General features: G+C 43.9%; 4 protein-coding genes and 2 pseudogenes across 14 annotated transcripts; 2 read left to right on the top strand and 4 right to left on the bottom strand.

Moving 5' to 3' along the window:
- Nucleotides 1-51059: 51059 nt before the first annotated feature.
- Tyms (thymidylate synthetase) lies at nucleotides 51060-66001 on the bottom strand. Of its 2 annotated transcripts, XR_012910608.1 has the most exons (8): nucleotides 65754-66001; nucleotides 64198-64271; nucleotides 61673-61847; nucleotides 57042-57143; nucleotides 56193-56368; nucleotides 55115-55186; nucleotides 54086-54282; nucleotides 51060-51394 (listed from the first exon to the last, which is right to left on the bottom strand). XR_012910608.1 is itself a non-coding variant. In XM_075972040.1 (7 exons), the coding sequence occupies exons 1-7, from the start codon at nucleotides 65944-65946 to the stop codon at nucleotides 54145-54147; spliced, it is 930 nt and encodes a 309-aa protein (XP_075828155.1). In that variant the 5' UTR covers nucleotides 65947-66001; the 3' UTR covers nucleotides 53827-54144. The 2 variants fall into 2 exon arrangements, 1 of the variants encoding a protein (XP_075828155.1); XM_075972040.1 differs by lacking the exon at nucleotides 51060-51394 and having other exon boundaries at nucleotides 53827-54282.
- A 20101-nt stretch (nucleotides 66002-86102) lies between these two features.
- Nucleotides 86103-168708, top strand: LOC142849626 (laminin subunit alpha-1-like). Of its 9 annotated transcripts, XR_012910603.1 has the most exons (13): nucleotides 86117-86461; nucleotides 86840-87095; nucleotides 89295-89432; nucleotides 90164-90357; nucleotides 92200-92410; nucleotides 96226-96318; nucleotides 96586-96748; nucleotides 112180-114128; nucleotides 114376-114491; nucleotides 114791-115345; nucleotides 121117-121284; nucleotides 135024-135147; nucleotides 146315-146511. XR_012910603.1 is itself a non-coding variant. In XM_075972037.1 (8 exons), exons 2-4 carry the CDS (start codon nucleotides 89335-89337, stop codon nucleotides 96250-96252), a joined length of 336 nt encoding a protein of 111 aa, XP_075828152.1. In that variant the 5' UTR covers nucleotides 86488-87095; nucleotides 89295-89334; the 3' UTR covers nucleotides 96253-96318; nucleotides 96586-96748; nucleotides 112180-114128; nucleotides 114376-114491; nucleotides 114791-114960. The 9 variants fall into 9 exon arrangements, 1 of the variants encoding a protein (XP_075828152.1); XR_012910600.1 differs by lacking the exon at nucleotides 86117-86461 and having other exon boundaries at nucleotides 86488-87095; XR_012910602.1 differs by lacking the exons at nucleotides 86117-86461; nucleotides 135024-135147; nucleotides 146315-146511 and adding an exon at nucleotides 168629-168708 and having other exon boundaries at nucleotides 86488-87095.
- On the top strand, nucleotides 157512-159413 carry LOC142850949 (tudor and KH domain-containing protein-like; annotated as a pseudogene).
- Nucleotides 163333-164165, bottom strand: LOC142850948 (large ribosomal subunit protein uL11m pseudogene; annotated as a pseudogene).
- LOC142849625 (small ribosomal subunit protein eS6-like) lies at nucleotides 167754-168680 on the bottom strand. The gene is made up of 2 exons (XM_075972036.1): nucleotides 168413-168680; nucleotides 167754-168185 (listed from the first exon to the last, which is right to left on the bottom strand). The coding sequence occupies exons 1-2, from the start codon at nucleotides 168671-168673 to the stop codon at nucleotides 167793-167795; spliced, it is 654 nt and encodes a 217-aa protein (XP_075828151.1). The 5' UTR covers nucleotides 168674-168680; the 3' UTR covers nucleotides 167754-167792.
- Nucleotides 168709-181146: 12438 nt separating the features above from the next.
- LOC142849622 (acyl-coenzyme A synthetase ACSM1, mitochondrial-like) lies at nucleotides 181147-210765 on the bottom strand. Of its 2 annotated transcripts, XM_075972032.1 has the most exons (15): nucleotides 210652-210765; nucleotides 206962-207009; nucleotides 205443-205648; nucleotides 200301-200511; nucleotides 197049-197256; nucleotides 195466-195606; nucleotides 194249-194408; nucleotides 192861-192940; nucleotides 190670-190793; nucleotides 188832-188912; nucleotides 188272-188373; nucleotides 184694-184821; nucleotides 183502-183601; nucleotides 182922-183041; nucleotides 181147-181467 (listed from the first exon to the last, which is right to left on the bottom strand). In XM_075972032.1, the coding sequence occupies exons 3-15, from the start codon at nucleotides 205632-205634 to the stop codon at nucleotides 181354-181356; spliced, it is 1761 nt and encodes a 586-aa protein (XP_075828147.1). In that variant the 5' UTR covers nucleotides 205635-205648; nucleotides 206962-207009; nucleotides 210652-210765; the 3' UTR covers nucleotides 181147-181353. The 2 variants fall into 2 exon arrangements, with proteins under 2 accessions (XP_075828147.1, XP_075828148.1); XM_075972033.1 differs by lacking the exons at nucleotides 197049-197256; nucleotides 200301-200511; nucleotides 206962-207009; nucleotides 210652-210765 and having other exon boundaries at nucleotides 205443-205642.
- Between the last annotated feature and the right edge of the window lie 17840 nt (nucleotides 210766-228605).

Here is a 228605-nt window from a genome sequence, read left to right as displayed (position 1 = left end):
CAAACCAAGGCATTTGACTCAGTTAGTAGACGATGGATGTATGCCACATTCGGGTGCAGGAGATGGGAGCGTGAGACAGCACTCAATTTTCTCTCTCAGGGTTACCATGAAGAGAAGTTACTAAATTTTGGCCTACTTGCTCCTAAATATTCAACTCCTTGTGTGTTTTCTCATGTCAGTGCCTTTAGACAGCCATGAGGCTTAGGAGGCTCCGCATCCTCTATCCTCTTTGACCTTTGACTGTGACTCACATCTTTGAATGACTGCTCTGGATTTTAGACTTGATCCTCTCTCCTTATGAAGGGCAGGATGGATTCTGTTTCCTTGGCTGCTTAGTTGGGCAGGGACTTCTTACTTCAGCTAAACTGGTAAGATAATAAGTCATGGCTGGATTGAGGCCAGCCCTCAAGGTAGCATCTGAAAGTGTTGGAGATTTCTCCCAGTGATGATAAGCCACAGGGACCTCATTAAGCAACAAAGCCTAGGGGACATACGGGGCATGAAGTTTAGATCATTCTCTGGGCTTTTGGGAGTTCCCTCCATTTCTGGCAAGGTGTGGCTTCAGTATCTCTAAGGCAGCTTAGCTTTTAAGACGTCAAGTTATAGTGGAATAGAGAATCTACACGCAGCCCCTTAGGGAGTCATCTCCCTGACAAGGCGAGACGGAGGGCACGGAATCACCTCTGGTTCTGCACCAATTTCTAATCCTTAGATTTCTGTGTCAGTTAGGAAATGTTTACCTAGTAACTAGCAGCTAACCTTTACACGGATATACTACTTTCTAATGCCTGGGGTCGCTCACTACTCCAGTTTAATGCCCACAAAGATCTTGTGGAGCCAGCACAAGTAGTGCTACTATTGGATAGAAAGAAGTAGATTCTGAGAGGCTCAACTGTCACCTGGAGCCGCATCTTATCTTAACGCCTGCTTCTTCCTCTTTGTTGTCTGCATCAGTCTTCAGCTCGCTTGGGACCCCTGACACCTGTGACAAATAACAAACAATTTGGGGGGATTTATCTATTTTATGTGTTTGAGTGTTTTGTCTGCATGTTTGTCTGTGCATCACATTTGTGGCTGGTGTCCAGGAAGTCAGAAGAAGGTATTGAATCCCCCGAGAGTCTGGAGTTACAGATGATTGTGAGCCACCATGTGGGTGCTGGAAATTGAAACAAGGTCTTCCACAAGAGCAAGAAATGCTTTTAACCACTGAGTCATCTCTCCAACCCCATTAATGCAATTTTAAAGAATGGTTCTAAGCTTATTGACATTATTAGATATTTATATACATGCGCAGTATTTTAACCTAGGACATTCACTTTTTCAAATGTTCAGATTGTTCAAATTCCTTTTCGGGGTCACTTCAGGCTCTTTTCACACAATCCCATGGACCTTTGAAAATTTATTTGTTCCCATGAAAAGATGTTCCAGATTCACCTTACACATTTTCCATCCCAGTTCTAACCTAAGCCTTTTCTTCAAGGAATGCCTTTTCAAAGCGGTGGTGGGAATTGAGGCAGGATGCTACACACCACCTTGGTTCCTTGGAGTGATAAATGGAGTGTGGTAATCAGTTAATCCACTATCATTTGCTATATTCCTTTTCTATATAAGAATGACTTGAGGGGCATGGTAGCTCATGTCTATAATCCTAGCATTTGAGAGATGAGGCAGAATTGTAAATTCAAGGCCAGCTACATAAGCCCAGTCTACATAATGATATCTAGACTTGAAAACAAACAAACAAAATAAACAAAAAGAATAGCTAAACATGTTTGGTCTTATAGTGTTTAGAAAAGATACTTTTCTTTCTTTTTGAGAGAGAGAGGGAGAGAGAGAGAGAGAGAAAGAGAGAGAGTCCCTATGTTCTTGGCTAGCCTGAAGCACACTACATAGACCAGGCTGGCTTCAAACTCACGGTGATCTACCTGCCCTTGCCGCCTGAATGCTGGTATCAAAGGCCCGTGACCCCATCCACATCCAGCTAGCAAAGTGATCGTTCAGGCCACAGTGTAGAAATGATGCGTAGAGCAGGACAAGGAGTCAGGTGGTAGCTGGTCGTTATCTGTGCTGTAGTCTGTGTCTGTCCACCTAGCCAGATTTTCCTTCGATGCATTTGTGCCTCAAATATTCACACATTAATCCACTTTGAACCAGAGTGTGTGCAGCATCTCAGAGACAAATGAGACAGGAATAAGAGAGAGCTGGGAAGTTCTAGCTTTGTCCTTGCTGGGACTAAATAAATAAGGACACACTGTAGTCACTTATGAGTTGCATCTTTTATTCGGATAGAGCAGTTAGAGTGGAAGGCTGTGGTCCCACAGGCTTCCGGCTCTGTCTGGTGAGCCATATTGGCCTTAGCAACCCATCGCCCAGGAAAGAATCTCCGAGCCACTTTTATTGTATCATCAGAGACATCCAAGGTAGGTGGGAGCTTTGGCATGCTAGATTAATTCATCAAAACATTGAAACATCAACACATCAAAACATGCACTTCTTTTCCAGGCCTGTGGCAGTATTCCAGGTGTGGCCAGGAGAAGAAAGAGCTGTTGTTTCCTATGAATGGAAATAAAAAACCAGTATTTAAGTATTTAAGGAAAACCAAAGGCGCTGCATTCCAGGGCACCAGGTGCTGTAGGTTGGATTACCACATTTATTGCTGTACGCATTACCCTAAAGATTGCCGGGAGGGTGGCTGTTGACTTGACCCATGTCTGGTTTATTCAGCTGGATGCTCAGCTCATGAGAAATGGGCAGATCCTCTGCTGGCACCATAAGTGCACTTGGAGCCAAGTTATCATGTTTCCTCTCTATAGAACACAAGCTGGAAAGGAGGAACTTTTGTCTGTTCCATTTATTACTCTGTTTTTATCCTATTGGGCAGTGCACAGTCCTCAAATAATACTTGCTAATTGCTAGTTGAGTCTTTGTCCCACAGTAACAGTGTTCTGTGTAGGTTCTTGGGGGACCTTCCTTTTCTCTCTTTCCTGGCTCACTTATGGGAAGTGTCTATAGCTGTAATAATTAATCATACTATAATACAAAATAAATAAGTCCCTGGATGCTTATGTTCTTCAAAACACAACTTTGAGGCTGGGCAGTGGTGGCACACACCTTTAATCTCAGCACTCAGGAGGCAGAGGCAGTCAGACCTCTGTGAGTTCAAGGCCATCTTGGTCTACAAAGCTACTTCCAGAGTTGCAACGCACAAGTCGAGAACTACTGGTCTTGACTTTTACCTTGTTTATTGTAATCCTGCAAAGTACCTCGTTAGAACCACCCTGTAATCTCATCAGGGTTTCCTGGAACTCTTTAGAGGTAATAGTGTCAGGTACTAGAAAGATGGCTAAATGGGTAAAAGCGTTTGCCACCACCTGACAACTGACTCGCTCAGGTTGTCCCCTGATCCCCACACTCATGCCCTAGCATACATGCCCCATAAACAAACAAATACATAAGATAAAGACAATGACTCCAGACTCATCTAAATGAAGTATGTGGCTTTTGTAAGATGCTGAAGTCAGGCTCCCTCTCTGAGGAGATCACACCCACAGTCTCAGGTGTGCTTTGCTTTCTTCCCAAGTACTCTCTTTCCCTTAACTTTCATGTTTAACATACGAATTAAAGATGCATTTTAAGGCCTTGGAAGATTTCTCAGTGAAGTGTGTGCATTCACATGACCCGAAGAAATAAAAAGGTTGAGCATGGTGGTGTGTGCATATTCCCATACTGGGGTTGGGGAGCAGTGTAAGGTGGGTTCTGTCAGCCAGCCTCATCTACTTGGTGAGCTTTAGGAAAGTAGAGATCTTGTCTCAAAATAACAAGGTGGGTGGCACCTGAGGAATGACACTGGAGGTTGTCCTCTGCCTGCCACACAAACACACATACATATATACACACATACATATACACACACACACACACAAACACACACACATAAACACACACATACACACACACACACACACACACTGGAGGTTGTCCTCTGCCTGCAACACACACGCGCGCACACACACACACACACACACACACACACACACACAATGTCTTTTACTGCCCTCCGACTCTGCTTCCTGCTGATTTCTCATGAAATTCTTATCTACAGTGACTCTAAGGATACAGTTTAATGACTAAGAATCCCTCAAGTGGCGAGTGACCGCTTAGAGCTGCATCATCTCTAGCCCTGCTGTGCATCCCACTGCTCCAGGTAACAGCAGCTCGTTAGCTAAAACTCTCTGTGGAGCCTGAGAGCAACTTCCACCCCTTCGTGCAGGGAGGATAGCCAGGTGATAACTAAGAAAGGTGTTTTACCAAAATGTTCTAGGTTCATTCAATTTCTAGAAGATTTTCATAAGAGAATCTAAGAGTACCTTTCTAGAGAGTCAGTATTGGAAAAACTATACTGTATAGCCGGATGGTGAAGGTGCACACCTTTAATACCAGTACTTGGGAGGCAGACACAAGAGGATCTCTGTGAGTTCGAAGTCAGCCTGGTCAACAGAGCGAGATCTAGGACAGCCTCCAAAGCTACACAGAGAAACCCTATCTCAAAAAACAAAACAAAACGAAATGAAAAAGACCTATGCTGTGGAGCCAGGGGTGTAGCTCAGTGGTAGAGCACAGCATTAGGACCTATGGTGTAGACAGAGACTGCTCGTTAGTTTCCCGGCCACCCAGACCTGAATAATCACACAGAAACTATATTAATTACAACACTAGTTACTCAATGACTCTAGTGTATTCCTAGCTAACTCTTAGATCTTAAATTAACCCATTTCTATCAATCTGTATATCACCACAAGGCTGTGGCCTACTGGTAAGGTTTCTAAAGTTCCTGAGTGTCCTTCTTTGGCAGCTACATGGTGTTTCCCTGACGCTGTTCCTCCTCCTCCTCCTCCTCCTCCTCCTCCTCCTCCTCCTCCTCCTCCTCCTCCTCTTCTTCTTCTTCTTCTTCTTCTTCTTCTTCTTCTTCCAACCTGGCTATATTCTGCCCTACCATAGGCTGAAGCAACTTCTTTATTAACCAATAATAAGAAAACATATTCATAGTATACATAGGGGAATCCCACATCACTATGGGGTCTTGATGAAAAAAGAAAACATAAAATAAAACAAAACTTAACATCTCAAACTGGTCATTTGTAACCTCAGCAACTTTGGACTCACATACAGTTCATAGCAATGACTATAGGTTTTTAGAGTAGGGAACCTAAGTTCAAGTCCCAGCTGTGCAGCCTAGAGGCTGTGTGGCAAACTAGAGGGATTACATGCTTGCTAGGCTCTGAGTTTTACCCCTAAAACATGGGACGAACAAAGCCGTGTGGCCTAAGTGAAGACATGCGTCTCTCCAGGGATAGCATTGCCTCTAAGCTGGGTCCATAGCACCATGGGATAAAGTTGGAGGGAAGAGAAGATGTGAAGAGCACACAATGCCAGACACATCCTTCATGTCCAGCATGTTTGCTAGCTTGGGTGGTGGAAAGACTCATATTTTATTAGCTGGAGTCTCTTGGGCCAAGTTTTCTTGGCAAGCAAAGCTTTCATGTTCTCAGGAGGTCTGGCTATTAGGGTTGCTCAAATTTCTCTGCAGGGGAATGCTGTTTGATATTATTTCACTCTCAGGGACTCTGAATCCATGCATGGTTGTTCTCACATGTCCTTAGCTAGACACTCTGCAAGTCTCAGTCTCGGAGAGCATCAGCCTTGGCCAGCTGAAGAGTCCTTAGGGATTTCAGTTACACTTGAGCCTGAGGGCCACGTCAGAATGATCTAGTCACCCATGGTGCTTTCCGTGCGGGGTCGTGCATGGAGGGTTTTGTGCTGGGTCGTGCGTGGGGTTTCTTTCTGTGCGGGGTCGTGCGTGGAGGGTTTTGTGCTGGGTCGTGCGTGGGGGTTCTTTCTGTGCGGGGTCATGTGTGGAGGATTCTGTGCTGGGTCATTTGTGTGAGTTCATTCCGTGTGGGGTCATGCATGGTTTTTTTTTTTTTTGTGCTGGGTCATCTGTCAGGTTTTTTTCCTTTGCTGGGTCGTGGGTGGAGGGTTCTGTGCTGGGGTGCTGTGTGAAGGATGGTAGGGGTCCAGGCACCTGTGACGCACACAAACACCAGAACTTGTTCTCACTCTCAATGGCAGCTTCATCCCTGCCACTCCTCCCGCTCACGCGTTTGCTGTCAGATGTGGAGCTGACTTCTGGCTTCTTTCTTACTTTGGTTGTCTCTCTTTTCACTTGAGCTTTTTTTATTTGCTGTTCTTTGCTAATACTTTCTTAGTTTGTCAGAATCTCATTATTTGCTTTTTGCTTGTTGCTTTTGTTTTCTGTGATTTGGAGGTCTTAGCCAGAATATCACCGTCTATACCAACACCTTCAAGTGGACCCCCTATTTTTTTTCCCTAGCAGTTCAATTTAAAGCCCTACATTAAGGTATGGTCTATTTTAAGTTGAAAAAATTTTTAAATTACTTCTTTTATTTTTTGAGGCTAGAACACAATTACATCACTTCCCTTCTACTCCTCCAAACCCTCCCATCTGCCCTTTCTCTTCCTCTTCAAATTTATGGCCTGTTTGCATTATTTGTTCATTTATAATATATATTTAATATGTAGTATACTGAATGAAAACAAGAAATAACAAGGAAAAGAAACATGATAGGTCCTAGGAATGATGGAGGAGAAAGTTTATTATAGACATGTGGGAGAGCATAGCCAGAGGCAGGCACATCTGGGAGAGTCCAGAGTGGACATGACCAGACTGAGCTCGGCCAATTGAGGACAAGGAGAGAGTAAGAAGAGAGAGGTGGTCCAGGTGTAGCAGCCAGAAGGCCCAAAGGTACAAAGAGAGGAGACAACCGAAATAGTTGGATTATATAGGGAAGAGCAGCCCATCACCCTGGCTGCAGAGTTGAGAGTAGAGGGTGGGGTATACCAGCCAGGTAGGGACTGAGAGATGCAGGGAGAACCTGGTAGCCATGTCCACTTTGATACTCAGCCTTTTTGGAGTTGGGAACCTAAGTTCAAGTCCCAGCTGTGCAGCCTAGAGGCTGTGTGGCAAACTAGAGGGATTACATGCTTTCTAGGCTCTGAGTTTCACCCCTAAAACATGGGACAAACAAAGCCGTGTAGCCTAAGTGAAGACATGCATCTCTCCAGGAATAGCATTGCCTCTAAGCTGGGTCCATAGCACCATGGGATGAAGTTGGAGGGAAGAGAAGATGTGAAGAGTACATAATGCCAGACACATCCTTTTTGTCCAGCTTGTTTGCTAGTTTAGGAGGTGGAAAGACTCATATTTTATTAGCTGGAGTCTCTTGGACCAAGTTTTCTTGGCAAGAAAGCTTTCGTGTTCTCAGGAGAACAAGGTGTTTAAATCTTGTCCCGGGTTTGAAACCTCACATATACATAAATGCAACCTGTGGAGTCTGTGGAATGTTACTTACATGTGTTTTTTTCAGAGCCGACAGTTTGGAATAGAAAAATCAGTTGGTGTGCTCTTTCTTGAAGAGAACCCTCCCCCCCCCTCTCTCCACTCTTTGGTGATCTGTAGTTCTTTGTGTAGGGTTGTGGGCTTTCCTGTCCAGGTTAGTGTGTCTATTGTTGTCCTTGTTTAGCTCATGGTTAGGAGGTCAGGCCGGTGACACTTCAGACATTACTAGCAGACACGGTCTCACAATGTCGGGTATCCTATAGAGAGATTACTAAGACAAGGGGTTAAGCCCATACAAAATCTTTATTAGTCATCTAGCTACAGCACTGGGTGTTCTGGGTCCCAGTGCAGCTCTGAGCCTTTCTTTTAACCACAAAAACTTTATTTTGGGTTGACATAGTTCAGTTAACAAAGTACAGTTAACAGAGTATAGACTTTGAAAGATTAAGTCTCTATTTTCATTTTGACAAGTGATGCTGTCTAGGTGATGAGTTTTTTGTCTTGAATGATACTTCCACATGGAGTCAGTTGTGCTAAGGTCTAGGGGCCTTTTACACAAATATCCTGATCCTCTGGCTCTTCAAATCTTTCTGTCTCCTCTTCTACCATGACTCTTGGGCCTCAGGTGTGAGAACTGTATGGTAAAAGTGTCCTTGAGTTGATTTTTTACAAAATCTACTTTCTGTCCCAGATCCAGGAGAAGAGGCAAGACGATGGCAGTCTGATTTCTGCTGCTCTCTCTCCACCGATCGTTCTTGCATTTCAAAATATCCTTTATCTACCACCTCTCTCTCAGTGACTCTTTCCCGTGAACTCATAAACACAGGGAATTGTTCCTGATTTTTAAAGTTGACGTTTCACCCTCTGGATCTCTTCTCGCTTCTGTTTCTTTGCTTTAATGTTGAAACAGAAAGGTTGAATGAAGCCTTTTCTTCTAGTTAGTCCTCAGTGCACCCCTCCATCCCCCACTGTTGTCCTTCTGGCTCAGAACTCTCTGGAGACTGTGCTGGCCGTGATCATAAAGACCATCTTTGCCACAGACTCAATACTTTCTCATCCATCAGCCCTATTTGATGTTAATGCCCTGTTCTTGCAACTCTCCTCTTTCCGGTTAGAGTTCTCATTTCAGAATGACTGACAGAGATAACTTATAGGAGAAAGCATTTAACCTAAGGTTTCAAAGGGTTTTTTGGTCCCATGGTGTCAAATGTGTGGTAGAGAAGGTTCTCTACCTTATAACAGACAGAGAGGAAAAAAAGAGAAAGGGACTGGCACCCCTATAACCCCAAATGCATGTACCTCATGGCCTGTTCCTTCAGTGAGGTGTTGTGGGATATTTTGATTGTACTCTGACACTTTCAAGACTGATAATAAAACTACCATAAATCAGAGGGCAGAGTTAGCTACTAGCTGACCAAAATTAGCCATAGAGGTTTTGGAGGACTGAGAACATATAGAGAGACATAGGAAGTAGTGGGGAGGGGCTTAGAAAGATTTGTGGACCCTTTTGGATCAAGGAAGCAGAGCCAGAGGAGGGTGATGGTCACTATTCTGCTGCTTCTCTGATCCATCAGATTTTTACCCTGATCTCTGACTCCTGATATAAGTAATCTCTTCAGTGAGGCACAGCTTACTAGAGTCTTCCCACATACTGTCATTATCTGGAGGCCAAGTGCTCAATCACGGGCTCATGGTGACATTTCACGTTCAGACTGTGACAGTGTTTATTGTTTCTATGTAGGTTTTCTCTTACCTGTATGACAACCATTTCTTTTTTTTATTAGATACTGATTTATTGATGTATTTAGCGATTTCCTTAAAGCACCACTTGGACCACTCATGTCCAAGCATCACTTCACGTGCTGCCTGGAACACTTCTTTTACATGTTGCCGCTTCCTGGGTTTCACCTTCAGCTTGTTCTTTTGACACGATACGCTGTGCACGGCTAACCTTAGTCATGTTCAGCAATCTAATCTCTTTTTACACTTGCCAAGGCCTATCTAACTTCCATATTATGCCTGGGATTTAAACCAATGAGCATGTTGAAAACTCATCTGAATGATTCTTTGATTTCTTTATTCTCCAGTTCTTAGAATGATCACTTAAGAAGAATTTTAGAAATTACTATTTTATTTTTCTTTTGTGATTTAAATACAACATTTTTCTTTCCCTTTCCTTCATCCAAACCCTTCCCTATACCTCCTCTTATAAGAGAAGGAATTCTACTGCTACTGTTTATTGCTGTGTCTCCAAAAACCACAGCACTTTCAGGCACATATGGGATCCGAGTGACAGTGGTTAAACAAGTTAATACATTCTGTTTCCTTCACATTCTGTCTTTTATGAATGGGGGTTCTCATTCACAGTAACCAGGGTTTCGTATCACCTTTCTATTCTTTCATGTGCACACTCTGTTGGTGTCCTCTGTTGTCTGTATTCACCTGTCTTTACAGTAAATTCCATCCTCTCCATTCTCACTGACATTTCAAGCTTCTACAATTTCCCTCATTTATGTCATCATTGATGATGTGAGATGTCCTTCTGTACATGTGTTGCTTTTATTGGTAGATGAATAAAGCTGATTTGGCCAATGGCTTAGCAGAGTACAGCCAAGCAGGAAATCCAAACAGAGATAGAGTATGTGGAGTCAGGGAGACGCCATGTAGCTGCTTAAGGAGAAAGACGCCACCATCAGAACCTTTCTGATAAGCCACAGCCTCATTTTAGATACACAGATGAATAGAAATGGGCTAATTTAAGCTAGGTAGGAATACCCCTAAGCTATTGGCCAAGCAGTGTTGTAATTAAGATAGTTTCTGTGTGATTATTCAGGTCTAGGCAGCTGGGAAACAAATAAGCAGTCTCCTAGTCCAAAATCCCCCTTTTTATGTATGACGATAATAATCGGACCCATCTCAGAAGGCTGTTGTAAGGTCCAGAGAGATTATTTAAACAATGCTACGTTTTCTTCCTTGGTGACAATGATTTCAGACACAGTTTTCGGTTTTGATTTTTGTAGGAGTTGTAACACCCATTGTGTAGGAGTCTCCTCTGAAGAAAAACATGGAATCTTCATATACTCAGGAAGTCAACAAGGTCCCTTTCATTCTAGGGGCTGCTGAGGGAAGATTGTGACCCGTGGAGCTGCCTGGGAGTCACACAGAGTGTTCCAGGGCTCCAGTTTTGTGTCACCCACCATGATGCGGTTGCCTTTGGACTTCTAGCCCCTCCCCTTGAGTAAATTCATAGGTTCACCATGTTGGAAAGACTTTTGTCGTTCTTTTAGTCTGCCATCAGATCTCTGCCTGGGGTGAGTAGGGTTCCCGTCTTCCCAGGAACAGTGTTACACAGCCCCTCATAGTGTCCATTTCCACAGTGTATCCTCTAAGTTTACCACGGTAAATTAACTTTTTCCTTGCCTTTCCCTGACTCCACCCTGAGTAGCACTATAGACTCATGGCATTGTGACATTGGAGCGTTTCAATTCATACTTCCCTTATCATTCCCTTTTGATATGTTGCTGATTTCAGATTGACCCACTGGGAGCCCTTTCAAGTCAACCTCTGTGTCCTCTGGCCATTTCCCTGCCAGTCTTTGAACTCTCCTCAGTTTGACACAAGAAACTCAGGCTTACCTGGCATTTTCCGTGAGCCATAAATGGAGCACATTGGTCGGAGAGTCTTCTCATGGGGGAGGATACTTAGAGAACGGATTCTGCAGTCTGGATGGAGTCACTTTCACTAGAGGTCATTGCTGCTTCTGACCCTGTAGTTAAAGGGGGTAAATACAGCCTACAGAGCTAGGAAATATATCTGCTTTTGAAAATGTTGAATTCATGAAGATATTTTTCAATGAACATTTTTGATATTTTTCATGCTTGTGGATATTTCTTTAGCATTCCACACGAGTCCCCTAGCTGTCTGTTCTTCCCACTTTCCCCCAGCTTAGCCTTTCTTCCTTTAGCAACTTATATAACGAGGCTATTGGCTTTCAGTTCGTTGTGCAAGTTGCAACCATGTCTTAGCCCGTCTTTCATTCACAATGCCTGGCTTCAGCTCACTTGCCTGGGGACTTCTAAGAAGTACTCCTTGTTCACCTAGGTGAAGAAAACAGATCCGCTGTATTCAGGGCGCTGTGAGGGTGCTGTGAGGGCGCTTTGTGAGCCTTTCCCAAATTGCACCATTTGGCAAATCTTCAATTTTTTTAAATCTAAAATCGATATGACTAAAATGTTTCAGAGGTCAGACACATACAGCATACAGAACCAAGTTACTCCTCTAGCAAGGAGCCATCTTGAAATCAACACAAAGGTTTTCATGATGAAATATGAGTCCTTACTGACAGGGATCTGTAGACTATGGTTTAGATTCCTATCACAGTAGGTGTCTGCCAAAGGAAATGGGAAAACAGTTGATTTTCAGGCTTTGAAACTATAGGTGAGAGAGAGTATACTTCTATCATTCTTCATAAGAAAGAGAAAGAACAAAATTAGACTAAAAATATGAATCTGGGGGTGGGTGGAATTGGGAGGCAGGACATGGAAGACACAAAGAAAAGCTTAAAAATGTATCTGACACACATCCTTTTTTTTTTTCTTTTTGGAAAGGGCGGAGGAAGCAGGTGAGAGGACGGACATGAGTCTTAGGGACACTGTACTGCCTGTCACTTCCCTTCCCGCCCCCTCCCTACAGCCAGGATGAGGGTGAAACAGGGAGTCTCTCTACTCACCCTTCCACCATTATCCTCTTCACCCTTGTCCAGAATTTGTCTGGACTCAGAGTTGCTAACTTTCCTAATGAAGCAGGCAGGGAGGTCACAGATGATGTCAGCCTCTTCTCTACCGCGCAGAGCCACTTGGGTAGGTGACATGCATACAGAAATGTCTATTTCTTTAGCATTTCTCAAAATTCAAGTAAGTTTCCTCATCTTCCTTATTTATTTGGGCTAATCCGACTGTTTATCACGTTTGTTTTTCTTCCTTTTAATTTGTTCAAATTTACATTTTAAAATTTAGAGTGTGAATGTGTGTGTGTGTGTGTGTGTGTGTGTGTGTGCGTGTGTGTGTGCGCGTGCCACCGTGGAAATGAGGATATGAGAGGACAGCTGGTGGGCATTGGGTTTCTCTTTCCACCATGTGGGTTCTGGACATTGAACTCAGATTTCAGGTTTGGTGGCAAGTGCCTTTACCCATTGAGCCATCTGACTCTTCCTTGTGTATCTTTTCAAAGAACCAATTCTTTGTTAGAATGATCATGTGTTCGAATGTATATCTACTGTGTAGCTTTCATAAGGATGAAATGTGGTGACACTGGTAAGGCCCCTGGGCCTGCTTGGTAGAGAGCAGTGAGAAAATTAGCCCCTAGGAAAAGCCTTTCAAGCCAGAGCACTTAACTATTCATGCAGTGCTTGGGTAAACAAGAACAGGAGAGTCCAAAAAAAAAAAAAAACCAACCCACTGTTTTATTGCAGTGTGGGAAGTGGGTTTTTTTTCCCTGTTAGGCAATAGAAGGAAGATCTAAGTAAACGAAACATGGGTTAAAATCTTGAATATGGGTTGCAGAGATGGCTCAGTGGTTAAGAGCACTGACTGCTCTACCAGAGGACCTGAGTTCAATTCCCAGCACCCACATGGCAGCTACAACTGTCTGTAACCCCAGTTCCAGGGTACCCAACACCATCTTCTGGTTTCTCTAGATACCGGGATTTCATGGTGCACAGGCATAGATACAGGAAAACTCCCACATAAATAAAATAACTTTAAAAAAATACTGAGTCGAGCTGGGCAGTGGTGGCGCACGCCTTTAATCCCAGCCCTCGGGAGGCAGAGGCAGGCGAGTTCGAGGCCAGCCTGGTCGACAAGAGCTAGTTCCAGGACTGGCTCCAAAGCAACACAGAGAAACCCTGTCTCAAAAAAAAAAATTGAGTCATTTTATCTGAGACTTTTTATAATTTATGCACAATCAAGGAAGGGCCATGAAATGATGTACTGAGCTCTAGAAAGTTATGAGGACTGTGCCACCTTCTGATAGCACAGGGCATACGCATTTAATGGACCTATTATAGAGGCACTACCGACCGAATCTGTGCTCTTTACCGGTAGTGAATCTTCAAATTGTAAATACAAACTTTTATTTTTTTGATAAGAAAACAGACAAGCATTACAAATCTAACAAACTGAGTAAATTATCTGGAGGAGGCATTTTAATGATATTTTTAAAATTAATTCTAGCATGTGAAAAATTTAAATTTCACTCTGTGGATTCTTTATTGACGGTGTACAGAAATATAATTGATTTTTATGCATTTAATCATGTACAATATCTTCGGTGACGTTCCTTACTGGCTCTGACACTGGTGTGTGTTTCCTAGGAATACACACCATCATATCTGGGACTGAGGAAAATGTTACTTCTCCCTTTTCAACTCAGAAACGGTTTTCTTTTCTCGGTGAACTCCTTGTCAGCTTTCATCTAAGGAAGGGCACTTCCTCTGCTGTTGAGGATATTTCAGACAATGAACAGTAGACTCTGCGGTCAGAGCGCCAGCTGAACTAGAAAGCCATGAAGGAGTTACAAACCGAAATTTCCGAAGTTTGGGAATGGTGTGATACCCTTTTAAATGAAAAGCTAGTGCAAAGCACCTCCTTCCGGCTTCGGGATTCCACTTTGGGTTGAAAAATTGGAGTTTTCAGATCATCCACCCATAATGCCTTAAGTAGCTCCCCATTGTCCCCTGGGTATGTCACTGCTAGCTTGGGTGTTAAATTGTGATCTAGGGCTCAGGAGCATCTCTGGGTTCCTGAGCCTGAAGCTCCCCACTGCCCTCTTGTGGCTACTGTGGCGCTGCGACTCTTGCTGCTTCTTGCTGCTCAAGTGGTGATGGAATCCTGAGATTCCTTCCTGAGAGTCACCAAACCCTATAAAGTAATGCCACGAGTTATGCCAGTTCCATGCCATGAACATGGGTCTGTACTATGGGCATGTGTTAGGAGCTCTTTACTGTGATGGCAAGATACAGACGAAATCCAAATAATGGAGTCCCTTTGAGGTCTCGGGCCCTCCCAGGCTTTCCAGTCCTCTCTTGCATGAGCTCCACCCCATTGCCTAGCACAGCCGGAATCAACTGGATTTACAAAGGTAATAGTTGTAAGACGGGAAAGGCGTGGTCCTCAGCACGGTGGCCACCTGATTTCACCTTCCGGGAGGGTTTCTAGGTGACAAAGAGTGGCAGCAGCTCTGTGACAAGGTCACCTTTGGTAAGGTGAGCCACCCTACTCAAGCTATTCCTAGGTCACTAAGCAAGTTCCTAGGTATGAGAGGGTATACCTAGGACGTTCTTGAGAGCCCTTCTTCCCTGCAGCCTGTGCTGTTGTAGGGTGCACACTTGGAGTGAGGGAGGATGGAGAGAGTAGGAGCTGAGGAGGATCTGGGAGGAACTGAGCTATCTGGAAGCATGATCAGAATAGAATGTATGGAAAATTCTGTTTTCAATTAAAAAATTAAATTTTAAGTACAGTATGGTTTAAAAAGTATGTAAGTTAAAAAAAAAAAGGAACCCGTGTAGGAAAATTCAATCAGAATTTAGTCCTGAAAAAGTCATCCCAGAGGAATCATTTTTCTCTTGGGCTTAGGAAGTTTCAGTCTTAAACATAATTTTAAAACACTTCTGAAATTTAGGCATTTCACAAAATGATATCCCATCTTTAGTATTGCCTCCATGCCCCTTTTTTATTTTCTACTCTAATTCTCTGCTTATATTGCAACATAGTAATATAGACTCAAGCCTCAAAATGAGTTAAAACGTTAGGAAAAAACGACGTTCGTAACCATCAGCACCACCATGTGAAGGTATAAGACTATTTTTATTGTTGTGCATTTATACAAAGAACAAAAAACCATATTAGAGAGTAAATAAAAGTACAAACATAACAGAAAATAATTTGAAGAATAAAATATTTTACTGACAAAGAAATGCTGATTGTGATAATTTTGCGTTCTGCCTCAGCCATCACTGAGGCCACAAGTACAAGGTGGCAGGGTGCCAGTATTTGCATAGATGCTACACTCCTCACAGTACTGAAGGGTACAATTCTCACCAGTAACTTGTTTGATCCCGATGATCTTTCCTTGAATGATTTTGCTTGATTCAACACAGTTTTTGACATCTCCACGATTTGTGAATCTGAAAAAAGACACACACAAAATTAGTTTTGAATTGTCCTTTCCAGTGAGCTTCTACAGTCATGAGGGCTGTATGGGAAAGTCAGGGCTGAAGCCCATTACACATGTGACACCAGCCTTGGGGTAAAGTTCTCTGTTCCTTCCGTATCTTTTCCTCTCCTACAGTTGCTATGCATGTGAACCCAGGTTGCAAAGGTTCAAGCAAGGAAGAGTGACTTGCACCCCAATGGCTGCTATAGGCCCATGAGAGGTGGGAATGATGAAGAAGGTGTTAGAGTTGGCTGGGCTCAGCTCTGGTCTCCACCATCTAAGTCCCGAGAAAGGACACCATTACTGCTGACAGCCTGCCTCTCCCAAACTTCAGACATCTCTTGTCTCTCTTCCATCCCCGTCAGCTGTCTTCTATGGAGTCTATTCTCTTGACCCATGTCACTTTTCCCACAGCCGTTGACAATGAATGAGGGGACATGTGAGCTCCCCAGTGAGTGGGAAGGGGTCGCTATAGCCATACTCTGTGTGAGTAGGAGACAGCCCATGCCCAAGGCATCCTCTGTGGACTCCCCAGTCTACAGTGTCAGAGAGGGAAAGGGTGCTCAGCCAGGGTCCTGTTAAACACCTGAAGGTACACTCCCTGGTGACAGAAATCAATGCTGGCACATGCGTGCTTTCGGGCATGGGCAGACACACACACACACACACACACACAGACACACACACACACATTCACACACAGTCCAGGCTGAGAACAGTGGACTTGTAAGTCTCAGCTCCAAGCTAGAAGGAAAATCCTCAAGTTTCTGTATCCATCTGCCCACATCTTCTCAAACCTGACAGTGGCCTTGACTTTCCATACAAGAAGCCACTGTAGTAAAAATGACCCTGCTCCAAAAAGGTCCAGTGTCCCAGTGCAGAAGTGTTTTCACCCCTACTCATGTGACTTACTTGATTTCCTTGGTTGCTTTCCTCACAAGACAATAAATAGAAATCAACAGCACATATATAATAAACAGCAGACCGCCAGCAATGCCAAGAAGAATCTTCATTTTCATGTCTAACATCTTTCACACCTGGAAGAGAAGATCGGGCAGAGGGGGTGGCTTCCCTCCCAAATTCAGCAGCCACTTGGCCTCTGCTGCCCCATGTCCCATCCCCCAGTGAAGAAGAAAGAAACCAAACATGAATCCTCATATGTGTGAGTAGAAGGAACTCTGTCCAGGGAGGTCCACGCTGACCTCAGTGGGAAAGAGAGTTTATTTGTGGTTGAAAAGGGATTTGAGCCAGGCAGTAGTGGCCCAAGACTTTAAACCCAGCATCCGGGAGGCAGAAACAGGTGGATCTCTGAGTTTATGGCCAGACTGGTCTACAGAGCTAGTTTCCAGGACAGGGTTCAAAGCTACACAGGGAAACCCTGTCTCGAAAAAAAATCAAACAAAATACCAGAAACAACAACAAAAAGAGACTTGATTGTAAAATCCAGATACCAGGAGATGAGGATGACAGAGAAAGTAATTACTGTTCAGAGGCATTGAAGGACCCTGAGCAAATGAGAAGCCTGCCCTGGGAGCTTCCCACACCTTCCCACCAAGTACATTGGGCAGACCGGTTTCATGGACTGAGGGAATGACACTTCAAAATGTTACTGCCCTAAACTGCTGAGAAAAAAATTAGTTAAAAGCAGATGATTTTTTTGAGGGGTGGGAGACCCCCACAAACAAATAGGTTAAGCTATCTCAGGGTTAAAAAGATTCTGAAGGTGTATAGTCAACCCATTGCTGAGGCTGAAACAGACCTGCTCAGACCATGAGCCAGCTTTCTCTGGAGTTTCTTGTGCCTCGTTCTGTCTTCTAGCAGGCTATGTGTCTCCCTGCTAAACACTTAGCCCTCCCACCGAGTCCCCCTTTCCTGGACTTACTCTACTAACAGAAACTGGGGAGCAGCACGCCCACAGACTACAGAAAACAATATGACTACAAAGCATACTTACCAAAGTCAAGATGCCTAGCACTGAATTAACGACAATTATTCAGCACACACCTCCAAAGAGAAGGAAAAGGTTTCTTATATAGGCTGTTTCAGAAACCTGCAATTTCTCAAACCCGTGATTTGAAAAAAGGATCTAAACAACTCCCTTAGAGCAGTTCAGAGACAGACCGACGTATACCACCGAGGGAAGGATAAGGTCTGCCAAGGCTGCTAGAAACTACCACCAGCTCCAAGCCAACCTCTGTGACATCAGCCACAGCCCCTTTCATCACAATGCCGAATTCTGTCCCACCTCTAGGCATATTTTAGCTTCAAGAACTAGAGACTATTTTATATCATTTAAAGTCTAACAGTTGAGAGTCTGCCAATCAGAACCTGGTCAACTGTTTCAATTATTTAAACAGAATCATGGATTGAGGTTTTAAACACCCTTGACCTTATAAGCTACAGGTGTTTGACTGTGTTCAGTTGTACAGTGAAATGAGGTGAAACTGTTCACTAGGATTCAAGCACACGCTCGGCCACACTGGCCGTGTCTCACACCTCATGGTGAAATAGCTGCAAAACAAGAAAGTTAAAGAGAATCCCTATTTTAGTCAGGTTTATTGTATGATTTTTTTCTTGTCAGTTTCTTTTCAGGCTCCATCTTTTTATAGTTGAAAATGTAAGATAACCTAAGAGTAAGATCTATCCCTCCTACTAAGATTACTCTTGTTTTGATGTTTTGTTCAGAACCCAGATTTCTTACCAGGAACAGAAGTAATGACCATTTTAGGGTCTCACTTTTGCTGTTGAGCCGTGGTTCTCTATTAACCTGTCTATGTGGGTGGGCTGGCTCTCTGTGCTGACTTCAGGTCTCTAGATGTCCTCTGTAGAGCTGTTGATTTTCAGTTTGTTCATCTTCTTGTTGTGAGCATGGTGATGACTTACATTCTTCACACAATGAAGGGAACACTGAAAGCCCTAGATTCATTTCTCCTCACCCTTCCCCTTGTTGGGGTAACAGGAGAGAAAGAATCACATTTTGGCCAACTTGGACCATTTTCAAGACTTTGTGTGCAAACCAATCTACTACAGGGTTAAACATGCTGAGATTGGTGCCGCATGCTTTTATCCCAGCATTCAGGAGGTAGAGGCAGGTGTCTCTCTGTAGTTCTGGGTCAACCAGGGCTACATGGTGAGACCTCGTCTCAACAAACCAAACAACAACAACAACAAACCACCTGAACCCACTGGGCTGGGAAGATAGCTGTAAGAAAGAACTTTCTGCGCAAGCATGAGGCCCTCAGTTAGAATCTCCAGCACCCCCATAAAAGCCACGTGGGCCGTGTTCATGACTGTAACCCTAGCACTGTTGGGGACTGAAACAACTGGATCACTAGGGTTTGCTGACTGCCAGCCTACCTCCAGATTTAGACCCCATCTCAAGGGAATAAGACAGAAAGTGCTAGAGCAGGACATTACATGTCTTTCTCTGCCTCCCCCCCCCCACGAATACATGATGGTATGCACATGCCCACTCATGCACACACACAAAAGAAACAAACATCTGATCTTACAGTCCTAAATAGGTAGAAGACAGACACAGGCAAGTAGTCAGTGAGCTTTTACAATGCCCATTGCTATCTTGTGTAGAGTTATAATCTATTACTTTTAAACATTATAATTAAAACAGTTATATCACTTTTCCTCCCTTTCCCATTCATTTCCTAATTCCATCTAAAGGCTCTTCCTCTAACTCTTTTCATGTCCCTGTTTCCAACTTCATAGCCTTTTCTTTCCCAATTATTACATTATATATCTTTAAAATATAGCATTACAGAAGATATTAAGTCAACCAGACCCTGCATTCTACAGAAATTATTTTTAGCTTAATGGAGTCATTGACTTCCTTCTGCAATAAGCAAGGCAGAGAGCAGATCCTCTTGCCTCTGGTTTAGCTATATTCCCCAAGTATGGGGCAGGCTGGCAGACAAGGCTAGCCACATTCAAGATAAAAGCTAAGGAGCAAAGTCTATGTACATAATAATCAAAAATCTCAAAATAGGTTAAAAGTCATGAAAAGTGACTTACTAGTGTTGACATCTCTCATATAAATTGAAGTATAGGAAGCAGAAAAGCCTCTGTAGGAACTGGCATAGTCTGTAGATAGCACAACAGTCATGGAGTTTGAGGAAGACTCAAAGGTAGGCTGATTATGCCCACAGAATTGTTTGAGCAGGCCAGATGTGCTGGAGGCCATCGTAGTGCACCATGAAATCACATCGGCGGTGATTGTCCACTTTTAGGTCAAGAGGGAAGACATTCAATGTAAAAAGCTTTTCAGACCACTTCAGGTCTATTGTCCACCATTCCTTCTGAAGCCGTGAGGGATTTTTCCTTACAGTGACATCTCAGATGGGTGATGACAAATCTAGAACCTTGTCAGTCCCCGCATGGGACACCAAACCTCCAGGAAAACCATCAACAGCACTGATAAGTGTTTTCCTTCTACACTGGTTCCATGGAAAGGACCCACATATGGGAGCCAGAGATTTTTTTTCCTCCCCTGGTTGAACCCCCAGGTGCTGGTGGTCGCTAGAGTAGGCCAAAATACTTACAAGACCTTTGAAAATTTCAGTTATATCTTATAGCCTTTCTCCACTGCTATGTGCCACACACAGTATGCCAGCTCGGGGTGTGGGTTTGGATAATTGGGGCTGGTGAAGGATCCTTCCAAAGGGTCCAGGTAACCACCGCAGTCTGGAATATCTGAAAAGATACAAAGATGGTTGTCATTCTTCTGTGGCGTACGGAGTTTACTACGTCCTCCATGAGTGTCACACCACTGTCTTCTGTGCGGGTCACATTTGAGGCTCTCATCTTCTTTTGCCCTTGGTGTCTGAGAGCACAGCTCTGCCCCGTTCTCTAATGGATCGTACTAAGCGATCAGATTGGCTAGAGAGACCTCGCCCCACCTGTGTGGATCTGCAGAACACAGCTGCATCTGCAGGGTTAGTGCTGGAGGTTGCTCACCCCCATCACCCTCCTGTCTCACTGGCTACCAGCAGAGCAGCTGCTCTTCTAGACTGTGCTTTCCTAACAGGCCTGCTTGGACTTCAGTATAGAGTCCTCTGCTACTCTCTCCTCTCCCCATACCCCTGTCATGCTAGTACTCAAAGCTCAGCTCAGACACAACCTTCTTTAGTGCTTTCCTGCCACCGTAAGTACAATAAGGGACAGCATGACAAAGAAAACACAGAGAAGCGACCTGGAAAACTCTGTGGAGCTATAAAATAGTCTAGGTTGGCTGACTCGTAGGATCCATGACAGGTAGGGTCTCCATGTCAGGGGTGAAGAGGTGGCTTGGGTCTAGCTCCAGGAGAGCTTGGTATCTCCACCTTGGTGGCTCTGGAGCACACGATATCAATGCCAAAATGAGCTCTTCTAGAACGTTGAGAGTGAAGCTGTCCTCATGACAGCTGCTGGGTCGAGTCCATTGTAGTGATAGGAGCAGCAGGCTGCGTTCGGGCCCAGCTCCCGCAAGGCTAGCTTTATACCCAAAATAACAACACACAAATGGTATTCTTTTAAACACTGCCTGGCCCATTAGTTTCAGCCTCTTATTGGCTAACTCTCACGTCTTGATTAACCCATTTCTATTAATGTGTGTAGCACCACGAGGTGGTGGCTTACCGGAAAAAATCTTAACCTGCGTCCATCTTGGAGACATCTGCCTCACTTCCCTTCTTCCCAGCCTTCTGTTCGGTCCGCTCTGCCTATCTAAATTCCACCCTATCAGGCCAAGCAGTTTTCTTCATTAATTAACCAATGAAAGCAACAGATAGATAGAAGACACTCCCACATCAGTCCATGGCATTCTACCTGAGGTCAGACTGGAACTGGGGTCCAAGTAGATAGAATCATGTAGCATCTGCCTAAAATAGGCTCAGCCTCCCTCCACAGGTGCTCCCCATTCTTGTTGTCAGAATCACCCCCAGGAACCTGAGAGATACAAAGGTGCAAGAGCCTCAACCCACATCTGATGACTCAGACCAGGGGAGTCTTTTTGCTGACAGATGTCACAGAGGTCTCAGGTAACTAAACAGTCTCTCTCCTTTGGGCTCAGGCACAGCGCTTGCCGACCTGTAGCTGTCTGCAGAGCCAAATCTAACCCTTCAGGGGACTCCAGTTAGAGGGAAAGCGCCTCGAGTTTCCCCAGAGCAAAGAATCAGATTTTCAAGGGTGGCGACCGAATCTGTAGTTCCTGTACACAGAACTGGAGAGCTGCCTTTCCTCCAGGGAGGACTCAAGAGCACAATGTCCCCAGCAGGAGCAGGTGGGACCCGTGCTTGCAAAGGGCTGTGGAAAGGATGTGCCTAGGACAACTTACAGTTATCAGGGGAGAAGAAGTAGTAGAAGATAAAGACGCTTCTCCGGACACTTGTAGGGTCTGTGACTATCTGAAACGTCAGCGAATTGGAGGATGATTCGAAAACAGGCCTGAAGCTAGTTCAAGCGCTAGGAATAAATCTTGGTCCCACTGCCAGTGGTCCCACAGACTATCCCAGCCTAAAAATTGTTACCCAAAACAATGGGCCCAATTTGTACCTGTACTGGTTTTCTTGCTATCAGTCTAGAGTCAGTGAGCTCTCACCTGCTCAGGTCAGCTGTTTCTATGGGTGTCACCATCATGGTCTTGACCCCTTTGTTCATATTATCGCCCCCTGGTGGAGCTTGTTTCTGCTCCTCCCTCTCTTGAACTGGTCTCTTGCAGCTCAGCCCAGTGCTTTGCTGTAGATCTCTGTACCTGCTTCCATCAGCTGCTGTATGAACGTTCTATTGTATTTCTTCTGGGAGGTCAAATCCTGCTGAGTGTTGAGGAGACAGGGACTGCTCCCTTCCTCAGTGCTAACTATGATATCTACCAGGCTGATGAACATACACAGCCAGTCTGGGAAGTGCTGGTCTTGGAGAGACCCACAAAGCCTTCATTCTACAGCTCAGTGCTAATGAGAGTTGCATCTGTACCATAGAGAGACCTGAAAACCAGAGCATCCGAATCATCTCCCGCATCCAGAAAGTGGAGGCCTCAGTTTTTCAAGGGGGTGCTGACTCTAACCATGTTCGGGTGGGAGATGAGTTCCCTATGGAGGGAACTCAGTTGCCTCCAGAAACAAAGGGGTCCCCGTGATGATGATGATGATGATAGTTATGGTTGCTGGTCATCAATGAAGACTGGCAATCCAAAATCTGAATCACACAGGTGCTGTGAGGCCAGTGCTAAAGGTCTAGACACAAGCAGCTTGCCGATGTCCGTCAGCTAGTGCACAGAACCTTCACGGTTGGTACTCAGCTAGTCAAGTTCTAGAACTTTAAATCTTAAACTCTGGTCCTAAACTCTAATCTATGTTAGAGCTATCACAGACACTTCCCAAAACCCAGTCCTAGACTGCATCCAATACAGTTAGATCACAGTCTCCAAGGGGCCCAGTCCTGACCAATTTTGAAATTTTATTTTAAAAACAGCATACATTCTCCATTTTGTAATGCCCTCACTATGCCTTGCTAAGATCCTAGACTCCGTGTACTACAGTCTTAGAACTTCATAAGATCTGCTTTAGTTGATTTCTCAGTACCTCTCAATAGCAGGTGCAACCCAATTCAGTAGATAAGAAAGTTCAGAGAAGGCACTAACAGGACCACCAAATAATAGATGAAGAAAAGGGATGGAATCCCAGCCTCCTGGGCCCAGATTTGGGGCCCCTGTTCTTACCCCCACTTTAATGGTTCTCACTCTGTAGCTGCCAGAATCACCAAGAGAGCTCATCAAAGTCACATGCTCGACCATGACCACGTTGGGGTCCTTACTCCCTAATTTAAATAATATATAAAAATAAATATATAATAAATAAATATATTTATATATAAATATATAAATAAATATTTATATATATAAATATACAATAAATAAATATATAAATTTTCAGGATAGAGCCTGAAAATCTGCACAAGACACAAATTCTCAAGTGACTCTGATGCTGCTGTTCTAGCTACCATACTTGGAGAACCAGGGCTCTACATGGCAGAAGCAGGAATTGGCTGACTGTCAGTCCACTGCAAAGAAGGCAAACTCACTGCCTTCCTGAATCAGTAGAGTTATGAGAAGGCTCCACCCCTCCCCATATTTGATCTATAAAGAGAAAGAGCAGAACTGTGGTAAGAGCAAAGCTCAGAGGAAGAAAACAGTGTTCATGGGGGCAAATTCTTGTGAACAAAGTCTGTGGTAGGTGCTTCATGCTAGGAATATCAAAAACAAAAAGAAAAACCACACATAAATGTTAAAAAAAATACACTGTGATGGTCCTTTTACAGAGGAGAAAGCAAGGTCAAATTTCTGGTCTTAAGCTATAGGTCAGGAAGTTGATGAAGGTTGGAGGCGCTCAGCTTTTCTGGGCTATGATATTGGCTCAAAGCCATCTTGGACATAGCTCCTCTGTGGGCATTGGGAGAGAATCTGACAGCACGGGCAGAAAATAGAAACCCTGGGCTGCCCTGTTCAGTGCAGGGCACTGAACCGTCCTTCAGATTGATCATACAAATGGTGGGGAAGAAGGGGAAGCTGGAGGATGCTGCGCTGGAAGGTAGCCATGGAGGAGGAGTTGATTTTCAACAAGCTTGGATATCAGATAGTAGTGAAGCTGGATTCTGACTTAGAAAGATTCTATACCAGCTAGTCACCATGCAGGCACAGAGAACAGGGGTGATGGAAGGGGGAGCCCACAACCCTGGATTTTAGGCTTGCTTCTGAGCACTCACTCGCACTGGCAGTGAGTTCACTTTCTGTGGTGTAATGTTGAAGAAGGGTGGGGCTCATGACGGGTCTTGGAGAGGTTTAAATGACCCATTTTGCCCCAACTTTAGAAACTGTTGTGCTGCTCTGAACAGGGACAATATATTGAAAAGACTTTGCCAGTGGCTCTTCTCCAACCACAGCATGTTCTGTTCCTACGTTGAATCCAGAGGGACGGCGTGAAAATGAGAGCACTGAGGCGTTTGATGGATGCTCCATCACTGGGCCTCTGCCTGGGAAGGTCTGCGGTGAAAACGACTTCATGCCTGTATTCGAATCATCCTCCAATTCGCTGACGTTTCAGATAGTCACAGACCCTACTAGTGTCTGGAGAAGCGTCTTTATCTTCTACTACTTCTTCTCCCCTGATAACTGTAAGTTGTCCTAGGCACATCCTTTCCACAGCCCTTTGCAAGCACGGGTCCCACCTGCTCCTGCTGGGGACATTGTGCTCTTGAGTCCTCCCTGGAGGAAAGGCAGCTCTCCAGTTCTGTGTACAGGAACTACAGATTCAGTCGCCACCCTTGAAAATCTGATTCTTTGCTCTGGGGAAACTCGAGGCGCTTTCCCTCTAACTGGAGTCCCCTGAAGGGTTAGATTTGGCTCTGCAGACAGCTACAGGTCGGCAAGCGCTGTGCCTGAGCCCAAAGGAGAGAGACTGTTTAGTTACCTGAGACCTCTGTGACATCTGTCAGCAAAAAGACTCCCCTGGTCTGAGTCATCAGATGTGGGTTGAGGCTCTTGCACCTTTGTATCTCTCAGGTTCCTGGGGGTGATTCTGACAACAAGAATGGGGAGCACCTGTGGAGGGAGGCTGAGCCTATTTTAGGCAGATGCTACATGATTCTATCTACTTGGACCCCAGTTCCAGTCTGACCTCAGGTAGAATGCCATGGACTGATGTGGGAGTGTCTTCTATCTATCTGTTGCTTTCATTGGTTAATTAATGAAGAAAACTGCTTGGCCTGATAGGGTGGAATTTAGATAGGCAGAGCGGACCGAACAGAAGGCTGGGAAGAAGGGAAGTGAGGCAGATGTCTCCAAGATGGACGCAGGTTAAGATTTTTTCCGGTAAGCCACCACCTCGTGGTGCTACACACATTAATAGAAATGGGTTAATCAAGACGTGAGAGTTAGCCAATAAGAGGCTGAAACTAATGGGCCAGGCAGTGTTTAAAAGAATACCATTTGTGTGTTGTTATTTTGGGTATAAAGCTAGCCTTGCGGGAGCTGGGCCCGAACGCAGCCTGCTGCTCCTATCACTACAATGGACTCGACCCAGCAGCTGTCATGAGGACAGCTTCACTCTCAACGTTCTAGAAGAGCTCATTTTGGCATTGATATCGTGTGCTCCAGAGCCACCAAGGTGGAGATACCAAGCTCTCCTGGAGCTAGACCCAAGCCACCTCTTCACCCCTGACATGGAGACCCTACCTGTCATGGATCCTACGAGTCAGCCAACCTAGACTATTTTATAGCTCCACAGAGTTTTCCAGGTCGCTTCTCTGTGTTTTCTTTGTCATGCTGTCCCTTATTGTACTTACGGTGGCAGGAAAGCACTAAAGAAGGTTGTGTCTGAGCTGAGCTTTGAGTACTAGCATGACAGGGGTATGGGGAGAGGAGAGAGTAGCAGAGGACTCTATACTGAAGTCCAAGTAGGCCTGTTAGGAAAGCACAGTCTAGAAGAGCAGCTGCTCTGCTGGTAGCCAGTGAGACAGGAGGGTGATTGGGGTGAGCAACCTCCAGCACTAACCCTGCAGATGCAGCTGTGTTCTGCAGATCCACACAGGTGGGGCGAGGTCTCTCTAGCCAATCTGATCGCTTAGTACGATCCATTAGAGAACGGGGCAGAGCTGTGCTCTCAGACACCAAGGGCAAAAGAAGATGAGAGCCTCAAATGTGACCCGCACAGAAGACAGTGGTGTGACACTCATGGAGGACGTAGTAAACTCCGTACGCCACAGAAGAATGACAACCATCTTTGTATCTTTTCAGATATTCCAGACTGCGGTGGTTACCTGGACCCTTTGGAAGGATCCTTCACCAGCCCCAATTATCCAAACCCACACCCCGAGCTGGCATACTGTGTGTGGCACATAGCAGTGGAGAAAGGCTATAAGATATAACTGAAATTTTCAAAGGTCTTGTAAGTATTTTGGCCTACTCTAGCGACCACCAGCACCTGGGGGTTCAACCAGGGGAGGAAAAAAAATCTCTGGCTCCCATATGTGGGTCCTTTCCATGGAACCAGTGTAGAAGGAAAACACTTATCAGTGCTGTTGATGGTTTTCCTGGAGGTTTGGTGTCCCATGCGGGGACTGACAAGGTTCTAGATTTGTCATCACCCATCTGAGATGTCACTGTAAGGAAAAATCCCTCACGGCTTCAGAAGGAATGGTGGACAATAGACCTGAAGTGGTCTGAAAAGCTTTTTACATTGAATGTCTTCCTTCTTGTCCTAGAAGCGGACAATCACCGCCGATGTGATTTCATGGTGCACTACGATGGCCTCCAGCACATCTGGCCTGCTCAAACAATTCTGTGGGCATAATCAGCCTACCTTTGAGTCTTCCTCAAACTCCATGACTGTTGTGCTATCTACAGACTATGCCAGTTCCTACAGAGGCTTTTCTGCTTCCTATACTTCAATTTATATGGGAGATGTCAACACTAAAGTCACTTTTCATGACTTTTAACCTATTTTGAGATTTTTGATTATTATGTACATAGACTTTGCTCCTTAGCTTTTATCTTGAATGTGGCTAGCCTTGTCTGCCAGCCTGCCCCATACTTGGGGAATATAGCTAAACCAGAGGCAAGAGGATCTGCTCTCTGCCTTGCTTATTGCAGAAGGAAGTCAATGACTCCATTAAGCTAAAAATAATTTCTGTAGAATGCAGGGTCTGGTTGACTTAATATCTTCTGTAATGCTATATTTTAAAGATATATAATGTAATAATTGGGAAAGAAAAGGCTATGAAGTTGGAAACAGGGACATGAAAAGAGTTAGAGGAAGAGCCTTTAGATGGAATAAGGAAATGAATGGAAAAGGGAGGAAAAGTGATATAACTGTTTTAATTATAATGTTTAAAAGTAATAGATTATAACTCTACACAAGATAGCAATGGGCATTGTAAAAGCTCACTGACTACTTGCCTGTGTCTGTCTTCTACCTATTTAGGACTGTAAGATCAGATGTTTGTTTCTTTTGTGTGTGTGCATGAGTGGGCATGTGCATACCATCATGTATTCGTGGGGGGGGGGGGGAGGCAGAGAAAGACATGTAATGTCCTGCTCTAGCACTTTCTGTCTTATTCCCTTGAGATGGGGTCTAAATCTGGAGGTAGGCTGGCAGTCAGCAAACCCTAGTGATCCAGTTGTTTCAGTCCCCAACAGTGCTAGGGTTACAGTCATGAACACGGCCCACGTGGCTTTTATGGGGGTGCTGGAGATTCTAACTGAGGGCCTCATGCTTGCGCAGAAAGTTCTTTCTTACAGCTATCTTCCCAGCCCAGTGGGTTCAGGTGGTTTGTTGTTGTTGTTGTTTGGTTTGTTGAGACGAGGTCTCACCATGTAGCCCTGGTTGACCCAGAACTACAGAGAGACACCTGCCTCTACCTCCTGAATGCTGGGATAAAAGCATGCGGCACCAATCTTGGCATGTTTAACCCTGTAGTAGATTGGTTTGCACACAAAGTCTTGAAAATGGTCCAAGTTGGCCAAAATGTGATTCTTTCTCTCCTGTTACCCCAACAAGGGGAAGGGTGAGGAGAAATGAATCTAGGGCTTTCAGTGTTCCCTTCATTGTGTGAAGAATGTAAGTCATCACCATGCTCACAACAAGAAGATGAACAAACTAAAACTCAACAGCTCTACAGAGGACATCTAGAGACCTGAAGTCAGCACAGAGAGCCAGCCCACCCACATAGACAGGTTAATAGAGAACCACGGCTCAACAGCAAAAGTGAGACCCTAAAATGGTCATTACTTCTGTTCCTGGTAAGAAATCTGGGTTCTGAACAAAACATCAAAACAAGAGTAATCTTAGTAGGAGGGATAGATCTTACTCTTAGGTTATCTTACATTTTCAACTATAAAAAGATGGAGCCTGAAAAGAAACTGACAAGAAAAAAATCATACAATAAACCTGACTAAAATAGGGATTCTCTTTAACTTTCTTGTTTTGCAGCTATTTCACCATGAGGTGTGAGACACGGCCAGTGTGGCCGAGCGTGTGCTTGAATCCTAGTGAACAGCTTCACCTCATTTCACTGTGCAACTGTACACAGTCAAACACTTGTAGCTTATAATGTCAAGGGTGTTTAAAACCTCAATCCATGATTCTGTTTAAATAATTGAAACAGTTGACCAGGTTCTGATTGGCAGATTCTCAACTGTTAGACTTTAAATGATATAAAATAGTCTCTAGTTCTTGAAGCTAAAATATGCCTAGAGGTGGGACAGAATTCGGCATTGTGATGAAAGGGGCTGTGGCTGATGTCACAGAGGTTGGCTTGGAGCTGGTGGTAGTTTCTAGCAGCCTTGGCAGACCTTATCCTTCCCTCGGTGGTATACGTCGGTCTGTCTCTGAACTGCTCTAAGGGAGTTGTTTAGATCCTTTTTTCAAATCACGGGTTTGAGAAATTGCAGGTTTCTGAAACAGCCTATATAAGAAACCTTTTCCTTCTCTTTGGAGGTGTGTGCTAAATAATTGTCGTTAATTCAGTGCTAGGCATCTTGACTTTGGTAAGTATGCTTTGTAGTCGTATTGTTTTCTGTAGTCTCTGGGTGTGCTGCTCCCCAGTTTCTGATAGTAGAGTAAGTCCAGGAAAGGGGGACTTGGTGGGAGGGCTAAGTGTTTAGCAGGGAGACACATAGCCTGCTAGAAGACAGAACGAGGCACAAGAAACTCCAGAGAAAGCTGGCTCATGGTCTGAGCAGGTCTGTTTCAGCCTCAGCAATGGGTTGACTATACACCTTCAGAATCTTTTTAACCCTGAGATAGCTTAACCTATTTGTTTGTGGGGGTCTCCCACCCCTCAAAAAAATCATCTGCTTTTAACTAATTTTTTTCTCAGCAGTTTAGGGCAGTAACATTTTGAAGTGTCATTCCCTCAGTCCATGAAACCGGTCTGCCCATTGTACTTGGTGGGAAGGTGTGGGAAGCTCCCAGGGCAGGCTTCTCATTCGCTCAGGGTCCTTCAATGCCTCTGAACAGTAATTACTTTCTCTGTCGTCCTCATCTCCTGGTATCTGGATTTTACAATCAAGTCTCTTTTTGTTGTTGTTTCTGGTATTTTGTTTGATTTTTTTTCGAGACAGGGTTTCCCTGTGTAGCTTTGAACCCTGTCCTGGAAACTAGCTCTGTAGACCAGTCTGGCCATAAACTCAGAGATCCACCTGTTTCTGCCTCCCGGATGCTGGGTTTAAAGTCTTGGGCCACTACTGCCTGGCTCAAATCCCTTTTCAACCACAAATAAACTCTCTTTCCCACTGAGGTCAGCGTGGACCTCCCTGGACAGAGTTCCTTCTACTCACACATATGAGGATTCATGTTTGGTTTCTTTCTTCTTCACTGGGGGATGGGACATGGGGCAGCAGAGGCCAAGTGGCTGCTGAATTTGGAAGGGAAGCCACCCCCTCTGCCCGATCTTCTCTTCCAGGTGTGAAAGATGTTAGACATGAAAATGAAGATTCTTCTTGGCATTGCTGGCGGTCTGCTGTTTATTATATATGTGCTGTTGATTTCTATTTATTGTCTTGTGAGGAAAGCAGCCAAGGAAATCAAGTAAGTCACACGAGTAGGGGTGAAAACACTTCTGCACTGGGACACTGGACCTTTTTGGAGCAGGGTCATTTTTACTACAGTGGCTTCTTGTATGGAAAGTCAAGGCCACTGTCAGGTTTGAGAAGATGTGGGCAGATGGATACAGAAACTTGAGGATTTTCCTTCTAGCTTGGAGCTGAGACTTACAAGTCCACTGTTCTCAGCCTGGACTGTGTGTGAATGTGTGTGTGTGTGTCTGTGTGTGTGTGTGTGTGTGTGTGTGTGTCTGCCCATGCCCGAAAGCACGCATGTGCCAGCATTGATTTCTGTCACCAGGGAGTGTGCCTTCAGGTGTTTAACAGGACCCTGGCTGAGCACCCTTTCCCCCTCTGACACTGTAGACTGGGGAGTCCACAGAGGATGCCTTGGGCATGGGCTGTCTCCTACTCACACAGGGTATGGCTATAGCGACCCCTTCCACTCACTGGGGAGCTCATATGTCCCCTCATTCATTGTCAACGGCTGTGGGAAAAGTGACATGGGTCAAGAGAATAGACTCCATAGAAGACAGCTGACAGGGATGGAAGAGAGACAAGAGATGTCTGAAGTTTGGGAGAGGCAGGCTGTCAGCAGTAATGGTGTCCTTTCTCGGGACTTAGATGGTGGAGACCAGAGCTGAGCCCAGCCAACTCTAACACCTTCTTCATCATTCCCACCTCTCATGGGCCTATAGCAGCCATTGGGGTGCAAGTCACTCTTCCTTGCTTGAACCTTTGCAACCTGGGTTCACATGCATAGCAACTGTAGGAGAGGAAAAGATACGGAAGGAGCAGGAGCTTTACCCCAAGGCTGGTGTCACATGTGTGGTGGGCTTCAGCCCCTGACTTTCCCATACAGCCCTCATGACTGTAGAAGCTCACTGGAAAGGACAATTCAAAACTAATTTTGTGTGTGTCTTTTTTAAGATTCACAAATCGTGGAGATGTCAAAAACTGTGTTGAATCAAGCAAAATCATTCAAGGAAAGATCATCGGGATCAAACAAGTTACTGGTGAGAATTGTACCCTTCAGTACTGTGAGGAGTGTAGCATCTATGCAAATACTGGCACCCTGCCACCTTGTACTTGTGGCCTCAGTGATGGCTGAGGCAGAACGCAAAATTATCACAATCAGCATTTCTTTGTCAGTAAAATATTTTATTCTTCAAATTATTTTCTGTTATGTTTGTACTTTTATTTACTCTCTAATATGGTTTTTTGTTCTTTGTATAAATGCACAACAATAAAAATAGTCTTATACCTTCACATGGTGGTGCTGATGGTTACGAACGTCGTTTTTTCCTAACGTTTTAACTCATTTTGAGGCTTGAGTCTATATTACTATGTTGCAATATAAGCAGAGAATTAGAGTAGAAAATAAAAAAGGGGCATGGAGGCAATACTAAAGATGGGATATCATTTTGTGAAATGCCTAAATTTCAGAAGTGTTTTAAAATTATGTTTAAGACTGAAACTTCCTAAGCCCAAGAGAAAAATGATTCCTCTGGGATGACTTTTTCAGGACTAAATTCTGATTGAATTTTCCTACACGGGTTTCTTTTTTTTTTTTTAACTTACATACTTTTTAAACCGTACCGTAATTAAAATTTAATTTTTTAATTGAAAACAGAATTTTCCATACATTCTATTCTGATCATGCTTCCAGATAGCTCAGTTCCTCCCAGATCCTCCTCAGCTCCTACTCTCTCCATCCTCCCTCACTCCAAGTGTGCACCCTACAACAGCACAGGCTGCAGGGAAGAAGGGCTCTCAAGAACGTCCTAGGTATACCCTCTCATACCTAGGAACTTGCTTAGTGACCTAGGAATAGCTTGAGTAGGGTGGCTCACCTTACCAAAGGTGACCTTGTCACAGAGCTGCTGCCACTCTTTGTCACCTAGAAACCCTCCCGGAAGGTGAAATCAGGTGGCCACCGTGCTGAGGACCACGCCTTTCCCGTCTTACAACTATTACCTTTGTAAATCCAGTTGATTCCGGCTGTGCTAGGCAATGGGGTGGAGCTCATGCAAGAGAGGACTGGAAAGCCTGGGAGGGCCCGAGACCTCAAAGGGACTCCATTATTTGGATTTCGTCTGTATCTTGCCATCACAGTAAAGAGCTCCTAACACATGCCCATAGTACAGACCCATGTTCATGGCATGGAACTGGCATAACTCGTGGCATTACTTTATAGGGTTTGGTGACTCTCAGGAAGGAATCTCAGGATTCCATCACCACTTGAGCAGCAAGAAGCAGCAAGAGTCGCAGCGCCACAGTAGCCACAAGAGGGCAGTGGGGAGCTTCAGGCTCAGGAACCCAGAGATGCTCCTGAGCCCTAGATCACAATTTAACACCCAAGCTAGCAGTGACATACCCAGGGGACAATGGGGAGCTACTTAAGGCATTATGGGTGGATGATCTGAAAACTCCAATTTTTCAACCCAAAGTGGAATCCCGAAGCCGGAAGGAGGTGCTTTGCACTAGCTTTTCATTTAAAAGGGTATCACACCATTCCCAAACTTCGGAAATTTCGGTTTGTAACTCCTTCATGGCTTTCTAGTTCAGCTGGCGCTCTGACCGCAGAGTCTACTGTTCATTGTCTGAAATATCCTCAACAGCAGAGGAAGTGCCCTTCCTTAGATGAAAGCTGACAAGGAGTTCACCGAGAAAAGAAAACCGTTTCTGAGTTGAAAAGGGAGAAGTAACATTTTCCTCAGTCCCAGATATGATGGTGTGTATTCCTAGGAAACACACACCAGTGTCAGAGCCAGTAAGGAACGTCACCGAAGATATCGTACATGATTAAATGCATAAAAATCAATTATATTTCTGTACACCGTCAATAAAGAATCCACAGAGTGAAATTTAAATTTTTCACATGCTAGAATTAATTTTAAAAATATCATTAAAATGCCTCCTCCAGATAATTTACTCAGTTTGTTAGATTTGTAATGCTTGTCTGTTTTCTTATCAAAAAAATAAAAGTTTGTATTTACAATTTGAAGATTCACTACCGGTAAAGAGCACAGATTCGGTCGGTAGTGCCTCTATAATAGGTCCATTAAATGCGTATGCCCTGTGCTATCAGAAGGTGGCACAGTCCTCATAACTTTCTAGAGCTCAGTACATCATTTCATGGCCCTTCCTTGATTGTGCATAAATTATAAAAAGTCTCAGATAAAATGACTCAATTTTTTTTTTTGAGACAGGGTTTCTCTGTGTTGCTTTGGAGCCAGTCCTGGAACTAGCTCTTGTCGACCAGGCTGGCCTCGAACTCGCCTGCCTCTGCCTCCCGAGGGCTGGGATTAAAGGCGTGCGCCACCACTGCCCAGCTCGACTCAGTATTTTTTTAAAGTTATTTTATTTATGTGGGAGTTTTCCTGTATCTATGCCTGTGCACCATGAAATCCCGGTATCTAGAGAAACCAGAAGATGGTGTTGGGTACCCTGGAACTGGGGTTACAGACAGTTGTAGCTGCCATGTGGGTGCTGGGAATTGAACTCAGGTCCTCTGGTAGAGCAGTCAGTGCTCTTAACCACTGAGCCATCTCTGCAACCCATATTCAAGATTTTAACCCATGTTTCGTTTACTTAGATCTTCCTTCTATTGCCTAACAGGGAAAAAAAACCCACTTCCCACACTGCAATAAAACAGTGGGTTGGTTTTTTTTTTTTTTGGACTCTCCTGTTCTTGTTTACCCAAGCACTGCATGAATAGTTAAGTGCTCTGGCTTGAAAGGCTTTTCCTAGGGGCTAATTTTCTCACTGCTCTCTACCAAGCAGGCCCAGGGGCCTTACCAGTGTCACCACATTTCATCCTTATGAAAGCTACACAGTAGATATACATTCGAACACATGATCATTCTAACAAAGAATTGGTTCTTTGAAAAGATACACAAGGAAGAGTCAGATGGCTCAATGGGTAAAGGCACTTGCCACCAAACCTGAAATCTGAGTTCAATGTCCAGAACCCACATGGTGGAAAGAGAAACCCAATGCCCACCAGCTGTCCTCTCATATCCTCATTTCCACGGTGGCACGCGCACACACACACGCACACACACACACACACACACACACACACACACATTCACACTCTAAATTTTAAAATGTAAATTTGAACAAATTAAAAGGAAGAAAAACAAACGTGATAAACAGTCGGATTAGCCCAAATAAATAAGGAAGATGAGGAAACTTACTTGAATTTTGAGAAATGCTAAAGAAATAGACATTTCTGTATGCATGTCACCTACCCAAGTGGCTCTGCGCGGTAGAGAAGAGGCTGACATCATCTGTGACCTCCCTGCCTGCTTCATTAGGAAAGTTAGCAACTCTGAGTCCAGACAAATTCTGGACAAGGGTGAAGAGGATAATGGTGGAAGGGTGAGTAGAGAGACTCCCTGTTTCACCCTCATCCTGGCTGTAGGGAGGGGGCGGGAAGGGAAGTGACAGGCAGTACAGTGTCCCTAAGACTCATGTCCGTCCTCTCACCTGCTTCCTCCGCCCTTTCCAAAAAGAAAAAAAAAAAGGATGTGTGTCAGATACATTTTTAAGCTTTTCTTTGTGTCTTCCATGTCCTGCCTCCCAATTCCACCCACCCCCAGATTCATATTTTTAGTCTAATTTTGTTCTTTCTCTTTCTTATGAAGAATGATAGAAGTATACTCTCTCTCACCTATAGTTTCAAAGCCTGAAAATCAACTGTTTTCCCATTTCCTTTGGCAGACACCTACTGTGATAGGAATCTAAACCATAGTCTACAGATCCCTGTCAGTAAGGACTCATATTTCATCATGAAAACCTTTGTGTTGATTTCAAGATGGCTCCTTGCTAGAGGAGTAACTTGGTTCTGTATGCTGTATGTGTCTGACCTCTGAAACATTTTAGTCATATCGATTTTAGATTTAAAAAAATTGAAGATTTGCCAAATGGTGCAATTTGGGAAAGGCTCACAAAGCGCCCTCACAGCACCCTCACAGCGCCCTGAATACAGCGGATCTGTTTTCTTCACCTAGGTGAACAAGGAGTACTTCTTAGAAGTCCCCAGGCAAGTGAGCTGAAGCCAGGCATTGTGAATGAAAGACGGGCTAAGACATGGTTGCAACTTGCACAACGAACTGAAAGCCAATAGCCTCGTTATATAAGTTGCTAAAGGAAGAAAGGCTAAGCTGGGGGAAAGTGGGAAGAACAGACAGCTAGGGGACTCGTGTGGAATGCTAAAGAAATATCCACAAGCATGAAAAATATCAAAAATGTTCATTGAAAAATATCTTCATGAATTCAACATTTTCAAAAGCAGATATATTTCCTAGCTCTGTAGGCTGTATTTACCCCCTTTAACTACAGGGTCAGAAGCAGCAATGACCTCTAGTGAAAGTGACTCCATCCAGACTGCAGAATCCGTTCTCTAAGTATCCTCCCCCATGAGAAGACTCTCCGACCAATGTGCTCCATTTATGGCTCACGGAAAATGCCAGGTAAGCCTGAGTTTCTTGTGTCAAACTGAGACGAGTTCAAAGACTGGCAGGGAAATGGCCAGAGGACACAGAGGTTGACTTGAAAGGGCTCCCAATGGGTCAATCTGAAATCAGCAACATATCAAAAGGGAATGATAAGGGAAGTATGAATTGAAACGCTCCAATGTCACAATGCCATGAGTCTATAGTGCTACTCAGGGTGGAGTCAGGGAAAGGCAAGGAAAAAGTTAATTTACCGTGGTAAACTTAGAGGATACACTGTGGAAATGGACACTATGAGGGGCTGTGTAACACTGTTCCTGGGAAGACGGGAACCCTACTCACCCCAGGCAGAGAACTGATGGCAGACTAAAAGAACGACAAAAGTCTTTCCAACATGGTGAACCTATGAATTTACTCAAGGGGAGGGGCTAGAAGTCCAAAGGCAACCGCATCATGGTGGGTGACACAAAACTGGAGCCCTGGAACACTCTGTGTGACCCGCAGGCAGCTCCACGGGTCACAATCTTCCCTCAGCAGCCGCTAGAATGAAAGGGACCTTGTTGACTTCCTGAGTTAATGAAGATTCCATGTTTTTCTTCAGAGGAGACTCCTACACAATGGGTGTTACAACTCCTACAAAAATCAAAACCGAAAACTGTGTCTGAAATCATTGTCACCAAGGAAGAAAACGTAGCATTGTTTAAATAATCTCTCTGGACCTTACAACAGCCTTCCGAGATGGGTCCGATTATTATCGTCATACATAAAAAGGGGGATTTTGGAGTAGGAGACTGCTTATTTGTTTCCCAGCTGCCCAGACCTGAATAATCACACAGAAACTATCTTAATTACAACACTGCTTGGCCAATAGCTTAGGTGTATTCCTACCTAGCTTAAATTAGCCCATTTCTATTCATCTGTATCTAAAATGAGGCTGTGGCTTATCGGAAAGGTTCCGATGGTGGTGTCTCCTTAAGCAGCTACATGGCGTCTCCCTGACTCCACATACTCTATCTCTGTTTGGATTTCCTGCTTGGCTGTACTCTGCTAAGCCATTGGCCAAATCAGCTTTATTCATCTACCAATAAAAGCAACACATGTACAGAAGGACATCTCACATCATCAATGACATAAATGAGGGAAATTGTAGAAGCTTGAAATGTCAGTGAGAATGGAGAGGATGGAATTTACTGTAAAGACAGGTGAATACAGACAACATAGGACACCAACAGAGTGTGCACATGAAAGAATAGAAAGGTGATACGAAACCCTGGTTACTGTGAATGAGAACCCCCATTCATAAAAGACAGAATGTGAAGGAAACAGAATGTATTAACTTGTTTAACCACTGTCACTCGGATCCCATATGTGCCTGAAAGTGCTGTGGTTTTTGGAGACACAGCAATAAACAGTAGCAGTAGAATTCCTTCTCTTATAAGAGGAGGTATAGGGAAGGGTTTGGATGAAGGAAAGGGAAAGAAAAATGTTGTATTTAAATCACAAAAGAAAAATAAAATAGTAATTTCTAAAATTCTTCTTAAGTGATCATTCTAAGAACTGGAGAATAAAGAAATCAAAGAATCATTCAGATGAGTTTTCAACATGCTCATTGGTTTAAATCCCAGGCATAATATGGAAGTTAGATAGGCCTTGGCAAGTGTAAAGAGAGATTAGATTGCTGAACATGACTAAGGTTAGCCGTGCACAGCGTATCGTGTCAAAAGAACAAGCTGAAGGTGAAACCCAGGAAGCGGCAACATGTAAAAGAAGTGTTCCAGGCAGCACGTGAAGTGATGCTTGGACATGAGTGGTCCAAGTGGTGCTTTAAGGAAATCGCTAAATCCATCAATAAATCAGTATCTAATAAAAAAAAGAAATGGTTGTCATACAGGTAAGAGAAAACCTACATAGAAACAATAAACACTGTCACAGTCTGAACGTGAAATGTCACCATGAGCCCGTGATCGAGCACTTGGCCTCCAGATAATGACAGTATGTGGGAAGACTCTAGTAAGCTGTGCCTCACTGAAGAGATTACTTATATCAGGAGTCAGAGATCAGGGTAAAAATCTGATCGATCAGAGAAGCAGCAGAATAGTGACCATCACCCTCCTCTGGCTCTGCTTCCTTGATCCAAAAGGGTCCACAAATCTTTCTAAGCCCCTCCCCACTACTTCCTATGTCTCTCTATATGTTCTCAGTCCTCCAAAACCTCTATGGCTAATTTTGGTCAGCTAGTAGCTAACTCTGCCCTCTGATTTATGGTAGTTTTATTATCAGTCTTGAAAGTGTCAGAGTACAATCAAAATATCCCACAACACCTCACTGAAGGAACAGGCCATGAGGTACATGCATTTGGGGTTATAGGGGTGCCAGTCCCTTTCTCTTTTTTTCCTCTCTGTCTGTTATAAGGTAGAGAACCTTCTCTACCACACATTTGACACCATGGGACCAAAAACCATAGACTGAACCCTTTGAAACCTTAGGTTAAATGCTTTCTCCTATAAGTTATCTCTGTCAGTCATTCTGAAATGAGAACTCTAACCGGAAAGAGGAGAGTTGCAAGAACAGGGCATTAACATCAAATAGGGCTGATGGATGAGAAAGTATTGAGTCTGTGGCAAAGATGGTCTTTATGATCACGGCCAGCACAGTCTCCAGAGAGTTCTGAGCCAGAAGGCCAACAGTGGGGGATGGAGGGGTGCACTGAGGACTAACTAGAAGAAAAGGCTTCATTCAACTTTTCTGTTTCAACATTAAAGCAAAGAAACAGAAGCGAGAAGAGATCCAGAGGGTGAAACGTCAACTTTAAAAATCAGGAACAATTCCCTGTGTTTATGAGTTCACGGGAAAGAGTCACTGAGAGAGAGGTGGTAGATAAAGGATATTTTGAAATGCAAGAACGATCGGTGGAGAGAGAGCAGCAGAAATCAGACTGCCATCGTCTTGCCTCTTCTCCTGGATCTGGGACAGAAAGTAGATTTTGTAAAAAATCAACTCAAGGACACTTTTACCATACAGTTCTCACACCTGAGGCCCAAGAGTCATGGTAGAAGAGGAGACAGAAAGATTTGAAGAGCCAGAGGATCAGGATATTTGTGTAAAAGGCCCCTAGACCTTAGCACAACTGACTCCATGTGGAAGTATCATTCAAGACAAAAAACTCATCACCTAGACAGCATCACTTGTCAAAATGAAAATAGAGACTTAATCTTTCAAAGTCTATACTCTGTTAACTGTACTTTGTTAACTGAACTATGTCAACCCAAAATAAAGTTTTTGTGGTTAAAAGAAAGGCTCAGAGCTGCACTGGGACCCAGAACACCCAGTGCTGTAGCTAGATGACTAATAAAGATTTTGTATGGGCTTAACCCCTTGTCTTAGTAATCTCTCTATAGGATACCCGACATTGTGAGACCGTGTCTGCTAGTAATGTCTGAAGTGTCACCGGCCTGACCTCCTAACCATGAGCTAAACAAGGACAACAACAGACACACTAACCTGGACAGGAAAGCCCACAACCCTACACAAAGAACTACAGATCACCAAAGAGTGGAGAGAGGGGGGGGGAGGGTTCTCTTCAAGAAAGAACACACCAACTGATTTTTCTATTCCAAACTGTCGGCTCTGAAAAAAACACATGTAAGTAACATTCCACAGACTCCACAGGTTGCATTTATGTATATGTGAGGTTTCAAACCCGGGACAAGATTTAAACACCTTGTTCTCCTGAGAACACGAAAGCTTTCTTGCCAAGAAAACTTGGTCCAAGAGACTCCAGCTAATAAAATATGAGTCTTTCCACCTCCTAAACTAGCAAACAAGCTGGACAAAAAGGATGTGTCTGGCATTATGTACTCTTCACATCTTCTCTTCCCTCCAACTTCATCCCATGGTGCTATGGACCCAGCTTAGAGGCAATGCTATTCCTGGAGAGATGCATGTCTTCACTTAGGCTACACGGCTTTGTTTGTCCCATGTTTTAGGGGTGAAACTCAGAGCCTAGCAAGCATGTAATCCCTCTAGTTTGCCACACAGCCTCTAGGCTGCACAGCTGGGACTTGAACTTAGGTTCCCAACTCCAAAAAGGCTGAGTATCAAAGTGGACATGGCTACCAGGTTCTCCCTGCATCTCTCAGTCCCTACCTGGCTGGTATACCCCACCCTCTACTCTCAACTCTGCAGCCAGGGTGATGGGCTGCTCTTCCCTATATAATCCAACTATTTCGGTTGTCTCCTCTCTTTGTACCTTTGGGCCTTCTGGCTGCTACACCTGGACCACCTCTCTCTTCTTACTCTCTCCTTGTCCTCAATTGGCCGAGCTCAGTCTGGTCATGTCCACTCTGGACTCTCCCAGATGTCCCTGCCTCTGGCTATGCTCTCCCACATGTCTATAATAAACTTTCTCCTCCATCATTCCTAGGACCTATCATGTTTCTTTTCCTTGTTATTTCTTGTTTTCATTCAGTATACTACATATTAAATATATATTATAAATGAACAAATAATGCAAACAGGCCATAAATTTGAAGAGGAAGAGAAAGGGCAGATGGGAGGGTTTGGAGGAGTAGAAGGGAAGTGATGTAATTGTGTTCTAGCCTCAAAAAATAAAAGAAGTAATTTAAAAATTTTTTCAACTTAAAATAGACCATACCTTAATGTAGGGCTTTAAATTGAACTGCTAGGGAAAAAAAATAGGGGGTCCACTTGAAGGTGTTGGTATAGACGGTGATATTCTGGCTAAGACCTCCAAATCACAGAAAACAAAAGCAACAAGCAAAAAGCAAAAAAATGAGATTCTGACAAACTAAGAAAGTATTAGCAAAGAACAGCAAATAAAAAAAGCTCAAGTGAAAAGAGAGACAACCAAAGTAAGAAAGAAGCCAGAAGTCAGCTCCACATCTGACAGCAAACGCGTGAGGGGGAGGAGTGGCAGGGTGAAGCTGCCATTGAGAGTGAGAACAAGTTCTGGTGTTTGTGTGCGTCACAGGTGCCTGGACCCCTACCATCCTTCACATACCACCCTAGCACAGAATCCTCACCCATGACCCAGCAAAGGAAAAAAACCTGACAGATGACCCAGCACAAAAAAAAAAAAAAAAAAACCATGCATGACCCCACACGGAATGAACTCACACAAATGACCCAGCACAGAATCCTCCACACACGACCCCGCACAGAAAGAACCCCCATGCACGACCCAGCACAAAACCCTCCACGCACGACCCCGCACAGAAAGAAACCCCACGCACGACCCAGCACAAAACCCTCCATGCATGACCCCGCACGGAAAGCACCATGGGTGACTAGATCATTCTGACGTGGCCCTCAGGCTCAAGTGTAACTGAAATCCCTAGGGACTCTTCAGCTGGCCAAGGCTGATGCTCTCCGAGACTGAGACTTGCAGAGTGTCTAGCTAAGGACATGTGAGAACAACCATGCATGGATTCAGAGTCCCTGAGAGTGAAATAATATCAAACAGCATTCCCCTGCAGAGAAATTTGAGCAACCCTAATAGCCAGACCTCCTGAGAACATGAAAGCTTTGCTTGCCAAGAAAACTTGGCCCAAGAGACTCCAGCTAATAAAATATGAGTCTTTCCACCACCCAAGCTAGCAAACATGCTGGACATGAAGGATGTGTCTGGCAATGTGTACTCTTCACATCTTCTCTTCCCTCCAACTTCATCCCATGGTGCTATGGACCCAGCTTAGAGGCAATGCTATCCCTGGAGAGATGCATGTCTTCACTTAGGCCACACGGCTTTGTTCGTCCCATGTTTTAGGGGTAAAACTCAGAGCCTAGCAAGCATGTAATCCCTCTAGTTTGCCACACAGCCTCTAGGCTGCACAGCTGGGACTTGAACTTAGGTTCCCTACTCTAAAAACCTATAGTCATTGCTATGAACTGTATGTGAGTCCAAAGTTGCTGAGGTTACAAATGACCAGTTTGAGATGTTAAGTTTTGTTTTATTTTATGTTTTCTTTTTTCATCAAGACCCCATAGTGATGTGGGATTCCCCTATGTATACTATGAATATGTTTTATTATTATTGGTTAATAAAGAAGTTGCTTCAGCCTATGGTAGGGCAGAATATAGCCAGGTTGGAAGAAGAAGAAGAAGAAGAAGAAGAAGAAGAAGAAGAAGAAGAAGAAGAAGAAGAAGAAGAAGAAGAAGAAGAGGAGGAGGAGGAGGAGGAGGAGGAGGAGGAGGAGGAGGAGGAGAAGGAGGAGGAGGAGGAGGAGGAGGAGGAGGAGGAGGAGGAGGAGGAGGAGGAGGAGGAGGAACAGCGTCAGGGAAACACCATGTAGCTGCCAAAGAAGGACACTCAGGAACTTTAGAAACCTTACCAGTAGGCCACAGCCTTGTGGTGATATACAGATTGATAGAAATGGGTTAATTTAAGATCTAAGAGTTAGCTAGGAATACACTAGAGTCATTGAGTAACTAGTGTTGTAATTAATATGGTTTCTGTGTGATTATTCAGGTCTGGGTGGCCGGGAAACTAACGAGCAGTCTCTGTCTACACCATAGGTCCTAATTCAGTGCTCTACCACTGAGCTACACCCCTGGCTCCACAGCATAGGTCTTTTTCATTTCGTTTTGTTTTGTTTTTTGAGATAGGGTTTCTCTGTGTAGCTTTGGAGGCTGTCCTAGATCTCGCTCTGTTGACCAGGCTGACTTCGAACTCACAGAGATCCTCTTGTGTCTGCCTCCCAAGTACTGGTATTAAAGGTGTGCACCTTCACCATCCGGCTATACAGTATAGTTTTTCCAATACTGACTCTCTAGAAAGGTACTCTTAGATTCTCTTATGAAAATCTTCTAGAAATTGAATGAACCTAGAACATTTTGGTAAAACACCTTTCTTAGTTATCACCTGGCTATCCTCCCTGCACGAAGGGGTGGAAGTTGCTCTCAGGCTCCACAGAGAGTTTTAGCTAACGAGCTGCTGTTACCTGGAGCAGTGGGATGCACAGCAGGGCTAGAGATGATGCAGCTCTAAGCGGTCACTCGCCACTTGAGGGATTCTTAGTCATTAAACTGTATCCTTAGAGTCACTGTAGATAAGAATTTCATGAGAAATCAGCAGGAAGCAGAGTTGGAGGGCAGTAAAAGACATTGTGTGTGTGTGTGTGTGTGTGTGTGTGTGCGTGTGTGTTGCAGGCAGAGGACAACCTAAAGTGTGTGTGTGTGTGTGTATGTGTATGTGTGTGTTTATGTGTGTGTGTGGTTGTGTGTGTGTGTGTGTATATATGTATGTGTGTATGTGTGTATATGTATGTGTGTTTGTGTGTGTGTGTGTGTGTGTGGCAGGCAGAGGACAACCTCCAGTGTCATTCCTCAGGTGCCACCCACCTTGTTATTTTGAGACAAGATCTCGACTTTCCTGAAGTAGGCAAGGCTGGCTGACAGAACCCACCTTACACTGCTCCCCAACCCCAGTATGGGAATATGCACACACCACCATGCTCAGCCTTTTTATTTCTTCGGGTCATGTGAATGCACACACTTCACTGAGAAATCTTCCAAGGCCTTAAAATGCATCTTTAATTCGTATGTTAAACATGAAAGTTAAGGGAAAGAGAGTACTTGGGAAGAAAGCCAAACACACATGAGACTGTGGGTGTGATCTCCTCAGAGAGGGAGCCTGACTTCAGCATCTTACAAAAGCCACATACTTCATTTAGATGAGTCTGGAGTCATTGTCTTTATCTTATGTATTTGTTTGTTTATGGGGCATGTATGCTAGGGCATGAGTGTGGGGATCAGGGGACAACCTGAGCGAGTCAGTTGTCAGGTGGTGGCAAACGCTTTTACCCATTTAGCCATCTTTCTAGTACCTGACACTATTACCTCTAAAGAGTTCCAGGAAACCCTGATGAGATTACAGGGTGGTTCTAACGAGGTACTTTGCAGGATTACAATAAACTAGGTAAAAGTCAATACCAGTAGTTCTCGACTTGTGCATTGCAACTCTGGAAGTCGCTCTGTAGACCAAGATGGCCTTGAACTCACAGAGGTCTGACTGCCTCTGCCTCCTGAGTGCTGAGATTAAAGGTGTGTGCCACCACTGCCCAGCCTCAAAGTTGTGTTTTGAGGAACATAAGCATCCAGGGACTTATTTATTTTGTATTATAGTATGATTTATTATTACAGCTATAGACACTTCCCATAAGTGAGCCAGGAAAGAGAGAAAAGGAAGGTCCCCCAAGAACCTACACAGAACACTGTTACTGTGGGACAAAGACTCAACTAGCAATTAGCAAGTATTATTTGAGGACTGTGCACTGCCCAATAGGATAAAAACAGAGTAATAAATGGAACAGACAAAAGTTCCTCCTTTCCAGCTTGTGTTCTATAGAGAGGAAACATGATAACTTGGCTCCAAGTGCACTTATGGTGCCAGCAGAGGATCTGCCCATTTCTCATGAGCTGAGCATCCAGCTGAATAAACCAGACATGGGTCAAGTCAACAGCCACCCTCCCGGCAATCTTTAGGGTAATGCGTACAGCAATAAATGTGGTAATCCAACCTACAGCACCTGGTGCCCTGGAATGCAGCGCCTTTGGTTTTCCTTAAATACTTAAATACTGGTTTTTTATTTCCATTCATAGGAAACAACAGCTCTTTCTTCTCCTGGCCACACCTGGAATACTGCCACAGGCCTGGAAAAGAAGTGCATGTTTTGATGTGTTGATGTTTCAATGTTTTGATGAATTAATCTAGCATGCCAAAGCTCCCACCTACCTTGGATGTCTCTGATGATACAATAAAAGTGGCTCGGAGATTCTTTCCTGGGTGATGGGTTGCTAAGGCCAATATGGCTCACCAGACAGAGCCGGAAGCCTGTGGGACCACAGCCTTCCACTCTAACTGCTCTATCCGAATAAAAGATGCAACTCATAAGTGACTACAGTGTGTCCTTATTTATTTAGTCCCAGCAAGGACAAAGCTAGAACTTCCCAGCTCTCTCTTATTCCTGTCTCATTTGTCTCTGAGATGCTGCAAACACTCTGGTTCAAAGTGGATTAATGTGTGAATATTTGAGGCACAAATGCATCGAAGGAAAATCTGGCTAGGTGGACAGACACAGACTACAGCACAGATAACGACCAGCTACCACCTGACTCCTTGTCCTGCTCTACGCATCATTTCTACACTGTGGGATGAACTATCACTTTGCTAGCTGGATGTGGATGGGGTCACGGGCCTTTGATACCAGCATTCAGGAGGCAGAGGCAGGTAGATCACTGTGAGTTTGAAGCCAGCTTGGTCTATGTAGTGTGCTTCAGGCTAGCCAAGAACATAGGGGCTCTCGCTTTCTCTCTCTCTCTCAAAAAGGAAAAAAAAAAGTCACTTTCTTAAATACGATAAGACCAAACATGGTTGGCTAGTCTTTTTGTTCATTTTGTTTGTTTAATAGACTAGGTGTCATTATGTAGACTGGGTTTATTATGTAGCTGGCCTTGAATTTATAATTCTGCCTATGTCATCCAAATGCGAGGATTGTAGACATGAGCTACCACCTCAAGTTATTCCTTTTATTTTTATTTATTTATTTTGGTTTTTTGAGACAGGGTTTTGTGGTAGCTATCAAGCTTGTCCTGGAACTAGCTCTTTAGACCAGGCTGGTTCTGCCTTCCAAGTGCTGGGATTAAGGCATGTGCCACCACCACCTGGCTCCTCAAGTCATTCTTATATAGAAGAGGATAGTTGGTTAACTGATTATCAAAATCCATTTCTCACTACAAGAAACCAAAATGGTGTGCAGCATCCTGCCTCAATTCCCACCACCGCTTTGAAAAGTCATTCCTTGAAGAAAAGGCTTAGTTTAGAACTGGGATGGAAAATGTGTAAGATGAATCTGGAACATCTTTTCATGGGAGCAAATAAATTTGCAAAGGTCCATGGGATTGTGTGAAAAGAACCTCAAGTGACCCCGAGAAGGCATTTGAACAATTTGAACATTTGAACAAATGAGTGTCCTAGGTTTAAATACTGCGCATGTATATAAACATCTAATCATATCGATGAGCTCAGAACCATTCTTTAAAATTGCACTAATCAGGGTTGGAGAGATGGCTCAGTGGTTAAAAGCATTTCTTGCTCTTGTGGAAGACCTTGTTTCAATTTCCAGCACCCACATGGTGGCTCACAATCATCTGTAACTCCAGACTCTCGGGGGATTCAATACCTTCTTCTGACTTCCTGGACACCAGCCACAAATGCGACACACAGACAAACATGCAGACAAAACACTCAAACACATAAAATAGATAAATCCCCCCAAATTGCTTGTTATTTGTCACAGGTGTCAGGGGTCCCAAGCGAGCTGAAGACTGATGCAGACAACAAAGAGGAAGAAGCAGGCGTTAAGATAAGATGCGGCTCCAGGTGACAGTTGAGCCTCTCAGAATCTACTTCTTTCTATCCAATAGTAGCACTACTTGTGCTGGCTCCACAAGATCTTTGTGGGCATTAAACTGGAGTAGTGAGCGACCCCAGGCATTAGAAAGTAGTATATCCGTGTAAAGGTTAGCTGCTAGTTACTAGGTAAACATTTCCTAACTGACACAGAAATCTAAGGATTGGAAATTGGTGCAGAACCAGAGGTGATTCCGTGCCCTCCGTCTCGCCTTGTCAGGGAGATGACTCCCTAAGGGGCTGCGTGTAGATTCTCTATTCCACTATAACTTGACGTCTTAAAAGCTAAGCTGCCTTAGAGATACTGAAGCCACACCTTGCCAGAAATGGAGGGAACTCCCAAAAGCCCAGAGAATGATCCAAACTTCATGCCCCGTATGTCCCCTAGGCTTTGTTGCTTAATGAGGTCCCTGTGGCTTATCATCACTGGGAGAAATCTCCAACACTTTCAGATGCTACCTTGAGGGCTGGCCTCAATCCAGCCATGACTTATTATCTTACCAGTTTAGCTGAAGTAAGAAGTCCCCGCCCAACTAAGAAGCCAAGGAAACAGAATCCAGCCTGCCCTTCATAAGGAGAGAGGATCAAGTCTAAAATCCAGAGCAGTCGTTCAAAGGTGTGAGTCACAGGCCTCCTAAGCTTCAGGGCTTTCTGAAAGCACTGACACGAGAAAATACACAAGGAGTTGAATATTTAGGAGCAAGTAGGCCAAAATTTAGTAACTTCTCTTCATGATAACCCTGAGAGAGAAAATTGAGTGCTGTCTCACGCTCCCATCTCCTGCACCCGAATGTGGCATACATCCATCGTCTACTAACTGAGTCAAATGCCTTGGTTTGTCTGCCAGCAACCAAGTTCTTAGACTACTCTGTTGTCAATAACTGACCTCCTTCTTACCCCTAATTCTCTTGACTGGACTTGTGGGTGGCACTTAACCTGATTCACAGGTCTTCTCCAGACTTTTCCAAATTACAGACTGAGTAGCCAACCTCTTTAGGGTAGGGATCTTAAAGAAGAAGATATAGCAATTGTAATAAAAGCTTGTGTTTTCTATTATGTGTTCAGCAAAAGCCAATTCAGTAAAGTTGCCATGTAGACTGGGTTTCTATTACTTAGAACCATCTAATTTAATTAATACACATATATGATTAATTTGTTGATTTTTTCTTATGTGGATGAATTTTGCCTGCATTTTATGTATGTGCACTGTGTGAATGTCTGTTGCACACAGAGGCCAGAAGAGGATACAGGTACCCAGGAGCTAGATTTACAACTGCCATAAGGGTACTAGGCACTAGACCCAGGTCCTCTACAAGAGCAATAAATATCTTTAACCACTTTATTTTATTTATTTATTTTATTAAGGGGATATCTTGCCCCTTAAATAACATATTATTTATTATTAACTTATTACAAATACCATTTGTGGGACAGAAAAGGAACTTAGTAGCTAACTAACATTTCTACTTCACCTTTGTAACAATTCCTAATTCCCTTCTCTCTCTGGACTCTTCATTTGCTGTGTGACTTTCATGTCATTGCCAGACTAAATAAATGTCTTTCCTTGTCTAAGGCCATGCCACCCTGACTGTGCCTGATCATGTCTGAATACTTCTTCCTTGAAAGATTCTTCCTGTCCCCCACATGTCATTCCCTCCTGCCACTAGAGTATCCTTCCATGAGCCTGTTTCCTAGCTATCACACACATGTAACAATTCCTTCACTAACTTCTTTTCACATCTCTCTCCAGCTAAAATGTGACACTCTCCATTGTAGTAATAAGGAGCGCAGCGGCGGGGCTGCATCCCCAACACCCCAGCCGCCGGCTCGGCTAGCTTTTGCCCCGAAATAATTACACAGACACTGTATTCTTTTAAAGACTGCTTTGGCCCATTCCTATCTAGCCTCTTCTAGGCTAACTCTCGCACCTGGACTAGCCCATTTCTTATCATCTGTATAGCACCGGTCTTACTGGGAAGATTCTAGCCTAAGTCCATCCTGGGTCGGAGCTTCATAGCGTGCATCTTCCCTGGAGCGGGTAGCATGGCGTCTCTGCCGAGGCGTCTGCTCCTGAGAGGAGAGCTGTCGAGTCTGACCTCACTTCCTCTTCCTCCCAGCGTTCTGTTCTGTTTACTCCTCCCACCTAAGGGTGGGCCTATCAAATGGGCCTAGCAGTTTCTTTATTGCTTAGCCAATGAAATCAACAGATTGATATATGACACTCCCCCATCACTTCCCCTTTTTCTGTTTAAACAAAAAAGAAAGGCTTTAACTTTAACATAGCAAAATTACATATAACAAAACAGTTATCAAGTAAAAGTTACATCAGAAACATTTATACATATAACAAAATTGACCGTAAATCTCTATCAATAAAGCAAAATCTATACTAATGCAAATTATTCATGTCTATATCATATCCCCCTTTAAATGTAAAAGAACATTTATAAACAATATTTTGGGAACATGGGCGCAGTTTTTTCTCTCCAAACTGCTTCCTGCTGAATGGGGGCGTCGTTAATTAGGTCTTTCATGGTATAACCTGTGTGCTAATTTCATCTCAGTTGGCAGTTGAGCAAAGCAATTTTCTGAAGATGTTCACAGCAACCCTTCAGGAGGACGTGGTCCATCATACCAAATCGGAATAGAAGAAATCCATAGAGTCTCATCCTCTGTGAAAACAAAAGAAGACTCTCTCCAAAGCATCATATCCTTAGACCCAAATTCTGAAATCGTAATACCCTTATATCCATTCTGGTTTAGCTTGGCAGCCCATGTAATAAAATGTCTCTCTGTACTTAGCTCATTCACAGTCAAAAATTTTAAAGAAAACAAAATGTACATAATCCAGACTCTCTGTGAATTTTCCATTTTTACATGGCTTATTTTTACTCTATCACTTTACTTTATTCTGTCTCTTTAAAGACTTTACCTTTTTTTAACATTAACTTTATTTTCTATATTCTTTTTCTTCTCTCTCCCAAGCCTACGTACATTCATCCAACAGTGTGACTAATTTAGTGGTCTGAATCTGTCCTATTGTGAATCTGCAATTTTTTACTATCCAGGAGCGCTTTTGATTTGCGCCTTTAAATCACTAGGCGCTTAAGAATCTAAGCTGTGACATTCCTAAGTTAACTTTTTGCTTTTTGAGTGTATATCTTTGACCTGGAATAGCTCTGTAGACCAGGCTGTCTTTGAACTCTCAGAGATCCCGCCTGTCTCTGCCTCCCACGCATTGGGATTAAAGGTGTTTGCTACTACACCTTGAACTCACAGAGATCTGTTTGTCTCTGCCTTCTAGGCACTGGGATTAAAGGCGTGTGCTACCACACCTTGAAGTCACAGAGGTTTACTTTAAGAATTTTAACTTTTAGTCTGCATATATTTTTAACACACTTTAAATCATTTAAAAATTTTCTTTGTCTTTGAATCTCTCTTTTTACTGTATCTCTCTCTCTTTTTCTGACCACATGAGGCTTTAATTTACCAAGAAATCTCAGTAGGACTAAAGCCGTGGCTTTGACGGCTGGATCTTTAGCTTTCCAGCCTCATGGCTGAGGTAATGGCTGTAGCCATGTTTATAGCCACACCTCTATGGCGTTTCAAGGTCCCTGCAAGCCAGCAAGCTACAACAGACAACACTCAAATCCTCTCTCGGTAGCCGGCCCTCCTGCCTCAAACAATCAGAGTTTGCCATGGCAGGATGGCCCAGAAAGCTGGCATTTTTAAACGGCGCAGCTTTTTTTCCTGCTATGGCTGAAAACCGAAAAGCATGTGTTCAGCTTTTCATCAACACCATTTAAGTGTTTCGTGGCAGGACCTCTTATTGAGCTGCAGGCTTTGCAGCTGAAGCTGAGTCAGGAAGCCTCTCTTAGATGAGAGCGCTTGCTTGCCTCTAGCAAGCAGAGCAGACCCAAGAAATTGCCATAAGAAACATGCTTTACTCTATTCTTTTCCAAACTTTCTCAGGCTTTCTGTGGACTCAGTTAGCCACACATCTGGGCATCATTTGTAGTAATAAGGAGCGCGGCGGCGGGGCTGCATCCCCAACACCCCAGCCGCCGGCTCGGCTAGCTTTTGCCCCGAAATAATTACACAGACACTGTATTCTTTTAAAGACTGCTTTGGCCCATTCCTATCTAGCCTCTTCTAGGCTAACTCTCGCACCTGGACTAGCCCTCCCTCAGGCTGCAGGGCTGGACCGTATGTTTCTCCCTGGTAGACCCTTACTGTCCCCAACAGTTTCTGCCCCTCCTCAGGCCCTATTACCTGCCCCTCCACAGGCCCTACCGCCCCCCCCGCCTCCCCTCCCCTCCCCTCCCCCTTTAGCCACCTGCACCCCCCTCTCAAACCCAACAGTAAATGTTCAAAACACTGGTTAAGTCTCCCCACTGAACCAAACAAGGGTCCTGCTAGGGCAAGTCCTTGGTTAAAAGCTGAGCTCTGCTTCATCCTTAGCAACACAGTTCCACGGGCAGGTACGGGGCTAGATGATATAAGGTAGACTGGCGAGCCATGAGGAACAAGGTAGTAAGTAGCATTTCTCAGTGGTTTCTGCCTCAGTTCCTTCCTTAGATTCTGCCCTCTTGAGTCCCTGTCCTGATTTCCCTTGGTGTTGGCGTGTGACCTGAGAGATGTAAGCTGAAATATATCATTTTGTCCCCGGGGTGCTTTTTGGTCAGTTTTCTCATGGCAGTGGAAATCCTAAGACACATAACTATGATCATATTTCCACAGTTGCTGAACTCCCAAAACACATCTGCACTTTAGTGACTGAAAAGATTTTGACTACAGTTTGTGACCTGGAACATTTATCCCGATTCTGTCCAGATTATGGCTCATTTTCACCAACAGATTTAAGGTACCAAAGCTTCACTAACAATCTTGGTAACTAGTCAATAGTGCGGCCCCATCTTTAAAAACAACAACAAAAATTCTTTCATTTTAAAGCTTTATTTTTAATGGCAAGTCTGTGTGTGCGGTATGTGCACATGACTGTAGGCACCCTGGGAGGTCAAATGAGGGAATCCCCTGGACTGGAATTACAGAAGTTGTGAGTCCCTTAAGACAGGTGTTAGGAATCACACTGGACTTTTAGAAGAGCAGCAAGGACTCTTAACTGCTGAGCCATCTCTCCAGCACCCAAACATAATTTCTTAAATACTGAATTACCTCTGGATTGGATTTAAACGCATTTCTAGCAGCAGTAGAAACCAGTGTTCACATAGCCCACTCTGTTGTCTTTGATAAGATGCAGGCTACTCAGCAGAAACGAAGGAGGAAATCTATAAAGAAACACCAATGCCCAGATGGAAAAAGAAGTCGGGAAGAAACTCCTCCTTGCTCAAGGTTTATGTGTTAAGCCCTAACAATTTTTTAGACATTTTTGGAAATACTTAAAATCCTGGAGATTTATAAACGTAGAAGAAAAAATCAAGTCTAGCTTGAGGTGATACTCCCCTTGGGAATCAGCAGTCATCAAGGCTGAAGGTCAACAAATCAGGATTCTTTTATTATTATTATTATTATTTTTATTGAAAAAAAAATTTCCGCCTCCTCCCATTTCCCTCCTCCTCCTCCCAGTCCTCTCCCCCTCCCCCTACTTCTCTCCCCTTCCCTCTCCAGTCCGAAGAACAGTCAGGTTTCACTGCCCCGTGGAAAGTCCAAGGTCCTCCCCGCTCCATCCAGGTCTAGGAAGGTGAGCATCCAAAGCAAATGTACCTAACCCAAAGCCCAGGAAGATGGCTAATCTCTATCTAGTGCTGGATCTTAAACTACAATTTGAAAATAAGCAATGTTTCATGATGTTTTATAATAATTCGTATTCTAACACTTGTCATAAATCAGAATAAAGCTTGTTCTGCATCACTGTGAGGGATCTGGTAAAGCAACAAAAAGAATCCACTCATTTGTCCTGAAATGGTTTAGCATCCCTTCTATTACCAGTCTAAGCATTTTAGGAAATTCACCCCCCCCAAATTAATGGGGACAAATGGTATTTCTCCGCACTTTCATAACTCTTAAAAAACTGTTTTAGCCAGGCATGGGAACTCAATGCAGGAAGCTGAAGCTAGAGCTGGGCCACAAGTTCGAGGCTAGCCTCAGGTACAAACTAAGCTCCAGGCCAGTTAGGGTGACAACGTGAGACATGTCCCCAGACCACCACTACTCCCAACACAGAAACAAAACCTCATATCAGCACCATGACTCCCAACAAACAAAACCTTAAAATGTGATTTACAACCTTCTGATGGTTAACATTAAAGGTTTAATTACTGTGCTTAAGATCTCTCTCTTTCTCTCTCTCTTCCTTCCTCCCTCTGTATGTATGTATGTATGTATGTATGTATGTATCTATCTATCTATCTTATCTATCTATCTATCTATCTATCTATCTATCTATCTATCTATCTATCTATCTATCTATCTATCTAAATGTCCCTAGCATGCAAACTCCTAACTTGTACAGGATGTCAGGCCACTCCTCCCACCCAACACATTTTTTTAAAATCAGATGTTGAAGATTTTTAAACTGTCTGATCCTGTTAAATCTGTTGTTCTAGCAAGATAAGACAGTGATTTTTGCTTTTGTAATCAAACTTGCTTACTCTGCTCAAAAAGATGACTAGGAAAACTGCAAGACATTTATGTTAAAAAATTAGACCCTGCCTACATTTAGTCAGGATACATGAATCTTGTAGGTTTTGTCGTTACAAGTCCCGGGCTGATATGGCTAGACGCTGCATCTTGGGAGCACTCCCAGGAGCAGACCTGGTCCCAGAAATTAAAAGCATCTTATTATTTATTCATAGTCACTGCAGTGGTTTGAAAGAAAACAGCCCCCAAAGGAGCGACACTAATAGGTGTGGCTTTGCTGGAGTAGTTGTACCCTTGTTGGAGGAAGTGTGTCACTTGGGTGCAGGCTTTGAGGTCTCCTATGCTCAAACTACTCCTAGTGTCACAGACTACTTCCTGTTGCCTGCAAGATGTAGGACTCTCAGCTACAGGGACAGCACATGTCTGCCTGCATGCCACCATGCCCCACCATGATGATAATGGACTGAACCTCTGAGCTATAAGCAAGCTACCCCTTTTCCTTTAGAAGAGTTGCCACTGTCATGGTTTCTCTTCATAGCAAAACAAACCCAAAATAAGACAGTCTGGTGAATCTCTGAGCAACTGCAGACCGTAACAATCTGAACTGGCCATTATATTTTCATATTAAATGTAACTGTACTGAAGTACACTGTGGACAAGTGGGAGGAAAAATTTTAATCTATCTTACTCAATAGAATTTCACTAGCAGGCCTAGGCTACACAGTGAATTCCAGGCCAGCCAAGGTAGAATATGACCAAACAAACAAAAACCAAGAGGGCTGGGGATGTGGCTAACTTGGTGGAAACTTGCCTAGCATACATGAAATTCTGGATTCAATCTCCAATCCATGCCTACAATCCCAGCACTAGGAGGCAAAATCAAGAGGATGAGGAATAAGGTCATCCTCAGCTACAGAGTGTGTCTGAGGCCTGGGATCATGAGCCCCTGTCCCAACAACAAGCATAGGAAGGCTCAGAGTTTTTGGGTCAAGTCAGAAACTTGAGCTTGTCACCAAGTCTAACCAAACTTACTCAAGTTGTGCTCCAACCTAAATGCACGCGCACACACACAAACACACACACGCAATAAAAACTAATTTTAAAAGTTTCAACTGACAAATGCAAAACAGTTCTTTATTACTACAGCATATAAAATATTTATAAGTAAACATGTAACACAGTTCAAGTTTAGAGGACTTTCACCAGCCTTCTTCATATAGACATACAGAAATATCTGCTTGTTTGTACCTCAGTACACTAAAGGAAAGGCCGTCTAAATGCCAGTAATACATTTAGACATTGAGGTACTTACAGATAGACACATCACTATCAGAGTTTCCATCTAGTTTATTTCCCTTTAGAGAGAAACTGTATTTTACCTTGGGCATCAGGCTCAAACCCTAACTATGGTGATGTTCACAGCAGCTTTGAAAAAGCTCTAAACGGCCATTTCCATCTTAATTGCTGGATGTGGATTATAACCTTCAATCTGAAAGTCTTCAACTCTGAAATCATCAATTGTCTCAACTTTTCGAAGAATTTTGAGCTTTGGGAAAGGTCTTGGCTCTCGCTGAAGCTAAAAAATAAAATCATGGTTTTACTTTTTATCTGTTCCCGTGTCTCCTTTTGAAACAATACAGTATTTTATCACAAAGTACTTCTTTAGAGCAGTGAATACAGGACTGTCTTTTCTTTCTGCAAGATTAGGGATTGTGCCTAAGGCCTCAGGAGAGCTACATTAGTAATCTGCCATCAGCTATGGTCCAGCTTTGTTTACCTTTTTATTCTGAGACAGGGTCTTAGTCAAGGTTATGTCTAGGCTTATGTTGAACCCACTCTGTAGCCCAGGCAAGCCTTGAACTTGGAATGTTCCTGCTCCAGCCTAAGTAGCTGTGATTACGGGCTGAACCCACCAGATAACTCTTGAGAAATACATTCAACATAGGGACACAATTCTTGACTTTTCTGAGTCTAACTTTTTTCCTTAATGTTCACAAAACATGGACACTCACATATTTACTACCATTTCAACTCATTTGCTGGCTGCTGTATTATAGGAATTTGAGAGGAATTTAAAAAGACAGACTTTCTAAAGTTTAATACTTAAGCATAAAACTAAAGTCAAACATTTATTTTTCAGCTCTTCAAGTAAAATTATGAGTTAAAATGCATATCTCCTGGCTCTTCTCTCTGGTACTGATGCTTCCGTGTCCTGTGTTTGTGGTTGCTAAGGCCAATGATGGCCTCATTTCCGCTCATCTCCCTTATTAAAAGCCCTGCATTTGGAGCACTTCAATATAAGACAGCATCAACCAGAGTGCCTGTGATACAAAGGATGCCCTGCACCCAATCTTTTGTCAAGAGAAGGAACCAAGCTCAAAAAGAAACGTAACAGGTATATTTCTTACCTGAATTTTCAGGGGCTCGATATGATTCAGGTAAATATGTGCATCTCCCAAGGTGTGGACAAAATCCCCTGGCTAAAAATGACCCACAGGAGAGAACACAGCAGTCAATATCTTCGTCTAAATTCTTTAAGAACACATGTTAAAACAGACCAGGGCTCCATGGGTAACGGCCCTTGCCAAGCCTGACAACTTGAGCTTGATTCCTGGAAGCCACACGGAAGAGGAGAAAGGACTCACATAGACTGTGCTCTCATCTATGAACAGACTGTGGAAAATGTGAACCCCATGTGCACACACACAATAGTACATTCTACAGGGTATGCACACAGTTCAAAGCTTTCCACAAAAGTAACTTTTCTAGTGCTGATTTTGAGAAAAGTTAATTTTTTAGGTTTTTAGGCTATGCATGATGGCTTACACACATAGTCCCAGTACTTGGAAGGCTGAGAATTGGCATCGTGAACCCGGGAGAGTGGGACCTAAAGTCTTATGCAAAAGTCAACTTTATTCAGAGCATCAGACAATTTATACTCTGAGGGTTAAGAGTCCCGTGAGTAAACTATACAATCACAAAGACCAGAAACACATGGCAAAAACATGTTTTTCCATCGAGACACATGAATAACAACAGCTGAAATAAACTCACTCCTATCTGCTACACCTGGGAGGAGCATGAAACTACAGTCCAAGAACAAGTCTGTATTGAAGAAACTAAAGTCACAAGACTCTTGTTTTCTTGGAGTTTTCTCACACGCACTGAAAGTTCTCAAGGCTCCATTCTTGGACTGTGTTCTGACACTGAGACAGGAGGATCACTGTAGGTCCAAGGCTAGTCTGTACTAGAGAATGAGACCATGTCTCAAAAACAAAACCAAAACAAAACAAACAAACAAGCTACCTATATGAATGTTAGTTTCCTTAGGCAACAAGGTACCAGAAAGCTCCAAGGAGGATTATAAGGTGAGCCAGTACATGTCTTATTTACATGCATAAAATTTTAATACTAATCAGACTGAATTCCCTGCTATGAGTTAGTTTATTCCATTGGCTATAACCACGTCTTCTGAAAGCAGCTCACCTTTAGGCCTGTGATGTGTGCAATCATGTATGTAAGCAGGGCATAGCTGGCAATGTTGAAGGGCACGCCCAGGCCCATATCTCCTGACCTCTGGTAGAGCTGGCAAGATAGCTCCCCATTCGCTACATAGAATTGACAGAGGGCATGGCAAGGAGGCAGTGCCATCAGGGGAAGATCTGAGGGGGTCAAAAGTAAAAGAAGGAGGGGTTTTAGAGAACACAGCTATAAAAAAGGTAAAATACAAAACAAGCCAACTACGAAAGAAGCCATGAGGTTCCAGATACGTACAACTCACTTTCCCATTCTGTCAAAGTCAGACCATTTTCCCAGCCCTGCAGCAGAGGTGCATAAGGAATCAGCAAGTGTACATTTATGCTGAAGCAATGCTCATCCAGCTGAGCTAAAATTAAGGATTTGGGCTGCTGTTGATGGCACCAAATAAAAGGAAATTCTTCTTTTTGCAAAAGCCACAGGAAACTGGAACCTGAGGCACATCTTTCTGGTTAAGTATCTATTAGAAATATGAAACGTTCCTTCCTGGATACTCACTATACCCTGGTAGAGTTTAATTATATACTCTACTTTCAAGTTAACACCCGAAACTTTGTGTGCTCCAAATGAAAAAGATAAAACCATAGGTGCGTTTTACAGGCAATTTAATGCTCCTTTAATGTAAATGCATAAAGACCATGTGGGTCTAATGAAGGTAGAAACACAGCAAAGTGTGACTGTGTCGATCAACCACATGACTGGAGACAGTTCTAGTGACCCGCAGTGCCTCCGGCCACCTTGCTCCCTTTGGCTAACTGGCCAGTTCAGCCAAAGGGAGATGGCTGGGATGTTGTCTACCTTTTGGGTTCCAGGCACACATGATGATTCTTCTGTCATCGGGGCTGGTTTTGATGGTGTCAATCACTTTTTGCAGCTGGTCTACTCCTTGACCCGAGTAATCTGCAGAATTGTCAGGAGAGCACATGCGCATTTACGTCACATCAGTCACAGCCTCTCATGTGATGACCCTGACAGCATCCACTCAATGCCCCCCACCCATAGTTCTAATATACTCAGCAATTCTGAGTACTTCTCAGATCTTGCTGGGTTAAGCTCAATGTCCTTACACTAAAATCTAAGTTCTTTTCTACACAATATTTATTCTGTTACAATGTCACTCCCTCCCCTTGATACTGCCCCTGTTGCTAACTGCTGTTTGGCTATGGTTTGAACGTGTCACTCAAAGGTTCATGAGTTGAAACGTAATTCTCATTTTTGGGTAGAAATTTAAATCAATTACAGAGTCTTTAAGAGGTGATCAGGGGGCTGGAGAGATGGCTCAGTGGTTAAGAACACTGGCTGCTCTTCTAGAGGTCCTGAGTTCAATTCCCAGCAACCACATGGTAGCTTACATCAGTCTGTAATGAGATCTGGTGCCCTCTTCTGGCCTGCAGGCATACGTGCAGGCAGAACACTGTATATGTAATAAATAAATAAATCTTAAAAAGAGGTGATTAGGATGAGAAAGTCATCAGGGTGGAGTTCCATGGGTGAATCCTGGTGGCGTCACAAGGAACCAAAGGAGACACACTTCTCACCTTTCACACCTAATACTGTGTCACCTGGTGTGACTATCATCAAAATGTGGGCGCCGAACCACCAGGACTGAGATCTAAGTTTTCTTATCTACTGGGTAATTGAATGTGGGGCTGTGAACAACTAAACATACAACATGCAAAAACGAATCCAAATTTAACCGCGTAAAGGAGCTGAGGTGGCTGAGAGAGCTCCCCAGTATGGCGTGCGGCCATTCACTACAGACACGGTTCTGAATCCAGACACGCTTTACAACGGACACGCTGGTATAACATGAAGCACCAACAAATGCCGCCTGAAACACTTCAGCTCGTATTAAAACAACTGAATATGATAATTGTGGCATGTTACTGTACATAGAGCTTGCTGCTTTTGTAGAATCACAACAATCTAATTATGAAAAACCAGGGCTGCTAACATTAACTCTCATTCTTTGGCATAATATATTCAAGTTAGTCTATCTTTGGTTTCGTTGGATGGGAGGGTTGTTCTTAATTTTTAAACTAGTATTATTTTCTGTGTGTGTCTGATGTGTGTGAGTAGGAGTGGGCGTGCCAGTGCACACAGGGAGGTCAGAGGACAACCTTCGGGAATTTTCTCATTGCACTCAGCATTCTCGAGAGTGGACTCAAGTCGTTAAGCCTTGGGTAGCCTACGAATGCTTTCAGCCACGGGCGGTCTCACCAGCCCAAATCAGCGTGTCTCTGGATTCTATTACGGTAGAATCTTTGGTTTTCAAATGGACTTTGGTTTCATAAAAACATCATTCAATGAACTCTGGCTTGCAATGAAAACAGAAATGCCGGCAGTTTCTGAGATGGCAAATGTGCTTCTGTCATTTTGTAATACACGTTTCTGTGTGCACAGCTCTCATCACTGACAAGTCTGGAATCAAACTATCAATAAACTCTGAAAATGCCCTACAACCTACTTTCCGACAAGATTTCATTCTTTATGTTAAAATTGATAAGCACACCCCATTTCATTAATGCGTAAAATTTCTTTTCATCGTTAATAAATAATAAGTGTATTATTTATTAATAAATGCTAAAATCACATGTATGACAAAGAATTATCATAGGGTAAATTTTTAATGATTTATAAGCAATAAATATTTGGTTTGTGTACTTGTATACCTCGGGCTACATAAAAAATTTCTTGGGCAAAAAAACGTCACAGTGAAAAAAGTTAAAGAAACCTTTGCTCTAAATAAGCCTCTTTTCTTCAAAGTTAGTTAGCTTTAGATATTCTGGCATGGTAACAAAAAATATACTAATCAGATCCAATCCCAGCAGTTTTAGATTTTCCCCGCGTTCCCATGTGATATATAGTTTCTATACCTAACAAATACCATTGTCACACTTCACCAACACAATCTGTTATTGTCCCATAGGACACTGGATCTTAAAACTGAAGACAGCTTGTCATAGACAGCCAAATGATAAACTATAGAGAACTTTCTAGGGCTTAGGCACTGTCCTACCCACACTTCCAGTAAAAGGACAAGACAATTTATCACTAAGCACACCACTGACTTACAACTCCCAGACAAACTGTAATAAGATTATGATCTTGTACTTTTTCCAGTTCTTGTCCATGGCCTTTAATCCCCTGCCCCCTCTGAGGTATGGAAGCTGAGAGGTGATTTATTAACAAAGACCAGAACTCCATAGACTCTCCTCCGGATGTACTTTTACCAAGGTTAGTCAGTCAGTGTTCTGGCAGAGTTGGTTCTCTGAGGGAGGCGTTCCCAAAATCCCAGCTCCAAGAAGGTAATATTAAAGACTTGAGGAAACGCTCTACAGCTAGACTGTGGTGGTGACTTTGTAATCTGTAAGTGTTAAAAAAAAATCTGATAAATTTCAGAACAGATTGTAATTATTCCTGTAGGGGAGAAAGGGAGAAAGAACAGGAAAATTATCTGCATTAAAAAAACATTTAAATCTATAAGAGCTAGTTTCAGGACAGCTAGGGCTATTATACAGAGAAACCCTGCCTTCAAAAACCAGAATAAATAAACAAATAAAAATAAGACAATTAGCTAGGAGTTGTGGTTTATACCTTTAATCCCAGCACTCAGAAGACAGAAGCAGGAGGATCTCTGTGAGTCTGAGGCCAGGCTTGTCTATAGAGAGAGTTCTAGGATCATCAGGGCTACACATAGAAACAACGTAATAAAACAAACAAAATAACCAAAAACAACCAAACAAAAAATGGTCAGGTGAATGACCATGATGGCTCATTCCTATAATTCTACCAGGTGAAAGGTAGAGACAGGATGAGGAGTTGAAGGCCAGCTATTGCTCAGAAGACCTAGCCGCTCACAGCCCCCAAGACAAGTCCCAGCACTTGGGGAGGGCAGAGGCTGACAGTTCAAGGGCAGCCTTGTCTCTCATAATTAGTTCCAGGCTAGCCAAGCTCTTATAGTGAGATTCTGACTCCAAATGAATAAGATAAAGTATGCACACACATTAAATTTACATTAAAACTGTTTTTTTCCATTTTTACTATATTCCTTTATTTTGTTATGTGTGGCCTATGCTATGGCACGAGTAGCCTAAGAAGCTGTGGGAACAGATTCTCTCTTACCACACAGGTTCCTGAGGATCAAACGCAGGTCTCCAAGCTTGGAAGCAGGGACTTTGGCTGCTGAGCCATTCACACTCCATGCAGCACCACACTATTCTGTTGTTGCAGAACTTCTCAAGTAACTCTATGCCCACTGACACTATCACTTTACACTCCAAGCCCAGCAACCTCTTCTCTTCTTTCTGCCTTTACCAATTTACCAATTTAGTCCACAAAGACGTCCACAACTTCCAAACATCACCAGCATTGAAAACATCTTGATTGCAGGCAAACACAACTGAAGAATTTGGGCACTAGGCCTGTCTTAGTATTCTATCGCTGTGAAGAGACACCTTGACCATGACAACTCTTATAAAAGAAAGGGTGGATTGGGCTTGCTTATAGTTTCAGAGGTTTAGTCAATTGTCAGCATGGTGAGAAGCATAGCAGTATCCAGGCAGACATGGTGCTGGAGAAGCAGCTGAGAGTTCTACTTCCAGAACTACAGGCAGCAGGATAAGAGGCATTGGCTTCCAAAACCTCAAAGCCCATCCCCAGTGAGACACTTCCTCCAACAAGGCCATAGTCTTAATCCTTTCAAATAACACCACTCCTAAGCATTCAAACACAGGGGCTTTCTTGAGCATGGGGGCATTCTTATTCAAACCACTACAAGGCCCAAATTCTTCCCACTGGCTAGGAGCTGAAGAGACCCTTGAAAAGAAAAGCATACTGTCCAGGCTGCTGGTGTCTGCTCAGCCAGTAATTTATTACTTCCTGCACACATGAGCATACATACACATACACTAGTGAGACATTACCTTTAGAACCTGGCCTAGGGAGGCTGGTCTCTGTGACACCCAAACAGTACCCAGAGAGAGGAGATGCCAGTCACTACATGAGGAGTATTCTTAACCTCTGTCCCCACAGAGCAGGAAGGGAAGGGTGAACAGTACGGAGACACACAAGTTTGCAAGTGCTTCAGCGTTGCAAAGGGGAATGTTCATCACGGGTAACTCCTGCACCTCATCCTGGAGGATCCTCCTTCTATCCTAAACCCTAACACGGACAGGACAGACCAAATCTGCCACCACTGGCCAATGACACAGGTAAAGTTCCAAGCATCCAATAATGCCCAGTAAATGCTAGGCACCACGAGTATGATTTGGCCTTTGTGACATTTTGCAGTGGCTTCTCCACTATTACCCAGCACAGCTTCTCAGAAATCAGTTACCAACTCCCACGATGTGGACTTATCTCCCATATCTAAGATGTATCTTTGAGGAAGAACACCCAGAAAACCTGAGGCAATGATATCTCCTCACCTGATTCCATATCTTTGTAGTCTGCGCCAAAATGTCTCCACTGGAAACCATAAACTGGGCCCAGATCCCCTTCCTGTCGTGCAGAGAATCCCAGGCTGTCCAGAAAATCTCGGGACCCATTGGCATCCCAGATTCTCACTCCTTTGGAGGACAGTTCTTTAGCATTTGTGGATCCCTGGAAGATTGAGAATAGAATAGGCACACAGGAGGATTCTGTGTCACTCATCCCCTCCCATGGCACACTATCCACATGCAGCCTAGCTTTAAGCAGGCTGGTCCTGGCCAGGCTTCTGAGGGAGTATAGAACGGTCTTACCCTATTAGAAATTTCCTCACGGCATTTCTTCTATTCCCTTCAACTTTCCAAAGTCTTTGTACATGTAAGCATGCCATGGTGCATGCCCACAGGAGCTGGTTCTCACCTTCTACCTTGAGTTGGGTGTCTCTCTTGTTCTTGTTGCTATAATACCTACCCCAAGCTAGCTACCTTGTGAGCTTCCAGTAGATTTCCGTCTCCATCTCCCATAGAAGTACCAGGATTAGATGGCATTACCACATAGAGCTTTTTTGTTTTCTCAAGACAGAGTTTCTCTGGGTAACATTCCTGGCTGTCCTGGAACTTGCTTTGTAGACCAGGCTGGCCTTGAACTCACTGAGCTCTAAGTGCTGGGATTAAAGGTGTGGGCATCAGCGCCTGGCCCAAAGAGCTTTTTAGGAGGACTCCAGGGATCCAAGCTCAGGCAGTCAGATTTGTGTGGGGCCAAGTGCTTTACACCCACTGAGCCATCTCCCCAGCCTTCCCTTCAATTCTTTTTTTTTTTTAAAGTTTTTCGAGAGGGTTTCTCTGTAGCTTTGGAGCCTGTCCTGGCACTAGCTCTTGTAGACCAGGCTGGCCTATAACTCACAGAGATCCGCCTGCCTCTGCCTCCCAAGTGCTGGGATTAAAGGCGTGCGCCACCACCGCCCGGCCTTCCCTTCAATTCTTTAAATACCTCCAAGTTCCTAAAACATTTCTACCTAATCTGCAGCCTTGAATTCCTTCAAAAAACACGTTCCATGTCCAAGTGTGATACTCCAAGTGGACTTGTCCAACGCTCCATGTGCGGTCTGTTCATGTGTCATATCTGGCTATCTGGAAAATGTGTATGCGTGGGTACCCAAGCCCACGGAAGCCAGAGAGAATCCTGGCTGTTCTACTCTATTTCTTCCTATCCTTGCCCTTCAGACAGGGTCTCTGAGTAAAGCTAGAGCTTATTTGGGCGAGACTCGTGGCCAGCAATCACCAACGTCCTCCTGTGTCTCCCTTCCCATTATAGCACTGGGGTCACAGACACACGCACTCACACCCAGCATGTTTTAAGCTTCATTTCTATGTTATGTGTATGTGTGTTGCCTGCATGTGTCTGTACACCATGTGCACACAGTACCCAAGGACAGGAGAAGAGGGAGTCAGAGAGCTTGAACTGGACTTACAGATTGTTAGCCACTAACTGTGTTGAATGGGTGCTAGGAACTAAATCCTAACCCTCACCCTGAACATGAGCAACAAATGCTCTTCACCACTGAGTCATCTCTCCATTCCACACCCGGAATGTTTTATGTGACAACTGGGGCGGGATGAACTCGGGCCCTCTTTGCCTACTGAGTCAGCATCCCTAATCTTTAGAGCCAATGCCTCTAAAGAAGGGGCTGAACTTATAGTATGGCCCAGATCTCATCTTGTCTCCAGGACTCTTCCAGCACTGGACAGAACCTCACTTTTTCTGAACCAGGATATAGAGCAGGAACTTGGGGCTCCTGCCATTTGTTACCACACCACTCCAGTATAATCCAGGTACCTACTTGACCCTGGTATCTACCAATTCAGCCATCAATAATGCTGAGCACCTACCATGTGGCTGGCTGTATTTTAGTCCTGAGATACAACAGGAAAGAGGAGAAGCAGATTTTCTACCTTGGGGAACTCACAGGACATTGCACTTATTTATCTCCCACCCAGAAGAGGGAAAGCTGAAGGCTGAGTTCTAGGTCAGCTGATGGTGAAACAAAGAGGTGACAGGAAGGTCAAGGGCGTCGAGTGGGACTGGAAGGAGGAGAGACCCATCCTCCATATGGAAGGAAAGGCACTAGGTAATGGGAATGGCAAGTGCCAGAGGCCTGGGCAGGATTCTCCCAGTGTGCTCAGCTCAGTGACGAAAGCAGGATTGGAAGGACACAGAAAAGCATCTAGAGCTAGCACTAGAAAATGAGCCAGGGACGTGGGAACGGCTGGCAGCTACAGCTTTGACTACTACTACCTCTTTTATTTTTCTTGGTTTTTTGAGACAGGGTTTCTCTGTAGTTTTGGAGCCTGTCCTGGAACTTGCTCTGTAAACCAGGCTGACATCGAACTTACATAGATCCACCTGCCTCTGCCTCTGGAGTGCTGGGATTAAAGGCGTGCGCCACCACCGCCTGGCTCACAGTTTGACATCTAAGGCCTGATTTGAGAAGACAGGCAGCTTCCAAAAGCAGCAGCACCCTTACCTTGATAAACCACAGCAACTCCTCCAAAACGCCCTTCCAGAACACTCGTTTGGTTGTGAGCAGAGGAAATTCATCTGAAAAATAGGTTGTAACACAGTTAAAATGTGGTAAAATACGGCGAGCCGTCATTCAGCTTTCTCTGTGGAGGGAAACGACCTGGGGGCAGATACACACACACACACACACACACACACACACACACACACACACACACACACACCTGGAGTGGTTTCAGGAAAACTGGGAATTCCCACCCAGCTTCGGGCTAAATCACTGAAACCACAGGTCTGCATTGACACAGAGGTACCCATATGGCAAAGAGGAGTCCTCACCCACTACAGAGCCACCATCACTGTCACTGGTGTTTAACAGCAACATCCAAAATGTGGCCTAGACACAACCTAAAGGCTCTCATACCCAAGTCCACCACACTCCAGGAAGAGCGGTATCACTCTGGTAAAAACTGAAAAAGTTTTCAGACATTTGGGGAGCAAACTGACCTAGCATCTGAAAACAGAAATATTTATGTCTCCGAACCCGAAGGCAAAACAGAAGAGAGACAAAGGGGCAGGGCAGGAGCTCAATCAACAGACAAGGTAAAGAGGAAAGGCTCAGAATATATGTTTGTCAGAGAGCAATACTTTCCTCTTTACAGTCTACATGGGAAAGCTGAATGAAGATTAGAGAAGCGGAATAACTTGTCTACAGTATAAGCAGAGGAAAGGGACTAAACTGGGCATCAGAGTTCACTGTTCTAGGAGGCCCTGCGCACTGGGTTAATCCGTGCAGTAGCTCCTGAAGTTCCCACCTCCAGAACATGCTTAAGTATACCCTCACTCAAAGTCTTGTGCTTGACGTCTGATACCAGGAACCCCAAAAGAGCACTTCTTCCCTGGGGCCACTCTGTAGGCTTACACATCCTGAGTTGCTCTATAAAAGCCAAGGCTGTCTGGGGAAACCCCACAGTTTCCGCCTCAGGCTTGGGTTCTTTTTACTGAGCCGCTTAAATACCGCCTAAGCCATTTTCGCGCCAATTTTTAAAACAGTTGCAAAGGGGAGCAGGAGATCAGGGGAAATAAGAGGAGGAGCACAAGTCGGGTCCTCAGGGCAAGGTTTGGGCAGGTTTCTTCTACTCTGACCCTCGGAGACGCACGACCAGTTGGAACTTAATGGGGGTTAAGAACAAGAGGCCTTAAGGACCAGGTTTACCTGCAGTAGCTATCACCTTGAGGCTCTAGGGCGGGAACGCAGAGCTTAGGACTCTTTGAGCCGGGGTCAGACTAACCACGGCCGCCAGCCCCGCGCCCCCGCGCCCCCGCGCCCCCGCGCCCCCGCGCCCCCGCGCCCCCGCGCCCCCGCGCCCCCGCGCCCCCGCGCCCCCGCGCCCCCGCGCCCCCGCGCCCCCGCGCCCCCGCGCCCCCGCGCCCCCGCGCCCCCGCGCCCCCGCGCCCCCGCGCCCCCGCGCCCCCGCGCCCCCGCGCCCCCGCGCCCCCGCGCCCAGCCCACCGCTCGTCCTCCCGCAGTCCCTCCCGGTAGTGGGGACTAGCCGCGGTCACCTCTCAGGTTGTATCTCGCCTGCATGCCGAACACCGACAAGGTGCCGGTGCCCGTGCGGTCCTCCTTCTTGAAACCGCAGCGCATAATGTGCTCCACCTGCCCCAGATACTGCAGCTCCCCGTGCCCCGGTGCCTCCGCGCCCGGCTGCTGAGCGGCGGGCTGCAGCTTCAGCTCGGAGCCGGCGACCGGCATTGCGGACAGTTAGAGGCGGTGTTGTAGGCGCCAAAGACCGGACCTTCCGCGCGCTCTTTTCCGCGCCTCCCGCCCCTTCCTGCTGGGAAGCTTCTCACTGGCCACGTTCGTCAGACCCCCGCCCACGCGCCAGCAGAGCAAACACACGCTGGAGTTCCCAAGTCTCTTGATTTATCCTGTCTTTGCATTAAGAGCCTATAGGTTCAGGACGTGGTGAGGCACGCCAGTAATCCCAGCTCGTGGGAGGTCGAGGCCAGATCTGGAATTTAAGACAATTCTTTTTTTTTTTTTTTTTTTTTTTTGAGACAGGGTTTCTCTGTAGCATTGGAGCCTGTTCTGAAACTAGCTCTGGCCTCAAACTCACAGAGATCCACCTGCCTCTGCCTCTGTGGTTGCTGGGAATTGAACTCAGAACCTTTGGAAGAGCAGGCAATGCTCTTAACTGCTGAGCCATCTCTCCAGCCCTCAAGCATTCTTCATAGTGTGTACATTTAGTGTGCGAGGTGTGTGTGTGTGTGTGTGTGTGTGTGTGTCCGTCTGCGCGCGCATACGTGCAGATGCTCCATAGGTTTCTTTCTGCTCACACATTGGAAGTGTGGGACAACTCAGGCTATCAAGCTTGGTGGCAAGCCCTTTACCGACTAAGCCATCTCTACCACTCTGCTCAACTTTTCAAATTTTAATGCCTCATTTCTCAGTTTTAAGGGAAGGCTTCGAAGGTAAATATTGGTGAGTAGAACCATTTGATGAGTACGAAGTGTACTGATACACGTGTTGTACGTGCAACAAGAGATCTGTATCTACCACTTTGAGTACATGGTAGGTACCCAGCAAACTTTTTAAATTTTGGTTATGTCTGGGAATATGAAAAATAGGATTGGGGCTCTACTGAAATGTACTAAACACTACCAACTTTTTCTTCTGCTGAGAATTGAACCCAGACTTCCCACATTTTCACACCACCCCTGAGCGATAAGCCCAGCCCAAGCCTGTATTTGTCCCCCGCCCCCCCCCCCACATCTCGTTTGTCATTTTTGCAAATGGTATGCATTGGGTAAGAATCCCCCCCAAAGGCCTATGTATTAAAAGACTTGCTGACCAAGTGGGGTCCAGTGACCAGAAGTAGTCATTTTTGAAGGCAACATTGGGATCCTGACTGCTCCCTGTTTTTCTTTGCTTCCTCCCAGCTATGAGGCAAGCAGGGTCTAACTTCACTCCAGAGAGACATGAGAGCATGGTGCGTATGAGAGAGTAAGGGGCCAAGAAGACAACTAAAACACGCAACCATGTTCTGAAGCCTTCAGCCAAAATAAAGCGTCTTAAGTTGACGGTCACAGTGGCAGGAAACTGACAGCGCCATTCTCCTGTCTCCTTGCTAAAACTCGGCCTCAAAAGCTCCAGTTCAAAATGTCTATGTTGTTGGACTGGACAGCAGGCTCGGCAGTTGAGAGCACTGGCTGCTCTTCCAGGGGACCCAGGTTCAGTTTCCAGCACCCACATAGCAACTCACAACTGTCTAATTCCTCTTCTGGCCTCTGTGGGCACCAGACACCTACATAGTACAAAGACATACATGCAAGCAAAACACTATATGCATAAAATAAAATAATTGTAATAGAAATAAAAATTTTATGATGGAATATGTACTATAAGAGATTACATAATTATCTTTTATTTGCAGCCCTGTTTATTTAGTTATCTAAGATACTGTCAAATGTTTCTTTGTAGTCTTGTTTTGTAAAAAAATTCAAATTTCAAAAGAAATTTATAGAAATGGTTGGCCATTTTGGCTTAACTACAAGTATCATGGGAAACATTTCGCAAGCTTAGTAGTGGGAAATAGGCATTCTGGCTGTGTAATTGTGAGCGGAAATGCACCGAGTTACAGGATAACAGAAAACTGAAAATCTATTTAGTTCAGCATAATGTTAGTCTGGCTTTTCCTAGATCAACATTCACCACACTGCTTCTCCACAACTCTTACTAGTGCAATGCAGTTCTTCCAAATCATTAGTGTTTCCTTTGGGAAGTCAGATCCTCCTTTATGAAGGAGGGAAAAAAGAAATATATTTTCTTTACCTATCACAACGTCATGACTAAAGCTGTATAACAAAGAGGTTAATAGAAGGCTAATATAAGTTTATTAATATGTTTACATAACACAGGAGAGACTTCAGGCCAAAGGCTAAGAATATCTTCAGGTAACAAACACCCAATGCCTATAGGGAAGACTTCCCTACTTTACTATAATTTTTTGGTTTTGGATTTGAGGGGTGGAGGGCAGTTGTGTAGACAATGACTGAGGATAAGAGTCTGCTCTCATGGCAGTGGGGAAGGGGGTGGGACTTGGCAACACCTGTCTTTTCAGGTTTGTGTTGACTCTTAACAGGGTAGGGCTTTCTGTGACAGTCCTCTTTCCAGGAAACGTAGGTCAAAAAATTTTTGTAAGTCCTGCTTTATGTGAAAGGTAGGACACGATGAGAGCAATCTCCCTACTTCCTTCAGCTAAAAATACACAACACGTAAATGTGGCATATTTGAATACTATGTAGATAAAAGTTTCTGTATCACCTGGTCCCACAGCCATTCAGTCCCAAATAAACACACAGAGGCTTGTATTAATTATAAGCTGTTTGGTCTACTGCTCAGGCTTATTTCTAACTTGCTTTCACAACTTAAATTAACTCATAATTCTTATCTATGTTTAGTCACATGGCTTGGCACCTTTTCTCAGAATGGCATTCTCATCTTGCTTCCTCTGAGTCTGGCTTATGACTGTATCTCTTCCTTTCCTCTTTCCAGAATTCTCCTAGTCTGGTTGCCACACCTATACTTCCTGCCTGGCTACTGGTCAATCAGCATTTTATTAAACCAACACACGTGACAAATCTTTACAGGGTACAAGAGCACTGTCCCACAGCAATACTGTATGCTGAATTCTTCTATGGTCTCGAATGCCTGATCCTTGTACTTTTACCTCCAAGATGCTCAGATTCTAAACATATGACACTGGGTTAGGCTTTAGCTGGGTGAGAAATAGTTTGCTTTTCATGACATTTTTGTTTTTGTTGTATGACCCTGGCCCAGGACCTCCTGCTTGCCCTGAACTATACCCCCAGTCTAAGCAGTGTGATTAAATCAAACAAATACTACATTGAAAAGTTAAATAAATTAAAAAAATATTTTATACGTTTCAGTATCATTCCATGTATGCGTACATGTTTATTTATAATATTAGAAAATACAGAGAAGGGTATGCAACTCATCCTTAACATTACAACTCAGTGGTAACCTTGATTCTTACTATGGTATATCTAATGACATCTTATTTCTAAAAATTATTTTTTATTTTTAATTATGTGGGGTATCAGGGGTGTTTATGTGCACATGAGTGTAGATGCCCACGAAGACTGGAGATACAAGTGCTGTGGACCATTGGATTTGGATGCTAGGGGACCAAACTCAGATTCTCTACAAGAGTAGTTAGCACTCTTCAGCACTGAGCCATCTCTCCCGCCTCTCTAAGGACATAGAAAAGTCAGTGTTCAAGAACAGGAGAATTCTGTCCTTCCTCGTTTCTAAAGAGCTACGTTGGCAGAGATTCACTTGCTGATGAAGGGCAGAGGAGAGGCAGCAGAGAGGATAAAGGTTCCTGTTGATTGTATTGTGACTCTTCCTATTGGTAGAAACACTTCAGCAGTCTTTGTTTTGTGAGGAAGTTGAATGCAAGAGCTTTATAACTTTGCAGTTAAAGAATCTCGTCTTTCCTGAACTTTGATTTTATTAACTTACCCTATTGTGATTTAATTGTAAACAAAGCCTAGAATCACCTGGGAGAACTGCCTAGATTAGATTGGCCTTTGGGTATATTTCTGGGGCTTATACTGATTATTATTTAATGGAGGAGGGCCCAGCTCACTTGGGTGGCACTGGAGCAGGCTCCCAGATCTTAGCACAACTATTTCCATGATGGAAGTATCATTCAGACTGTAAACTCTTTAGTAGACAGCACCACCTGCCAAAATGAAAACAAAGATCTAATCCATCAAAGTCCACAGTTCTGGGAAACTCTCTAAATGTACTAACCTTGAGTTTTAGCTTCTGTAGTTCTGCTTCTGGCTAACTGTCCTTGTTAACTGGAGTATGACAACACAGAGCATAGGTTTTGTGCTTAAGAGCTCAACCCAAGAAAGACTCGCTGGTACACCATGACTCCAAATACCTATTGTAGTTGCAGGCCAGCTACTAAAGACTTTCAATGTGCTTACACCCATGTCAGAGCAGTGTTCTTTGGGGGATCCCTCACTATAGCCCCATCGCCTGGGCGGGTGGTCCTGGGCTGTATGAAGAAAGCTAATCAAGGTCCCTGAGAGATGGTTAAGAACACTGGCTGCTCTTCCAGATGACCTGTGTTTGATTACCAGCAATCACATGGCAACTTAAAACTGTCTAGAAATCTCCACTCAGGGAATCCAATATTCTCTTCTGGTCTTTGCAGGCACCAGGCATGCATGTGGTACACAGATATACATGTGGGCAAAACACCCATACATATAAAATTATTTTTTACATACTTAAAAATAAAACTAGTTAAGCATGAGGATGTAGCTGGTTATAGTAGTGCATGTCTTAATCCCAGCAAAGACAGACAGATCAGTGTGAGTTTGAGGCCAGCCTGGTCTATATAGAGAGAGTTCCCAGGACAGCCAGGCTCTCATAGCAAGACACTGTCTCAAACACACAAACACACACACAACAACAGAAAGACATAAGGTCATGAACAAGGTAGCAATCAGCATTCCTCCACGGTTTTTGTTCAAGTTCTTGTTTGAGGTACTGCTATGACTTCCCTCAATGATGTTACCCTAGTTACTTTTCTATTGTTCCAGTAAGAAGACACCATGGCCAAGGCAACTTATAGAAGCGTTTAGTGAAGGTTTGCAGTCTCGGAGGGTTAGAGTTCATGTCCATCATGGTGGGGAGCATGACAGCAGGTGGCATGTTGCTGGAATAGTGGCTGAGTCTTTACACCTTTGTCCACAAACACGCGGCAGGGAGAAAGCTAACTGGGAATCACATGGGATTTTAAACCTCAAAGTCCACCCTCCAGTGACATAACCTTCTCCAAAAAGGCCACACCTCCTAAACCCTTCCCAAACAGTTCCAACAACTGGGGACCAAGCATTCAAATATATGAGCCTGTGGGAATCATTCTCATTCAAACCACCACAGAAAGACTGGAATCTGCTATAAGAAATAAGCCCCCCCCCCCCCCTTAAACCGGTTCTGGTCAGAGTGTTTTATCCCAGCCACAGAATGAAACTAGAACAGAAATCGGAACTGAGGGCGTGGCTGTTGCTGGGATGACTTGGTCATAGCTTTGTATATCTCTGGACTATTTTGTTGGAGGGCTGTGGAAGATTTTGAAACTTCGGGTTAGAAAAGTGGTTGAATGCTCAGAATTTAGCGGGCTGTTCTAAAAGGAGCTTAGAAAAGAGTAATGCTGAGAAATACGCTGCCTGTGAAGGCCTGTCTTGGGAAGTTTCAGAGGGAAGTGAAGACTATCAAGATCTGAAATAGGGGCCATCCATGTAATTTCTGGCTAAGAACTTGTATATTCTGATCTACTGAGGCTAAAGAATCAGCTTTGACTAAAAAGAGAGCAATGCCATTGAGTGACATTTTCTGTTTCATTGGGGCAATAAAAAATATGACCTCAGAATCGTACACAGAGTCGGTCTAAGAGGAGCAGGCTATATTTTGAGTTGCCTGGGTAGTATTCATTTTGAGGCTACAAAGGGGTCACAGAGAGCTTCAGAGGCTTGGCCCCATATGGAAAAGTTAGAGTCTCTGTACAGAGGCTAGCAGAGGTCACTGGTAAAGGTTCAACCTCATTTACAGTGTAAACCCCTGAGTTATTAGAGATACCAGGACCATGAGACATTTGGCAAGGACAGCAGTGATTGTGGAATGGAGCCCACCTAAGGCTACAATATGAATTATGTGTGCACAGCGTGTGTGTGTGTGTGTGTAGCCCACCTAAGGCTACAATATGAATCATGTGTGCACAGCAGCGTGTGTGTGTGTGTGTGTAGCCCACCTAAGGCTACAATATGAATCATGTGTGCACAGCAGCGTGTGTGTGTGTGTGTGTGTGTAGCCCACCTAAGGCTACAATATGAATCATGTGTGCACAGCAGCGTGTGTGTGTGTGTGTGTGTGTGTGTGTGTGTGGAGTGGAGCCCACCTAAGGCTACAATATGAATCATGTGTGCACAGCGTGTGTGTGTGTGTGTGTGTGTGTGTGTGTGGAGCCCACCTAAGGCTACAATATGAATTATGGGTGCTGCCCATAGATCTTCTGGAGTCAGAAGAGTGAGTCTGAGGATTTGGATTCACGCTGCTGGATTCTCGTCTTGCATTGACCTGATTTTTCTTACTCCTTTGTTCTTCCCTTTCGGAACAAGAAAGTACTCAACTTTTTAAAATCAAGCCCACAGTTCAGAGATTTTGGAATTTTAAAGGGACATGGAGTTTTTAAAGACTGCAGAACTTTTAAAAGTTAGGTTGTGTTTTACTTTATGATATTAATGTGAGATCCTGGGGACGAGAAAGGAAAGGTTAGAACCTGGCTATCTACACATTACCTCTTACTTCTATGAGTTTTCCTCCGTCAGCGGATTTCTCTTTTCTTCGCAGCAAAAGGAAGTTGACCTAATTTGCTTATTGTTTTTCTCGTCTGTAAATGTTTGTGTTTCTTTAATCTTTAATCATACATCCCTAAGTACCCACTGTGGATGGAACTGATGAAAATGAAAGGATTAGTTTACACACACTGGCTGAGTAATATTTGTAAACCTTTATCAGGAACACCTGTAGATAGAACCAAGCGTGCAAACCCAGAGCTGGGAGCTGCTCAGATGGTAAAGTGCTTGCTAGGCAAGCGTGAGGGCCTGAGTCAAATCTCAAGAATCTCATTTGAAAATGTCATACATAGAGGTGCGCCTATAATTCCCACACTGGGAAGGATAAGACAGGTATGCACCTACAGCTCACTAGCTGGCCAGTCCAGACTATTTGGAGAATTCCACGTTAGTGACAAACCATGTCTCAAATAAAATGAAACAATGGGTGGAACCTGTGAAATAACACCTAAGGTGTTATTAGATCTCTGAATGCACAGGCTTATGTGTGCTCATGTGCCCACACATGTGAACCCAGAAATGCACATACATGAAAGACATGATAAAACAGGAGCTATTACCTTCAGATAGGTAACTGTGACAATTTTGGCATCTTTCGTGAAATTTCATACATCCGGATAAATTCTGGTTAAATTCCTCGCACATTCCTCCATTTGGCTCAGGTAACATCTCTGGAGGCAGGTCTCTCTGACCCAGCTCTGAGGGGAATACAATAATCACGTGTAAACACTATGGGAATTTCACCATACAGGGCTGGGGAGATGGTTAAGTCAGTAAAGCACTCACTCCACAACTAGGAGGACCAATGATTCTGAGAACCCTTGAAAGAAACCAAGTATGATAGCTATGATTTAATGCCAGTGCTGGGGAGGAGGAGACCCGTGGATCAGTGGGCTGATTGGCCCAGCTCGCTCCGCATTCTTGCTGAGTTCCAGGCCAATGAGAAGGCTAATTCTAACACTCGGGAGGCAGTGCAGGTGATCCTGGAATTGCAGACCAGTCAGGGCTACACAGTGAGAGCCTGTCTCAAATACACAAAAACCCAAAAGAAAATGAAAGAAAAACTAAAAATGAAATAGAAAAACTAACAAAAACAAGTAGGTGGCTCCCGATGAGCAACACTCTCCCACACGTATAGGCAACCCTGAACAAACATTAAATATTAAAATTTATGTGATAAATAAGTCAAAATTAATTAAAATTTAAAAACGTTAGAAGCGAGGCAAGGGAGCCTATAGCTGTGGGATGTCTCCTATGTCCCAAGAGAAGTAGAGGCAAAGGATCAAGAGTTCAAAGTTAGCCGAGGTGTGGGTGATATAGTAGTCAGGAGAGTCGTAGGATAAAAGTTAACACAGAAAAATCAACAGCCTTTATCAACAACAGATGTACCAAGAAAGAATCAAGGAAACACTCCCACACCATAGCCTTAAAATCAACCCACACCATAACCTTAAACATCTGTCAATCTTGGAATAAATTCCACCAAAGAAGTGAAAAGTTTACAATGAAAACTTTAAGACACAGCAGTCACGCTCTGTGACCTCTAGTCTGGGCAGACCTCAGCTGTCTTTACAGCACAGTGCTAGAATGTTTTGGGTGTCACCAGCTATGGAATATTACTCCTGGAGCATGAGTTTCCTACTGTGCAAACAACTATTCTGGAATCTGCACAGGACCTATGCCTGTCCCAGAAAGAGGTCTGGATGGATTGCCTGCCTCTCCTCTGCCAGCTTTTGTTTACTGATTCCATTCATAGAAACAAAACTTCGGAGCTGGACAAGGCGGCACATGCCTACAGTTCTAGCTCCTCCGGGGAGTGAGTGGGAGGGGACCTTACTAAAGCCAAGGAGTTGAGACAACCCTGTGTAACATAGCAAGACCCAACCTCAGAAAACAACAACTACAAAACACAAGCCCCGAGAAAAGTTCATAAAGTTACATGTCCGACACAGATGAGAACGACTTCCAAATATCCTGTCTCCAGCACTCATCTCACGACACTCTGGCAATCAGAGGAGGACCGTGGCTGTAAAAGTGGAGCGGATGCAATCAACAACGGTGTGGTGGCATTTCACTTGTATTTTAATAAATAAAGCTGGCCTGAATCTCAGAAAAGTAAACAGCCACACTGGCCAGCCTTACACACCAGGCAGTGGTGACACACACCTTTAATCCCAGTAGCCACACTAGCTTGCCATAGAAACCAGGTGGCAGCAGTGCACGCCGTTAATCCCAGAGCTAGAAAGGATTATAAAATGGGAGGAGACAGCTCTCAGTCAGCCTCATTCTGAGGTTTCCTGGAGGTAGGATCCCCATTTTTGGACTGAGGTCGAGGTAAGAGCCAGTGGCTGGCTGCTTTGCTTTTCTGACCTTCAGGTTGAACCCCAATATCTGTCTCTGAGTTTTTATTAATTGTGCTTTACAATGTCATCAACTTAATTTGGCACAATCCCTATCCTAGAGGCTGCTGCGCTTTTGGAATTGAGTGTGGCACTGCCACACAGAAGAATACTATGATTATACATACACTAATACAAAGAGGAAAATGTCATTCCATTTCGTACATGGCTCACTTCCTGAAGTGGGGAGGAAAATCCAGGCCAATCAAAGAATTTCCTGGGCAGAGCACACCTTTTATGGGTCACCACCCTCTGAAAATTTCTCTGCCTAGAAGACAGCCAAAGGGCATAAAAAGAAAACGTGCCAGTTCTGCAGGCCACACATGCATAGGACAAAAGGAGACCGGAAGGAATTCAGAAGAGGAGAAGCTCACTGACAGAAGGGTGATGTGCACATCTGTAGTCCTACCACGTGGGAGACTACAGCAGGGGAATGATGGACTCAAGGTCAACCTAGGATGCGTCTCCAGAACAGACTTTTACCATAAATCACGAGACAGGGAGAGAACAGTGAAGCTAAGTGTTAAGGCACACATCTGTAACCCAGCACTTCAGGAGTGGAATAATCAGGGTCAGATGTGGTGGCTACATACTGAATTTGAGGACAGCCTGGGCTACATGTAGAACTGAAAGAGGGAGGGAGGGAGGGAGGGAGGGAGGGAGGGAGGGAGGGAAGGAGGAAGAGATTCAAATGCATGATTTCTAGGATAAGCTATAAAAGAAGTCTGGAGTAAACGGCTGTAATTGAAAATGCAGTTAGACATGTCTATTGGAAGCCCCCTCACAGGAAGACACATAAAATATGACGTTTGGCATCAATGGGCTTACTATCTACTTGGAACATGCCCACAAACAGTGAGTTCAATGCAGTCAGGGCTTCTGACTTCTATTGGAGTTACAGAGTATAATGATAAGGGGAATAAACACTGATGGTTATTCTAAACTATAAACGGTGCACACTCAGGTGGTGATATGTAGCACTGGTGTTAGATTCCAGATAATAAAGGGAAACTATCAATAATTTCCATTCTAAAAATTAACACAATCTATAAATCAAGATTGTTTGGATGTCTTAAGAACCCCGAAATGGTGAGTTCCCTTTTCCTCTTACCGTATTTTTCACAGAGGACCAAACAGGTTGGCAAGCTGTGGAAAATCGCACGCAGTTACTTTCCAGACATGGCCTGCATCCATCCCAGGAATCCACACAAGATGCCTGGCATAACTTTTCTTCTTCCTCCAAATGTTCTTGCACTTCATTCATGAGTTTCAGGGCCTCCTGGTTACAACGTAAAAGCACAGGTTTCATTTCCATTTCCCGAGTCTATGTGTACCTTAGTTGGTTTCCTCTTTCTAAGTGTATATTAGCACTAGGGGTTGCCAGACCAGCTTGGTTGATAGGGTGCTTGCCTTGCATTCCCAATGCCCTGGGTTCAATCCCCAGCACCATCTAAACAGGAAGGGAGGCACAAACCTAAAATCTCAGCTCTCAGAAGGTTGGAGAAGGAAGAACAGAAGTTAAGGTTATCCTTGGCTGCCTAGCAAGTTCAAGGTTTCCTTTGATACATTAGGACCTGGTTTCAGCAGAAATTAAGACCCTCTAAATGGCTTCAGTTTTCATCTTCACCATCCTCACTGCTGATAGATCTGACACACTGATTTCTGTTTGATAAAGAGTCTTCAGAATGAGCCTTTATTGAAGGTCATGAAAATCTCATTGTCCGTTCATTTGTTCACAAGTATTTATTGAATAATTACTGCATGATGAACATCGCACTAAATGTGGATGAGTCAATAGTGAAGACATCATCCCTATGGGGAACCATGATGATTGCCTTCTGAATTCTCTATCTGCACGGCTTACCTATGAGGGATATGAGAGGTTGGCTGTAAGGCTTAGAAAACTGATATTTTCAGGCTGGAGAGATGGCTCCGTGGTTAAGAACATTGCCTGCTCTTCCAAAGGTCCTAAGTTCAATTCCCAGCAACCGCATGGTGGTTCACAACCATCTGTAAAGAGATCTGATGTCCTCTTCTGGCCACAGACATACAGACAGAATACTGAGAATACTGTATACATAACAAATAAATCTTTAAAAAACCTGATATTTCTTTCATTTAAGCTTCCTTAAATTATTGTATTGTGTAAACACTGCAAGACAGCACAATTCTTGTATATATTACAGTGACTGGCTTCTTTCTTCTTGTCTGTATTCCCAATGCGCCCCCTTGTGGTGCTGTTTGTACTTAGCTAAGGCCTGTTACTGTTGGTAAGGAGCCAACTGCAATGGCAACTGTCTCAGTTGTGTCCTGTATCCCTCCCTGATTGGACCCATGACCTTACTGCACACAAGAACTTGCCTGAGAAGGAGCTCGGCAGAATGAGGCCTATACCAGGCTTCAAAGGCAAAAAAGGTCTCAAGTGGAAAACAAGTGAGAGAAGTTTTGTTTTTAAAACCATTTTATTTTAGTCCTTTGTTTGCCTGTTTTCTGAAGCAGGTAGTCCAGGCTGGCCCTGGTCCTCCTGCCTCAGCCTCCTATGTGCTGGCACTATGGATATTATAGATCGTGCGTGTGTGCATGCGCACATGTGTGTATATGTGTATGTGTGTGGTATATGTAAATGTATGTGTTTGTATGTGTGCAGATGTACGTGTGGAGGCTGGAGGTAGAAGCTGGCTGTCTTCCTCTATTGCTCTTTTGATACAGTTTGTTCACTAAACTCACAGAGATCTGCCTGCCTCTACAAACTGAGTGCTGGGATTAAAAGCATGCTACCATTGTCCAAATTTAAGAGATTTATCTTTTTTTTTTTCAGGTAACTTTTGAGTACCAAAACTTAAGAGTCTAATGCAATCGCTTCTTGTGTAATGAATAAAATTTTAGGAATAACATTTCTACTAGTTGCTGGCATTGTTCAGGACCTGAAACCCAGATTTGCTTCCTTGGTCCTCGCAGGAATAATCTTTTCCTAGTATTGCAGCCTTAGCTTGTGGTAGGTGGCTTAAGAAATAAGAACAACAGTCAGCCAGTGGGTCCCACATGCTCATGCTGCGGGCTTCCTCAGCCTCATTCATATCAGTGTTGGAGCGACATGTTAGGTAACAGCTTTAACCTCAACCCTCCTAGCTGCAGAGATCAAAGTGTGGTTGACCTCGATGTTGGAAGGATTCCAAGAGATGATATGCTTTGTATTAGATGTTTAGGGTCACTATTCCCAGATGTCAGACTATAAGCCCACCAGGGAAGAACTGGCATGGGGCCTTCCACACAGTCCTAATGAGGAGCTGTTTTAGGCTTCTTCACCATCTTTGGATTGCTGCCAAAAGGGAGGGCTTCAGCTGCCAGCTGGGCCATCTCCTTCCTGCCTGGTAGCGACCATTACACAGGTTTGTGTTCAGCTTGGCAGCTTCTGCCCTCACTGCTTTGTGGAATCCCAGAGATCACAGTGCTCGAGAATGATGAGATTCTGGACACTGTCTGGAATTCACCCGCTCCAACTTTACAGGAGCTTAGGTAAAGATACAGCTGTGCATTGCAACTCCATTGGTTATTTGTCTTAATTATGCATGTGTATGTGCGTTATTTGTACACACGCACATGTATGGGGCCCAGAAGTCAATGTCAGACGTCTTCAACTAGTGTTAGGGTTTCGGTCACATGCCACCATACTTCTGTGTTGCTGCTCTGAACTCAGATCTCCAAGTTTGTGCAGCAGGCACTTTAGCAGCTCACTGAGCTATCTCTCCAGCCCCCATTTGTACTTTTTAGCTAATCATTTAATAAAGGGAGGTTTAATGGAATAGGTGCTGTTTCTGCATGGATCTCAGCTCTTGCAGAATGAGAACAATTCTGGCAGTGATGTGCAGCATTCTGAATATAATCAATACTACTACAGTGTACTCAAATGATTAAGACAGAGGTGGGAGCCGAGCTCTGTCATGATGTGTGAGGTCCTAGATTTTATTCTTAGCACTACAAAAAGGAATTTAATAAGAAAAAGATTGAGATGATAAATTTCACATAAACATTTTTCCCAAATTTCAATATTTCTTTAAAAATAAAAAGTAACTGTCAGCATTAACATTTAAAATACTTTCTAAATTTCTTTGTGTTAATTAATTTTTGATTAATCTATTTTTTCTTTGTGACAGGAGTCCAGGCCCAGACTGATCTGAAACCAAATATTTAGTTGGTCTTGAACTTGTGATAATCCTTTTGTCTCAGACTCTGAATATTGGGATTACAGACATAAGTCACCTACCTAGACTTTCCAAACTATTCTATTACAGTTTTTATTTCTGTGTTAATTATGCTGATTAAAAGTAGTATTAAAATATAACCTCTTGAAAATATTTGCTTTGAATGTTGTGTTAATTGTTACTATTACTAAACTATGACGTATGTAGTATAGTTCTATACAAGAGTTAAGGAATATTTTTCACATCTCCCAAGGATACTTGGATATAATATTTATTTTTTATTGGGAAAACACATATCTGGACTATAGCCATATATAAAGTTGTTTGACTTTTAAAAATAGATTGGAAACTGTGGCTCAGTGGTAGAGCCCAGCATGTATTCTAGCCCTAGCATCTCAAAAACTAAAAATAGAAAAATAAAATGGGACTGGGATGTAGCTCAGTAGTAAGAGTCCCCCGTTACAAGCACTGACAATGCTAATATAAATGTAATAAATGGGCTAGGCCAGTGTGCTATTTAATATACTCTGGTGTCTGTGAGAATGCTGTCAGACATTTTATCTGCCAACTGTATGAGGATCCCGAGGAAGGGGTCCCTTCATTTTATAGGTATTGGCCAGGCCTCCCCTAGTTCTCTGCTTACTTTTCTTCTAACTGTAGTAATGAGCACCCTTCTCAGAGGACTCAAGTGTACTAATGCATTTTTATAGAGCTGCAGCTAGACTAACTCTCAATTCTTTCACCTTTATTTACTTGCCTGTGCATGTGCATTTATGTGCAAGTGTGTGTACAGGTGGCCACGGTGTGCACGTGGAGGTGAAAGGAGAACTTGTGGAAAGTCCATTCTCTCCCCACTCGGGTCATCAGGCTTGGTGCCAAGTGCTTTTATCCACTGAGTCATCTTGCTGATCTGCAATTAAACTATCTCTTAAAAAAAGAAAGGCTAGAGGGCTTTAAAGGATTCTTGGGGGAAAGAAATCTAGAGAGGGAAAGCCCATGGATAGTTTAAGTGCAGTGGTCAAGAAGTAGGGCCGACTGACTGTCCTTCTTTATAAGCTCGTTATTGTGTCAGAGTAACAGTGGTGCTCCTATAAGATTGGAAAATCCGATGGTATTTTCTAACAGCCAGGAAATGTACTAAATGTACTCGAGTTCAAAGCTGGGTGTGATGGTAGATACACATAATTCCAGCACTTAGGAAGTGGAAAGGTTGACCAGCCTCAGTTACAGCCTGGGCTACATGAGACTCTGACTCAAAATAAATAAATTAATTAATAAATATTAAAAAAAGGAAAATAAATATGGAATTCGTAACCATCCTCACCCTAAATATATTTAGGAGCAGTGTCTAGTTATTTATTTATTATTAGTGATAGGGACTAGAAATCCTTGATCTAGTCAAAACCTCTCCAAACACTTTTGACTTCTTAGCTTAAATGAGACTAAAAGTGAAGAATTTTGAGAAAGCAGTCTTCTTAACTAGGTATCAGTCCCTAAAATCGCTGTGTTCAAGCTCCTGTGGAAGATGATTAGACAAGAAAATGTAAAGCTTCCTGCAGCTTCTCCAATCTAAACTGCTCTCCAGGAATATGTCATAGGGAAGGCAGTCACTCATTAATTGCATGTATTTATTGTTGCAATTGTCATAGCCTGAAAGTGCTTAAGCACAGGTAGTTTTCAGTGATGGTACCTGCTTTCTTCTTTACATTTCTTCAAGGTTTTCATCAGTCGTGCGTGCTCCATCTCTCTCCTTTCCATCATGATTTTCATCTGCCTAACGCCAATCAAAGCCTTCTTCAACTCTGCTCCTGTATCTGTCTCCCCCGCCTCTAGAAGACCTAGAAGACATGTTTGAGGTTTCTTTTAACTTTATTAGGAAACAGTAACCTCACCAGTTTTTTTGTGCCCCATAAATAGGAGCTGGATTGCTCTTGTACAGCCTTTTGATCTAAAGGTCTTCATGCTGAATTAGCTGTCTGTTGTCTTGGTGACCTGCCTTCTGATTGTCACGTGGGAGCTCCTGAACAAACCTGAGCTTATTTGATCTCAGTCTAGTCATTTTCCACAAGCCCTGTTTTCCTTTATCCACTTTTCTCTATCACTGGCTACTCAGGGATGTTTGTAGTTGTTTATAGTTTATAAGAAACATTCAGAAGAGGACTTCAGTGAACAATTTTCCTTTTTCAGTTTAAATTACCTTCCAAGAAGCCATCAGACTAAGAATGTATGTCATATATACATACATAGTAACTTTTAAGTGTGGCAACTCAAGAGATTATAGAAAAAAGTTCCGAGTTCGTAGTCTAAATGTGATTTTATGTCACATGAAGCCAAATCTGAATTATTTTCTAAAAGAAGAGAAAAGAACTTGTTATGGGGATGGAAAGAGGGCACAGCTCTTTTGTCTTAGCTCCATTCTAGACATGACTAGATAGGGTACTGTTAACACACCCAGAGGCATGGATGATTAGAGAAGCAATAGAAAGAAGCTGCTACTCAGTCTGGAGTGTCACGTTAAGACCACAGGTGGTAAGACAGGACCACTAACCAGAAAGAGCAAGGAGCAGGCACTGCTGCCAGCCCTGTGGAGCCACCACGATGCCCCAGACAGCCTACATCTGACTTCTCACTCCTGAGGAAACATCCTGAAACTTGTTGTTTGTTTCTTTTGTGAAGTTAGGAATATAACTCAACCCTGGCTATACACTACATTTAAGGACAGTCTGGAAAATGACTAAGGAACAAAGTAAAACAAAATAAAAAAGGAGGTTATGAATACGAGTGTATATACATGTGTGCACACACAAACCATCTATCCTAACCACGTGAGTAAAAGCACACGGAAGCATTCACACTCCAGTAGCAAAGAGGATTCTTTGTTATAAATACCTATTGTCTTTACAAACCAAAAAGCAAAAGCAAGCTCCTGGTAGAAACGGCTGTCAGATCATTTTGAGAAGGTAAATAAGCTAACTAAGCATTTTTAGGATAACGCAGAGAAACTCCTGCGACAATACTACACTGACTCTCAAAATCTTTTTTTTGACAATATGTGCCATATAAAACTCAATATTTGAAAAACTTAAAAATTTAACCTAGATGAATGATATATGCAGCCTCAAAGGGAAAAATAAACTATTAAAAGCACTGAGGAAAGTTTTCATTTCCACTAATGGAGAATAATTCATACTTCTTCCATCAACTGTATCAACTCATATACAAAACTACCTTTGATCTTTTACCTATATTTATACTTTATGCTGTATAAATATATGCACTTCATTCACAAGTGGACACACCCAGGAAAGGAGAACGAAGACAATCAACTCTCTCAGAGGTGAGGAGTCTCCCAGTGTATTTCCAGAAGACAGTTGGAGCTACATCTTCTGAGCCTACTTAATACTAAGGCCTGGGAAGTGCAAACTTACAGAATGGAGTTAAAAGGATGTTGGGAGGGAGGGTGACTTCTCCCGGCGGGGACTGGCTGGATCCCTCAGGCTGCAGGTCTCCTCCGCCGCGGACGACTCCCTCTCGCGCCAAGCCAGTGTCCGCGGGTCCACTGCGCGCCCCGTCCACCCGGAGCCGGAGGAGCTGGAGGCCGCAGGAAGCGCCGCCCGAGCCCGACGGCGGGCGAGCTCACTCCGGGCGGGCGCCCCATCCTCCCCCGCTGCGCCCTGCTCTCAAGGCAGAAGGGCCATGGCGCCGGCCGCCTCTGCTCGATCAAGTCCTAACAAAGATGCATTGGTTGTCATTGTAAACATTAAAATAGTACCAGCGCTTTATTTATATATTTGAAAATCAAGTATATGAGACTTTTAAGGCGTTTTTATTTGAATTGACTTTTTTTTTCTTTTCTTGGTAGATAAAGTGTTAATAAATCCATACTTGGTCTAGGAGTTCCAGAGTACTCAAAAACCCAAATTCCCAGACAGGAAAAATGGCAGAGAAGCATGAGCAGTGTCATGGAAGACAAGTACTGTTTTGGCGTCACTCTAACTGGCTCGCATAACTTGATGTTGAAATGTATGTAGGCAGTAAGTGAGCAGTGTGGTCACAAGCCGACAGCCGCACAGTGATAGGCCCTCTTCATAGATGGATCACTTTTGTTTGGACATAATGTGAGTTTCCTCAACGTTTATACTGTCTTAATTTCTTTTTTATGATTAGAGAACGACAATGGGTTGATGACTTTCCTTTGCATCAAAATGCCGGTGAAGGAGATTCAGAATTACTAAGCCATCTTCTCAGTAAGGGATTGCAGTCAACCAACTAGATAATGACCCCTGGATTCGGATTCTCAGGTGTTTTTTATGCTGTTATTTGGTTTGGTTGTTCCCCATGGTGCTAGCAACTGAACCCTGGGGTTCTTGATGCATATACTTCCAAGTGAGCTATACCTTCTGACCTGCTTTTGAACTAAAGATCATGTCTTCTGATGTCTAACTTTTGTACTTTTTTTTCCAGGTCTCTGCCTCCCACCCCCTTTGGTTTTTCAAGACAAGGTTTCTCAGTGTAACATTGGAGCCCATCCTGGAAATTTCTCTGTAAACCAGGCTGGCCTTGAACTAGAGAGGTCTTCCTGCCTCTGCCTCCTGAGTGCTGGGATTAAAGGCATGTGCCACCACCACCGGGCTAACTTTTGTACTTTTTAATGGAATAATTATGCCATCTTTTTCTCTTGTTTTGAGAATATGCTTCTCTTAGTTGATCAGAAATGGAAATAGTTAAATTGAACCAAAGTAATACATGAAACATTTCAAGCATTCCAGACACTTAGGTCAGTATCTTAATACATTCTTTGTCCTCTAGATTTCCTTCAGGTATTCTGTAAATTTTGAAATTTTAAGCATTTCAGATGGATTATTTTTATGTACTTTTTTTATAGATATGGGAAAATTGAGGCCATTTGCATATTACTAGAGAAAGAAAAGTGCAATCCAAACCTTTTAAATGGGCAGCTCAGCTCACTTCTTCACTTTGCTGCTGGAGGGGGACATGCAGAAATAGTGCAGATCCTCCTAACCCACCCAGACATTGACAGAGTAAGTTATTTTCTGTTTTCATATTTTAATTTTCAGCAACTAACAAGTAGTGATACAACATTTAATTGTATACTTAACATGTCAACTAACACCAACAAATTTTACTATATAGATAGAGTATAATGTATATGCTAACTGTGCTTTAATCATAAGTTTTGAATTGCTGTTATGATAAAACACACTTCACCTAAAAGGTATTCTTTTAACAACTTAGATGCAAAGTTCATAGCATTCAGTACATTTGTATTGTTATATATAGTCATTGCATACACACATCTCCAGAAACTATGTAAGATTCATTTTCATCTTATTACCCCCCCCCCGAACATCTTAAAGAAAGAAAATGATTTACCCATCTTCTACAATGTGTGCTAACAATCATTTGGTAAAAGGAAAGTAAAACTGTGGAAACTGTTATTAAATCTATGACTTAAATTTTAAAAACCATAATCCTACTAATTAGTGCTTCGAGTTTTTTTTTAGCTTTTCCAATTTTTGTTTTAGTATGTATTAAGTATGGTTAATATTTACTTAATCCTTAACCAGAGTATTTTTTATAACACTTTAGTTGAATAAATTCCTTTAGAACAGCATGTATTTGTAATATCTTTTGGTCTGTTGCTTCCTCCATCCTAGCACATAACAGACCAACAAGGCAGATCCCTGTTAAATATTTGTGAAGAAAACAAACTAAGTAACTGGAAAGAAGCTACAAGACTGTTGAAAGATGTTAACAAACCAGGAAGAATTGTCTGAACGGCTGGAGGCAAATGTGTAAACTGATCATTTGCTGTTGCTTGTTTCACTCTACTCTCTTGGGTGCTGGCCACCCAGCTTCCAAATAAACACACAAGTGATCTTTCTTATCAATGCCCGGCCTTAGCTTAGCTTCTTTCTAGCCAGCTCTTCTTAAATCATCATCTTTTGCCTCTGGCTTTTACCTTTCTCTATTTCTGTATAACTTTTCTTTCACTCTTACTCCATGGTTTGCTGTGTAGCTGGGTTACTGGCCCCTGATGTCTTCCTCTCCTTGGTCTCTTGTGCTCCTTCTTTCCCCTCCAGTCTGCCAGACCCTCCTATCCTTTCTCCTGCCTCGCTGTTGGCCATTCAGCTCTTTCTTAGGCCATCAAGTTTTTTAGACAGGCCAAGAATCACAACTTCACAGAGTTAAACAAATGCAACGTAACTGAACGCAATACACCATTGCATCCAATTATGTATGATTGTATTTACTATGTTTAATATAAGTAGCTCTGCTCATTTATGTGTATTTTCCTCCAGCAACATTTGTTTGTAAACAGCAGAATTATACACCATTCATTAAAATCTTCAGCAAGTTGGTGTATGAGGAACTCATTTTCCTCTCCACAAAAGTGAAGTAGGTGCTTTCCTAGTTTTGTGTATGTGTGTGCATGCATACATATATTGTGTGGTTGGTTGTGCTCATGTGGAGGCCAGAGGGTAATGTTAGGAATCTTTCTTCACCACTTCTCCACTTGTTTTTTGAGACAGGGTCTCTCTCTAAAACTAAAGCCAACCATTTTGTCTAGCTTCCAGGACCCTCCTCTCTGACCTCTTCTATCCCACCAACTCTGGGGTTAGAGACACAAGCAGCCATTCCCGGGTACGGGCCGGGGCTGGAGGCGGGGTCCCTACTGGGCGTCAGGCTGCCCTGGGGGGCGGCTTGTAGCCCCCGAAGCCGGCAGGGTGGGCCGGCGAGCTTGCACTGCTGGCCGCTGGAATTAGCCTCGCCCCGCCCCGCCCCACCCCGCCCGCCATCCCGGGGCCTCCAAGTCCCTGCGCCGCCCCCTTCGCCTCCGCCTTGGAGACCGCGGATAAATCAGGGAGGCGAGCGCACGGGCGCCGGCAGCAGACTAGCCGAGCTCCTTTTCCACGGTCGCCCTTGAGGGTAGCGCAGGCGAGGCAGCCTAGGCACGGAGCGGCCACCACGCGCTAGAGAGTCCGCCCGCCCTCCCGTGTCCTGCCCGCCTCTCCCCGTGCGCCCACTCGCAGAGATCGGCGCCCTGGCTGGGTCCCCCGGCCGCAGCACGCAACTCCGCCGCCGCCTCCAGGCCGGATCGCGAAGACTGCAGGCCTTGACTCTGACCCATTTTCCAGTCTTGCCTGATCGGCCCCTTGAGCCAGGAGCCCTTCCCTTTGGCCGTCAGGTAAGTCGGCAGCGGGTCCGGGCAGGGGCTGGAGGCCGGAGTCCCGACTCGGCGCCAGGCTGTCGTGGGGGCCGGAGTGCGCGGCACTTTGCCGCCGAGGCCGGCAGGGTGGGCGGGCGAGCCTTGCACTGCTGGCCGCTGGAATGAACTCAGAACCGGAATGCTTGCCGTCCCCGCAGTCCCGGGGAAAGCAGCCCGAGCCCGGCTCTGGCCACACCCATCCCCGCAGCCTCCGCGCCCTCACACCGCCCCCGCCCTGGGAGACCGCGGATAAATCGGGGAGGCGAGCGGCGGGGGTGGAGGGGGAGGGAAGCAGAGCGCACGGGCGCTGGTAGCAGGCTGGCTCCGTTTCCATGGTCGCCCTTGATGGTGGCGCAGGCGAGGCAGCGTAGGCATGGAGCGGCCACCACGCGCTAGAGAGGCCGCCCGCCCGTGCCCTCCTCTTGCCGCGCGCCCACCCGCAGAGGTCGGCGCCCTGTTTGGGTCCCCCCTGGCTGCCGCTTGCAGCTCCGCCGCCGCCTCCAGGCCGGGTCCCGAAGACCGCTGACGTCTGCCTGCTGGCCTTGACTCTGACACTTTTCCAGTCTTGCCTGATCGGCCCCTCGAGCCAGGAGCCCTTCCCTTTGGCCGTCAGGTAAGTCGGCAGCGGGTCCGGGCGGGGGCTGTAGCCCGGGGTCCCTACTGGACACCAGGCTGCCCTGGGGGGCGGGGAGCGCGGCTGGTAGCCACCGAGGCCGGCAGGGTGGCGGGCGAGTCTTGTGCTGCTGGCCGCTGGAATGAGCTCGGAACCCGTGTGCGAGCCTCGGTCCGTGGAGCCCACCTCAGCAGGGTCTCCGAGCATGCTCCACACTAAGAAAACTTTGCAGGCATACTCAGCTCCCACCAAGCCAGGCCAGATGAAAAGTTGTATTTCCGTTAGGTATTCCACAGAGTTAATTTCAGGCTGACCCGGGTAGCTCGCGCTTCTGTACTTGGCCCCTGTACTTTGCTGTCCAAATTCATTTAGAGCCCAAATTGCTAGGAGAGCCTGACAGCCTCCCTGGTTTCCAGCCAGTCCACTCCCGGCAGCTTAACGTGCTGTCCACCCCAGAGCTCACAGGTACCAGGGCCACCAAAGCCAACCTATCCAACCCTTTATTTGAAACTTCTAAGCTGACAGACAGGACGTTACTGTTCTTAGAATGAATAGAACCCATATTCTTTCTATTCTTTGAAGGAGGAACTATTTCCATAGTCTCCTGCAATTTTCTCTTATTTTCAATATTTCTAAAATAACTTAAAAAAAGCCGTTGCTGTTCTGGAAACAGAGTGTTGAACGGTAGCTATAGTCACGGGGCAGAAGAAAAGGTAATGCAACCATTCTCTGCTCTCTCAGGCTGCAAGAAGCAGTCAGAGTCAATGGCACATATAAATATATACATATTTTTAAAAAGCGCTGAATAGCTTATCTGGCATCCTGGGAAAGCATTTGTTTTGGTTCTTGAAGGTACTTTAAACCTTCTCACAGTACGTACTCTTAAGTGGGTGAGTCAGGTAAATGCATTTTACATAACAAAAAGCCCAAGGTAGCCTTCCCAGCTTTTCTGTTGCAGGAATCACTTGCTGTCCTTTGTTGGCAGAAAGCTGGATCCTGGAGTTTTGGGCAGGGGGGAGGGGATACACTAGAAGTGCACCTTATTTAAGATTTGGCCTAGAACAGTGTCACCTTAGGTGTCAGGGCAAGCATCTAGAGAAGTTTATTCCGGCCCCGAGAAAGGGGGTGTCTAATATTTTTGTCATTGATTTACAGTAATGTTCTCTTTAGGTAATCTTCCATAAAAATGATTGCACATCATTTTTGTTAGGAAGCAAAAGGGTGAATGCCATCTGTAGAGCTTTGTTTAATTGGCAGAATGTTCCAGCTGTTTAATTGTAAGCTTGAAAAGTCTAAGAATTTCCAAGATGCTACAAAACCATCCAGTCTTATTAAGAAATCACTGTTTTTCTTATTTATATTTTTAATACATTTGAAGCTTGGCCTATTACATAAGAACTTGGGTGACGATCGTGCATTTTGTGTCAAATAAGTTGCAGCTCTTAGGAAGTCATATTCTTAACGTGCTCGGATTACACCTTTTTAGTGTTGTTTTAAGTTGATTTGCCAATATTGCTATCATTTAGGGAGGGTGCTTCTTCATATTAAGGAAAAGAAAATGCAAAAAAAAAAACCCCACTCATTGCATCTCATAGTAAAATATTGGTGTAAAAATTCTTGTTAGAAGAACATCTGCAATAAATGCTTTCCCCAATTTAAGTAACTTCAGATATGTGCTAAAGATTTGGAAGTGTGAATGGGTCTTCCAGTTCCCGCATGTCGTTCTCCTTGACGTGGCCTTCTTAGGCATGGCTAGTGTCATCTTTAACTTTGGAGGACTCTGCACACTGCGTTTCCTCCGTAGCAGCTGTGCACGAGCACTCCACTTTCATTAATTCTCAGTGCTGTTCTGCTCGCTGTTTTGATGGGAGACATGGGTTTTGTGATGAGCAGGACACTTGTTTTATTGATAGGAGCGTTTCCAGACAGTGTCTCACTCTGTTGCCTAGGCTAGCTTGAAACTTACTCTGTAGCCTAGACTATTCACAGGAGTCCTTCTGCCTCACTTTACCCCCAGCTGGATTGTATGTCTAAGTCCCCACGCTCAGCTCTTACTGTGGATTTCATCTGCATTTCTTTCTGATAGTGGTGTTGCCCTTCTCATGAGCTCCTTAGCCACCTGTCTTTTGCTGAAGAGCATTTACCTTTGCCCATCGTTTAGCCAGTGTCTGCTTTCTTGTTCCTTTTGCCTCCCTTTAGGACTGTGCTCCTGGGTACCACAGAGGGAAGCTCCCAGAAAATGATGGCTGGGGACCCTGCCCTCTGCTGGCTCCTTGTGTGCCCTGCAGTTGCAACAACCACGGTGATGTCTGTGACCTGGAAACTGGGCAGTGTCTGGTATGTTTGCTTGTGTGGGAACTGACCTCAGTGATCAGCGTGACCTGAAAGACAGCCAGGAACCAGGCAGACCCTCCACCAGGTCCTTGCCACTGGCTGCCGCCATCACAGTCTCAAAGACATTGAAACCTCCTCCTCCTGTCACTGGGAAACTGGCAGGGTTTGTTTCTGTGTCTCCCTCAGCAATGGATGCCTCCCTCACTCTAGTCCTCAGTAGCTGGTCCTTGTTTCTTTGCTACTCTCTGGGGTGTCTCGTTGCCATACTAGTCAGCCACACAGGCAGGCAGTGATAGCACACACCTTTAATCCCAGCAGCCACACTAGTTAGCCATACAGGCCAGGCAGTGGTGGTGCACACCTTTAATCCCAGCAGCCATACTAGTTAGCCATAGAGGCTGGGGGAGGGTGGTGCTAGCCTTTAATCCCAGCACTAGAGAGGAATATAAGATGAGAGGAGACAGGTCTCAGCTCAGTCTCTGGCTGAGGATTCGTGGGAGCAGGATCACCCATTTCAGTCCGGGGTCGAGATAAGAGCCCCGGGATGGCTGCTTTACTTTTCTGATCTCCAGGTTGAGCCCCAGTATCTGTCTCCGGGTTTTTATCATTCGTGCTACAGTGTGTGCTCTGCATTTCATGTGTAAAAGGGATGACGGCCTCTGGGCAGAGCTGGTGTGTGTGTTCCTGGTTGGCGCAGACTGCCCTGTCTATACCTGTTGTCCCCGCTTCGGTAGGTGCTCTACAGGCTATCATGGCAACCCTCGTGCAGCAGGTGGCAGCTGCCAGAAGTGTGACTGTAACCCCCAGGGCTCTGTCCACAGTGACTGTGACCACATATCTGGGCAATGTGTTTGCAAGCCAGGAGCCACGGGACTCTGCTGTGAGGAATGCCGGCCAAGACTCATCTGGACGGAGAGCGACTGTGTGTGTAGGTGACTCTCCTGTGTGTATCTTATGTTAGGTCTTCCTTGCTGACCTGGCTGTGACACCCACGGGCTCAGTGGGATACCACAAATCTCACTGTACTTTACACTTTATTGCAACTCCTTGATGTACGTTGCTGCTGAATCTACTGAATTAAACCTTTAGTTGTGCACAGATAAGACAACACAACTTGGATTGTGTAGGGTCGTGCGCCATGGTCCAGGCTGACTCCAGACATCACAGTTCTGCTTCACTTTCCTGTTTGCTGACTGGATTACAGAAACATGTACTACACCCAGCTAATAATTTTTATGTCATAATTGAGCTGTATCAATACTTCCTTTTACTGAAACCACAGATCAATCAGTGTGGAAGAGGTGTTGTCGTCTATATTGCCCAAATTTCTGGTCTCTGGTTTTCTCCAGTTCTAACGGATGTCTGTCGAGTGCAGGGGAAAGTCATTTGAGTGTCTTCTTTGCGGGTGATGGGAGAGGGTTAGAGGGGATGAGTATCAGGGAATTGGGAAAGGTTTTTCCTTTCATTCTGTGACTGTTATAAGCAAGCACTCCCCCCGGGTGTGTTCTCCGCTGCTCTCTGAGGCGTGGCACACACTGAGACCCCGGGGATGGACTTTAGAGGGGATACTGAGACAGCTTGTAGCCAGGCCCAATTCTAGATGAGCCGTGGCACTGTAAAGGTTCAAGTGGTGAGACCTCGGCTACTTTGAGGCTCGCCTCCTCCTTTCCCTGTGACTTTTGCTGAGTTTCCATTACTATTGGAGAATTGCAGCTCTCCTGTGCCTGGAGTGAGAGTGAGGTTCATGGAGCCCCACTGTGTGTTCTGTAGTTTCTGAGATAATCCCTCCTCCGATGTCATAGGTTGTTGCAGGAATGACTTGTTATCATATTACTAATTATAGTTATTATAAAATTCATGCTCCATGCTGCAGTCTGGGTAATCAGCTTTGGCGCACATGCCAGTCATTCAGTCAGTACCAGTTACTGCCATCTTCAGGCACCAACTGCAGCTCCCAGGATTCTCAGCATTTATGGCTGAGAGTCTTTAAGGCTGTGCGTTCAGACGAGGAAAAGGAAGCCTGCAGGGAAGGGTGGGAAGGAGTGCGTGAGAGGTCATCTAGCCCTGTCGATGCTGAGGCATGCATTGGCAGCCCGTGTATGGCGGTTCTGTTGAACTTGTCCATGTTGATGAGGATGACTGACCAGGTCTCTTCCTTAAGAGGGCACCAGATCTCATTACAGATGATTGAGTCACCATGTGGTTGCTGGGAATTGAACTCAGGACCTTTGGATGGTGGCTCAGATGGCTCAGCAGTTAAGAGAACTGTCTGCTCTTCCAGAGGTCCTGAGTTCGATTTCCAGCTTCCACATGGTAGCTCACGAGCATCTATAGTGGGATCTGATGCCCTCTTCTGGCATGCGGGCATCCATGCAAGTATAGTAAGGGCCAGACCTTAATGTCCTCTGAACTCTGCATATTTGACATGGCACTTATACGTCCCTTCCCTCATCACACACACATGCACACAAAACATATAAAGAAAGAAAAAAAATTACTTCTAGTCTTCAGCAATCAGGATCCATGCTAAGCTTGGTCTTTAGACTTTTAATCATAACAATGAGGGAGGCTGAGGCAGGAGAATTTTTTTGAGTTAAAGACAAGCCTAAGTAGTATAGCCAAGACCTGTCTAAATAATAAATAAATAAAAAACGAAACAAGAAGTAAGTCACTCTATATTCCTAGAAGGAACTATGATCATTTGAAAGTCTCCTATTAGGGTTTCAAGACCCAAGTTTTACTTCCTAAGTGGACCATTTCTGTTTATCAGGGCTGCTAAAGAGTTACTGTCACGAATTCAGAAGAGGTTCCAGAAGCCCCAGGAAAAGCTGAAGGCATTGAAGGAGGCAGCCAGTGGCCTCCTTTCAAACCACAGCGAAGAACTGCAGGCAGCAGAGGAGCTCCTGAGGGAAGCTGAGACCAAGACCCAGGAGAGCAACGGCCTGCTGCTCCTCCTCAAGGCCAGCCTGAGAGAGTTCGGCGTGAGTCATGCGTCCCTTGTTTTGACTATCTCTTCCCCCACCCTCTTGTCTCTCCCACCTTCTGTTTGAACTTGTGCGCCCCAGGTTTCCCACCCTTTCTGTGCTCATATATGTCCCTTCTGCCCCTCTTCCTTAAGGTGCCCTGCCCTGTGCAATGCCTCCTCTCTAGTTTTCTGCTTTCTAGAGGTCTTCCACGTTAAACACGTGGAACTGAGGAGTGGAGGGAAGCTAGGACACGCACGGGAGAGAATATGCAGCGTTTTGTCTTTTTGTCCCTGGGTTATTACCTCAGTACAAAATTTCAAGTTTCATTGGCTTTCATACCAATCTCATGATGTCAGTTTTGTGTCTAGCTGAATAGAATTCCGTTTGGTGTGTATGCTCTATTTTCTTTACCTGTCTATCTGTTGAGGAGCAACATTAACATGGAAAGAATGGAACTCAGTCCCTACACCTTGTGCTGTACAAAACTCAATTCCAAATGGTAGGGTTCCCCCTTCTTTATGTTCAGATACACTCTTTATTCTGCTTTTGAATCTTCTCAGTAGCACATTGTTGATCCCCTACATCACAAACCTGTGAACTTTTATTTGCCAAAGGTGGTTCACTTATGTTTATTGTAATCTTTGATAGAGTTGGGCTTAAATTTATCCTTATTTGATGATGATTTACTTAGTGTATTTTTTGAGAATCCCTTGTCTAATTCCCCTTTCCTTACCTCTTCCTTTCTTGCATTTCCCCTTCATTCCTCAATTTACTTAAGATGTATACATCTTATTTGTGTAGATATAGCAAATACTTTTAAAATGTAGGGAGAATACTAAAATTTGTGACTTTGGAGTTATTTAGTGTCTACTCTCTGTTTCTAATTGATTTAAGAATTCTCAACATGATTTTCTCTTTCTTTTGCCTTCTTGTACTACTTGCACTGGTACAGCCAAGCCTTATGTTGAAGTACCGTGGAAGTTAATGCCTTGATTTTTTTGCTTCAGGTGATAAAATTTGCAATGTCTGCATATCTCTCATTGGACACACTAACTACTGCAGTACTGGGGAAACAAATCATTGCCTCTGTTTTTATTTTAAAGCAGATTCTCTACATAATTCTGACCTGGAATTTACAATGTAGATTAGGCTGGCCTCAAACTTAGAGAGATCCCCCCATGTCTGTCTCTGGGGGCTAACCACATCCAGTCAAATCACTTTATTAACTTTATAAAATATTCCTGTCCATTTTGCAGCCATTGTTATCTCTGATTAACTTTTCTATGTAGATGCAGTTGCTCCTTGAAGTGTCTGGTGAGAATTTTGTTCAAACCCGAGTTTATTCCTATTTCAACTATATCTTTTCCCTTATTCAATACTCACTAAATGTTTTTCATGCTGGTTAAATAATGATCATACAGTAACTTCAAAGTCATCTTTACCTTTTCACTGGTACCGCTGTTCCAAGAGTTTTAGTTCCTCTCCCCATTAAACTCCATGCTTCTCTTTCATGGTTTCATCTTTCATGAATTGTGACTTTAGGATTTGTATTCATGTTTTTATTTGAGAAACCTGCCAGCTTATTCTATTTCGTTCACTTGCTTCTGTTGATTATATCAAAAAGCCATGATGTACTTATATTTCCATTAAAATAAAACTGTCAAGAAAAAAAGCCAGGTTTATACCCTTAAGTTTAATTGCATTTTTCTGATGACTAGGGATGCTGAATGCAGTTTTAAATATTTGTTGGCCGTTTGTAATTGTACATTGTCGTTTCTGTAGATGTTGGCCGAGTCTTTGCTTGGCTTTTCTAACTCAGTGACCTCATTCTCATCTGTCCTTTCTGTTTTTATAAAATTAAGTCTCCCCTTATCTTTCTCATGTATACGTAAAGGTTTCTGCTATTTTAATCTAATAGTTTTCTCATGGGTTTAGGGTCATTTCTCTGAAATTTTACTTCCAATTGCATTATACCATTCAAGATTCCTCAAAATGTCTGGTTAGATAATTCTTTTTCCAAGATCATGAACTGTTAGTTTTGAAGAATGTATCGTTAGTCACTGTGTTGCGTTTGGTGTGGGCTGGGGACAAGAGAACACATTTAGTATTTTCATTTTTAATTAATTGCTACAGTTGGAATGCAAGTCATGGGCTCCTTTGTGACCTGTCATTCATGTGTATCATTGTACTTTCTGTATTTGCCCTCCCTGCTCTTCTCCCCTGCAACCTCAGTGTACAACTTTCTCTCTGTAAGTAGTATCTCCTCTGCTTTCGTGTGTGACCAAGTCTAGATTCTGCATATGAGGGGAAATATGGGGTATTGTGTTTTCTTCTTTCTCTCTTTGCCCTCCCCCATTTATTCCCTTTCCTTCCTCATCATAGTCTCTCTGATTTCATATCTGTATATGTCCTACATATGGGCTCACACACACATAAATATGTGTCCATATATGACAGAAAGTATGGTTCATGTATTTCTGAGTCTGACTTGTGTTGCTTATGTTATCATTTTTATTTTTACATCAGATTTATCATGTTAATGATAATCTCTATTAGTTGTCCTGAAGGTGCTATATTTTACCTTCTTTATGGCTGAATAAAACTCCACTGTGTGTATGAACCATATTCTCATCAAATTAATCTGCTGCTCATCTTGTGGATTGTGAGTGCCTCCCTTCCGTAGCAAAACCACCAGGTTACACTCACCAGCGTAAAAATGCAGGAAACTTCTCTAACATTTTTGCCGTTTTCCTGGTGACAGCCGGTCTTATTGGGTGAGATGGCATCACAGTGTTGTTTGATTTGCATTTTCTTGACGGTTAAGGGTGTTGAACAGTTTCCACATATTGGCTGTCTGAAGTTCTACCTTTGAGAACAGTTCTGTTCACCTATTTATTGATTAGATGGGTTTTCATGTTTAATTCTTTGGGACCTTCTTTTATTGCCTATGTTAATCCTCTACCACATACCCAGTTGCAAAGATTTTTTCCCATCCTGTTGGCCACCTCGCCACTCTGATGCTCGTCCCCTTTGCGGTGCAGACAGCCCTCGATTTCATTGGTCAGTCCTTAACAATTTTATCACCTGTGAGAATGCGAGGTTAGGATGATTAGTTATTTCTAAATAGTATATGTTATCTATGTGATTTATTGATGAAATATGTTGGAGTATTTTTCTGACTAAGTATTATACAGTCATGATTTGCTATAGAGTAACAGTATTCCCAGCATCAGCAGCTGTATAATAATACATGTGGTAACTACAGTTTTGTTATAACTAGAAAGTCATAGATAAGATGACCATTCTAATAAAACTTTGTGGGTAGTCAAATGTAATTTTTGTACAACTTTAATGTATCACAAAATTTTCTTCTTTTGGTCCCTTCTCAAATAGTGAAACAAGGTAACAATTATTCTACATCACTGGGATGTATAAAAACACAGGGCAGAGTATGTTTGACTTGCATATACTATTTTATTAATTATAATTTAAAATATTGTGCCATAATCTGGAAAATGTTCATAACACATTGAATGTGAGAACACAGGTAATAAAGCATGTACATTGAATGTGACGACATCTCTATTAACAAACAGTATCCAGCAAGATAGTCTTGGGTGATGGATGCTATATGAAAATATTTACAGGTCTACCTTGGTTAGATTATGGGCAAATATAATTCTCTGTGTGTTTGTATATTCTGAATTTGTACAATGATTGTTTATAGCCTTGTTTTAAAAATATTCTGATATCAGAAAATGTTACCTACTCATTGCCAACAAATTGGTACTGAAACAATCTCTTTTGTTTTGCCGCTCTTTTGTGTTTAGCCAACAACCCAAGTTTGGAAAAGCTGATTCCTATGAAAAACTGGAGAAACTAGGAGAAGGACCTTATGCAGCAGTCTACAAAGGGAAGAGCGAGTAAGTTAAATATTTTAAAGAACAAGTCAAGGGAGAGAGAGAGGGCAGCTGAGGCCTAGGAGTTGGAATGGCAGCAGGGGTTGCGCGTGGGGCCTTGGGCCAGAGGAGTCGCAGCTCTGGGACTGCACCGCGCCTCGGGCTGGGAACTTGTGCGCGGGTCTCCCTTGCCTCCTCCGTCGGGCGCCACCTCTGTTAAAAAGGAGAGCAAATGAGGTGGAGGCCTCGGCGTGGCCCCGGGCACCACCTAAGACGCCCCCATGCTCCCAGCCTCCACCCAGGCCTGTCGCCCTTGCCTTGTCTGCGCTGCGCGCTGGACCAGTTTCGCGAAGTTGCCTGGGCCCCGCGCACCCCAGATGTGGGAACTCATGGAGCCACAGCCAAGCGAGATCTGCAGGATGAAGAACTTTGTCAGAGAGTTTCAGCAGCATCGGTGAGTATGCTCCTCTGTCCCCCACCACCCCGGCCCAGTGCGCTGCCGCTGTCCCTGGGCTCGCTCCATGCTCCATGCCGCCACCCGTGCTCCTTGCTCCCAACACCTGCCAGGCAGCTGCCACCTTGGGCGAGCTGTGGACCAGGGATGGAGGGGGAGATCTTTCGGAGAGTCGCCCCTTTTCCCCAGGATCTGGGCTTCATTTGTGGACTGTCCCAAGCCTTTAATTTGGGTTCCGCCTCTCAGCCACTAGTATCTTTCGCACCCGCAGTGGACCGAGAGAGGACACCCAGCCCTCAACACCATCGGGCGTCCTGCGGCCACCACGTTACTTGTTATTTTTAAAGCTCTTCGGTATTAGGTGTTTAACTAGTAATTTAGCTTTGAGAATCGCCGAAACCTTGATGTGTGCCTGATGTTTACGTAGGCAACCTAAAGGAAATGGGACAGATACCTTGAGACTTTTGTTCAATACCTTGAGTACTTCGGGTCCTATAAATGGAGGTTTGGGTGTTCAGTTCTTAGGACGCTGAACCTTCCAGCTGCTGGAGAGAAATGTGAGTTATGAAGTTGTGGGGACTCTACGAATCAGTCTCCGGAACTGCTGCAGTAGTACAGTTCAGAGTATTGTCTTTGAGAAAGAGCAACCGACTGAACAAAGAACGGACAAACAACAAGATCAGGGAATGTTTAGGATACTTGAAAAGATAGATCCGTGTTCTAGGGATCTATCTCTAGCAAGATGACAACAGTGTCATGTGGAATGGCTTTGTTAAATCTTGAGGATTACTGGCAGGAAGTGTGCCTCTTAACCTGGAAGTGTAGCTGCCTCCCAAACTGTCACAACTTCCTTTGACACAGGTAACTGTGCCAAGCAAGGGATTCCCACAGAGCCTCAGACAAACCTATCAGAGTGTCCAAGCGTACCTTCTGGCCCTTGGTTCGCTGTGATCGTGTTCATGAAAGTGTTAATTAATCATAAACAAGCTAATTCCTTAAAACCCCGAGGTGCCAGTGAATGTCAGCTGTCTGTCCATGCATGCAAACTGTCTTCAAGTGAAAGTAAACATTTAGTCAAGTTTTTATTGTTAATAATTATTATTATCATCATCATTATTTCTGTCCACTTTGTTAATATTATTTCTGAGAACACTCAAAGTTATGTGCAGAAGCCAGATTAATCCAGCCTTTCCATATTGTGTGTTTGAATGCACACAGACTCACTTTTCTGGATTAGGCATTCCAATGTGGAGTCTTCCATTGAAATGAAGTTCGAAGCCCAGAGGAATGGAGAGTGAGGTGTGGGGTCCTGTGCATTAATCACAAACCACCCATGCGGGTTCTGGAGTCCTTTAGGGCCTGTTCTGAAGTGCATCAACTATATATTTACTAATGCTAATGATTCTGTTGGAGCCCCTCCAGTTTTATGTTAAATAATCCATTGCAGTTGAGACTCAGTAAGAAACCAAGGGCATTAGTAGAAAAATTCTGTATGTCGAAATAATTTTAGGGTTTGATGGCCAATCATTAAAATTTGGGGTAACTGCGATATTGGCAAATGGGTATTATAGTTAATTGGGCTTCCTAGATTATTGAGATTTAGTGATGGGAAAGCTCCTTTTGACTCGAACTCTTCTCACAAATGCCTTCTATGATTATGTGGCGATTACATGCAGGCTTCAGGTAATAACAGCTCAGGAAAGGAAACACGTCATGTCATGTATTGAAAGAGGATCCGTGACTCAGAAGAGAGTCATACTGTGGTATATTGTGGAAGAAATTGTGGTGTGCACCAAAACCAGGGTGTTTATTAGAAACAGCACTGCCAAACACGTATTGTTCTCCTCTGCTTTTCTTCACACTCAGAGGCAGTTAACTTCTGTCATTCTGATGACTGAAGGAGTTTTTGAGGAGGTAAAGGCAACAGATTGAGAGTTTTTGCAGGGAATGTTGGTCTCTGTGTCAGATGGGGTTCCTGGTATTGCCAGTCCGAGCTCAGTGACCTTGGATAGGTCCCTTAACTTTTCTGAGTTTCAGTTTTCAACTTGTTTGGTGGCATTTTTAGTGATCTTGTGTGACATGCAGTGTGGACCAGCTGAGAGGGCACAGGGCAGGACCTGGAGGGTGGGAAAGAAGGAGTCCCAGTGGCATCTGGGTTGTGCTGGGGTCCTGACTGCCAGGATGCCTTTCCATCTGTGCTGTAACAGTTAGACTTAGCCCACTGGGGGTTGTGATAACACTGGGCAGGATGCCCTGGGAGGTAGAGGAAGCTGGCTTGGTCAGTCAGTGAAAACAAGACTGTCAGCAGCACTCACTCCTCTGAGGTCTCCATTCCATTTCCTATCTCCTGGTCCCTGCCCTGATTGTGTTCCTGACCATTGACTGCCCTTCAATGATGGTCAATTATAGTGAGTGTTGTGTGTTTAAAAAAAATAAAGACTGCCTGGAGATCAGAGTTCAGAGCCACCAGAGGTCAGAAAGTGATGGCTCACACCTTTAATCTCATTACTTGGGAGTCCCATGCCCTTAAATCCATTACTTGGGTGTCTCGTGCCTTTAAATCCAGCACTAGGGAGGTGGAGATGGGAAGGAATGTGGCTGGGCAGAGAGAGAAATATAAGGAGGGAGGAGACAAGAGCTCACTGCAGTCTGAAGCTTGGCGGAGACAGATGCATTCTGTAATGCAGTACAGGATCCCCTTCCTTTCTGAGCATAAGAATTCTCTAGGGCTTGGCCCCTTACTTCCCTGATCCTCAGCATTAACCCCTATATCTGACTCTGGATTTTTATTATTCAGAGCAACTAGAATTCGTGTTAGAGTAAATGGTAAGGATATGTGAGTCAAATCAGCCTTCTCCACCCCAAGTTACTTTCCTTGGTGATGTTTGTGACATTAATGCAAAGTAACCTAGGACAGACATGTATTTGACCATTGGTCCTTCTCCGAGTCAGGGGATACTTTGGTGGCAGAGAATGAAGGAGAAAGGGAGGCTGGGAGACAGTCCCCTTTTGAGAATGGCAGTTGGTGGGCAGAACTGTGGGGGATGGGCAAGCCCTAACTGCCACAAGCTGGGGTTGGTTCACCTTCCTTTATGTGGTCCACTCCTGCAGAGGTGGTCCTCATATAGGAGGCTCTATCTCCTCCACTCCTGCAGAGATGGTCCTCATATAGGAGGCTCTGTCTCCTCCAGTCCCCCAGAGATGGTCCTCATCTCATATAGGAGGCTCTATCTTCTCCACTCCTACAGAGATGGTCCTCATATAGGAGGCTCTATCTCCTCCAGTCCCGCAGAGATGGTCCTCATATAGGAGGCTCTATCTCCTCATGGCACTTTTAGTTTCTACACATATCTCAAAAGCTTGAGGATAATTTCCTTTGTTGGTCTGGGGGTTTCTTGAAGAATTTGCCAGTGTAGCACACTGAATGCATTTGGGGAGAGGCAGGGAGGGGAGCAGAGAAAAATGTAGAGCTCAATAAGAAAAGAAGTTCAGAGTTGTTTTTGTAGAGGATCTTTGCTTCCCTTATTATTTATATTCCTAGATCATAAGCTGCACTAAAGCTATTGTGCACGGGATGTTGAAATGATTACTTTCTCTGCATGCTTGTTATTATAGCTGTGAAAGTACCAATGATTTTTGTTAGTTGATTTCATCTCCTTGATACTCTTCTGGATGCATTAGTAATTTCTAGAGGTTTTAGTTTTCAATTTATTTATGATATAATGTCATCTACAAATATGGATGATACAAAAATCTTCTTTTGCTGCTTGGATGCCTTTAATTTCTTTGTCTTCCATGACTGATCTATCATCTCAGGCTCCAAGCAATATGCTGAAAATGAATGGGAATGGTGGACAGCCCTGCCTCTTTACAGATTTTAATGTAGTAATTTCTTTGAGTTTTGCTCCATTTAGAATGACATTGTGAGTTTTGTCATCTAAAAACCTTTATTATGTTAAACTATGACCCCTATAATACTAGTGTCTTTTGGACACTTCTTTTGAATCATCAGATTTGTCAAAGGGCTTTCCTTTATCAATAGAAAGTATTGTGTAATATTCACCTTTAAATTAATTTCTATAATTTTTAAATGCATAAATTTAAGTATGTGAACTTACATTTTTTGGGATCAACCAAAGTATTTGTGGTAGATAATCATTTTGATGTATGCTTTCCTTCAATTTGTAAGCGTTTTGCTGAAAATTTTTGCACCTGTGGTTTTATGTCTTTAAAGATATTGGCTTATATTTTCTGTTTTTCTTGTACATTTTGCCTTGCTAGGGTAGGGGAATTTTACTGGCATCATAGAAGGAACTTGTGAGTGTCCTGCTGTCCAGCATGGGTATGCTGGTAGGGCCTTTATAAGCACCCACAGGGATGATCCGCAGGTCAAGGATTCCACTGTAGTTGAGGACATGAGCACAATAGTAGTCAGATGCTTTCCTGGAGATTCTTTAAGACTGTGTGCAGGCTGAGCTCCCAGTAGTAGAAGGGAAAGAAATTTCAAGAAGCTGGGGACATAGTCTGAAGAGAAGGACAGGGACCCGTGCACTGAAATGCTGTCTGTCAGAACTGGGGGACAAATGGGATGGGCACAAAGCCTGTCCACACTCAGAAGAAGCCTGCCAGAGGGAAAGAAATACATTGTCTGACTCTTCAGAACTAGCTTGGCCGTTCTCTCCATGGGGAATCCACTGGCTAAAATCATCCAGAAAGACTCCATAAAGCCGGAAAATTATCAAGGGTCTTGAAAGCACTTTCCCTTCCCTGATGTGTCCTGGTCTTCAGCTTCTTAGTGATTGCTCAGCGACTAGAGGAAAATGCCTTGAAGCTAGAAGGCATCAGGTAACAGAGAGTGGGCTCCTGGTGAGGACTCTTCCTGCTCTGCAGGGGCTGTTTCTCTCTTGGTCCTCCTAGGACAGGGACTTCTTTCTAGCTGCACTTAAGTGCCTGCTAAACAACTTGTCCTCGGGCTGGAGAGATGGCTCAGAGCTTAAGAGCACTGGCTGCTCTTCCAGAGGTCCTGAGTTCATTTCCTAGCAACCACATGGTGGCTCACAACCATCTGTAATGAGATCTTGTGCCCTCTTCTGGCATGCAGGTAGACACGCAGGCAGAACACTGTACATAATAAATAAATTAAAAAAAAAAAACAAAACCTTGTCCTCATCGCAAAATCTGTCTATGCCTCCCTCTTGAAGGCCTGTCTGGAAACTATTACAAAGGTTGAGGGCCTGGCCATTTAATCCGGGAAGATACCAGTACGCATCTCTTTTGAGGTGCAGCAACAGAGCTGTGAAAGGCAGGCCTTCATTCTACAGCCCTCCTTCTGGGGCGCCTTCAAAGGTGGAAGCAGATTAAATCAAGGTGCTGTCCAGGTGACAAGGGCATTGCTTCTGAGAGTTGCTACATCTCATGCAAAGGGCAGGCACAGCTGAACACGGGGGAGCTGGGAGGAATTCCTTCTTGGGAAAACAGAAGTAAATAAAAACAAGGGGAGACTTTTATGACCCATTGCTCAAAACTCAGGGAGGATCCTGCCAAAACTCCACCCGTCATTCTTATTACATCCTCTTCTTAGAATATGGGAGCAGGGAAGGGTCAGTTCTAGCATCCATATCTATCCTTAGAATTGAGACCAATGTCAATGGCCTTGAAATTGTAGTCTGTATCCAAGTGGGTGGTTTCAGCTTTGATCTGAGGCAGTATCTGATCGCTGCAATGATCTGTTGAGATTGGTTTGCGCCTCTTCTTCCTGCAACCGTCAGGATCCTCTCTACCACGTTCAGTTACTAAGTGAAAATCGATGCCACCGTGATGTGGAGAAGGCAGGGTTGGTTCAGATGCTGTGAGCTTTGGAGAGTGGGCGTTTCTGATGAAGATGTAGCACAGATCCTTCTCCGTGCTTTCTATTTATGTGTCCGACAACTTTTCTGGCCACCCGGTTGCCTCTTAGGTGATGATAATGCAGACTGAAAAGGCCAAATGCAATTTGGCCAGTCATGCATAGTACTTTAAATTGATTTTTCAGGCTGTTCATTCAGGGGATACAGGCCCTAAAGCTAGATGGTCAATGTGCTCCTGTGCAGACAGGTCCTGGTGAAGTCTCACTCTGATATCATGGGGGAGCTGGGGTCAACCTGATGAGTCTCCTTCTTTGGACAGCAAAAGAGAATGAAACTTAAGGAGACATTTCCCGTCCCTGTGACATTTCTTCAGGCACTCTAAGCAAGTATGATGCTTCAGTGGCCTTTTCAATGAGAATCTCATGTCGTTTCTGCTTTAGGAAGGCTGTTTGTAATAGACGTACCGAGCTTGGATGCCTATGAACCACAGCAGTGACCAGCACGGGATGATATCTAGCTCCTCAGGGAGTTCCTGAAATGAGCTTTTCTAAGCTGAAACGAGGGCTGGAACTGGCATCGTGGGTTGCAGCTGCCCTTGACTCAGCAAAGCTGAGCCTTACTCACGGGGGCATAGCTGTAAGTGGGGCTCTTCTTCTGGAGCCCGCAGAGAAGCATGGAGGCACTTGTGGTCATCCGCCCTGCGGGGGACATCAGGCATGTGCTGTTGTGAAGGCTGGGTGTGGAAAAGGCCAGAGGTGGGGTCACCCAGTGGCTCTTCCTGTTAAGTGACGATCTGACATAGGAAGGAGGTACTGGAGATAGTGGATGTGCAGGGCCAGGGTCTGCCGGCTCAACTGAAGGGGTGGGGTCAACCTCCCAGCCCCTCATGTACCAATTTTTTGCATGTTAGTTCTGTCCCCATAATCTCGTCATATTTGTAATTCGGCAAGGAGTCTAAAATCTTTTTGACAAGATCCGTGGGAAAGGAGCATGTCTACAATTATAGGATCTGGGGGTTTGGGCTCACTAGGTATGTTTCCTTCAGGGTTCTTGACCCATGGATGAATATCTCTAATGGAGGGTCTCCTAGTTAGGGCAACTGTTCAAATTTGGTTAATGAGAAATTTAGGTTGCCCAGAGATGTGAGCTAGGATGTTACATGGGCCATTTTTATGTTCTTTGCAGTCTCTTTCAGGGTCCTTCCTCTGAAGGGGTGGTGCCCCGTGGTGATAAAACAGAGCACTATACCCAGACTCCAGACATCTGCCTTCCTCCCATCATCCCCTTTCCTCAGAACCAGTTCTGGAGCATTGTAGATCTCAGTCCCACAGCGCCCTTGCAGCACAGCGCCAGCTGCACAGCTGGTGGCGAGGCCAGAGTCTCCCAGCTTCACATCGCCCTCTGCATCGAGCAGGATGCTGTGTGGCTTCAGGTCTCGAGGGACAGTACCATGGTCATGGCAGCCCTTTACGGCTGACACTAGCTGCCCGAACACTTCCTGCGCCTTTTCCTCACGCAGCCTGCCCACTTCCAGTATTTGCTTCCTCAGATTTCCTTCCAGCGCATACTCCATCACTGTGAAAGTGTAATTTTCTGTATTTAAAATCTGGAAGAGAGGTGCTGAGGAGCTCCATCTGGACGGACCCTTCATCTGGCGATGGATCGAGATAGAGACAGAGACCCATATTGGAGCACCGGACTGAGCTCTTAAGATCCAAATGAGGAGCAGAAGGAGGGAAAACATGAGCAAGGAAGTCAGGACCACGAGGGGTGCGCCCACCCACTGTGACAGTGGAACTGATCTATTGGGAGCTCACCAAGGCCAGCGGGACTGGGACTGAATAAGCATGGGATGAAACCGGACTCTCTGAACATGGCGGACAATGAAGGCTGATGAGAAGCCAAGGACAATGGCACTAGGTTTCGATCCTAATACATGAACTGGCTTTGAGAGAGCCTAGACTGTTTGGATGCTCACCTTCCTGGTACTGGATAGAAGTGGGAGGACCTTGGACTTCCCACTGGACAGGGAATCTGGACTGCTCTTCATTCTCAAGAGGGAGGGGGAATGGAGTTGGGGGGAGGGGAAGAGGGGTAGGGGGGTGGGGGAGGGGGTGATGTGTGCGAGGAGGGGGAGGGAAATTGGAAACGAGGAGGAGGCAGAAATTTTTTTTTGCAACAACTAAAAAAATATAAAGTAAAATAAAAAAAAAAAAGACAGATTGCAGGAAACATGTGACCAAGCTCAACAATCAAAACAAGTGAGCTCTCTCTAACCCAGACCTTTGGAAGTGGCGAAGAACATTGTTTCTGAGAGGAATGTTGTTATCCAAGCTTCTTCAATCTTACAGCCTTTGAGTAGAGTTCTAGATGTCAACAGCAGAACAAATAAAAACTATGAATTCCTCAGTTCAGAGTCTAAGAACTGTTCTAAATAGGAGCCAAATTTCAGGCCCAAGAGACACTCGTGCCTGACTCCCTTCTGAAGAGAACCATGCAGAGTCACTTCAAACACGAGCAAGAACAACATGGCTTCTTCAGGGACTGGGCCTTACATAATCGTAACCGTAATAAGTCTTCTGAAAGGACCTTTCACAGCCTGTCTGAGAGATCTCATCGGAGACGCCACAGTCCTCATTGAAAGCCTAGGAGTCCCTCTGACAGAACCCTTAGAAGCCTCTCGGTCGCAGTCCCTCCCAGAGGAAGGATCGCAGTCCCTCTAGAAGAACCCCTCAGAGTATCTCTGACAGGAGCTGGCCCAGGCTCTAGAGACCCAGACATAGCTGGTCTAAAGAGTTCAAGAATTATTGAACTCTCCTAGGGACCAAACCCCAAAAGTTGGACAAGTTTGGAGGCATATAGTTAGTAGAGAAGGAGAGATCTGACCCTATTAATTATATCCTGCAAATCTTCACCTAGCTGCCCCTTCTGTTCAGCCACTGCCTGCACCCTCAGCAGTCAAAGAGCTATCTGGGAGGGGAGTGAGAATGGGTCCATAATTTAAGACCAATACAGGGGTAAAAATTGAAAAAAAAAATCTGGAAGAGGCGAATGATGTGTGGGTGCTTCATCATTTTAAGGATTACCACTTCAGGCATTGTACTAGGAGCGGCGGGGCTGTGTCCTCGGCACCCGGCCGCCCGCATGGCTAGCTTATGCCCTGAAATAATTACAAGGAAACTGTATTCTTTTAAACACTGCTTGGCCCATTAGTTCCAGCCTCTTATTGGCTAGCTCTTACATATTGATCGAACCCATTTCTAATAATCTGTGTAGCCCACGAGGTGGCTTACCAGGGAGGATCTTAACCTGCGTCTGTGTCCAGCAGGAGAATCATGGAGACTCACTGACTTGGCTTCTTTCTCCCAGCATTCTGTTCTCTCTACTCTGCCTGCCTAATTTTCTGTCCTATCAGAGGCCAAGCAGTTTCTTTATTACTCAACCAATGAAACAACAGATAGAAAGATGACCCTCCTCCATCAAGGCATGACTAAATGATGTTCGTTGTCATTTCCTACTGCAGGAGCGCCTTCCGCTCCTTCAGCCAATAGCTTCTAAAATACCAGCCCACTGGGGCGTGGTCTATTTATCTTTTAAAAAGAGCAGCAAGCCTCTGCCCCACTCTCTTGGTTCTGGCTCCTGCTCCAGCGACTAGCTCCTGACAGGTGTATTGTGAGTTTTAGCCCCCAAAATAAACACCCCTTTAAATCTTAATTGGTGTGGGGTTGTTCCGTGCATTATCTTCCACCATTTTTTATTGCCACCAGCATGTAAACTTGGCAATGACAGGCCAGTGCCACAGTGCCAAGTCCGCCCTGGCCCATGATGCACACACAACACATTAAATTGCCTATCTGTTTTTATTCATGGGGAAAGCAGGTCATGAGGCTTGTTGTTACTGGCCTCCTGTCCAGAAACAGTTGTGCCAAAGCCTGAAACCAACAATTAGAATGAAGATACCAATGAGTGTTACAGGTCACCAAAATTAGCTCCCTGGTCTGTTGGAACAGAAATGTAGCCCAGCCTACAACTTTTTATATACAGGATACTCGTTCTTCAATCTCAGTGACTATTTTTGAGGTAAAAGCTTGGAATGTTCCAATCACAGCAGGCTGCAGCCTGTAGTGATTGTCTCCATGTTGGGCCACAGGTACCTTTCCCCTTCTTATGAAAATGCAACTAGCACCCCCCAGCTACTGCTTCAGTGGATCAAAGAGACAGATTTACTCCTTTAGAACTTCCAACCAGCACAGTGGCAGCGGCCTTTGTAGCTGGGTCTTGAGAACCCCAAACCATGTCTGAATGTTTAAGGATGGTGTGCAGTTTGAACAGGTGTCCTGCAAAGAGACAGAGTCCTTAGCAGATTCTGTCAAGGCAGTGTTTACAGCCTTGCATTCTGTGGCCAGGGGAATAAAAGCAGAAAGATAATAGGCATGGGGAGCTCTTGGTCACACTGGCCACACTCTGTTCCGAACCTCTTAGTTTTAGACCTTGTCCAAGGGCTTGCTTCTGGTGTGGACAGAAGGACCACTCTTAAGTGTGAAAGCTCAGAAAGTAAGAGGCTGCCCCGTGGGGTCTTTTGAGCATGTGGTTTCCATTCTCTCTAGGCAGCAGTGATTGTTGGGTGGGGGGAGGACTAGGCTGCTTTTGTGCATGTTCACCTCATGGCTTCTTGGGCAACCACTGTGGTGAATAAGCTCCTTACTGATTGGAGATCTCACCCCAGAATATGGTGTAGGAGGTCCTCCTGCATTCGTGTGGCTGAAGATGGAAGCAGAGAACACTGTGTCCTCCAAGCTAAAGGATGATCACGAGGTCTTTGCTGGTGAAAGACACAACACAGCTGATGCAGATCCAGGTGCCCTGTCTGGTACAGGCTCTTGGCATCAGGGAAGTCTAGCTGATCAATGCAGTAGTTCAGTGGGTTGTTTGCCCACACACAACATCTCCTATGGAGAAGGGAGCTGGGGCCCACAAATTAAAGAGTGCGCGTATTTTTAATGGAGGGAAAGGGAGCTTGGCTGAAAATAATGTTTCAAAGTTTAAAGAATAGATCCCACCAGTGGCATGTGAAAGGTTTCCATTCAGGGATCCCTTACTGGGCTCCTCCTCCTGCTGCCTCTTCCAGTGGGGCCACTCTGTAGTTAGTCAAAGGCTATGCCTGCCTATTCAGCACCCTCGCGCAGCAGCACAGTCTCCACAGGCAATCCCTGGTTGCCCTCATCAGTGCCCTGAAACACCCGATGTTGTTAGCTGAAGATGGTCCAGGTGGCAGGGGCATGTCGTTTCTGTAGCCGACACATGGGCAGACGCAGCCTTAGTCAGTGGGGCATGGGCAGAAGTGGGGATCTTCTTCTGGGAACACCATAGAGGCATGGGGGCCCTTCTGGCCATCATCTGCCCTCATAGGCCAAAGGTGGACTCACTGGCATTTTGTTCCAGGTAACGACCAGTTGTTGAAGGAGGTACCGGAAATGGTGGAGGGCATGGTCTGCCTGCGTGGCTGAGGTGGTGGAGTAAAGCCTGTGATCTGCCAGTTCTTTTAATATTAAATACATCCCCATTATTTTGTCGTGTTTCCTGTTCCTCAGGGACTCAAAGATGATGTTTCTTGGACAGCCATGACTAATTAGGTTGTCTATTATTTTTGGATCTAGGTAGGGCTCCCTCTGGATGTTTATTTTAGAACACTTGACCCATGGGTTTTGGATGATGGCTTCAATGAAGGGTCTCCTCTCTGGGGCAACCGTTAGAATTTGGTGAATAAGGTTTTCTAATGATGCAGGCATGTCATCTGGGATGTCATAGTTGCCAATGACAATTGTTTTCCTCAACTTCTGTTAGGGTGCTTCCTCTGAAAGGGTGATACCCAGTGGTAACCAAATACAGAACCACTTCAAGGCTCCATACGTCTGCCTTCTTTCCATCATATTCTTCACTTAGTAACAGTTCTGGGGCATTACAGATTTTGGTTTCAAACGCCCTTTTAGCACAGTGCCAGCTGCACATCTGGTAGCAAGGCCACAGTCCCCAAGCTTTTATTTTGTTCTCTACGTGTAGAAGAATGTTTATCGGATTTTAGGTGTCAATGGATGATGTTTTGGTCATGGCAGCACTTTAAAGCTGACACTAGCTGTCCAAATGTTGTTCTTGCCTTCGCAGTTCTAATAACAGGTATGTCCCCATAATCTTACAGGTACAAGCTGGGGTGGAATCAAGATGCTGCCTCCATGTCAGAGTCAGGTCTAGGTGCCAGGCGCATTTCCTCTTCTAACATGCTACTCTGACACATGAGGTAGATGTAGCATAGATCAGTGGGGTTGGCTCCATGTCATAAGGCTGGTGTCTAGGAAAAAGAAATTATTGCTAAAGATGAGTGTGCCAGAATGAAAAGCAGGTAGGCCCTTCATTGTGGCATCTTGGAAAACCAAAGGGTAGAAGGTCTTGTCTGCTGGACAGACAAGTATCTTGAGTAGGCACCCACTTGAGCCTGGATGGATGGTACCACCATGGGTCTCCCAAGAGCTTGGCAGCCGAGGGGTTGGTGAGGATTACTGTGTAAAGTCCTGTCCATCGAGGTTTGAAAGACCTAGTAGTTAACTGTTTGAGGAGTACTCTGTCCCCTGGGGAGAGTGGGGCAGGCTTAGGGGCATTAGAGTCCACTGGTGTCGTGGCAGGAAGACAACTGTCAGCGTGTGAATGGAGAACGGACCTCAGAAGGGAGAGGTAGGGTAGGTACCCTGCCAGTGGAGGAGTTTGAACTGGGAGGTAATGGTTAAAGAGAAAGGGCCTGCCATAAAGCAACTCAAAAGGGCTCAGGCCCATAGGGGAATGTGGGGTGGCCCTGAGACAAGTCAGGGCAATGGGGAGAAGGGAGGGCCAAGATAACCTGAGTTCAATGAAGAGCTTGATTAGTTGTTGTTTGAGTCCCATTGTCCACGAAATGATGAGAGCTTCTGACATGAGCTCCATCACACCTTCTGTTTCCCTGGAGATTGGAAACGCTTCTATCCATCCTGTAAAAGTGTCCACAAGTGTTAAGAGATAAGAGAGTTTTTTATGAGTAGGCATATGGGTGAAATTAACCTGTGAATCTTTGACTGGTTGGTGTCCACGAAGCTGCTGTATGTGGAGAGCTCCTTGTGGGTTGGCCTGGGCACACGTCTGGCAGGAGGAGTGAACCTGTCAAATAGAATCTTGGGGATGGGTGGGGTTAAAAGGGAGCTCCACGAAGTGGAACAAAGCTTTGGGGAAATGGCTAAGGATATCTCCACCCAGTAAATGTGCTGGGCAAGCTGGTATCGCTAAGAAAGAATGAGAAAAAAACATGTCCTGCAAGATGATAGGGCAGTGGCAAAGTTTTAAGAGGGGAGGAATGGGTCCCATCTACCCCCATAGCTGAAATTGGTGAGGGAAACTTAAGGCCTGAGTGAGAATAAAAGTAATGGACTTACCTGCCTTTTGTAGCATGACCCTAGGCTCAGAGAGGGTTACAGGATATACAAAGTCTGGGCAGTGTCAATCCTCTGCAAGACTGGCACAGTTTCACTTGCCTATGGTGATGAGGCCGGACCTCCGTGGCTTAGCATTGAGGATGAGCCCACACGGGGGCACTGTGATTTCCAGTGTCCAAGTTGTTGGCAGATAGGGCACAGCCTCGGAGCAGGTGTAGTGCAATATCGTGCCATGTGCCCATTTAGGCCACACTTGATAGAGCCTTGTGGTTGGCTTCCCTTGTCCCCCTTCCTGTGACCTTAGGGCAGCTGCTAAGGCCTGTGCCTATAGATTGTCGTAGCTTTGTCTGTCAGGAAGACTCAGCTGATTCCTCTTGGGCATTAAAACTTTAAAGGCCATTTTTACCAACTCAATTTGGGGACTATCCTCAACCTTTCTTAACTCTTTCCTAATATGTGGTACTGACTGAGGAAGCAGAATGATTAAGTAGAAAAGGAACCTAGCTGCTTTTCTACCTGAGAGAGATTTGGAAGAGAAAAGGGGGTATGGGAGGGGCTAGCCCAGTGTGCAGGGGATCCAGGAGTAGAGCGGTGAGGTAGGAGGGGGAGGGGACGGTGAAGTTCGCCTGTAACCTCTGAATTGGAAAAAGGAGCAAATGTTGCTCCATGGGAGGGGATTGGGAAGTGTGGACTTGAGGGAGTGGGGGAGGGGCCAGTGCCTCTGGCAGTGTGGTGCTGTGAAACACTGGCTACTAAGGGGGGGGAGCAAGAGCACAGAGAATATAAGTAAGCTCTGTTCATTTGTATCAGACAGGCTTATTTAAAAAGGTTTTTGGTGGGCTGGAGAGATGGCTCAGTGGTTAAGAACACTAGCTGCTCTTCTGAGAGGTTGTGAGTTCAATTCCCAGCAACCACATGGTGGCTCACAACCATCTGTAATGAGATCTGGCACCCTCTTTTGGCATGTGGGCATACATGGAGGCAGAATGTTGTATACACAATAAATAAATAAATCTTTAAAAAAAATAAAATGTTTTTGGACCAGGCTTACAGGGGCAACAGTGGACCTGGACCTAGCTTTGAACTGCAAGTGCCCATTTTAGAGTCTATGCCCAACCACGTGGCCTAAGTCCATTTCAGCATGTCCGCCAAAATGGCTCTAAGTCCAAAAGGGGCAACGGAGATTGAATGCCCAGCGTCCCAGGACAGACAGATCTCTGCCTCAGTCAAGCCTGATCCCACGGGATTGACAGCTACCTGGCGCTCAAATTCCCGACGTGAGTTCATGACTTTAACAGGAATCCCAAAACGACAAAAATAAGTACGAATGGGTCCCCCCAAACCTTATAGCATAGATAAGAAAAGGGACTCACCAAGATGCAGCCACTGTAGCCCAGAAGCGGGTTTTTAAGCGTGGCTTAGAGAGCTCAAGATTGTAGACTAGGGGCCTTTCAACATGTGGCCTGCCTCACGGAAAGGGCCTGCCCTGTCTCAGTGGAACCTCCAAAATGTTAGGAATATTTCCTAACATGAGCTTCCTGCCGATGCAAAATTCCCATCAAGCCAAATCTAAACAAGCCAAATTAAGAAATATCCAGGTTTAATGCAAGTTCCACGCTCTCAGGTGGAGGAGGGGGAAATCGGAAGCCACAGAAATGCAACCGTCTGGAGGAAGAAAGGGAGACCACGTGTTCCTTATTCAGGAGATCACTTAAATACCCTGGGGAGTGGTCCTGACCCCTCCCTGGGGATGGGGTCAGGACCTGGCCTGCTGGGTTTTGGAGTCTAGACCAGGCCTGAGTGCTGGGATAGATGTGAGGGGCTAGGTCCTATGCTCCCAACTTGACAGAGGTTTCAAGACCCAACTATAAAGGCCACTGCCACTGTGCTGGTTGGAAGTTCTAAATGAGTAAATTTGTCTCTTTGATCCACTGAAGTAGTAGCTGGTTGAATTTTCATAAGAAGGGGAAAGGTACTTGTGGCCCAGCATTGAGACACTCACTAGAGGCTATAGCCTGCTGTGATTGGAACATTCCAAGCTTTTACCTCAAAAATAGTCACAGACCAGGGAGTTAATTTCAGTTACCTGTGGGACTCCTTCATTGATATCTGCATTCGAATTGTTTTTCAGGCTTTGGCACAACTGTTTCTGGACAGGCGGTCTGCTTTCCCCGGAATAAGGACCTAGACAGGCAACTTAATGTGTTGGACACCATCGACCAGGGTGGACTTGGCACTGTGGCACTGGCATGCCATTGCTGTGTTTACATGCTGGTGGCAAATAAAATGGTAGAGATGAAAACGAACACCTTCCTCTAGTCATGACTGAAGGGGCTGTCCTAAGAAAGGATTAAACACCCCTACTTCATTTGCCTCTTCCAGATTTTAAATACAGAAAATTAGAATTTTACAGTGATGGAGTTTGTGCCGGGAGGAAATCTGAGGGAGCAAATACTGGAAGAAGGCAGGCTGCATGAGGAAAAGGTGCAGAAAATATTCAGACTGCTCGTGTCAGTGTAGAGTGCCGCCCATGGCCATGCATCACCCATCGAGACCGGAAGCCCCAGAACATCCTGCTGGATTAGATGCAGAGGGCGATGTGAAGCTGGGAGACTCTGGCCTCACCACCAGGTGTGCAGCTGGCACTGTGCTGCCAGGGCGCTGTGGGACTGAGATCTACAATGCTCCAGAACTGGTTCTGAGGAAAGGGGATGATGGGAGGAAGGCAGATATCTGGACTCTGGGTATAGTGCTCTGTTTTATCACCACGGGGCACCACCCCTTCTGAAGAAGCACCCTGAAAGAGATATCCACCCTGAAAGAGATATTGAGAAGAATATATCCAAAGGAAGGTATTACATCACAGCATCACAGCTTACATCTTTAAAAGACTTGATAATCTCTTTTTTTCAAATGCTCAGTGTTGCCCCAGAGAGGAGGCCCAACATTGAAGACATTCAGCAACATCCATGGGTCAAGAACCCTGAAGGAAACATCCCTAGTGAGCCCTTCCCAGATCCTGTATTTGTAAAAGAGCTCTTTTCCTATGGATTTCCTCTAAAAAGATCATATACTCCTTATATAAAAGAGAATATAATGAGATCATGAGGCCATACCTATTAGAACAGGCACAACAGGAGCTTGACCCCACCACCTCAGTCAAGGCGGGAAACCCTGGCGCTGCACCTCCACCGTCTCTGCTACCTGCTTTAACATCTGGTCATCACCTGAGAAGTAGAGCCAGTGAGCCCGCCCACGACTGGCCTTTTCCACACCCAGTCTTCAGAAGAGGATATACCTAATGTCCTGACATTATCAGGGCAGAAGATGACCAGAGGGGCGGGCCCCCATGCCTCTATGTTGTCCCCAGAAGAAGAGCCCCACTTCAAGCCATGCCCCACTGACCAAGGCTGCATCTGCCCCATGTGTCTGCCACAGCTTAACAGAAGAAATGCCCCTGCCACCTAGACATGACCCTGACATGGGGACAGCATCTTCCACTCAGAACACTGAGTGCTGCTGGAGACTGAGCAGGGCAATCAAGGCTAGCCTGTCAAGACTGTGTTGCTTCCTGGGGGCCCCAAATACACAAACCCGGCCTGTGTTCAATTCCAGAGTGGTTCCACTGAGAGAAGCAGGAGGAAAAACCCAGTAAGGGATCCCTGAGTCCCTGAATGGGGACCTTTCAGATCCCTCTGGTTGGACCTGTTTGTTCCTCTTCATTCTTTGAACATTGGGGTATGTGTGGGGGGTTATGAACTCTTCCCCGCTGAACATTCCCACATCATGCTCAGTTTCCAGAGCTGCCTTCCTCTTCAGTAAAGTGATCCCTGCTGTTGAACTTGTGGGTCCCATCTCTCTTCTCCATAGATGTGTGCAGGCAGACGGCCACTGAAACTGCATTGATCAGCTAGACTTCCCTGATGCCAAGAGCCTGCACCAGACAGGACTCCTGGACCTGCATCAGCTGTGTCTCACCAGCGAAGACCCCGTGATCATCCTTTAGCTTGGAGGACACAGTGTTCTCTGCTTCCCTCTTCAGTTACCTTGTCTTCTCAACGGCCATTGCCTGGCCCTAGGGTAAGCCTTGCTAATTCAGAAACGTGGGGACAGCCTATATTCCCGCACCATCTGTGCGGTCTCTGCTGTCCTCTCTGAGCACTCTGTCCCTTGTGACTCCCTGTGTGGATCATTCTTCCCTTTGTCTGTCCCTTCATCTTCCTTCAGGATCTATCTGTTCATTGTCAGGGCCTCAGGAAGGTGTGGGTTCTTGGGAATCACCGCCCTTCTCATCCCATGGTTTTCCACCCTCTCACTTCTCCCTCAGCCTCCTGATGCACGTGGCCCCCTGGCAGGCCATGGTCTCTGTGTGCAGGACAGGAGGCCATCATCGCTAGGTCTGGCATCCTCCTCTGCATCGTCACCACCATCTCTAATATGGAGGTAAATGGGTGCCGGCCTCTCTCTTCCTCGGCCTGCCACTGTGCCCTGTGACACAGTTCATTCCTTTCAATGTCTAGACCTGGAATTCCTCTGGAGATGGGACTTGGCAAAGGGCCACGTGGGCAGAGGTTCTGTCTTTTTCAGATCACTGGTTATTTTTAAATGGGAGAAATCTGGGGATCCTGTAGGCCCATATTTCTACATGGTGTGACAGCCATGTTAGTGGTTGGTATCCTTGCCAGACAGGCTGTCACTACCCTAACAAAAGCTCAGGATGTGTTGTTCCTTTTCTTTTGTAGATTTGTAGATCGCCCAAGAAGAGTTGTGATTTCCATGCTACTGACGGAGCTGCAGACCTGACTGTAGTCCTGCTACCCGGAAACAGAATGTTAATGCACTTCCACCTTAGTTTACCTTGGGGGATAAAAGGTGTTTGGATAATAAACATGGGTGATCTTCAGGATTTGAATGAAGCCTGAGACTCCCTTCCGATATCGCTGTGTGAACTGTGTCTCAATTATTCCCGTGCCTCCACGCTGGTCCAGAGAAGGAAAAGTGGTTTATGTTGGGACATGGGGCCCCGATAGGATCCGTGCTCTTTACTCGTGCTTCAGTCAGCGTGCTGGAGGCAAGTTCCCTCAGTGGAATGGTGGTGAGAGCAGCAAGAAGAGGCTCATTGAAACTGCTTCTCCTTTGAAGGTCGCTACTGGAGGATACTCAGGGTGTCTGAAAGCTCCTCCTTGCTGTCACCTGACATGTGCCATCCCTCAGCTCCTTGTCAGAACTCCTTAGGCCGTGTACTCTGGGTGCCACAGAGCACCAGTTGGGAGCCAAACTAATGAGATAATCATGAGGTTTGTATTTTTCAGTGTGTTTATATGGTGGATTACTTAGACAGATTTTCATGTGTTGAACCATCCTTGCATCTCTGGGATGAAGCCGACTTGATCATGGTGGATAATGGTTCTGATGTGTTCCTGGATTCGGTTTGTCAGTATTTCATTTAGTATTTCATTTGCATCAATGTTCATGAGTGAGATTGGTTTTTAATTCTCCTTCTTAGTAATGTCTTTCTGTGGTTTGGGTATCGGGGTAATTGTAGCCTCAAGAGTTTGGCAATTTTCCTTCTGTTTCTATTGTGTTGAAATACTTGAGGAGTATTGGTATTAGTTCTTTGAAAATCTTGTAGAATTCTGAGCTGAAACCATCTGGTCCTGGGCTCTTTTTGGTTGGGAGACTTTTGATGACTGTTTCTATTTCTTCAGCAGTTATAGGTATGTTTTATTTGCTTATCTGGTCTTGATTTAATTTTGGTAACTGATATTTATCCAGAAAGTTGTCCATTTCCTTTAAGTTTTCCAATATTGTGGAATTTTTGAAATATGACCTGATGATTCTCTGTATTTCCTCAGTGTCTATTGTTATGTCCTCCTTTTCATTTCTGGTTTTTGTTAAATTTCTCTCTCTGCCTTTTGGTTAGTTTGGATAAAGGTTTGTCTGTTTTGTTGATTTTCTGGAAGAACCAACTCTTTGTCTCACTGATTCTCTGTGTTGTTTTCTTTGTTTCTATTTTGTTGATTTCAGTTCTCACTTTATTTCCTGCCGTCTAGTTCTCTTAGGTGAGTTTGCTTCTTTTTGTTCTAAAGTTTTCAAATGTTCCTGTTAATTTACTAGTGTAGGATCTTTCTAGCTTCTTTATGTAGGCATTTAGTGAATTTTAGGAAGCCTTTAGTTTCTCCCTTTATTTCTTCCTTGACCCATTGATGATGCAGGTGAAAATTGTTTAATTTCCATGTGTTCCAGAAAACCCACAGTTTTAAACCATGGTGATCTGATAAGGTACATTGGGTTATTCCAATTTTTTTTGTATTTATTGAGGTTTGTTTTGTTACCAAGTATGTGGTCAATTTTTGAGAAGGTTCTATATGGTGCCGAGAAGAAGGTATATTCTTTTCTGTTTGGATGGAATATTCTATGGATGTCTGTTAAGTCCATTTGAATCATAATATGTTAGTTCTCTTATTTTTCTGTTCATTTTTTGTCTGGTTGACCTGTCCTGTGGTGAGAGGGGAGTTAAGTCTCTCACTATTAGTGTGTGGGGTTTAATGTATGATTTAAGCTTTAGAAGTGTTTCTTTTTCATTGGGGCATAGATGTTCAGTATTGAGATTTCCTCTTGATGGATTTTTCCTGTGACTAATTTGAAATAACCTTCTTTGTCTCTTTTGACTAATTTTAGCTCTTGAAGTCTATTTTGTTATCTATTAGGATGGCTACACCCACTTGTTTCTTAGGTCCATTTGATTGGTGTATTTTTTTCCAACCCTTTACTCTGAGACGATGTCTGTCTTTGAGGTTGAGATGTTTCTTGTATGCAGAAGAAGGATGGATTATGTTTTCGTATCCAATCTGTTAGCCTGTGCCTTTTTATAGGTGAGTTGAATCCATTTACATTAAGGGATATTGATGACAAGTGATTGCTGTCTACTGTTAATTTAGTTTTCATTGTTGGTGATGTTAATTTGTGTGCTTTTCCCTTCTTTGGGATTTGCTGCTGTGAGACCATCAATTGTCTTTGTTTTTGTTGGTGTAGCCATCTTCCTTAGGTTGGAGTTTTCCTTCTAGTATTTTTTGTAGGGCTAGATTTTTTAGCTAGGTATTGGTGAAATCTAGTTTTGTTAATGGAATATCTTGTTTTGTCCTTCTATGGTGATTGAAAGTTTTGCTGGGTATAGTAGTCTGGGCTGGCATCCATGGTCTCTTAATGTGTGCATAACCCTTGACCACAACCTTCTGGCTTTCATTGTCTCCACTGAGAAGTCAGGTGTAATTCTGATGAAATGTCTGCCAGCATTCTCACAGACACCAGAGTATATTAAATAGCACACTGGCCTAGCCCATTTATTACATATATATTAGCATTGTCAGTGGTTGTAACAGGGGACTCTACTACTGAGCTACATCCCAGTCCCATTTTATTTTTCTATTTTTAGTTTTTGAGATGCTAGGGCTAGAATACATGCTGGGCTCTACCACTGAGCCACAGTTTCCAATCTATTTTTTAAAATCAAACAATTTTATTTATGGCTATAGTCCAGATATGTATTTTTCCAGTAAAAAATATTATATCCAAGTATCCTTGGGAGATGTGAAAAAATATTCCTTAACTCTTGAATAGAACTATACTACATACTTCATAGTTTAGTAATAGTAACAATTAATACAACATTGAAAGCAAATATTTTCAAGAGGTTATATTTTAATACTACTTTTAATCAGCATAATTAACACAGAAATAAAAACTGTAATAGAATAGTTTGGAAAGTCTAGGTAGGTGACTTATGTCTGTAATCCCAATATTCAGAGTGTGAGACAAAAGGATTATCACAAGTTCAAGACCAACGAAATATTCTGTTCCAGGTCAGTCTGGGCCACAAAAGAGGGACTCCTGTCACAAAGCAAAAATAAATTAATTAATAATTAAATTAATTAACAAAAAGAAATTTAGAAAGTATTTTAAATGTTAATGCTGACAGTTACTTTTTATTTTTAAATATTGAAATTCGGAAAAAATGTTTATGTGAAATTTATCATCTCAATCTTTTTCTTTCTAAATTCCCTTTTGTGGTGCTAAGGATGAAATCTAGGACCTCACACATCATGACAGAGCTCTGCTCCCACCTCTGTCTTAATCATCTGAGCACAGTGTAGTAGTATTGATTATATTCAGAATGCTGCACATCACTGCCAGAATTGTTCTCATTCTGCAAGAGCTGAGATCCATGCAGAAACAGCACCTATTTCTCTTCCATTAAACCTCCCCTTTATTAAATGATTACCTAAAAAGCACAAATGGGGGCTGGAGAGATAGCTCAGTGAGCTGCTAAAGTGCCTGCTGCACAAACTTGGAGATCTGAGTTCAGAGCAGCAACACAGAAGTATGGTGGCATGTGACCGAAACCCTAACACTAGATGAAGACGTGCATGTGTACAAATAACGCACATACACATGCATAATTAAGACAAATACCAATGGAGTTGCAATGCACAGCTGTATCTTTACCTAAATTCCTGTAAAGTTGGAGCGGATGAATTCCAGACAGTGTCCAGAATCTCATCATTCTCGAGCACTGTGATCTCTGGGATTCCACAAAGCAGTGAGGGCAGAAGCTGCCAAGCTGAACACAAACCTGTGTAATGGTCGCTACCAGGCAGGAAGGAGATGGCCCAGCTGGCAGCTGAAGCCCTCCCTTTTGGAAGCAATCCAAAGATGATGAAGAAGCCTAAAACAGCTCCTCATTAGGACTGTGAGGAAGGCCCCATGCCATTTCTTCCCTGTTGGGCTTATAGTCTGACCATCTGGGAATAGTGACCCTAAACATCTAATACAAAGCATATCATCTCTTGGAATCCTTCCAACATCGAGGTCAACCACACTTTGATCTCTGCAGCTAGGAGGGTTGAGGTTAAAGCTGTTACCTAACATGTCGCCCCAACACTGATATGAATGAGGCTGAGGAAGCCCGCAGCATGAGCATGTGGGACCCACTGGCTGACTGTTGTTCTTATTTTCTTAAGCCACCTACCACAAGCTAAGGCTGCAATACTAGGAAAAGATTATTCCTGCGAGGACCGAGGAAGCAAATCTGGGTTTCAGGTCCTGAAAAATCCCAGCAACTAGTAGAAATGTTATTCCTAAAATTTTATTCATTACACAAGAAGCGATTGCATTAGACTCTTAAGTTTTGGTACTCAAAAAGTTAACTAGAAAAAAGATAAAACTCTTCAATTTGGACAGTAGTGGTTTTGGGAGAGGCTGCTTGTTTGTTTCCAGCTGCCCAGACCACGAAATAATCACACAGAAACTTTATTATTTGCAATACTGTTTGACCAATAGCTAAAGTGTATTTCTGGCTTACTCTTATATCTTAAATTAACCCATTTCTGCTATTTCATATTTTACTATGAGCCTCGTGGCCTACTGGTAAGGTTCTGACTGGCATTTTGAATCTCCGGTGGCAGCTCCATGGCTTCTCCTGACTCTGCCTTCTTTCTCCCAGAATTCAGTTTAGTTTTCCACACCTGGGTCAGTTCTGCCCTGCTATAGACCCAATGCAGTTTTCTTTATTAATCAACAGTAATCAAAGCACATCAGTGGTGGCATGCCTCTAATCCCAGCACTCAGGAAATAGAAGCAGGCAGATCTCTGTGAGCAAACTCTGTATCAAAAGAGCAGCAGAGGAAGACAGCCAGCTTCTACCTCCAGCCTCCACATATACATCTGCACACATACAAACTCATACATTCACATACACCAGGCACACACACATACATCTGCACACATACAAACTCATACATTCACATACACCAGGCACACACACATACATCTGCACACATACAAACTCATACATTCACATACACCAGGCACACACACATACATCTGCACACATACAAACTCATGCATTCACATACACCAGGCACACACACATATACATGCATGCAGAAGTGCACACACACGTACACACACGGTCTATGATAGTACCCATAATTCCAGCACATAGGAGGCTGAGGCAGGAGGACCAGGGCCAGCATGGACTACCTGTTTCAGAAAACAGGCAAACAAAGGACTAAAATAAAATGGTTTTAAAAACAAAACTTGTCTCACCTGTTTTCCACTTGAGACATTTTTTGGCTCTGAAGCCTGGTATAGGCCTCATTCTCCCGAGCTCCTTCTCAGGCAAGAAGTTCATATGTGCAGTAAGGTCAGGGGTCAAATCAGGGAGGGATACAGGACACAATCCAGACAGTTGCCATTGCAGTTGGCTCCTTACCAACAGTAACAGGCCCTGGCTAAGTACAAACAGCACCACAAGGGGGCGCATTGGGAATACAGACAAGAAGAAAGAAGCCAATCACTGTAATTAATATATCCTAGAATCGTGCTTTATTGCAGTGACTAAACACAATGATTTAAGGAAGCTTAAATTAAAGAATTAAAATATCAATTTTCTAAAACTTAAAGCCTACTCATTTTTCGTATCCCTCATAAGTAAGCCATACAGATAGAGAATTCAGAAGGCAATCATCATGGTTCCCCATAGGGATGATGTCTTCAGTATTGGCTCATCCACATTTAGTGCAATGTTCATCATGCAGTAATTATTCAATAAATACTTGTGAACTAATAAACGGACAATGAGATTTTCATGACCTTCAATAAAGGCTCATTCTGAAGACTCTTTATCAAACAGAAATCAGTGTGTCAGATCTATCAGCAGTGAGGATGGTGAAGATGAAAACTGAAGCCATTTAGAGGGTCTTAATTTCTTCTGAAACCAGGTCCCAATGTATCAAAGGAGACCTTGAACTTGCTAGGCAGTCAAGGATAACCTTAACTTCTGTTTTTCCTTCTCCAACCTTCTGAGAGCTGAGATTATAGGTTTGTGCCTCCCTGCCTGTTTAGGTGGTGCTGGGGATTGAACCCAGGTCATTGGGAATGCAAAGCAAGCACCCTATCAACCGAGCTGGTCTGGCAACCCCTAGTGCTAATATACACTTAGAAAGAGGAAACCAACTAAGGTACTCGGGAAATGGAAATGAAACCTGTGCTTTTACATTTTAACCAGGAGGCCCTGAAACTCATGAATGAAGTGCAAGAACATTTGGAGGAAGAAGAAAAGTTATGCCAGGCATCTTGTGTGGATTCCTGGGATGGATGCAGGCCATGTCTGGAAAGTAACTGCATGCGATTTTCCACAGCTTGCCAACCTGTTTGGTCCTCTGTGAAAAACACGGTAAGAGGAAAACGGAACTCACCATTTCGGGGTTCTTAAGACATCCAAGCCATCTTGATTTGTACATTATGTTAATTTTTAAAATGGAAATGATTGACATTGTTCTTTTATGATCTGGAATCTAACACTAATGCTACATATCATCACCTGAGTGTGCACCGTTTATAGTTTAGAATAACCATCAGTGTTTATTCCCCTTATCATTATACTCTGTAACTCCAATAGAAGTCAGAAGCCCTGACTTTGCATTGAATTCACTGTTTGTGGGCATGTTCCAAGTAGATAGTAAGCCCATTAATGCCAAACGTCATATTTTATGTGTCTTCCTGTGAGGGGGGCTTCCAATAGACATGTCTAACTGTATTTTTAATTACAGCCGTTTACTCCAGACTTCTTTTATAGCTTATCCTAGAAATCATGCATTTGAATCTCTTCCTCCTTCCCTCCTTCCCTCCCTCCCTCCCTCCCTCTTTCAGTTCTACATGTAGCCCAGGCTGTCTTCAAATTCAGTATGTAGCCACCACATCTGACCCTGATTATTCCACTCCTGAAGTGCTGGGTTACAGATGTGTGCCTTAACACTTAGGCTCACCGTTCTCTCCCTGTCTCGTGATTTATGGTAAACGTCTGTTCTGGAGACGCATCCTAGGTTGACCTTGAGTCCACCATTCCCCTGCTGTAGTCTCCCACGTGGTAGGATACAGATGTGCACATCATCCTTCTGTCAGCGTGCTTCTCCTCTTCTGAATTCCTTCAGGTCTCCTTTTGTCCTACGCATGTGTGGCCTGCAGAACTGGCACGTTTTCTTTTTACGCCCTCTGGCTGTCTTCTAGGCAGAGAAATTCGCAGAGGGCAGTGACCTATAAAGGATGTGCTCTGGGGGCTGGAGAGGTGACTCAGCGGTTAAGAGCACTGCCTGCTCTTCCAAAGGTCTTGAGTTCAATTCCCAGCAACCACATGGTGGCTCACAACCATCTCTAATGGGGTCTGGTGCCCTCTTCTGGCCTGTAGCCATACACACAGACAGATCATTTTATACATAATAAATAAATAAATAAATACATACATACATGGATGTGCTCTTCCCAGTAAATTCTTTGATTAGCCTGGATTTTCCTCCCCACTTCAGGAAGTGAGCCATGTACGAAATGGAATGACATTTTCCTCTTTGTATTAGTGTGTGCATAATCATAGTATTCTTCTGGCTTGGCAGTGCCACACTCAATTACAAAAGCGCAGCCTCTAGGATAGGGATTGTGCCAAATTAAGTTGATGACATTGTAAAGCACAATTAATAAAAACTCAGAGACAGATATTGGGGTTCAACCTGAAGGTCAGAAAAGCAAAGCAGCCAGCCACTGGCTCTTACCTTGACCTCAGTCCAAAAACGGGGATCCTACCTCCAGGAAACCTCAGAATGAGGCTGACTGAGAGCTGTCTCCTCCCATCTTATAATCCTTTCTAGCTCTGGGATTAGCAGCGTGCACTGCTGCCGCCTGGTTTCTATGGCAAGCTAGTGTGGCTACTGGGATTAAAGGTGTGTGTCACCACGGCCTGGTGTGTAAGGCTGGCCAGTGTGGCTGTTTACTTTTCTGAGATTCAGGCCAGCTTTATTTATTAAAATACAAGTGAAATGCCACCACACCATTGTTGATTGCGTCCGCTCCACTTTTACAGCCACGGTCCTCCTCTGATTGCCAGAGTGTCGTGAGATGAGTGCTGGAGACAGGATATTTGGAAGTCGTTCTCATCTGTGTCGGACATGTAACTTTACGAACTTTTCTCGGGGCTTGTGTTTTGTAGTTGTTGTTTTCTGAGGTTGGGTCTTGCTATGTTACACAGGGTTGTCTCCACTCCTTGGCTTTAGTAAGGTCCCCTCCCGCTCACTCCCCGGAGGAGCTAGAACTGTAGGCATGTGCCGCCTTGTCCAGCTCCAAAGTTTTGTTTCTATGAATGGAATCAGTAAACAAAAGCTGGCAGAGGAGAGGCAGGCAATCCATCCAGACCTCTTTCTGGGACAGGCATAGGTCCTGTGCAGATTCCAGAATAGTTGTTTGCACAGTAGGAAACTCATGCTCCAGGAGTAATATTCCATAGCTGGTGACACCCAAAACATTCTAGCACTGTTTTGTAAAGACAGCTGAGGTCTGCCCAGACTAGAGGTCACAGAGCGTGACTGCTAGAAAATCTTCTTCCACTGAATGATACTCAAATTTCTGTGACTAGGGTTTCATTCATTCTTTTGACTGTAACCAGCGGGGCATTGTCGCTGTTAATTTACAAATGCCACTAAGAAGCCTAAGATAGAACCATCCCTAAGCTATATCTGGCATCTGTGGCTCAGTGTAGATGTGCTAGTTTTTTTCTTTCCATGTATAAAGACGGTACCGTTCTACTAAATTATAAACAACAACAATTATAACCAGAAGCTATAAAATAACAGCATTCTTTATAGTTCTAAGGCAAATTTCCCAGTAGCCTATAGTCCATGACCTATCAGCTGCTGTCATAATATCAGGTTATAACTTGTCTACTATATTTTGATCTTTTTAGCCATCAGTGAGTGAGTCTAAGCCATGGGGAGTTTCTGGTTCCATTTCCACAGTTAAAGTTAAGACCTCGCATAAGAAAGGTGATATATCATTTCAAAGTCAGCCACCTTTTCCTACCTTGTACAGAACTTATTTTAGAATGACTACCAAAGGATAACTTTAAATATTGCAGGAAGAAGTGGAACAGAAAGGCAAACATCTTAATTTTCTTTCCCTGCTCCACACTAGCCACAGATGGAACAATTTCTCAGGGAGATGTGCTGATTTGTCTTGCCCCTCAGTGAAGATGAGAAGAAACCTCTGCTGTCACACAGCTGGCAAAGAAAGATTTACAAGTGGTACAGATGGGGAACCTGTTCAGTCATCTGGCTGTGGATGGGAAATATCTCTTCAACACGAGCTTTTAAATTCCCATACAGATGAGGCAAGAATTTGACCAGAATTTTCAATCATACTTTATGTCCAATTTAACTTAAAGGAGCCATACTTTTCCCCAGTTTTTTTATTCTTTTATTGAGCCATATATTTATCTCCACTCCCCTCCCTTCCTCTTCTCTCTCTCCCCTCTCCCAGGGTTCCCATGCTTCCAGTTTACTCAGGAGATCTTGTCTTTTTCTACATCCCATGTGGATTAGATCCATGTATATCCCTCTTAGGGTCCTCATTGTTGTCTAGGTTCTCTGGGATTGTGAATTGTAGTCTGGTTTTTCTTTGCTTTCAATCTAAAAGCCACTTATCAGTGAGTACATGGGATATTTGTCTTCCTGGGAGTGGGTTACCTCACTCAATATGATGTTTTCTAGATCAATCCATTTGCTCACAAATTTCGAGATGTCATTGTTTTTTTCTGCAGTGTCGTATTCCATTGTGAAGATGTACCACATTTTCCTTATCCATTCTTTGGTAGAGGAGCATTTAGGCTCTTTCCAGGTTCTGGCTATGACGAACAATGTTGCTATGAACATAGATGAGTGGGTGACCCTGCAGTACAACTGAGCATCCTTTGGGTATACACCCAAAAGTGGTATTGCTGGGTCTTGAGGAAGGTTGTCTCCTAATTTTCTGAGAAATTGCCATAGTGATAACCAAAGTAGCTGTACCAGTTCTCACTCCACCAGCAACAGAGAAGTGTTCCCTTTACCCCACATCCTCTCCAGCATGAGTAGTCATCGGTGTTTTTGATCCTGGCCTTTCTTACAGGTGTAAGATGGAATCTCAGAGTTGTTTCGATTTGCATTTCCCTGATAGCTAAAGATGATGAGCATTTACTTAAGTGTCTTTCAGCCATTTTAGATTCCTCTGTTGAGAGTTCTCTGCTTAGGTCTGTACCCCATTTTTTTATTGGGTTATTTGTTCTTTTGATGACCAATTTCTTGAGTTCTTTATATGTTTTGGAGATTAGTCCTCTGACCAATGTGGGGTTGGTGATGATCTATTCCCATTCTGTAGGCTGCCATTGTCTTGCTGATCATGTCCTTGCTTTTACAGAAGCTCAGTTTCAGGAGGTCCCATTTATTTATTGTTGCTCTCAGTGACTGTGCTTCTGGGGTTATATTTAGGAAGTGTTCTCCTTGCTAATGTGCTTAAGTGTACTTCCCACTTACTCTTCTATGAGGTTCAGATGTGGTTGGCTCTATGTTGTGGTCTTTGAACCATTTGGCTTTGAGTTTTGTGCATGGCAATAGATATGGATCTATTTTCATTTTTCTACGTGTTGATATACAGTTACGACAGCACCACTTGTTGAATATGCCTTCTTTTTTCCATTTTATATTTCTTGCTTCTTTGCCAAAAATCAGATGTTCATAGTTACAAGTTGAGTCCTTGATTTGTTCCCATTGGTCCTCCTGTCTGTTTTTATGCCAATACCAGGCTGTTTTCAGAACTCTAGCTCTGTAGTAGAGTTTGAAATCAGGGATTATGATGCCTCCAGACGTTTCTTTGCTGTACAGGATTGTTTTGGCTATCCTGGGTTTTTTGTTTTTCCATATAAAGTTGAACACCATTCTTTCGAGGTCTGTGAAGAATTTTGCTGAAATTTTGATGGGCATTGCACTGAATCTGTAGATGTCTTTCGGTAAGATTGCCATTTTTACTATGATAATTCTACCTACCCAAGAGCATGGGAGATCTTTCCATTTTTTGGTGTCTTCTTCAATTTCTTCCATCAATGATTTAAAGTTCTCGTCATACAGGCCTTCCACTTGTTTGGTTAGAGTTACTCTGAGATATTTTATGCTTTTTGTGGCTATTATGAAGGGTAATGTTTCCCTGATTTCTTTCTCACCTCATTTAGCATTTGTATATAGGAGGGCTATTGATTTTTTTTTTAGTTAATTTTTTTATCCTGCTACATTACTGAAGGTGTTTATGAGTTGTAGAAGTTACTTGATAGAATTTTTGGGGTCGCTTATGTAAATTATCATATCATAGCAAATAGTGAGAGTTTGACTTCTTTTCCAATTGTCTCCCCTTGATCTCCTTTTGTTGTCTTATTGCTCTAGCAGTAAGAGAGAGTGGACAACCTTGTCTTGTTCCTGATTTCAGTGGGATTGCTTTGAGTTTCTCTCCCTTTAGTTTGATGTTGGCTGTTGACTGGCTGTATATTGCCTTTATTATGTTTAGGTATGTTTGTTGTATCCCTGCATTCTCCAAGACTTTATCATGAAGGGATGTTGTATTTTGTCAAAGGCTTTTTAAGAATCTAATGAAATGATCATTTTTTTCTGGTTTGTTTATATGGTGGATTACATTGACAGATTTTCATATATGAACTCTGCATCTCTGGGATGAAGCTGACTTGATGATGGTCAGTGATTGTTCTGATGTGTTCTTGGATTCGGTTAGCCAGTATTTTATTGGGTATTTTTGCATCAATGTTCATGAGTGAAACTGATCTGTAATTCTCTTTCTTAATAATGTCTTTATGTGGACTGGGTATCAGGATAATTGTAGCCTCATAAAAGGCATTTGGCAATATTCTTTCAGTTTCTATATTGTGGAACATTTTTGAGAAGTATTGTTATTCTTTTTTGAAAGTCTTGTTGAATTCTTCGCTGAAACCATTTGGCCCTGGGCTTTTTTTTTGGTTGGAAGACTTTTGATGACTGTTTCTATTTCTTTAGCACTTATATGTCTGTTTAATTTGCTTATCTGGTCTTGATTTAATTTTGGTAGGTGATGTTTATCCAGAAAGTTGTCCATTTACTTTAAGTTTTCCAATTTTGTGGAGTATAGGTTTTTGAAATATGACCTGATGATTCTCTGGATTTCCTTTCTGTCTGTTGTTATTTCCTCTTTTCACTTCTGATTTTGGATAGTCTCTTACTACCTTTTAGTTAGTTTGGATAAAGGTTTGTCTGTTTTGTTGATTTTCCTTAAATAACCAACTTTTTTTTCTTTTTTCTTTTTTTTATTGAAAAAAAATTTCTGCCTCCTCCCTTCCTCCCATTTCCCTCCCCTTCCTCCCACTCCTCCCCCCTCCCCCCACTCCTCTCCCCCTCCCTCTCCAGTCCAAAGAGCAGTCAGGGTTCCCTGCCCTGTGGAAAGTCCAAAGTCCTCCCCCCTCCATCCAGGTCTAGGAAGGTGAGCATCCAAACTGCCTAGGCTCCCACAAAGCCAGCATATGCAGTAGGATCAAAACCCAGTGCCATTGTCCTTGGCTCCTCAGCAGCCCTCATTGTCCGCCATATTCAGAGAGTCCGGTTTTATTCCATGCTTTTTCAGCCACAGTCCAGCTGGCCTTGGTGAGCTCCCAATAGATCAGCCCCACTGTCTCCGTGGGTGGGTGCACCCCTTGTGGTCCTGACTTCTTTGCTCATGTTCTCCCTCCTTCTGCTCCTCATTGGGACATTGGGAGCTCAGTCCAGTGCTCCAGTGTGGGTCTCTGTCTCTATCTCCATCCATCGCCAGATGAAGGTTCTATGGTGAAATGCAAGATGTTCATCAATATGGCTATAAGATAGGGTCATTTCAGGTTCCCTATCCTCAGCTGCCCCAGGAACTAACTGGGGACATCGCCCTGGGCACCTGGGAGCCCCTCTAGGTCCAAGTCTCTTGCCAACCCTAAGATGGCTCCCTTAATTAAGATATGTGCTTCCCTGCTCCCATATCCAACCTTCCTTTATCCCAATCATCCCATTTCCTCAAGTTCCCCCCATCCTCCCCTTCTCACTTTTCTCTCCCCATCTCCCCATACCCCCCTCCCACCCCACCCCCAAGATCCCAATTTTTTGCCTGGGAATCTTGTCTACTTCCCATAACCAGGAGGATAGCTATATGTTTTCCTTTGGGTTCACCTTCTTATTTAGCTTCTTTAGGATATCAAATTATAGACTCACTGACCTTTATTTATGGCTAGAAACCAATTATGTCTCCTTGACTCTTTATATTGTTTTCTTTGTTTCTATTTTGTTGATTTCAGCTGTCAATTTGTTTATGTCCTGCCATTTAGTCCTCCTGAGTTTGCTTCTTTTTTATCTAGAGTTTGCAAATGTTCTGTTAACTCACTACTGTGGGATTTTTCCAGCTTCTTTATATAGGTATTTGGTGCTATGAACTTTCCTCTTTAACACTGCTTTCATTGTGTCCCAATAATTTGGGTATGTTGTGTAACCATTTTCATTAAATTTTAGGAAATCTTCAATTTCTTACTTGACCCATTGATGATTCAAGTAAGCATTGTTTAATTTCCATGTGTTTGTGGGCTTTCTGGAATTAGTGTTGCTGCTGAATTCTAATTTTAAGCTATGGTGATCTGATAACATACATGGGGTTCTTTCAGGTTTTTGTTTTTGTTTTTGTTTGTGGTATCTGTTGTGGTTTGCCTTGTTACCTAGTATGTGGTCAGTTGTTGAGAAAGTTCTGTGAGGTGCTGAGATAGAATGTTCTATAGATGTCTTTTCAGTTCATTTGAGTCATAGCATCTGCTAGTACCCTTACTTTTCTGTTAGTTTTCTGTCTGACAGATTAGTTCAGTGGTGAGAGTGGGGTGTTGAAGTTTCCCACTATTAGAATGGAGGATTTAAGCTTTAATAGTGCTTCTTTTACATATGAGGGTGTCCTTGTATTTGGGGCATAAATGTTCAGTATTGAGATTTTCTCTTGATGGATTTTTCCTTTGACTAATATGAAATGTTTTTCTTTGTCTCTTTTGATTAATTTTCATTTGAAGTCTATTTTGTTATATATTTGGATAGCTACATCAGTTTCTTTCTTAGGTCCATTTCACTGGAAATTTTTTTCCCAAAACTTTACTCTGAGGCGATGTCTGTCTTTGAGGTTGAGGTGTGTTACTTGAATGCATCAGAAGGATGCATTCTGTTTTTGTATCCAATCTGTTAGCCTGTGTTTCTTTTTCTTTTTTGAATTGTTGAGACAGGGTTTCTCTGTAGCTTTTTAGTTCCTGTCCTGAAACTAGCTCTTGTAGACCAGGCTGGCCTTGAACTCACAGAGATCCTCCTGCCTCTGCCTCCTGAGTGCTGGGATTAAAGGCATGCGCCACCACCGCCCGGCTAGCCTGTGTTTTTTATAGGTGAGTTGAGTCCATTTATATTAAGGGATATTAACGACCAGTGATTGGTAGTTCCTGATATTCTAGTTTTCATTGTTGGTGATGTTATTGTGTGTTTTTCCATTCTTTGGAATTTGCTGCTGTGAGATCATATGTTGTCTGTGGTTTTGTGCATGTAACCAACTTCCTTGGGTTGAAGTTTTCCTTCTAGTACTTTCTTTAGTGCTGGATTTTTGGCTAGGTATTAGTGAAATCCTGTTTTGTCATGGAATATCTTCTTTTTTCCTTCTATGGTGATTGAAAGTTTTGCTGGGTATAGTAGTCTGGGCTGGCATCCGTGGTCTCTTAATGTCTGTATAACTCTTGACCAGGACCTTCTGGCTTTCATTGTTTCCATTGAGAATTCAAGTGTAATTCTGATAGGTCTGCCTTTATATGTTACTTGGCATTTTTCCTTTGCACCTCTTAATATTCTTTCTTTATTTTGTATGTTTAGTGTTTGATTTTTATGTGGCAAGGGGACTTTTTTTTTCCAGTCTATTTGGTGTTCTGTAAGCTTCTTGTATCTTCATATGCATATTTTTCTTTAGGTTGGGGAAGTTTTCTTCTATGATTTTTATGAATATATTTTCTGTGCCTTTGAGCTGGAGTTTTTCTACTTCTTCTATACTTATTATTCTTAGGTTTGGTCTCTTTATGGTGTCCCATATTTCCTGGATAATTTGTGTTAAGCTTTTGCTATATTTAATGTTCTCTTTGACCGAGTCAGTTTACTCTGTTGTATCTTCAGTGCTTGCGATTCTCTCTTCCATCTCTTGTATTTTGCTGTTTATGCTTGCTTTTGTGGTTCCTGATCATTTTCTCATAATTTCTGTTTCTATAATTCTCTTAAGTTTGTGTTTTCTTTATTGTCTCTAATTTGCTATTCAAGACTTTAATCATTTCTTTCACCTGTTTGATTGCTTTTTCTTGGTTTTCTTTAGGGATTTGTTGATTTCTTCTAATTTTTCATTTGTACTTTCCTCCATTTTTTGAGAGAAATTTTTATTTCCTCAAACATTCTCCTAAAGTTATTTTTAGGTCATTTTCTTCTGCTTCATCTATATTTGGCTATTCAAGCATTGCTGTTGTAAGGCCACTCGTTTTTATTGATTTATTTCCAATGTTGTTGTTATCCCCCCTCCGTACCTCCCCCCTACCTGTGCAAAGGACTTTGGCCCAGGCCTGCTCCCTCAGTGGTGGCTCCCTTGTACTTGCTCCTGTGAGGTGCTGCCTCAGGCCTGCTTTGGTGGAGATTGCTGTTTTAGACTTGCTCTGGTGGAGGTCGCTGGCTCAATCCTGTTTCTATATATATCCCTGGCCTGGGCCTGCTCCCATGTAGGTCCCTGGCTTGGGATTAGTCCTGAAAAGTTCTCTGTCTCAGGCCTGCTCCCTCAGCAGTTCCTCCCTAATACTGATCCTGTGGGGATTGCTGCCTCAGGCCTGCTCTGGTGGAGGTGGCTGGCTCAGTCCTATTTCTGTATATATTTCTCTGGCCTGAGCCTGCTCCCACAGAGGTTGCTGGCTTAGGCCCAGTCTTGAAGAGGTCTCTGCCTCAGGCCTGCTCCCTCAGTGGTTCTTCCCTTGTACCTGCTCCTGTGGGGGTTGCTGCCTCAGGCCTGCTCTGTCAGAGGTTGCTGGCTCGGGCCTCACTTTCCCCAGTTTTATCCAAAGAGCTAACCAAAAAGAGAACCTGGGCAAAGGTGGAGCATTCTCAATGTCTTCCAGCTGTTTCATAATTTCAGCTTCTCTTTTATAAAACCCAAAACCACGTGTCTATTGGTGATACAGTCCACAGTGGGATGGGTTCTCCCACATCAATCATTAATCAAGAATATGCCCCTACAGACTTGCCTACGGGCCGATGTGATGGAGGCATTTTCTCCACTGACATTTCCTCTTCTCAGATGATTCTAGCTGGTTGACAAAATAAAAGTAAAGGAAAAGCTGAGTGACAATTAACCTAGTGTATAAACTAAAGATATGACCACTGTGTGCTATGGTTAAGGAGAAGGTTTTATTGTAGGTAAGAGAGACAACAGCCAGAAGCATCTGGAACAGTCCAGAGCAGGGAGAGAAAAAGTCAATTGAACATGGCCAACAGACTGGAGCTGGGCAGGAGAGAAGCAGAAGAGCAGAACTGAAAGAGGAACAGGAACAGGGAGAGAGGGAGAACATGGGAGAAAGAAGGGAAGGAAAGGAGGAAGATAGAGAGAGGCAGACAAAGAGAGTGAGCATAGACAGAACAGCAGGGTCATAAGGACAATGAGTAGCTGTGGGGAGGGAAGTCTGTGGGCTGGGGGAGTTCAGGGTAGGGGAGGAGGTGAGAAGGGCTAGGATGCTAGCATTGACTTTGAAATGTGTAACAGGTACTGAAGGAGCCTGGAGGCGAGGAAGGGTTTTAATATGCTACTAGGCACCACAGGTGGCCATTTGTCCATTCTGTCTTTTGGAAATTTGGGAAAATGGAGTTTCCTTTGAACCTGACACCTAGAGTCCCAAACTACATAGTTTTGGAAAGCACTGACGTATTCCTGGAGTCTAGAAGACTGTGTGCCTGAGAGGACTAGAAACACACCTAGAGAGTATGAGCTTGTCCTAAGGTTCTGCATCTGGAGGACATTGGAGGCTCTTCCCAAGGAGGAGAGGCCTGAGACATAGTTCTCGGCTGTTTGGCTCAGTGTTGCAGGCATAGCCCACGGGTACCCAGAGTCACTCAGCAAAGACTGGAAGATTTGGTTGTTGTTCTTGTTCCCAGGAATTTAAAGAAACCTTTGTCTAATTATTAACTGCATCTGGGAAAATCAGTGTCTGTACACAACAAAGGACACAGATGTTAGAGAATCTGTTGGGGAAAGTCACACAAGAAGCTCCAAGACTGTGACAAGCAGCAAGAACAGTCTTGGGATGGAAGACGAGCTTTCAAAAACACCATTTAAAATATCTGGTTTTTAAAATGACAATACAGTATGATAAAATAGAACTCACAAAAGACAGAGCAATCAACCAAAATGCTAATTGAAAAGGCCCAGATTTCAGCCCTATTTAAACAAAGATTTAAGTTAGCCACTTTAAAATATGTTTAAAAAAAGCCATGTCTAAGGAACTAAGAGAAAGTATAATGTTATTATAAAGAATATTAATAAAAGGAAAACTACAATGAAGAGGTGGGTAGAGATTACAGAGTCGGGAGCTCCAATAAACACAATGAAGATGTCACCACCAGAGCCCCATTTCGAATGTGAACAGGCAGCAGAAAGAATCCACAGACCGGGAGACGGGCCAACTGAAGCTATCCCGAAAAAGGGAAGAGTGGGTAGAAAGGAAACTAGGGCTTTAGGTGATTCCTCCAAATGCATGAAGAATGTAAGTCATCACCATGCTCACAACAAGAAGCTGAACAAACTGAAAATCAACAGCTCTACAGCAGTCAATTAGAGAGTTGAAGTCAGGACAGAGAGTCAGCCCACCCACACAGACAGGTTAATAGAACCACGGGCTCAACAACCCCAGTGAGATCCTACTCTGGTCATTACAGTATGTCCTGGAGTTAGGGGCGAGACAGCTGCAGAGTTGTGACCTCCTGGATGCCCAGTCTGAAAGTGGGAAAGATGTATTTTAAATATATTTTTAATTTTACAGGATTGAAAATTAATAGGTTGCCTTGAGTCTCAGACATGGTCTTGGAATTTTTAGTATAATTAAAAAATTTTATATATATATATATATATATATATATATATATATATATATACATATTTCTTAAACTACGTATAATTTGTACTTCCAGTCGAGATGCATACTTGGATATCTGTGATCCTAGGTGACAGGTGTAACGTTAGGCTCTAAAGGAAGGGACTCAGTTAACTTGATTCAGATGAAAACTAAATGTGCTCATCACAGAAATGCTTCTGTTCCTGGTAAGAAATCTGGCTTCTGAACAAAGCCTCAAACAAGAGTAATCTCAGTAAGAGGGATGGATCTTTCTCTTAGGTTATCTTACATTTTCAACTATAAAAAGATGGAGCCTGAAAAGAAACTGACAAAAAAAATCATACAATAAACCTGACTAAAATAGGGATTCTCTTTAACTTCTTGTTTTGCAGCTATTTCACCATGAGGTGTGAGACACGGCCAGTGTGGCCGAGCGTGTGCTTGAATCCTAGTGAACAGCTTCACCTCATTTCACTGTGCAACTGTACACAGTCAAACACTTGTAGCTTATAATGTCAAGGGTGTTTAAAACCTCAATCCATGATTCTGTTTAAATAATTGAAACAGTAGACCAGGTTCTGATTGGCAGACTCTCAACTGTTAGACTTTAAATGATATAAAATAGTCTCTAATTCTTGAAGTTAAAATATGACTAGAGGTGGGACAGAATTCGGCATTGTGATGAAAGGGGCTGTGGCTGATGTCACAGAGGTTGGCTTGGAGCTGGTGGTAGTTTCTAGCAGCCCTGGCAGACCTTATCCTTCCCTCGGTGGAATACGTCGGTCTGTCTCTGAACTGCTCTAAGGGAGTTGTTTAGATCCTTTTTTCAAATCACGGGTTTGAGAAATTGCAGGTTTCTGAAGCAGCCTATATAAGAAACCTTCTCCTTCTCTTTGGAGGTGTGTGCGCACACACGTGTGCACGCACGTGCGTGCGCGTGCTCTAAATAATTGTTGTTAATTCGGTGCTAGGCATCTTTGGTAAGTATGCTTTGTAGTCATATTGTTTTCTGTAGTCTCTGGGCGTGCTGCTCCCCAGTTTCTGATAGTAGAGTAAGTCCAGGAAAGGGGGACTCGGTGGGAGGGCTAAGTGTTTAGCAGGGAGACACATAGCCTGCTAGAAGACAGAACGAGGCACAAGAAACTCCAGAGAAAGCTGGCTCATGGTCTGAGCAGGTCTGTTTCAGCCTCAGCAATGGGTTGACTATACACCTTCAGAATCTTTTTAACCCTGAGATAGCTTAACCTATTTGTTTGTGGGGGTCTCCCACCCCTCAAAACATCATTTAACTAATTTTTTTCTCAGCAGTGTAGGGCAGTAACATTTTGAAGTGTCATTCCCTCAGTCCATGAAACCGGTCTGCCCAATGTACTTGGTGGAGGAACTTCTGACTCAGGGAGCACAGTTGGGAAGGTGTGGGAAGCTCCAGTGCAGGCTTTTCATTCGCTCAGGGTCCTTCACATCCTCTGAACAGTAATTACTTTCTTTGTCGTCCTTGTCTCCTGGTATCTGGATTTTACAATCAAACCTTCTTTTTTGTTGTTGTTTTTGGTTTTTTGTTTGATTTTTTGTTTTTGTTTTTTGAGACAGGGTTTCCCTGTGTAGCTTTGGACCCTGTCTTGGAAACAAGCTCTGTAGACCAGGCTGGCCATAAACTCAGAGATCTGCCTGTTTCTGACTCCTGAATGTTGGGATTAAAGTCATGTGCCACTACTGCCTGGCTCAAATCCCTTTTCAACCACAAATAAACTCTCTTACCCACTGAGGTCAGCGTGGACCTCCCTCGACAGAGTTCCTTCTAGTTACACACATGAAGATCCATGTTTGGGACCTTTCTTCTTCACTGGGGGATGAGACATGTGGCCAAGTGGCTGCTGGCTTTGGGAGTGAAGCCACCCCCTCTGCCGGATCTTCTCCTCCAGGTGTGAAGATGATAGAAGTGAATACGAAGATCGCCGTCAGCGTGGCATGCAGCATGCTGGCTCTTGCGCTTGTGCTCACAATTTTTGTATTTTATCTCGTCTTGAAAGCAGTCAAGAAATTCAAGTAAGTCACTTGAGTAGGAGTGAAAAACACTTTTACAGTGGTACACTGGGCCCTCTGTGGGAGCAGGGTCATTTCTTACTATAGTGACCTCTTGTAGGGGAAAGTCAAGGGCCACTGTCAGATTTGAGAGGATGGGGGCAGAGGTGTTCCTTCTAGCTTGGAGCTGAGAGCTTACAAGTCCACTGTTTTCAGCCTGGACTCACTCTCTCTCTCTGTGCGTGTGTGTGTGTTTAGGTGTGTGTTTGCCCGTGTACCAAAGCACGCATATGCCAGCATTGATTTCTGTCACCAGGGAGTGTGCCTTCAGGTGTTTAACAGGACCCTGGCTGAGCACCCTTTCCCCCTCTGACACTGTAGACTGGGGAATCCACAGAGGATGCCTTGGGCATGAGCTGTCTCCTACTCACACACAGTATGGCTATAGCGACCCCTTCCTACTCACTGGGGAGCTCACATGTCCCCTCATTCATTGTCAACGGCTGTGGGAAAAGTGACATGGGTCAAGAGAATAGACTCCATAGAAGACAGCTGACAGGGATGGAAGAGAGACAAGAGATGTCTGAAGTTTGGGAGAGGCAGGCTGTCAGCAGTAATGGTGTCCTTTCTCGGGACTTAGATGGTGGAGACCAGAGCTGAGCCCAGCCAACTCTAGCACCTTCTTCATCATTCCCACCTCTCATGGGCCTATAACAGCCATTGGGGTGCAAGTCACTCTTCCTTGCTTGAACCTTTGCAACCTGGGTTCACATGCATAGCAACTGTAGGAGAGGAAAAGATACGGAAGGAACAGAGAACTTTACCCCAAGGCTGGTGTCACATGTATAATGCGCTTCAGCCCTGACTTTCCCATACAGCCCTCATGACTGTAGAAGCTCACTGGAAAGGACAATTCAAAACTAATTTTGTGTGTGTCTTTTCTAAGATTTGCAAATCGTGTAGATGTCGAAAGCTGTATTGAATCACCCAAGTTCACTCCAGAAAAGATCATCGGGGCCAAACCCATTAATGCCAAGACTTGTACCCTCCACTACTGTGACGAGTGTAGCATCTGTGCAGATTCTGGCACCCTGCCACCTTGTTTCTGTGACACCAACAGAGGACTCTGACATGGCTGAGGCGGAACCCAAAATTATCACAATCAGTATTTCTTTGTCAGTAGAATATTTAAGTTTTCAAATTATTTTGTTATGTTTGTACTCTTGTTTACTCTCTAATATGGTTTTATGTTCTTTGTATAAATGCACAATATTAAAAATAGTCTTATACCTTCACATGGTGGTGCTGATGGTTATGAACGTCCTTTTTTCCTAACGTTTTAGCTCATTTTGAGGCTTGAGCCTATATTACTATGTTGCAATATAAGCAGAGAATTAGAGTAGAAAATAAAAAAGGGACATGTAGGCAATACTAAAGATGGGATATCATTTTGTGAAATGCCTAAATTTTAGAAGTTTTTAAAATTATGTTTAAGACTGAAACTTCCTAAGCCCAAGAGAAAAATGATTCCTCTGTGATGACTTTCTTAGGGTGAGGGCTGAGTAGAGATCTCTTACAATGGTGCCTGGGGCACAGTGCGTGATGAGAGCTGGGACCTGACAGATGCCAAGGTGGTGTGCCAGCAGCTTGGCTGTGGTGTGGCCATGTCAGCCCCAGCTGAGAGCTACTTTGAGAGAGGCATAGGCCATATCATGCTGGATGATGTGCAGGGCATGGGGGATGAAGCCAAGGTGTGGCAATGCACACATCACGGATGGTTCTCCCACAACTGTGGGCACCAAGAGGATGCCAGCGTGGTTTGCTCAGGTGAGTGGCAAGGCTTGCATCACATCTCAGAGACAGAGCTTTGCCAACCCCAGCCATTGGGAAGGAGGATGTCAATACCAGCAGGCAAACTGTCAGCAGTGAGCTCTGGGATTTGAGGCAATTTTTAAAGTCAATTGACTTAAGAGTTAGTTTTTGAGCATGCAATTATATGAATGGTCAGTATTAGCAGACATCTTATACCTGGCCTTGCATGGCTGGGTGCTGGTAGCAATCCAGTATCCACCAAGGGTTCTGTGAATGACAGACTGTCTACAACCAGGATGTGAATTTTCAGTCCACACCCAGGGCTAACGTAGAGACGAGCGCATTTGTACTCAGCTGATCAGGCCCTCAAAGGCATATCCAACCCCACATTCAGGACCACATTCTCTAAGTATTGCCTGACTGAGTTATGTGACTACTTTATTTAGTCTGTCTCTCACCCTGACATTTGTCTTTGAATAGGTATTGATGACATACCAAGCAGAGGACCAGCAGGTACTGCCTGTCAATATATGTACTCAGTTGTCAGGACCCTCATGGATGAAAATCCCAGCCCCCATTTAAGTTCTGAAGCTAGAGGGAACCTCTCAATTAGATACTGTTTCTCATCACCAAAGTCACTAGCATATGACAGTGACAATGTGGTGGAGCTGAACTGCTGCAGATGGTGGTAGATGAGAGAGAGAGAGAGTAAGGGGAGGGTTCAGATCCACCAGAGATGAAATCTCTTGGGTACTGGTTCAGTAGAGAGAGGACCAGCCAGCTGCTGGCAGTGGTGATCATGTCGTGAGATTCTAGATGGAGCAAGGAACCAGCAGTTCCCGGTTGTCTGCAGTGGCCCCTGTCCATATTCTTGAGGTTCAAATATGCAAGCTCCTAAGAGTCGGGGCCAGCTCTGCGCACTGGGCACAGGGGAATGGGTGCCTGCAAAGGTCAATAGTCTTCCGTGTTTTAAGAAAAAATTAAATATGAATACAAATTCTTGACCACAACCTTTTTTTTCTGTGCATTTTCTAGACTCCTCCGGTGTCGTCATGACAGGTACTGCAGCTCTTTTTGTATGTGCTGCTCTTCCACTGGAACTCGTCCTGTCTCTGGCTGACGCCCTTTCATATTTAATACATAAGAAGCTGTTACATAGGCGTCTACAGCTAATCACACACCAAATCCGAGAGTTTGACACTAACTGCAGAATTCACCTTGATCTCGATTTCAGCTCCAATTTGTATATAATTTTTAAAAGATAAGCTTTGGTGCCTCGGCACTTGAAAGAATTTGGGCTGAGCAAATAACTGTTTTAATATGAGAAGCTGCTAGCTGGGGTTATTTGGGGCTTCTTAGGGCAAGGTTGAAGGCAAGGCCAATGTTTGCTTGGTGAATGTGTGCCAGTGTCTTCCTTTGGATCACTAGAGTGGGAAGTTCCTAGTTTGAGGTGAGTTTGCAGTTTCTAATTACTTCCGACAATCTATACTGAGTGACTTTGGTTTGCTTATGTAGGAACTGAGATGCCAGTTCAGTTTAGTAGCCTCCTAATTACTTCTTTTCATAAAGTCAGTACGTGATCCTCAACCTTCCTGATGCTGTGACCCTTTAATACAGCTTCTCATGGTGATCCCCATTCATAAAACTTTTGTTGCTACCTCAGAACTGTAATTTTGCTGCTTTTTTGAATTATAATGTTAATATTTGATATGCAGGATATCTGATATGTGACCCCTGTTGGGGTCACAATCCGCAGGTTGAGAATCACGAATCTAATGTGAGTTGTTTGTTTTACAGCATAGCATAGTGGGTTTGCACATATAAACCTGTCTGGGGACCTGTGCACATAAGGCCTGTTCAATTCTAGGGGCTATCATTTTCCCATCACAAAGGGAATGGTCTTCATCTGTCAGATGGTGATGCTGAGGCTGGGGATGTAGCTCAGTTGGGAGAGAGCTTGTCTAGCACACCGGAGGCCCTGGGTTCAGTCCCTAGCTTTGTACAAAACAAGCCAAGATGGTACATGCCTATTCCAGCACTCAGGAGTGGAGGTTGGATGATCTCTGGAGTTCAGGGTCACCCCCTAGCTATATAGTCAGCCTCAACCACTTTAGCCCTGTCTCAAAAAAGAGTTTTTTCTGGCTGGAGGCATGGCTCATCATTTAAGAGTACTTGCTGTTCTTGCCAAGGACCTTCAGTTCTATTCTCAACACCTGCATCAGGCAGCTTAAAACTTCTTGTAACCCCAGTTCCAAGGGATCCAATGCCTTCTGTTCTCCACAGACTGTGTTCTCACACACTCACATGCACATTTGCACATGAGTGTGTGTACACACACACACACACACACACACACACACACACACACACCAATAAAAAAGACATCAAAATGAGAAAGGAAATCAGTCCCAGCCTAAGTCTTCCTACATCTCTTTGTTGGTCCAGCTGTTTTTCTTCCACTCTACAGCTCAAACCCACTTCACATTGAGACCCAGTCTCAGTGCTTGGTTATCCCCAACACTCAGTTGTTTTCTTTACTTCTGCTTTCTTGTGTCTCTTCTTGATCTCACTGAAAACAAAACAAAAAGCACTATGTCTCCTCATGGGATTTTCTCACTTTTTTACAGATGAAAATCTCCAGTGTGGTGGTTTGCTCATAAATAGTTCAGGCTCCTTCTCCAGTCCTTGGTATCCTAAAAAATATCCCACCAATGTGCTATGTGCCTGGGACATACAAGTGGATAGCAGCGCTCACCTCGGACTTTGAAGTGGTCAAGTGAGTGAATATTTTCTGCCTAGCCAGTTATCATTACTGGGCTTTGTAGACATCAGTTTTACTGCCTCTTTGCTGGACACAACAATGCAGTTGCACACATGAACTCCTAACAGATGAAACTTCATGTGCAAGATGCACATAATATCAAGTCAGCCACAGTCCCAACATGCATGAGTGAGGGACTCATAATGTCCCACCCCTTTCTGAGAAGCTGTTGGCAATTAATGGTTACAGGGGGAGTGAGAGCCGCTTTTCTTCAGGGATACAGGTACTGAGAGATTACCTCTGCTCCTGTAGAATGCCCCATACCATGTACATACAGAAAACACAAAGTGTATTTAGTGGGTAGAAAATTTAAAATAAAACAGTTGTGGTGGCATATGCCTTTTAGTTTGGCATTTAAGAGGCAAAAGCAGGCAGATCTCTGTGAGTTCAAGACCAGCCCATGCTACATGTGAAACCTGTCTCAAAATAAGAACTAGGTAAAAATAAATAAAATTTAAAAGAAGAGAGCCTGTGAAGTTGGGGGAAAAGTTGGGAGTGAGCTAATGGAGGAACTGAAGGGAAGGAACTGGGCCAGTCTGGATGCACACTGTTACATGCATGTATAAATATTATATAAAACATAAAAGCTATACTTCTCCCAAATGAGCTGTACCTTGAAATGCCTAGGAATGTTGATCAAAGTCATCAGCTTTCATACAGAGACAGTAGATGGGGATTAATCTATTTGCACATCAGCAGATCTGCTAAATAGATTTTTGGTACAGCCACATGTCACTGTCCCAGACTAAGTGACTATTGCTACAGAATGAGATGCAAGAATACAGTGGGTAATTGTCAATCTGCCACGATTCTTGTGTAAGCTTCCTGTGAAAGGACAAAGAATTGCTTCTGGGAAGCAGGATAGAGCGGAGGGATCAGTGGGGATGGGAGATTTTCCTTCCTGACATAAGCCATCATTATCACTTAAGTTTTATGCCATGAGTTTATAGCACACATTGAAAAGATATTCAATTAAAACATGAACAAATCAAAAGAAAATGAATTTAATGGTATTTTTGTAGATTTTTGTCTCAAATTGCTTTGTTTAGAATTTTTTGACGTATTGATCTTTTGCTTGTATATATTGAGTTACATTTTTGTGAGTTTGTGTGTGTGTGTGTGTTGTTTGTTCCTGACTTGTTTGTCTTTTATAAGAGAAAGAAAGGGTGTGGAGTTGGATGAGTGGGGAGGAACTGGGGATGGGAGTGGGAAATGTGACCAGGACAACTTGTGTGAAAATAATTTTCTTCAATACAAAACTAAAAGAATAAATTTAGAAGTAGAGAGGTACATTTACCAGTACCAGGCGCTCTTCCAACCCGTGGGAGGAGGTGTGGGTTTGCAGTAGCTTTGCTTGACCCTTCCTGCAGCCATCTGGGAGTCACTTCTGGAGAAACGGCCAAGGAAAGGAGCTTGAATGATGCCATTTCATCCACAGGATAGAAAACTTCGATGGCTGTGCTTATGACATCATTGAGATTTTTGATGGTCCACAGAGCGAATCGTTTTCCCTGGGGAGATTCTGCTCAGAAACCATCCCAGTATTTACCTCTTCTTCAAGCCACATGATCATGGTGTTCCACAGTGATGACATTGTCACCAAGATAGGATTCTATGCATCTTATGAATCTCTGTTGCAAGATGAGAAAGACCCAGATAGGTCCTTTTATCATTTCAGCCATCGATCCTGCTTGGTGTAGACACTGCACTCAGACGGATATTCTCTCAGATGGGAGTGAGGGATCTGAGCACTGCACTAGGTTGGACATTCTGTCAGCTGGGAGCGAGGATTCTGAGCACTGCACTGGGATGGACATTCCTTCAGCTGGGAGTGAGGGATCTGCGAGTGCTTCCCAAGCCTCTGGTCAGTCTCAGCTCCTGAGATGTGAGTTGGAGACGTTAATTGCTGAGCTTATTGCTCTGGATGTAGAGGCACACATTTGAGGCCTACATGGCAAACACCTTACCAACTGGGCCACTTCCCAAGCCTCTGTTTGCTTTCTCTCGACACGACATCTGGTGACTACCATGGTGTGGCTTTACTCACATTCTTATCATGGGCTCTCCAACCAGTGTTCTTTAACAACCATCCTGAGACTTCAGACATCTCAGACAAAACTCTGATCTATAATTTTATAAAATAATGCAGAGACACACGCTTCAAATGTGTCTCACAGGATCAGACACCCTTTCAGAGACATGGAAAAGAGAAGGAAGGAATGGCCTGGCTAGATGTGTTGGAGAAAGGTCAAATCCCTCTTTTTACTTCCTTCTACTAATATATTACGTTTTCTCAAATGTCGCATAGTAACAGAGATTTTGAATTTTTGGTTGAACCCAGTTTTGCTCAAATGTCTTTGACTGACAAGGGAACCTCTTGAGTAGCCATGTTCTACCCTGGGATGCAGTGCAGGAGAAGCTGGGGTTCTGCTCTGGCTCCACCATTAGCCATTGAATGAAGGTTTGCAGAACCCATTACTGCTTAGAGTTGCTGCCCCTTCATCTGTAGAATATGGGGATAAAGAATCACCTCAGGGCTATGTCCTGGGGACTGAGTGACCTATGTCGTTTAATGATGGGAGTTTCTCATGGCCCTGTGTGCTGTCTGCCAAGTCTGTGGGCTCTCGACTGTAAGCCTCTCCCACCTCCTACCCTGGACACCTGGAGCTCGTGTTGATGAGCATACACTTAAGTAGATTGGAGAAGTATCGTCCACATTCACGCACTGTAAACAGGAAAATGGTACGCCATTCATATTTCCCAAATCACAATGCCATCTTCCAGGCTTGGTAAAAAATTGACTTTCAAAGGAAATCACACGATGAAACCAGTTCTCTCTTTGACATTGGACCTATGAGGTGTGCCCAAGTGTTCCAAGCCAGGACACATTAGGTAGGATGCCGTTGTGGCAGAGCACTTTACAAGAGCTGAAACGAACTTCAGAGGCCATTGGAGTGCTTCCTCCATGGAAAGGAGGTTTTGTCTTTACCAGAGGAGATACTGATGTTGGTTATAGATTTGCCTTTCTTCCATGTACCGCTTTTGCCAAAATCGCCATCCGTGTACTTACAGAATGCCTTATTCTCCACCATGGAATTCCACACAGTATTGCTTCTGACCCAGGAACGTACTTCCCAGGCAGAGAAGTGTGATAGTCGGCCCACTGTCCTGAAGCAGCTGCCCTGACAGAAAGATGGGATGGCCTTAGAAGACACAACTACAAAGTCAATTAGGTTGTAGTCCCTGAAGGGCTGGGTAGAGTTCTCCACAGGGTGTATGCTTTGAGTCAGCGTCCAGTATGTGGGATGTGTGCTCCTCCAGCTGGAATTCATGGGTGCAGGAATCGGAGGGTAGAAAAAGGAATGGTTCCACTTACTGTAGCCTCTAAGTGGTTCCACTAGAACCTTTTTGCTTCCAGTTCCCACAACCTTACGTTCTTCTGGCCTAGAAGTTTTGATTCCAGGAGGGGCAGTACTTCTGCCAGGAGACAACAACAAACAATCCATTAGACTGAAACTTGGGGCTTCCCCCTGGCCACTTTGGGCTTCCGATGCCCTTCAGCCAAAGCACAACAGTCTTAGGAAGAGTGATTGATGAAGATCACCGTGAACAATTGGATTGATTCTCCACAATGGAGGTAAGAAAAATTATGTCTGAAGTGTAAGACTTTAGGTATCCCTTGGTGCTACCATGCCCTGCAATTAAAGCCAATGGGGAGCTACAGCCTAATCCAGGCAGGGAGACAAAGGACACAGACCCATCAGGAATGAAACTATGGATTAAAATTGACATGAGTGTTTCTGTAATAGTGTTAAGAATGTGTTTGTACAAGTATTTGTGTTTTCCTTCCTTAATTTCTTATCAGGTTCTGTAACATCAATTAAGAGAATACCAGTGGTTATTATGTTTAAGTTTGAGACACTAAAAGAATGTCCTTCAAGGTATATCACCACTTATTCTAGAATGTATAGTGCATTTGCAGTTGTATGAGGGATAGTTACATCACATTTCATGTAATTATGACGTGGTTAAATATAGAATGTGTTTGTATTTGTATATGGGGTAGTTAGATCAGGTTGGGTGTAATAATGACCTGGCTATTGTGTTCATTTGGGAATTAAGGATGACGTAAGGAGATATCATTGTGTGTCAAGTTGAGAAGGGGTTAGACCTGTGATGACTATTCTTGGTGGTCAACTTGACTACATCTGGAATTAATTAAAATCCAGCAGGCGTGAGGGATTTTTTTTTCTTAAATAATTTGAAGTAGATAGACTCACTTTTAATCATGGCCCCACCACCTGGTGGTAGCCTGCATAAGGACATGGGGGAAGGAATTTTGCCCTTTGTTCTTCACCCACACCCCTGCTCCCCGCTGTTTCTGGCAAGTCCATTCCTTCACTGGCATCAGAGCCTGCATTTTGCAGGATTCTGGTGTATACTGAAGACCAGCTGAGGCATCCAGCTTCATGGACTGAACAAGTACTGGGTTCTGTCGGTAGACTTCCATAGAAGTTCTATTTCTGTGTGTGCCAGTGTGTGTCTCTAGGTCTGTGTGTGTTTCTTGTACATTTTCCTTGGCTCTTTATTTTTCTGTTTGTTTTGTCTCACTTGATTTCATTTGTTCTTATTTTATTTTTTTCTTTAGATTCCTGTGGTTTTCTAATGAAGGGAAGCAAGAAAGAGTATGGGCTTCAGTGGGTGGGAAGGTGAGGAAGATCTGGGAGGAGCTGGGCTATCTGGAAGCACAATAAGAATAGATTGTATGGAAAAATATATTTTCAATTTAAAAATTAAATTTTAAGTACAATACAGTTTTAAAAGGATGTAAGTAAGAAAAAAAAAGAAAAAGGAACCCATGTAGGAAAATTCAATCAGAATCAGCCCTGAAAAAGTCATCCCAGAGGAATCATTTTTCTCTTGGCTTTAGGAAGTTTCAGTCTTAAACATAATTTTAAAAACTTCTAAAATTTAGGCATTTCACAAAATGATATCCCATCTTTAGTATTGCCTCCATGCCCCTTTTTAATTTTCTACTCTAATTCTCTGCTTATATTGCAACATAGTAATATAGGCTCAAGCCTCAAAATGAGCTAAAACGTTAGGAAAAAAGGACGTTCATAACCATCAGCACCACCATGTGAAGGTATAAGACTATTTTTAATATTGTGCATTTATACAAAGAACATAAAACCATATTAGAGAGTAAACAAGAGTACAAACATAACAAAATAATTTGAAAACTTAAATATTCTACTGACAAAGAAATACTGATTGTGATAATTTTGGGTTCCGCCTCAGCCATGTCAGAGTCCTCTGTTGGTGTCACAGAAACAAGGTGGCAGGGTGCCAGAATCTGCACAGATGCTACACTCGTCACAGTAGTGGAGGGTACAAGTCTTGGCATTAATGGGTTTGGCCCCGATGATCTTTTCTGGAGTGAACTTGGGTGATTCAATACAGCTTTCGACATCTACACGATTTGCAAATCTTAGAAAAGACACACACAAAATTAGTTTTGAATTGTCCTTTCCAGTGAGCTTCTACAGTCATGAGGGCTGTATGGGAAAGTCAGGGCTGAAGCCCATTACACATGTGACACCAGCCTTGGGGTAAAGTTCTCTGTTCCTTCCGTATCTTTTCCTCTCCTACAGTTGCTATGCATGTGAACCCAGGTTGCAAAGGTTCAAGCAAGGAAGAGTGACTTGCACCCCAGTGGCTGCTACAGGCCTATGAGACATGAGAATGATGAAGAAGGTGTTAGAGTTGTCTGGGCTCAGCTCTGGTCTCCACTATTTTAGTCCCAAGAAAGGACACCATTACTGCTGACAGCCTGCCTCTCCCAAACTTCAGACATCTCTTGTCTCTCTTCCATCCCTGTCAGCTGTCTTCTATGGAGTCTATTCTCTTGACCCATTTCACTTTTCCCACAGCCATTGACAATGAATCAGGGGACATGTGAGCTCCCCAGTGAGTGGGAAGGGGTCGCTATAGCCATATTCTGTGTGAGTAGGAGACAGCTCATGCCCAAGGCATCTCTGTGGATTCCCCAGTCTACAGTGTCAGAGATGGAAAGGGTGCTCATCCAGGGTAGTGTTAAATACTTGAAGGCACACTCTGTGTTAAGAGAAAGCAATGCTATCACAGGCACATGCTCTCTCTCTCACACACACAGACACACAAACACAGACACACACACACACACACACACACACACACACACACCGTCCAGGCTGAGCGTCCAGGCTCCCTCAGTATCACAAGTACCTCTTACACATCTCAAAATCAATTGATTGGTTAGTGACAAACCCCAGCGAATAAAGCCTTTGGCTTCTGCCCATCTGAATGGATAGAGTAGACAGTGTGGCCAATGTCTGGCTTCTGAGTGGCCAAACATTGCTTCCTAGTAAGAAACAGACCTTGATTCCAGTTTTTCAACTCACTCATGTGACAGCAAGAGAGATCATACCAGGGCCTTTCTCTTACGACCTGCTCTGTGGATCTTCAGTGGCCCCACTGCTTGGAAGTACTCATTTGGTTCTTTGCTGGCCTCTGCAGAGCCTGTGCCTCTCCTCCCTGCCTCGTACAGCCTTGTGAGCATATTGAAGAGTGGTCCCGGATCCAGCAGACAGCGCATTACACTGCAGGTAGACCACATCGCAACTTTTGAGGAAGCTGAAGGCGTTGAACTTGAACTGGGCCACATTCTTCCCAGGGATATGGAGGTCGGAGTAGGAATTGCCTTTGATGCACCCAATAAATAAGAAAACCCAGACCTAAGAGGTTAACTAACACATGGCATGAATTTTCTTCAACCCACATAACCAGGCTGGCTTCTAAGGTCCTGAATCCCAAAGAGAGTTCTTCCCACTACCCTAGCCTTTATGAACAACAACTACCACTATACTACTTTATTACTATGTTACTACCACCACCACCTACGGTTTTAACACCATTGTTAATGGAAATCCTATACCTAATCATAAACAGAAGAGAGATGTTTAAATACACTAAAAAACAAGTCAAGGTTTTAGCTGTAACCTTTGCCTTCTAGCTCTACCGTATTTTGCCTAAAGGGCAGATTATAAGGTGGATGTTATATTTTAAAATGCACCGAGATTATATAAAAAGTTTATAATAGGCCTGGTAATGCAAGTCAGTGGATGAGGGCTTGGTTACTTACCACCCCAATGTTTTGAGTTCAGTTCCCAACACTACCCAAAGAAAGTGTATTGTAAACTGTAGGGTGACATAAGTGGTATATTAAGAGGAGATAAAGTGTTGTTATGTAAATGTATGGTTCAAAAGAATCAGAGAAGTTAGAAAAGGTAGGCACAGGGCAGGGAAAGAACAAAAGACAAAGGTAACAAATGGTGGTGGATTCTAATCCAACTACTTGAATAAGAACATTAAATAGGAATGGTTCATATTTACACCAATGTAAAGACAGAGATAGATTACAGGAGAATCCACAAAACCCCCATCCACGTGCTCTTTACAAGACAGCCGCTGTCAGTACACAGACACCGACACTGACATGGAGGGAGAGCAGTATGGCAGCCGCTCCTTTGTTCAGAACAAACTTCAGAGCACGCAGAACTGTCAGGGCCAAGATGGGTGATTTGTAACAACCAAAGAAAGGGTCAACCCTCTACGAGCAGATCCTTACCCAAGATAATCGAGGTAAGGAACAATCCTTATCCCAATATAATAGTCATTAATATAACGCACCCACAAGCAGAGCGTTAAATATGGGAAGCAAGGGAACCGAAGTGAGATGCCGACAAACCCACTGTAGTAACTGGATGCTTCACTCTCCCTCTCTCAACCATAGATCCAGTGGGGAGGAATGCAGTAAGGGCAGAAGGGACCTGAGGAACACTGTTAATCTACTAGATCTGTTGACATTAATTAAAGTCTGTCCAACCACAGCAGAATGCTCATTCTCCTCAATCCAGGTAGAACGTTCATTAAGACAGACCATGTTCCAGCCCATAAGGAATACTTTAATAGTCTTTAAAGGATAGAAAGACATTGTCAGGTAGCAACGGAATTAAACTTAAAATTAATGACAGCAATCTTCCTGGGAAATTCTCAAATATGTGGAAGTAGACGGTATATTTTCAGGCAACTTTTGTATCAGAAATGTCCTAAGAGAAATCTAAGACTGTTTTGAAAGAACTGAAAATGGTGCTTGTGGTGTGGGTGAGAAGAGACCACAGAGGCTCACTTTTGAATGTTTGGTCCCCAGTTGGTGGAACCCTTGGGGAAGCCTGGTTGGAGTATGTGTGTCACTGGGGGTAGGCTTTAGGTTTCAAAATACTAGTGCCATTTCCTGTGTTCTCTGTCTGCCTCCTACTTCTGAATTGAGATGTAAGCACTTCACATTTCCTGCCTCCATCCCTTCACACTGCCATCGTGGACCCTAACCCTCTAAATCCATAAGCCAAATTAAACACTTTCTTTACAAGTTTCCTTGGTCACCATGTTTTGTCACAGCCATAGAAAAGTAAACAATATAATACCTAACTTATCAAAATTTGTGGGATGCAGCTAAGGCAACACTTGGGAAGATTTATATAGTATTAAAATACATATAATTTGTAAAGACATCCGATCAACCAAAGATTTAAAGGCTAGAGAAGGGGGCAAATTAAGCCTAAAGTAAGAAGAATAGTGAGCTAGTTGTGACATTCTGACACTTAATTGAATTCACCTTAATAGTATGACCATAAGAGGGGTCAGAAGGCAAGAACCTTCTCCCTCTCGAGCACCCTCTAGTCTATGCATACCATGCCCAGCTCACAGAAACCTGTGGCAGGTGCTGTCTTGCTCCTCTGTTGATCTTTGGCAACAGATGCCTCACTGTTCCCCATGGGCCTAAGGCTGCTGTGGCTCTTACCACACTAAAGTTGCCACTGAGGAAACAAGTTTCTTAACTAGTCACCAGTTATCCCTTCATGAGCATTTAGCCCTTGTCCTCCAGCCATGACCACTGCCAACTCGAAAGCAGAGCAGCTGGGATCATCCTTACTCAGGAGACCCCCACACCAGGCCATTAACATCCCTTCATACAGGGAGGGAACAGAAAGGTCATTAGCTCCTCAGCTGATTCCGGCCACTCCCTCCTACCCAACCCCAGCTTCAAGTGATCTCAGCAGCACTGGGGTAGGAGAGGTAGAAGGTTGACTTAAAGGGACCCCATCATTCACATCATTCAACAAGATTCACAGGGCTATGTCATCTATGCTGGGGTGGTGCAAATGGGGTCACCTCTGCAACCCCTTACTCTTGCTTCTGCAAATAACCCCGGAGAACTTACTGGTTCACCAAGATGGACATTGATGAAGATGCGGGTGGAGTTATCCTTTGTGTTATCAGGAGAAATTAGACATGTGTGTAATGTCCCCAGAGAAAGATATGAAGGAGCCACAGAGGCAAACAACTTCCCAGGGTTCTCAGTTGGCAAATCACTTGCTGGACCAAATGAGCTCGAAGACATCTGGCTGGTTTAACTAGGAGCTTAGCTCAGGAAAACACATCGACTTATCAGTGTGAGCTAAAGTCCCGAAGATTTGCCCTAGGAGAGGGAGACTAGAAAGGAGGGGAGGATTAGGCTAGAACAGATGGGGTGCCCAGCAAAGTACTGAATGAGGTCTTGGAGGAGTCAAGGGAGGTTGTCTAGGCTGCTGTACTCTCCCTCTTGATCAGTGTCTGGTAGAGACATGGAGGATGTCTGATAGAGACATATACTGATGGAGATATACTGACTGGGGTGTCATGGCGTAACAGTTCCTCCATACATACATGGGTGTCCTAAATATCAATGCCATTGTTTCATGCGCTAAGAAGGTGGTTGCAGAGATTAAATAGACACATGTATTTAATGGCTCCGAAATATCCTAGATGTTTGCTTCCTATAGTGTGAAATATAACTAGCTGCTTAGTTAGAGACATAGCAGACAGACAACCCGTCCTCCCTCATCCCCGGCACCCTACCTTGCTCATGGTAGATATGTTCTAACATTCAGTCAAGAAGCACGTTAAGAGAACTGCTGGCTTTGAAACTGGGAGAATATTGTCAGCCCAGTCATCACCTGTCTAGGCATCACACCCAACACGCTGTCCACGCCACTGCACCCAACACAATATCCACGCCACTGCACCCAACACAATATCCACATCCCTGCACCCAACACGCTGTCCACATCACTGCACCCAACACAATATCCATGCCACTGCACCCAACACAATATCCACGCCACTGCACCCAACACAATATCCACATCACTGCACCCAACACGCTGTCCACGCCACTGCACCCAACACAATATCCACATCACTGCACCCAACACGCTGTCCATGCCACTGCACCCAACACAATATCCACATCACTGCACCCAACACGCTGTCCACACCACTGCACCCAACACGCTGTCCACGCCACTGCACCCAACACAATATCCACATCACTGCACCCAACACGCTGTCCACACCACTGCACCCAACACTCGTTCTGCAGCATCTCAGGATGTGTGTATGTCTGAAATTCTCCAAATGGGGGAACATCAGACAAATCAGTGAGCCACTTCAGAAACGAAGCAGCTTCTTCTATCTTTCGCACATTTTAACAGGAAGTTTAATTTTTCTAAGCCTCCCTTCTTGGATGCATCCATGAAGGTCATGGCTTCGCTGTCGGCCTCTCACCTGCCTGATGGTGCCACAGTGGCCATAAGGGATATTGAAGATGAGGTAACGCCCAGTGACCTGAGGGCGACACATCATTTAAATGGATGTCCCAGGAGGAGTAGCCTAATCTCTAGAGATAACCTCGGTCAATGACGGCTTGGAAAAGGTGAGGCAAACAGGACAGCTGAGCTGCAGGAGAGAGAGGGAAGCTGGTACATTGCTGTGTAGCTCAGGGGCTGTCCATATGCACTACAGGCAGCATTCTGGGGTGGGCTGAGCCTGCCCAGCATCCCTGACTCCATGGTTCTTAACGGTGGGCTGCATAGCAGATATTTACCCTACAGCTCACAACAGTAGCAAAATTATAGTTATGAACTAGCAACAAATAATTTTATGCTTGGGGGTCCTCACAACGTGAGGAACTGTATTAGAGGGTCACAGTGCTAGGAACCACTGACTTACTATCTATCACCTTGGCTTTACTTTTACTGACGTGTGTGTGTGTGTGTGTGTGTGTGTGTGTGTGTGTGTGTGTCAGCGTGACCTGTTTAGGAGAGACGAAAAGTGATTGTCCCAGGTCTGAAACACCAGAGGAGGACAGTCAGCCATCAGTAGACCAACCATTGCAGCTGGAGTGTGATGGCATGAGGCTATCCAAGAACATGCAACATAAAGAGACAGAGATGGATCCTGACCCAGGTGAAGTGGCGCTGAGAACACAGATGTTATCAATATCGAGATCGGTGGGAGCAGAAGAATGGGGACTGCAAACCCCACTGCATGGGCGAGCTCTGGTTTCTGTCTTTTTCTACATTTAAGCTTGCTCTGCTTCCTGAGAGCTGGGATTTAAGGCATGCGCCACCGCCACCTGACAAATACTAGTATTGTTAAGAGGCAATGCCTTAGCAACAAGCTGTATTATGCAATTTAGCCATTCTACCCTTTTACACAGACTGAGCTCCCAAAGGATTCTCCGGGAGTCATACGCCGGCAACAGCCTTGGTGTTCATCCACAGGGCACTACAGCATATATCTACTTCAAAAAAAAATAAGCTTAGTTTTGAATAGAAAACAATAAAAAAGCAAAACCCATACAACTATGTTGCTTAATCATGAAGATCCATCCTGAGAAATGTGTGGTTAGGAGACTTGGTTGTTAGACCCAAGAAGCGGCCATGGGTTCACTAGGACACAGACTAAGGAATCGCTGTTGTGTGTGTATAGGCATGTTCCATTGTTGACGGAAACATCCCTGTGGGAGGTATGCCTGTATTACCATGTGCACATGGCTGTATCTGTGAGGTGCCCTGCTTACAGACAGTTACCAGGTGATTTGTCTCTGTAGTAGTTAGTCAGCCCTGTACTGTTAGGCCCAAAGAAAAAGCTTAGTGAGTATTAAATCCACAGGCATTAGTTCTGACTACAGCGTGAGGGTCTACGATAGTTGCCCTCTCTTCATCTACTTGGTATTATAATACCGAAAGCAGGATACTTGAGCCGCTAGGAGAATGGGCCAAGGGTACAGTTCATTACAGAGAGTGTTCGCCCAGCACGGATGAGGTCCTGACTTGCTTTGAGCAATGAGAAAAGTACAACTCATGAATACACACGGTGTCTTCTGAGGGAGGTCTGAAGGTGACTGCCAAGCCTGTGTGACCACACTGTGCACATGTTGGCGGGTAATACACCTACAGGCTCGTTACCCTCTTCCTGTAAGGTGTGAGAAACCTAAGAGAAAAAGAATGGGATCCTGACAGTATCAACAGACGCCTTATTATTTTAGCGAGTAGAAAAAAAACAAAGCCTGCCAGGCAAAGGGATAAGATTAGAGGCTTACAAATGGGCACCCTCACAGGCTCACGTTTCAGCTTCGAGCTGAAGGGGAAATGCTCTCTGTTATTTCAGATCCCAATCCATCAGGCACAGGAATGCAGTCCTTGATGTTTTACTTGATATGATAGCATGGTCTCAAACGGTGACGAATATTGTTATGTTTTGTGTATTCTCCAAGAGCAAAACAATTTGTTAAGTGCTCAAAAAAGAACTTTATATGCTAATTTTTTGAAAGGAAAAACAATTCAATATTTATAGGCAACTTTTTTTTTTTGAGACAAAGTCTCACTTCTTAGTCCTGGCTAGCCCCTGGAACTTCTTATAGAGACTAAGTTGATTCAAACCCACCGAAACTCATGGGCCTCTGCCTCCTGAATGATGACAATCAAGGGTGTGCTTCACCAATCCGGCATTAGGCAACATTTTATAAGGGCAGAGAACAAAGGGGAGGAGGATATTCCTCAGGTGCAATTTTAAGTGAGAAAGATGGAATATTCTATTCAACTACACAGAGGGAAGCAGGAAAGAGAAGTTAGGAACCGACGGTGAGATGAAACGGGATGGCGTAGAGAAAGGAGCTTTACCCCAGCAACAAGCATGGCGGTCATTACCAGGCGGCAGAGTCACTTCTGTCAGGGCTGGAACTGGGTCTGAAAAGAAAAGCAGTGTAAAGAAGGGATTGGTATGTGACTTCACTGACATTTTACATGAGACGCCGGGTCTACAGTAATAGCTATTCTAGAGCAGTATGTACTTATGTGTTTCCACGTGTCGGCACGGCAGGGCGTATAAGTTGGCGTGTGGAACACGGCTTACGATCATTCTTCTGGTGCACAGTTCCAGCATGCCAGACAAGCCACTCCCTTAACTCTTACAAAGACTAATCTGGAAAAATCTTATCACTGTTTTAGGACTGAAAAAAATGGAGACTTCAGAGGAAGTCTCCTGTGTAACAGGAACGGGTCATTCTCTGCACAACCCTCAAGGCCCAGGGCCCCATGCTCTTTCTAACTGCTCTGTAATTTGGGAGCATAAGTGAGGATTGCATTCATGCTGGGCTCGGGGTGGTGAATGGGAAAAGAGGGAAGGTAAGAGTTAACAGTCACATTAATGACAGACAGGGCATCAGAGGGCTCCTTCCTGAATGCTCTAGGGAACCTGACTTGTCTCTCATCACCAATTTCCTCTCTTCTGACTTCTCCTGGAAGAGAAGGAGCTAGGAGCAGTGCTGTTCTGGGCCTGTTCTTTGGCTGCTGCTGCTCAGAAAGTGGCTCCCCTGGGGACCGCAATGAGCATGGAACACACCCAGGGAAGAAGGGGCCTCGGCTGAAGTGGAAAGGGGAGAAGAATGTTTTGGTTTGACCTACAGTATGGTGTAAAACAAAAGAACAAAAAGAATTTTTGTCACAACCTCTTTGGTGTGTGTGTGTGTGTGTCTGTCTGTCTGTCTGTCTGTCTGTGTTCTGGTATGCTGGTTGGGTAGAAGCAAGATCTGAAACAACACAACCAATCAAATGAGATGTGGACCCTCTGCCCAGCCTCCCTCAGGTTCACCTGATCAAGATTAGGACATGGGCAGAAGGTGCCTGCTGTAGAAGGGTCACTTCAGCGTCTGTGACTGAGTGAAGAAACATGAAGACCGTCTCTGTGGGGAGGATCTAGGGTTTCTGTGTGTATCAGGCTTATGTTATAGACAAAGTTTAGGACACAGATGTCTCATTCCCAAATAGAACGAACAAAAGCTATAGTTGTGTTTCAGTTAAGAAACGGGACAGGCTGGACAGATTCCCAGAGATCTTGGCAGCATCTCAGTGTAAACCAGAGGAGAGATTGCTTTAAATGATTGTCATTGAGGTAACATTTATTTGATGGCAAGGGGATTGTTAAACAGGCTCATTTTATCAAACAACACGAGAAACATGAAGCCCATTAACGAAGTTTAAAGACAGGACTTACCGCCTGGAGAGGTCACTTCCACTGAGGCTGAAGAAGTATCTACAGACAAAGAGTGGAAGAGACAGAGCTAGTTCATTTGCCAGAAGAAAGCAGCAAGCCCTGACTGTTTAACTTAAGAAATGTAACAGGCTGAAAAGATTCCCAGACATCTCTATGCGACTAAAGTCACATCTGTGTGTAAACCAAAAGAACAGGATGTTTGAAATCCTACGGAATGACACTGGGGGCAGTTTTCACTATCTCTACTTTGGTCAATAGGATCATTAAGCAGCTTCAGTTTTGAAATAAACCTAATAAATAAGAAACTCATCTCTAGTTTAAATAGCACAGTGGGGATTTACCATTTGGAGAGCTCTCTTCTGCTGAGGTTGAAGAAGTATCTACAGGAAAAAAAGATGAGACATAACGATGACATTGACCAATTAGAAAGGGAAAGGTTCTCCTTGTGTTTAAGAAACGTGAACTTCTGGATAAGACGGGGAATTAGAAGCTGTGTTGTGTGTTCATGAACATAACTGAGGAGAAGGACTAAGCATGCCCCTACAGCGCTCCGGACAGCTCTCTGACCCAGTATCCACTGTGAGCTATAGTTCTCAGAGGACGTATCCCACACTATGAGATACTATGGGAGACTAGGTCACATGTGAATGGAGTGTGGACTGAAGCAGGAAAAGGAGCTGGTCAGTCTGTTGCTGGCCCCCAGCTGGGACACTGCCTCCAGGGCTGACCTTCTTGCCGGTATTAGCTGTGAACCGCTCACAGAACTGGCACTGGAAAAACCAATGGAAATTCTGAAAGTAAGAGTCTTTCAAGTGAAAGCCTGGTAGAAAGCATCCCCATTGGACAAGACCGAGCAGAGGAATGAATGTCAGGGTTCTACAACAAGCTGAGACAATAACACAGCCTGAAATACATAAAGAAGAAAAATTAGCAAGTATGACTCAACTTGCAAGAGATCAAGCCTAAGAACCCATGGGACAGAAGAAGCCCCAGGGGCCACACTCATCAGCAGAGGGACAACTGCATGCCTTCTGCTGTTCCAGACTGGACTGCCAGCCAACTCCTCTCACAGTCCTGGCCATGCAGTTGAGGACACCACTTCCATCTTCACTCCCACCATGGGAAGTTAAATTTGAAGACAAGGCACAAAGGGACCATGGGCATGGGGAAGATGATCTACCAAAAGCTGAGTTACCAGTCGTTAGAGGGATTGTCTTGCATAGCTGAAAATCAACTGATGGGAAACTCTAGAGTCCAACAACAGAATCTGTGAATTTAGATCTCCTCATTTTAATTAGTGTAGGCTTGACGTCAGGCTCAAATATCCTCATGGCACTAAAATTTAAAAGCTTGAGCTCAGAGATAGTAGAATAGCTAGCGGTCTGGACATATTGAGAAAGACACGTTTAGATCTCACACATCTAGATCTAAATGGAAATATATGGAAAGATATCAGCACTTTAAGACCTGTGGAAACCTTGGGAAATCAAAAAAAAAAACCCTTGGATTTGTTGACCATGAGGCCACTGATGTGAATAATTACTGAGAGAGTGTTCTCAATCTCCTGTCCCAGATGATTGTCACCAAGAAAACCAGGAATTCCCTGGTTCAGATACAGAGTTTGATGCTGTACTGAAGAGAAGAAGGATGAAGAAGATGACAGTGAGAAAGAAGAGCTTGTTGAAGAAAAGAATGAAGATATAGAAGGAGAAAATGGCAAAGCCCAAGTCATTGGTGAAGGAGAAGAGTAAGGACATGATGGAGAAGCTGGGGAAGGTGAAGATGAGGAAGGAGAAAACAGGAAAGGTGGAGAGAAAGAGAGAGAAAGATGAAAGATGAGAGAGAGAGAGAGAAAGATGAAAGATGAGAGAGAGAGAGAGAACAGATGATGAAAGAGAAGATTGTTAAATCCCTTGCAAAACCATAATCAATCAGTTGATATGTATTGGTGGGTTGTTTGTAGCTTTGGTAGATGTTTAGGAAAGCCATGACACAAAGTCCAGGAGACACACCCACTCAAGGAGCCAATGAGTGTTCCCATGACACCCTGCTCTCCCCCACTTAACCTCTCATTGGCAGTAGTAATTGCCAACACCAATCTTGGGAACCCTGCTCCAACAAAACTGTAAAGGTTGTTCATTTTTCATTTAAGTCTCTTGCTGAGATATGGATAGTTATGATTGCTTGGTCAACTATGTTTACCAGTTACTCCAAGATTGTAGCAACACTTTTATTTTTATGTTCAGCAATAAGAAAAGACTTGGTAAATAAAATCTTAACCCTTGGGGTCAGGAAATAATACATGATGGAGAGAAAAGGCCTGGTCAACAAGCTGGGTGGCTATGGAACAATAGACTTGGATCTGTATCTCTCACTCTCTGCACAAAATCCATTCAAGATAGATCAAGGACCTTAAAGTAAAACATAAAATGTGGAAACTTCAAGAAGACAACTTGGGGGAAAAAAAAGCTTATAGGTGCATAAATAGGCAACAACTTTCTGAACAGGACTCTATTAACAGAGTATATAAATTATATAATTAAAAACGGGACTACATGAAATGTAAAAGCTCCTGCACAGCAAAGGAAACCATGAGCAGAGTGAGCACACAGTTCACAAAATGGGAGAAAATCTCCAGCTAACTCAGACAGGTGGCTGTTATCTAGAATACATGAAGGACAGCAAAAATGAAATCCCTGGGTCCTCAAACTGTCAAACAAGAGATGGGCTGACAACGGAATAGACAATTCAACAAGGAAGAAATGCAAATGACCAACAAATATGTTCAAAGTTGTTCACCATCCTTAGCCCATCAGGAAAGTGCAAGGTAAGACTACTTCTAGGGCTGAAGAGATGGTCAGTGGTTAAGAACAAGTACTGCTCCTGCAGAGGATTCAAGCTCAGTTTCCAGCACCCACATCACGGACCTCATCAGTGCTTGTGATGCCAGCTCCAGAGATTCAATAACCTCTTCTGGACTCAGAGAGCACCTACCTTCTTCACATCTTTACATACTTGAATACAGACTCATACATATAACTAAAAAAAAAAGACTACTTTCTTCTTAACTAATTCAGAATGGTTGCCATCTGAGAAATTCAATGACCAAATGTTGACGAAGATGTGGGGGAAAACTCATCACTACTCGTGGAAGTGGAAACAGGTAGAGCCGCTATGAAAATCCACGTGGGGAGCGACCGGGCAGTGGCGCGGGTGAGGTGCCAGGCAAAGCGTGTAGTGAGCGACTTGGAGGAGTTAAATCAGAGTGCAGCAGAAAATGCCCACTGAATGAACTTCATGGACAAGCCTGTCCACTATTAAAAAAAAATAGCCCTGGGCCTTGGGATCCCAGCAAGTGCAACAGTTGCCTACATCCTAGACCGCCGATACAGGGAAAGCAGAGAAGAGCGATTGACATTAGTTGGCGAAGATGACACCGAGATAGAGACGCGAGTTCCGCAGGAGGCTGTGAAGCTCGCCCTTGGTCGACAAGGAGCCAATACTAAACAGCTGAGGGAGCAGACAGGCGCTCGGATTGATGTGGACGCAGAGGATGTAGGCGATGAGCGAGTGCTGCTGATCAGAGGGTTTCCTGTTCAGGTGTGCAGGGCCAAGGCAGCATCCATCAGATCCTGACAGAGAACACCCCAGTGTCTGAGCAACTCTCACTGCCCCAGAGATCTGTGGGCAGAATCATAGGGAGAGGTGGCGAGATGATTCGCTCTATCTGTAAGGTCTCTGGAGCCAAAATCACTGTGACAAAAAATCAGCGGGAACGTTACTACTGCCGAGACTTATAAAAATCTCAGGAATGCAGAAGGAAGTGGTAGCAGCTAAGCATCTGATATTGGAAAAAGTTTCGGAAGATGAAGAGCTTCGGAAAAGAATTGCCCATTCTGCAGAAACCAGAGTCCCACGAAAGCAGCCGATCAGTGTGCAAGGAGAGGCAGGGACAGAGCCAGGGGGAGCTGGAGAAGCAGCTTGATGGAAGAATACCAATTCCAGCATGGGGCCAGCTGCACCCCCGGAGGTTCCTCTCTGCAAAGGAGGCGATGATATGGTTGATACTGGACCTGGAGAAACCTAAAGATGACAGATTTCAGAATTCTGGTGCCCAGAGCAGTTCAGAGATGTTCATGTTTGAAATTCCTAGTCCTGGCTTCAGTTTCCATGCTGATGAGTACTGAGAAGTCTACGTTTCTGCTTCTGAACACCCTAACCACTTCTGGATCCAAATCATTGGCCCCCCGCAGCCTCCAATTGGATAAACTTGTCAGTGAGATGACCCAGCATTATGAGAATAGTCTGCCTGAAGACTTGACTGCGCATGTAGGAGACATTGTAGCAGCTCCTTTATCTATAGAGGGCTCCTGGTATGCAGCCCATATTCTTGGTACCTTGGAAAATGGGAATTTGGACCTCTACTTTGTTGACTTTGGAGATAATGGAGATTGTTCACTGAAGTATCTAAGAGCTCTCAGGAGTATATTTCTTCTTTCTTTTTTTTTAAATTTACTTATTTTTATTTTATCTACATTGGTGTTTTGCCTGCAAGTATATCTGTATGTGGGAATCAGATCCCTTGGAACGAGAGTTACAGACAGTTTGAGCTGTCATGTGGGTGCTGGGAATTAAACCCAGGTCCTCTGGAAGAGCAATCAGTGCTCTTAACCCCTGAGCCATCTCTCCAGCCCCAGGAGCGACTTTCTAAGGCTTGTATTTCAAACAATAGAATGCAGTCCAGCACGGATTGCCCCCTCAGGTGAGCAGTGGGAAGAGGACGCTCTAGATGAGTTTGAAAGACTCACTCACTGTTGACTGGAAGCCCCTCGTGGCCAAGGTCTCTAGCTGTATCCAGGCTGGAATCTTAACATGGCCAAAAATATATTGATATGATACCAGCAACGGGAAGAAACTTGATATGGGGCTAGAATTAGTTCTTAAAGGATATGCAGTAGAAATTCCTGAAGACATAGAAGAAAACAGAACCGTCCCAGATATGTGGAAGGACATGGTCACAGAAACAGATGCTTCTCTTACCTTCACTGAGACCAAAAGGAGCCCGGAAGAGCTACCACATCCCCTGTCCTGCCGCAGCTTATCAGCTGCTTCTATGATAACCCTGAAGATGATTTATGCTGAAGTCTAGGCTGCAGCTGCTGGACCAGCTGTCTGCTTTGCTGCGATTTGATGCCAGGAGAGAGGAATCTGTGACAGAGAGATCCATGAAGTTTTTCTTTTCTTTTCTTAATTTCTCCTGGTGTGGCTTGCTGTGGATCAAATCCATTTTCTGTTCCATTGGACCTACCACAAGGTGAAAGGTAGAAACAAATAGATTTCTCCACGTCACTCCTGGCTCCTCCCCATTTTCCAGTGTTTGAATGCTGCTGTGTAATTCCCAGGATCTGCATATCAGGCTCAGTCTCTTGTGCCAGTAATAATTTGCATTACTGCTGACCGCATTCTTTTTGGGGCTGGGGAGCAGCCAGGGTTTGGGCATTCGAAGTGATGATTCTTCAGGTTTCTGACTCACCTTCCCAGGTGACTGTAGTAGAGGGAAGTATTTGGTAGACTCAAGATTGGAGTCATCAGGAGACAAAGGGAAAATTGGCATGAATATGTTTAAAAGCCTCGTGAAGAGGAGAGTACTACCCCCACTCCCAGTGCTGAGATGACTGGAGATGGTTCTTTTGAAATAGTCCTTTAGCTATTTCTTTTTGAACAGTATTAAAATACAGGTAGAAGAAATGCAGAGGTAACAGAAAATGCTGTAAATTTCTAGCATGTGTCCATGTGTACAGCTACCTAGAGAGAGAAGGTGCAGTCCTGCTTGAATAATCTGGGGGACTGTTTTCCGAATAAAGTTCTTTATAAAATTATCTTTAAAAAAAAGAAAGAAAATTCATGTGGATGGGTCTCAAAAAACTAAAATTAGAACTACCATATGACCCAACTATGCTACTGCTGAATGCATACCCAAGGAACCTAAGTCCTACCAGAGACACTTGCACATCCATGTTAAGTGCTATGATGTTCACAGGATCTGAGAATTCATTACCAAATGGGTGGATAATGAAAGTGTGGTACATGTGCACAATGGAATTGTATTCAGCTATAAAGAAAAATGAAATTATGAACTCCAAAAGAAAACCGGTGGAACTGTGAGTTAACAGACTCAGAAAGAGGAATACCACATTTTCTCTCATATACAGATCTTAGTTTTAAATATATGCATTTATACACATATGGGCAAATATAGGTCAACAAACAAAAGAAGGGTGTTAGGAGGAGAAAAAATTTACAAAAAAAAAGTGGTAATAGAACACGTGACAAAACAGAGAGGGGCTTCCTGGAATGGAATGTTACAAATGTTACAAATATGCTGTGTGGGGGGTGATGAGAACGAAGTGTATAAAAATGACACACTGAAGCTAATCACCATATTTGCCAATTTTAAAAAATGGGGCTAAAATAAATTATACTTTTTAAAAAAATGTGATAAGAGAAAACATTACCAGAGGAGCTTGCCTCTTCTGCTGAGGTTGAAGATGGATCTGTGGAGGAACCCAGAGAAGGGAGTACTTTAAAATGAGCTTTCTTTCACTGATCTGTATTTGATGTCAAAGTGATCATTAAATAATCTCATTGTCTAACTCTAATATGACAAATGAGAAACTTAGCCCAATACATCAGGCAGCAGGGCAGGGGGACTTATCAGTTGTAGAAATGGATCCTGCTGAGGTTGAAGATGTATCTGGAGATCAAAAGGAGACACACAACTGTATCCATTTGCTGGATAGGGAAAAGTCTGAATTGTGTTTTGTTGTAATTGGAGCGGCGGGGCTGCGTCCCCAGCACCCCGGCCGCCTGGCTAGCTTATGCCCTGAAACAACAACACACAAATTGCATTCATTTAAACACTGCTTGGCTCATTAGCTCTAGCTCTTACTGCTAATTCTGATATCCCTATCAACCCATCTCTAATAAACTGTGTAGCACCGGTCTTACCGGGAAAGATTTAGCATGTCTGACCTGGCGGCTTGCTTCATCACATGCTTCTGCCCGGGAGAGGGGAGCGTGGCCTCTGCTCCAGAGAGCAGAGCTGTTGAGTCTGAGCTCACTTCCTCTTCCTCCCAGCATTCTGTTCTGTTTACTCCACCCACCTATGTTCTAACCAATAAAATGGGCCAAGGCAGTTTCTTTATTAGCCAATGACCTTCCTCCATCATTTCCCCTTTTTCTGTTTAAACAAAAAGGAAAGGCTTTAACTTTAACATAGCAAAATTACATATAACAAAACTGTTATCAAGTAAAAGTTACAATATTTACATCTATTTTATCTTTTTTATAACTAAGGAAAACTATAACTATGACTAACTATTCTTTAACTCCATCAAAGACTACAGAAAGATACAATATAACCTAAGTAAATAAGAAGTAAGCAACTTACAAACTCTAGAAATGACAGAGACATATCACTGCCTAGACAGTCACCCAAAGTTCCTCCGTACCATTGGGGAATCCATCTTTGGCCTACAGGTCCATAGTTTCCAGCAGACATTTCAATGAAGCAGGAAATTTTAAAGGCAGTCACTATCTGCTTGTCCTGAAGAATGTCTCGCAGACTCCTTCATGAATCAGGAACCCCGAAAGATCATCTCACCTTTAGGCAAGTTCAGCAGTCCTTTCTCTGTGGGTTCTGTGTCCAGTTTATGCAATAGTCCAGGCAAGAGCAGTTTCTTGCCCAAATGGCTACCAAACTCCATAAGGATCCTCTTCGATGCCCATCTTCCTCTTGAAGTAGATTGGTGCTGCCAGGATCAGAGTGTCTCATTGTCATGAAAAGTCCTAAGTTATTAAAACATTTAAAATGCCATATTTTATAATCTTTGAAAGATATGAAGAATGCCTATCTAAAATATATCTATGTACATCTAGAAAGTCTAACTAACATGACTACAAACTTGACTATTATAGATGATTATCTATTAACAACCTATATACATTACATTTTTAAATGAACTACATAATCACAATACCTTAATCAAAATCAGAAACACATATACATATAACAAAATTGACCTTAAATTTATATCACTAAAGCAAAATCCATATTAATGTAAATTATTCATACCTATATCATATCCCCCTTTAAATGTAAAAGAACATTTATAAACAATATATGGGAACATGGGCACAGTTATTTCTCTCCAAACTGCTTCCTGCTGTATGGGGGCGCTGTTAATCAGGTATTTCAGGGTATAACCTGTGTATTAGGTTCATCTCAGTTAGCAGTCGAGTGAAGTAATTTTTTGCAGGTGTTCACAGCAACCCTTCAGGAGGGTGTGGTCCATCATACCATATTGGAATAGAAACAATCCACAGGGTCTCATCTTCTGTGAAAACAAAAGAAGAATCTCTTTTTCAAAGTATTGTATCCTGCCGGGCGGTGGTGGCGCATGCCTTTAATCCCAGCACTCGGGAGGCAGAGGCAGGTGGATCTTGTGAGTTCGAGACCAGTCTGGTCTACAAGAGCTAGTTCCAGGACGGGCTCCAAAACCATGGAGAAACCCTGTCTCAAAAAAAATAAAACAAAACAAAACAAAACAAAAAAAAGTATCGTATCCTTAGATCCAAATTCTGAAGTCAAGACATTTTAAAATATCTATGTTGGATTAGTTCAGCAGCATTTATAAACAAATATCTTTTGGCATCTGTTGCTCCTTTCTCAGCATTCAAACAATTTAAAGAGAGCATAATAGCATACAGTATCAAAATTCTCTGTTTATTTTCCATCTTTGTAAGGCTTTATTTTAACTCTATTTTGTTTATTTTTACTTTTATTTTTTTCTTTTTGAGACAGGTTCTCTGTATCTTTGACCTGGAATAACTCTGTAGACCAGGCTGTCCTTGACCTCTCAGAGATCCACCTGTCTCTGCCTCCCAGGCATTGGGATTAAAGGCGTGTGCTACCACATCTTGGAGTCACAGAGGTCAATCACCCTCTGCCTCCCAAGTGTTGGGATTAAAGGTGTGTACTACCACACCCAACTACTTTCTTTTTCCTTTTAAGAACTTTAACTTTTAGCCTGCATATATTTTTTTTTTGGATGGCAAAGGATGTTTATTTAAGCTTGATCCCTTGGCACAGCACATATATAGAAATATATAAAGTCACGAAACTATAAATCATCTTGCCATGAAGTCCCTTCCTCTCCTTGGGCTCAGCTTTCTCAGTGGGCCCCCTTCTTCGCCTCTTCTTTCAAAATCCCAGAGTGTAGAAGGTTGGGTTCACTTCTTAGCAGCTTCTGCGTGCGCTGCCAAATCTGCCTCTTTCTGAGCAGCCAAAACCACGGCTCGTTCCTTCTGGAAAGCTGCCAGTTCTTCTGCATTGAGGTCCTTCACCACACGAATGCCCAGGGAGCGGGCGGAGCCAATGATAGACCGGACAACAGAAGACAGGGGCACGTCTTGCATGGCAAAAGCGTCATCCTTAGCTTTGACACAGGCAATCTCATATATGTGCTTCACACTCACCAGGCCTGCCACCTCTCTCCCTGTCTGCCGGGCCCCCTTCTCAATCCCAGCTGCTGCCTTCAAGAAGTAGGAAACAGTGGGTTGCCCAATCTTGAGCTCAAATGTCCTGTCGGGCTTCACAAAAATCTTTGTAGGCAGGGGAATGCCGTCTTTGATGTCCTTTGTCTTCTCGTTGAATTCTTTGCAGAACTGGTTGATAGAGACACCTCGCTGCCCCAAGATGGGACCTAGTGGGGGCCCAGGCATAGCCTGGCCCGCTCGCACGATAGTCCGGATCACGCCGCCGGCCTCGGGCTTCTTGAGGGTCCGAGTGACCCGGCTAAGCTTCGACATGATGTGGGACTTTCAGAATTAGTTCGCCTTTGAGCAGCAAGAACTACGCTCAGAACGCTACCATCTTCCTGCATATATTTTTTAACATACTGTAAATCATTTAAAAATTTTGTCTTTTTTTTTTTTCGAGACAGGGTTTCTCCATAGCTTTTTTGGTTCCTGTCCTGGAACTAGCTCTTGTAGTCCAGGCTGGCCTCGAACTCACAGAGATCCACCTGCCTCTGCCTCCCGAGTGCTGGGATTAAAGGCGTGCGCCACCACCGCCCGGCTTAAAAATTTTGTCTTTGAATCTCTCTTTACTGTATATCTCTCTCTTTTTCTGACCATATGAGTAATTTACCAAGCAATATCAGAATATCAGTAGGACTAAAGCCATGGCTTTGATGGCTGGATCCAGCCCATTCCTTAGCTTTCCAGCCTCATGGCTGAGGTACCGCTGAAGCCATTTTATTGCCACAACTCTGTGGTGTTTCAAAGTCCCTGCCAGCAAGTAAGCTGCAGCATTATGTCCACAGACAACACTCAAGTCTATAGTCGGCCCTCCTGCCTCAAACAGTCGAGTTTGCCCTAGCAGGACGGCCCAGAAAGCCAGCATTTTTAAACGGCACAGCTTTTTTCCTGCTACACCTGAAAACCGAAAAGCATGCGTTCAGCTTTTCATCAACACCATTGAAGTGTTTCATGGCAGGACCTCTTAAAAGAGCTGCAAGCTTTGCAGCTAAAGCTGAGTCAGGAAGCCTCTCTTAGATGAGAGCACTTGCTTGCCTCTAGCAAGCAGAGTAGACCCGAGAAATTGTTGCTACCAAGAAAACATCCTTTACTCTTTCCCAAGCTTTCTCAGGCTTTCAGTGGATTCAGTTGTCCACACGTCTGGGCGCCAAAATGTAACAGCGTAAACGAATGCAGACAGATTGTAAAAACATATACAGCTTTAATGAAGAAATAGACTTACAGAACCACCGTTCCCGCGGAGACCAGGAAAACAGAAGCAAGCGCTGCGAGCATGCTCGCCAGATTTATAGGCAAACATTAGCCCGAGGCGAACACGCCCCCTAAAGGGCTGGACTTATCCCTACAGTGTTTACCTTAAGAGATGTGATAGAAAGCCTTACCAGAGGATGTCTCTTCTGCAGAGATTGAAGATGCATCTGTGTACAAGCACAAAGCATAATGCTTAAAAAGACAGTCTTTTCATTGATCTTTGGATTGTGGTGAATACAACCATTATGTAGTTCATTTTTCAAATACAATATGAAAATAAAAACACATGTACATTAATGAATACACAAATTCTTGGTGTGCAGGATATGAAATAAAGCTGGCCCTGAACTGGAAGCTTTCTGTCTGCTAACTAGTTTTCACAGTGCTGGAAGGTTCTATTTAGGCAGCTGGGGGATGATTGTCATAAAAAGCCTAACTCAGCTGTGAACCTCTAATGCTGTGCTACCATCATGTTAGACATGATGTACTCACAGGTATAAGAGTTTATTGGGCTAACCAACTGCTTTCTGACTGGGCTTGAAGCCTTCTCCAAGGAAAGAAATTTATATTTAGTGTTGTAAACCTGGTCTGTTAGGTGATCAGTCACAGTGGGGCAGGTACTGCAGTTGTGTTGCTAAGTGCATACAATGTGACTGTGAAATTGACTTCTAAATACTTATAATCATGCCCATAGGTTGGTATTGTTTCTGGCTTTGGCCAGAGAAGTTTACTTTTGGAAGGATTTGTGGGTTTTGCAGAGACTCACAACTGGTCAAAGTGCTGAGAATAAGTGAATTGTATACTTATCCCCAAATGAGACTTCAATATGACCTCCTCCAGGTCTCAGGAAACTGATGGGAGAGGGAGCAGAAAGAATGTAACAGCAGGAGGAACTCCTCGGGTATTCTAGAACATTGTTTTCTGGACACAACATAGATGTTGCACTCTTGACTCTCAGAAGCTTTGATTATTTACACAAGACTTACATAAGATTGGGCTTATCATCATCCCACTGTGGAAAGAGATGCTCATGAGACCTAATCCCTCCCTGAGGATCTATAGGCAGTTGATGGTTGCTGAGGGAGAGTGGGGAGGGGGCAGGGAGGGCTATCTTCAGTGTCATGGCCACTGGTAAGTTGTCTGTGCTCTTTTAAGCAACCCCTCACCTATGCTTTGGTAAGTAACCATAATTAAACAGATTAGTTTATAAAATAAAAGCATAAAGAAGAAACTGGCCTATCTGGGAAGAGGAACAGAATTAGTAAGAGTATTAGGGGCTAAGGGAAGGGAGACAGAGGCAAATATAATCAAAGCACACTATACACAAGTGTGAGATTATCACAGCAAAACTCATTATCATGTAAAATTAACATGCTAAAATTTAGAACAAAAATCACTGATTAGTTAAAACAACACAGTGAAGTACAGTACCACTTAGCTCTCACTTCTTCCTTTCTGCTGAGGTTGAAGACCTATCTTTGAGCAAAAAGAAAAAGAAATGTATGTGTGATCACTTTCCAAACAGAAAGAGGAAAAAGCATGATCATGTTTCACTTAATAGCTGTGATGGGGTGAAAAGATCACCAGAGGAGATCTCTGCTGTGACTAAGATGCATCTGTGGGTGAACCCAGAGAACTGGATGCTCTGAAATGGGTCGAGTGACGCTGGGGTAGTTTTCATTCACTTTATAATTAATGTGAACATTAAATGAGTTTACTGTTCAGATACAACACAACACATAAGGAATTTCTTCATTTGCTAAGAAGCATAATAGAGGGGCTTACCATTTTAAGAACTGGATTCCACTGAACCTGAAAAAGTATCTACAGACAAAAAGAAATAAATATTTGGATAATTTGCCAAATAGGAAGATAAAAGGCTGTCACTTGTTTAACATAAATTCATGACAGGCAGAAAACATTACTAGAGGAGGTATCTTTGTGGAGACCGAAGATGCATCTGTGTAGAAAGTCAGAAAATAGGGAGCTGTAATTTTTGTGTCTTGGGTTGAGAAGATGGCTCAGTAGGCAAAGCACTTGGTGCGGTGGGACAATGGTTTTACCCTGTAAAGATTCGTTTCTTGTACTTGTAAAAGACCATTGTCCCACAGCACTTCCTTTTTTCTCTTTTTTTTCCCGTTTATTTATTTATTAAAGATTTCTGTCTCTTCCCTGCCACCGCCTCCCATTTCCCTCCCCCTCCCCCAATCAAGTCCCTCTCCCTCGTCAGCCCAAAGAGCAATCAGGGTTCCCTGCACTGTGGGAAGTCCAAGGACCACCCACCTCCACCCAGGACCAGGTCTAGTAAGGTGAGCATCCAAACTGCAGAGGCTCCTTTTTTTTTTTTAAAAAACAAACTTAATTCAAGCATAATTCCTGACCATAATTCAAAATTTTCTTTAGGTCCTAATAAGATTATCAGTGCCCTAATCAGCAAGAAGTAGCCTGAAAAACTATGCCCACAATCCCAAAAAATAGATTATGGATTTGTTTGCCTTTGCTTAGAATTTTGGTTACAAGTTGTTATGGATAATGGTCAGGAGAAAAGCTAAAGAAAAGATATTAGATTCAGAGTTCTTATTTTTTTTTAAAAGGGGGGAAGTGTTAGGGACAATGGTCTTTTATCCTGTCACTTGTATTATTTTTTAATCAAGGTCTGATTATTTATTTGTTACCCTTATAGACTTATTTTTGACTGGACTCAGACTTAGAAGTAGAAGCTCTCAGCGAGGACAAGTCTTCGCCTCTTGGCAATCTGTTCCTGGCGCTTTTCTTTGGCTTCCTTCATTCTCTTGGTCAAAAGTTTAGCATATTCTGCAGCCTCCTCCTTGTTTTTCTTTGTTCGTTGCTTCTTCAGAGCAATACACCGGCGTTTGTGTTGCAGGACACGTGGAGTCACAAGACGCTGAATCTTGGGTGCCTTGGTCCAGGGCTTCTTACCTTCTTTGTTTAAAGGCTTTCTGACAACGTACTGGCTGACATCATCTTCTTTAGAAAGATTAAAAAGCTTTCGGATTCTGCTAGCTCTTTTAGGTCCCAACCAACGAGGCACAGTAGTATCTGTCAGTCCAGGAATATCCTTCTCTCTCTCTCTCTCTCTCTCTCTCTCTCTCTCTCTCTCTCTCTCTCTCTCTCTCTCTCTCTCTCTTTTGGTGGTGGGGGGGTTCGAGACAGGGTTTCTCCATAGTTTTTGGTTCCTGTCCTGGAACTAGCTCTTGTAGACCAGGCTGGCCTCGAACTCACAGAGATTCGCCTGCCTCTGCCTCCCAAGTGCTGGGATTAAAGGCGTGCACCACCACCACCCAGCCTTCTCTCCTTTTTTACAACAACCAAGTTGAGAACACTCAGATTGGCATCCACAATGCATCCTCGGACAGATTTGCACTTCCTCTCTCCGGTTCTCCTTGGTCTATAACAAGAATGCCCCTTACTCAACAGCAGGCACACTCTGCCATGGGTCAGGACACCTTGTTTCACGGGAAAACCTTGTTTGTCATTGCCGCCACTAATTTGGACCACATAACCCTTCCACTCTTCACCCAGGGCATCGGCAGCCACTTCCGAGAAGGTCCGAAGCTTGCGTTTCATCGTCTACTTCGATGAGTTTCTGGCAGCCGGTGGCACGGAAGGAGATATTCAGCTTCATCTTCGCACAGCCGACCACCTAGGAGGCGCCACGAAAAAGACCACTTGTATTTTTTTTAATAAACGGTGATTGTCCAGTAGCCAGGCAGGAAGTATAGGTGGGGTGACCAGGCAGGAAGTAGAGGTAGGGTGACCAGGCAGGAAGTAGAGGCAGGGTGACAAGAACAGGAGAATTCTGGGAGGAGGAAAGATGGAGTCTGCAGTTGTCATCCAGAGGAAGCAAGATGTGACTGCCTCGCTGAAAAAGGTACCAAGCCAGCAACTAACACAGACAAGAATTATGGACTAATATAAGTTATAAGAGTTAATAAAAAGCCTGAGATACAGTCAATAGCCTTTAAGTTAACTGCCCACTGAGATGTGGCTTATTATACTATTTATGCCGATGTTAAAGCATGCTTTCGACCTCTTTTCTGGCTGCAGGATTCAGTTTCTGTTCTCCATTCCAGCAGAGGATTCTGATTTATGAGTCTACCCATAAATAAATAACCTTCTTTTAATCTCAATTCTGAGCTAGTATGAGATTTCTTTTAAGTGTCCTTCTTCATCTGGTGCCCACACGGATTCGGACTCCATACCTACTGGGTGGATGGCCTAAAGGCCTAGCCAGTCCACAGCCAAGAAAGTATCCCAACCCTGTCTGCTTGGCTTGCTTTTACCTAAGCAGTGCTTTTTTTGGTAGAACCCCCACCACAGTGGAGATTACTGCATGAGGTAACTTGGAAATTTTCCAAGCACATGCACGACTGCCGCATTCCCCGGCAAAATTCCCTGGTGCAGTTCCTTGCCGCATGGTAACTTCTGCAGCTTCCAGTTTGTGCTCCCTGCCTATGAGTTCTGGGTTTCTTGCTCTGTGTATGGAATTGATTTAATTGCTTTTAATTTGTCAAGCAAAGCCTGTTTCTCAGTATTTATCCAGTACCAAGGTGGGAAAATAAAGCAGCTCAGGACCATTCCTGTCACCACAACTCTGCAACCACGACATCTGCTGGACAAAAAAGATTATTACAACTAAAACAATTTACCAGATCTCATAACAGGTAATTTAATAAATAATATTGCAGACTACATTAATATTGAAACTTTTAGTAACTTTTTTTGATAATACTATGGATTGTATTCTATGAGGCTTATATGGTTATGGTGATACTTCAATTTATTGAATATTGTGACTCAGTTTTTTTCTCCATATTATATCATTAAGAAAGAATGTGGCACTTTTAGGAATGATACACTCTTTACAGACTAATAATGAACAGCTAGTTGTCATGATTAATACTATCAAAAATCAAAAGTTACCTGAAAAAATTAATACTATTAAAATGGATAACATTAATTTGACAGACAAAATTGAATCCATATCTAAGAGTATTGAGAAATTATCTGAAAGAATTTATACTGTTGAATTTGACAATCAAAATTTGTTAAAAAGTTATGATAGGTTAGCAGATAGAGTGTCTCTCCAGGATGGCAATGTGCATGCTATCCAAATAATATTCAAAGATAAGGTGTTATTTTTAAAGGTGAAACTTCAGACCTTGGAATCACATGTGCAGAATGAGGAGCTTGTTCTAATTTTTTTTGGAGAAATTAATAGCAATTATACCTATAGCGATAGACTTAACCTTATAAAAAGAACTTCTTGGATTCTTCCCCAAATTTTATGTGATGCTCCAATAACTGGAGCCTGTACATTTTATACTGATGCAAGTAAACCAGGAAACGCAGGTTACAAATCAGAAGAATTAAGTAAGGTAGAACAAAGCCCTTATAATTCAGTCTAGAAGCCAGAATTATGCTATTCTCATGGTGCTAAGGGATTTTAAAGAACCTCTTAATATAGTTACTGATTTACAATATTCAGAAAGAATTGTCTTGCATATTGAAACTGCTGAATTCATACCAGATGATACAGAATTGACTTTATTATTTATCCAGGTGCAAGACATAATCAGAAATAGGCTTTGCCTGATGTACATAAAACACATCAAATCCCATATGGGTCTGCCAGGTCCTCTAGCACAAGGTAATGTAGAAATTGATCAGTTATTGTTTGGAAGCATGTTGTAGGCCTCAGAATTTTATAAAAATCATCATGTCAATAGCAAAGGTTTAAAGAAAGAGTTTTCTATTACATGGCAGCAAGCAAAGGAGATTATAAAGATACCCTACTTGCTCTTTCTATAACCAAACACCATTGCCTGCAGGGACTAACCCAAAGGGTACTTAAAGGAATAAAATCTGGCAGATGGATGTGTTCTACTTTTCAGAATTTGGAAAGTTAAAATATGTACACCACACCATTGACACTTATTCAGGGATTCAGTAATCACACATTTATTAGAAGTCATGGCCATCATGGGAATACCTGCACAAATAAAGACAGATGATGGTCCATCATATGTCTCTAAGAAAATGAAACAATTTTTGCTTATTATAATATTAAGCATATTACAGGTATACCATACAATCCTACAGGTCAGGCAGTTATAGAAAGATCAAATCAAACTACAAAGGATATGCTAAATGAACAAAAAGGGGTGGAAAACACCTTCAGAAATAGATTACATAATGCTTTATTGACCTTGAGTTTTCTTAATGCAAATGAGAAAGGAACAACAGCAGTAGAGAGACGTTGGATAATGAAAAAGTCTTCTGAATTAAATCAATTGGTTTATTTCAAGGATGTGTTGACCTCACAATGGAAATCAGGAGATGTGCTACATTGGGAAAGGAGGTTCACTCTTGTTTCCACAGAAAAAGAAAAAAAAATATGGATACCATCAAAATTAATAAAGATTAGCTTTGAAAAGAAGAAACCTTTTGAAAAAAAATGACAGCTCATCCACAATGACAACAACCATACACGTGGTAAGGAAACCTCATAAGGGCCAGGGCAAGGTTCTGCTCTTATCTTTATAGGAAAATACCATCTTAAAATATTCAAGAGTCCCTGGATGTTTGGATGCTGACCAAAGGAAAAATAACTATCCAATAAGGATCATCAAGAAAAAGGAATACAACTTGTAAGGACAGTTGATCAAAACATATACATTATATATATGAATATATAGAGCTGGTTTTGGAGTTGGACAATGGCTATGTCCTTCTCTACATCCAAGCATGTTCTTAAAAGAAATATTCAGAGTTTCTGTCTCATGTCAACAGCTATCTGGTATGGGACAGAAAGAAGAAAGAATCTAGAAAAAATTTTACTTTTCTTCATACCTATTTTTGCCTCTATCATACCTTTTATTGAATATATATGTTTGTATATGTCTCTATAAATAATGTTTAAGTTTTCCACCATGAACAATGAATTTTCCTGTAGTAATCTTTGAAATTTTCAGGAAGAAGATGGGGCCTTACAACAACAACTCCATCTGGTTGATATGACATCATGATGCTGATAGCACTACTATTAGACCGTTTTGGGTACCAGCTGCTCAAGATGGTTCCAACTTGGTTAGCTGAAATGGTATACTTCTTTTTTTCAATGTTTTGGCCAGAAGTACAAATAGGAACCTCAGAAAAACCCTACCAAATACTCAGAGACTATTTGCAATTATACCAGACAGTAATCTTGGAACTTAACTATCATTTTACTTTCACAGGATCCCGTAGAAAGAATATCACCCCCATGACAGCTGGAAGTAATTCTCTCCCAACAAAGTTTGTTCTCAGGGTTAGGGACATCATTTAGGGGTTGATTATAATTGGTATAGGGTGGGGGTTGGGGGAAATTTTGTAGGCTCAGGGATCTCTTTGAAAAAATAGGGGGGAAATTGGATTATTATTAGCTTATTTACACTAATAATAGAAGTGAGTATTAGAGTGAATACTTGTAAGCTATTATTTATAGGCAATTTACATTGGTATAGATTCTTGTATATTGATACAAACTTAAATTATATTGACTATGTTCCCATTTTTGTCTACAATATTTGTATACCTAAGCAAAGCTATTTTGTCATATTTATGCATGCAAGCTTCTACCTCTGCTTAAAACATTTTTATATATTGATACAATTTTAGATATAGTTATCATATTGCAATGTACATTTCTACATCTGATCAAGATACTTATACATTGTTTACATTTTGAGGTCATTGTCCTCATTTGTTGCACAGTTGTTTATTGCATAATCTTTTAATATGAAGTCTTAGTCTTAAAGTTATATAGGTATTAAGAATTATAGACCAATAGTCATCTATATTTGTCATACTTATAGTTAGACTAATCAGGTTCTTTAGATAGAGATTATATTTTGCATAGATAATCTTCAACCACTTCAAAGAACTATAGAATATGGCATTTAAATAACTTAGGCTTCTGTTGGTGTGAGACATGATTGCTCCTGGCAACACCGATCTAGTCCTGAGAGAATGTTGAACACCAGACACTCCACTTGGAGCTTGTTTTCTTATTGGCAAAATTGACTTTTGAGGCAAGGAACTGTCCATGCCTCAACCACTGGCAAGATACATGGTATCTGGAAATGGATAAGCAGGACAGAAGGAAAAAGACTGTCAAATCTTGTCAAGGACAGGGTAAGACAGTTTTGAAAATTTTTCTGCCTCTGAAAATGGTCTGTCAGTTATGCTAGGCCTTAGCCAAAGTTAATTTCTTCAACACTGCAAATGAGAATTTGGTTGATTGCCCAGGTAGCTTGTTGTCTTTGTTATTTGTTGTACATTTTTAGAAGTTGCTTGATTGCACTTCTTTCTTACCCAAGTAATATTATTTCCCTTCTCAGATCTTCAATGGGGTTGAAGACTAGATAGTTGTAGTTACTTTCCTCTTATGACTTGGCCAAGTTATTTATTATATAAGACTTCAACTCATTAGGATAGGATAATTATTGAAATATTTATCATATATTTCTTGCTTGATATATTTGTTCTTATTGTATATAATTTTGTATTTGGCTTAGAACTATCTTATTTAAATAAAAGGGGGAGGTGCTGTAGAAATTACTACAGCTAGTAGCCTTTAAGTTATCTGCCCATTTGGGCGTGGCCTCTTATACTATTTATGCTGAAGTAAAGTGCTCTTCTAGCCTCTTTTCCAGCTGCAGGATTTGGTTGCTGTTCTACATTCCAGCAGAGGATACTGATTTGTGAGTGTACCTCTAAATAAATAACCCTCTATTATTCTCAATTCTGAGCTAGTGTGGGATTTCTTTTAAATGTCCTTCTTCACAGGGACTTGACTTTGCTCTCTTTGATGAGCTCACAGCGCTGCAGTTGCTTGAGTTGCTGGTCCAGGTCTCTGATTTCAATTTCTGCCATGGCCCACTCCTGCCTCCCACCCCCATGCAGGTCAGAGTCAGGGGCTGCCCCTTCCCGAGAGTCTTATTATTAATTATAAATGATTGGCCAATAAGTAATTGGCTTATTACTATCTAACTTGTACCTTTAAATTAACCTACATTTTTTCTTTTTTTAACCCATATTTCTTATCCGTGCTTTGCCAAATGGCTTGGTACCTTTTTTCAGTATGGCATGTTCATCTTACTTCTCCTTGTTTCTGCTTACAACTCCTCTGACTCTGCCCTTCTTCCCAGCATTCTCTCTCTGTCAGGCTATTTGGCTCAATCTCTTCCTGCCCAGCTATCAGACAGTCAGTTTTTTATTAACAATGAGAATAACACATATTTACAGTGTACAAAGATTGTTACATAGCAGGGTTCTGTAGGATCTGTATAAAAGGGCCTTGATCAGAAAGTGAGTTTTTGTCCTTAGTCTTGTAAAATCTGTCCTGTGTAGAATGTTGATGTCGCCAAAGCAGAAAAGGCCATCGGGATGTTGAGAATAAGTGGAGGTTCATTTCTTACTATGAGGTTATTCACTTTGCTACTGAAACATCACACCCACCCTCCAGTATAGAGACACACAGGTATGTGTATATGTATGTGTGCATGTATGTACGTACATACACATGTATGTGTGAATGTGTGTATGTATGTATGATGATATTGTCTGTAGAGAAGACAGAGAGAGGGAGGGAAGGGAAGAGAAAAAGAGAGGGGTAGGAGAGAAGGGAGAGAAAAGAGACCACAAAAAGGTGGTCATATTTGTTTTGACTGACCATGTTAGATAACCAGGCAAGGGCTCCAGAAAGGCCCAGTAGTCAGGATGAACCCTTGCATGAAGGCAACATCAGCCCATGTAAACACCTTCAGTGAAGTAAAAGCTATCCTGTTCGTCTAGCACCTACAAGGAGGAAATGTCGTGATGACCCTTGTAACTTTTTTTCCCACTGTGTCTGACTAAATTTGCATAGGTCAAACTTTCTCACCTCTGAGCAACTGAGTGTTCTACCTGCTGTTCTAGCAATCAACTCTCAGAACTTGGCCTTCAGACAGAGGTTCTGCTGGGTTTCATCTGACTACATAACCGCTATTGATGTCCTGCCAGCTACCAAGTGGAGCAGGAGTGCCCGTGGCTCAGGATGTTTTACCAGTTAGTGTCAAGATGGACTTTGTTTTCATGCATATTTGACCTGTGCCTTTGACCCTTACAGTTGAGGTTACTGCTCCCTCTCAGGCAATGGTGCTTCCGAGAGGCACACTCTGTACTTGCCCCAGTTTTCAGGGTCAAGGGAAAATGTTCCAGGACTCAGAGTTTGCTCTTTGGAAAGGGTGTTTTGTTTTGCTTGTTTTGCACAAAACTAAGGGTAGGTTTTAAGTTAGTTGGAACCATATTTTAATTCATTCTCTCCTATAATAGTCATAAGTATCAATACTGTAAAATGATGATTGTATTTGTTGTGGTGACCATACATTTCTAAATTTTGTGTTCATTTACATATTAACTTGCAATATTGTTCTTGATTGGCTTAAAGACCATATTATGGAATATGAAAGTGAATCTTTACTTCATAATTCCATAGATTACTTGGAATCATGTTCTTATAAAGCTTCAGTTCTCAACATTTAATAATGCCCCTGATTACTCTACACACAATTTGTTTTTCTGACAGAAATATGACCTTAAGTGTGCTTCTTTAGACCTGACATGAAGGTCAAAAGAAAACTTCAAAACTTTTAGAAATTTGTGTCAAGCAATATTCTGTACATAATTATCATTTATTTATAATGTAGGTATTATAAATCAGGAGCCCATTTCTATTATTTATGCTCATATGTATAAAGATCTTTTCTATACTATGTTCATATGTATCTTTCTCACACCTTATTATGCTTATTATTCTCCTCAGTCTTTCACATTGTTTAGGAATACTTATGGATATTTCCTGAAGGATTTTAAATAAGTTCTGCATGGAGATTCTTCAGAAGGCCTAGGATCCCTCTCCACTGTAAGGTATATTTATTAGTTTCTCAATTTTTAAGTGATCTTTAAACTTGCAGATGAAATTGTATTTAGAGTTTTAAAAACCTGGAGCTGAGGATGCAGCTCATTTGGTAGAGTCTTACCTGTCAGGCACAGATCCAGATTTCAAACCCCAGCACCACACAGACTAAGAATGCACACCTTCAATTCCATTACTCGGAGGTGTAGGCAGGAGGAGCAGAAGTTGAAGGTCACTTTCAGCCATATAATGACCAGCCTGGGCTACTCCAGACCCTGTCTAAACACATGAACAAACAAACAAAACCAAAACCTAAAAGTTTGTTTACTTACAATTTGCAGGAAAAACAAAAATGAGCATTTTGGGTCCTATGTTTAACATGCTGGTAAAGTGTGATAAAGTCATGCATGGTGAACAGAATCTTATTTTAAGTGTTCCCATTGTGAGTCACCCGTCTCAGGAAGGCACTACATCTGTCAGTCACAATTCCTTGTCTCTCTGCGCTCTCCCCATTGCACATCTCCAAAGCTTATCTACCTGTCAGACCCAGAGGAAACACCACTTCTCCCGATTCCAGAAGACAGAAGGAACAAAGGAACCTGTCTGTGCTGCCTGCTAGCATACTGACCAGAGCGCATGCTGGCTTCCAGGCTCCCTCAGTAACACAACGACCTGTTACACATTTCACCGTCCCTGCCAACCCCCTGCCATAAACTCTCCCAGCTCACAAACTTCCCTACCCCCAGCTATTCGTTCTCCTTATAACCCTGCTATTTTTGATATGCTCTCTTTCTCTCTCTCCTTCCCTTTCCTTCTTTATGTTTTCTCCCTTCCTCCATATCTCTAGTTTTCTCTACTCCCAACCCTCTCTCTAGCTCTCTGCACTGCTCCTGTTTTTCATGCCCAGGTCCAGTCAGCTGACCTTGTTTAGCTGCTCTGGACTTTTCCAGATAACTCTGGCTGTTCTCTCTCTCTCTCTCTCTCTCTCTCTCTCTCTCTCTCTCTCTCTCTCTCTCTCTCTCCCCTTCCCTTTCACCATACCATGAACGGTCATGTTGTTAGTTTATACATTACCTTTTACACATCCCTGAATATTATGAGGGTGGGTCTTTTATTCTGTACCCCAGGAGTCAGTATCATAATTTTGAGGTTGATCCATATTGTTTTTGCATTAACTATTTGCTCCTTCTCGTTGCAGATGGCGCTTCCTGTTTAGATAGTACATATTTCCTCTTCCATCTTATAAAGCGATCTGGGCTGTTTTCCCCCTTGACTCTTTTCCTTCAAAACAAAAGCTGGTACACCAACACCCCTGTAAAATATCCCAGAAGTCTCTGAAGTCCGAATTGACTTGGAAAAAAAAAACATCCAATTGAAGTGTGGTTATATGTACTCAAGCTTCAGGAATTAATAACTATTTTTAGGATTCTTGTTAAAGTGAAAGTTCACTGCATTTTGGTTACTTTTCGAGATTTCCTGTTAAGGCTGACATCATTCACTCCTTCAGGCTTTATTCAATGACATTGCCCTACTTTCCTAGTGATGTGAGGGATAATCTGATAAGAAAACTTTGCTGCCCATCATGGTGAGGAAGACATAATGGCCATAAGCAAGAGAGGCTTGGTGTCAGGACTACCAGGTCCTCCCTCCCTCTGTTCATGCATCAAGTATCATATTTTGGGTGTATCCCAAATTGAATCCCAAGTATATGTCTTCTTAAATAGGTAATGATGACTGTCATTATCTATAATTCATTTTTTTACAGGTCTCTTTTTCTATAAAAAATACACGGAGAAAAATTTACAAATCTTTAATAGATATTATGTTGGAGAAATTCATATTACCAGAGTAACTTGAGAGCTGTCAGCATCTGCCCTACACAGTACTACACAAGTGTGTCCCCTTCCTATCATCACAGGTTATTCCTTCTCATTACGGCGTGTGCTGCACGGGCCCTCGAGGCTGCCTTACTCCGCTCTGTGCTGCGGTTATGCGGTCACATTTCCCAGTGGAGCAGTGACTGTTCTTTTCCACTTCTGACTCTAAGTCTCACCCACTGACTGCGTATCCCTGCTGAGTTTGCAGTCTTGAAAATTGTTCAGAATCAATGTGCTGAATTTGAGGGTACATGGAGACAAGTTGGGGGCCACCAGTCGAGGACATCATCAGAGCCACGGGGAACTCACTCAGGGGAGTTGTCTTCATTCATCACTTCAGAGTCTCAAAGAGTGGCATCATGAAACTTGAAAACCCCACACTGCTCATGTCTCTTTATCCCCCTCTTTAGCTTTCTTCAAGGACTAAGATGTGAGAATGTGATTATTTTAGAAGAAGGCCATCTTCTCTGTGTGTTTTGAATGTTTCCTGATCTTTAAATAGTAAAAGTCACCTAGTCTAGGAGAAAAAAATATGTGACTCGGAGCAATTGTTACAGTGTTGGATCCAAGAGCAGGTGGGGCCATGGCGAGCTGGGAATTGGCTTCATTCAGGTGCCCGCACACACAAGGCTAATAACGCCTTAGCCATGGGAGAAGCAGGAGGCCTGAGGTGTCTCCTTGGATTGCTGGTATCCACTGGAGCTGGCCGAGGGGAGGCAGCTCTCAGAGACTGATGCTGGCCTGTGAAGGATGGCTTTTTTTGGTAGCTGATGTGTTCTAAATATCTTAAGGTTTCTTATTTAAAATCACATCATCCCTACTGATCCATGTTTTCTATAACTTTTGCAACCTGGGTCTGATTTTCTTAGATTCCCTAAAAAGCCTTTCATCGCTGCCTAGTTAAAATTTCTATATTATCCGTTTTCTTTTGCATAATCTTTCTGTGAACACACTTTAGCACATTATAAATGTAAGCTTAAAATTTATGCAGAGCTTGTTTCTGACCTACTTGCAAGCCCTGTTTCTTGGCGTAGAACCATCTCCATTCCCATGGCATAGATGAAGAAACAGACTCGGGGCAGGAGCTGTAGCTAGGCAGAAAAATGGCTGAGATAGACTTATGTCTGAGGCTTAGGGAAGTCTTGTAAGGGAGAGGAATAAGAGATGCTTTGCTTATAGCCCAGATTCTATGGTTGGGTATGTGAGGCTGAGCCAATGTCCTTGTTTGTAGCTCAGTGTCTGTTTGTCACTTATGTGGTTAGTCATTACTATAAGGACAATGACATCATCTGATAATTCTGACAGCTCATTGGAGATGGGGAGTGACACCATAGTTCTATGTCCAGGGTCTTGGGGGTACACTTTTATCATGGCCTATAAATTTTCTGAACCAAAAGCCACACTCCTCACTCTATGCCCACTCTGATCATGTGACCCTGTCTACAAGACCGCTCTAATTAGACACTCTCTTGGGATCCAGTCGTAGCCCTACAGAATACCCTGCAGAGGTCATTGCCCAGCACCATATTTAGAATCCAGAAGACACCACCTTCAATAAGAGTCTAAAGGCAGCAGGTCACATGAGAAATCATGTTATGTACGAAGCTATGGAGGTGTTCCCAAGCAAGGCTGGGGCTGCTATATGTTCTGCTTGACTCTGTGCTTGCTGAATTGTATAATCCTCTGAGTGTGTGTATCTATCCAAGAATCAGGCAGATGTTGAAGGGAATCTCTCGATAATGACTCCCCTCTAAGGTGGGATAAAAGAAGAAAGGATGTTTCATTCTACAACTTCCCCTGACTGAGGACATTTCTCCTTCTGCTCTTCTTAACCTCTAGTTATACCAGATGGTCCAACCTCAGACCTCAAGGACCTGAGTGACAGAGAATCACAGAACTCAAGACCAGAAGGGGAAAAGGGCTTTGGGTCCCTAGAGGAGGTTATAGTGACAAAAGAGATCCAATATGTAGAGGAATCTTGGCTGAAGAGTCCTGGGCCCTGGCAGTGAGTGAGTCCCCTGGAGGAGCAGGTTCTCATTCTCATGCCTATGTTCACTCTGGAGGAAAGCCTGGGCTTAAGGCTTATGTCCTTGTGCAGGGGTAGAGGATACCTACATGATTCCTGGGTTCCCTGAAGCTGGGCCTCTCACTCACTCATGGTAGGTAAAGTTAAGTTAGGAAGCAGCAGCAGCATTGCTTGGGAGTGGGGCAAAAAAAAAATCCTGGACTCATCAAAAGCAGGAGGGACAGGATTGTTTGGCAGGTAAATGTTGTTACCAATTCAAAGCCGAGCTCAGTGGATTTCCTTCTGGACCGAGTCTCCTTCTGTCCCTCCATGTCCTGGCTGTGGAATGCATGTTCAGGGCTCCTCCAGAAGCTGCTGTCAAAGGGGAGAGTCTAACCCTGGAGTGTCTCAGATTAACAACTAGGATTATGGATGGAAGGCACTCATCCACAGAAGGCTGCATGGCTTCTTTAGGAGCAGGTCTTGGTTCACCAGCACAAATGGCTCTGACTCTTTCAGGAAGTCTGGCTATGGAGCCAGACTTTAAATGGAGTTTGTGAGAAGTCAAACTTTCGTTATTTGCAGGTGATATGATAGTGTACATAAGTGACCCCCAAAAACTCTACCAAAGAACTCCTACAGCTGATAAATACCTTCAGTGATGTGGCAGGATACAAGATCAACTCAACAAAATCAGTATCCCTCCTATACACAAAGGATAAAGTAGATATAAATAGTGTAACTGTAATTCTTGTTTGATAACTGTTTTGTTATATGTAATTTTACTTTGTTAAAGTTAAAACCTTCCTTTTTATTTAAAAAGAAGAGGGAAAATGGTGTGGGAAGTCCTTCTGCCTATGTGTTGCTTTCATTGGTTCATAAAAAAGCTGCTTTCTGCCAATGGCTTAACAGAGTAAAGCCGGGCTGAAAGAGATATATAGAGAGAGTAGGCGGAGTTAGGAGAAATCATGTAGCCGCCTCTGGGGAGAGACGCCTGCCCTGGAGCCCTCTGAAACTTTGCTGGGAGGCCATGACCTTGTGGTGATGCACAGATTAATGGAGATGGGTTAGTTTAGGATATAAGAGCTAGCTAGAAATATGCTTAAGTTATTGGCCAAACAGTATTGCATATAATAATAGAGTTTTGTGTAATTATTTCAGGAGTTTGGGCGGCTGGGAAACAAACAAGCGGCCTCCTCCAACAAGTGACCACACAGGATGCTATTCAGGTTAATATTTTATTGCCCACAAACCAGGTTTGAGAGCTCACTGTGGCCATCAAAAGGACAAACGACTCCCAGGAAGGGTGGTAGCTGAATTTGAAAACACAAAAATGTTGGTGGAGGGTCTTGCTTTCCTCTTCCAAACTTACCCTTGCTACAGTCCACCCCATCTCCACCCCCAACAGTCAAAGACCCGTGTCAGGTCACAGGGATGCTTCTGATTTTGTTGCTGATCTCTGACTGAACTCCTTTATTCGAAGTTCCTTCCTTTTGATTTTGCCTGTGATGGTTTTGGGCAATTCAGGAACAAACTCGATCTGGAAGAGAAGAAAGTCATCCTGACTTAGGACTGCTGTGGCTTCCTTCGCGTTCCCATGACCGGCTCCACCCCCACCCCCTGCACAGACTGTCACCTGAGGTGACCTCCATGGGCTCTACTGAGTCCTGCAGGTTTCTCCTGATTCCTGAAGGAGGGTGTAGTCATGTAACTTGCTTTGCCCCATGAACTGTGAGTGGAAGTGGAGCGTGTCCTCTCCAGTCAGAAGAGTTTGGAGCCAGGACGAGGCAGGCGCCTCTGTGGCCACCCTATCCCAGGGTGAGGGATGTGGGGCAGAGGTTACAGAAGAGCCACGATAGACACGAACAAGAGACTATCAACCTCCATTGTTTGGGGGCATTGTGCTTGACTAATGTAGAAGGGTGGTCTTGTTGTCACACATCCTTTTGAATTCCAACCCTCCTCTTACATAGTGCAACCTCAGGTGACTTCGGTTTCGTCTCTATCAAACATGCGCACATGCTCTTGGACTGCGGTCAGGCTTGAATTGCAGTGCATTGGGGTTAGAACGCACACACAGTATTCTAGAACATGATACATGTTAGCCCTGCAGTTTCCTAACACGTGTGCCTTGGTGAACATGGGGATGGTGCAGGGGTGCACTACAGCAGAAGAAAGCAATGACTTTCTGACAGGCTCGTCTCTTATTTTAAGCCAGCAGGACAATACTACGCATCTTCCTTCAAAGCTTGCCTTTTCTCTTAATATACTGAGAAGGTGTTTTATGTCAAAGATAAAATAATATGAAACTTGACCCGATGGTACATGCCCGTGATCCTGACACTCAGAAGGCTGAGGCAGGAGGATTGACAGTTTGAGGCCAGTCTGGCTACATAATGAGTTCTAGGCCAGCCTGGCTTACAAAGAGACACCGTCTCAAAAATAAAGGACAAAAATATAATGTAGCAGAATGATAAATAAAACAAAATTAAAAGAAATCTTTGCTACCCTCTGAAATTATAGGAAAAATTTCAATTAATGGCTAAATCATTTCATTATTATTGGTTTTTTGTTTTACATACTGCACATGGCACTCGAAACGAATGTAGCAAAAGACGCATCCCAAAATAATTTTATGTTCTAAGAATAAATATTTTGTTTCTTTTTGTTTGCTTTATGTATGTATGTTATTGGGGTTGAAAATATGGTTTAATTTCTTACTATGAATCACATTTTAAAAGTATCAATTTTGACTTCTTAAATTTTATAGAATAATAAGTAACCTTAAAAATTCATTTTTTTGGATGCTTTTCTGATTTTTTTTTCTTTTGATTGGTGTGTATCAGTCAGTTCCTTTCTGGTAAGGAGCAGAGACTTCCCCAAGAAACAAAACCTTTTGGTTGACTTCACTGTTCGCCTCCACCTCACCATGGCTGCTCTGGGCTGGAGCCCAGAAACTGAAGTCACCATCTGGGTCCGTGTAGCCCGGCTCACCTTCCTGGGGTACTTGTATGGTGCTGTCACAGACTTCACATGCTGCTGCAGCTCTTTGACAAGCTTCTCCTGATCGCGTGACCGGAACTCCGGGGTCAGGACAATAAACGCCTTCACCACCTTCAGAGTGGGAGTGGAGGTTTAGATGCATGCCGGCTCACAGAGCTTGCTAGACAGTGTTTATTGAATGGACAAATCCACTGTAGCTTGAGTTGATGTTTGAGACTAAGGGTTACGTGGAAAAGGAAAGGGCCAGGTTCGAATCCGTGTCCTCCCCATTTCCGCTGCATGTCTTAGAAAAACACCTGACCTTGCCTCATCTTAACTTCCATCTCTGTGAAATGGGCACAATAGTTTATTCCTCATGGGGGAGGTGAGGGTCGTAAAGCTTCTGTACCCCCTGGTGACCAAACTGTGTTAAGTGCACACACACACACACACACACACACACACACACACACACACACACACACACACCAGGAACCATTCTAGGTTCCCAGCTTTTGCATGCTAAGGCCTTTGAGGTCGCCCCACCCCCTTTCTCTCCAGTCCCTGCAAGCTGGCTTCTGTGTCCTCCTACCTCTCCTCTCTTCTGGTCCGGGCTCCCCACCACGGCCGACTCTGCCACCGCAGGGTGCTCCGCCAAGGCGTTCTCCACCTCCGAAGGCCCGATGCGGTACCTGGAGAAGCAAGTGTTCTGAGCAGATGCCAGGGCTGCGGAGAACTTAACCTTACACCTTGTACTTGAGGGTTATAGACACTTGACACCAAGGGTGGAGGTCATAGACAGCCAGAGACTCGATACTAATATTTTGGACACGCCCCCCCCATGGAGTATTTAGTCCTAAAACTACCTGACTCAGGTGTTCCTGGGATGACTTTCTTGGTGTCTCTTGTGAAGGAGGTGGCAGAGTAATGGCTCCTTGAGGAGTGTGTGTCCCAAGCAGCTTCCCTCAGCACCAGAGCCCCTGAGATCCTCACACTGTGTCCTAGAGAAGGCTGAGTCCTCTTAGCACCAGAGCCCCTGAGATCCTCACACTGTGTCCTAGAGAAGGCTGGGTCCTCTCAGCACCAGAGCCCCCGAGATCCTCACACTGTGTCCTAGAGAAGGCTGGGTCCTCTCAGCACCAGAGCCCCCGAGATCTTCACACTGTGTCCTAGAGAAGGCTGGGTCCTCTCAGCACCAGAGCCCCCGAGATCCTCACACTGTGTCCTAGAGAAGGCTGGGTCCTCTCAGCACCAGAGCCCCCGAGATCCTCACACTGTGTCCTAGAGAAGGCTGTGTCTTCTCAGCGTGCTATTTCATCTTTTAGGCTTTGTTTCTCCTCCCCTCCTTGCCTTCCTTCCTTTCACGGTACTAGGGACTGAGCCTAGGCCCTCACACATGGAAGGCAAGCCCTTTATCACTGAAAGGTATCCTCAACCTCCCGTTAAAAAGTTGAGGTAGATAGTTTAGTCAGTTGTCCAGGTAGCCTTGGACTTGGGATCTTTTGCCTCAGTCTTGTGAGTACCTGGGATTATAGGCCTGCGTCACTACCCTCTTGGTTTCTTCTCATTGCTATGGAATGTTTGATCCCCTTGAACTTCGTTTTAATTCCATCTTTGGTTACAGGGATGTGGAGGTGTCCACGCACCCAGGATATCTGAGACACGGCTCTGTGCAGAGTCAGGCTGATGGCCCCATCACCAAGGCATGAATGAATATCAAGCAGGCAAGGTGCCATGAGGCATTTGAGGGTGTCAAGAGCCAGCCCAGGGCCAGCCTCACCTACCCAGAAGCATTGATGACGTCGTCACCCCTGCCCAAGAACCAGAAGTAGCCGTCTTCGTCAACAGAGGCTCTGTCCCCGCTATTGTAAAAGTCTCCACACTCCACTTCAGCTGTCTTCTCCGGGTTATTCTACACGGAGAGCAAAAGGAGTTGATGAGCATGGGGTCACATCTGGGTTTGAATTCTGTACCTGGTACCCGGACAAGTCCACACACTGTGGGTTGCAGCTCCAGCCATGAACATATTTACAACACAGCATCTTACTTTTGTGGGACTCTCCACAGACCGAGTCTCCATTCTAGTGAGAACCCTGGTTTTATCTGCACAGTGCTGGGACAGCTGAGGGGGATCAGTAGACAGGAGACAGTGAATTCCTTTCTCCAAGTGCTGCCTAACCTGATTCTCTGATTCTCGCTTGAATCCAGTGAGGCAGGGGCTTCATAACATACGCTTTCCTATGATACTACAGTACAATGTAAAGTAAGAAGAATAAAAAGAACAGTACCTAGAAATTCGACATACCCTTTATCGCGTTTCCTCCAATGGTAATGTTTTGCAAAGCTATTGTTCAATATCCCAATCAGGATATAGACATTGATCCTCTGATCTCTCTCAGATTTTCTGTGGTTTAAATGTGTGTGTGTGTGTGTGTGTGTGTGTGTGTGCTATATAGTTTGCTCACAGGCATGGACTCCTCATCCTACCATAGCAATCAATGTATAAAGCAGCGCCATCACCAGGAGACCCTTCCCAAGGCTTTGGTAAGCACTCTCACCTCCCTCAGATCCATCCTTCCCCCATTCACCAGCTCTAACCCCTAACAACAACTAATCTCTAGGTTTTTTTCATTGATACATAATAACTGAATGTTTGTGTGGGCTACAGCTGATAATTCAACACACATAAAATGGGTAAAGATCAAATATAGAAAAACAACTAAATTTAAAAAATTCCCCACAAGGTTTTAAAAGCATATTAAAACAGGCAGAAAGAACTAAGTCACTGAAAGTATAGCAACTGAAAATAAAAAAATAAAATCCTAAGAGGAAAAAATGTAATGTATCAAAGTGAAGAGAGCCCAACAGACTTGTAGGATGTATCAAAGCTGCCAAGAATGCACTCTCAAAAATTCTGAAGAAGAGGAGGGGGTGGGGTGGTGTTCAAATACATTAGGGCAGAAAAAGCTTCCAAACTCAAGAAAAGTGAGATAAGTGTGCCACGTGATCTCACTGCTATGGATTTTCTGAAACAGACAAATTCACAAACTCGGAAAAGGGCTGAGAGGTAATGAGATTTTGGGGGTGAGGGGTAGGCTGTGGGTCTATCTGTGCAATGAATACAGAGTTTTTGTTTAGGGTGTAGATTTTCTGGAGACAGATGATGTGAGGGGTTCACTCTGTCATGAAATCTTTAAATGCCACTGACGTGCACACTTGAAAATGGAGGAGTGAATTCTATATTCTAGTTTACTTCAAAACAAATTACAAAATCGAGGTCTCCTTGAAGAAGTGCTTAATCATGGAGTCTAGGGGGCATTGCTTTATGTGATGGCTACCAAAACAAGAACATGACTCTTAGTCTTAATTCCCAGAAAAAAAACTCTAAAAGGAAGGAAAGGAAAATTAAAGCATACAGACATATTATATGTTATATATAATATATGATACCTAGGTTTGGGAGCCATGGATGTGCATGTGTGTGTGACTCTCAAAACTGCCTATTGGAATAACTTGGGGTTTATGAAAATACCCACAGTCATGCCCCTTGAGGCTGTGGTGTGAAGACAGCCATAACTTCAGGTGAAAAGCATTTGGAGAAAGGAGATGGAGTCTGAGATTGGTTGCATTCTGGTCACCTATCCATGGTCCATCTTGAAGCCTATGAATTATGAATAATTTACATTGGTATGGATTTTAAGGTCAATTTTATTTTATGTATATGTATTTCTGATCTTGATTAAGGTATTGTGATTGTGTAGTTCATTTTAAAAGTATAATGTATAATTAGGAAATATAGGTTGCTAATGAATAATCATCAATAATAATAAAGCTTGTAGTCATGTTAGTTAGATTTTCTAGATATGCATAGATATATTTTAGATAGGCATTCTTCATATCTTTCAAAGAACATGACATTTAAAATATTTTAATAACTTAGGGTTTTTCATGACAATGAGATACATCTGCTCCTGGCAGCACCAGCTACTTCAAGAGGAAGATGGGCATCAAAGAGGCTCCTTACGGAGTTTGACAGCCATTTGGAAAAGAAACTGCTTTTGCCTGGACTGTTGCATGAACTGGACACAAAGAACCCACAGAGAGAGGACTGCTAAACTTGCCTAAAGATGAGATGGTCTTTTGGGGTTCCTGACTCATGAATGAGTCTGTGAGACATTCTGCAGGACACAACAGATAGTGACTAAACTGCCTTTGAAATTTCCTGCTTCATGGAAATATCTGCTGGATACTATGGGCCTGTAGGCCAAAGATGGATACCCCAAAGGTATAGAGGAACTTTGGGTGACTGTCCAGATAATGAGATGTCTCTGTCATTTCTAGAGTTTTGGATTTCTTGTTTGCTTAGGTAATATTATATCCTTCTGGAGTCTTTGATGGAGTTAAAGAATGGATAGATAGTTGTAGTTTTCCTTAGTTATGATAAAAGTTAAAATAGATATAAATATTGTAACTGTAATTCTTACTTGATAACTTTTGTTATATGTAATCTTATTATGTTAAAGTGAAAGCCTTCTTTTTTGTTTAAACAGAAAAAGGGGAAATGATGTGGGAGTGATTTCTTTCTAATCTGTTGCTTTCATTGGTTAATTAATAAAGAAACTGCCTAGGCCCATTTGATAGGCCAACCTTTTGGTGGGAGAAAGAAGCTGAGTTAGGGAGTCGCCATGATTATCACACTCCAGACAGATGCAGGTTAGGATCTTTCCTGGTAAGCCAGCTCGTGGTGCTACACAGAATATTAGAAATGGGTTAGATCAATATGTAAGAGCTAGCCAATAAGAGGCTGAAACTGATAGGCCAGACAGTGTTTAAAAAAATACAGTTTCCGTGTAATTATTTCAGGGCATAAGCTAGCCATGCGGGCGGCTGGGAGCCGGGAATGTAGCCCCGCCACTCCTATTACAACATAACCAGAATATCAGAGTTTGTTAGATCGGGAACTTCAGGAGGTTTTCTTATGGTTCAACCCAGCTTTCGGCAGTCCCCAGTTTCTCGTTTAGGGCATGCATGACACCTAAAAGATGCATACTCTACTGGTCAGCTCAGTTGGCATGGGCAGGACATGTACCACTCCCAGCTTTCCCTCAGCAAAGGGACGGTTGGACTTAATGGAGGACCAGTCTGGTGATGCTGAGGACCATCCTCCTCCTCCCCCATCACTTAGTTCTTAAATCAGGAGTGGGCTAGGACAGAAAGAGCTGTGATAACCTGCCGAGGACTTAGCCTGTAGTTAAAATGGCTTTCTTCAAGTTGGTGTGAAGAGAAGATGGCTTGAAGAAGTCTCGGGATGCAGAACAACCTTGACACACTCTTGAGACAGGATGGGGTGGGATGCCATTACCTCATACTCCACAAAAAGGCCTAAAGGCCTGGTGGGCTTGATCCTGATGCCGAGGTAGCCTTCGGTGTTGGGTGGGAGGATGTTACCCTTCTCATCGATGATCTGGAACACGAAGCAACTCGCTCAGCCCTATGTGCTACTGGTTGGCCCCTCCCATGACTCTAACAGGATAAATGGGAACCACTCATGGAGAAACTGTCAGACAAGAGAATAAAACTGTCCAATTCTTTCAAATCAGGAAATATGGATCCCACCACCCGGGGTTCCTTGTTTCATGGGAATCTAGATATTACTGCTGTGTCTTCAAACTGGAAGACAGTATCCCCCGCAGGTATTATCTATTATTCTCTCACACGCATGTGCAATACATCTCCCTACCAGACAAGCCGCATCAGGATCCACAGTAATAAATACACTTCTCACTGAAGCTCCCCCCGGAAATCAGGAAGAAACGGGAGGCAGGGAGCAGGGTGACCAGCGTGGGCGTGTGGCTGGTTCTACTACCTGCTGTCACACACAGCTCCAACCCCAGTTAAGCTATCCACACCCAAAGACCAGACCTGGAAGTCGAAGGGTAATATGGCCTTCCCCATGGAGCCTTTCTTGATCTTCGTATCCCGGAAGACACCAAGGCCAAGCCCCTGTTCACAAAAAAAACACCAAGGTTGGCCAAAGCCGGGTCACGCACATGACCTCTGATAGAAGTCATTTATTGAGATTAGGATTTAGGCTTGATATAAGCGTTGACCCAACTCTATCCAATGGACACTTGTTATTCTCAGTATGAGCTGCATCTGTACTATGTGTAGGGTTGATAGACTCCAGTGACTAAGGGAAAGATAGAAACAAAGAGGTAAGACGGAGGCAGTGGCATTTCAGGTGGGGTGTGGAATGCCTACCAGGGTGTGTCAGTTTGCCACAGAAAGGCTGTGAGTCTGTTGACCAAGCATACCCCCTGGTTATTGGATAGTGATGGGGATCCTCCCTCGGCATCTTCAGGATAGGTTGAGAAGGTTTAGATTTTTATGCCACTCCCTCCCTCTGCCAGGACTCCTCGACATCATCTGCCTTCCCAGTGAATTCAGCTCTTCCCTGTAGTTCTTTGTCTCTCTATTTTGAGTGCTTTCCAGCACACGGTAAAGTCTTTACCCAGTGGGTTTACTCCTTTGTCAAAAAGAGGAAAGGGGCACACTTATTTCTCACTGTGCTTGAAAATGTATGAGCAGGTTGGAAGCAAATCAACTTACTGCTTTGTTTGTTTGTTTTGGTAAATAAACAGCAGACAAATTTGTGAACAATGTCTCAAATGTTCAATATGTTTTAGGGCCTGAAATGGCAGATATTCCTTTATTAGCTCAAGGAATACTGGGAAGTGGCTCCACCCAGCTATTAGACCCTCTGTATGCTGTGAATAAAATAATAAAATAATAAAAAAGCTGTTTGGGGATTGCATAGGACAGACTAGAGGCAGGCAGGGAAAACTAAACTGAATGCTGGAAGAAAGAAGGCAGAGTCAGGAAAAGCCATGTAGGCCCACTGGAGACAGATGCTGAATTTTACCCAGTAAGCCACAGCCTCATGGTGATACACAGATTAATGGAGGTGGGTTAATTTAAGATATGAGTTAGCCAGAAATACGCTTAAGCTATTGGCCAAACAGAATTGCAAATAATATGGTTTTTGTGTGATTATTTCGGGGCTGAGCATCCGGGAACAAACAGGTGGCCTTCAAATAACTTTAGACATTAATGGTAAATGTGTTGGAATGAAAGACTAATGAAGTCTTTGAGATTCACAAGGTGCATGACACTGTCAATGCCATGACCATCTTCTAGTTCAGTGACACTCTGGGATATCATTAAGTGTGTGCATGTGTATGTGCTCAGGAATACATGCCTGTATGCATGTGGTATATACAGAAAGTCTTTGATTAGTAATCTACAATTTCATAATTTAACCTGCATTGTCCTCCTCAACACCCAGACATGAACTTTGAAAGCCGGTTCTCAATCACCTCTTTGTGTAGTTGATCTAGGTTGTGATGGGGGAATTGGAGGATCTGCTGATGGTCTCCGAACTACAGGAGAGATCATTGTTTCCAACACCTCCTCTTCCCCATGTGGCTCCCCGAGCTAGCAATCCCAGGCACAGCATAAAAGTGTCTTTTTAACTTTCACCCAAGAACTTTCAAACCATTGGTTTCTCAGAAAGTTGATGAGATGTACATTTTCCCCTGCCAATTTGGGTAGCATATCCTTGAACCCCAAATCTCTCCACTGACTTTAAGCAGAGCTGTACACACAGAAGCCCCCAGCACACCCCGGGTCATGAACAACCCATTGACTGTGCTCTGTAGCTGAGCCCATGCAAATGGTGCAGAAGGGGACTGCTCACCTACCATTTCTGACTGTCCGTACAGCTCATGAATGAAAATGCCTGTCCTTTCCTTCCATTGCTTGAACTCCTCGGGCAGCAGGCTCTCCCCACCAGTGCTGCAATGCTCCAGGGTGGGAAACCTGAGACTTAAGGGAAGGCAAATATGTCAGGCATTGGATGCTCTGCTGGAAATATAAAGCACTGAGAGCTTGACGCTTTGTCGTTGAGAGCATTCTTCTGTCTGCTTGCTCACTTGTAAATCCACCTTCTGTCATGCTACTGATGGCCATGAATAGACGGATGGCACACCCTGTCTGTAAGTTAATGTCCTGTAAGTTACTGTTTCTGAGCAGGGACTCGGAAGGTGATGCTGAAGATGCTGGGGCATATCAATGATGCTTTGGTTAGGTTTGGATATTGATGTGACAAAGAGACAAGGGTACTCATAAGAACTCATGCTAGAACATTTTCCTATGGATCCAAATTGGACACCTTGATAGACCTTATGAGGAAGGGGAGGAGACCCCCAGGGACACTAGGGTGAAACAGAGCCATACTGCCTTAGGTGGGGAGTGCGCGGTGCTGACTGAGGGTCTTTCTATTTCTGTGTGGAGGCTGAAAGTCAGGGCTGGAAAAGACTTATGTAGGACATCACGGCAGGCTGGACCATTTGTAGGAAAATACAGAAAAATGACAGGAAACAGAATTTAAGAGAGGTCAGAAATCCAGAGAGGAAGGATTTCAGGGCAGCGCTTTAGGTGAGCATTTACCTTGGGTACATCATCATCTCTTTCCCATTTCCCTCATAGAATGTCCCTAGAGGGACGCCATAAAACAATAATTGGATTATTTGAGGGAAACGGGAGGGAAATATTGAGTTGGCTCGGTTTGGAGCCTAGCCGTCTGTTGAGGTTAGAGAGGTATGGGCTTCCTAGTTCTAGAATATATGTACATACCCATATACAGGAAGATTCCAAATTAGCTAAAGACCACCCCCCCCCAAAACCAGGAAGTGAAAAGTAAAATTCCAATAAAAGAATACTACATATACATCCATTGGGTTGTCAAACATTAACTGATGGAAGCAGATGGTGATGAAGAGAGCATAATATGGTGTAATACTTTGGAAAGCATTTAAGTTGTCTGGCATGACCTAGGGATCTGTGCCCTAGAAAAACATTAGAAAGCCTATTTATCTTCACCTGGGTTGCGAGGGCCACAGTTAAGTGTAGCACTGGTCATCAACAGCCTCAGGCAAAGGCTAACCCCATCTCCATCAAAGATTGTGATCAAAAATTGTAGGACGATCAAAGAAATTGTGATACTTTCATAAAACAGGATATTAAATAGCAACAAAGATAAACTAACCACAAAGGCACACAATAGGAATATATCAGAGATAGATGATATTAGAAAAGGAAGCCAGATGCCATAATTGTATTGTATAAATAAACATTGAAAAACATGAAAAGCAGACCCATTTTTCTCAGGAATATTTTCTTAGCTGCTATCAAGAAAAAGAGAGAGAAAAAAGAGAGGACTGAGCACTAGCAAAACTGATGGTGGCTTTGTCCAGGGGACACAAGGAGGCCCATAGATGTCTCTGAGGCATGGACAAAGTTCTATCTTCTGACTCAGGTGAGTGATTGCACACGTATTTCTAACAGTTCATTCATCTGTAAATTTTCATCTTAGGCAAGTTCATGTTTTTGTTATTTCGCAAATAAGAAACCCACACACAAATGAATAAAACTACAAGGTTACAGGACCGGGTCTTGAACTAACTAATTAGACTGAAAATCATTGCTAAACGCACACACACACACACACACACACACACACACACACCAAAAACACAAAGGGGAAACAAACCATGGCACATCAGACACTTTAAAAATCCTAACCAGAGGGGGCTGGAGAAATGGCTCAGTAGTTAAGAGCACTGCCTGCTCTTCCAAAGGTCCTGAGTTCAATTCCCAGCAACCACATGGTGGCTCACAACCATCCATAAGGATATCTGGTGTCCTCTTCTGTCCTGCAGGCACACATGCAGACAGAATACTGACAATACTGTATACATAATAAATAAATAAATCTTAAGAGAGAGAAAGAGAGAGAGAGAGAGAGAGAGAGAGAGAGAGAGAGAGAGAGAGAGAGAGAGAGAGAGAGAGGATCCTAACCAGAGACTGCTGTTCCCAGCCAGGGTTACATACTTGTCAACTTTCTGCTGAAGAATCATTCGGTAAACGGCAGGCGCAGCAAGGCACTGAGTGATGGGGTATTTGAACAGTGTCTGGAAATGAAGACATAGGGAATTTTATTCTTGTAGCTAAGGTTACAAACATCAGCCAATTATTAGCCCTTAGGTTATGATCTTTTCTCCAGGAAGGCCTTCTTATTTTTGTGTTAATTCCTTTAATACACGCACACTAGGCGTGGATTTCATACATGGCATTGTGTCAGGTACTGGGAAGAACGAATCAATGTGCTAGACAGTGGAAAGGGTACAGATGAACAGAGGAGACGAAAAAGGCAGCCACGATAATGTGGAAGTTGGCAGATGTCATAAAAGAGATGTGGGGTTCTGTCAAGTACACAGCAGAGGGCAATGGATTGGGTGGGTGCTCCAAGCTTATGGAGGAGACAGCATTTAGTAGGGCATCATGAAACTAACATAGTGTTGACAGAGAGGTGGGAATGCTCATGCAACAGAGACAGAGGATACATAGGAAAGACGTCTCAGGAGTTAACAAACAATTCTCTCTCTCTCTCTCTCTCTCTCTCTCTCTCTCTCTCTCTCTCTCTCTCTCTCTGTGTGTGTGTGTGTGTGTGTGTGTGTGTGTATGTGTGCACATGCATGTGTGATTCTATTTACGGCTGACTGGAAATTCACAGTATTTTATTCTCTGTAATCCGACCAATTGTGAGTCTCTGTATTGAGGGCCCCTGCAGCCACGCACACACTGGCCATACTAAATGGTCTGGATGCGTTAAAAAAAAAAAAGAGTACACAGGGTTGGGAGGGAGAAGTGGTGAAGGGCATGGAAGGAACTGGAGGGGAGGCAGTGGGGGATGGATTTGACCAAAAGGCATTGTAAACATGTATGATATCAAACAAGAAATAAATGTATATTTCAAAAGCCTACTTGAAAGGAAGCTAAGGCTGTGACTGGAAACTAACATGCTAACCAATATCAAAGGTGGAGGAAGAAGCTTGTCTTGTATTCCAAGGGCTTAATTTTTACACTTTGTTGTAATGGGTAGCACCCCACCCCACCCCCCACACCTGCTACTTGGCCCTAGCAGAACAGCATCCAGAAATTTGGGCTCATCTTCCTTGCTTTAGTTTCTCACCATGAATATTATGCGTTTCCTACCCACAAAGTCTGATCTATAGATCTACGGAATAGCTAAGAAAGATGCACTTTTATTCTAGCTCACATTGCGACCCCGATACCGTGACTCTGCTTCAGTGTCCCATGTGGTGGGCAGCTCAAAACCAGGACGATTTGAATTGCACAGTCTTCAAGGGTTTACCTGAGCTTTGGGAACCTGTATATCCTCTGAGAGGGTTTCGACTTCGGGAAGTTGGTTTTCTTACCTCTATAATGACTTTGGGGTCGAACTGAGGGAGGTGGTGGATGAAGATGGTAGCCCCTGATGCCCATGGTTGAGTGACGGCCCCCACGCTAGCCAGAATCCATCCTGGGTCTGACATGCACCACAGGATGTCAGTTGTCTTCAGTTTCAACACATTCCTGCTAACTCCAAAAGACAGCGGCCTCAGCTATGCCACCATGGGGGCATGGTGACAAGGGCTGGGGAGCACTTTTAGCTAAGGAATCATCTCTTTCGCTCACTTCAAGTGAGCTGTGGGGAGGTGGGGGGAAGCGATCCAGAACACCAAAGGTGTTCCACCATGCCTTACTTCTTGGACAGAAGTCATTGAAAGCAGTGCTCTGACAATGGCCCCTTAGACCTTTGCTAGAAAAGCTGGGGCAAAGTCTTCAGCTGTCTTGCTGGGTCTGGATCAGTCACTGATATAACACTTGGGGACTCCGGAAGCATCTATGTGGCATAAACGGTGGTGGTTTGGCACAAGGAAAACCCAGTCTAACCAGAAATGCATGAAGCATGACTGTGGACTGCTTCTAGGCCACGAGCCAATACATCCTCCTATTTGTTCTTTGGCTTAAATTGTTTGGTTTGGGCTCTCCGTCCTTTGCAAGGAGGAAGCAAGGAGTCAAAGGGCAATGGCCAGGAGCTGAAGAGGAGGGGTTCTCGCTTGTCTGCCTTCTCCTGTTCCTATTCTGGTTAATAAGCTAGAGATCAGTGCTCAGCCTGTTTGTTCTGAATATTGCCAGTTGGAGAGGAAGTGGGTAAGGGGTAGAGACAATCGGCTGAAGGTTATTGAAATGATTCACCAGGGCTCCACATATTTTTATTCAAAGCCAGAGCTGACGCCCTGCTGGAGTTCAGTTCCAGGTACTCCATTAGTGAGAAATGCCATGTCTGTCTTTCCCATACTACAGAAGGGAGGGGGGCTCTCAGGACAGGTGTCTTGAGGACACAGCAACCTGTTACTTGTGTGGCTTGCAGAATGCCCTCCTGTGAGGGCGCTCAATAGGATCCAAAGGATCCTCTTGTGTTCCCCTGGGTCTCTGTCAGCTAGTACTCAGGACCCCAGACTCTCCTCTCTCAGACCCTCAGAGATAGAGACACTTCTATTCAGATGACCATCTCCTCCACATGCCCATGGGCACACACCTCTTGCCTTAGAGCTGGAACCCAGCCTCGAAACACGTGTTCTTTCCCTACCATGAAGTGACACAGGAACGGAAAGCAAGTCCCTGGTTGTGCTTTGCCATCTTGGGGTGACCTGTGGTCCCACTGGTAAAGAAGATGGCCATGGGGTCCTTCATCTTTGTATTAATGCAGTTGTGGTCCGCGGATACTGATCTGCAAAGAGAGTTGAAGCAAGAGAAGAAGAATCACACTGTTGCGTTCACATCTTCCAACAAAGCAACATGGAGCGTCCAGTGGGGAAGCCTGGTAAGCTGCAAGGCTAGAGGCTGGACTGGTGTTCCTGCCGGCAGACAGTAGCCTGGCTGTGGAGTGATTTGGACAAATGGGGCTGGTGTGTCTTTAGTTGAAAATGGGAAAACATGTATGGACTAAGAAATTGCAGAACCCTTAGCTAGCACCGTCTGTACTGCAGCACATCCCAAGGGAGTGGGGAATGGGAACTTGTTCAATGCTCCCAGCAGGTCTGGGTGGTGAGCTCAGGAAGCTGTGTCCCTTTGGTCAGCTTGCTCTCAGGGATCTTCCCCACAGATGCTTCTGAGCCTTCTCTGATTGTAGAACAAGTTGTCTAAGTATTTTTTTTTAATCCTGAAGATAACTTTAACGCCGAGGAAACACCAGCACTGCTGGCTGTGTTAACTAGTACACGGCACCACACTGGCATTGGGTAATTTGAATGATTTCCCAAGCATTTTCTTGATTTTAAACTGTTTTCTGTGAAGTCTCTGGTTTTATGAGAGGTCATTCCTCTTCACTGTTGAAACAAATGGCTTAAGAATTGGAGATGTTACTCCAAGGAAGCAAGCCTCACACCGTTCATGGGTCCTGCCATGCTGTGAGTATTGTGGGATGCACCCCCATGTTCACAGGAGTTTTCCTGGGGGGGGAGTCTTTCTCCAGTCCTACCTTAGGCTTGCTAGTAAGATGCCCCCAAAGGCAACAAAGAGAGGGACAGTCTTTGCCCCCAAAGTTGCTATCCCACTGTCCCACTGACATTATAAATTCAGTTTCTTATTCTCATTCTCTTTTGTTTTTGAGAAATGATCTCACTGTATGTACATCCTTGACTGTCCTGGAACTTGCTGTGTCTGACTTTGAGCTCACAGAGATCCGCTTGTCCCTGCCTCCCGAGCGCTGGTATTAAAGTCGTATACTACCACACCGTGCTCAAGGTGTTTTCAAGTTTCACATTTCACCTTGAAAACTCATTTTCATTAAACTTCTTCATATATGTGTTTATGCACACACACACACACATGTATGTATAAAGGTTCCTTATTTACATGGAATAGGCAACACCCTTGTCCCTGATTTTATAATGCTCCTTTGTGTGGCTTCAGGGCTGAGCGTACATTTAATGACCAAACATGGAAGTTCAACTTCCTGATTTTACAAAGCACTAAGAGCTAAGGAAATCCAGGGAGGAGAAGCAAGATGCCCAGGGCTTCACAGCAGGTGGGTAGCATGGCTAGGAAGAGAGTTTCCAGCACCCGGTCTCGCGGGCCTCCGGTCCTAGCTACTTGTCTCCAGTGCTCGGTTGTAGATGGTCTCCTCCCCCAGTCTGTGCAGAAACCACATTTATCAGACCAGAAACTCACTTCATCAGTGACTGAAAGTTGAGCCATCCATCATGGCTGTGATCAGACACCACCAGCTTGGCTTTCAGGGCAGGACACTCAGAAGCCACAGAATCTACTTCCGGGATGAGGCTCCCTGTGGTCACAATGGCTTTGGCTTGAGATGCCTGTAGTCGGTAGAGGATGTCCTTGGCTTTCAGCTGCGTAGTCCCAGGCATGACGACGATCCCTGGGGTTGAGAAAGGATGGCTTACTTTCACATCCAGGGGCTTAGGCCTGGGTCACCTGCTGAGAATTTCCACACTACTATGAGAAGTATGATCCACAGACCACCAGCCTCTACACCATGGGGAATACAGAATCTCACATCCTGCACCAAGTCAGCTCAGTCATAATCTGAATCTTAATAACTCATTCATATGAACATAGAGATCGCAAAGCTCTTCCATAGTCCTTTTTAGATGAGCTCAGACAGAGGGTGGCCAGACCCTGGTTTGCACACACTAAGGCCAGATCAGAGGACAGTGTTGTTGATGCTTAGGGCTGGCTGCATCTCAGTACTCCCTGCGTCATTTCCTCTTCCTCTCATTGGTTCCTTGAACTCATCTTCAAGTCACCTTTGTTCCTTTTACCTCAAATTTAGCCACGCTGTCCTGTGAGTGTTTCTGTGTTCTCTTTATCAATGCCAACACAGCTATCAGCAGTGAGTTCAAGCCTGGCTGTCCCACTGAAATTACATCTCTAGGAGATGCCTTTCTGCAATCCCCTGCCACATCAGGTCCACAAAGCACAGGCCATTTCCTTCCGCATTTTTTCTCTTCATGAACACCTGTGCCCTCTGTCTCTAGGGAGATACCTACTTCCTATTCTGACATTGAAGGCTACTCTTTATCTTCCCTTCTTCCTCTTAGCTTCTCTTTCAAAATGGTTGTGTGTGTGCATGTGTGTTGTGTGCACATGTGTGTACATCTGTGTGCACTTGCATGTGTATTTGCATGTACATGTTCATGTGTGTGTATGCATGTTGTGCATGTGCTGTGGGACAATGGTCTTGCACTCTGTAAAGATTTGTCACTTGTATTGATTTAATGAAATATTGTTTGGCCAGTAGCAGTCAGGAAGTATAGGTGGGGCAACCAGAACAGGAGAATTCTGGGAAGAGGAAAGGGTCAGTTTGCAGTCATCACTCAGACCAAGAGGAAGCAAGATGAGAATGCATCACTGATAAAAGGTACCAGGCCATGTGGCTAACACAGACAAGAATTATGGGCTAATTTAAGATGTAAGAATTTGTTAATAAGAAGGCCTGAACTACTAGACCAACCAGTTTATAATTAATGTAAACTTCTGTGTATTTCTTTGGGACTGAATGGCTGTGGGACTGAGCAGGACAGAAAAACCTCTCTCAACATTCATGGGCTTGCGTGTGTGTGCCTGTGTGCACGTGCCCACTCACGCATGTGTATGTGGACACATGCATACTAATCCTGACTTTGCATGTGGGGGACTCATTAAGGACAGCCTTTCTTTACTTCTAACCTTCTTTAATTCTCACCTCAGAGGACTCAGCTGCAGTCTTGGGCTTCCCACTGACCATTTCTTGGTTCTATAGATTCATGGTTTTTTTCTATATTCTCTCTGTCTTTGCTATTAGTTCTTGGTTTCATATTACATTCTGTTAGATAATGAAAGGGAGGGAATATGGAAGGAAAGAAGGAAGGAAGGAAGGAAGGAAGGAAGGAAGGAAGGAAGGTAGGTACAGGAATATGTATGATGAAATAAGAAGGGTGATTTAAAATAGAGACTCCACAAATCTTGCCACAGTTTGCAGATCAAGTATCCCCCAAAAGGCTCATATGTTGAAGGCTTGATTCCCAGTTGGCAGATTAAAGATTGGTGTTAAAGAGTGTTTGGATGACAAGGGCTGTGAGTCAATGGTTAATCTACAGATAAACTCATAATAGAGTGGGTTTTTGGAGGTGATGGGAAGTGGGTCTTTGTTGAAGTAGGTCGTTGAAGGCTATCTTGTTCCTGGTCTCCTCCAGACTCTTGTGTTTTGCTTCCTGGTCTCATGAGGTAGGTTACTTTGTTCCAGCACATGAGCCCATAAGGATTTGCCTCACCTCAAGCAGCCATGGAACTGCCATGGGCTGGAATCATGAGACCAGGCAGACATTTCCATCTCTAACTAAATGTCTCCTCAACTATTGGCCACAGCAATGAAAGTCTAAAATACAAAGCCCCACATGGGTTCCAAATTACACATAAACATAGATAAGTAATTTTAAAAGGAAGGGGAATCCCTGTATGAAATTTTTAACATGTAGATGCCATGCTACAAATGAAAACCCTCCCTATGAGCCTACCATAATTGTACTCAGCATAGTTAAGAGCTATCAATGCAGAGCCAAACCATATAAAAAGCCTATTGGGGAAAAAGAGTCACAGCCTCATGCAGGAGGAGTCAGATGAAGAGTGTCTGGCTTGAGTGTTGAGCCCACTTCACACACACGCTGACATGGTGCACTGAGGGAGACATAACCTGGTTTTGTAGGATTGCTGTCAAATACAGTTAAGCTGAAGAGAACTGCAAAGAAAGAATTGTAAGTCCAAAAACTGAGCTGTAGTCTGCCAAGCAACTGACTTGGACATTTGAAAAATGTTGCCACACAGAGAAGTCTGAAACACTGTAGATCAAAGGGGGTGGAGGGGACCTGAGAACTACATGCAATGCATGGTTCTCGACCAAATTTAAAGAAAAATTGGTTCTAAAGGACAGTGTTTGGATAAGAGTAGAATGTATGTTACTAAGGTGCATGGGTTACTAACTGCAGGGCACCAGTGCTGGGCTTTGGGCTGTAACTCCATTGTGAGTTTATGAAGGGGACACTTTAGGTTTTAGCAGATGCTCATGGGTACTTACCTGGTGCTTGTATGCCCCACAATAATCACAACAGATTCTTGAGAAAGAAAGGTAGGGGTACATGCTATGTTTAGGGCATATTAATGCCAGTGTGGTAGGAAAAGAGGAAAAAAGTGTGTGGATGTATTTGAGCAGAAGGAAGGACTAGAAGAATAAGGAAGGAACAGGGAAGAGAAAATATTTTGTCTGCACCTGAGATGTCGGCCCTCAGAGGGAGGGGCAGAGGCTTCCTCCGTGGTTCCAGCATAGACACCAAGGCTGGAGCCCCAGAACTTCATCTGTACCCGGCTGGATGCAGGGCACCCACCATCCAGCCCTCGGGTCCAGTGGGTCCCGTGTAAATCACTTACCTGTTCGAAAGCAGGCCACTGTCACCAGCCACCACTCGGGCACGCGGGGCAGAATCAAGGCCAGGCGGTCTCCCTGCTTCAGGCCACAGCTCTGCTCAAAGACGTTGGCGGTGCGGCGGCTTAGGTCCCTCAGCTCTCGGAAGCTCCACTTTATCTCATCTCCTTGGTTGTTCACCCACCACAGGGCCGGACCTGGGCCTCTCTTGCCCTCCTGGTTAAGATTATATACCAAGCATCACTTCCTGCTTCCAAGGAAAAGGACAATTCACTCCCACAGTTACATTCCACTGTGGACCTAGCACAGTGAGATCCCATCTTAAGACATCAACAGAGAAGTAGGAAGCCAGATTGTGGACTATCTGAAGTCAAATGTGACCTTGAATACCCTTCAAGCCTCTCACTGAAGACAAGCAAATTCCCCTCTCTGTGTGTCTATTCTAGGTTCATACAGGCCTGTGGTTGGTTCTCAACCTGTGGGTTGCAACAATTAGAAAACACATATTTCTGATGATCTTAGGAACTGAGACACTGCTCAATAGCAAAATTACAGTTATGAAGTAGCAATAAAAATAAATTTATGGTTGGGTGTTCCCAAGACCATTGGAAATATGTGTTTTCTGATGGTCACTACTCACAGGTTGAGAACTGCTGATTAACACGGTGAGTTCCTCTCTCCACCTCCGTTTTCCCTCTTATGAAATGGGGACAACAATATTGCCTAAGCAATTTTAGATAAATAAACCACATTAATAGTGTTTGGCACAAAGTAGTTGCTCAATAAGATAGTATCCTAACAAAAGAAGAGAGGCTAAGGTAGTTCCTAAATGTTTGGTTAGTGATTTAAAATGAAGGTATTTCTAGTGGTTAGGATTTAAAGACGGAAGAGCCAAAGCCTACATATTCTTGTTTCTTCACAGGAACATCAAAGAAGCAGTAACAAATCGACCAAAGCAGCTTTGTGAGAATTCTCGACCATTCAGCAACTGCCCACAGTTAAAGCCACGCTCAGAATGTAGGGCATTTTGTGGCATTCTCCCTTGCCCCTGCTCCCGAGTCTCTGGTGTGGTGCAGCACAATCAAGGGGAAGCCATCCAATGCTGGCTCATGGAAAAGACTGGAACTGGCCTATTCAGGAGCCACTGGGTGAATGGTTTTTTCTGCTGCCTGATCTGGAGGCCACAGGGAAACAGTACCACTGTGTGATTCTTAGGTAGATGTCTTTGTGCCCACAGTGGGGTCCATGATGTGTAAAGATTTGTGGGCGCCAAACGCCAAGAGATGATGGAGGACGTAACTCGACCAAATTGCCAAGGCCCTGAGAAGAAGCACAGGCAAATTCCTAGAAGGAAGTAGGGTTAGTAGCACTGGCCATGTAAACGTGAAAACTGTAGCGTGGGGAGGACACACAAATAGGACCAGGGGAGACAAATGTCAGAAAGACTTGAGATGACATTATGTCTCAACATGACCACATTGGTGACGATGGTCTTTCCTTACACAAGCTAGTGTGCATGACTGGGAAAAAAAAGGGTGGGCTTTCCCTCTACATGTCCAACTTTCAACCAATGACCATAAGGCAAACAAAAGAACAGAGATGCTGTCTATTCAAAGGGACAAAACAGATCCCCAGACACAGAAGCCCAAGCTGTGTCAACTTTAGCTGTTAGACAAAGATGGTTTTAAAGACCTGTGTTAAATTTGCTCCAACAGCTAAAGAAAACCCCAAAGATGAAAAGGAGAACAGAAACACTCCAAATGAATCAAATGGCAATATCAATAGAAGGGTAATCTTCTAAAAGAGAGATGAATTAAATTCTAGGACCAAAAGTATAGTTCTTGAATATTCATATGCTCGAGGTTCATCAGGAGATCCAAACAGTTAGGAGAAAGAATGGCTGAAGATGAATGCAGGTCATTTGAAATGGTTGAACCTAAGAAGCACAAATAAAAAAAAAAGAAACCCTGCAGTTTCCAGACCCATATTCGCATTTGTGGAGTCTCTCAGAAGAGTTATTCAGTTCATCTGAGGAAATGATGGCCCCAAACTGCAGGTTTGAGGAAAGGCATACATCATCTAATACAAACAGCTTAGCAACTCCAGGACAAGCCCAAGGAGACCCCTGTGAATTGTAATTCAAATGCAAAGGCTGGAATCACAGGAGTGATCTACTGCTGTGGGATAATGCTTTTGTACACTGTAAAGATTTGTCACTTATATTGGTTTAATAAAATACTGTTTGGCTGGCTAGGCAGGAAGTGTAGGCTAGGCAACCAGACTAAGAGAATTCTGGGAAGAGGAAAGGCAGAGATGCAGTCACCAATCAGATGTAGAGAAAACAAGATGAGAACACCTCACTGACGAAAGGTACCAAGGCACGTGGCTAAACATAGACAAGAATTATGAGCTAATTTAAGTTGTAAGAGCTAGTTAATAATAAGCCTGAACTAATAGGTCAAATAGTTTATAATTAATATAAGCCTCGGTGTGTTTCTCTGGGACTAAACAGCTGCAGGACCAGGCAGGACAGAAATTTCCATCTATGAATGGCACCTGACATGGGGTAAGAATTTCCACATGAAGCCTGAGAAAGCTTTAAAAAAAACAAACCAAAGGATTCTAGACAGACAATAACAGAGTCAAGCACAGCTTCTTGGTAACTGTCTTTGTTCAGGTAGGCTCTGTTTGCTGGACCCTGAGGACTGAACTCAGGTTGTCAGGTCTGACAGCAGCAAGGCCTTACCTGCTGAGCCACCGCACTTTTATCCTTTAGTTATATTTAAAAGACAATGGAAAGCCCACATTACAGTGGGTACACTATAAAAAGGTGGAATTTGTGACATCAGGATCATAAAGTTGGGGTTGAATAGGATAGGACTGTGGAGGACTAGGGTTTCTTTCTTCTGTGTTTGAGGCTCAGCAGTTGATAGTTACAAATAGACTCTTGGTGCTACAGAGTGTTCTATGCGATCTTCATGGTAAGCACAAGGAAAGAAACTATGGAATACATGCAAAAGGAAATAAAAAGAAAACCACACAAGTTGCCATAGAAACTCCACATAAAATAACAAAGGACAGATTGAAGAAAGAAACAGAAAGTGGCAGGAAAAATGGAGCATTGTCTGTCTCTTTTACTGTCTTATCCCCATGTTGGGTGCTCCTCAAATCTTAATTCTATGAATAAACAATCAAGTGAAGACTGTAAAAGACAGAATGGAAACAAGCTGATGTGAATGTGGTCTCTCATGAACACATCTGGGGACTGTTTCAGAACTCAGTAGAAACTGTATACATAAAGTGCCTGCGGATTTGATGATAATACATGCTTTAATTTCCAAGAACAACCAGGCTTATACATTGACAGCCTTAGTGAGTAACTGCATCCACTGTAAGCTGTCTAGCTTACAGCTCAATTTTTGTTTTCTAATAAATAATCTGCCCAAATCCCAGACTATTACACAGGGGTACATTCTATCTCCATCTTATATTTTACAAGTTAAATACGTTCTAAAGCAAGTGGCGTAAACAGTGGTGGTTTGGGCAGAGCTGTCGAGTTAACCAGGGATCAGTTTCTGAGTGATGCTTACCAGAGGTGGTGCAGAAAGTGGCAGCTTTCACAGGAATGCCAACAAGGAAGGACCCAAAGTCAACCCAACCCACAAGTGTTTCCACCAAATGTCACTCCAGGCTGACAGTGAACGGGTCTGAGTTACTAACCATGAGTGTGGCAGTTGGAAAGGTTGAAGCAGACAGATCCAAGATATTGGAAATGAATATTCATGAGAAGGGGTGCTTATAAATGGGCTTGGGGGTGTTGGAGATACAGATAATATGGCAATGGCTGACTATGATATTATGAAATCCAGTCATCCTAGACTTCCCTACAGGAAGATTTGCTTGTTTGTTAATCACATAAACTGATTTACAAGCTCACTAACCTGAACTCTATGGAGAAAACACGGAACAAGCTAATACCATCGTCTCCTTATCGCCACTTCCTTCTTTCCCAACCCATCGCACGCTCTCAATATTCTTAACTAGACCTACGGACTTGGCCTGTTTATCTCTGAAGCAGAGGTGCTCTGGCCTCTTAGAGAGCGACATTAGGCTAAAGGTTAGATTGTGGAATCAGTCGCCTGGATCCAAATCTTGTTCCCTTGTTTGTTAGATAGGTAGGCGTTTCCTGCGGGTCACTTGAACTCTCAGGTGCCCAGTCTCCTCATCTGGACAATGGAAACCTCAGAAGATCAAGTGTACACTGGCTGACATGGAACAGACACATGTTCTACATGACAGAGGGCTGTGTTATCTTGGCACTGTCATGAAAGTTCTGAGAGAAGATGGCAGAAGAGGCACGAGTCATGTTCCCGGGGAACTTAACACTTATAGCTACTCCCCAGCTTCATCTCCGTACAAAGATCGGGTGTGGCAGGGCTGGTCAGCTAGGGCTGTGCGGCTCAGCACATCACACCTGTCTATGGCAGCTCCCAGTGCCACGCCTACTTTTCTAGCAGTCTGTGTCTTGGGAAAAGACAGGCCAAGGGGGATTTTCTCTGTACAGATAGGTGATGCCTCTGTGGGCCACAGAGATTGCCCCTCTGGAAAAATCCTAGAGCCACTTGTAAGATCGTAGTCTCAGGGGGACTTGCCACCTTCAGTGGATGACAGGTGACATGATTTAGATAAATGTGGTAAATACTCCTGTGTGATTTCCGAAAGCCTGTCCCTTCTCTAGGCATGGCTCCCAGACTAGCCCGAGTGTGACGAGCTGAACAGTTTGACTCTCCCATGAACTGAAGAGGAGAATTCGGACCACCGGTAACCTGCCTATTGGAACTTTGCACTAGATCATAGTTATGGAAGAATAAACATTCATCAAATGATTTTACCTACTGTACAAGTGAGTTTTAAGAATAAATCTACCCCAATTTTGCAGAAAAACAAACAACAAACAAGTCCACTGAAGCTCAGAGAAGTGAGAAAAATACCCGGACTAGGAATCAAGTCCTCAGATGTAAGCCTTTTCCACGATACAGCTGCCTTGAAGAAGCTCTCCACCCCTCTGACTCTCTTTACCTAGTTAGAGCAAGACAAAGCCACCAGGCCACTCCTGTTCCAATGTTCCATCACCATGGCCCCCTTACCTCCTCCATTTGAGCCCAGTAGTCCAGCACGTCTCTCGCAAAGTTAAATTCCTCAGGCGAATCATAGTCATTCCATCTTTGAGGCCACACTCCTGCTGTGGAGACGCTGTGCTGCTGAGACGGGCTTGAGGAGAAGCTGTGGAAGAACTTGTAGATGCTTCTCGGGATCTGAAACTTCTTCAGCCACAACATATTGAGGTGGTCCTCTGGTGTGAAACACAGAACCTTCAAGTGACTGCCTGCCTTGGGAAGAGACGGTTTATATGCCCATCAGCCCGCAGGCGCCTTCTCCATGTAGTGTTGATGTGTGGTCACTATCTGTTGCTAGGCTTGCCTCTTGCTTCGGATGGGGATTTCTCTACCCAGCTGAGGGACCACAGGGTGCAAAATGCTAGTGAATGGCTGTAGCTGCTCCGTGGGATTGGGACACTTTCCTGGAATTCCCTTGCACCTCCCTCTGATTTGATGTGGTATTCCCAATTGCAAATCCTGTCCCATGGGACAAGTTATCTTTACTCTGGAGAACTTTCTTCCTGTCAAGCCCAATCTTGTGGTTTCCATGGAAACTGTCATATCATCATCTAAACCCCATCCCCAACAGCTGATGCTGGGTCAGAATCTCAATAGTCATCCTGTGATTTTTAAACACAAGCTAGAACAATCACAATACTTCTCAAAATTGTGTGTGTGTATGTGTGTGTCTATATACTGTCTGTCTGTCTGTCAGTGTGTTTGGTACCAAAAAGTAGCTCAGACTGTCTCCTATTGGAACAGCCATAGAGTGAAAAGTTGGGGAAAATTCCTGAGGTTATGATATCTATCATGTGAAATAAATGAAGCCCATGCCAAGGGACATAGAGATGATGGTAGCAAGAGTCCCGTCCCTCTGTCCTTCTGCTATTATGAGCTTCCCCTGGCTTTGCGGGCTTCTGTACAGATTCCTGTAGCCATACACCCATCCTCGGAGCAGAGAGTGCTAGTGTCTCAGCTCCTCTCCAAGATGCTCCCTAGGACAGAGTCCTGGGCAGCAGTTCCCAGCCTCAGAGTCAATATAGGCAATGAGCTCCACTGTCATTTCAGTGAGATCATGAATTCAAGCACAGCCTAGATGATAAAACCAGTCCTAGGATGGCCTGTGCTATACGGTAAGATCCCCTCTCCGAACCAAAACAAACAAATAAACAACAACAACAAAACCCTCCAAAACCAAAACTAAATCCTGTATTTGAAAGATCATGTAATTGGAGGTTGAGATTAGATGTTAAGGATTGGATGGAGTAGTCTTAATTGATGACAACAAAAATGGTTGGCTTCTTGGGAACTGCAGCATCCTTTAGTTCCACCGTGGAAACGAGTGTGCTGCAGGGGCAGATGCTGGGTACAGGTTCCCATTTGCCATTCTTTTCTACAGCGGCTATATTTCTACATAGATGTCTGCATGACCTCGGCTCCTCCTTAAATAGTGTTTTCCCCAAAGGCAGGGCATTCAGTCACTTAAGCAGTTAAAAGGGCTGGGCACATAGCTCAGTAGTAGAACACTGGTCTGTTCCTGGTCTAGTCTCTAGCACTGCAAAAAAAAAATAGTCAAAATAATCAAGTAGTGGCTACTGACTTAAACAAAAGGGTGAGCCAGAATGAGGAAATATAGCAACACTTTATCACGGGCTGTTTCTGTGTCCCGTCTGAAGTATCTGTGGGAGTACTAACTCCAATATTTCTTCTCAGTGTGACTGTCATTAGAAGTAGGTGCTTTAAAAAAGAAATTGAGGTAAAATGTGGTCTTTAGAATATATTATGGTTGACTTCCTTTTAAGAGAAGGAAGCAGGCGTCAGTAGTGCACAGCTTTAATAACTTCTGTGAGTTTGAGACCCGCCAGGGATCCACAGGGAGGCAGTGTCAGAAAACAGGAAAAAGGAGATTAGCGTTCAGATGCAAGGTGGAGGCCAGTGCTGTGTGAACAGGGAAACAGTCATCGACAAGTCAAGAAAAGAGGCCTCGAGTGTTGACCTTAGGTGTTCGTTATTCGGAACTTTGAGAAAACAAAAAGAAATGTCAAGTCACTCTGTCTGTTCTAATTTTCCACGGCAACCTTCTTGTTCAAATAGAGAATAAATAAAGCTCTCTCACAACTAGTTTGCAGTTCTGACTTCATGTTTGTCATGTGAGTTGCCAAACACAGGAGTTACCTAGATAAGGAAAGCTGTGTGTAGCCTTTAGCAATCAAATAGCACAGGTTCAAATTCCAGCCCCTCCGTTTGCCATCTATGTAACCTGGAGCAATTTACTTAACCTCTCTCTCAAATACAGATGGACCAACAGCACCTATTGACCTAAGCAAAACTATTGAGGGACCGCTGACATTCTGCAAGGCCCAGCATAGGTAAGTACTCCGTCGAGGACCAGTCTCGACAAAAATACTTCTTACCCAGGTTAGGGCATGGAAATTTTAGAAATATAGTAAAGAATATGAAGACACGTTAAAAAAAATAACAGAACACAAACCATAGAAAGTATTGGGAGGACGTTCCAGTGATTGAAATCCTAAAATCCCTCCAGAGTTTATTTTTCCACAGCTTTTATACCCAACGGAAACAAACAGGGGAGAAGGTAACAAAAGACTTTATTAACATAATTCAAAGGATAACTCACACAGTCGATGGCTCTATCACTCTGAGACACCAAATCATTAGCATTCTGTGGTCTAGGGAGCAAAGGTGTTCTAGGTCAGGTATCCTGAAGACCACCTGTCCCCAGGTGACCTCATAGTTACAAAAGAAGGCAGAGAAGTACGTTTGTATATCCTGACCATCTGTCAGGATGGCAGGGATTTATCTTAATTCAAAAGAACCAAGCAATTGCATCCTGAGTTGGGATGTGCAGCTATGCTTGTCAGTCTCCAAACTCTAACCATCGGCCAAGGTGGAAACGGGTCTGAGTTTTCCAGCCTCCACAGTGCTCTAAAAAAAGTGGGAGTTACTGATTGCTAATTATCTTTCCAGGGAAATTGGAGTCATTAAACCTGACCCAAACTAACATCATCTTGACCTTTGCAACAGGGTTAGAGCGACGAAGTGGAGACTGGTGCCTGAAACAGATGGCGCAGAAAAGCTTTTGCACGGAAATATACAGATATACCACACGGCACAGCGCATGCTGCGGTTTTAAGAGACACCCGTATCTATGTATTTCCGTGTGTCCTCCTGGGTGTGCCCAGATTTCTCTCACAGCTGTGTCCATGTCTGTAACCATGTGTCAATATCTAAAATTGCATCTCTCTACATTACTATCTATGGCTATATACCAAGACTGCAAGAATCACATCAATGTTATTCTCTATATAGATAAATATCTATCTATTCACCCAGTGTCTGTTAATGAACACTAAATAGTCAATGTAATGTTAGATTCTTCCCTTGTCATGTTTTGAAAAACTGGGGAATGGAAACTAGAAAGAGAAATTTTTATTTTGTCTATAGAATGTCTGAATCATAGAACAATTTCCCTTTCATTTATGAAATACTTATTATCAGGTCTCCACGTGTGGATTTAGATCCTGTCAACTGGAGGAAGGTCGACTCTCTTGGAGGATGAACGTTAAAGGCATGATAAATTGATTTTAAAGCCCAATGTTTTGAAATGTTTTAAAGTCTATTTGGGAGGCAATTTGCCATGTGGATTTGAGGGGGGCTGGACCCGGGATTCTAGACTCATGCATTCAGTACCTTGAGACCTTCCTGGAATCAGCAACCCTTTGGACACAAAATGTTACTTAACATTCCGACACATTTAATGTCTCTGTCACAGGGGAACTCAGTCTCAGAGCCAGTATTTGACTTTTAGCTCTGGCTTTACCACCGACTAGTTCTGTGGTTTTGGTTGCTGTAATTTGAGGAACAAAGGTGATAACTACCACACTGATTTTCATGATTATTAGTGATACAAACACTTTGCCAGTATTGGGCCTTGAGCATACTAAGAATTTAAAGATGTTGAGGTTGAGGTACCTTTTAACTACCAACAATTATGAATCTCTCTCTCTCTCTCTCTCTCTCTCTCTCTCTCTCTCTCTCTCTCTCTGTGTGTGTGTGTGTGTGTGTGTGTTTGAGTGTGTGTTTACATGCACACATGCTCACATATGTGAAGGTCAGAGGACAATGTCAATTGATTTCTCCAGTATCTCTCCACTTTAAGTTTTTGAGACATCTCTCACTGATCCTGAGGCTGGCTGATTTGGCTAGACTGGTTGGTTGCAATCCTCAGGGATCCTTCTGTCTCTGATTTCCTGATCACATTATAGTGATGATAGCTTGCTTTCTGTTGCTGTGATAAACACCGTGACCAAAAGCAGCTTGCAGGGGAAACAATTTATTTAATAGCTTACAGGTCCTGATCATGCTTCATCACCGAGGGAAGCCAGAGTAGGAACACAAACAGGAGCGGGAACCGTGGAGGAATGCTCCTTGCTGGCTTGTTCTTAGTACCAGGCAAGATGCCCAGGGGTGGCACCACTCACAGTGAGTTGGGTCCTCCTACATCAATCATTAATCATAAACATGCCTCCACAGACTTGCTTACTGGTCAATCTGATGGCGGTATCTCCTCAGTCGAGGTTCCTCCCTGCTTCCTAGATGACTTAGCTTGTGTCCAGTTGTCAAAACAACTAACGAACGTAAGGCACATGCCGTAGGGCACCCTAACTGGACTGTCATATGGGTACCGGAGATCAAATTTAGGTCCACACACTTGCTCAGCACCTGATTTACCAGGTCAAAGGCAAAGTGAATCAGCCTCTGCACAGTGTAGTTTGCTTGCAGTGACTCCTCCTGTCTCTTCTCTTCTCTGCTCATTCCCTAACACACCAGTCCCCTTCTATGAGCCAACCACCATGCTAAACACAGCTCACATATGTTTCCAGGTATTCCTCTCACCAGCATGCCCATTGCACTCGAAGAAAGAAAATGTCAGAGAAGTTAAGTGATTTGACCAATGCCACACAATTTGTAGGTGGTGTTCCCAGAATTTAAAACTGCAATTTCAAGTTTAAGGCTTTTGTGGAATGTATAAATGCACACAGGCATACAGATAGACAGACTGACAGACAGACAGACAGACAGACAGACACACACACACACACACACACACACACAGAGAGAGAGAGAGAGAGAGAGAGAGAGAGAGAGAGAGAGAGAGAGAGAGGCTTTGTCTTACCTGGTACTGTGAGGGAGACAAACGGGCTAGGTCTACCAGGCAAGGAGGCCTGCTGAGTCTGCCCTCCGTGTGCAGTCCTTGCCAGGGCTCGGAACACAGCAGCTGAACTTGGCCCCTAACTGAGGAGAATGTTGAGCAGAGAACTCTAGGAATTGGATGATGCTGTGAGGGGAGGAGACGTCCAGAGGAGAGGGCAGAAAGCAGTGCTGGTTTCCAGAAGGGGCAGCCAGCTAGGGGAAAGGACTCTGTAGAACCTTCCCAGTGTTTGCGGGCTACTCGAGATGGGACCAGAGAAGAAAGGTGGAGTCTTCGCAGGTTTTCTGCAGCTAAAGTTCTCCCCTTTCCCAGTCTGCACCCTTCATTTTCATCTATACGACAGCTGAAGGGTCACATGGCTTACATAGCTAAGACCCATGCTCCAGAGCCATAGAGACTTAGTTCTGCCTGTGACACCCACCTCTTTGTAGATGATCCCCTCACTCCATTCCTTGCTTTATTTGTAAAACAAAAATGATAAATTGTAAGGATTTTGTTTTCAGGTTTGGTGTTAGATGAGATAATTCTTGAGAGGCTCATAGCACCCAGGGATAGATTCTGTTGGCTGTTTCATTTGGGATTCTACTCATGAGAAACAATTTTATATATGGGCAGAAGGCAGCATCCTTTGCAGTTCCAAAGGTTTGGGCTTAAACCCTGGATCTGCCACTCGTAAGAAGAAACCCAGGGGAAGCCATTACATCCTGAACTGTGGCATCTCACCGGATAAATAAGGTTGTGGAGGTTATTGCAAGGTTAGGTCTGTGAATCACTGAAAGCAATATGCAGCTACTGACTCAGGAATTTAGACACAGGATGGATATCGGTGTTGCACTGATTGCTTAATGAAGGTAGTCATACACAGTGCCTGTAATAGTCTTTTCCCATTGCTCCTGCTTGGAAGGGGATTGTTGGACAGTGGAGGACCTCCCTGGCTTTCCCAGCAGGCTCACTCCTCTAATCTCTGCTGAATCTGTAATAAAAATGCCTTGGCTTAAAGTTACCACCAAAGAAGACAGAGTGTAGGGCAAGCCTGGCAGCCTTATGCTTCCTGGATGATGGACGTATGGTGGAAATTTTAGCACAAGGAAGGTTTTCTATTGGGGGAGAAGGATACAAAGGGTAGAGCGAGGCGGCTGCCTCAGTAAGCTACATATTAAATGTCCAAAGTACCAAAGGGCAAGAGTCACTGAGAGTGGAGTGGGAGGGGCAGCAGCAGATCCCAAGAGACACTTTCTGGACCCAGCAGGTGTCTGCTGAGTGACCACACTAAAACATGGCCATGGGCCAGGCAGTCTGAATGAGTCTAACTTTCACCAGTTAGCAGCTTAGTGGCACTGTGACAGTTCCTATCCCTCTGCCTCCATGACAAGCGAGTCTGCAGTAGAGAAAGCTCATCTCTGAAGACTCCACCTATACCCCTCTTCTACCTCAGCCCTGACTGCTCTGAGCCTAACGCTACGGAACGAAAGTTCTAGACAGTGAACTCTGCAGTGAACACAAACCACTCCCTGTCTTGGGCACATTAGGGGATACTTACTAAATCTGCCCTATCTTGTGATTCAACTCTACTGGAGGCTGCACAGAGACACGACAGCCTGAAGTGGCAGAGACACCATCGGTCATCCTTTCTAGATGACCTTGTGGAATCTCCATCCTAGATTTTTCGCTTTCTACACACTAACTCCCTTAACCCAATAAGGAATCACTGATTCACTCATGACAGACACTTCCTGAGCATCTTTTGGGTACAGACCTGGTGTTGGATATGCCATGCAAGGTTATTGCTCTCCAGAGGTTTCCATGCCTTGTGATAGACAGGCAGAAGACAACAAGAGTCTCGGGCTTTGACCTCTGCAATGATACGCACAGCAGTTCTTGATTTATACACAAACACACAGAAGTTGAAGCTGTTCCAGAACATTCCTAGAGACACAGGGGGCATGATACAAGGCAGGACAGGATTGAATGTTATTTTATCTAAGCTAATTTTTCCAGCTCAAGTCTCTCAATAATTTTCTGCTTCTGCGGTGTCTGCAGTGTCTCCATTTCTGATTTTAGTTTTTCACCTGGGGAATATATATGAGGAACTGAGGCTGTTCTTCTCCTGAGGAGCCGGGCATTGGTTGGATGGAAAGAACTTTCATTGTCTTTCCATTCCCTGGTCAATCTTATCAACCAGGTCTGGGACAAACTGTCTCTGGAATAATACAAAATCTTCCTGTAGGTTGGTCTTTGTTGTGCCCATAATAAGAAATCAGTGGCTTTCTCATTCACCTCAGATTTGATGTGGAATAAGGTTTGGAAGACACTTTGTTAGTCAGGCGTCTGTACACGTCTGCCCTTGAGGTCCTGACAGGATTTGTCCTCAGCTGCAGCCACTAAAATCACCTCCTGTGCACATTCACTACGTTCCCGATTAAAAGAGCCCTGCCCATCTCCCTTCTCTTTCTCTCTCTACCTGTCCCCCCCTTCTCTGCCTGTCTTTCTGCTTTTCCCTCTCTCCTCCTCTCTTCTTCTGCACCTGTCTCCAGAGGGGCGGGGCTCCTCTTGCCCCTCCCCCCTTTCCATTCCCTTTCCCCTAGTAAAAACCCCTTCAGGTGAGTTCTGTCACACCGTGTCTTTTTCTCGCGCACCACTTTTTAAAATTACAACACATTTCCTCACAGCAAGAGCTTTTCAAATGGAAGCTCTTACTTTGCAGAGACTTCAGACTAGACGCGCACAGCTGAGGTCAGTGTTCTATATGGATCCTCACTATACAACTGCTCCTATTTCCTCTTCTGGAGATGAGAACAACAGAATTGATTCCATATTATTGTTGTGATAATGAAAAGTTATATGTACACTACTTGGAGCATCTAATAGGTGTTAAGAGTGCTGTTATTGTTAATTATTCAGAGAGAGGAATAGAGAGAGGGCAGAAACAATCTGTTCCTTTTTTTTTATTTAGGTGTATTCATGCAACACGCCAGAGAGTTGACATAAAGTTTAACGACTATTATTCACATCAATACCTTTGCTATTAGAGACCTACAAACTTCAAGATTTTCATTACTTAAATTTTAAAATTTATTCTCTCTCTCTCTCTCTCTCTCTCTCTCTCTCTCTCTCTCTCTCTCTCTGTGTGTGTGTGTGTGTGTGTGTGTGAATAAGGTGGTGTGCATGTCAGAAGACATCAGAAGTCAGTTCTTTTTTTGTTTTCTATTGTATTGAGGCAGACTTGCTTGTTTTTCTGCTAGCCCGTGTATTTCAGGATACCCAGCCTTCAAGCTGCCAGGCAAGTCTCTGGTCTTTGTCTTCCGTCTTGCCTTAAGAGTATTGGAATGATGGAGGTGTGGCAGCAGGTCTTGGATTCCAGGTAATCAAGCTTGCACGACAAGCAGCCTCACCTACTACATCAACTTGAGGGCTCTGCATGGTTTTCTTTTTAAACATTTTTTCTCCTTTCTTTTCTTCCTTCCTTCTTTCCTTCCTCCATCTCCCCTCTCTTTCACTCTCTCTGTCTTTTCAGTGCTGGAGACTGAACCCAAGGTCTTGTACATGCTGGGCAAGTGAGTACTCTTCTACTGAGCTGCGTCCCCAGCCTCATTACTAATGACTATCCTCTCGCTCAAAGAAATTGTAAACACAGATCATTTAAACATATAGTAAAGCCTTATGATATGTGTTTTTTTTCATTGTCTGTCTTATTTATTTAAGACACCAAGTCTGAATCAACTTATAAAAGAAAGCATTTAATTTGGGGGTCATGGTTTGAGATAGAAGTAGAGTCTATGGCCACCATGGTGGTAAGTGTGGCAGCAGGCAGACAGGCATGGTGCTGGAGAAGTAGCCAAGAGCTTATAACTTACACACAAGAAAGAGGCAGAGTGGGCGGGGAAAGATTGGGCCTGGAATGAATGGGCTTTTGAAACCTCCAAGCCCACCTACAGTGCACACCTCTTCTAGCAAGGCCACACCTCCTAATCCTTCCTAAGCAATTCTAACTCTACTAACTGGGGACCAAGCATTCAAATATATGAATCTAGGAGGGCAACTCTCATTCAAACCACCACAGTGACTAAATAATATGGGCTTAGCTTGCTTCCACTCTTTTTACATTGCATCAAGTTACATCATAAAAGACTATATGGAAGTTACTATCATCAGCACCATTTTACTAACATAAATGTTGATATTAGGAACTGCCAGTCAGATGGCTAAGCTCAATACAGACAGGAAATGATAGAGCATTTGTACCTAGTTTTATCTGGATGTAACTCTTAGCTGTTTGCCACTATGCTCACTATCACACATTCATCCTGGAAATAGCTCCAACTAAAGGAACACACAGCCCTTGGCAAAGCCTCTGTCTTGATTTCTATTGTCAACATGTCTTGTTCTACTGTCAACAGTTTGGGGAAGAACAAAGCTCAGACTGGAGTTTGTGCATTGACTCAAATAGAAAATGTCCTTTTATATTATTCGGGGCACCCCTAAGGTATTTTACTATACAATAGCATTTAGGGAGTTATTTTTTAACTTAATTAAAACTTATACATGGATAATGCATGCCATAGGCTGGAAGAATTTCATCAAAAAATTCACAGCTAGGAACAGAACTATAGCAATGATTTCTGTAAGATCAGCATTCCAGCGTCAGACATGGTGCATGCATGTCTTCAATTCCAGCACTCAGGAAGCCAAGGCAGGAGAAACTCCATGAGTTAGGGGTCAGTTTGATCTATATAGTGAGCTCTGGGTCATCCAGGGCTACACAGTGAAATCTTGTCTCAAAACAAACAAGCAAGCAAAGCAACATTCTAACAGATATCAGTGATTAACCATCTGCAATTAAGAACATCAGAAGGTATTCGTGAGCAACTGAAGCAGACAGAAATTAGAGTTACCTTCATGTGGGAGGAAAGAATGATTCCAAATGGAGGTCTCACTGCATGGACAAAACCCAGAAAGGGAAAGCAAAAGAGAACCCAGGTTTTGTGAATAGACTTTGCACAAATTTCTAGTTGGTTTCTGATGTACAGAGTCTCTGTAGCCTTGAGGTGAAGGAACGGTGTATAATTTTAAGTTGCTAAACACTGCAAGGAGCAAACTGTTTTTGAACTATGAGTATGGCCAAATTCACTGCCTATTTAATTCAGAGAGAGAGAGAGAGAGAGAGAGAGAGAGAGAGAGAGAGAGAGAGAGAGAATTTCAGAAGAACAAAATGAAACCTAAAACCTTCACTATTAACGATAAGGTTCAGCACAAAATCCAAGATTACTAAGGCTGGGAGTGTGGTAGAGTGTTTTCCCAGCACGGTCCTGGATTCCACCTTTCAAACCACAGACACTCAGTTGCTATAGATACACAGATGTATAGACACTCAGACACACTCAGATGCTTTAGATACACAGATGTATAGACAGACACCACAGATTTATAAGCACTACAGCTATTTCAGGGGAATCAAAGATCCCCTCCAAATAATGTAGGCTATTGCCTTGCCCTTGATTGCCCACCCCTACCAGACTTGGAAGTAAGACCCCATTGATGAAGAGACCAAGTATTTCAGACCCAAAATTAGGAGGAACTGAGTTGAAGTGGACCTGATAGACTCTTCCCTGAGGACTAGCTCTCACACTGTCTGAATCTGTCAATGGCCAATGGAGGAAACCATTGGATAGTCCTACCCAGCTCTAAAGTCTGCAAAACACAGCAATAACCAGCTTCAGGAAGATGCTTTCAAAGGCGCAATAGTGGCACTTATAACTGGGGGCAACCCAGCAGCTGTTTAATTGGACTTACAGCCTGCTCAGTAGGAGGGAATTCATGCCTAGTACTGCAAACCCAGTCAACTGCCTGTGGGTGATGAGGTCACAGACCTTAGAGGAGAACCTGCTTCTGCCGCTTTCCTAAACCAGCATAACTTCCAGCTGCATTCTAAGTAGTTATCTTTAGTCCCAAAGGTAAGGGGTTCTTCATCAATGAAGCTTCTATGTGGAGCAGATGCAGAGCATTACAGAAATCCACAGCCAGTCCTAATGCAGAGAACAACTGACTGCAGATGTGCTACCCCAGCTGACACATCTGCAGCCCAGCTCTTACACCTCATGCTCAGGCACCGCTGCTGGGGATGGCATAGAAAGGCTGTAGGAGCCAGAGGATTGGCATGTCTGCAATGATACAGGGTCTTCTGTCTATGACAGGGAAATCGCACCCATGAAATCATAAAGGTTGCTTAGACAAGACCTGGAGGGTGTCAACATCCATCGACACACCAGTGTTGGTGGGAGAAATCTTACAAGGTCCTATCCCTAGGCAAAGGGCTGTAGACAATGAATGGCTGCAGAAAGGGGGAGAATCGGAGATGAGCCCCCCTCCCCCAATAGGTTATTAAATCCCAAGTGATCATTCCTAAACACACCCAGGCAACACTAAATGGGCTCATATACATATATCTGCCTGTGTGTGTAACAATAGTTTAAGGAGCGGTCGAGAATTTAAGAGGGAGGGGGGGTATGGGAGGATTAGAGGGAGAGACGGAAGGATGGGAATGGTGTAAAATAAAAAAACAAAACTTTAAAAAACATAACCCATTCTCAAGAAAAACAGGCATCGGCGGGTAAAATTGGTGACCTAGATTGGGAGTAGTAGACAATAATTTTAATAAATGCTCTAGAGTGTAGTGTGATTTCTAATTGGTCTTAATAATAAAAGCCCAGAGGCAGATATTAGGGCGTGAAAGTTGAAAGATCAGAGAAGCAGAGCAGCCGGTCACTAGTTCTTACCTCTACGAAATCCTCAGGCAGAATGGGTATCCTGTCTCTACAAGTCCTCACTCAGACTGAATGCCGTCTCTAGGGAACCTCAGACTGCACTGAGCTCCTGTCTCCTCCCACCTTATATTCCTCTCTCGGCCCAGCCATATCACTTCCCATCTCCCCCTCACTACTGCTGGGATTAGAGGTGGGAGCCACCACTGCTTGGCTCTGTGTCTCTTTTAGACTGATTCAGTCTTGTTTAGCCCAGGGTGGCCCTGAACTCACAGAGATCCATCTGCTTCTGTCTCCCGAGTGATGGGATTAAAAGTGTGTGCCACCACTGCCTGGCCTCTACGGCTAACTAACGTGGCTATTTCCACACTCTGTGATCTTCAGGTGAGCTTTATTTGTTACAGCACAAAAGAAATATCACACGGTAGAAGCTGTTTAAGGACTGAAGGCAAGTATGCTAAAGAGAAACAAAAACAACTTTTAGCAGAGAAATAGAATTTTTAATTGGGAATCATTAACTGGTTAAATTCTTCTTGTTACCTTAAATTAAAGATTAATTGCTCAACTTCCTGGCCTATTCAAGACGATCAAAGGAAGTCAGTGAACCTGAAATTAGATCAGAAGTGGTGGCCACTCAGAAAAATAGAGAGAACTTTGAAACTGAGAGTGGACCTTGGAATCATTAGTGAAGGGCCAGAAGAAAGCAAAAAGAGAAAAAATAATGGCCCAAACTATCTCAGATTTTGGTGAAAACATGAGTTTATGGGCTCTTAGAATATCAGAAAAAAGTACCAACAGTGGAAATATAAAAAGAAAACCACCTAGACATACAACCACTTTTATTTTTAATAAGAATAGAGATGGCAGCTGGAGAGATCTTTACAGAGACCAGATTTGGTTCCTAGTTTGTCAAGTGACTCTCAATACCTGTAGCTCCAGCTCCTAGGGATCTGGTTTCCAAGTGAACCCCCCAAACGCACATGGATAGAGGGAGGAGGGGGAGAAGGGAAGTAAGGGAAACAGTGAGAGGGAAGAAGAAAGAGAGGGAGAGAGAAGACATAACTATTTTTGAAAATGGAGAAAGAGCTGTAAAAGCAGACAGAGAAAATAACACAAGGGGACAAGGAGCATGGACAGGCTAGACCTCACCCGGGTAGTTCATGAGGAAGCCCTCCTTCATGTACCCAAAGCACTTCTGCAGAAGTCTCAGAGTTTGGGTAGGAGTTTGTGACACCCCAACGGTCTATGATCTGGACGACTGGTGTCAGTGAACACACTTTGCCCCAGGGTCAAGCTGTGGTACAGGTTCTAGACCTAGAAATAACACCATCCACCTGTAGCCTTGGCTGAATCCTTCTGTGTCAAAAGCTTTGCCAAGGGACCAGAAGTGAGTCACATTCATTAGCACTTAGGTGGTCTGCTTCATTCGGTCTCAATTGCACACATCTTGAAACGACACTCTAATTCGGCCCCAGCTCATCTCAGTTATCATGTGACATGAATCACTGTCACATACAGATGCAGAGAGAAATGAGCCCATGCTGGTCCTTAGGGCCGGGTTGTTAATCTTAGCACCTCAGTAACTCTTGAATAGGCCCCGAACATGTCTCTACTCCAAAACTAATCTTCCCTGCATAAAACATAGCTAAGACCTACCTGGTTGCAACTCTGGGTATACATATACCAACTTCAGTTGCAAAGCACATTCAAGGGACCCAAATCTCAATCCCTAAGCTGTGGTCTGGCAGCAACTCTGCCAAACTATGGCAGAAGACATAGCCAGCTTACTCTTCAGGGCAGGCTTGCCAGTCTCCATTCCTCAGAACACCCTAGCATAGTCCCAAATCTCAGCTCCACTTTCTCTCCGGTGCAGGTTGACAGCAGTCTGAACCTGGGTATATGCATGCAGAGATGGTCTTAGAGACTTTGTCTATTAGATCCTGAAGCAGCCCTGCAGCTTGCTTGTGGGCCCTCTTAGCCTCAGATTGCATTGGTACTGTTTGTCCCAGGAATCACTCCATGATCCAACAGCAGTCCTACCCGAGACTTAGAGGAAGTTACACTTGTCTGCAAACCAAGTAAGAGATCTGCTTTGCACCCTGGAGCAAACCCTAATCCTCTTGTTTTAGGTCCTGGAGACAGTCTAGTCCAACCACAGACCACACAGAACCCAGGTCTACTAGGGTCCTTGTTGAAAAGGGATAGCAACCAGCAGTCATGGGACTGGTTCTAAGAATGTTTGCTTGTGATCCTAAAGGCAAGGCCACCAGCTCAGAGATCTAAGAGAAGACCCAAAATGGCTAAAACACTTTCTAAGGAATGGGAGAAGTATTTGTTCCTTCAAAGGTACAGGTCAGCGTATTGAATAAAAAGGAATCAGGTAAACCTAACACCATTAGAGAAAAACATCAGGGTTGTAGCTGCCTACCACAGGAATTGGAGACCTGCGAGTTGCCAGAAGGAGGATTCCAAAGGCTCACCTTACAGAAGCTCAGGGAGATGGAAGAGAACCTACGTTGACAATGAGATACATTGAAGAAGAAAAATAAATGAATTTAAGGGGAAAGTAAGCATATTTGTCACAAAATGAAACAAACATATTTCCAGAGACAATCTTATAGGCAGAAACTATAAAGTATGAGACTATAATTTAATTTATGCAGAAATTAATTGATGAATCGAGAGTTAGAAATTATACATAATTTGAAAAATAATGTTGACAGCTACTGCCAATAAAGTGTCATGGTGCTACGAATTTTCATTAATTAATTTATTTTATTTAAATAACATTATTTTCATTTATTTTACATACTAACTGAAGTTTCTCCTCCTCCAAGCCCTCCCATACCTGCTTTCCACCTACTGGTCCCCACTTCGTCTCCATCTCTGCCTCCACCCAGAAAGGGGCGGGCCTCCCATGGCCTTAAGCAAAGCATGGCTCCTCAAGTTGAGGCAGGACAGAGATCCTCCCCTTGAGTCAAGGAGGGGCAAGGCAATCCAGCATCAGGAAAGGATTCCCAAAGCCAGTTCTGTGAATTTTACTGTATTCCCAATAAAATTATGGTTCATAGTTCTTATACCTGAAAGGCATCACAAAAAATAAAATACACTGGAATAATGGGGAAAGAAAAGACTATATGAATTCTTTCATGTCTCTATTCAATATAGTGATGAAGTCCTAGCCAAAACCAGGCAGGAGAACATGGAGGCCCCCAGATGAGAGACCAGGGTAGATGAGCACTGGCGAAGGCGGGGTTTCTACAGGAAACCATGCAGACAGTGCCACCATGCTTCCAGGGTTAATAATTTGATGAATTTACAGGGTGCAAACTTAAACAACAAAAATAAGTACTACTATATTTATATGCGCTACCAACAAAATTATCTAAATTAAGCTAAGGTGGAAGAGGAGGAAAGAAAGAAGTTAACACCGTCATAGTAGCTTAAGAACAAAATAAAATCTTTGAAAATCAATTTAACTACAGAGGTAGCAGACCTGTGTACTATCCACAGTAAAATATCGATGGAAGAAGACACAGATAAGTAAAAATATATCCTGGATTTATGGATACAAAAATTATTGTTAAGATTTTCATAATATATACAGGGATCTGACGATTCAATTACAATACTTAAAAAATTCCAACCAACTCATGTGACCTTGTCTGGCTAAAGCAACTCTGAGTTAAAATAACAAAGCCAAAAGGATGGTATATCTTACTTCAGAATATACTGCAGAACCTTAGTGACCAAACAAACGTAACCCTGACTTGATGGTGTATGTATGCGTGAGTGGAACAGAGAGGTTCTTAGAATTAACCCACACGTTGGCAGTCAATTCATTTTAGCCCAGTTGAAACACCTCAGGGAAGAGAATAGATCTGAAGTGTCTAAACACACACACACACACACACACACACACACACCCCTCAGGGAAGAGAATAAATCTGAATTGTCTAAACACACACATACACGAGAGAGAGTGATTATGCAAAGTGATAAATAAGCTAGTTAGCTTAATTTTGGCAGTCCACAATATATATCTGTATTAACATATCATGTATATACCCTACATATATACAATGCATCAATTTATCAGTTATACTTCAATAACACTAAAAAGTTTCAAACTAAAACTAAATAAAAACTAAATACAAACCTGTCAAAGGCTTACAAATATAGGGTGGTCATGGTTGCAAATTCTGGGCCTTCTATTACGTTTTTCACTGTCTCCTAGTCCTCATAGCCTGCTTTAAGGTGCGGTGATAAAATAACACAGGTTAGGAGACTTAAACCACAAGATGTATTGCCTCACAGCTCTGAAATTTAACCATATCCAGCAGTATTGGCATGGGCGGTTCCTTCTGAGGCTGTGAGGCCAGGCTCAGTCCCAGGCCCCTCTCATTAGCTGATGGATTGGCATCCTCACGTCGACCGGTGTTTCCTTGTGTCTGCCTATATCTGTGTTCAGATTTCTCTTCTTGGTTACGACATCATTCTTAGTGGATAAAAGAAGCCCTCTTTACTCTAGGCAAGTAAAAACACACCAGGGAGTGGAGCCCATTCCTGAGTTTCTCAGTGACCCCTAACAGGGTAGGAATGATGGTAGAATCAGTTTTGAGTGTCAGAAACAAGAAAACTGCATGAAGCCAGTTAAGACAGGAAGCAGTCACTGTCACAAATATCTTATTGCTTGAAACACAGGAACTTGCCAGTGTTTGTTAATTCTTCCTTAATTGTCTGTTGTGTGTTCCTCCTAGCACCTCTAACGACTACAGTTTAAATTCCATGGGGAAAAGGAACTTCATTTTATATAAAACTTTGATTTATTATTAGCTCTCCCCCCCACCATGCTCAGGTGTGTGCCACTATGTGCTTGTGGGTGTGGGCGTCAGAGGACAGCTCTCCTGGCTGTGTCCCCGCTTTCCGCCTCATTTAGGCAGGGTCTTTCTGGTTTCGGCCAACCAGTGTACTTTTGGCTAGCTGGCTGGTGAGCTTCAGGGCTATCCTCCTGACTCTTGTTTTCTGTCTCATAAGAGGAGTGCTGGGATTCAGATGTGCAAACCAGCCAGTTTTTATGTGGATTCTGGGGATCGCTATCAGACTTACTGGCGGAGCCATATCACCAGCCTTGTTTGTGAAACAGTATCCCCAAGGCACAGGACACTATTCAGAACCAAAACCCACGCATCGGCAGCTGAACAAACAAAAGCGAGGACTTGAGCGCCGCCTGGTGGTCAGACTAGCTGTAAACCGATGCCTTTGAACCTTGCTTGAACCTTTCTTGGTCTGCCTGTCTTCAGCCTGAGCACCTTGCAACTTTGGTAAGGTTGGCAATCTGGGCACACCCCTGACCGGGACAACTGAAATCTTTGATGAAGGAAGAAATGAAACTTTGAAATCAGCAGGCTCACGTAAAAGACCGGAGCATTGAGGGAAACACTGTTTTCTAGAAACTTCTGCCTTCCCGCTTGCTACTGTCACTATCCCAGGATGACCCGGGGCGTTCACAGAGCTAGCTTGTCAATGCAAGAGATTTCCTTGGACTCTGCTCCAGCCAGGCTGCCAGGGAATAAAGAAAGAACACTCTTGGAGACCAGAGGGCGCTCCAGTAGGGAGCTCACAGGTAGTGTGTCCCCCCCCCCCCAAGGAGGAAGAGGACCAGCTCTGCCTCCCACCAACCAGACCCCTCCAGATTTACCCCCCTCCCCTCCCGCCCCATACAGTCAGAAAGAAGCACCAAACGCTGACATAAAGTTGTAGGTGGGGAGAGATGACAATGGGTAACGACTTAAAAACGCTACGTTAGCGTCTGGAACAGTCTTTAGTATTCTATACTGGCAAAGGTAAACAAATGATGAAGCAACCACCGTGCTTGGAGAGTTGTGTGTCACCCCCCTGGGAGTTCTTCCGTAGGACAGACTTTAGGGGTCCTGCTCTTCTACCAGTCTCAATGCTCAGCTTGCTGGAAGAGCTGGACCCGTGGGCAGTGGGCTGGGCCCTTCTTCACCCTGCCTACAGCCCCAGAGCGCTCCTCTGTGCTGATTTTTAGGACCTTCTACTTTGTCAGTACCCAGCTCTTGTGTGGAGCTGGGACATGGAAAGAGTTGGTAGGACGTGAACAAAAAGACCGGATTCCATCAAAAGGGCGGATCCCAGTGTCCTCAAGGCCTCCTCCTGCCCAGAGCTCCCATGTCTTCCCCTCCAACTCCCTTATGCAGCAGACAGGCTCTTGCAGTGGGCTGAGCAAAGAAAGCCGAAATGAAGCAGGCGGTCATTTTCTGACCATGCTGTGTGCAGCCTATTGGGCATCCCAGGCCTCACTACCCCTGACGGGCGAGGGCTTCAGTTCCCTTGCCTTTGCCCCTCTACAGAGATCCTCACACATTCACTCTCTCCCGCTTGCTTACCAGAACCCGCGCAAAACTGGATCACTTGCTTTTGGCAGATGAGGAAACTGAGGATCTGATGGGCAGCGTATTCTTTGTGAGAAGAGAACTGGACGTAACACCTTCAGCTCCGAAGGTGAGCTACTTTCTCACAACGCCCCCCCATTGGCTTCCTTTTAGATAAGGCAACACCATATGCCCTGGGGCCTTTTGGGCTTCCTCTTTTCACGATCAATTATCTTGATCTCTTTTGACTCTGGTATTTCTCAAACTCTGGCTTGGATGGCTTACCTTTGTTTCACTTCTTGGTGAAATTGTTTTATACTGTTTACTTTCTTTTTCAGGGCTACAGATGGGGAGGGGGGGCTTGGTCCATGGTGTGTGTGTGTGTGTGTGTGTGTGTGTGTGTGTGTGTGTGTGTATGTGTGTGTGTAGCAGGGGGTATTCAAGCGCTGACTATTTCTCAAAACCCTCAACATTTTTAAAAAGGAAAGGAATATTAAATCAGCAAAACAACCTTCTATCTCAACTCCAGTTTTGAAGTGCCACAAACAAGTGAAATTAAATACTTATGAAAACACAAGTTGTTAGCTTTGCTAAATCCTGTTAGGTCATAGTTTGCTGCCAAGTATTTGAAACTAGTTTTGCTACGAGGGAGAACATATTTTCACTAGATTTGTTGCCATGGTAGCTCTGCAAGAACAGGCAACTTTCAAATCTCAGAAACCAACGTAGCCTTTCCTTCCTCGGGTCAGCAGCTTCTGGGCAGGGAGCAGCTGTGGTCTCTCTTCTGCTTTATCAAGTCTTTGGTTGGGAGTAGCTCTCTAGTGCGACTTTATTAATGGGACAGGTGGTTGCAGATAGGTGAGGCCAGGATGATACAAGTGATAAGGACTGTGCTCAACTTCAGGGCCCCAGGAACTCTGCAATCTTCCCTTGGAGCGAAGGGGACGTTGATAATTGCAGAATAACAATAGACTTTGCCATTGGAACCTAGAGGTGGCAGAGTGGAGCTTTCTAGTGGACTCTAGGAAGATGATTTTGGTTTAGCCATAACTCCTGCCCTTGTACTGGGCTCACAGCCATCCCCCACCCCAGAACCCACTCTGTAAAGCAGGCTGGCATCGCCTGCCTCTGCCTCCTGAGTGCTGGAATTAAAGGCATGCTCCAGCACCGCCCAGCACTCACGGCAATTCTAAACAGGCTTCTACAGAGAAGGGACTGGAGAAGGGACCGACTGTTGGGTAGAACACAGGAGAGTTTGCCACATCGCTCGAGCCCCTGCTTCCTTCATAGGTTAAAACCCTGAATCTTTAACTTCTCTCTCGCTCCTTTTTCCTCATTCACGTTTATTGAAAGTATATACAGAGTTAGTTGTGTCTACCCTTTCATGTGCCACGGCTCAGCAAACAGCTATCAGTGTTCTGACCCACGCGCTGAACTGAATGTTGGTGTGGGGAGGGAGACAAGTGCGCAGATATTCTGCCACCGATGTAATGGGCCCTTTTCAGTTCTTGCTGTGGTTGTTCTTGGCGGTGCTGTTAGACTGTTTTAGGATTGTTCCCTTCCCTCTTTCTGATTCTGCACCGGCCTTTTGTCTCCTTTGTGTTCATGGGCTCTCCTTCTTCTTTGGAACCCTTACGTATTATGTCTCTTCAAGAACTTGCCCTCAGTAACCTGCCGCTCCCTTCCTTCCACGTGTACCTTCCCTCATCTCAACAATCTCCTGGATTGAAAATTACCTACCCTACATTCAAAGTCCCGATTTCTCTCTGAGCTCCAACTTAAGTTCCTGACCAATTCTTCAGTGCTATATATTGATACTAAATATACTAGACATTAATATTTAGCCACTAGTACTGTTAACCTGAATGAGCAAGGCCACTGAGTGAAACAATATTCCCACCGCTCAACCTGCCTTTCTCAGTAAGTGCTGAGACCATAAGCCCCAGTCTGTGGGGTTGAAATTCCAGAAGTATCCCCTTTCCTCAAACACTGTCATTAATTCAACAAATCCCACAAAGAAGAGGTTTCTCTAAGCCCCTCCCAATTCCCTTTTACAAATTCTCCTTTAGCACGTTTCCCCCTCAGCCGCCAAGGTAGTCATCTAAAAAGGCATAGTTGACTCAGGCTTTGCCCCGTGTTAGCTGTTTTCATGGTGTTATTTTTTAGAATAAGTCCAAATCCTTAACATGGGATATGATGGCCTCCTCTGCCATTGGACAAGTCGGCCATGGTTCTTAGACCTCAGAGTCTCCAATGAGGCGATTCTCCTTCCCTGGGGGATGTTATGTGTTAGTTCTCTCAATATGTGCTGGCAGCAAGTCTGTGGAGAAGACACCAGGCTTGGGTTCTGCTGTCCTATGAGTCCTTCATGTTGAAAACGTGAATGTGCCCTTGAGAGGAGGTAGGACCCAGAGATGGCCTAGTGGGGCATCTTTGGTCATTGGGGGCACACTCACAGTAGGGGGAGGAGGCTCTGGCCCTCCCTTATTCCCTTTCTGCTGGCTTGCTAGGCGAGGTGAGACATTTTGCTCTGTAATGTAAGCTTGCATAGGCGGAGGTGCTGCCTCACGGCAGGACTGAAACAGCGAGTCCAGCCCACCATGGGCTGAGAATCCTGAAACTCTGTGTCCAAACTAAGCTTTTCTCTTCAGAAGTTGATTAATGCAGAGTCTCCGTTGTAGAAAAGAAACTGAATGCACCTTTAATCACACTTGTGTGATGGTGTGAAGCAGGGAAACTTCACACCTTCAACACAAAAACAAGTGCTTTACCTCTGAAGCTCCTCTGGAGCCAAAGAGAGGGCTTGCCCTCACTGCTTGTTGACACCAGGCATTTCTAGGGGGAAAAAACTAATTTTAAGAAGATTCATTTATTATATTTTATCTGTATGGATGTTTTGCTTGCTTGAATGTCGGTGCTCCATATACACACTTGATACCTGAGGAGGTAAAACTTCAAATAAAGGAATTAGAGTTATGATCGGGTGTGAGATCATAACTAGGGCCTCTGAGAGAACAGCCAGTGCTCTCAACTGCGGAATCATCTCTCCAGCCCCAGTAGGAAGGGTTTGCTGGTGTGAATTTTTCCAGCATTTTGGGGAGCTATTAGAATGCTGCATCCTCTCCCCCACAGTAGAGTTCATTGTCTGTCCTAGCAGAGGAGGAAGCCCCATTCTTTGTATGTGTGTGTGTGGGGGGGGGGGATATGAAAGTATATTATCACCCTGAGTGTCAGGGCTGCTTGCACAGGGTATTTAATTGTCTGCCTGTTGGTTGTACTGTCCCTTGAAGTATCATTAGGAGAGAGATATATATGGTTGCTAAAATAACATGCTCCAAATTCAACATGTACAGAAATTCAACAGTGGGCACCAGGCTCCATTTTCCCATAGACTCATGGTCATGGACCTCTCTTAGCAATTGTTTGAACTGTTGCTCTCACAGGCTGTTTACAGGCCTCCACTCTTATTGGACTAAATACATCAGTAATGGAAAAGCAAATTAAATTCGTGGTCTGTGTGGCTATCAAAGTGCCAACCTAAAAATAGGTTGGATGATGGCCTACCTGAGAAAAAAACTGGGACAAAGCGATCACTTGACAACATCTGGAGATGTTCCTTAAATAATTTAGGCAAGAATGTCATAATCAAGAGAATGTAACTCAGAGTCATAATGAATCATAACAAGTTAAGCCATTAAGGCCAGCCTTTCTCTCATCTCCCCTCTCTCTGTGACATTCCCTCTGTCTACTTCAGCTCTCTGAGCACTGGAGTCTCTCCTTAGGTGATGTCACTACCTCAGTGATGTAAGCTGGCTGTGCATCCCCCGAGGCTGGGCTGTTGACAAGTGGAATAAGTCTCCCTAAGCACAGAATTGGACGTTATTGCCTTAGCACAGGGCTACGCTGGGGAAGGAGTGCAGTTTTATAATGTGCCTTTGGCTTCTGTGACTCCCATGAAGAGGTAGAATTTCTGTCCCTTCCTCTAGAATCTGGGACAATATCAGTGAATGGCAGCCTCTCTGGCCTTTGAGGGTGGGTGGAAATTTGATCTTGTGTAGGTGTGTGCAGGTGTGTGTGGCAACCAGAAGAGAACCTCTGGCTTTGTTCCTCAGGTGCTAGCCATCTGAGAGGGACAAGGCACTGCAGTGGCTAGAGACCTAAGTAAGTTAGGTTGGCTGGTCTGTCAGTCCTAGGGATCTGTCTGTCTTTTCCAGAGATAGGATTATTAACACTTAGAGTTTTATTTTATGGGGTGTCTAGGGATTGAACTAAGGCCCCCATTCTTGCAATTTCTCAGTTGAGCAACAATCCTACCATGATTTGATCTTAATTACCTATGTAGGTATGACATCTGAGACAAGCACATTGTGAGGAAATTCTGGCCACATAAAAGGTCTCTTCTTTGTTATTCCAGTCCACTCAGGTTCCACGTGAGTGAAGCCTTCTAGACAGGCTGGACACTGTTGGGCAACTGAAATACCAGAAGCTTCTTTTTCACAGTTCTGGAGTCTATGAAGTCCACGAGGAAGTAGGTAAGTTATCTGGCTGTCAAGACTCTTGCGCTATGCAGACACCTGCTTCCTTGCTGTGTCTCACAGGATTGGGAGAAAATGATTCCCCCCCCCCATTTCTTATAAAGCTGCTAATCCCACCACTCCCTCGTGATCCACCTTCATGACCTCCTCTTATCCAGGATAAGAAGGTTCAGTACAAATATAGTCAACATATGAATTGGGGGGGGGCAACATTTTCCCATCCATCAAAT

Source organism: Microtus pennsylvanicus, chromosome 5 (assembly GCF_037038515.1).
Source record: "Microtus pennsylvanicus isolate mMicPen1 chromosome 5, mMicPen1.hap1, whole genome shotgun sequence".
NCBI classification, from domain to species: Eukaryota; Metazoa; Chordata; class Mammalia; order Rodentia; family Cricetidae; genus Microtus; species Microtus pennsylvanicus.
Note: the sequence above shows the minus strand (reverse complement) of the source record. Positions and strands in the feature narration are given on the sequence as shown.

Coding starts and splice junctions, on each gene's coding strand:
- Tyms (XM_075972040.1), bottom strand. CDS start 65,946: ATGCCGGTCGCCGGCTCCGAGCTGAAGCTGCAGCCCGCCGCTCAGCAG. Junction 64,272..65,753: donor GGCGAGATACAACCTGAGAG/GTGACCGCGGCT, acceptor CCTATTTTTCAG/ATGAATTTCCTCTGCTCACA. Junction 57,144..61,672: donor CTACAAAGATATGGAATCAG/GTGAGGAGATAT, acceptor ACAATTCTGCAG/ATTACTCGGGTCAAGGAGTA.
- LOC142849626 (XM_075972037.1), top strand. CDS start 89,335: ATGATGGCTGGGGACCCTGCCCTCTGCTGGCTCCTTGTGTGCCCTGCA. Junction 89,433..92,199: donor TGGAAACTGGGCAGTGTCTG/GTATGTTTGCTT, acceptor TCTGTTTATCAG/GGCTGCTAAAGAGTTACTGT. Junction 92,411..96,225: donor CCAGCCTGAGAGAGTTCGGC/GTGAGTCATGCG, acceptor TTTTGTGTTTAG/CCAACAACCCAAGTTTGGAA.
- LOC142849625 (XM_075972036.1), bottom strand. CDS start 168,673: ATGAAACGCAAGCTTCGGACCTTCTCGGAAGTGGCTGCCGATGCCCTG. Junction 168,186..168,412: donor TGAGTGTTCTCAACTTGGTT/GTTGTAAAAAAG, acceptor AGAGAGAGAGAG/AGAGAGAGAGAGAGAGAGAA.
- LOC142849622 (XM_075972032.1), bottom strand. CDS start 205,634: ATGTTGTGGCTGAAGAAGTTTCAGATCCCGAGAAGCATCTACAAGTTC. Junction 197,257..200,300: donor AGTGGCCTGCTTTCGAACAG/GTAAGTGATTTA, acceptor TCTCAACCCCAG/GGATCGTCGTCATGCCTGGG. Junction 188,913..190,669: donor TGTACGGACAGTCAGAAATG/GTAGGTGAGCAG, acceptor TTTTGTGAACAG/GGGCTTGGCCTTGGTGTCTT.